This window comes from Acinonyx jubatus, chromosome X, assembly GCF_027475565.1.
Source record: "Acinonyx jubatus isolate Ajub_Pintada_27869175 chromosome X, VMU_Ajub_asm_v1.0, whole genome shotgun sequence".
Taxonomy (NCBI): domain Eukaryota; kingdom Metazoa; phylum Chordata; class Mammalia; order Carnivora; family Felidae; genus Acinonyx; species Acinonyx jubatus.
The window spans coordinates 49497237-49746692 of record NC_069389.1 but is presented as its reverse complement, the minus strand read 5'-3'; the positions used below and the strand labels follow the sequence as shown (position 1 = coordinate 49746692).

Sequence of the window (249456 nt, the reverse complement as noted above, 5' to 3'; positions counted from 1 at the left end):
ACAGACACCTTGCCAATTTTCTTTGCATTGCTTTTACTGGTGAAGAACTCCTCTGGCTGCAGGAATCTCTTTTTCTCTTTGTACCACTTCCCTGGAGAATTGCTAATTAGGCCTGTTGAACAGAGGTTTAGCAGTTTCCCCAATGCAGTGAAGGTCAGTGAGAGCTGGGGCTGGAGGCCACAGCTCTTACTTCTCTACTTCTTGCTCTTTCTACTGTCTTATCACTTCTGTAATTTAGATCCATGGGCAAGCAGCATGTCACCTAGGAATTTGTTAGAAATGCAGAACTTCAGGACCCAGCCTAGACCTACTGAATCAGAATCTTCATTTTAACAAGAACATCTGTGAACACTGCAGTTTGAAAAGCACTGTTCTGCATAGACTATATCCCTTTACAGACACAGTGATTCCTAGAGCAACCCATTCTGGATTTGCCTGGAACTGTGGAGGGGTAAAGAAGCTCAAGGTAATAGAGCCCTGGAGGGCAGAGATCACCACTTAGACATCTGCAGAGGCTATGCAGAAGCCAGTAAGCAGGGACTCTGGCTCTAAAGGAGGCAGCTGCCATTCAGCTCCAGCTGATTGTTACAAGGTAGGAATACTAGTCCAGGGCTACTGGATCCTCTGATGTTTTAAAAGAAGTTGGAATTCTAAATTATTATATAAAATATCCTGATTTTAAAATTATATGTAATTATATAAATTATATAATTATATTTTGTATATTATATATTATATATTATATCATATTGTATTGTATATTTTATATTATATTATAGTTTAACATCCAACAAACTTAAAACACTGTGGCAGGCTATTGGCCAGACTTTTCATTTACAGCCTCCAATGTAGTCTAGGCTACAGGATGTCTTTGTTTAATCACAATCTTACCTGGAAGCTTAATGTATGAAGCAGATGAAAGGAGAACATCTCTGGTTGATGTGGGGCCCAGAGATCCTCCCTCTCAGCCTCCCGCATGTCCCACAGGGTAAGAAATAGCCTCTAAAGGATCCTCCGTGCATTCTATAAAAGCACAGGTCAAAAAGCATTGAGAGACTCTAAAGATACCATTTGACAGATGGAGAGACTGAATATCTTGTCCAAGGTCACATAGCAACTTAGCAGTCACCAGACTTCTAGTCCAGTGCTCTTCTCATCTTGGCTTACTAACTTCTTTGCATGGGTCTCTAGCGTGGCCTTCCATTGATGGAGGATTCATTCTATAGCATCTCTAGCAGGTATTCTTCTGGACTTTGCTTGGATGTCATCAGTTACAGGAAGATCATCACTTCCTGGAAAGTGATTGGACATTCACAAGATTGAACACACACGCACAATATGCGAGTTTGGCTTGCCAGAGAATCTTTAAGCAGATAACATATTTTTTGTGAGCTCTGAAGGTCCTGAATCTACCCAAGTGGTTTAAATAACACCTTCACCCAGATGGGGGTTAAGTCTGCTCATCTAATTGCAATTCCTTATGAAGTTATTTCAGCTCTTGCCTTTGTACTGAAAATGAATAGTGGACCGGATAGCAAATTCCTTAGACAGGAAGTTGTTTGAAGCTGAAGGTATGGCATGGGAAAGAAAAGAGGGAGCTAAAGAGGAAAGGGGTGAGTGCTAGAAAAAAGAGTGGGTAAGAGTAAAGAACCCATGGAGAGTTTAGAGGAGGAGAATAACTAATGGGTCCCTAACCACAGTGAAAGGAATGTGATTTTCATCTGGCTGGTCCCTGTGGTCAAGCTGAAGTGGCCCTGGGGGGAGGCTGTTGGACCAAGTCCCCTTACATTCCAAGGTAGTACTTTCTGTAGCAGCCCATTAAATAGCATCTCACTCTGATTCCAGGCTCTGCCTGTTGAGGCCTGAAGAAAGACAAATAAGGCTACTTCCTCCCTGCACTTCCCTGAGCTGCTTGGAGCTTGCTTCACATGACTCCTGGGTCTACTGAGTCTTTTCACATGCCTTTTGGGTCTACAAGGTCAGGTAGCTGGGAAACCTAGAGATGAGGAATTGCATTCCCAAGTGGATGACTGTTTTAGCTGATGCTCCCACTGAAAAATGGGATCCCACATGCCCATCAAACCTTCTTCCCTGACTGCCCTCAACATCTCTGACTATTAAGCTTCTAAACACAGATGAAGATGTTTCCTATTCTTTTTGGGGCAAAGAAACTAATCTCAGTGACTCCAACATAGTGACAGGAGTTTGGTCTAGAGCTGGGCTTCTCACACTTTAATGTGCATGTGAATCACTGGGAATTTCTTTCTTTCTTTTTTATTTCTTTCTCTTTTCTTTCTTTCTTTTTCTTCTTTCCTTCTGAGAGAGAGGTGGAGGGGTGAGAGAGAGAGAGAGAGAGAGAGAGAGAGAGAGAGAATCTTAACCCAGCATGGAGCCCAATGCAGGGCTCCATCTCATGACAGTGAAATCATGACATGAACCAAAATCTAGAGTCAGGTGCTTAACTGAATGAGCCACCCAGGCACCCCTGGATTCGGCATTTCTATTAAGCTCCCAGGAGATGCTGATGCTGCTGGTTATGAGCCCCAGACTTTGCGTAGTAGCCAGGGGCTAGATGACCTTGAGAATTCGTCCAGCTAGATTTTACTTTTCAAAGTCTAAACTAGATTGTATTTAATCTATACACACTTTACTATTGCACTAACATCTTGCTTTGAATTCTTTCTTGTGTTAGCTTATTTGGGATGACATCTATCATGTTTCCCATTTCTTCATCTCCTACCTTCACAACTTCCAGCTTCTTGGAAGCACATGCCATCTGCTTCTGCCACCCACTATCCCTTCTTTTTGCTTCCATCTCTTGACATTGTGGCCTTGCCTGCTTCTCTGACATCATCTCCTACCACTGTCTTATACTCCACTACATTCTGCTATGCTGACCTTCTTCTGATCCTTGCATAAATCAGTCTCATTTTCATCTCTGAACCTTTCCTTTTGCCATTCCTTCATGTTTGGAATGCTCTTACCCCCAGATCTTTGCATGGCTGGTTGCTTCTCATCATTCTTGTGTCAACTCAGATATCATCTCAGAGAGGACTTCCTTGGCCATCTAGGTAAGACAATGTCCTCCTTCCTTAGTTACCATCTATTATAACACCTTATTTATTATTTTGTAGCTATCCAGTACCTAAGATTTTTTTTTTGGTTTTTGGGTTCAGTGTCTAAATCCCTTCATTAGAATATAAGTTCCTTGAGGACAGAGACCTAGTCTGTCTTGCTCACTTCCATGCCCCAGTATCTATAACCAATCTAGGAAAATAGTAGGTATTTTACACATAATTCTTGCCTGACAGATTGTCTTTCTGGACATTCTTCCTCATTTATTGAAGACTTTAGCTCCTGGATCATCACTGTCTTCATCTTTTTCTTGTCTTTCTAAACCTCAACATTCTGTTAAATGGGCTATTCAACCATGGCCTCACTTTCAACAACCCATTTCTTCACTTCACCACAGCCAGAAAACTCCTGTGGTAACACTTGGATCTTGTCATAGTAAGTAACTAACTGAATTGTCTCCAGAATCTAGATTTCAGGAATTTCTTCTCTGATCACTGTCCTGCTCTTCCATCTCACTTACTCTGGTACCTTTCCTCCAACAATTCTTCCACATCATCAAGATCACCAATCATTGATCCTACCATTCCATTAGCCCTACCCTGTTACTTATCACACCTCCTCATATTCTCTTTTCCTTTCTGTCCAGCTTAGAACCCCTGGTCCATTATTATGATCACTCCTTTAAAAATGTTTGTAACTCTATTGTCCATTTATGTTCCATTGTACTTTTCTGGAAAATCTCCCCTAGATTTCACCCAACCACCTATCTTCTCTATACCTATGCTTGAGCAGCAGAATGAATAAAAGTCCCACAGCTGAGCTGATTGATTATGCTTTACCACAAGCCTCAGATGGGCTCTCAACACTTCTTGCAAACCCTACTACATGTCACTAATATGTTTGCTTTTCTAAGACAGTGGCTCTCAACCCCAGTTGCACATTTAGGATCATCTAAGGATCTTATAAAAATCCTGATGCCCAGGCCATACCTCATTATGATTAAATTATAATTACTGAAGGTGGAATTTAGAGAGCAATGTTTTTTTAAAGCTCTCCTGGTGATTCCAGTGTACAGCCAAGGTTGAGAACCACTGCTCTGAAAGGAGTATTTCATACCTACTCCTCCCTCCTGTAACTTCCAATGACCTCTCCTTCCATACTCCTCTCTCAGCTTTGTCTCTTTATTGAGGAAATAGATGCCGTTTTAAGGGCATTTCATCCTGTTTCATTTACCAAGTCTATAAATAAGCCCACTGGCACTTGCACCCTCACTCACTTTCTCTGTCCTCCTACCTGCTAGAGTGTAGGAGGTGGCCCTATTTCTTTCTGTCAACGAAAATATTTTCTCCTATGCTCTGGACCTTATGGTTCCCACCTTCTAGAGACCTTGCTTCTGCAAGTATCCCCTCTGTAATGCCAGTGCTTCTCAGACTTTGCTGTACATTCACATCACCTGGGGAACTAATTAAAATGCAGATGCAGTAGGTCTGAGATGGGGCCTGAGATTCTGCATTTTATAACAAGTACCCGGGTGATGATGATACAGTTGATCTGTAGACCATGCTTCAAGTAGACAGGTTTTGTATTGTCAGCTTCTCCTAATTCTCATCATCATATAGACATGCTATTAACCTCATGTTAAAAGAAAAAAAATAGCTTCCTTGACCTCATATATCCATTCAAATATTACCCTATTTCTCTTATTCCCTTCAGAGCAAAACTTATCAAAGTTTTCTCTATACTTGTCTTCACTTTACGTTCATTCACTTTCCCCCCTCTCATTCACTCTTCAGGTACTCCAGAATGACTTCTGTTACCCTTGTGCCAATGAAACTACTCTTGTTAAAGCCATTGATGGTAACCATGTTGCCAATACAATGGACATATCTGTCATCATCCATTCAACTTCTCAATATCATTCCTTATTTTTTTTCACCTGAATATGATTTCTCCTGGTTTTCTACCTGACTGACCACTGCTTCTCAATCTCAATTTTTACCCCTCTTTTTCTACTCAACTTTAGTTTAATTGTTGGAGAGTGTCAAGACTTGGTTCAGGGCCCTTTTCTCTTCTTCTTCTTCTTCTTCTTCTTCTTCTTCATCTTCTTCTTTTTGTAAAAGGTCTATCACAAAGATGTATTTGCTTTATTTTATTTTTTAAATAGTTTATTTATTTAAATTCAAGTTAGTTAATATACAGTGTAGTACTGGTTTCAGGAGTAGAACCCAGTAATTCATCACTTACATATAATACCCAGTGCTCATCCTAACAAGTGCCCTCCTTAATGCCCATCCCCCATTTAACATATCCCTCCACCCATCTCCCCTCCAGCAACCCTCAGTTTGTTCTCTGTATATAAGAGTCTCTTATGGTTTGCCTCACTGTCTGTTTTTCTTCTTTTTCTTTCCCTTCCCCTATGTTCATCTGTTTTGTTTCTTAAATTCCACATATGGGTGAAATAATATGATATTTGTCTTTTTCTAAATGACTTAGTTCACTTAGCATAATATACTCTAGTTCCATCCATATTGCTGCAAATGGCAAAATTTCATTATTTTTGATCACTGAGTAACATTCCCTAGATGATCACATTGTGTAATGTGACTTTAAATACCATCTATATGAGGATGACTCCAAAATGTATATCTCCTGGCAAATCTCTCCTGAGATCCAGACTTATGTATCCAATTGTCTTTCTTATATCTCCTCTAATATGACTAATGGACAGCTCACACTTTTTAATACATCCAAAATATAAGTTTTGATTTCTTCACCTCCTCAGACCTGCACTTATTCCACTCTTCCCACATTAGCAAATGGTGCCACCATCTACCCAGTTGTTTAATTCAAAAACCTAGAGTTATCTATAATTCCTGTTTCCTTTCCCTCGCACTCCACATCCAACCCATCACCAAGTTCTGATGTTTCTACAACTAAAATATATACTAAGAATTTTTTTCTCATCTGTCATCTTCATTGACCTTTCATTCCAAGTTACATTATCTCTCTCCTGGATGACTGCAACAATTTCAACCTCTTGGCTCTCCTTTAATCTGTTTATTATGTAAAATATATGTTTATTATGTAACATAAAATTGCATAAAATTTATGTAAACATAAAATATATGTTTATTATGTAAAAGAGCAACCTCTTTTACAAATGTAAATCAAATCAACTTATTCTCTTGCTTAAAACCACTCAGTTCCCTCCCCTCTCTTTCTGTTGTCCTCAGAATAAAATACAAATTTTCTACTGTGACTTTCAAGGCTTTATGTGACCTGGTTTCTGCCAAATTTGTCTCCTATAACTCTTCCCTTCTCTCTAGGTTTCAGTTTCATTGTGCTTCTAAGTCCCAGGATACTAAGCCCTTTCAATTCTTTGGACTTACTGTTTTGTGTGCCTGGAATAGTTTCTCCCACCTCTTTATTTGGCTGGCTTACTTTAAGCCTGTGGGCCTCAACTAAATGTCATTTCCTTGGAGAATCCTTCTTTATCTAAATTCTCTCTCCCTTCCACCACAGGTACTCTTTATCTTTTCACTTTCTTTGATAGCACTTATCACCATCTATATTAGCACATTTATTTACCTTATTTACTTGTTTATTATATAGAAATGAGGACATAAATGGTGTTTGCCTTGTTCATTACCATGTAATCAGTGTTTAGCATGCTGCGATTGGCACACAGTAGGGACATATATTTATTGAATTTATAAATGAATGGATAAGAATAGGTAGTGATCTACATGCTAAATAATATCATTTTGTCAAGACAACATTGTTATAATATAGATGTTAGCCTTAGGCTCTCAATACTCTCATTATAGTAAGTGTGTACTTCTAATTTTTATCCTTTTTTTACTATTGTAAAAGCTTACCACTCACTCTCAACTCACTGTTGAGAATCAAGAGTCTGAGTTTTCATTCCAGCTCAGCCACTAACTTACTTTGTGACTTTGGAAGTCCCTTTCATTCCTAGGAGTTATATTTTCTCATTTATAAAATAACAGTGTTGGACATAATCTTTAAGATCTTTGCCAACTCTGATCTTTGGATAAGCGTTTGCTTAACACTATTAAGTAAATAATAATTAGTGTGTTCATTGTATGGTTGGGGAAGCTAAAACACAGAGAAACTGGGTACTTGTCTCAGGTTATCCATCAGTAGTGAATTCAGCTCTTCACTTAGCTCTGCACACAGGACCAGCTTGGGCTGGTGCATCTGGCATCCAGAAGCCTGCCTCTGGGCTCCTTGAATTACTATGGACTCACATAAAGAGAATGTGGGAGACTGGGAACTTACCTAAGACTGTGTTGCTCCTTAAGCTGCTCATGGCTGACAAGAGGACAGAATTTGGCACTTGTTTATTGGAGAGCTGGTGCAAGGCTAAGTACCAAATAGGCTTCCAGGAGATCACAGAGCTTCAAGGGAGAGGTCTGGGGCAAGGAGATTGTGGAAACTCCTTTTCCAGATTTCTATTATTCTGTCCTGAATATTTACTGTTTTCCAGTCCCTGTGGTAAGTGCTTTTTTTCCATGGATGAATTGATAAAATCTTATAAAGTAGACACTATTATTATCCCTATTTTACAGATAAGGAAACTATCATGATACAGGATATTAAATGACCTTCCCAAGTAAGTAACAAATCCAATAATTGAATCCAAGCAGTTCTGTCCCCAGAGCTCATACTCTTACCAACTACACTATTTTATCACTTCTAACTGCTCATACGTACACAAGACATACTGAATTCAATAGCCTCTATGCCTCTGGGATCAACAGTTTTTTCTTTTGAAATAGTCTCTAGGCACATACATTAACACAGGGCTGTCTGTTCTCAGATCCATCCTCCACTCTTCTGCACACTAAATTCCTTAGGCTCCCTTGTTGTCTCATTTTGTTCAGTGGGAGACACCTGAGGGAGATTGGTGAGAGGGTAGAAAGAAGAAACCAGGTATTTCCTTTACCTGCCCCCTTCAACCCACCACTGCTTCAGAGAGGTGTTTTCTGGAAATGGCTGTATGTCCTATAGGATTCCAGTATCTGTTTAACTACTCCTTCATTCATGGCTCCTGAACCATCAGGCTACCCACACCATGCTTTTAGCTTCAGTTTAGCACCAGTTTCTGGGTTCTGGTAACATTACCTTTTCCCCATTATTCATTTAGTCCTAGGAGTGGTAGCAGTTTTCTGTGGTTGCTGGATGCTGGCTTTTCTCACCATCCCGTTTGACTTTTTAGCTCTGCAAGTAAGATGTATTTCTTGTATTAAATGCTCTCTTTTTAAAAGACCAAGGGTATTTTCTATTTTCTTGACTGGACTACGATTGATATAGACAACTTCTATAATTCCAGGACTACTCATTATCACATAAATTAGTTTATAATCATTAAAAGCATATATCACAACCTTTAATTATCTTGTTTGTTACTTATTTGTTGTCTATCTTCCTTCTACTCCAAGTAGATTATAATGTCCATGAGGAACTTTGTCTTGCATTCTGATCATCTATCACAATGCTTGGTACATAGAGGTTCAATAATATTTTTAATGAATACATCCATGAAAAATACAATTTTTATTGGATATCTCCTATGTGATAGTCACCATTGTAGGAGATACCAAGGTGAGTGATTCATTGTTCCCATTAAAAAAAAACCTTATAATTCCACTTAAATGGCAAGACATAGAAAAACATATACATGACCAGTGTAATAGTTTCCTAGGGCTGTCATAACAAAGTACCAAAGACTGGGTGCCTTAAACAACAGAAATTAATTTTCTCAAAATTCTGAAAGCTAGAGGTCCAGGATCAAGGTGGTTTCTTCTAAGCCCTCTCCCATTAGCTTGTAGATGGCTTCCTTCTCCCTTTCTTTTCACATGGTCTTTCCTCTGTATCCATCTGTGTCCAAATTTCCCTTATTATAAGTACATTAGACATATTGGATTGGGGCCTACCTTAATGATCTTATTTTAACTTAATTATCTCTTTAAAGATACTATCTCCAAATAAAGTCACATTATGAAGCATTGGGGGTTCAGACTTCAACATACAAATATTTGGGGGACACAATTCAGCCAGTAACGACCAGTAAGTAAAAGATCATTTTCAACTGAGAAGGATAAATGGTAGTGCTATGGGAGTTACATAAAAGATGATAAAACCAGAGCCTGGAGTATTCCAGGGAAGCTTCCTAGAGGCAGTGTGTCTAGTACTGGATCTTGAAGAAATCTTAAAGAGTCATGACAGTCTGACTGGGCTGTTGGCAGGGGACGGGTATCCAAGAAGCTCAGTGTGAGTGAAGGCTAAGAGGTGAGAAAGTGAGGAGACCATTGTAGAATTATTAGACTATCAGCCTTGGGAGGAAGTTGAAAGGCTAACCTGGCTAAGCTCTCATTTGATTCAAGGATCCCTTGTCAAAGGACCTTCTGCTCATATCCCTCCCAGGACTGGGTGCTCATCAAAGCAGCTGCTTAGATCTTTGGCCAGCTCTGTCTGGCCAAAACAATGGTTTGGATGAAATGGGGAGAATCTGCTAGGGCATAGAGGACAATAAGGTTGTATGCGTAGCATGCCAGTGATGTCTTTGTACAAATCACCTTCAGGAAATTCTTTATGATGTCATATTTTAATTCATTTTTGCTGAAGCTGCAACCTCTGTTTTTGTAACCCCATTCTTCCCTGACTTGCCCTATGGGTCAGGAACCTTGGATTGTTCTCTTGTTTAGCTGTGCTACCTTGGACAATGTCTTTCAATCTTTGGGTTTCAGTATTTATGTATGTAATAGGGGCTAATTAACACTCCCTATCATGTTCTTCTCACGGGTAATTGTAAGGACTACATAGAATAATCATGGGTATGATGTGACCAACAATGTCAACACTCAGCAGATGTAAAGGTGCCAGCCTGGGTTGCATTGCTCAGAGTTAGGGACATCATGAAGAGGTGGGTGGCTTATCCGTTTGCCTGTTTTGCTGACGTTCTTTTGACTCATTCTCAGCAAAACAGGCAAATGGAAAATTCATCCAACAAGATACCTTTCATATACCTCAGGATGTGAAGGAGAATCCTGGAATGGTGTGTTTATATATGTGTGTGCACCTGGGTTTCCGAGCTCTTGCCTGTGCGCATGCACTTGTGCTAGCAAAAAAGAAGCTTGGAAAACTGCAGAGGGTAAAGTTGAGGCTTTGTCTTTTTTATGTGACCTTAGATATGTCCCTTCCATTTTCTAAACCTCCATTTATCTGTGAAATGAAGATACTAATGCTTGTGTTCACAGGGTTGTTCTGAGAAAACGAAAGTAATGAGGATGAAAGCCCCCAAGGAGTACACAATAGGAGAGAAGATCCGAGGGGAGTAGGCAGAGGGCGGGCTGGGGGAAGGGAGGCAAGAGAGTATTGGCACGGCTCCACCAGGGCAGGATCTTATTATTCAGGAAGATGGCTCAACACCTCTGGCAACTTTGGAGAGGACTTTTCGCTGACTCGACACAATTGGCACAACTGGGGAACCCCGCAATAAGCAGCATCTAACTACAGCACGGGGTCGGGGGCAAGAAGAGGTGGCAGCTGCCTTCTCTGGGTGGAGGTCATTTACCCCCATCCTCTCCCTGCACCCCGCCTCCCAGTTCTGAAGCCTTGGCAGGGGACAAAGGCAGTCGGTTGGGACCCTCCTCCTACGCTTTTCCCAGCAAAGCACCCCTGGAGCTGCAGGGCGGAGAGGCAGAGCTTGCCAGCTGGGATGGAACAACCTGACTAAAGGGGAGGTCCGGGGCGGAGGGGATTGGGCTGTAAGACTGTGGAGGAGGGGAGGCGGAGGGGGCGCTTGGGCTTTCACTGGATCCAGCCCTGCCAGCCCAGCCAGCCAGCCTGAGACAACCCGCGCCAGCCACCCAGGCCTCAGCGAAGCCGGACTAAGCAGGCACCATGCAGTGGATTAGGGGCGGATCAGGAATGGTGAGTGCATATAACCCTGGCTAACCCTGTCTGAACCTCAGTTCCCTAGCCCCACCCCCAGCTCTTTCACCAGCCGCCCTGCCGGGAGCCCCCTGGCTTCTGCCCACCACCCTCTCCGCCGTCCTTGAGACACTAGCTAGCTTGCTGTGGCCATTTTAGGAGCCCTTGCTCACTCGCCTGCTGAAGAAAGACCCCTCCCATCCGCTCCGTATTTTTATCCATTCCTTCCTGCCCCCGCATTGGAGTGGGATAAGATTGGGGGTCACCTGGAAGACCAATGAGGCAAGGGGGGCTGGCAGAGGGTCTCTCTGAGAACAGTGGGACTCGAGGGAGGCCGGTGATCTGGTATGGGTTTGAGAGGGAGAAGGTAGTCAAAAAGCCTGGGATTGCAAGAAGGCAGTATGGGAGAGCTTCATGGTCCTCCAAACAGGCTGCATGTACCCCTCACCCTGGCCAGTCTCAGAGCTTGAGGTCCAGGGAGTGACTTTCAGGGAAACTGCATAGGGGAGCCCTGGAGTCCTTGCTTGCATGGGCTGGGGTCATCCTATACACACCTGGGGTTTTGTACAGGACAGAAAACTGCAGAAACCTCCATCCTGGAGGATGGGAATGGGTCTGAGCCTCATTCAGTTAGGAGAGCTCTTCCTTACCCCCACCCTCATCCAAGGAGTATGTGCTTGTGTGTGTGTGTGTGTGTGTGTGTGTGTGTTGTGTGTGTGTGTGTGTGTGTGTGTGTGTATGTGTTTAGTATTATCTTCCCATAGTTCATTGTATGTTACGGTGTTCGCTTCTTCATCTGGAGACCTTGGAATGACTTCCCTTGCAGAGGGGAAGTGGTGGTTGCATTTTGATGCCTCTCTGACTCAGCCAAGGGTAGCTCAAGTCTGGTCAGGGACTCCGGGGAATAAGAGCCATGGGCAAGAGGGTCTTGGAGGGCATGTGGGTTGGTTTAGCAGGTGCTGATGGCAATCCTAGCCCACACTTCTGCACTACCAGCCACAACCCGAAGCTGAAGCAAAGTAGCCTGAAGCAGCTGGGGAAAAACTGATATTTAACAATTTTTTTGCTCCTGCTCTGGAAGGGAAGAGGCAATTTGATAGTTCTGTATTCAGAGAAGCTGTCCTCCTTTCTTCACGGTTTCCTTAGAATTTTGTTTCAGTGGTTTTTAAAGGCTTCCAGTGTATAATCCTATATATCAGGGCTTAAGAGATTCTTCTCAGACACCCCTCCTTCCCTAGAGTCCCATCAAAGCTGTTTCAAGTGTTTGTAGAATCAGAAAAGGTTAGAGCAGGAAAAGACCTTCAAGTTCTTGTCATCCATCCAGGAAAGCTGAAACCCAGAGAATGGTAGAGACTTGCCCAGGGCCACACAGCTCCATGAAGGAAAAGCTGAGTCTAGCACAGGAGTCTTCTATCTCTTTGTCATTGTCCCTCCCCACTGCTCCACAGAATCCTCTGTTCAAATGGTGCTGAAAGAGACAGAAAGGAATAAACAGTTATGATATTGAGAAAGAACTTTCTTCAGGATGAACTAATGCCATGAAATTTGCCTGAAAAAAACAAACATGCCAGCCCTGGATTTTTGGTAGCTCAGTCTGGGTGAGACCTCCCTCCTCTTCTAAATATATTTTAGTATAGGGGTGAAGATTGACAACAGATTAAATTAATTGAGAGATCTGAAGTTTTTCCAGTTGTGAAAGAAAAGAGGAAGTAACAGATACCTTGTGGAGACTATGGAATTAAAGATTGATTGATGGGGAAGTATTATAATATTTTTAGGGGACTGAAGTGGTGAATATTATATGATGAAATCATTTTTTAATCATTTGCCAGAGTTCAAGAAACTGTATTCTAGCCTAGAATCAGGAAGCCTCTAGTTTTGGCCCTGCTACTGTTTTGGTATGAATGTTTGGGGCCTCAGTTTTCTTACCTGTTAAATGGGGCTATTAATGATTCACCAAAATTCCTTCCAGGTCTGAGATTCTCAGATTCCTAGAAGTAAATGTTAGATAAAATGTGACTAATGACTTATGAAAAAAAAAATAGGGAGTATTTGTTTAACCACCATTTTATAATGTGGCCAGTCAAAAGGTCTTTATTCCATGTTCTTTCATTTGCAAAGTGTTCGGAATTTATATTAAGCCTTTTATAACAGCGAGATTTATTTTTAGAACATTTGACTATTGTTACTGTACTTCATGTAAATGAAGATTCTTGAACATAAAACATCAGTAGGGATTTTACAGAATAAAATCTGTCTCAGTAGAAAGTTAAAAAACTGTGAGTTCACTTCTGATGGTAAATTCTTTAGTATATTTATTCATAACTTCTGTTTGTAACGCAGTTTCCCAGAGTGGAGAGAACACTGGTCTCAGAGTCAAAAGTTTGAGGTTGAAGTCCTGGATTTTACAATTCTCAGCTCTGAAATACTTGCCAATTGCCAAACTTCTTTCATCCTCAGTATTCTCATCCATAAAATGGGTGTAAAATACCTTATATTGCAGGTACTATTGAGGGTGTTAATTCATTCAAAAAATATAGAGTATCTACTATGAGTTGGCATTGATCTAGGTTCTGGGGAGACAGCACTGAACAAAAACAAATTCCCAATTCTCATAAATCTTACATTCTGGGGGCTGGGTGTTCACTAAACAACTACACAAATTAATATACAGTATGCCAGGAGGTGCTAAGTGCTAAGAAGTAAAAGAAAACCTGGTAAGAGGATAAAAAGAAGTAGGGGGCATAATGATATATTAGACAGATGACTCACAGCCTCTCTGATTAAGAGACATTTGAGCAGAGATGTGAAGGAAATGGAGGAACAAGCTCTGTGCAGATATTTAAGAGAAGCGGTTTCTAAGCATAAGAAACACAGAGAGAGAGAGAGAGCTCACAGCTGGTTTGTTTAAGGAACAGTAAGGAAACCAATGTCCCAGGGACATTTAATCTGAGTGAAATTGGTAGCTCCTGGAAGGTAAGGAATATAATCTGACTTAAAATTTAACAGAATAAATTGTAGTGGGGCAAAGGAAAAAGGTGTAAGGAGGCTCTTACAATAGTCCAGGTTAGAGGTAATGGTGGCTTAGATGAGGGTGAAAGTGCTATAGTCAGCTTCATTTGTAAATAATTTGTGTCTCTCCTTCCTGAGCACCCACTTGATTCTCAGATGGCTGAGTGTGGGGCTATAATGAACGAAGAATGGGTGTATGCATGCAGGGACATTTTACATCTAAGTCAATGATCAAATGATATTCTTTGGGCTCTTGGCCTCTGATGGGGCTGATAGAGGGTTGGTTCTATGTGGATTTACCAGTGAGCCAGTTCCTTGCTTTTTTGGATTCTGGACAAGATTAATTGCATTATTACTACTTTAGAGATGTGGTATACTTAACATATGTGATATCCGGAATAAATCATTTTTAATACTCCCTAATCTATATGACAAAATTATTTTCAGTAATAATCATGTAGTAATTAGACTAATAATTGTTTTGTTGTTTTATTTTTAATTTTTAATTAGCAATGAAAAAGAGGAATAAACTTCAATTTGAAAGATATTTAGATTCAGTAACATCTCACATATAACCTAAAATGTACACTTACTGAACAAAAATAGTACACATTGCAGTTGTATTGTTTTTGCTATTTTACATTTTAAGCACAAATAAAAACTCCAATTGGTCAAGTAAAATGGCAGAATTGAAGTGACTTACATTCTTTTTCTTTGACTTTACAATCCCTGTGCCATCATTGTTTACTTTGAACCTACTATTTAAATGATGGAACATATAGTACCAGAGGGATTACAGACATGAAATGCACCCAAAGCTACTTTGAGTGATTCTAAAGCTTTGCAAATGGAATGAACTGAAGGAACACATGTAAAGTCTGTGTATGGGGGCAGGCAACTGAATCAACTTCCATGTAGAATACAGTTTTATTAAAGGATGAGTAATAAAAGGTGCCGATTTAAAACTCAGTAGTAACAACAATTTTTTAGAACTTTGACCAAAAAAGGTTTTTTTCAGGAGAAGTATTTTATTACTGACATTGCTTAAAATCGCTGGTTCATGGTGATAACAACAAAAACAGTTTGACATTTTAGTCTTTAAAAAAATCTTTATAGATATTGCACTCCTTCATTGCCTGAACTAAGGGTTGTCAACTTCTATTGCCCCACTCTTGGTTTGCCTCTACTTTGGAGAAGCATATGAAATTATGAATTAAATTCTACGCCAAATTTCATGTGACCTTTGTAAAAGTCACAACATTGGAGTTGGTGGAAATCTCTGCATATGTAGGATGGAATGGCTAATTGGTAAGTCTAATAGTTGATTTGCTTCTGCTATGAATAACAGAAATTTATTTATATTGGCTTAAAACACACAGGTTTTATTTCACATGAAAGAGGTCAGGGGAGGAGCACCTGGCTGGCTCACTGGTAGAGCATGTGACTCTTGATCTCTGGGTCATGAGTTCAAGCCCCACATTGGCCATGGAGCCTACTTAGAAAAAAAAAAAAATGAAGTCAGGAGATAAGCATACCAGGGCCAATAACGGAAGCTTCAGGAAACTTTTAGGAACTTCTCTGCTCCACCATCCCAACATTTGGCTTTCATTGTTGAGGTTACTTACTGGTCCGAGATGGGTGTGGAATTTTCAGGACATCTATTAACATCCACTTTCTACGCAACTGGAAGGTTCAAAACAAGAGGAAACAAATTTGGCTATGCTTTTTAAAGAAATATTTCTAGAAGTCCTATTTAATGTTTCTCCTCATATCTCATTGGTCAGAACTGAGTCACATGGATGCTTCCAGTTGCAATGGAAACTTGGAAAGTAGTCACGTAAACTGGGAGGCAATGTGCACAGCCAATGATCAGGGGCAAGGTTTCTGATACAAAGGGAGAAGAGGAGAATGGACTGTGAGGAGATGACCTGCAGTCATTGTCACAGTTAATTCACATGTATGTTTGCCAATGTAAAAATGCAGAATCTCAGGATTTGAATTTGGCTTTGGATAATGAGCCATAGCCTGATGGATATGGCCAATAGTAAAAATACTGCCATCAATCGGGTGAAGGATCAATCAAGACTTGACATACTCTAGTCTTTCTTGCTTCCTCCCAGTGACAGAGTCTTCTTGTGAGACCAAATGAACAGTTATATCCATCACAGAAATGGGGAATGCAAATTAAGAACCAGTGTTTAGGGAGGGATTGGAGAGGGGAGATGACAAGCACAGTCTGAGCTATGTTGAGTCTGAGATGCTTGGACAGACTCATATGGACATATCCAATAGGCAGTTGATGATCTACCTATTGAGCTCAGAGGATTGGGAGGTATTAGTGACAGTTAAGTTCTGACAGTAGATGAACTACCAAGTATTTCAAAATGCAGTTCAGCCTGATAAAATGAAGGATGAGAACAAAATTTGAGCCTTTTCTTTCTTTCTTTCTTTCTTTCTTTCTTTCTTTCTTTCTTTCTTTCTTCTTTCTTTCTTTCTTTCTTTCTTTCTTTCTTTCTTTCTTCTTTCTTTCTCTTTCTTTTTGAAGTATTCTCCCAAGCTAGAGCAGGCCCAGTCCACTCTAGGATGTGGGCAGGAGTAACCAGGAATGTGGGTCTCTCACCTTTGATCTGTCAAGAGCACTTGGGTTTTTCTTTATATGTTGTATTGTTGCCTAAGATTTTGGAAAAAGGTTTTGTTTGCCCTGTATTCCCCCCTATCTCCTACACAAAATGTTGAATACCACTCATTTTATAGATTGGGAAATTTGAGTGTCAGAGAGGGAGGGTGCTTGACTCAAGACCATACAGCTGCTCAGTAACTGGGAAAATAATCCACATATCTCAGTTCCCAGTTAAGTGTGCTTTCTGCAACCCTCATTAGCAGAGGGGCAAGGGAAGGGAAGCTCACCTATTATATGCCAGGTATACTAAATGTTATCTCAGTTAGTCCTCATATTAGCCCCTACAAAATTTAATATCCACATTTGTTAGTTAATAAGTTCATCTAAAAAATATTTGCTGAAAACCTACTATGTTACAGGCACTCTTCTAGTCATTGGGGGTACAGTGGTATGGTATAGCAGGGGAAAAACAAACAAACAAAAAAACCAGAAAAATGTCCCTGCCTCTCAGAGTTCATAGCCTGGTCCAGCTTAGAAACAGGGATAGAGAATTTAAGTATCTTGCTCAAGGTTAAATAAAGGGAAGCATCAGATTTCAAATCAAGATCTGATTAAAAAAGCCTTACTCTTTCCACAACCCACCCACCTAGCTACAACCCATTCACACACCCCCATCCCTCTATACATCCCTCATCCCCTCATTGATTTACTCACCCATGCACACATCCAATTATTGGTCCATCCATCTATTCACACATTTATCCAATGTATTTATTGATTGTTTATAAACTGCTAAGTGCTGGTGATACAGCAGAGTTCTCTAGCTTTCATCACTCTGTGTTGGTGTTAGCAACATAGTGGAATGTTTAGGAGTACAGACCCTGGAACCTGATTCCCTGCATTCAAATACTTGCTCTGGCTGCTTATTGTTTGTGTGGTCTTAGACAGCTTACTTAACTCCTCAGTCCCCTTATTTTTAAAGTTGGAAAGATGGTAGTAACTACCCATTTGATAGTGTTGTGAAGGTTAAATGAGTGAATGCATGTAAGGTACTGTGAACAATGCCTGGAGCAGAGTAAAAGTATAAAAAGGTTTATTTTTTTTATTTTTATATTCCCTTCAGAGCCAGAGCCCATCCCAGTTGGCTCAGAACCACAACTTCATTTGATTACAATCGTCAACTAATTATATTACATTCCTCAGGGTCCTTTCTAGCTAATCTGAAAAAGAAATTTATGTCAATACTTAATAACATCTCAATATGTTCCCTCCCCCATGTAATAGGGGCATGACAAAATTTATTTATCCTGAATAGGTAATATATGCACTTGGTGCAAAATTTAAAGAGCAGAGAAGGGATTGAGGTAAAAATTAAGTCTTCATAAGTCTTTCTCCTTCCCCTGGTTCTTAGTCACGTCGTCTAGAGATAACCACTGTTATAAGTTTCTTAAGTGTTTGTATATCTATATTCCATGCCTTTACAAGATTTTACTTATGTACACACACACACACACACACACACACACACACAGACACTTTCTTGTCTTCATACAGTTAGTAGCATATTCAACAGTCTGTGCTTGACTCTTTTTTTCAATTAACAATATTCTTGAAGATTATCTCATATCAGTACATGCAGATATGCCTCCTTTTTTATGGCTACACAGGATTCTATTGGGTCCTTTACTGATGGCCAATTAGTTTGTCTCCAGTCATTTGCCTGATAAACAATGCTGCAATGGATTTTAACAGGTCATTTAAGAAAATGGATGTTTATCAAGCAGCTACTCTTTCCAGGGCACTATATCAGGCTGAGGTATGGGATAGTCAAGACAAGATGTGGTTTATGCCTTCAGGAGCTTATAATTCAGTAGGGGAGCCATAAGTCAGCCTGGGTGAAATGCTATAAGAAGTACAAAGATGGTGATGTGGGAGTAGAGGGGAGTAGGAACATGGTTGAGGGGATTCAAAGGATTAGGCAGGGATTTCTAGAATAGAAAGTATTTAAGGTGTACTGTCAAGCCTTTCAAATGACAGAGTTGGCTTGATGTGAAGAATAGGCATAGTTAGTGAGGCAAGAAATGTTCCCAGCACAGGGAACAACATTAGGCAAAGAACGGAGGCATGAAAGGAATCATATATTCTGGAAATAAACTATGAGTGCTGTGGTGTGGTTGGATCCAGTAATTATTGCCAGATGAACTGGGACCACATCAAGAAAGACCTTGAATGCCAGGCTTAGAAGATTTGCCTTGTTAGGTAGGGCAATGACATGATAAGACTGAGTGGTGGAGGGTCCCTTTTGTGGCACAGATGGAGAGGGTAAGAGCATGGGAAAGGTTGCATTTGATACCTGGAGGCAACACACACACACACACACACACACACACACACACACACACACGATGTGCCAGCTTAAGCCATCAGGCAGGAGGAGTTCCCTCTTACTCAGCCTTTTTGTTTTATTTAGGTCTTCAATTGATTCAAAGGAACCCACCCACATTGGAGAAGACACTCTGCTTTACTTAATCTATGGATTCAAATGTTAATTTCATCCAGAAACACCCTCACAGAAACACCCAGAATAATGTTTGACCAAATGTTTGGGCACCCTGTGGCCCAGTCAAGTTGACACATAAAATTAACCATTACATAGCCTCATTTATCTTCTGAGTCTGCTGTGAGAATCACATGAGTTAGTAGACAGGAAAGGGCTATATTAACTCTGCTATTCTCTATCCATAAAGGGAGTAATTATTATTCTTGACAGGATATAGTGTTATACACTTGGATGGGCAGAATATGATCTCTTCTACCCTGAATTCAGACCTCAAAAGAACAGACCTAACTTTTCTCTGAGCATGAAGAGATGGAATAAGAATTTCATTCACAAGGAACAAATTCTCCCACCCAAGCCCAAGGCTTCCTGAACTCTCTGTTTGAGAAGCGACTGAGAAAGGCTCCCAAACACATTACATAATGAAAAGAGCTTCTTAGAAGCCCACCGCTTTGAAGTTTTTTCATCATGCTATTTTTGGTGTGTGTGTGTGTGTGTGTGTTAGAGCATGACTAGTTCTGCAAGTGATTAAGCTGGTCAGTAATGGAAACCAGACAGTGGTGTTGGTGGTAGGGGGAACAAATGCATTCAGCTAGGTCTGAGATGCCTTACCGTCATGAAGAAACATTATGTCAAAGGACCTTCCTGGCATACCCAGGGAAGTGACATTAAGTTGAGTCAGCTGTGTAGAAATTTGGGGAAAGATCCTAACAACTTTGGATTACAATAAAGAATAAATAAAGAAAAAAAAAGAAAAAGAAAGAGACAGTGAGGTTTTTGAGGAGTTTAGGGGAGGCAGCAGGAATAGCATGTGCATAGTTCTTGAGGTTGAAATAGTTTGTTATGTTTGAGGGATAGAAAGAAGGCCAGTGTGACTGGAGCACAGGGAGAGAAGGGCAAGTGGCATGATAGGAAGACAGAGAGTCAGGGAGGGACCAGCTCACACAAGGCCTTGAAGGCTTAGGGAGTTTGTAGGCCCAGGGAGGGTGTGCATCAACTATCCTCAAAAGCAGTATGATTCAGTGGTTAATAGCACACACTCTGGAACTAGACTGCTCAGGTTCAATTCTGACTCTGCTGCTTCCTAGTTTTGTGATCATAAGCATGTTGCCTAAACTTTCTGTGGCTCAGTTTTGCCCTTTCAAAAATGGGGATAATAATGGTACTACCCATAGTGTTATTGTGAGGATTGAGTTAATATGCTCACAGTGTACATGACAGTGCTGGACACTGGCAAGTGCTATTCATTCTAAGTACAATAGGAATCATTTGAAGCAGTGGAATGATGGGGTTGGCTTATTAATCTGAGAAGTTGACTTTAACAAGAATCTATAGAGAATGGATTGAGGAGGATGAAAGTGGAGATGGCAAGCCCAATTAAGAGGCTGCTGCAGAGATGAAGTCAGTGAGGTTGGGGAGAAGAGGGAATATTTAACATCAATTTTGGAGATGGATTCAATGCTTATTGCTGCTGGATTGATTGAAAGAGATGCAGAACAGGGCAGAAACAAGGAAGATGATCCTTATGTTTCTGGCTCTGCTACTGACTAGCTGTGTAATTGTGGGCAAGGGATTTAACCATTCTAATCTTCAGTTTCCTATGTATTAGAGTTCTCCAGAGAAACAGTAGCAACAGGGTGTGTGCGTATGTACGTCTGTAGAGAGAGATGGAGAGAGATTTTAAGGCATTTGTTTATGTGAATATAGAGGTGCAAGTCCAAAATATGCAGGGTAGGCCAGCAATCTGAGAAGAGTTGCAGTCTGAGTCCAAAGGCAGTCTGCTGGCAGAATCCCTTCTTGCTCAGGGGAGGTCAATCTTTGTTCTATTAAAACCTTCAATCTATTAGATTAGCCCCACCCACATTATGGAATATAATCTGCTTTATTCAAAATCCACTGATTTACGTGTTAATTTCATCAAAAAATACCTTCACAGAAATATTCAGATTAATGTCTGACCAAATATTTGGGCATGGTGGTCCAGTCAGTTTAACACATAAAATTAACCACCATACCTTATCTGTGAAACTTCAATAATAGTATACCTGGTTATTGGTATTATTATGAGGATGAAATTACTTAATATATGTAAAGCACTTGGTATGGTCTTTCACATAGCAAGCGTTCAATTAATGATAGCCTTTATTATTTTAATACAATAATAATTCCTCACATTTGTTTGGTGTTTTGCATTTTAAAAGCACCTTCACACACATGAATTCATGTAAATCTCACAACAGTGTTTGTACTTTAAAGTTAGGGAAACTAAATCTGGGAGAGATGAAAAATCTTCTCCACACATGTATTGCCAAATGGTGCCTGATGAGAAATAGGCCTATTCAGAATTTGGGAGGTAGCAGCAGGGAGCCTTGAATAGGTAGAATCTCCATTTAGTATGCCCCCTACCTTATTCTACTATAAACAATTCTTCACATTTTAAACAATTTTTTACTCCATAGAGCACTTTCAAATCATTTATTTCATCATTTCTTTGGTAGGTATTATTTGTTTCTCCTGTTTATAGATGTGGAAACTGAGGGTTGAAGAGTATATCATTTGCCTAAAGTTAGGGGCAGAGATAGTATTCAAACCCTAAATTATAGTATTTGTTAGTATTTATTGAGAATTATTGTGTGCCAGCATTGTTCTAATTGCTTTGCATGTATTGATTCTTTAAACCCTCATCAACAACTGTATGAATCTGTTTCACATATGAGGAAACTAGGGTAGTGGGAGTATGAGGCTTGCTCCAAGTGAAGGGCATTATACCATTCTCCTCATTTTTAAGATGAGAAAAGTGAGGCTCAGAGACATTAAATAGAGAGACAGCAGAAAGATGACAGCAGAGTAGGGTGACCCTATGCTTGCTTCATCCCACAAATATAATTAGATAACAATCAAATAATTGTAAATACCCCAGAAAATGACCAGAAGACTGGCAGAACAAACTCCACAACTAAAGGTAGAGAATAGGCCACATTGAAGAAGGCAGGAAGTGCAGAGACACAGTTTGGGAGAGAAGCAGATAATGGCTGCTGCAGTGGGAAGGGAGCTACAGTTGTAGAGAAGGGCAAGAAACAGACTAGCACACGGGGGAGGACATGGATGATGATTCCCCATAGCAATTGGCTTGGAAAGTGAGAGGGACTGAATTCATGAGTTCTTGCAACCAGCCAGGCTTAAAACCTGGAGTTCTAAAGGTTAGTGGCTCAGGGAGAGCCCAGAGGGCATTGGGGCTGTTCTAGGAGTGAAAGCAGTACAAACAGCCCTGGGACAAACAGCCTGGAAACAACAATTTGAAGAGTGCCTGGGGGCACACAGTGGGAAGGTTATTTGCTCATCTTGGAGTGTGCCCTACAGAACCAGCATTCACATACAGACCCCTCTGAGAAGAAAGGAACTGGCCTGTGCCACATCCCTCCCCTACCCCTTAGCAAGTACAAGGCCAACTGTGGAAAACAGCACAGCAGCACTGACACTGACTACCTTACTTGCTTACATCAAGCCCTGCCCCCATACACTGATGGAACTGCTCTTCCCAGTCACACTTGCAAAGGTACCCTCCCCCAGAAGACAAGCCCCAAACCCTGCTTACACTGAAACTCCTGATGTGAGAGTTTTGTGGAGCCATGGTTCTTGTAGTGTTGGCAACAGGTCTCATTTCACAAGCAGACAAGAGCACATCTAGGAAAAAAAAACTCACCACATTCAGGCCATGGGCCAAACACTGCCCATGACAGGCAAAGAGAGTTTCTTCAGACAACTGGCCTGAAGGATAAAGTGGCTAGGATACAACAGTAGAACACATGCAGCACAAATTGGAGACACTCCCCAGAGCACAAGGCCCTGGGGAACAAGGGACACTACACTTCAGGACACTATAAGACCTCTTGTTCATAAGACCATTACACTTAAGAAGGGACTTAGCTGCCTTTCCTAACAGAGAGAAATAGACAAAATGAAAAGACAGAGGCATTTGTCCCAAATGAAAGAACAGGACAAGGCCATGGCCAGAGATCTAAATGAAACAGATATAAGTTACATGCTTGATAGAAATTTAAAGTAATGATGACAAAGATATTGGACTTGAGAAAACAGTGGAAAGTATCAATGAGACACTTAACATAAGGAAAAACATAGCAGAGATAAAGGTCTAAATAAACAAAATGAGAAACACCCTTGATGGAATAAATAGCAGGATGGAAGAAGCATAGGGACAAATTAATGACCTAGAAGATAAAGTAATGGGAAGTAATCAAGCTGAAAAACAGAGAGAAAAAAGAATTATGCAAAACAAGAATAGACTTAGGGAACTTAGTGACTCCATCAAACTTAATAACATTCATTATAGGAGTCTCAGTAGAAGAAGAGAGAAAAAAAGGGAAAGAAAATTTATTTTATTAGGTATTTAATACCCAAAAACTTCCCTAATTCGGGGAAGGAAACAGATATCCAGATCCAAGAGGCACAGAGAACCTCCAAAAAAATTTTAAAAAATCCATAACAAGCCATATTATACTTAAAATGGAAAAATATAGTGATAAAGAAAAAATTAAAGCAGCAAGACAAAAGAAGACAGTTATATACAAAGGAAACACCATAAAGTTATCAAGGGATATTTCAGCAGAAACCTTCCAAGACAGAAGGTAGTGGCATGATATATTCAAAGTGCTGAAAGAGAAAAATCTACAGCCAAGAATACACTACCCAGAAAGGCTCTAATCTAGAATAGACAGAGAGATTAAGAGTTTCTCAGACAAATAAAAACTAAGGGAGTTCATGACCATTAAAGCAGCCCTGCAAGAAATATTAAAGGGGATCTTTAAGTGAAATGAAAGACCAAAAGTGAAAGTATGAAGGTAGGAGAAACACAGAGGCAGCAAAAATGAATATGTTTTGTAAAATATCACTCAAGGAACTTACAAAATAAAAAGATGTAAAATATGACATCATATACTGAAAACATGGGGAGGAGAGGAGGGAATGGGTTCAAACTTAAATGACCATCAACTTGGGGCACCTGGGTGGCTCAGTTGGTTAAGCATCCAGCTTCGGCTCAGGTCATTATCTCATGGTTTATATGTTCGAGCCCCATATCGGGCTTTGTGCTGACAGCTCAGAGCCTGGAGCCTGCTTCAAATTCTCTCTCTCTCTCTCTCTCTCTCTCTTTCTCTTGCTGCCCCTCCCCTACTTGTGCTCTGTCTCTCAAAAAAAAAAAAGAATAAACATTAAAAACATTCAAACTTAATGACCATCAACTTAATATAGAGTGTTTTATGCAGAATAGGTTCTATGCAAACCTAATGGTAACCCTATATCAAAAACCACTAATAAATATGGAAAGAAAAAAAGAGCAAGAAATCCAATATACGACTAAAGAAAACCAGCAAACCATGAAAGAAAGACAAGAAAGGATCAGAGAAAATCTTCAGAAGCAACCACAAAACAAGTACTAAAATAGCAGTGAATGCATATCTTTCAATAATTACTTTGAATGTAAATAGTAAATGCCCCAATCCAAAGACATGAGGTGTCAGAATGGATATAAAACCAAGACCCATCTACATGCTTAATACAAGAGACTCATTTTAGAACTAAAGACACCTGCAGACTGAAAGGGGATGGAGAAACATCTATCATGCAAATGGATGTCAAAACAAAGCCAGAATAGCAATTCATATATCAGAAAAAATAGACTTTAGAGCAAAGACTGTAACAAGAGACAAAGAAGGGCACTATATAATCATAAAGGGGAGAGTCCAACAAGAAGATATAATTACTATAAATATTTGTGCACTCAAAATGGGAGTACCCAAATATATAAAACATTTAATAGCAAACATAAGGGAACTAATTGATGATGATACAATGATAGTAGGGGACTTTAATACCCCACTTACATCAATGGACAGGTCGTCTAAACAGAAAATCAAAAAGTAACAATGGCTTTGAATGACACACTGGACTAGATGGATTTAACAGATATATTCAGAACAATCCATCCTAAAACAGCAGAATACACATTCTTTTCAAGTTCACATGAAACATTTTCTAAATAGATCACATATTAGCCCACAAAAGAAGCCTCAGAAAATTAAAAAAGATTGAAGTCATACCATGCATCTTTTATGACTACAATGCTATGAAACTAGAAGTCAAACACAAGTAAAAATTCTGGAAAGACCAGAAAACATGGAAGTTAAATGAAACAATGAATGGGTCAACCAGAAAATAAAAGAAAAAAAATTTAAAAAGTACATGGAAACAAATTGAAATAAAAACCAGTCTAAACCTTTTGGATGCAGCCAAAGTGGTTCTAAAATGGAATTTTATAGCAATAGGGCTACCTCAAGAAGCAAGAAAAATCTCAAATAACCTAGCCTTATGCCTAAAGGAGCTAGAAAAAGAACAACAAACAAAACCTAAAACCAGCAGAAGGAAGGGAATAATAAATATCAGAGCAGAAATAAATGATATGGAAATTAAAAAAAAATAGAAAAGATCAATGAAACCTGGAGATGGTTCCTTGAGAAAATCAATAAAATTGATAAACCTCTAACCAGATTTATCCATAAAAAAAGAGAAAGGACTCAAAGTCTCAAATGATAGAGGAGTAATAACAACCAATACCACAGAAATACAAACAATTATAAGAGAATATTATGAAAAACTATATGCCAAAAAATTGGATAACCTAGAAGAAATGGATAAAATCCTAGAAACATATAACCTACCAAAACTGAAACTGGAAGAAATAGAAAATTTGAACATACCAATTATCAGCAAAGAAATTGAATCAGTAATCAAAACACTCCCACAAAACAAAAGTCCAGGACCAGATGGCTTCACAGGCAAATTTCACCAAACATTTAAAGAAGAGTTAATACCTATTCTTCTCAAACTATTCTAAAATACAGAAAAGGAAGGAAAACTTCCAAGTGTAATTATATGAGGTCAGAATTACCCTGATACCAAAAGCAGATAAAACACCATGAAAAAAAGGAATTACAGGCCAATATCCCTGATGAACATAGATGCAGAAATCCTCACAACACCAACAATGGAATATTATTCATCCATAAACAAGGAATGAAATCTTGTCATTTGCAATGACATGGGTGGAGCTAGAGAGTGTAATGCTAAGTGCAATAAATCAGAGAAATATAAATACCATATGATTTCACTCATATGTGGAATTTATGAAACAAAAGAAATGGGAAAAGGAAAAAGAGAGAGAAGAGAGAGAGACCAAGAAACAGACTCTTAACTATAGAGAACAAACTGATGGTAACCAAATGAAAGATTGATGGGGGATGGATTAAATAGGTGATGGCGATGAAGGAATATATGTGTCATGATGAGCACTGGAGTTACTTATGGAATTGTTGAATCACTATATTGAACACCTGAAACTAATACAACACTGAATGTTAACTAACTAGCATTAAAATAAAAACTTGTTCCTGGTCACACAAACAGTAATTGGCAGAACTAAGGTTGAACCTTAGTAGGCTGGCTCTAGTGCCTGAGTTCTTAGCTACCAAGCTATATACTTCTTCTAAGTCTAGGGCTATTCCTGGCTTGCTTAATTAAAGCACAGAGTGAGGGTGGGGAGACAAAGAGAGAGAGAGAGAGAGAGAGAGAGAGAGAGAGAGAGAGAGGCAGAGAGAGAGAGAGAGAAAGAAAGAAAGAAAGGGAGACTATGAGCAAATCCTCATGCTTAATTTGAAGATGAACATTTAGTGTCCTGACTGCCCAGTAGTTTACTGTTAAATGAAACTCATAAATAAATAATCTGGACATGGGGGTCGGAGAGGGTAGCTGGTTGAATGAGTCATGAAGCCCAAAAATGGAACTATCCAGATTAGGCTCCAAAAGTAAATACTTGGCCTGATACTGAGGGAAGCATTCACTGCCCATCCCAGTCTTGAATTGATTCATGACTGGGTTTGGCTGTTCCAGAAAGATCTGAGCCTAAACCTGAAAGCACTGTACTTCCTCTGAAGGGGCTTTTAAACCCTTGCTTCTCTTTTCCAACAAGTCCTTTCTACCCTGTTTGGTCTAATGACATACTTGAAATGGAATTGGAATAAGTCCCCTTGGCCCCTCCACCCCCATAAAACAGGCCTGAAATAAATCCATGTAAGGAATAGGAGGAAACTGATGTTCTTGGGTATATATTCAAATATGTATATAGTCTTTGGCCACATGAGATCAGTATGGGCAGTGATTCTTGAGGGAAGGGCTTTCAGCTGGTGGTTTAGAGTGGAGTCTGTGCCAACTGGGAACAGAAAACCAAAGAGGTCCTGAAATTCTCAGCCTGTAATCTGGAACTTTTAGTCCTCTTTTTGAGGAATTCTAACTAACGAAGGCCCTTGGTGGGGGAGAGGCAGAAGTTGTTGTTCACAGGCTGCAGTAGAAAATGTTTTCCATGACACATTTCGTCTGCATCCTATATTGTGAGTCAGCAGAGCTATGCTTTTATTCACTTATTCACTCATTCATTCATTCATTAGTTATTCAGTCATTTAAGAAATATTTGTTGAATGTCAAGTACTGCTCTATGTGCTGGAGATACAACAATGAACAAAACATTCTCCGCCTTCGTGGAGCTTAGAGTTTATACAGGGAGACAATAAATCAATAAAAAACTAATTATATAACTTTTCATATAGTGATAGGACTAGAATGAAAATTAAGATAATAGGATAACAATGAGGTGGCACAGTTTTAAAGAGGGTAGTCAGGGAAGGATTCCTTTTGAAAAGATGAAATAGCTAAACTTATAGAGAGCTAGGAGAAAAGTCTTCAGGCAGAGTCTAATTCTTAACCCTATGGTCTAGTTTCCTCCCTTAAAACACCACCCCTCACAACCACACAATTATATGCATCCTTATTCTTTAACCTCAGCAAATCACTCATCACCCTTTCCTCAGGTTATCCTACTTGGGACCAGCTTCTTGACATCCACACCTTTGGTAAGGTAGTTGAAAATTTATTTATTTATTTATTTGGTAGTTGAAAATTTAAAACAATACTTTATGTTAAGTTACAATTGAAAACCAGTCATAGCTTTTTGAGCTTTAAGGAATTTAAGAGACTTGTTTGAAGTCACACAGCTAACAAGAAGCAGAGGTTGGACTTACTTCTGAAAGTTTTAACTTCTTATCCACTGCTTTTTTTTCACTTTGCCATGAAATTCTCAAGGCATGGTGAGGGCACAGCAGCACACATGAACATCAGACATTTTAGGTGAATGTGAGCTCACAGGAATCTCTTCCTAAGAACTAGTGTTCAGAATAAGGCAGATGATATTCCCACTCCCCATTGTCACTTTCACCTGGGAATGTGTTCTGAGGGATGTTGGACAAACTGATGAGCAACCAGCCTGTGGAGGATTGCACACCATGCCACATGGAAGAGCTTAAAGAAATGGTCATATTTATCTTGGAGAATGAGTGCTGTGTGTGTGTGTGTGTGTGTGTGTGTGTGTGCTCGCGCGCGCACGCTTATGTATACAGAGAGAAATGTGGTTGTCCAGGAAGGATCAGAGTTTGAACCGTACATGTGTGCTGTGTATACAGAGAGAGGGGGTTGTTCAGGAAGAATAAGAGTTTGAACACTTTAAGAGGACTATTGTTTAGGACTTAGCTTTTTTTGTATGGCCCAGGAGATAGTGTTCTAACAAATGGAACCACAGAATAATGAATTTCAGCTTAAAATGAATAATGACTATGAATGCTTCAGAGTGAGTTTCCTGTTACTGAAAATATTCAAACTGCTGCTGGACAAAACTCATCAGAAATAGTGGGCTTTGGAAATATATCTTTATTTAAATCATGTTACTGCTACATCCTACCTGTATGGCTATGGGAAAATGATGTAAACATTCTGAACCTTACTCTTTAAAATAGTGATAACAATTCTTTCTTTTCAGGCTTCTTTGGAGGATTAAATAGAATGGTATGTTGAAAAGCCTAGCACCATGCATGCCCAAAGTAGGTGTTTCCTCTTCTTCCTCTTCCATTCCCTTTACCTCATCACATATACTGTAGAAAGTATTACTATATAGGGAGGTTGGGAGGAAGTGAACTTGTATTCCCATTTTAAGTATAAAATTTTATGATTCATTCTATAATCACCAACAACTTTATTCATTATCTGATTATTCTTAGGACACTTTACTGTATGACATGGAAATTATGTGTCATTGTGACTATGTCTCCCACTAGACTGTAAGCTTCCTGAGAGCCTCTCTGTACCCCCATCATTGTCAGAATAAGTCCTTATTGGGGCACCTGGCTGGCTGTTAGTAGAACATACAACTCTTGATCCCAGGGTTGTGAGTTTGAGGCCAGCATTGGTGATAGTGTTTACTTAATAAAAAATTAATAAAAATTAAAAAAATAAGTGCTTATTGAATTTAATTTTGGAGATGCAGTGATCTCTGTGCTGAATAATTGAACTAGCCAGGAGTCTCTGTCTTCAGGGAGCTGATTCTCTTAAATGAGTCTGACATGCACAAATGTACAAGAACATCTATTCATATCAGTAGCCAAGACAATAAACATATAGGATTCAATATCTTCAGACTGCCTGTGGCAAGCATTGGGGATTATTAGGTGGCTGGGGTGGGGGCAGAATGGCAATAAATGAGTAGCAGTGGGTGTCAGAATAAAATGTGGAACTTTCCTTGGTTGTACTTCCTGGAAGAAGTGTAACTTTGGGAGTTGTTTGAACCATAAGAGGCAAAAGACAACTAGGCATTGGCTTTTCCCTAAGAGAAAGCAAAGATTTAAGATTTAAATATCTTGCCTGGGAGGTAGGCCACTAGAACTCAGTTCAGAACATTGAAACATTTTATTCCTGTGACCCAAGAGACATCTTATCAGATGCTGTTGGGAGATGGGACATGTGTTACTTAGTAGCACTTATATAGCACAGTGTGTAAGAGGATAGGCTCTAGAGTCAAATCTGGGCTCCACTACTGACTAGCCATGTGACTTTGGGAAAGTTATTTAACCACCATGCCTCAGTTCCATCATGTGTAAAATAAGGACAGTAATAGTATCTACCTCATCAGGTGGTTGTGAGGAAGAAGAGATAATATATGTAAAGAGCTTAGAACCTTGCCTGGTGCTGAGTTAGCACTTTATAAGTGTTTATTATTATCTAATGAGTGGTCTTCAGTTCCTAAGAAATATACTGGATGCTTATAGTAATTTTAGTGTGAGCTTGGGAGTGTCTATATTCCAGGATTTGCAGAATTTTTTTTAAGTAGGCATCACACCCAATGTAGGGCTTGGACTAATGACCCTGAGATCAAGGGTCATATGCTCTACTGACTAAGCCAGCCAGGTGCCCCCCTGGAGCATTTATATTCCAAACCATCTCATGGAGTGGTTAGCTCCTCAGCACTGGCTGTGGTAGAAGTGGTGATAACATCTGGCTCAAAGAGATGGAAGAACTTTCTATCAACTGAGATTGTTCCAGAGATGATTGGGTTGTCTTAGGAGAGAAGAACCTCTCCATTATTGTGGGTGTTAGAGTTGAGACTGGATAACTATTTGGTAGGAATATTGCAGAAGGGAATGAAGGATGGAAGAGGGGTTTTGCTATACCAAAAATTCTCTGATTTCTTGATATTTGTCATCAGAAAGGTTGGCTATGGAGTGAGAGTACTACTACTTGAAATATGGGGGGACTCGATTATTTTTTGAAATTGTGAGCAGAGTCAGGCAATCACTTCACTCAGAACACTAACTGCCATGGATGGAGCTGGGATCAAATGTCATACTCCAGAGTCTGAAATCTCTCAAAAGTACGTTTGGGACTCAAGAGACAAGGGTTTTGGTTTCTGCCTTGCCAGCAATTAGCTATATAATCCTGGCCATGTTGCTTCCATTCTCTGAGCCTCAGTTTCCTAACCTAGGACATAAGTGTTTAGACTAGATTTTCTCTGAGGTATTATGAAGTATTGCCTTCTGTGGTTGGAAGATATGATTCTATGAGTGGAAAGAAGTGGATGAAGAAAACATTCATACATTCAGCAAATATTTAATAAGCACTTTCTAAGTGTTAGGCACTGTGCTGGGCATGGGAGAGAAAGCAGTGAACAAGACAGGCATGGTCTCTGCCCTCTTAGTTCCACAATCCAGTGCAGGATACAAACAAGAAAAAAAATACAATACAGTTTAATAAGTATTCCACGAGGGGAAAACACGGGGCCTTATAGGAGAAGAATATGATCCAGAATAATTTTGAGAGAGAACATAAGAGAAAGCCTTCTGGAGGAGGTGGCATGTGAACTGAGTTTTGAGGTGGGAGCTGGGGAAGGGTAGCAACATTTGCATAGTTCTTGAGGGAAGAGAACCTGATGATTATGAGAACTATAGTAGGTTCTGTTCAGCTGGAGAATGGAGAATGAGAGGGAATTGGTGAAAGTTGAGGTTAGAAAGACCAAAGGACACCAGACTGGCAAGGAACTGTATGGCATGCTACAGAATTTAACTTAAAGGCAGTACGGAGTTATGGAAAGCCTTTAAACAGAGAAGTTACATGAGTCAGGGTTCAGCTGCAGAAATTAAATCACTCTAGCTATTCTCAGTAGAAAGAGCCCTAATACAGAAAATGATGTGCTTCCAAAATTGGTGGAAAGGCTGGAGGGGCGACCTTTAGGCTGGGCTTCCAGGAATAACTCTCAGAATACAAGGGGAGCTATTTTCTGTGCTACAAGCAGGAAGGTGAGGCATCAGAGGCTTTGGAAACACTCCACCTTATCTGAAGTCTAAGAATCAAGAATCTGCCATTGCCTTAACTATTGACTAGAGTATCATTATGCTTTCCAGATCCTCAGTGGCAAAAAAAAAAAAAAAAAAAAAAAAAATCAAGTGCTCTGGCTCCCTAAATATACAAAGCTAGTAACCAAACACTGGGGTCTATTGAAAAGTAACATGGCTGCAGAAAACCCTAAAATCTCCATCACTGTGCTTGCCAATAGAAGCAGCAGAAATATGGCTTCTGCGTCATTACCTCCTTCCAAATATTGTGCATGTGCATATGATTACCAGAAATAAATCACATCCAGAACACTGGATGAAAAGGAGCCTGAGAAATGACAAGCTATGGTAGGTTTTTGGTTTTGAGCTTTTCAGCAATATAGGAAGGCAGGCTAGAAAGAGGATGACATGGATCCTGAGCACCCAATCTATAGTATCCACCATCGGATTGATAAGAGCTGTTCTGCTTTTGAGAGAGATAATTTGGACAGGAGAGTAGAGGCTGAATTGGGAAGAGAGCAGCACAAGAGACCAAGTAATGGATAGTAATAGAATCAGAGATGGTGAGGCACTGATTAAAGGTACTAGCAGCAGGGAAACAGAGGAAGGACACAAGAGATATTAAAGAGGGAAAGACTCACCAGGACTTGGAAGACTGGTTGGTTGGCTGGAAGCAAGATGAGTGAGAGGCAAGACTTATGTATATCTCACAGGTTTTTGGCAAGGAGGAATTCTTACAAGACAGGGAACTCAGGGGAAGGAGGAAGCTGGCAGGGATGGGGGAAGATGGTTTCAATTTTAGATTTATTAAGTTTGACATTCTTGTGAGATATTTGGGAGGAGATATCCAGAAGGCAGTTGGAAATTCATCTCTGGAATTCAAGAGAACTACCTGGGAGTCATCAGCAGAGAGTTGTAAGCTCCAGGCCAGCAACGGTTTTGTTCCCCCTAGTGTCTAGTAACTTTGTTTAAAAGAGGTGCATCAGTGTGTAATGTCGGTGGTAGTTCAAGCTTTGGGAGATGGGTCCACCATTCAGTGCAAGTGTGGAATGAGAAGAAAAGTGGAATGAGATTAGAAAACCCTGAGAAATCATGGCCTTAATCAACGAATGAAGAACCCAGGCATGAAGTAAAGACTGTATAACCAGACAGATCATGCGGATAGTGTCCCCAAAGCAAAGGTTGCATTTCAGGAAGGAGGAAGGCATCAATGAAATCAAGAGGGGGAGAAGCCAGGGGAAATAAAAATGGAAAATTGGCCATGCCATTTAGTAACAGGTTGGTCATTTGTTTACATTCACAAGAAGTTCTAGTTTCCTGTGAAATGATTGGAGTGAAAGCCAGGCTACAGTGGATTGAAGGGTAGTAGAAAATGAAGTGGAGGTAGAATATGATTGCACTTTCAAAGTCAAGGAGAACAAGAAAAAATAGGTCTTGGCAAGGATGTGGAGAAAGAGGAACCCTCTTGCACTGTTGGTAGGAATGCAAACTGGTGCAGCCAATATGGAAAACAGTATTGAGATTCCTTAAAAAGGTAAAAATAGAACTACCTTGTGATCCAGCACTGCATCACTAGGTATGTAACCAAAGAATACAAAAATACTACTTCAAAGGGATACATGGACCCCAATGTTTATAGCAGCATTATCTATAATAGTGAAATTATGGAAACAGTCCAAGTGTCCATCAACTGATGAGTGGATAAAGAAGAGGTGGTACACACACACACACACACACACACACACACACACACACACACACTGGAATATTACCCAGACATAAAAAAGAAGGAAATATTGCCATTTGCAATGACAGGGGTGGAGTTAGAGAGTATAATGCTAAGCAAAATAAGTCAGAGAAAGACAAATATTGTATGATTTCACTCATATGTGAAATTTAATGAAACAACTGAGCAAAGGGGAACAAAAAGAGAGGCAAACCAAGAAACAGACTCTTAACTATAGAGAATAAATTGATGGTCACCAGAAGGGAGGTGAGGGGGGACGGGTTAAATTGGTTATGGGGATTAAGGAGTGCATTTGTTGTGATGAGCACCAGGTGTTGTATAGAAGTGTTGAATCTCTATACTATACACCTGAAACTAATATTACATTGTATGTTAACTAACTAGAATTCAAATAAAAACTTAAAAAAAAAGCAAGGAGAAAGATTCTGGTTGCTTACATTATGGTACTGTTCTGATCACTAGTATCTGTCTCAACATAATATAGCAGAGTGGCTAATAGTTTAAAAACTATTTTGGCATTACCTCCTACAAGAAATAAATTTTACATCACAATCTAGCACATTTATATTTATATATAAGTGAAACAAAAGCTTCATTAAACCATAATTATATGAACATTTCATATAAGTGGAATCATACAAAAGCCTTTTGTTTCTGGCATTTTCACTTATCATAATATTTTCAAAGTTCATTTATGTTGTTACAGTAATAGTATTCCATCCCTTTTTATGGCTGAATAATATTCCATCGTATGGCTATACCACTTTTGTTTATCCATTCACCTTGACAGACATTTATTTGAGTTTTTTCCATCTTTTGGCTATTGTGAATAATGCAATTATGAACATTCATGTTCCAGATTTTGTGTGGACATTTTTTTTTCATTTCTTTTAGATATATACATAGAAGTGGAATTACTTGGTCAAATGGTAACCCTATGTTTAACTTTTTGAGGACTGACCAGTCTGCTTTCCAAAGTGGCTTCATCATTTTAAATTTTCACCAGCAGTGTTATAAAGGTTCTGATTTCTCCATATCTTCCTGAATTATGTTATTATGTAGCTTTTTTATTGTAGCCATTCTAGTGGATGTAAAGTGGTATCTTTCTACAAATAATGCTGTAGTAAATATCCTGCATTTGCACTTTCTGCATTTGACTTGAATTCTCCTGGTAGCTAATATGTTGAGCATCTTTCCATGTGCTTATTGACTATTTCTTTGGGAAAATGTTATTCAGAACCTTGGCTAGTTTTTTTTAAGTTGGTTATTCTTTTTATCATTGACTTGTAAGATCTCTTTATATATTCTAGGTAAAAGTCTCTTATCAGATATATAATTTCCAAATATTTTCTTCCATTCTGTGGGTTGTCTTTTCATACTCTTGATAGTATCCTTTGAAGCACAGAAGTTTTTAATGTTGATGAAGTCCAATGTATCTATTGTGTTGTTGCTTGTGTTTTTCATGTCATATCTAAGAAAACATTGCCAAATTCAAGGTCACAAAGATTACTCCTATTGCCTCCATTTTGTTAAACTTTGCCACATTATCATTATCACATCTAAGTAACTAATAGTGATTCCTAATATCATCAAGTATCCAGTCTGTTCAAATTTCCAATTGTGTCATAAATGTCACAAATATGTGTGTATGCACATAAATCAGAACACACGTTTCACTTGAGTCATACTTTTTTCTTCCTATTTATTTGCTAAAATTTCAGGTTGTTGGTCCTATATATTTTTTTAATGTGTACCTCCACATTATAGTTTAATATGTTTTTTCTGTCTTCTATGTGTTCTATAAATTGGTAATTGGATCTAGAAGCTTGATCTGATTCACGGTTTTGTGTTGTTTGTTTAGGCATGAATCATTCATAGGTGATATTATAAGCCAAAACCTTTGAAGTAGGGACTTCTTTTTATTCGATCTTGCAGGCTAAGGGCCATTTTGTTTATAGCCGGCATTCATTCAGAATTTCCAGTCATCTAGTTAAGATAGGTGGTTGTTCTAGCCTCAACAATTTATAAAGAATAGATAGCAATACTCATTCCTCTTAGAGTCTATAGTATTCTAGGAGTTCCAGAATTTAATTTCTATTCCTGTTTAATCTAGTTCCTGTCCCCTCCACCAATATCTATCTATTCACTTTTATAGTTTTTGAATGAAAGAGGAAGAAGGGCCTTCAGAGATCTGTATAAAGGAGTCCTGGGTTCTTGAGGGCCCAGGAGCCTGCTGAAATTGCATGTATTTTTCTGAGGTGAGGGTCCAGAGGTGTCACTGAACTTTCTGATAGGTAGGTCTAAGTCCTCATGTGACAGAAGTGAGATGGAGGCCAAGAGAGGGGAAAGAAGTGGCCCAAAAGTCATAAAGCAAGGCTGAATTTGGGCTGGGAGTAAATCTGAAACCTTTCTGTCTCTATCGAGTGCTTTTCCCCTAGTTCCAGATATAGGGTCAGGAACACAGAGCAGGAGCACAGTGATTACAAGTACATTTCAAATTTTGTAGAAGCTTTTCCACTGCAAAGTTGGCTTCCCTTCACAGTACTTAGCTACAAACAGTCATAGTCTAAAGAAACCATAAACAGGAAAGGAAATTGACCTGTAAATGGAGGGATGGCAGTGTGTATTTGTAGTGTGGCCTTGTGGTTCTATCCACAGCACTGATTTTTTTAATGTGCAGAGCTAATTAAGAGTTGTCTATAGGGGCGCCTGGGTGGCTCAGCCTGTTGAGCGTCCGACTTCGGCTCAGGTCATGAAATAATAGTTAGTTCGAGCCCTCTGTCGGGCTCTGTGCTGACAGCTCGGAGCCTGGAGCCTGCTTCGGATTCTGTGTCTCCCTCTCTCTCTGCCCCTAACCCACTCGCATTCTGTCTCTGTCTCTCTCAAAAATAAATAAACATTAAAAAAAATAATTAAAAAAAACGAGTTGTCTATAAATACTTAAACAGTGGCCAAAGACACCTTTGCTTTCTTCTTGGCCCAGAATCCAAAAAACGTGACTGCCAAGGCATGCCTCCTCCCCACCTATGCTTTTTTTTTTCATTTCTTTTTCTTCTTCAACCTTTCCTCCCTTACTTTCCATCACCTTTCTTTCTTCATCTTATCCTCTATATTTTCTCCCTCCTCTTTCCTTCTCTTTTCCCCCTGCTTCCCATAATCCTCCCCTTATTCCTCTTTCCCTTTCTCCCTTCCATGCCCTCTCCCTTCCTCCCACTTTCGTGTGCTCCCTCCATTCCCCCTCCCTACATACCCCTCAACGCACCCCCAACAAGCTCCCCACCCCCACACCAGAACCCGCGGCCTTTGGCTCTAGCTAGTCCGGGGGCTTGGGCCTGCCGATTGGCTACCGCCGCTAGCACGCCAGCTTAAGTCCCGCCCAACCCAGCGAGTAAACGCGAGGCTGTAGCACCTGCTATTGGCCCGCGGGACTGTCAGCAGCACGGGTCGTGCCTCACGCAGGCGCCCACAGTAGCTAGATGAATAAAAAGGCCGCCTACGGCCTGGGGGGGTGGGGAGAGGAGAGGGAGAGAACCAGCAAGGCAGGTTTTAAATGAGAGGCTGGCAACCGGGAACCCCACGGAGAGAGCGAGCAACCTGGCTAGAAAAGCGAGCAAGCTAGGAAAGCGAGCGTTACAGAGGGAGTAGGGGGAGACTGAGACTGACTTATAGCCGAGCAGGTGGAGACGCACGCCCGGACAGACCGATCAGGCGCCTGAGAACCTCACACTGGTTCCTCCCGCATTTCCCTTTGAAAGCCAGGATTTTGCCTCTTCCTTGGCGCCTGAGAGAGAATGCTGGACTCTGCCGACTTCAGCGTGAGCTAAGATTTCTCAGCTAGGGAGGAAAGATCAGCCCAATCCTGAGAAGGGGGAAAGCCATCTCCCCTGTCCCCATCCCCCCCCACCCCATACCAAACTCGGACGCCAGACCCAGCCCATCCCCAACCATCCGACTTCCTCCTCTCCTTTTTAGCATGGTGGCTGTATGGACAGTCTGACAGAACAGAGACTGACATCTCCCAATCTGCCGGCCCCCCACTTGGAACACTACAGTGTTCTGCATTGCACCATGACCCTGGATGTGCAAACTGTAGTTGTTTTTGCCGTGATTGTAGTCCTCCTGCTTGTCAATGTCATACTCATGTTTTTCCTGGGAACGCGCTGAATGGAGTCCAGCCTCCTGAGCTGTGGCGAACTCTCGCTTTGATTTCATCCCGAGAACCACCGAGAAAAAAAAAGAGAGAGAGAGAGACAGAGACAGAGACAGAGACAGACAGTGACAGGGAAAGGAAGGGAGAGAAAGAGCAAGCTTTCTTACTCAGGGGGGAAAACGTTTTGAGCTTCAACATGGCCTCGCTGTGATATGTATGACGTTGGTATATTATCTCTCCCTAAATCTTTTGTCATGTCTTGTCTTTTAAATATGCCTGTGAACGTAGTTGCTTATTGCTTGAGTAAAATTGTTGATAAAGAAATGCATTCTATTTGAGTGTGCATGTGTGTGTGCATTCTCCATCTATGTGACGTTCACGGAGCAAGATCTGCGTCCTTAAACAGTGGCTTTGCTGTTTGTGGTGTCTTGTCAACTCATTTTCTTGAAAACTACCTTTAAATTCCATCAGGGAATTTTAGTCAAAAATTTTCTCCTGCCATCAGGAGTGAATTTGGGTTTGTTTGTGGAGAAAGGGGGGTGTGGGAAGAGCGTGATGGATTTTTGACATCTTAAGGAAAGACAGCCCTGTGCTGGATGTTTAGAGGGAAAAAAAATCGATACAAGGAATGAATTTAAGGAAAATGATTCTTTAGTTTCTAATGAGAAGTGAGAATTTGAGAAGTGATGCGGTGGGGTGCAGTGAGCTGGCGGTTGGTGACTGTGTCATTTGACTCTCAATTTGCTGTTCAGGGATCACAGTTTACAGTCTGGAAAGAAGCCACCTTTAAAGCATTTATTAAAACATTTAATGTCAATTTCTTTGGAATCATGGACTGAGACATAAGAGCCTTCTCTGATCTTTATGAATTGGCAAAAGAAGACCTTGATAAGAGCTGTTTAGCTTCCTTTTCCCAGAGAAGATTGTACCATTGGATTTGAGTTTGTGGATTTTTTTCTGCGTGTCCTCTGAAAAACAACAAAAGCCAGCTCTTTACCCACCCTGGGAATAATGGTATTTGTATATGCCTCTTTTGGATATTCTCATTTACATGATGTTCTTGAACTACATTTTAAATAGAACTTGCTAGTGCTAATGAGAAAGTGATGGTTTTTGTTTGCTTCCTTGTTCTTTAAGATCAGAGGTCTCGCTAATGGAAAGATTTCCATAACAAAATGAAAGTATGTATCATGCTAAATTGAGAGTTTTGAGCACCCTCCTCCTCCAAAGAAGTCTGGATGGAATGGGATGAGAGCTGGGGAAGGCATGAACTACAAGTAACATTCAATTTTGACATATATTTGCATTTCTGTCAGATGGTGGTGGTTGTAGTTATTATTGCTATTGTTATTATTTTATATTTCTCTTTCCACTAAGAACACCTTTGGAAAAGCCAGGAAAAAATTGTCTGTGATGCCAATGTGCATATTTATTTTTTCTCCACTTCCACCCACTGATTGGCAGGTAGTCCTCATTCTGTGCTTACCTGACTTGAAATAGTGCCATTTCTGGCCCATGTAGCAATGAATCAGGGCACATACAGTATACATGCATGTTCCCCCTGAACCCATGTGGGCGACTACTCCTGTGTGGTGTATGGAACTGCTGCCATTGTGCTGTCAGGTTCCATATTCTGTTGTTCAATATTTTTGGAAATGACTATGAAGGGAAAGGGGCTGTGAAGGGGGCTCTCGAAATTGCCCTGATCTCAGAACCCAGAAAGTGTTATTTAATGTCATCCGAAGAGGTTTTGAGCCTCAGGGTGTGCTGTTGGCTTGATTTGGGTAAAAGGGTTTTTTGTTTGTTTTTGTTTTTGTTTGTTTTTAATTCTGTTGGTACTATAGTATAAGCATGATCTGGGAAGTTTGGTGGTATTAATTCTTATTATTTACTTTTCGGTCCCTTTTTTTGGGAGGGGGGTCTGGATTGACCTGAACTTGTTTCTTTGCAAAGAGAATCTTGTGAGCGTCACCCCCCCCCCCGCCCGCCACCACCACACACACATCCTTAGTTCTAGTGGTATTATCTAAAGTAAGCTTATATTTTGGCTGGACACTTTGTTTTGAGACACATTGGACAGGAAAATCTCCAGGCTGGGCAGCTACAGACTTGAGTTCTGTCTGTTGAGCAGTTATTTGACCTTGGGAATTTTTTTTCCTTCTCAATGTGTTTGGGGTTCCCTGTAACATTGGGTTTTGGGGATGGTTGGATTAGGTAACCTCCAAGTTATTGCGTTTTGTGATTTTGGGTGCCCATATGCACTTGAAATCAGAGGACGATCAACTGGAAAGACAAGTGAAAAGAAAAATGAAATGTTAAGCAATGGGTGATGGGGTGGAGGGAGGAAATACCTTATTGCTGGTATCTGGTGAAACTTAAGTTTTACCTAAGAGATTTTTTACCTAGCTGTGTGGGAAGAAAACTGGATTACAGCAATGGAATGCTTTTTGCTTTTTCCCCCCCTCTCTCTTTAAGGTGAGAAGAGTTCTGTAAGTCTAGTCTTTGAGCCAGGTTTGTGACAAAATAGTGTTATGAAATGCCACAACTTTCACCTCTGAGTGCCTGACAGACCCTTGGCAGAGAACCTTTGGGAATGTATGTGTGTAGGGTGTGTGACAGTATGTTTATGGTGTGTATGCACACCATTCTGTGTGTGTGTGTGTGTGTGTGTGTAGGAGAGAGGATGTACACTCTTGAATGTTGCTGGGGGTTGGTTGTTCTAGGAATGAGGAAAAACAGCAGGGCATGCATTGAGTGTTCCACAGTTCTGAATGGGCTCCTTGTGCTAGGGCCTGTAAAGATTTGACTGGTGCCAGACTGGATGGGTATTTCCCCTACCACTCCTCCTGCTACTTCACAACCCCTCAGGCTAAAGGGGTATTTCCATTAGTAATTTAGTTGACAAAATGGGTAAGCATTTTTCAAATTAACTTATCTCTAGGCAAGTAAGGGGATGTTGCTAGCCAGATGGCAGGCCACCCAAGAGCAGCTAAAAGGGAGTTTGGGAAGTAGAGAACCAAAGTTGGCAGTGTGGCTTTTTACTTGTGTGAATCCTAAAGGTTTGGCATTTCTCCTTCAGACTTGTGAGGATATGCAAAAAGAGAAGAGTGGGAGAATATGAAAAATGCAGCCCAGAAGAGCGGAACCCTCTGCATTTTTACTTTTTTTCCCCTCCCTCTTCTGTCTCTTCATCTTCTCCCTTCTCCATTTACTCTCCCCTCTGATACAGCCTCATCTACTCTGCCCCCATTCCTACTGTGGAAGGGGAGATGGAAGAGAAGAGGGCTTTTCCTCTCTGATTTATCCCATCTTTTCCCAACTAAGTTTCTAGTTCCCTTTCTTCCTCTCTGACTGCATTGGGTAGAGGATAGGATTTTGCTCTTAGGATGCACAAAATTCTAGCTCAGAAATTTTCCCCTGCAGCTCCCCACCAGGGGATTCTGGAACAGCCCTTTACCAGTATCCTAGCAACCTCCTGCATTACTCAGTTCCTGCTGAGCTCCAGAGCCCACCCTTTAAAGGTCCAGGCACAAAGGCCTCTAGAAAATGGGAGCTGGAGCCCACCAAGACTTAGAGAGATGCTTTTGGGGAAATGGACAAAAAAAGAACAAGATCCCCATGGCCTGCAAATGCCTAGAAAACATGTCCACAGAAGGCATACAGAGCCTAGCCGACTTTTGGCCATGGGGACTGTTTATTGGAAAGCTCCTGGGTTCAGATTCCTTTCTCCTTTCTTCCAAATGCCTTCTTAAGATTAACTGAGTCATTTCACAGCCCAGCTTTCAGTGCAAGGAAGTCTGTAGGCCCTGAAAAATATTTTTTTCCACTCTGACTTTTGGCTGATTCAGGGAGGAGGTGGAGGGATAGTGTGGTAGGAACAAACTGAGCAGTGCCTTTCCCCCATTGAGACAGCCCCTGCCAGAACCTGTAGCATCTATTTGTGTAGTATGCCCCAATTTTGTCTGTGGCTTAGGAAAATGCCCAACCTGGCTCTAATGTGGAGTTTGGGGAGTTTTGTTTCTAGGTTGTTGGTCTCTGAATAGTTTCTAAATGGAAGGCTGGGCAAATAGGAAGACCATTTTGATTGTGGGGCTGGTGAACAGGTCTTGGGCCTTGGCTGATTTTCTCATTCACTTGTGTGCTGATTAAGTGTTTAGGGAGCTGAGAGATTCCAGTGAACCTGTGAGTGAGGTACTCTTCTGCCCTGTGGTGAGGCCCAGATTGAGAGCACTTGGCTCTGACTAGAGGGCACAATCTCACAGTTGCAATGATGGTGCTAAAGCATGTCCTTCCAGCTTTGTCTGTTATCTTGGCCTCTGCTCCCTTTGGCCTATGGAGTGTTTTTTCTGGATGAACACATGATTGGGACTTGAACCTATTCTTCCAAAATAACCACCTTCTCAGAAGATCTCACACAAAGCATCTGGATCCAGCCCCACATTAGCTTTGCCTCAAGAAGTGGGATAGAAGTGGGGAATCTTATATTCTCTAGCTCTTATTTGTAACTCTGCAACTTCTAAGTCCAACTGAGGCTCTGATTTTCTAAGAATCCTTGATCAAAGCTTAGCTCTTCTGATATCTGCCTAGAGTGTCTCCTGTCGTTAGGTGGGTCTAATTCTCAAGAGTATTTAGTTAACTGTGATTTGCCCTGGCACCAAAGCACAAAGTAGAAAAACTATTAAGGGGTAAAGGCCTAGAAGATAGAGAAGACTTTGGATACAGTCCAGTAATGACAGTTACTAGTGACCCCTTGTCAGTTCATGGGCCTATGGAGTTTACAAAGTAATTTTACATATTTTCTAATTTTGTGCATCACATCAGCGTTATGAAGTGGGTAGAGATGATTGTTTTTCCCTGTGTTACAGATGAGGTAAGTAAAGGTCAGAGACATTGATGAGATGGACGTGGGTCTGCCTTTCAAATGGAGAGTGGGGAGAATTGGAGTTGATCATTTCCAGCTAGTGTGAAGCTGAATGAAGTCAGGCAAAGAGGGAGGTGTGTGAGTCATTCCTGAAGTCATACTAGCTTCCTCAAGTTTGCTGGCTTACATTTTTAGTACTTTTTCATGCCTTTAATTTTTACAGCAATTTTGCACAGAATTCCTTATTAAGTAAAATACTGACTTTTTATCTTGAATATACATCAAAGGGTTTCCTTTAGTCTTGTGAAAACTTAATATTTGGGATCTTTAAGGAGAAAGGCAGTGTGAATTGGTGAAGACTAAAATACAAAATGTTTTTAAGGAACTGCCGTTTTCATACAATTGTCCTTCCTTTCGAAGTACTCTTATTTTTCTATATTTCTTTTAAACTGTGCTGCTCAGAACTGATTATGCTAGTCCAGATGCCACTTGATGAGGATGAAGTACAAAGGGACTTTGATCTATCTGTGAAATATCTAATAATGTAGCATTCTACTGGTTCTCAACCCTCCCTGAACATTCAGATCAGTTGGGGAGTTCCTAAATATCCATGCCAGGTCCCCACTCTGAGAGATTCTAATTTAATTGGATAGGTCCTTGACAGCTTTTTTTTTCCCTCTAAATTTCAAATTTAAGGCTCCCTAAGGTAATTCAAATGTGTAGCCAACGTTAGGAACCATTGTACTACCTTTTGGGATTGTAAGCTCAAATGCTTTGCTGTCTAGTCCAGTCTCCTACTCTGTTGTGAAATTGGTTCTTTGAGGCTTTTTTGAACCAAATTCATTAAATTTTATTTTGTTTGGTTAGTCCATTCTAGCTTTTTATGGGTTTAAAAAATTTTTCTTTATACTGTGCAACAAATTAGCAGTCTCTTCTAACATTGCATCAGTTAAACTTTATTTCCCTTGGTTGGTCTATTCTTGCTTTTGGGGAGGGGTTTAAATTTTTTTTCTTTATGTCATGAAATAGATTAACAGTCTATTTTATCATTGCGTCATTTGGAAATTGAATAAGTATTACCCAAATTGTTGATTCAAAGAAATGTTCAATATGATGGGGGTAATCTCACCAGAGCCCCTTCTTGGAATTACAGCCCATTAACTTTTGTATATATCTGGTCAACCAGTGCAGAATCCATTGGGCTCTACCCTCATTTATCTTACCAACATGTTAATGAGGATAACGTGTCATGATAGATTTGTATGCTTTGTAGACATCAGGATTTATTCTAGGTTTCTATCAATCATCTACCAAGCCAATGACCTCATCAGAGAAAGGAGTATGAGTCACTTGGCATCTTAATCCTGGTAAATCCTATTGCAGGCTCCAGAATTCCCTATTTTCTTTCAGTACCCATAAACTATATATTTCTTAACTAGGTCCAGGATTTGCTGAGGGCCAGTGCCACAACTGTAGATTTTGTGTACCATCACTTTTCTTTTCCCCTTCTTGGAAAAACAGGGCATCATAGATGTAGCTTTAAAACAATATATTTGGTTTTGAGAAAGTTTGGGAACATCTTTGTGCATGTTTGCCTTGGTTGGCTGAATTGTTTTATTAACCAGTGGTTCTCAGCCCTAGACACACATTGGAATCACCTTGGAAGTTAACAAGACTAACAACAATTCCCAGAATCTCTGGAGATCTGGTGGCCATGGCATCAATATTTTTTTAAAAGCTCCTTGAGGTAACAGTAATGTTCAGCCAGGGATGAGAATGACTGCTATGTTAAAAGGAAATGTCAGCTCAGCCTGAATCTAGCTTATTGCACACATGAATAGGCAGGCTTCACAGATGGTGAGATTTTATTCTAGGATTGTGGGGGCCTTGATGAATTTGAGGGGCTTGTGGCCACTCTAAAAAGGACTCAACCCTAGAGAGTGAGTAGTCTGGGGACCTATTTTGATTTAAAATTATCAGCTGTGAGATGGTTTGAACCCTTCAGGAAAAAAGAGTCCTTGTGCATTTGCTGTAATAGTAGGGAAGATTCTGTTCCTTTGCTGTGTGACCTTGGGTAAATTACTTCTCCCCTCTGAAATTTGGATTCCTCATCTGCAAGATAGGATAGGAGGATTAGATAGCTTGAAAGATTTCTTCTGTCTAATGATGTGTGCTTACTTTGTGATTAATAAAAATGATCAAAATGATTAAGGATATTATTATTCAAAACCATCAGGTAATCCAAAAGATCCCTTTTAGCAGATTTGGAATACATAGGGTGATTTGGGGTGGGGGTAATAGATCTGCTTTCCTAATTATATTTGGCTTAGGTTTCTTCTAAAAGCTTGTATTCATTGAGCACACAGTGGCTGCCAGCAGGGAAGAGAGCCCAACAGTGAACTGAGTGGCAGAAAGATTCCAGTTTGAGATTTAGCAGTCTTTAAAAAGACATGTTGCATGGATAATTGAGAATTGCCTCTTATAGATAAAATATCAACCTCGTAGGTCTGTCTGGGAAAGGAGGAAAGGTCGTGGCTACTTTGACAGCCCAGAGCCCCTTCCTGTGGTATTTTAAGTAGCCATTTATTTAGTTAATACTACTACTGTTAATAAGAATTTTGAAAAAGTTCTCTAGTTATTTCATTGGCTCCTTTTATTTTTTTAATATGAAATTTATTGTCAGATTGGTTTCCATACAACACCCAGTGCTTATCCCAACAGGTGCCTTCCTCAATGCCTATCACCCACTTTACCCTCCCTCTCACCCCCTATCAACCCTCAGTTTATTCTCAGTTTTTAAGAGCCTCTTATGGTTTGGCTCCCTCCTTCTCTAACTTTTTTTTCCCTTCCCCTCCCCCATGGTTTTCTGTTAAGTTTCTCAGGATCCACATAAGAGTGAAAACATATGGTATCTGTCTTTCTCTGTATGACTTATTTCACTTAGCATAACACTCTTCAGTTCCATCCATGTTGATATAAAAGGCCATATTTCATTCTTTCTCATTGTCATTGGCTCCTTTTAAAACCTGGAAGTAGTTGAGGAAACTGAGGCATAGAGAGATTAAGTGACTCACTCAAGGACACACAGTTCAGGAAGTGGTAGTTCCTGACCTAGAAACCAGGCCTCTCGACGCTATATCCTGTAGTTCTTCCAGTGTGTCCTGCATGGTGGGCTCTGTGGTCAGAATGTGGTCATGACTCAGAACTGAAGGGGTTCCACTGACATAGAGCAAAACTCCTGAGGAAACTTAGAAGAAAGGGGTGAAGGGGCAACCTGGAGGAAAAGGAAACATTAAGGGTGTGTTTGAGGTCAGTTCTTTCTTGTCCTTATCATTCTTCTGTGCTAGTTTCCCTTGGCAAGAATTGGCCATTTGGTCTTTGAGCATCAAAGTCAAGAGTTGGTAGCAGAGAAGAAGGAAAGTTGTGCATGCATAGCAGAGACACTATATGGAAGGCATACCTTCAGTAGGAAATAAAAACACTGTAAATTGTCTTGGGACCCCTGGAAGCAAGCCATGGCTCTGTTCCTACCTTGCTGCCACTTTCCCACCAGGGGATAAAGGCCATTCCCCACTAGGTCTCAGTTCCCATGTCATTAAAATGAAGAGTGAATTCAATAGAAGAACCATATTTTCAAATGAAATCTGAGCCAGACGCTTCTATATAGAACAGGAAAAAGCAGAACTAGTTTGGTTGAAATGGGCCTAGGACAGAGGTGGAAAACAGAGTCTAGAATCTTGCCAGAGTAGACCTTACTTATTAGGGGAATTGGGATTAGGACAGTGGGAATGGCTCTGCCCAGCTCAGACAGACTGCTTAGAAGATAGGACAAACTTAGGTAGGGGAGGTAATTCTTTCACTTAAGTGGGCAGGATTCACAGAGAATCACAAAGGGACAGAGATAAGAATACCTTGGAGATCTATAGCATGAATTCCTATTTTACAAGTGAGAAAACTAAGGCACTGAAGGGAAAAGGGACTTGTCCAAGGTTTCAATGATGGGCCTGGGATCCTGAGTCCTCAAATCAGGACTTTATGTTCCGTAACCTGCTACCTCTGCTATAGGGTGCTGGCTCAGTGCTCCTTTGGCTAGATCAGAGACATGAATGCACTCTCAAGTTTGGCTGGAGAAAGCAAGTTGATAGAGAAACTGGGAGAGCAGTAGTATTATGTAACCTCCTGGAGGGGAGCAGGCCTGTCAGTAGTCCTTGGGGTGCCAGGCAGTGAGGTGAGGGACAGGGAATCATAGAATCTCCTGCAATGCAGACTACATTAGTTCTCCTGAGGGAGGGAGCCCTGGATGCAGCTCTGTGCTGTGCAAACATCCACCCTCAGGGTCCAGAAGAGGCCAGCACTGCATACCCATCACCAGCTCTGGGAATGGTTCTGGAAGCTCTGAACTCTCTGCCTGCCTGCCTTCATTAGAGAAGGGGGAGCCATGCACCTCCACGCCCAGCTGGCTGCAGGAAGAATGTGCTAAGTGCCCACCCCCACCCCCTCAGAATGTGGTGCCTAAAGACAGCAGCTACTTTTAGCTGTACCTCCCACAGCCTCTCCTCTGCCCACTCTCTTCCTTCCTCCTCCCTCTGTGAACCCTGCTGGTTGGCAGGAGGTCTGGGCAGTAGTGGCTGCTTTGACATTGGGAAAGAGGCAGGCAGTGGGGAGCCAGGTGACCCTAGGAGAGGCTGTGGTAGACCTAGTATAGTGGGCGGGGGGCTCAGAACAAAGGCAAAACTATGAGACTGTTTTGTGGTTAGGGCCCAAAGGGAGTGGAGGGATTTATTAATTTCCCTTAGACCTTGCCACCAGATGAACTGCTTGTCTTAAGAATCAAGGTTGAACTGCACAGGAGGACTCAGGAAGATTTATTGGACAAAACGCACATAGACACTTTCTGTACTTGGATTTAGAGAAAGGCAACTGGGACTAGTAATGCTTGCTTGATTCTTGATTGTCAAGAATCAACACTGTCTTACACTTTTCAGGGATTTTACAAATTATCTCACTTGACATTTTCTGTAGTCCTGTGAAGTAGTAAGGACAGGAAATATCATTTTACAGATGAGAAAAATGAGACTCAAAGAGTCATTGTCATATAACATCTGATCTGGGCTCAAGCTCTGGAAGTTATAGTGCAATTTAAAGTCATTCCAGATGGCTGTATCTTCTAGAAAAGGGGTATTACAGCTATTCTGAATCTAATTCATTGTGGAAGCTGGAAAACTAGGCTTAGAAGGCTTAGAAAGAGAAAGGACTCACTCAAGGAAGCACAGCATGTTTGTAGTAGTACTGGAACTAGAACATTGCCTAGCAAGGATGTGAGTTCCTGGACCTGTGGCTTGCAAGCTGCTTTTGATTTTCACAGATGGTGAAGGAAACCTGTGTAGTGTGATGGGAAGCAAATGGTCACTGAACTAGTAATCTGTCATTTTTTAGTTCTATGACCTTGGGCAAGGTACTTAGCCTCTCTGAATTCGTTTTCTTTTCTGTTAATTGGGGTGTAAATCCCTGAGAACTCTCTGAGGCAGAAATCTCAGTGCAACTGTTACGATGGAGGGAAGTGACACTCAGTAGGCCCTTTGTAAAGGTTTTGTTAATGAAAGACATACACATGACTTAAGAGGGGCTGCAAATATGAACTCAGTCACAGGGTGACCTTGAACAAATACCATTGTCTTTGTGCCTTATTTCTCAGTCACAGCATGAAGGACTCTTTTACTTCTCTCCATTAAAAGTATAAAAGTTCTGTGACTTGGCCCATGTCTTGGGTCCTTGGTGGAAAGCTGGATTTTTTTTCTATAGGAGGCTTTCTTTTACTTACCCTCAGTTCCATCTCCCCCACCCAGCCACATACATATTGCTATGAATAGCAGACTAGCTTTCTCCCTGTCTCCTGCAAAGCTAAAAGAGGAGCTTGGCAGAAAGCCAGAATTAATTGTGTTTTTATTTAGTGCCTTCTCAAGTCCATCAAGCCAGAACCATCGAGGCACCTGGCAATTAAAAATCAATTCTTGGCCCCCAGGTCCTTGGCTAGGATTTGTGATGAGCATTACTGGGTTTTCATGATACAATTAAGAGTTGTGTTAGAAACTGCAGGCTCCTAACAAATGACCTACTTAGAACAAATCAACACTCTTCACCTTTGTCTGTATCATTTTGTTTGGAAAATTCTCATTGCTTGGAGGGCAGAGCTAGAAGATAAGGACTATTGTATAGTTTTCTATACACACTGGCCACATTGGCCACATTGGCCTTTTCTCCACAACCCTATGAGGTGAGCAAGGCCAGGATTATTCCCCATTTTAGGGCTAAGGAAATTGACTCATAGAATTGCTCTGATTGACTCAGATCAGTGCTGCTTCTTAAAAGCAGTGGTGTGCAAGGAAGAGCTTAGAATGTAGAGTTAACTGTTATCAATTCACCAACCAACCAACCAAGTGGCCTTTGGCAATGATATTGTTCTAAAGATGCCTTCTGCACTTTGTTTCTATCTAGGTCTTGTTATAAAAGTTAGTCAATAGCAGATAAAACCAGGCAGATGCCACTAGATAATTCTGGCTAGGTTGGTATTGAACTACTGATTGACATTTCAGATACATCTATTTTGACCTATGGTATGTCCACTCAAATATTATATCATCCAGGGATGCATGAAGGGTAGTCCTAGATTCTTTCGCCTTTCATGTTCAGTTTGGAGGTTTTCTTTTTGTGAGGTATATTTGGGATACACATGGGATACAAGTGTGGAGTACACTTTCACATTGACACACTTGGAACACACACATTCAGTTTATCATGAGGTACACTCACATTTGGACTTACTCTGTACGGGCAGGGTATACACACAAAGGCACATATGATGCATGCTTATGCAAATTTGTATGTGTGGACACATGTGCATGCATATAAGGTATGACTGCACACCCAAATACACATAGGGCACACTGAAATGCATGTTCAGATATACTCCTACCCCCAGAAAATACACTCCTATCCCTAAAATACATACTTTTAAGAACTTGCCTGCATGAATCACCCTCCCCCAATGAGATACATTTTAACACACCTATGGGGCACACTCACATGCCCCATACACCCCTATGGGGCACACTCTGATCCAGAACACATGCTACCCTTAGAACCAACTAGTTGTCCCAGCTTTCCAAGTGGGCACATCCCAGTGCTGGCCCCACCTGGTGGGCCTTTATCAGTTTGCTCTGGCCCTCCCTTCCTTTATCCCTGAAATCAGACTTCAGAGGGCAGTGAGCTCAAGGATAAAATGGATACTCAAGATGGCATGTGTTATAGCAGTCTCTTCAATGCAAACAAAATTTGCAACTGAGCCCTCAGATGTTGTGTTAATAGGCAGATGGAGAAGAATGGAGAAGATAAATTGGCACTAATCAGTGCAGAAAGCTTGAACCTGCTCCTCCATCCACCGATCACTTCCAAACAATTATGGAATGATATGATTGTGAAAGAATGTCCTAGACAACCTAAAGTAACTGAATATTACAGTTCATTTTTCTTGGGAACGAAGTAACAACTTGGACCCCAACAAGTATATCTAAATTGTAGGTGGGAGGATGTGAGGAGAAGTAGCAGTATGTGTAAGACCCAGCCTCTTCTGGGTCAGTGGTGGGTAGAGAGAACAGCCATTTTCTTCTCCTTTTTAAAAAACTTTTATTTGCATTTTATTCAGAATTTACTCCTGGGCTATAACTTTTTGTTTCTTCAGTTTCTCCTGGGATATCTTTTTCTTCTGTGCAACCTCCTCTTCTGGTTTAGGAACAATCTGCTCTTTCTCAGTAAGGATAATCTCGATGTGGCAGGGAGACCTCATTTATGGGTTAGTCCAACTGTGAGCCCTGTAAGTTCTATGCTGCATCTTGGGGACTTTGTTCACCTGGGTGTGTTCAATGACCAGACAATCTGCATCTAAACCCTTAAGTTCAGCATTACTCTCTGCAGTTTTCAGCATGTGAAGTAAAGATTCAGCACTATTTTTGGGCCACTGGCCCTGTGTCCCATTGCACTATTTGGCCTGGACACACTTACCTACTTCACCATTGTAGCAATGGAATGGCACACATTGCTTCTGCAAAGTGACATCGTTCACATACTTAGTGGCATTTCACATATGCATACTCTTGATGGCCTGGGCAGTTTCATGTGTGTTCTTGAAGTAACCATGAAGATTTGAACCTCTTGCTTTGCATGATTTTGTAGGATTTTCTGGGTCAAGTGAATAGGAACCATTTTTAGAGATCACCTCAGGCCACTTCAATAGCCACATTCTTAATGACCACAACCCTGCCCCTAGGCACAACAGCTTGAGCCATCTGGCCCCACTAATGAGGACCTGCTCTTTTTAGAATTTCTCAACCTGGAAATCAGGTCGGGATGTCCTAGGGAGGCCTTTCTGGCCTTTAGTAACCAAAGGCTGGAGCTGGAAGGAGAGAACCCTAGACTCAGTGTTGATTGAAGGTATTAAGCAGAGAGACAGGTAGCTAGAGTGTGCCAGGTCTGCCCTGCAGCAGCAACCTTACCCTGAGTGGGATACTCTTGACTATGACAGGCCTATGCTTGTTTCTCAACTTTGCATTTGAGATCAAGAAACATGAATTCCAGTCACTGTTTTGAAACTTAGGGTGTACCTCAGTCGGGGTTCCCTCCTCTGTCTGGGTCTTCTTTAGTCTGTAGGCAAAATAGCCAGTATATCCCTCAGATGCTGGCAAGAACTCAGACTAAAAGTTGAGAAAATGCTTTGCAGACGTACTAATTCTTCACCCATGAATCTGTACTTCCATCCCTAAGCTACTTTCAATGCCCATCAACAACCAGGCCTGACTCCTATCACAGTAGCCATAGAAAGAAAAGGGGGTCAGGGAGAGGAAACCTCATGGTGTCAGGTTGATCAAAGTCATACTGGGGTCACCCTCAACCTTACAGATTTTTTTCAGTGCTAGGTCAATCCTTTCTCAGAAAGGTTTGCAACATTATACAGTTTTGCCTCTTCAGAACCCTAGGCAGCAAGGAAAAGTGGAGGACATCAGGAGCAAGGACTTCTTCCTAATCTAGGAAAAGCAAAGTCAGACCTATACCTGCCATCTGCCAGAGGAAGCAACCTGGAATGCTGACCCCAAGAAGAGTGCCTTATTCCATTTTGTGCTCAGGACCATTTCACCTGCTTTGTTGAAGGGGATGGGTCAGGAACTAGACTACATAGGCTCAAGTTCAGATTTCTTCTTGCCATTATACATTGTGGCCAAAGGTCTTCCAAGCCTCAGTTTTTTGATCTGTAAAGTAGGCTTAACTATAAATCTCAGGATTGTTGGGTACAAGAATTCATCATGGCAAAGGATGTGAAATGTGTCTCATAAAATGTTGAACATGTTTTGCTGCTGTTTGGATTCTTAAGAGTTCATCCAGGTCATTATTACAGGTAGTTTAGAGGTAATTCAGGAGCTAGTTTTCATTTTAGTTCTCACTCCTTTCCCCTATCCTTCCTTTAAGGCCAGTATTGTCTCCATTTTACAGATGTGGATACTGAAGCACAGTGGAGGGAGAGACCAGCCTGAGGCTATATAATTAGGCAGTGGTGGATCCATGCCTTCAGACTCTGTTTAGTGTTCTTTCTATATGTAGTTCCAAGCTACCAGCCAGAAATCCGGTGCTAAAGAAAGCTGCCCATGGCAGCTTAAGTTAACATAATTTAAAAACTTGATTTGTTTCTGACACAGAACAAGGAAGGGGGGCTATCTGGGGCCTGGCCTTCACCAGAAGTATCCTGCTTGCCCATGAGAGGCACATTCACTGATCTTTCATCCCTTCTACAGCAATTTAAGTCCTACTGCTATCCTGCATGTTGGAAGCAGTGCAGTGTTGGAGAAGATGCTAAACTGTTGTGATAGGGAATTGTGCTGCCCATTTAAGCTACTTCAGAGAAGGGTCCCTGAAGGCACTTGATCAACCCCCACCTCATCATAGCTTCCTGGGTACAGAAGCTTTGTGTGGCTGACCTGCATAAGGGTTTAGGTAGAAATGTATCTAAGAATATAATGTTTGAGGGCCTTAGTCTGTGGAGTATTTTGCCAACTCTTGAAGGATAAGATAGTGGTTATTCAAGAATCAAAGCTGGAAGAGTCCCTTGAGACCATCTTGGCTGATTCTCACCTGGCCTTGATGTGGACATTAAATTTCAGCTGGGCTGACTTTTTCTCACTTAATGTGTTCTTCCTTGTATATCATAGACTCTTAAGCTGGGCCAGATTTTCTAGGAGGCCTTCTACCTTGTATATTTTTGCCTTTCTGAACCTAAGAGAGATACATTGAAACTGAGTGGTAACAGGAAGGCAATGAGATAATCTGTGCAAGTCATGCCTTGGGTGCTAGGCATCAGGGCAGATGGCCTTTTGTGTCTTTCTTCAGCTGTCCTGCTGTGAATATGTTACTTTCTATGGCCTCTGATTGGCTGTGGGAGCCTAAATGAAAGTGTTTTTCATTTGTGCTGCTAAAATCTGTAGGATGACTATGGTACTTCCCTGTCTGGGGGATTAGACAGTTTCTGGAGTGGGGAAACTGGAGGAAAAAAGGAGAGAGACACCTTCTGTTCTTCAAGTTTGAGAGCCCAAAGAGTGTATAGGGAAGAGTTAGCTGCTGAAGCCCTGCCAAGAAGCAGCCACACAGTTTCCCCAGATCCCTTGACCCTAGACACCTTATTTTAAAATTATTTTATTTTTTAATAGGAAATACATCCACATGGTCAAAATCTGAACAATATAAGAGGATGCACAGTGAAAAATCTCCCTCCTGCTGCTCCCTTCCAGCCATGTGGCTGCCTCTGCAGAGGTCACCAGTGGGTCCTTCCAGAGAAATGTTCTATGGATATATAAATATATATGGATATATTCATTTTTTTAAGTTTATTTATTTTTGACAGAGACAGAGTGTGAGCATGAGCTGGGGAGGGGCAGAGAGAAAGAGAGAGAGACAGAATCCGAAGCAGGCTCCAGGCTACAAGCTGTCAGTACAGAACCTGATGCGGGGCTCAAACTCACGAACTGTGAGATCATGACCTGGGCTGAAGTTGGACGCTTAACCGACTGAGCCACCCAGGTGCCCCTCATTTTTCTTTTTTTAATGGTTATATACCCACTGTTCTATGCCTTGCTATACTTTGGATGTTCTTTGAACCTGTGGGGCATGAGGATGTGCTATGGAGAGCAGAGGTTAAGATCACTGGTTCTAGAATGAAACTATTTGGGTTTTGGTTCTAGCTGTGTGACCTTCAACAATCACTTCAACTATTTGAACCTTGGTTTCTTCATTTTTAAAATGGGGATCAAATAAGTATATGTAAAAACTTAGATTTGCCTTTGACATATAGTATGCACTCAGTAAATGTTAGCCATTTTTTTTATTATTAGAGGAAAAACATTGGACTGTGAGTCAGAAGATCTGAGTTCTCTTCTGGCCTCTGCTCCTGGGATAACTGAGTGACTTCCTTTGTCCAAGCCTATTTTCTCATTTTTAAAATGTAAGGTCTTATTCCTACTTGGCTTATCTTCCAGAGTTTCTGGGAGATCATGAATGTGAAAGCAACTTAGCTTCATTCAGTGAGCTCATGAATGTGAAAACAACTTAGAAACTGTGATGTGCTAAGAACATGGAAGTGGTGCTACTTACTCTTTTCGTAGAACTACCTTGAATGGCTTGAACCCAGTGGACTGAACTGGGTGGAGAAGGCAGTGCCCTTTCTTCTGGCAGTGGAACCTAAATACCATCCTTGGACTGGAGTTCTATTTTGGGTGTATGTAGACCATGGCAAAAATTCAAAATAGTCAAGTTTTGTCTTTTGACATTTTTTATCAGACTACATACCTCTTCTGACTTCCTTGTTTCCATGTTTTCTTTGCCTCCCCTCTGTCGCCTTTAACTCCCCTCTGTCTCTTGTCAAAACCTGCTTTTAGAAGCAAGGCAGCAGCATCTTTCAAAAGTGACCCCAACTTTCCATTTGAGATAACCCAGTTCAACTAGCTCAGAGAGGAGCTAGATCTGCCCAAGTTCATACCACAAATCAGTAACTAAGCCAGGCCTGGAGTCTCTTCTTCCCATCCCATTGTTGTTTTGTTTTTGTTTTTTTGTTTTTTTGTTTTTTTGCACTGTGCATTTTAGTGTGAATTCGAATTTGAGATTCTTTAGCAAAGACGTTTGGTGATGAGAGATATTCTGGTAATGTCTGCATTTAGCCTTCATAGTGAGGTGTTCTTAATTTCCAGGGTCAGACTTGTCTGGGGTCCTGAGGGATAGGAGAGGCAGTGCTGGTTGTAGTACTGAAGGGATGATATCTGTAGAGCAGAGGGAGGAAAGAGTACCAGAAAATATGTAAAACAGTGATCTCCAAAGTGAAGCTGAGGGAGAAAACACTGGAAGTTCTTTATATGTTAAATTGCTAATCTCATTATCAATTAATTTCCATTTTTGTGTAAATGTTTATAAAACACATACTGCATTAGTACTACATTAGTATTTAGATACTGGGGTAGATATTAATTTTTTAACCAATTGATGTTTTTTTAACCAAAAACAACTAACAACCATCTTTCTAAAATACTGTAGGCTTGGTTTCTAATTTTGGCTCTGCTGCTGACTAGCTTTAGATGTTAGGTAACCTCTTCACTGGAACTTCAGTTTTCTTATCTTTAAATTGTTAGGCTGAACTAGGTGTGCCGGTTCTTAAGAATCTCCAATCCAGATCTTCTCTGAGCATAAGAATCCACTGCCAGGCTCTTGAACCTGAGACAGAGTCAAGAAGATTATGTTCAAGTTCTAGCATCACACTGGATGCTTTGTCCCTCAGTCAGTTGCCCTGGGCCTTCCCTTCTCCACCCCCACCTCCTTCACCTAGCCCAGACAGGCAGAAGCTGTCTTACGTAAGCCTGGCTGACCTACTTGAAGTTCTGTTGTTACAAGCACAACCACTTTTCCATTGGGACAAAGACCCAATGCCATCCCTCCTAGGCCCTGAGGGTGGGTCTGAATGTGCTGATCTTGTGCCCTCTCAGACAGCCTAAGTTTAGATGATGCATTCTTCTGAAGGTAAGTCAACTCCATCTCAGCCAGTTTGTGTCCCCCAAGGCCTGATCCAGTGACTACTCACAGAACACCGCCACTGTCTGCTCATCCACTATTTACCATGTCTACTGAGAGCACAGGATTGTGCTAGACTTTGTTAGGAGAAACATGGCCAACCCCTCAATAGGGACTACTGCTGATAGGGACCAGAGCTACTGCTTAATGCCTTGACCAATGTCTTTTCTCTCACTGTGAGCCAACAGGAAGAGGGAAATCAATAAGCCACTAGAAACCATCTTCTACTTTCTGATGGTCTCTTTAAGCACAGATTTCCTCTTTGTGTTGTAAGGACTCCCCTACATTCTCTTTGGAAAGGCTCAAAGCATTTGCAAGGCTTTGTCCTGGGTGGGCATGCTTAGCAGACTTAAAAGTGTTTAAATTGATTGAAATATATTTATTTTTTTCTTTCTGTTCTCCAGATATAGGAGCAAGTCAAAGTGCTCCTAACTAAATGTTGTTCCTGTTCTCACCACCTTAGAGCAGATGGCCACATTTAAAGATGACATTAGAACCATTAGTTCCAACCTATCTCCTTCTCTGCTCCTCCCCCCACCTACAGCCCTCCTTCCCCTACAATATTTTAACACGACATCTGTCAAATGGATAAAAAATGACTTTCCCTTCTCTCTGCCTTGCCCACCCACCCTCTGGCTGTGGTGCTGATGAGTATAGAACTATGCATGTGGGAGGCATGGAGGACAGATTCTTCATTCTCCCCCCTCCCCTTTTGTAAACTTAGAGGAGCCCTACCTCCACTCCTTCTCAGGAAACTCCAAGACTGGCCTTTAGGTCACAATTCAGGAAAAATTAAGGATCCCAGGGCTGGTCCCAGTAGAACCACATGAAGAAATTCAAGAACCCAGGTGCAGAGCCCTAGATAGGTCTAGGTGACCTCAGGGATTGGGGGCTCTTTGAGCCCCCTGCCTCTTCCCTAGGCTTGCCTTCACCATCTCTTAAGGTTTGAAGGCAATGAAGAGACTCAAATGGGTGGCTGGAACTTAGTACCCATATAAGTCCAAGAAGATGGTCACAGTGCCCAGGGTAGGAATTTTGTAGATGGAGCTCAAGGTGACTCAAGAAACAGATAAGGGTCAGGGTAACCTCCAGTTTGGAATGGTATGCTTCTTACTCAACTCATAGCGACAGCATTTCTGAGTCATTTTTTGTTTTACTAATAATTTTTTTTTTTAGAATATTAGAGTCTAACTTGGATAGATTGAGCACAGCTCTTAGACATTGCTTCTAGACTATAGCATAGAGAGATTTTCCATTAGGGCCACTGTTGGCCCCAGGGCTGAAGGTCAGGGCATGGGTGGGAGAAGAGATGCAACGGAGCAGGTGAAAATAGCCTCTCAAGGCTGGGAAAACCATCCTGGACAAACTACTGTAATCCCTCAGCCTGCCTGGAATCTAATACAAGAAGGGGAAGTCAGGGACAAAGTTTCAGAGACTCTGGTTTCTTTCAAATGATCCAGTGCAGTAAGAGGAAATTCTTGTATTTCAAACGCTGGCTCTAGTAAGTTTAAGATACTTGGTCTCAATATGATATTCAAGTTCACTCTGGCTGTTTTTTAAAAAATTCTAGGATGAGGGGTGCCTGGGTGGCTATTATGGTTGAATGTCTGATTCTTGATTTTGGCTCAGGTCATGATCCCAAGGTCATGGGATTGAGCCCTGTGTCAGGCTCTGCACTGAGTGTGGAGCCTGCTTAAGATTCTGTCTTGCTCTGCCTCTGCCCCTCTCCCCTGCTCACATGCTCACCCTCTTTCTAAAATAAAATAAAGTAACATTAAAAAAATAAAGTAAAAAAAAAACACTCTGGGGTGATTCTGAGCAGGAGGTCTATGAGAACTGGCCTAATGGGTTGGAGGCCAAAAGATCCCAGAACAACTTGACATTAACTCCTATTTCCAATGTTTTGGACATTCAAGATGATGTTTATCAGATTGGGAGGTGCTCTGGGTGAGAGAATTCTCTAGCCAACAGGATCATGATGGGTTGGTGGTCCAGAAACATGTCTTCTCTGTGATCTGTGTAATCCTTGACCTATTTGGCTGCATTTTCTCTAAAGGACTTATTTCTTCTACAAGACCAAACTCTTAGCATCATGAACTTTCAGGCAGTATCTGGGTCTCACTTCATTTTCTCCTGGACCCATTAGGTTGAGCTAGTGGCTGAAGTTTCATATCAGAAGAGTCCATTGCTAAGGTTCAGACCAAGCAAGTAAATCCCCTTGCTTCATATATGTTTGATTGTTCACTGTTATAGCTAAGGTCACCTTGTAACTTCTTTGGAAGAAGTACAGAAAGGTGTTGTCCTTTGTTATTAGTCTATAATGAATGAAAAAAATCTCCTTCATAACTTGGGAAGCTTATCTGGGTTTTCCAAACTTTTAGGGCCTGGCAGATATGAGTTGGCTTGTGACCAAAGTACATATTGGCCTCTAGATCAGGTGATCTATCCTGCTCATGCTGAGCCTTAACCTCATATAGGCTGATCTTTCAAAAACAAGTCAGTCCAGCTGAGTTTTGTGTTTGTCAGGTGTGGCTGAAACCAACCATAGACCTTTCATTTTATTAAAGTGAAAAAAGGATGGCACAATGGGACATTGAAGGAAGCCAGTTCCCAATGACTCAGAAATTACATGAACTAACTAGGGAAAAAGTGGTCATGTCATGAAAAGATGATATTTACATACTCCCTTTCAGTACATTTAGAGCCATCATCACTTGAATTCATTAACTATTCTGCTCAGAAATGACATTATTTAGTTATGGGTGATAGCAACACCCAGATTAGAGCTGAAATAATGCAGATATGAACTATTAAGTCACAGGGGAAAGAAAAATCAATTATTGGATTTTTTAACATACTTTTTTAAAACACTTATTCATTTTGAGACAGAGAAAGAGCACGTGTGGGGGAGGGTGAGAGACAGAAGGAGACACAGAATCTAAAGCAGATTCTAGGCTCTGAGCTGTCAGCACAGAGCCTGATGTGGGGCTTGAACCCATGAACCATGAGATCATGACCTGAGCTGGATTTGGATGCTTAACCAACTGAGCCACACAAGAGCCCCCAATTCTTGGGATTTAAAAAATATTCATAATAGTGTTTTTCTTATCTGGCATATTTTCATCCCCTGATGACCATCAAGCACCTCTGTACATCTTCAGCAAAAACCTGCATCCCACCCCAGAAGCCATCCAGCCATTAATCCTATCAAAAACAGAATAGTCTATAGGCCACCTGGTACGTATTATGTAAACAGTTTGCTTAGCTATATAGTATGTTCTGCAACCTGACAGAAATGCTAAATATGTTGTTGTGGTCTTCGTCATAACTTATCTGATTTGAGGGCTCAGGTTGTAGAAGCTAAAAGCAGTATTGTTCATTATGTATTAGGCAGATTATTTATTTATTTATTTATGTACTTATTTATTTATTTTGACAACAAAACAATAATTTATAATCATGTCTCAACAGAAATAATGAACACTGTCCAAACTACAAACCTGACCAAACATCTTCCTATCTTGGCTATTCTAAGTGACCACTACTTCTTTAACAATTTTAACTTTAGGCAAAATCTGGTCTTTCCTGATTTTATTTTATATTTTATTTTATTTTATTTTATTTTATTTTACTTTATTTTATTTTATTTTATTTTATTTTATTATTTTTTTGTTTGTTTTCTAATATACGAAATTTATTGTCAAATTGGTTTCCATACAACACCCAGTGCTCATCCCAAAAGGTGCCCTCAATACCCACACCCACCCTCCCCTCCATCCCACCCCCCATCAGCCCTCAGTTTGTTCTCAGTTTTTAAGAGTCTCTTATGCTTTGGCTTTCTCCCACTCTAACCTCTTTTTTTTTCTTCCCCTGCCCCCTGGGTTCCTGTTAAGTTTCTCAGGATCCACATAAGAGTGAACACATATGTTATCTGTCTTTCTCTGTATGGCTTATTTCACTTAGCATAACACTCTCCAGTTCCATCCACGTTGCTACAAAGGGCCATATTTCATTCTTTCTTATTGCCACGTAGTACTCCATTGCTTATAAAAAACACAATTTCTTTATCCATTCATCAGGTGATGGACATTTAGGCTCTTTCCATAATTTGGCTACTGTTGAGAGTGCTGCTATAAACATTGGGGTACAAGTGCCCCTATGCATCAGCACTCCCGTATCCCTTGGGTAAATTCCTAGCAGTACTACTGCTGGGTCATAGGGTAGGTCTATTTTTAATTTTTGGAGGAACCTCCACACTGTTTTCCAGAGCAGATGCACCACTTTGCATTCCCACCAACAGTGCAAGAGGGTTCCTGTTTCTCCACATCCTCTCCAGCATCTATAGTCTCCTGATTTGTTCATTTTGGCCACTCTGACTGGCGTGAGGTGATATCTGAATGTGGTTTTGATTTGTATTTCCCTGATGAGGAGCGACGTTGAGCATCTTTTCATATGCTTGTTGGCCATCTGGATGTCTTCTTTAGAGAAGTGTCTATTCATGTTTTCTGCCCATTTCTTCACTGGATTATTTGTTTTTCGGGTGTGCAGTTTGGGGACACTAGCCCTTTGTCCAATATGTCATTTGCAAATATCTTTTCCCATTCCGTTGGTTGCCTTTTAATTTTGTTGATTGTTTCCTTTACTGTGCAGAAGCTTTTTATATTCATGAGGTCCCAATAGTTCATTTTTGCTTTTTTTTTTCAATATATGAAATTTATTGTCAAATTGGTTTCCATACAACACCCAGTGCTCATCCCAAAAGGTGCCCTCCTCAATACCCATCACCCACCCTCCCCTCCCTCCCACCCCCCATCAACCCTCAGTTTTTTCTCAGTTTTTAACAGTCTCTTATGCTTTGGCTCTCTCCCACTCTAACCTCTTTTTTTTTGTTTTTTCCTTCCCCTCCTCCATGGGTTTCTATTAAGTTTCTCAGGATCCACATAAGAGTGAAACCATATGGTATCTGTCTTTCTCTGTATGGCTTATTTCACTTAGCATCACACTCTCCAGTTCCTTCCACGTTGCTACAAAGGGCCATATTTCGTTCTTTCTCATTGCCATGTAGTACTCCATTGTGTATATAAACCACAATTTCTTTATCCATTCATCAGGTGATGGACATTTAGGCTCTTTCCATAATTTGGCTATTGTTGAGAGTGCTGCTATAAACATTGGGATACAAGTGCACCTATGCATCAGTACTCCTGTATCCCTTGGGTAAATTCCTAGCAGTGCTATTGCTGGGTCATAGGGTAGGTCTATTCTTAATTTTCTGAGGAACCTCCACACTTCTTTCCAGAGTGGCTGCACCAATTTGTATTCCCACCAACAGTGCAAGAAGGTTCCCGTTTCTCCACATCCTCTCCAGCATCTATAGTCTCCTGATTTGTTCATTTTGGCCACTCTGACTGGTGTGAGGTAATATCTGAGTATGGTTTTGATTTGTATTTCCCTGATGAGGAGTGACGTTGAGCATCTTTTCATGTGCCTGTTGGCCATCCGGATGTCCTCTTTAGAGAAGTGTCTATTAATGTTTTGTGCCCATTTCTTCACTGGGTTATTTGTTTTTTGTGCGTGGACTTTGGTGAGCTCTTTATAGATTTTGGATCCTAGCCCTTTGTCCAATATGTCATTTGCAAATATCTTTTCCCATTCCGTTGGTTCCCTTTTAGTTTTGTTGGTTGTTTCCTTTGCTGTGCAGAAGCTTTTTATCTTCATAAGGTCCCAGTAATTCATTTTTGCTTTTAATTCCCTTGCCTTTGGGGATGTGTCAAGTAAGAAATTGCTATGGCTGAGGTCAGAGAGGTCTTTTCCTGTTTTCCCCTCTAGGGTTTTGATGATTTCCTGTCTCACATTCAGGTCCTTTATCCATTTTGAGTTCATTTTTGTGAATGGTGTGAGAAAGTGGTCTAGTTTCAACCTTCTGCATGTTGCTGTCCAGTTCTCCCAGCACCATTTGTTAAAGAGACTGTCTTTTTTCCATTGGATATTCTTTCTTGGTTTGTGAAAGATTAGTTGGCCATATGTTTGTGGGTCTAGTTCTGGGGTTTATATTCTATTCCATTGGTCAATGTGTCTGTTTTTGTGCCAATACCATGCTGTCTTGATGAGTACAGCTTTGTAGTAGAGGCTAAAGTCTGGGATTGTGATGCCTCCTGCTTTGGTCTTCCTCTTCAAAATTACTTTGGCTATCTGGGGCCTTTTCTGGTTCCATATGAATTTGAGGATTGCTTGTTCTAGCTTTGAGAAGAATGCTGGTGCAATTTTGATTGGGATTGCATTGAATGTGTAGATAGCTTTGGGTAGTATTGAAATTTTGACAATATTTATTCTTCCAATCCATGAGCGTGGAATGTTTTTCCATTTCTTTATATCTTCTTCAATTTCCTTCATAAGCTTTCTATAGTTTTCAGGATACAGATCTTGTACATCTTTGGTTAGATTGATTCCTAGGTATTTTATGTTTCTTGGTGCAATTGTGAATGGGATCAGTTTCTTTATTTGTCTTTCTGTTGCTTCATTGTTAGTGTATAAGAATGCAACTGATTTCTGTACATTGATTTTGTATCCTGCAACTTTGCTAAATTCATGTATCAGTTCTAGCAGACTTCTGGTGGAGTCTATCGGATTTTCCATGTATAATATCATGTCATCTGAAAAAAGTGAAAGCTTAACTTCATCTTTGCCAATTTTGATGCCTTTGATTTCCTTTTGTTGTCTGATTGCTGATGCTAGCACTTCCAACACTATGTTAAACACCAGTGGTGAGAGTGCATATCCCTGTCGTGTTCCTGGTCTCAGGGAAAAAGCTCTCAGTTTTTCCCCATTGAGGATAATGTTAGCGGTGGGCTTTTCATAAATGGCTTTTATGATGTTTAAGTATGTTCCTTCAATCCTGACTTTCTTGAGGGTTTTTACTAAGAAAGGATGCTGAATTTTGTCAAAGGCCTTTTCTGCATCGATTGACAGGATCATATGGTTCTTATCTTTTCTTTTATTAATGTGATGTATCATATTGATTGATTTGCAAATGTTGAACCAGCCCTGCATCCCAGGAATGAATCCCACTTGATCATGGTGAATAATTCTTTTTATATTCTGTGGAATTTGATTTGCTAGTATCTTATTGAGAATTTTTGCATCCCTATTCATCAGGGATATTGGCCTGTAGTTCTCTTTTTTTTACTGGGTCTCTGTCAGGTTTGGGAATCAAAGTAATACTGGCTTCATAGAATGAGTCTGGAAGTTTTCCTTCCCTTTCTATTTCTTGGAATAGCTTGAGAAGGATAGGTATTATCTCTGCTTTAAACGTCTGGTAGAACTCCCCTGGGAAGCCATCTGGTCCTGGACTCTTATTTGTTGGGAGATTCTTGATAACTGATTCAATTTCTTCGCTGGTTATGGGTCTGTTCAAGCTTTCTATTTCCTCCTGTTTGAGTTTTGGAAGTGTGTGGGTGTTTAGGAATTTGTCCATTTCTTCCAGGTTGTCCAGTTGTTGGCATATAGTTTTTCATAGTATTCCCTGATAATTGCTTGTATTTCTGAGGGAATGGTTGTAATAATTCCATTTTCATTCATGATTTTATCTATTTGGGTCATCTCCCTTTTCTTTTTGAGAAGCCTGGTTAGAGGTGTATAAATTTTGTTTATTTTTTCAAAATCCAACTCTTGGTTTCATTGATCTGCTCTACAGTTTTTTTTTTTTTTAGATTCTATATTGTTTATTTCTGCTCTAATCCTTATTATTTCTCTTCTTCTGGTGGGTTTGGGGTGTCTTTGCTGTTCTGCTTCTATTTCCTTTAGGTGTGCTGTTAGATTTTGTATTTGGGATTTTTCTTGTTTCTTGAGATAGGCCTGGATTGCAATGTATTTTCCTCTCAGGACTGCCTTCGCTGCATCCCAAAGCGTTTGGATTGCTGTATTTTCATTTTCGTTTTTTTCCATATATTTTTTAATGTCTTCTCTAATTGCCTGGTTGACCCATTCATTCTTTAGTAGGGTGTTCTTTAACCTCCATGCTTTTGGAGGTTTTCCAGACTTTTTCCTATGGTTGATTTCAAGCTTCATAGCATTGTGGTCTGAAAGTATGCATGGTATGATCTCAATTCTTGTATACTTATGAAGAAGGGCTGTTATGTGAGCCAGTATGTGATCTATCTTGGAGAAAGTTCCATGTGCACTCGAGAAGAAAGTATATTCTATTGCTTTGGTATGGAGAGTTCTAAATGTATCTGTCAAGTCCTTCTGATCCAATGTATCATTCAGGGCCCTTGTTTCTTTATTGACTGTGTGTCTAAATGATGTATCCATTTCTTTAAGTGGGCTGTTAAAGTCTCCTGCAATTATCACATTCTCATGAATAAGGTTGCTTATGTTTGTGAGTAATTGTTGTATACATTTGTGGGCTTCTGTATTCGGTGCATAGACATTTATAATTGTTAGCTCTTCCTGATGGATAGACCCTGTAATTATTATATAATGCCCTTCTTCATCTCTTGTTACAGCCTTTAATTTAAAGTCTAGTTTGTCTGATATAAGTATGGCTACTCCAGCTTTCTTTTGACTTCCAGTAGCATGATAAATAGTTCTTCATCCCCTCACTTTCAATCTGAAGGTGTCCTCAGGTCTAAAATGAGGCTCTTGTAAACAGCAAATAGATGGGTCTTGTTTTTTTTATCCATTCTGATACCCTATGTCTTTTGGTTTGTGCATTTAGTCCATTTTCATTCAGCGTTATTATAGAAAGATATGAGTTTAGAGTCATTGTTATGTCTGTAGGTTTCATGCTTGTAGCAATGTCTCTGGTACTTTGTCTCACAGGATCCTCCTTAGGATCTCTTCTAGGACTGGTTTAGTGGTGATGAATTATTTCAGTTTTTGTTTGTTTGGGAAGACCTTTATCTCTCCTTCTATTCTAAATGACAGATTTGCTGGATAAAGGATTCTCGGCTGCATATTTTTTCTGTTCATCACATTGAAGATTTCCTGCCATTCCTTTCTGGTCTGCCAAGTTTCAGTAGATAGATATGTCAGGAGTCTTATCAGTCTCCCGGTATATGTTAGAGCACGTTTATCCCTAGCTGTTTTCAGAATTTTCTCTTTATCCTTGTATTTTGCCAGTTTCACTATGCTATGTCATGCAGAAGATCGATTCAAGTTATGTCTGAAGGGAATTCTCTGTGCCTCTTGGATTTCAATGCCTTTTTCCTTCCCCAGATCAGGGAAGGTCTCAGCTATTATTTCTTCAAGTACACCTTCAGCACCTTTCCCTCTTTCTTCCTCCTCTGGAATACCAATTATGCATAGATTATTTCTCTTTAGTGCATCACTTAGTTCTCTAATTTTCCCCTCATACTCCTGGATTTTTTTTATCTGTCTTTTTCTCAGCTTCCTCTTTTTCCATAATTTTATCTTCCGATTCACCTATTCTCTCCTCTGCCTCTTCAATCCGAGCTGTGGTTGTCTCCATATTATTTTGCAGCTCATTGATCACATTTTTTAGCTCCTCCTGGCTGTTCCTTAGTCCCTTGATCTCTGTAGCAATAGAGTCTCTGCTGCCCTGTATACTGTTTTCAAGCCCAGCGATTAATTTTATGACTATTATTCTAAATTCACTTTCTGTTATATTTTTAAATCCTTTTTGATCAATTCATTAGCTGTCGTTATTTCCTGGAGATTCTTTTGAGGGGAATTCTTCTGTTTCGTCATTTTGGATAGTCCCTGTAGTCGTGGCGAACTGCGGGGCACTTCCCCTGTGCTGTCTTGAATAACTTGCATTGGTGGGCAGGGCCACAGTCAGACCTGATGTCTGCCCCCAGCCCACCGCTGGGGCCACAGTCAGACTGGTGTGCACCTTCTCTTCCCCTCTCCTAGGGGCGGGATTCACTGTGGGGTGGCGTGGCCTGTCTGGGCTACTTGCACACAGCCAGGCTTGTGGTGCTGGGGATCTGGCATATTAGCTGGGGTGGATCGGCAAGGTGCACAGGGGCGGGAGGGGCAGGCTCAGCTTGCTTTTCCTTCGGTGATCCGCTTTGGGAGGGGCCCTGTGGCACCAGGAATGAGTCAGACCCGCTGGAGGGATGGATCCGCAGAAGCATAGCCTTGGGTGTTGGCGCGGTTCAAGCATGTTCCCTGACAGGAACTGGTTCCCTTTGGGATTTTGGCTGGGGGATGGGCGAGGAAGATGGCACTGGTGAGCGCCTTTGTTTCCCACCAAGCTGAGCTCTGTTGTCTGAGGCTCAACAACTCTCCCTCCCGTTGTCCTCCAGCCCTCCTGCTCTCTCAGCAGAGCTGTTAGCTTATATCCTTCTAGATGTTAATTCCCACTTGCTGTCAGAACACACTCCTTCTGGCCCCATCTGCTTTTGCAAGCCAGACTCAGGGGCTCTGCTTTGCTGGCCGGCTGCCCCTCCACCCTGGCTCCCTCCCGCCAGTCCGTGTAGCACGCACCGCCTCTCCGCCCTTCCTACCCTCTTCTGTGGGCCTCTCATCTACACTTGGCTCTGGAGAATCTGTTCTGCTAGTCTTCTGGTGGTTTTCTGGGTTATTTAGGCAGGTGTAGGTGGAATCTAAGTGATCAGCAGGACGCGGTGAGCCCAGCGTCTTCCCACGCTGCCATCTTCCTCCAACCTAAGCAGATTTTTTAGATCTACTGTTCACACGTGTGTACTCTGGTGGTTTGGAGACTAGCACAACTTGAATAAATCCATATTGCCTTATTTCCTTCTCATCCTACTTAGAAATTAGTGAAAGGGGCAAGAGGAGAAAGGATATAAATTGGAGTCATCGGGTGAGGAATTGAGGAACAGGCAGGCCAACATCACACAGCTAGGAAGAGGCAGCCTAGCTCCAGTGTTCCTATACTTAACCGTGGCTAAGGCTTTTGATGAATCAGAAGCATGGAGTTAGGACTGCATCTGCCTGCAAGGGGATAAATTTGGCTAGGGTGGAAGGTCCCTGCCAGGATCAAGATAAGGGTTGGATCTATAGGTGAGGGCTTGATTAAGGAGAGCTTTGAAAGATTGACTGTAGGGAGTTATTAAGTCTTTGTGAGCATGGATAGTGGCACCATCAAACAAGTTTTAAGAAATGCATTATTAATGAGTAGGTTAAGCAGAGAGAGAGACCTGTGGGCAGCAGGAAGGCCAATTGAGAGGCAACTTGAGGTGATAAGGGCCATACCTAGGATGGGCCATTGGAAATGAAGATACAGGGTCATATCTGAGAGACAGACACGTTGAAAAAAACAACAGCATGCCAAGAAGAGGAATTAGAAATGGGAAAAATTAGGAAGGGTGGGAATGGGGGCATATGATAAGTTTCACATATGTTTTATTGGCAGTGTAGCAGGCCATCCAGTGAAATCTAGAGTAGGAAGTTGGAAATATGGGACTGGAGGTGCGAGAGCTGATGTCATGAGAAAGATGATTTCTCTGACTTTTGAATGTGGTAGTCAAGGGTCCAAAGTGGAAAGCTCATTCCTCAGTTTTCCCAGCCAGTTCGACTAGCTTGGGTCAACAGCAATGCCTGAATGAGTTATATTCAGCTCCAGTTTCTCATTTTCCTGAGTAGTAAAATCATCCTATCAAACACAAAGGATAGTGAGAAAGAATACATTGTAATAATGAAATTTCTGTCCTTTGAGATGCTGAAATGTTAGCCTCAATAGAAAGCCAGAGCTGGAAGTGACTTAAGAGATTGTCTGTCTGGTTCAAGTCTGTAACTTTACTGATAAAGAGACTGAGACAGGTAAAGTAATTAGGTTCATTCAAGAAGTTACTGGCAGAGCTTCATTCAATGGCCAGTCTTTGCTTTATGCGATGATACCTCCTAGCTGCTGTTGAAACAGCCTGGGTCATGCCTTTCCAGAAGTGGGGAAGACAGGTGTCCTTAAACACTTTGGGCAAGATAGACAGAATCTGTTTACAAGGCTGTATTAAAAAAAAAGACTATTCAGGAGAGAGAATAAAATCCCAGCCTATTTTATATGTACTTAAAAGGAATGAAGGAGAGGATTTTGCTCTTGTCAATGCCTAGTTGTTGAAGGAGGGGACCTTCTGAAAGGTTGGGGGCAGGCACCAACCGAGAAAAACTTATAGAGACAAAGATGCCTCATGTCCCTTCTTATTGTCCCGTGAAGCTTCTCAGAAGGCAGGCCCGGGTCAGCTACCTTCATGGCAATTGACACATTTGCTATTCTGCACAACACATTTTTATTTTTTAACATTTCCCCCTTCTGCTTCTTGCTATTAAAACTCTAATATTTCTGACAGTCACCCTGGATAATTATATAACTATTTACAGGTGGTACTGTTCAGCTAGAGGGAAAGAGCAAGAAAATGAAGACAAGTGTTATGGCTCTGGATAACTAGGATCCCAGGGATTTTTTTACATTGGCAAGACCTGGCATTGGGAATACTCCTTACATGGCCCAAAATATCCTTTCTCAGACATACCAACCACTGAAGGAGATCTTGTGGACAGGCAGGGAGCCCAATGTACAGGATGACATGGGGATCCCTGAGGAGAATGAAACAACTGGAGAGGCAAGGGTGAAGCCTATACTATGATGGTCCTTCCGGGTGGTGGTTCACCAAGTGTGTCTGTGAACCAGCAGCATAGGCATCACGTGGGAACTTTTTTGAAATGCAAATTCTCAAGTCTTACTTAAGACCAACTGAATCAGAGAGTCAGGCTTGGGGGCCTAGTAGTCTGTGTTTTAATAAACCCTCCAGAGGGTTGAGAATTACTACTCTAGGTCATTCACAGGGTGGGCTGGTATTCCTGGAAGGAGAAACCAGCTGGGAGCCTTCTATCTGCCTTCTTGTGGGGGAATGGCAAAAGCAAAGTTGTAGAGTAAGGCCAGCTAATAATTCAAATCTGCTCTACCAATTAATAACTGGGTGACTGTGGGCTACTTGCTTAGTGTCACAGATTATCTTCAGTAAAAATGGGGATGTTAATGTTTACCTTGGTGAGTTATAAAGATTAAGATCACAAAGTCCCTTGCCCAATGCCTCACATGTGTTTTCAACAAATATAGATTTTTCTTACTCCCTATTTTTTAAATATTTTTCAATGTTTATTTATTTTTTGGACAGAGAAAAAGCATGAGCAGGGGAGGGGCAGAGAGAGAAGGAGACAGAATCTGAAACAAGCTCCAGGCTCTGAGCTGTCAGCACAGAGCCTGACGTGGGGCTCGAACTCACGAACTGTGAGATCATGACCTGAGCAGAAGTTGGACAGTTAACCAACTGAGCTACACAGGCACCCCATTCTTGCTCCCTATTTTACTTTCTTCATCACTTTTTTCCCTGCCTTATTCCCTTCCCTCTGAAAGGGCCCACTGGCCACTCCAAGTTAACTGTAGTCACATGCTTCAATTTCGACCAGAGACCAGGCTTAGAAGTCAAACTCTTAGAGGTCAATTCCTGTAGGGTGTTGTGGTCATATTTCTAGGTTAAAGGTCAGAAAAAATGGGTATGATAACAAATGTATCTACTTATAGTATCAATGGAAAAGAATATTTGATAATTAGGATTATCCTGGAAAATCTAGACAAAAATAAATAGGATCTCATTCCTTTTTTAAGAATGATATTATGACTCTTCCTCCTCCCCATCTTCTCATTCATGCCCAAAAGTGTCTTTGGTGTTGGGGTACAGAGCACTGTGTGTCCCACTCACTGGCAAGTCTGAGCAAGAGCCAACCTATATTTGTTTCTCTACCTGAAATATTCTGGGGATTAGGAATTATTTTGTTAGAAGTCACATCAGCATTGTCCTAAGGCCAAGAGCTATTTGGGTACCTTGTTGGAGTAACCCAGTAAGTACCATCTCCTGACTTTATGTTGGACTTGCAAGATAAATGGGTGGGGACAATTAGGAAATTAAGGTTTTTGGAGGGGGACGGGGTATAAACCAGTTTAAGATGTAAAAAATTCAACAGCTGATATAGCTACTCCCAAATGGCCATTTCTTGGCTTTCTTCGTTTTATAGCTCTGTACCATTTGATAATTTTATCAGCTCCTGCTACTTAAAACTCTTGGCCTTGGCTTTTGCAAGATTACACTCCTTGGTATCCTCATTAGGTACTGAAAGCTTCATTTGTTTCTCTGGCTCTTCTTCTCTTCCTCACCTCCCATTGTTGCTGTTTCCTGAGGTTTCTGATCTTCTTTCTTAGCACTTTCTTCCAGGGAAAACTTCATTGGTTTCCACAATTTCTGAGCCATTGACTCCAAAACCTATATAACTATCTCTCCTGATATCTCTTGAACTTGAAATCTACCTGCATATCTTGCTGGCCCCCCATATTCAACACATTGGAGAGAAAATTTGTCATCTCTTTTTCCCCCTCCCAAACCAGCATTTCCTCATGTAACTCTCATGACACTTGGACTTGTAACACCACCCCCACCCCCAAATCTACTTTGATTTCTTCCTTTTCCTCAAACTAGATTTAAGAGCCTTCAAACAGGACTCCATCCTACCTTTCCAGCTGTCCTTCCCCAACTCCCCCAACCCCCTCTTCCCAGCCCTCTCCAAATTCCACTAACTGTTTGCCATCAAATTCCCCATAGTTTTCACCTCTGAGACTTTATGTAGTCTCATTTCTAATTCCTCTGCCTCAAATGCCTTTCCTGATCCCTCTTCAATATGTTACAATCCTACCCATTCTTTAAGGCCTATTTTCAGTGTCCCACAAAATTACTTTAGAGCCTAACAGCCACATATGTTCCTCCCTTCTTCTGAAGTCTTGTACTAGGCCAACATGTACCAAATACTGTAGTAGGCACTGTACATACAGTACTCAGTTTGCCCTCTCTACTACCCTGCCTGTGAGGCAGATATTATTATCCCCATTTTATATATGAAGAAATTGATTACAAAAGTTGTATATCTTGAAACTGTTCTCCTTGGCTTTTGTGATATTGTGCTCCTTGGTATCCTAATTACATACTGAAAGTTCCATTTTGGTTTGTTTCTCTGACTCTTCTATTCCTCATCTCCCATAGTTAAAAACTATGGGGAATTTGATGGCAAACAGGTAGTAGAATTTGGAAAGGGTTGTTAAGAGGGGGTGGGAGAGTTGGAGAAGGACATCTAGAAAGGTAGGATGGAGTACTGTTTGAAGGATCTTAAATCTAGTTTGAAGAAAAGGAAGAAGTCAAAGTTGATTTGGGGGTGGGGGTGGGGTTTCAAGTTTAGAAAGTCACTGACACTTTCTGAAGTAGGAAAGCCCAGATTTGAAGCTAGGTTTGCTTGCCCTTAACCATTTTGCATACTGCTTGAAGGGCATTCAGTGTTGGTGCCTGAAGGGCCTTTGATCTTCATGTAAGGACTAGGCATGAATCACAATAAGAAGATAATGGTGGAGGCTCACTGAATGAGTGTTGTATGGAAAATGGGTGAGCAAAGTGCATATTTATAAAAGAAATGTAGCAATTTAAGTCAATCCTGTACACAAAAGGAGGATTTGAAACCAATTTCCAGCCCAAATTTAGTTCACTTTTAAAACAACTCAGAGGATAGGGGAGTAGCGTCCCCTTATACCTGCTTATATTTGTGACTGGAAAGCACAGGAGCCCCATACAGCTACCAACCCCTTCTGGATTAGTCTTCCTCTCATGTCTGCACACATATCCATCAACTCTTGGTTCAGTATGTTGTAATTCATGAAGCAGGTGGGATATAGAATTATACATTTTTAACAGTATAACCAACCCATCCAATAGCACGATAGCTTATAGGAGCAGACACTGGAGCCAAATTGTAGCTGCATTTGAATTATGTCTTCAATACTTATCAGCTGTATAAATTTAGGAAAGTCACTTAACCTCTCTGAACTTCAGTTTCCTCACCTGTAAGATAGGAATAATAATAGTATTTCCTCATAGGGATGCTGTGAAGCTTCAATGAATTAATGTGTGTAAAGTACTTAGAATAGTGCCTAACATATAGCAAGTACTCTATATTATCTAATATTATCATCATCATCGTCATCATCACTATCATTATCATCACACCCTTAGCAAGTAGTAGAGCAAGGTCTTAAATCCAGGTGTTCTTTTCTACCTTCTCTATGGTGTTACTTTGGGAAACAAATGGTCTAGGAGGCTGGCCATCTGCTGACTGTAGGCAAATTACTCCTGTTGTATTATACCTGATCTATAAAATGAGGGCTCAACATTGATGATCTTTGAAATGGTTTCCAGTTCTGACTGCCTTTGATTCCAAGTAGGCCCTGACAACAGACTTACAGTTTGTTTATGGACCCTGGATCCTATATTGACCTTGTCCAGAGTATAGCTGGGATCTCTGATCTGAGGGCCTAGGCAGGTCAGCTGGACTAATTGGGGACGAGAGTGAGCCAACTGCTGCTGGGAAGAGCCAAGCATAAGGTTGGAATGGTGACTGTAGAAAGAATACAGGCAGTGGAATTAGCCAGACCTGGGCCTAGGGTACCTAAGACAGCATCATAGATAGTGTCCTGAGCAAAGGATTGGTAATTGATGCCAAGATACTCTTGACCTTTGGTAAAAAGCCAAGGATATAGCCTTAAGCTACAAGTCTTCATGCTGTGATTTGGGGCTGTATGTGCTTATTGAGCCCTAGCAACACCCAGTTGGAAACCATCTTTGGCAGGAGAGGGGAAATTTCTTTATGAAGATTTATTCTATTGAGGCAAGTGACCAGCAATTCTTCTCCACTGAGGTCAGAACAAGAAGAAATTGACTTTCAGTGCAATTGGAAGAAAACAGGTTCAACATAAAAATAAATCTTCTCATAGGAAGGGGAACTAGTCACTTAAAGGTAGCTGTCCATATCTCCTTCTTTTGGATTCTTTAAGAATATGAGTTATATGGTTTGAGATATTATGGATGGAATTTTATGAGTTCAGTATAGCTAATGAGTAGACATTGGTAGTATGGTATGATGGGCATTAGAGCATATGCAGTCAGAAGGCCAGGCTCCATTATTATCAACTTGTATGATTGACCAAAGCACAGGTTACCTATCAAAGCCTCAGTTTCCTATCTTTAAAATATGGGTAATAGTGACACCTTGCTCATTCAGTGAGGATCAAGTGATACAGTAGATGTGAAAATACATTGTAAACTGTAAAGCATGAAACACTTGAAAGGTAGTGTTATAAAAAGTCCTACTGGAAATCTCTCTTGCATCCATGATCAGGAGCCCCCCATGCTGTACCTGACCAACAGAATGCCTTGCCTAAGTCAAAAGATCAGTTATTGGATATGTTTTCATGTGTATGCAATGTGTTATGTGCTAATTTCATGACCATGGGGTTATTCTCTAGTTGGCATATTGAAAGACAGACCTATGTGAGAGGATGCATATTCTATATTCTGTCTCTGTTGTTTTTGAACCGTTTTGTCTTTGGGCTTGTGGAGCCACAATTGCCTTAGAGAATCAGCCCTTCCTCAAAACAGATTGATGGAAAAGTTAACATATAGAGAACATGTTCAGAAATTTAGTGCTAGAGAGAGAATTCTTGAATCCCTTGCCTTGACCGGCCATATGTTCTCTATTCTAGAATCTGTTTCTCCAAATGCCAGGAAGATTGATGGCCCATATAGGCTGTAAACAGCTGGGTAAAAAGGATAACAAACAACATAGGGGTCTGGATGGCAGCCAGAGAGAGGCAGACTCTTCTCACCCCCATCATCATCACTGTGCTTAGATGAGTGTTGTGAATGTGTGTGTGTGGGGGGGGGATGTGGAACTGGGATAGATGTCTTCCTGTTACTGTGTGGATCACAGTCCTACTGGTCATATACTTTAATGACCAGGGTTAAGGTCTTTGCACAGCCCCTGTCTTGCTGCGTGATCCTAAGTTCACTCCTTAGCTTCCTTGTGACTCAGTTTTGCCATCTGTCAAATGCAGGATTCAACCTAGACCCCCTACGTATCTCATAGGGTGGTGGTACAAATCACTGAGTGAATTTATGCCAAGGTTGAGTTTTATGGAAGCAAGCCATCACGGAAACCCATATTCTTTCACACCCATGACCTCTCTGGATGGCATCATGTGTGGGTGAGACCAGGAGGCTGCAGGACTGGAGTCCATTGTGTGTGAGGAATGCCATGATTTGTAACCCCTTGGGAGTGGGTTATAGTGGTGTTAAATAATGTACCACCAACTCTCAATTGGTCAGTTCCAAGAAGGAGGAGGAAACAGGGAGGAACACAGAGAATCTAGAACAAATATGTTTGAGCTTCATTTTAGCCTTTGATTTTAACCTCTTCACCCATTCCAGACCCAGGGCTGCCTTTAAGCACTAAGAGAAGATGCACTGGAACTTTCTTTCTTTTCTGGGGAAGGATCTAATGAGTAGGGATAAAAGCATAAGGCTTATGTAGTTCATATTCACATTCTAGGTCATTCCATCCACTGGCTAATGGAAAGTTGACAAGTATTGTTTGTCTTGTGGTCCAGTGGAGCTTGTGCTTCCCAGTGCCATCTCCCTCTCCCCAACCCTTCACCACTAGTGTGTCAGTTTTTCCATAACTAGTAGAGTTCTGTGGGTGGGGTAAAGGGCAAGTAAAGTAGCCAGCTGTGTGGACTGAACACATTCTCATTTTGTCTCCTAAGCTGATCACTGGAGATTCCATCGTTAGTGCTGAGGCAGTATGGGATCACGTCACCATGGCCAACCGGGAGTTGGCATTTAAAGCTGGCGACGTCATCAAAGTCTTGGATGCTTCCAACAAGGATTGGTGGTGGGGCCAGATCGACGATGAGGAGGGATGGTTTCCTGCCAGCTTTGTGAGGGTGAGTGTCAGTCAGCCTTCACTCCCCTCTCCTGTCTCCTTGGCTACCTGCCCCTGGCTCCCCCTTCACCAGCCTCTTTTCTCCTGTTCATTTCTCTCCTGGTGGCTCCTCTCACAATTTTTCCTTTTTTTTTTTTTTTTTTTTTTTTACTGAGGACTTGAGCCTCCTTTAATCTTTTCCCTTCTAATTTTAAGTCTTTTCTTTTTATCCCTTATTTATTTTAACAATTCCCATATTCTGCCTCCTGCCTCCTGTCTCCTAAGTATGGTGGCTTTGTACAAATCACTTCCCTTTTGGCCTTGATGGTTTTTGAAGACTCTTAACTTTATATTGTTGTGAACTTTTGCCTTTCTTATATCTCTTCTTTTCTGATTTCATTATTTTCCTTGTCTCCCCTTTTCTTTCATTTTATAGATCTCTCCCTTCCTTCCTCCTCCCCTTCTCACTCCTCTCTGCCTTCTTTATCTTCTTTCTCTTATTTAGGAAAGCGTGAACATACCTGTGTGTTGTCTTCAGCTATTAATATAAGAGTGTGGGCTCTCTACCCTCTCAGGGGCTAGAGTTTACTGATTGCATATCTTACTTTGAGTGAGGTGACTGGGATTTAAGATGTGTTCAGGGTGGGAAGCAGTCACCTTGACGGGGCTTTTAAGGTCTTGGCCCTTTTGACATTGTGCCATGAAGAACCTGGCCCTTAATAGAAGGGGCTCTTGAGAAAGGTTTCCTTAGCAGTTTCTGCTTCCTCTGGGTTATCAATTAGCAGAATGCTATGGGGAAGAGCACTGGCCTGATGTCTCAGCTTTTGGCCTTCCTTAGAGTTATGAGCTAGAATATGTTTTTGGTTTTTTGTTGGTAATTGTGGGCTCTGATTCCCCCAACCCCCATCCACAAAATGGTGTTGACAGTTCTTTCATGCCAGTAGAGATCACAGTGAAATGACTTTGTGGCAGTACAAATACAAAAGCTACATTAGGATGTCTTATGATCATCCCTACCACAGCCTATCACATTTTGTTAGTTTCTTCTGTGAGATACCTGATGCCAAACAAAATATCAGAGTGGCTTGGGCTCCTGGAAGACGAAGGGCATCAGGATTATCATGACATTGTGACATGAGGGAAGGAGCAGGGCATTTGGAGTCAGATAACCCACAATGCAATTTCAGCTTTACTACCTCCCAACTCCATGGCTTTTGGAAAGACTTCAGTTCCCTGAACCTTGATTTCCTCATCTGAAAAATAAGGATAACAGAATTTTATGAGGATTAAATGAGATCACATAAAGGTCTAAAGTGTTTAGCACAGTGCTTGGCACATGGTGGGTAACTGGCAAATGGTAACTTGATTTATCACCAGTATTATCCTCCTCATTATCACCCCACCACGTTATTAGCTCCAAAAGGTCTATGTATCAAGGCTGGCCTTAGTGGTTAAAAAAGGCCTCCTTTCTTGGAGGACTTTAAACCTAGGAAACACTGTTATCTGGTTGGAATTATTTAGGTGAGGTCAGTACTCAGAAGCAGAGAGGTAGACAAAATGATCTTTCATCCTCTTCTGTCCTGAAAATCTCCTAATGAAATATCCAATCCTTTTTCCTCTATGTATGTGGCATCTTCCGTCAGTCTTCAAGTGTCATCTCTGTTCCAGCTTAGCCTTGCTGCTTGATGAATTGGTCCCAGGGGTAATCAGAAAGAAAACATCAGTAACCATGGGTCTTTAGGATTAGTGTGTGGTCCTGTAAAGAAACAGCTTGTGTGTCTTGTGCTGACAGACCCTTCTTTAAAGGAAGGATTAAACTGTACCCCAGTGTTACCCCAATTCAAATGTATTTGACTTTCTGTGAAATGTCATTTTTATAATAAACAGTAAATAAAGGGATGGGGCAGAGTGATTCAGGGAGGCAAATGGCAGAGCCAAGCTTTAGCATATCAGTGAACTGGCATTTATGCTTCTGCTTCCAAGACCAGGAGAAGCACACATTCCTAGCAGCTGAAGCTTACCTTTGAGAAGACCACTGACTGGCTCAGGCATGCATGACAGAGTCTAGCCTAGGGTTTTCTGCCCTGGCTTCATGATGAAATAAATCACATGGGTGAAAAAAAAACCATCAAAATGTTTTTTTTTTTAAACATCAAAACTCAGGCTCTAGGCTAGTTAAATCAGAATCTTTGATGTTGAGAACCACTGCTCTATACCAGAATAGTGTTGTATGTAACTGATGAATCACTAAATTCTACTTTTGAAACTAATATTATATTGTATGTTAACTAAAATTTAATAAATAAAAAAAGAAATATAATGTTAGCCACAAATGTGAGCCACATGAATCACAAATTCAAGCCACAAATATAATTAAATTTTTCTAGTAGCCACAGTAAAAAAAAGTAAAAAAAAAATACAAAAATACAGGTGAAATTAATTTTAATATATTTTCTTAACCCAATGTATCCAAAATATTATCATATAATATATATTATCACTATGAAAATTGTTAATAATATATTTTTCTACTGAAATTTGGTGTGTATTCTATGATGGCAGTATATCTTCATTTACATTAGTCACATTTCAGGTGTTCATTAGCCACATGTGGCTAGTTGCTACTGTATTAGCACAAGTCTAGACTGAGGACTGTGATAACAGACTAGGGCCGTTAATGACAGGGTACAAGTCATAATTTAGAGGTCCAGTGTTCTATCTACTATACTAATATTTATTCTTTGAGAAATTAAGATCGCATTACATGTTGCCTCAGATTGTATCCAGAATGAGCATTTGATCATTGTGAACCTTTTTGTTTTAATAATAGTTGAATTTTTCACACCTCTACATGGGAGTACATGGAACCCTAGGGGCCAGCTGTTGTGGTGTTATAAGTAAAAAGAAAGGGGGTCAGGCTGTTTCATGAATGATATGAATGATATGAATATTTTTGTGGTGTTACCAGTAAAAGGAAAGGGGGTCAGGCTGTTGCATGAATGTTATGAATATTATCTCTTTCAATTCTCCTTTATGACAATTTATGTTTAGGTTTACATTTCTGGTGGGATTTTGTGATATTCAAGGGATTGAATGATGGAGGTTGTATAGACTCTTATCTAGTAGATATTTTCTAGTAGTAGATATTTTAAAATAAAATTGCTGTCTCCATTATTCTACATTGATTTTGGTTGAGGTTAGAATGGTATTATGGAAATGGTACTAGCTATATTAAGAAATGATAGACCTGAGTCCTAGTCATGGATCTCTCAACCATTTGGTATATGATCATGGGCTTTTATTTTCTCCTTTATTTCTGAAGCACCTTCTAGAATTTATTCAAGCTCTGACATGTATAGGTAGGACATAGAAGGAAATCACATTGAACTATTCAATCTTTATTAGTGCTGATGTAGTTGGTATGTACATGGGTAACTTTCTGGGATACTTCACCTTCATGTTATAGGACAGTGACCTGCTTTATCCAGACTCACCTTGACCTGAGATTCAGTAACTCCTTGAAAACATCATCCCTAGGTTGCTTGGCACATAACATGAAAGTATATTAGGAGGGAAAAAACTTTCCACTGAACTCCATACCAACTGGACACCTTTGTGGATCACTGAACCAACTTGGTCACTGATGTAGTGGGGCATCCCCATTCCCTACCTGGAAGTCCCATTGTTGTATGAGCACCCCAGTACTAGGATAGATAATCAAGGGTTCTTAGGGTAGTTATGTCCAAGCTAGTCTTACTTTTTATTAAGTTAAAATCCAGTGTGGAGTCTAAGGAATGCAAATTCTTTTAGTTTCCAAGTTTTTAGTTAAATTCCAGCTAATTAACATACAATGCAGTATTAGCTTCAGGTGTAGAATTTAGTGATTAATCACTTCTGGTGCTCATCACAAGTGCCTTCCTTAATACCATCACCTATTTAACTCATCCCCCCAACCTGCCACGCCTCCTGCCACCACCTCCCCTCCAGTAACCACCAATTTGTTCTCAATAGTTTAGAGTCTATTTCTTGGTTTGTCTCTCTCTCCCCCCGACCCATGTTCATTTGTTTTATTTCTTAAATTCCACATATGAGTGAAATCATATGGTATTTGTCTTTCTTTGATTTATTTCACATAGCATTATTTCTCTAGCTCCATCCACATCATTGTAAATGGCAGGATTTCATTCCTTTTTCTGGCTGAATAGTATTCCAGTGTGTGTGTGTGTGTGTGTGTGTGTACCACATCTTCTTTATCCACTCATCAGTCGATGGGCATTTGAGCTGTTTCCATAGTTTGGCTATTGTTGATAATGCTGTTGTAAACATCAGGGTGCATGTATCCCTTCAAATCAATATTTTGATATCCTTTGGGTAAATTCCTAGGAGTGCAATTGCTGGATCCTGGGGTAGTTCTATGTTTAACTTTTTGAGAAACCTACATACTGTTTTCCAGAGTGGCTGTACCAGTTTGCATTCCCATCAACAGTGTAACAGGGTTCCCCTTTCTCCAGATTCTCACCAACACCCATGGTTTCCTGTGTTGTTAATTTTAGCCATTCTGACAGGTGTGAGATGATATTCACTGTAGTTTTGATTTCCATTTCCCTGATAATGAGTGATGTTGAGCATCTTTTCTTGTGTCTGTAGGCCATCTATTTGTCTTCTTTGGAAAATGTCTATTCATGTCTTCTGCTCATTTTTAACTGAATTATTTGTGTTTTTTTGGTTGTTGAGTTTTATAAGTTCTTTATATATTTTGGATACTAATGCTTTATCAGATACGTCATTTGTAAGTATCTTCAACCATTCTGTAGACTACCCTTTAGTTTTGTTGATTGTTTCCTTCGCTGTGCAGAAATTTTCTATTGTGAGGAAGTTTATTTTTGCTTTTGTAAGCAACCCAGATTCTTGCATCATTTGTGCTGTTAGATGTGCAGCTTGAGCAGCTTTCTGTACATCTTTGAAACTCAGTTTTCCTCCTTGTAAAATGGGGATAATTGAGTATTATGAAAATATTCTGTAACCTGTGGTATCTTGGTTACCTGTAATTAGGAAGTTTGATACCATTTTGGCTGCTTTATAAATTGCTAGGTATATGTGTCTCCTACCCAGTCAAATATTTGAATTTCCTGTTTTTCAGAATTTTATTCTGTATGTGTGTTTGTGTGTGTGTGTCTGTGTGTGTTATCAGATTTTCTCCCTTCTGAACTTGGGATATGGCTTTACAAAAACAATGCAGGAGTTGATGTACTTTGCCAGCAATTAGATTAAGTAAATTACAGCTTTCTGAACATCAGTCCCCATATGTACCTATTGACATCTTCAGCTGCTTTCCTGGGCTGATTTCCCCCCAGGAGCTGACAGCAGACTGCTGAGATATGATTGTACCTAGAAGTAGCAAATCCCACCCCTCTAGTGGGCCTCCTTTTACATGCTGAGCCCTAACTCCAAATCATTCTGGCTCTCATTTTGTTTGTCTCCATGTAAAAAGGGGCTTTGTTTCTGACTCTGGGTCATGGCCTGGGGAGGACCTACTGCCCACTTGAGGGCAAGATGTGTACAGGACACATCTTATTTGTGGTAGTAGGTGAAGCCTGTGTGACAAAGCATAGGTTTGGTCAGAAAGTAAAGAGCCTGTTCAGATATCATCAGCATGTATTTTCCTTGTTTCTTCAAATTCTAGATTTCTCTGGTTTCTGGCCTAGCTTGAGGCAAGGGATTGAAAGGATGAGCTAATCAGGTCATTACTCTTATTCCTTGCAATTGTACAGATTAGATGTCACAGTAACTGTCTCCTGTTTATAGGGAAGCTCACTGTTTCAGAGTGTTTCTTGGCTTTTAATTACATAGAATCTCTTTTTGGCTGCATTTTGGGAAAGATTTTCACATGTATGAAACCCTAGACTCATAGTAGATTTAGAATTGGAAACACTCATCTTTGTCAGCAGCAGCCAACTTAGATTTTTATGGGGTCCATATCAGTAACTTACATAAGTAAAGCAATCTGAGACTAGGGTAAGTGGTGGTATGTGTCCAGTTGAAAATCTATATGAAATTTAAAGTGAAAAAAAGTGAAAAAAAGTGATTTCGATGGTTCTTATTGGTGGGGTAGGGTGTAGGAAGGAGGAAAATCCAGTGGGGTGAGATTTTCTGTTTTTTTTTTTCAAGAAAAGCCAGAAATTGGATTTTATGTAAAAACCTCCATACTTTAAGTGTTGATCAGTAATTCACTTTTTTTAAAAAAGAAATACTGTGAGGGACAAACAGAACACATCTCTGGGCTAAATTGGTTCTCCAAGTCTCAGCTTGTGACCACTGATCAGCCCGACCTCCTAATTGTATAAATTCTGAGGAGACATAAATCCAGAAAATGCAAGTGACTTGCTCAACTTATGTAGTGAATTAGTGACAAAACCAGCACTTGAATGTAGACCTCCTGAATCTTAAGACAGTTAAAGTCTTTGTCTAGTAAGTATAATGTCTGGGCTTCTTCAGGTATGATTTCTGTTCATTTCTTTCCCTGTGAATGGGCCATAATTTCCTGTTTCTTTGTATGCCTTGTAATTTTTTCATTGAAACTGGAAATTTTGAACATTTTAGTGTCATAACTCTAGAAATAAGATTCTTCACCTTCCTCAGGATTTGCTGTACTTGATTGTTGAGGGCTGTGGTCTGTTTGTTTTGCGACTTTTCCAAAGTTTGTGTGTGTGTGTGTGTGTGTGTGTGCGTGCAAGCAAAGACTGTATTCCTTGTCGTGTGGTGACTAAAATCTCTGTTATGTTATCTTATTGGTCTGCCAGTCACCTGACAGAGAACTATTTAAGTACTGAAGTCAAGAAAAACAAACAAACGAACAAACAAAAAACGTTGTTCTCCTGCTCTTTGCAGCTTGGCTCTGAGCTGGGGCACTTCTTCAACACTACTCCATGCTGCTCACAGTTTTGCCTTAGTTTTCTTTTACTACTCTCCTATTCTCATGTAGCCCACTCCTCCAAAAGTGTAAGCCTATAATTATTTCAGGCTTTTTATGAGCATGAATCTATTCCAAGTCATGTATGTTGTACCCTTACTTCCTCAGTGTGTACAGTGGCCTTCTGAGTCCTTATTCTCCCAAGGAATTTCTTTCTCAGTCTCTTCCTTCCTGTGCTGTTGGGTCTGTTTTCTACTTTCCCCTTCTTCCATGCCTTACTCTAAGTGATCATAGGCAATGTATATCTTTAAATCTTTTAACAGAAGCAGTCACTGCCTGGGAAGCCACTTTAGCTCAAGGGAGTAGGGGTACAAAACAAAGTTGTTTTTTTGTTTTGTTTTTTGACTGTTCTCTGTGCCTGTCCCTAAGTGCCAAACAGGTCAAAATACACAGCCACAGTATTTTATGAACAATATCATTAGCCTGGCACCAGCAAGTTGCATGAGGAAAAGGGAGCCCTCTTGCATTGTTTGTGGGAATGCAAACTTGGGAATGCAAACTTGTGGGAATGCCTCTCAGCTGCTGGGGAAAAGGGGATAGTAGACAAATGAACAAAAATGCCTCAACATTCTCTAACACATTTTAGCTTCCTCTTTTTGCATTAAGAAATCCCTGATTGCAGTAAGCTTTGGATCAGATTCTAGAATTTTGAAAAAGTTGGTTCTATCAGTATTTGCAAGCTAATGATTGTTTCAGTGGAGGGATTGAGTTTTGTACATCCTAATCTATAATTTTTAGCGATGTTTTTCCCCGCTTGAATCTTAATCCTGTGCTTGCTGGGCTGTAGAATATCAGGAAAGGATATGCTTGGGCTGCTAACAAGACTTTTAACACTTGAGGACCTACCTCCATTCAGTGGCAACACTGTTTTGCTTTCTTGTGATGACTTAATATATGCCAGCCATTGTTTATCCACTCAAGCTTCAAATGGATATAGGCCTTTAGCCTTAACCATCTACATAGAAGTTTCTTGTTTGTGGACCTAGAGGTGACTCATTACAGAATATGTGAGTTGAGGCTGACATTAGTAGGAAGGGCCTTTCTCTCTAGTTTACAGAGATTTATCTCCTCCATAGTAGAATTTAAAATGGCATTATTAGCACTTACATGATCTATCTTAATGGGTTCTCACTGTGTACATGCTTTGGATGAGATCATTTACTACATCCTTTGGCTAATTGGAAGGGGATTTTTTAAAATATGGAGCCATCTTCAGCTCAGAGAAAACCCTAAATCTGACTGTTGCCTGACCCATGTGATTTCCTCCAAATTCAAGTAGGTCACAATGTAGGTCTCTCTTAGAATCTCCCAAATTTAAAGCAACATTGAATGTCATATAGTGTATCCCATAGTCTCTAGGCAGGAGTTACAGCCAAATAGCCCTGAACTTCTGAGAACCTGGCCAGAGTTCTTTGCTAAAAAGTAGTTGAAGATAACATTTAGCAGATCAAACTCTCCTGCCTCTCCTTCCCTTCCACCACATGATCAGAGAAACACACGATCAGGGGAGGGGCAGAGAGAGAGGGAGAAAGAGTCTCAAGCAGGCTCCGTGCTCAGCATGGAGCCCAACATGGGGCTTGATCTCATGACTGTGAGATCCTGATATAAGCCAAAATCAAGAGTTGGGCACTTAACTGATTGAGCCATCCAGGCACCCTCCAAAAACAAATAACCTAATTAAAAAATGAGAAGACATGATTAGACATTTTTCCAAGGAAGACATCCAGATGGTCAACAAACATATGAACATTTTCACAGCATCACTGATCATCAGATAAATGGAAATCAAAATTACAATGAGATATCACTACACACCTCTCAGAGTGGGTAAAATCAACAACACAAGAAACAACAGGTATTGGTGAGGATGTGGAGAAAAGGGAACCCTCTTGCGTTGTTTGTGGGCATGCAAACTCAGGTGCAGCCACTCTGGAAAGCAGTGTAGAGGTTCCTCTACAAGTTAAAAATATAACTACCCTATATTACAGCAATTGTACTACTAGGCATTTACCCAAAGAATAAAAAAAATACTAATTCAAAGGGATACATGCTCCCCAATGTTTATAGCAGCATTATCTACAGTAGCCAAACTATGGAAATAGCCAAAGTGTCCATTGACTGATGAATGGGTAAAGAACACACACACACACACACACAATAGAATATTACTCAGCCATAGAAAAGAATGAGATCTTGCCATTTGCAAGGACATGGATAGAACTAGTGAATATTATGCTAAGTGAAATAAATCAGAGAAAGACAAATACAATAAGATTTCACTCATATGTGGAATTTAAGAAACAAAACAAATGAGCAAGGGGAGGGAAAAAGAGACAAACCAAGAATCAGATTCTTAGCCATAGAAAACAACTTCATGGTTACCTGAGGGGAGGTGGGTGGGGGGATGGGTTAAATAGGTGATGGGCATTAAGGAGAGCACTTGTGATGAGCACAGAGTGTTGTATGTAAGTATGGAATCACTGTATTGTGCACTTGAAACTAATATTACACTGTTTGTTAGCTAACTAGAATTTAAGTAAGAAGTTAATGAAAAGTCATCTAATTCAGCTTCGTTGTTGCTGTTTGAACGCCTCCAAAATGTTCCTACCTCCTAAGTGTTCATCTAGTCACTGCTTTTATGCCTCCATTAACAAGTGGCTCCCTATCTTTTCAGACCACTGATTGTAGGTGAAGACAACTCTGAGAGAGTTTGTCCTTATGTTGAACTGAAATCTGTCTTTCTGGAACTTCTACTCATGGAAATGGTGTAAGTGGCTAAGAGCACTATCTCTGTAGATAAAATCTGGATTAGAATAGTAGCCTTCCTATTTATTAGCAGTATAACGATGGGCAGATCACTTGTATTTTCTTTGCTTCAGTGATCTCGTCTTTAATTTGATGAGATAATAGTACCTACCTCATTAATTTGTTGTGAGGACTAAACAGAACTATGCCTTTTGCATATTTCTTTTAAATTACTGATAGTAGGTTCTGGCATATAGAAAGCAATAATAATGATACTACTAGTAGCAAATTTTCAATGTTAATAGTGGAAGTAATGTCCTTATTTTACCCCACCCCCACACCCTCCTCAGAAGGCACTGACCCTCTACTCTGTAGTTCTTCAGACATCTGAAGTCTGAGATGAAGTCTACTAAGCCTCACCTGTTCTCCAGGCCTTTGTATGTGGCTAGATGGAGGCCATTTGACCAGTAAAAGCTTCTGTTCCTCCACTTACCCACTTGTATGAAGACATGGGCTGCAGGGAAGCTCAGAGATGTTGATACTGCCAGCCTCACAAAACTAATAGAAATGGCGTTATAAGTAATGAGTCTGCTGAATATGTAATTGAATGGTGTAGTTTCTTGGCTGATCTGGCTTCTACCAACAGGCATAATTTTACTGGGGCTATACATAAGCAGTTAGCCCTCATTTATGACTGCATAAATTTTAGAACACTGTTATACATTGCAGTCAGAAATGAATTGGAAAAATATCTTTTGTAAGATGTATTGGGGGAACAGAGCCGTTGTAATAGGCCTGTAAATTCTGCCAATTTGTCCAGCTCTTTAGCTGTTTGATAAGCTTATTAAGGTAGTGAGGTTATTGACTCAGTGGGGCTTGAGACTGAGGGTCATATGTGGGGTGGACTCATGCCCTCATTCAGTTATATATTAGGCAAGTATAAGTTACTGTTAAGTAACACATTTAATAATGGTGTGACAAATCAGACAAGGCCAGCAGTAGCCCTGAAGCTGCAATACAGTCAGATAAACTTGAACTGAGGCCAGATCTTAGAAGTTTACCTTTCCATATGGATTAGAGTGGGCTGAGGGCATGGGATGAGTGAGGACCCTTCCAACTGCACATGTTTGGGGAAAGTCCAACCCAGTAGGTAGAGTGCAGTGTCAGTAGAAAGCAGATAAGGTAGCTTCGCTGCCATGGCAAATGGTTGCTATTAGTGGGTCTAACATTTAATTGCTGGCTGTGTTTCAATTAAGCAGGTGACCAGGAATCTAGAAACAGGCAGTGTGCAGTGAATCAGTAATGGTTTCCTCATCTGTAGAATAAATCTGTTCATCCAATAGATGATCCTCAAGTTGTTACTGAAGAGGTACAAATGTACTTTATTTAAATTTTTTAAAAAAAATGTTTATTTTTGAGAGAGACTGAACAAATGGGATGGGGCAAAGAGAGAGGGAGAAACAGAATCTGAAGCAGGCTGCAGGCTCCGAGCTGTCAGCACAGAGCCCAATGTGGGGCTCAAACCCACAAACCATGAGATCATGACCTGAGCTGAAGTCAGACGCTTAACCGACTGAGCCAGCCAGGTGCCCCTGTACGGACATAATTTAGACCTGGAGCCCATCCTACAGAAGTCTGATAGATATGAGAACTTACGCAGAAGGGAAATGTCTTACCTAAGCTCTGTGACCTTGGCCAAATCATTTCTCTTGGAAGGCCTCAGTTTTCTCCAGCTCATAATCTATATATTATTTTTCATTAAGGTAAAATACACATAACATAAAATTTACCATTTTGGGTCTTTTAAAGTATGGAACTCAGTGCATTTATGATGTTTTACAACTATCACCACCATCTAGTTCCAGAACTTTTTAATCACTCCTAAAAGAAACCCATACCCATTAGCAGTCATTCCTCATTCCTCCCTCATCACAGTCCCTGGGCTCCATAATATTTTGTACACAGGTCTGCAGTTGGAAGGTAGACGATAGTTAGGGAAGGAATATTGTTTAGTAGCAGCTGAGGTCAGGGAGAAGCATATGACTGGAGTAGCCACAGGAGAATACCTTAGCCTGGATAGGGACTACAAGGAGTTAGAAATACAAGGCAGAACCCTAAACAAGGAGCAGGCCAGATTTGGAACAGTGGTAGAGTTCTGCAGGATGAGATAGTGAGACCCTGCCAGTATAGTAATAAATGGCATGGCCTAGACAAGATAACAGTTCTGATTTCAAAGCCAGTGTTTTTCCAGGTCACTATGCCAAAATAGGTTTTCTGAATGTCTGTCAAATATTGTGAACTTTCTGGAAGATGAATAACTCAGGTCAGCTTGATTTCAGCATCCTCCCTTAGTGTGGCTTTCATCCTGAAATCAGAGAGGGCAGGGTTTTGTACTTCCATATCTGGATAGTTTAACTAGAACCCTTATCTTTCTTTTATCCCAAACAGACTGCAAATCAAAGGAAATACAGATAAAATGAACATTTAAAGGTCCTGGCAGTCAATTAATATGTATATGTCTACACATGTTATTTGTTTGCTGCTACTCCCCCAAGGCACAAGACCATGCACATAATGTTTGTGAAATAAATCCTGGGTGATTTAATTTGGCACAAGTATTATTTTAGTGGCTATTTAACTAATAAAACCTAAATTCTATCAAGACCTAACCAGGCAATAGGCCAATGAAAACCAGTTAAAAGGAAAAGACTTAGGTGTAATATGGGGCATAGTCTGTTTCAGAGACATCTAATGGGGTTTTTTTGGGGGTCACAATTATACTATTAAATATAGATTTGAATAGATATTTGAATGCCTACATATTGAACATATATACTATGGAAAGTATTTGAAATATTTGAGGGTATTTACTTGATTTGAAATATTTTTTCAATGTTTAAAAACTTATTTATTTTTGACAGAAAGTTTGTATATATTTAAGGTATACAATTTAATATTTTGGTATATGTATACATTGTGAAATTATTATCACAAACTTCTTAACATATCCATCACTTCTTGTAGTTAACTAATACTATTACTTTTTATGTAAGAACACCTGAGTTTAATTCTCAGAACATTTCAAGTGTATAATATATTATTATTACCTATAGTCAACATGCTATACGTTAGATATCCAGAATTTATTCATCTTATAACTAAAAGTTAGTATCCTTTGATGAATATCTTCCCTTTTCCCTGATAGCCATCATTGTACTTTCTGTTACTATGAATTTGACTTTTTTTTAGATTCTATATATAAGTAAGATGAAGTGATCTTTCTGTATCTGGCTTATTTCACTTAGTTTAATATCCTCCAGTTGCAACCATGTTGTTGCAAATACCTGTATATACTTTTTTTATATATTGGGGTGCCTCAGTGGCTCAGTTGGTTATCTGACTCTTGGTTTTCGCTTCAAAAGTCATGGGATTGAGCCCCATGTTGAGCTCCACACTGAGCACAGAACCTGCTTGGGATTCTCTCTCTCTCCCTCTGCTCCTCTCTCCCACTCACTCACTCTCTCCCTCTCAAATAAAAAAAAAATAATTAAAAATTTTTTTAAAGTTAATTTAAAATAAAAAATAAACAGTACTATTCCCTTGTGTATATATTCCATTTTGTGGAGTTTTCTTTTCCATTTATCAATTGACTGACATTTATGTTGTTTCCCTATGTTGGCTACTGTGAATAAAGCTGTAATGAACATGGGAGTGCAGATTTCTCTTTGAACCAGTGATTTTATATCCTTTGGATATATGCCCAGAAGTGGAGTTGCTGGATCATATAATAGTTCTACTTTTAATTTTTTTGAGGTACCTCAAAACTGTTTTCCATGATGGCTGTACCAATTTACATTCCTACCTATAGTGCACAAGGGCTCACTTTTCTCCACATCCTCACAAACATTTGTTATCTTTTGACTTTTTGACTAGCTATGCTAACATGTATGAGGTGATATCTCATTAATGTTTTAATTTTCATGATCTCAGGTCATGATCTTGTTCAAGCCCTGCATCGGGCTCTGGGCTGACAGCTCAGTCTGGAGCCTGCTTCGGATTCTGTGTGTGTCTCTCTCTCTGCCACTGCCATGCTCACACTCTGTCTCTGTCTCTCAAAAAGTGAATAAACATTAAAAAATATTTTAAAAATGTAGTTTAGGTCCAATATTTCCTTATTGATTTTCTCCTGTATGATCTATAAATTGTTGAAAGTGGGATACTGAAGTCCCCTACTATTATTGTGTTGTTATTTCTCCCTTCAGATCTGTTAATATTTGCTTTCTATATTTCGGTGCTCCAATTTTGGGTGCACATGTATTTACTATTGTTATTCCTCTTGATGTATTGATCCCTTTATGATTATATAATTACCTTCCTTGTCTCTTATTACAGTTTTGACTTCTAATCAACCTTTTTTTTCTGATATAGGTATAACTACCCCTACTCTGTTTTGGTTTATATATTCATGGAATATCTTTTTCCATTACTTTCAGCCTAGGTGTATCCTTTTTTCTTTTATTTTTTTTTTAACTGAAGTATCATTAACATACAGTATTTTATTAGTTTCGGGTGTACAATTTAATGATTCAAAAATTCTATGTATTTTTAGTGCTCATCAAGATAAGTGTATTCTTAATCCCTGTTATGTATTTTACCTATTCTCACACCCACTTCCCCTTTGGCAATCACCAGTTCATTCTCTGTATTCAACAGTCTATTTTTGTTTGTCTCTTTTTTTGTTCATTTGTTTTGTTTCTTAAATTCCTGAATAGACATTTTTCCAAAGAAGACATACCAATGGCCAACAAACACATGAAAAGATGCTCAACATCTCTATTCATCATGGAAATGCAAATTAAAACCACAATGAGATATTACATTACACTTGTCAGAATGCATAAAATCAAAAATACAAGAAATAACAAGTGTTGGCAAGGATGTAGAGAAAAAGGAATCTTGTACACTGTTGGTGGGAATGCAAATTGGTGCAGCCATTGTGGAAAACAGTATTCAGGTTCCTCAAGTGGTTAAAAATAGAATTACCATATGATCCAGTAATTACACTTTCACATATTTACCCAAAGAAAATGAAGACACTAATTCACAAAGATATATGAACTCCTATGTTTATTGCAGCATTATTTATAATAGCCAAGATATGAAAGCAACCCAAGTGTTCATTGATAGCTGAATGGATAAAGTAGATGTGGTACACACACACACACACACACACACACACACACACACACACACTGGATTATTACTCAGCCATTAAAAATTCATGAAATTTATGGGCTACTGGGTGGCTCAGTCAATTGAGCGCCCAGTTTCAGCTCAAGTCATGATGTTGCAGTTTGTGAGTTCAAGCCCCGCTTTGGGCTTTGTGCTGACAGCTCAGAGCCTGGAGCCTGCTTTGGATTCTGTGTCTTTCTGTTCCTCCTCTACCTGTGCTCTCTCTCTCTCTCTCTCAGAATAAAAAAACATTTTTAAAAATCATGAAATCTTGCCGTTTGTACCAACATGAATGGACTTAGAGGATATAATGCTAAGTGAAATAAGTCAATCAAAGTAAGACAAAAAACATATGATTTCACTCATATGTAGAATTTAAGAATCCTTAAATATCCCTAAAGCTTAAGTCAACCCCATAGCCAGCATATAGTTGGGTCTTGTATTATATCCATTTAGTGACTCTGTGTCTTTTGATTAGAGATTTTAATCAATTTCCTTAAAGTAATTATTGGTAAGTAAGTACTTATTATTGCCATTTTGTTCATTGTTTTCTGGGTGTTTTATAGATTCTTTGTTTCTTCCTCTCTTGTTCTCTTCCTTTATGATTTGATTATTTTCTATACTGGTATACTTTGATTCCTCTTTATCTTTTATGTATCTACTATAGATTTTTGTTTTATGGTTGTCATAAGGCTAACACAAAACATCTTAAGAGTTTTAATAGTCTACTTTAAGCTAATAACAAGTTTGTCCTAATACAAAAGCTCAACACTTTTACCCTCCACACACATTTTATGTTTTTGATATCATTGCTTATATCTTTTCTGGTTTTATTTAAATTCCACTTAATTAACATACAGTGTAATATTAGTTTCAGGTGTACAATATAGTGATTCAACACTTTCTTACATATTTTTATATTGTGTATACATTAACAAAATATTGTAGCTATAGTTATTTATAATGTTTTTGTCATTTATTCTTTATACTAGAGTTAACTGATTTACATACAATTCTATTAGAGTATTCTAGTTTGACTATATATTTACATTTACCAGTGAACTTTATGCTTTCATACAATTTTGTGTTACTAGTCAGCATCCTTTCTTTTCAGCTTGAAGAACTCCATTCCTTGTAATACAGTTCTAGTGGTGGTGAACTTCAGCTTTTTTTATCTTAAGAATGTCTTTATCTCTCTTTCAGTTGATTTTGATGGCTTTGCTGGGTGAAGTATTCTTGGTTGGCAGTACTTTTCCCTTTTTAAAAAAATAAATTTGTGATTTTTAAAATTTATTTTGAGAGAGAGAGAGGGAGGAAGGGAGAGGGAGAGAGAGGAGGGGAATAGAGAGAATCCCAAGCAGGCTCCACTCTGTCAATGCAGAGCCCAATGTGGGGCTCAAACCCATGAACCAAAGTCAAGTGTCAGATGCTTGACCGACTGAGCCACTCAGATGCCCAGGCTAGCAGTCTTTTTCTTTCAGTAATTTGAATAAACATCCCACCTTCCTGGCCTGCAAGGTTTTTGCTGAGAAATGCATTGATAGCTTTGTGGGAGTTCTTTTGTATATGAGAAGCTCCTTTTCTCTTCTGCTTTCAAGATTTTCTCTTTGTCATTAATTTTTGACATTTTCATTATAATGTTTCTGAGTAAAGTCTTCTTTGGATTGAACCTGATTAGGGACCTTTGAGCTTCAAGTACCTGGATGTCCATATCGTTCCCCAGATTTGGGAAGTTTTCCTCTATTGTTTCTTTAAATAAGCTTTCTGCCAGAGGCATCTAGTTCCTACCCCCTATACATTTTGAACACTTTTGTTGTCAAATTTTTTTAATTTTTAATATTTCATTAATTTTTTTAATGTTTATTTTTGAGAGAAAAAGAGAGTGAGACAGAGCGTGAGTGGAGGAGGGCCAGAGAGAGGGAGACACAGAATCCGAATCAGGCTCCAGGTTCTGAGCTGTCAGTACAGAGCCTGACATGGGGCTTGAACCACGAACCGTGAGAACATGACCTGAGCCGAAGTCAGACGCCTAACCTACCGAGCCACCCAGGCGCCCCTGTTGTCAAATTTTTAATGCATGCCAATCTGGTGGCTGTAAAATATCATCTCATTGTGGTATTACATTACACTTTTAATATTTCTGAACGAAATGAGCATATTTTCATAGGTTTATTATTCATTCATAATTCCTTATCTGTGAAATGTATCTAAAGTTTTTTCCCATTTTTTCCTAATGTGTTGTTGGTGTTTCTTTAATTTTTAAGACCTTCTTTATACATTTTGGAGACTAATAATTTATGCAAACATTTCTTCCCAGCTTATGGCTTGTCTTTTACTTTATTTATGCTACCTTTTTAGAGAGAAGTTCTTAAAGTGATGAAACTTATTGATTTCCTTCTTGTTTTTACTTTTTTTTTGGTTTCTTAAATTTTCAGAGGCCATAAAGTCATTCTTCTAAGTTGTTTTTTGAAAGTTTTTATAGATCTGTTTTTTTTTAATTTTTAAAATATTTATTTTTGAGAGAGAGAGAGAGAGAGAGAGAGAGAGCATGCGAGGAGCAGAGAGAGGATCCAGGCTCTGAGCTGTCAGCATAGAGCCTGCCATGGGGCTCAAACTCACAAATCATGAGATCATGACCTGAGCCGAAGTCAGAGACTTAACTGACTGAGCCACCCAGGTGCCCCTTTATAGCTCTGTTTTTAATTTTAAGTATTTAATCCCTTGGTAATTTGTTATATATGGTGTGATAAAAGGACCTGGTTTTATTTTCTTCCATTTATTAAACAAACTCTTATTTTCTCAGTAATTTGCAATGCTAGATCCTACTGTATCCTGTTCTCATATACATTTGAATTTCTGATACTTTACAGTTGGTTCCATTGGCTTATCTTCATTATTATAGTTTTACTATAACTATAATATAGTCTTGGCTATAACTATAATAATGTCTTGGCTATTCTTTTTTTAAATTTTATTTGTATACCTTTTATAATGAGCTTATTATGTGTTCCAAAATCCCCATTGAGATTTTGGTTTGAATAAATTTAGTCACTAAATCAAACTAACGAGAATTGATATTTTTATAATATTGAGGCTATCTAAAAGCATGTTTTCACTCTCCATTTATTTCAATTTTAATGCCTCTCAAAAAACTTATTTATTTTCTTCAAAGTGCCTATGAATATTTCCTTTGATTTACTTTTAGCAGTTACATATTGTTTTATAATTATAAGTAATATCTTTGTAAAATCATATTTTTCCCTAGATGATATTTAGTAACAAAAATTCTGTTTACTTTTGTATGTTGATTTGACATCTGCCAACTTTGGCAAAGGCATCTAGTTTTGCTGATTAGGCATATTTATGTCTATGAAGTGTTTCCCTGTACCCCACACCAATTCTGGCTTGAGCTCTCACCTTAGGATGGTTTGTCACAAGCAAAAGATATCAATATCTCCAATTCAAACTGTCTGCCTTAATAGGGGCTGTTTAGAGTCTTCCTGTCAATGAAATGGCATTTAGAATGTGAGAGATTTGTGAAAATTATGAAGGCAGTTACAAAAGTACCACCAAAATCCATTTCCTGGCTAGAGACAACAATTTTTTCCCAGATAGCATGTTGCCTTGTGGTTCTAGGGCAGATGGTGTCAAATTGGAGGATAATAATAACGGCTAATACTTGACTTTGTGCCAGGGACTGTTCTAAGGGTTTCATATGTACTACCTTATTTAATCTTCATAATGGCCCCATAAAGTAGATTGATATTATTCTCTATATTTTATAGATGAGGAAACAGTATCAGAGATATTAAGTAACTTATTCTACATTACTCAGCAAGGCAGTTGTAGAGCCAGGATTTGAACCCATGTTCCCAAGTCTATACCTTTCAACACTGTCATAGATTGTCTCTCTTGATATTGTCCAGAGTCTTCAGACTTTGCTTCAATCCTGACTGCTTCCTGTTCACTGTGAACCGTCCATTGCCCTCTCTGGCCTTGAATGTCTCATCTAGGATATAGGACTAATAAAGGTATATGTGTCTGCCATACAGGGCAGTTTTGAAATGAGAAAATCCTGTTCTTGAACTAAGCTTTCAGAGAAGCCAGGAACAATAGAAGAATGATAGAAAATGATAGGGAAGGACTTCTTGTGCAGAGGGTGAAGGGCAGCCATTAGAATGATATGTTTTGTCTTTTATCTTTTCCTTTCCTTTCTTTTTTTTGTCTGTTGTATAAACAAAATTTTCATTGCTCAGGTTGAAGTTTATTGCTCATTGTGTGTATGCTTGAAAAGGAGAACAATTTGTTAGCAGCCTTATTATAATGATCTTTCATGTGACAGTTATTAAATCTCTTCCCCTTGAGGGACAAAGAATGGTTTCTGTGCTTGATTATACCTGCCATGCTGTTTGGCTTTGTGACAGATAGAAACATAAAATGCTTCCTGGAATGCATGCTCAGGGATCTCTAAGCATACCTGATTCTCCTGGAAGCTGGGATTGAGACTCCAGAACAGAGGCAGGATATGTGTGCAAGAAGTGGGAGCTGTGCCTACAACACACTAGGTTTATTTCAGTTTCCCACATCCACCTTTGCAGCCACTGTCATTGTTTAACTGTTGTGGCAGAGAAGGGTGTTTCAGTTACCTTTGTTATAGGAGAGTTCATTTCCTACAATCCCACTCTTTTGTCTGTGTTTTGCCCTTTTGCTGAGTTTTTTGGCTGGGGCTTTCATAAAACAGAAGTACATTAGAGGGCCCTGCTCATGTTTAGAGTTATCTGAAAAAGGAAAAGCCTGCCTTCGGAGATAGTGATCTCATCATTAGTTGTGTTCAAGCAGGAGGGCTGGGCAATTGTTGGCAATGGACATTGTCACTGGAGTTAATGTGTTGATAAAGGGACTGAGGGTAGTATGGACTGGATGACCTACCATTTCCTTTATTACTCTTATTCCACAACTCTGAGATTCTATTATTTAATGTGACTGGTAGTAACACTTCACTTTCTTGGAGGATGGCTCATGTTTTATTCCTCTCTGGCTGGCTAGATTTGATCTTTGAAAATATTGAGCTGACATTTAGACAATATTGCTTACCCATTATCTTCTCAGAAACATCACACTGCTAGAGCTGGGGAGAGGCTGGCTTTCTGTGACACTGCTTAAGCCCCTGTTGAACTCTTCACAGGTACTAAGGCATAATGCCAGGACCTGAGAGAGCTGGATATTATGGCACCTCTCCTTTAAGAACTACCAAACCATTTGCAGGGAGAGGCTACTAAAGAGGTTGAAAAGTATGTACCAAAGGATGAGTTAGCATGAGTTTAACATGTGGAACAATGAATTCACTGGAGTATGTGCATAGGCACATAAATGCATGGGGAAAGGTCAGAAAGGATTATACAAAATAATTTATAACCATGGTTTCCTTAAGAAAGGTGGAAATAACTGGGATGATGAGTGGTCAAAGGGGAACTTTCACCTTATCTAGATTATTTTGACTTTTTCTTTTTTAAATTTAAATCCAAGTTAGTTAACATATAGTGTAATAATGATTTCAGGAATAGAAATTTGTGATTCATCATTTGCATATAACACCCAGTGCTCATCCCAACAAGTGTCCTTCTTAATGCGCCTTGCCCATTTATCCCAACCCCTCACCCAACACCCCTTCAGCAACCCTTTGTTCTCTGTATTTAGTGTCTCTTACAGCTTGTCTCCCTCTCTGTTTTTAATCTATTTTTGCTTCCCTTCCCTTATGTTCATCTGTTTTGTATCTTAAATTCCACATATGAGTAAAGTCATCTATTTGTCTTTCTCTGATTGACTTACTTCGCTTGGCATAGTACAATCTAGTTCCATCCATGTGGTTTCAAATGGCAACATTTCATTCCGTTTGATCACTGAGTAATATACCATTGTGTGTATGTGTGTGTGTGTGTATCTGTCACACATATTCTTTATTCATTCATCAATTGATGGATATTTGGTCTCTTTCCAATAATTTGGCTGTTGGTGATAGTGCTGTTATAAACTTTGGAGTGAATGTGCCCCTTCAAAACAGCACTACTGTATCCTTTGGATAAATACCTAGTAGTGCAATTGTTGGGTCATAGGGTAGTCCTACTTTTAATTTTTTAAGGAACCTACATACTGTTTTCCAGAGTGGCTATACCAGTTTGCATTCCCACTAATAGTGAAAATGTGTTCCCCTTTCTCTGCATCCTTGCCAACACCTGTTGTCTCCTGAGATGTTAATTTTAGCCATTCTGACTGGTATCTCACGGTGGTTTTGATTTGTATTTCCCTGATGGTGAGGGATGTTGAGCATTTTTTCATGCGTCAGTTGGCCATATGGGTGTCTTCTTTGGAGAAGTGCCTATTCATGTCTTTTGCCCATGTCTTCACAGGAGTGTTTGTTTTTTGTATGTTTACTTTGATAAATTCTTTATAGATTTTGGATACTAACCCTTTATCTGATATGTCATTTGCAAATATCTTATTCTTACATTCCATTGGTTGCCTTTTAGTTTTGTTGATTGTTTCCTTCACTGTGCAGAAGCTTTTTATCTTCATGAGTTCCCAATGAGTTCATTTTTGCTTTTGCTTCCCTTGACTCCAGAGACATGCCACGTAAAAATTTGCTGCGACCAAAATCAAAGAGGTTGTTGCCTGTTTTCTCCTCTAGGATTTTGATATCTTCCTGTCTTACATTTATGTCTTTCATCCATTTTGAGTTTATTTTTCTGTATGGTGTAAGCAAGTGGCCCAGGTTCATTCTTCTGCATGTTACTGTTCAGTTTTCCCAACACCATTTGCTGAAGAGACTTTCATTTTTATATTGGATATTCCTTCCTGCTTTGTCAAAGATTAGCTGGACATATGTTTGTGGGTCCATTTCTGGGTTCTCTATTCTGTTCCATTGACCTATGTGTCTGTTTTTGTGCCAGTACCATACTGTCTTGATGATTACAGCTTTGTAATACATTTTGAAGTCCAGGATTGTGATGCCTCCTGCTTTGGTTTTCTTTTTCAAGATTGCTTGAATTGCCCTATTCAGGGTATTTTCTGGTTCCATACAAATTTTAGGATTGTTTGTTCTAGCTCTGTGAAGAATGCTGGTGTTTTTTGATGGGGATTGCATTGAATATGTAGATTGCTTTGGGTAGTATTGACATTTTAACAATATTTTTTCTTCCAATCCATGAGCATGGACCATTTTCCCATTTTTTGTGTGTCTTCTTTAATTTCTTTCATAAGATTTCTATAGTTTTCAGTGTATAAATTTTTTACCTCTTTGGTTTGGTTTATTCCTACATATTTTATGGTTTTGGGTGCAAGTGTAAACAGGATCAATTCCTTGATTTCTCTTTCTGCCACTTCATTATTGGTGTATAGAAATGCAACCGATTTCTGTTCATTGATTTTATATGCTGCAACCTGGCTGAATCCATGTATCAGTTCTAGCAGTTTTTTGGTGGAGTCTTTTGTATTTTCCACATAGAGTATCATGTTGTCTGTGAAGAGTGAATGTTTGACTTCTCCCTTGCTGATTTGGATACCTTTAATTTCTTTGTGTTGTCTGATTGCTGAGGCTATGATTTCCAACATTATTTTGAATAACAGTAGTAGAGAGTGGACATCCTTGTTGTGTTCCTGATTTTAGGGAGAAAGCTCTCAGTTTTTCCCCATTGAGAATGATATTACCAGCACTCTTTCATATATGGCCTTTATGCTCTTGAGGTATGATCCTTCTATCCCTACTTTCTTGAGTGTTTTTGTCAAGAAAGGATGCTGTATTTCATCAAATACTTTCTCTGCATCTATTGAGAGGATTATATGGTTCTTATCCTCTCTTTTATTGTGATGTATCTCATTGATTAATTTGAGGATATGGAACCAGTCCTGCATCCCAGGCATAAATCCCACTTGATCGTGGTGAATAATTCTTTTAATGTATTTTTGGATCGGGTTGGCTAGTATCTTGTTGAGATTTTTTGCATCCATGTTCATCAGGAAAATTTGTCTGTAGTTCTCTTTTTCAGTGGGGTCTTTGCATTTCTATTTATTGGAACAGCCTCAAAAGAATAGGTGTTAACTCTTTTTTAAATGTTTGGTAGAATTCCCTTGGAAATCCATCTGGCCCTGGAACCTTGTTTGCCTGGAGATTTTTTATTATTGATTCAACTTCCTTACTGGTTATAGGTCTGTTCAAATTTTCCATTTTTTCCTGTTTCCATTTTGGTAGTTTATATGTTTCTAGGCATTTGTCCATTTCTTCCATATTGTCCAATATGTTGGCATATAATTGCTCATAATACTCTCTTACTATTGCTTGTATTTCTGTGGTATTGGTTGTGATCTCTTCTCTTTCATTTGTGATTTTATTGATTTGTTGTCCTTTTTTCTTTTTGATAAATGTGGCTAGGGGTTTATAAATTTTGTTAATTCTTTCAAAGATCCTTTCATTGATCTGTTTTACTGTCTTTTTTTTCCTTTTGATATCATTGATTTCTGCCTAATCTTTATTATTTACCTTCTTCTGCTGGTTTTGAATGTTATTTACTGTTCTTTTTTGAGCTCTTTTACATGTAAGGTTAGGTTGTGTATTTGAGACCTTTCTTCCTTCTTTAGGAAGGCTTGCATTGCTATATACTTCCCTCTTATGACGGCTTTTGCTGAATCCGAGAAGTTTTTGGCTGTCAGGTTTTCATTTTCATTGGCTTCCATGTTCTTTTTAATTTCCTCTTTAATATATTGGTTAATCATTTATTCTTTAGTAGGATCTTCTTTACTCTTTAAGTGTTTATGGTTTTGCCAATTTTTTCTTATTGTTGATTTCGAGTTTCATAACATTGTGTTCTGAAAATATGCAAGGTATGATCTCGATTTTTTTGTACTTAGGGCTGATTTGTGACCCAGTATGTGATATGTTCTGGAGAATGTTTCATGTGTACTTGAGAAGAATGTGTATTCTGCTTTTTTAGGATGAAACATTCTGAATATATCTGTTAAGTCCATCCGGTCCAGTGTGTCATTCAAAGCCATTGTTTCCTTGTTAGTTCCTGCTTCGGAGATCTGTCCATTGCTGTAAGTGGGGTGTTAAAGTCCCCTACTATTATGTATTATTATCAATGAGTTTGTTTATGTTTCTGATTAATAAATTTATATATTTGGGTACTTCTTGTTTGGGGCATAAATATTTACAATTGTTAGATCTTCTTGCTGGATAGACTCCTTAATTATGATACAATGCCCTTCTTCATCTCTTGTTACAGTCTTTATTTTAAAATGTGGTTTGCCTGATATAAGTATGGCTACTACAGCTTTTTTTTTATTACCATAAGCTTGATAGATGGTTCTCTATCCCCTTACTTTCAATCTGCAGGTATCTTTAGGTCTAAAATGAGTCACTTATAAGAAGCGTATAGATGAGTATTGCTTTCTTATCCATTCTGATACCCAATGTATTTTGATTGGAGCATTTAGTCCATTGACATTTAGAGTTAGTACTGAAAACTGTGAATTTTATGCCATTGTGTTGCCTGTAGACTTTTATTTTCAGGTGATGTTCCCTAGTCCTTTCTAGTCTTTGTTGCCTTTGGTCTTTGTTTTGTCTTTCCTCCACTCAAAGATTCCCCCTTAAAGTTTCTTGCAAGGCTGGTTTAGTGGTCATGAACTCCTTTAGTTTCTGTTTGTATGGGAAACTCTTAACTCTCCTTCTATTTTGAATGATAGCCTTACTGGACAAAGAAGGCTATCTTGACTGCATATTTTTCTGATTCAGCATATTGAATGTATCCTGCCACTCCTTTCTGGCCTGCCAAGTCTCTGTGGATAGGTCTGCTACAAACCTGATCTGTCTTCCATTATAGGTTAAGGACTTTTTTTCCTTTGCCACTTTCATAATTCTTTCCTTGTCTGTGTGTTTTGTGAATTTGACTATGATATGCCTTGATGATTGTCGATTTTTGTTTACTCTAATGGGAGTTTTGTGTGCTTCTTGGATTTTGATGGCTCTGTCCTTCCCCAGATTAGGAAAATTTTCAGCTATAATTTGCTCTCATTAACCTTCTTCCCCCTTTTCTCTCTCTTCATCTTCTGGGACTCTTATTATTCAGATGTTATTCCTTGTTAATAAGTCACTGAGTTCTCTGAGTCTTGTATTGTGATCTTTGCCTTTGTTTCCCTCCTTTTTTTCTGCTTCATTTTTCTCCATTATTTTTTCTTGTATATCACTGATTCACTGTTGTGCTTTGTACATCCTTGCTGCTGTGGCATCCAATTGAGATTGTATCTCGGTTATAGCATTTTTAATTTCATCCTGACAAGATTTTTCTTCTCTTATCTCCACAGAAAGGGATTCTATGCTTTTTCAACCCCAGCTAGTATTCTTATTCATGTAGTTCTAAATTGTATTTCAGATATCTTTCTTATATCTGTTTTAAGCCCCTGGCTGTCATTTCTTCCTGTTCTTTCTTTTGAGGTAAATTCCTTTGTTTTCTCATTTGGGCAAAAGAAAAATTTAATAAATAAAAAATAAAAATTAAAAAAATTAAAAACAAAACAATCAAATAAAGGAAGCTAGATCCTGGGTGTGTTTTGGTCTGCTTGTTGAAAGACACTTGATAGAATAGAGGAAAAAGGGAAAGAAAAGTAGGAAAATAAAAATAAAGTTAAGAAAAAATTTAAAAATTAAAATTTTATATAATAGAATAACATGAAATAAAGAAAGTGAAATAGAATAAAAAATAAAAATAATATAGAATTTATTTTTTTAATTAAAAAAAGAAAATAAAATTTTCTCTTCTCTTTCTGTATCCAAGAAAAAGAAAGAAAAAAAATTAAACAAGGACAGAAGAGAAGCAAAAGAAAAAAAGTGAACTAATTAATAAACCAGCAAACAGAATGAAACCCAAATAAGGTTACATCCCATTTCCCCTAGAACTCAAATCTTGAAGCTCTTTATAGACTAAACAGGATGAGGGACTTGTCCTGGTATTCTAGGGGATGTGCTTGGAGGCACAGTTGGGTGGGGATTGGAGTAAGGTCTCCGTTCTCCACTAGCTGGTGCCGCTTAGCCTTACTGGGGTGGATCAGTGTGGCACATGTGTGTGTGCTGGGAGAGGTGGAAATGTCTTCACCCAGCTCTCTAGTCTCAGGAACAGGAACTTCGAGCTCTCACCGTCCTGTGATCAAGCGCTCTTCCTTTGTCTCAAGCCTCTGTCAACTCCCTGCCTCTATCCTGTCCATGTCCAAACTGTCTGCCTGCCAGGTGGCACCTCCTTCTAGAGTTTTATCTCGGATGAATTGTGTTTCAAAACCCCACACTTCAGAAGCCCCTGTGTCTTGGACCCATGCTCTGGGGGAAGGTCTTGCTGAGCAATGGCTGGGTGCTGGCTTGCCCCGGAAAATGTTAGTGTGATTGCACAGTGATAGACGTTCAGAGATCATGGAAAATCACAACAGACAGCTGGCACCAGGTTTTGCCACACTCTGGTGTCTTTGTCCCAATACCAGCAAACATGGTGTCTTTGTCCCAATACCAGCAAACATGGCTGCTCTCTGGAGTTCCCTGGAACCTTGGCCTGTTCAGAGGCATATGGCTTCTACCAAATGCACTCCAAGCAGGGGAACCACTTCTCCCTCTCTGGCACATGGACCCCTCAGACCCCACTGCCTGCTCCTGGGGATTCACCCTACTTACTCACCAGAGCACTGAGTTCCAGAACTTCAGACTCTGTGCTCCACTGTTTATAGAATCCTAATGGTATTGAAACCCTCTCCTTTCTTCCCATCAGTGATTTTGGGGAACAGATTTCTTGTTCAATCCCCTGTGTTTTCACCTTTTTCTTTCTCTCCAGCTACTTTCGAGGAGTGTTTTTCCTGCACTCTCCCAATGCACTGCACTCTCCCCCTTTCTCTGTCCTCTCCCCACAAAAACAGCTCCCTACCCTCCATGGCTTTTCTCTCCCCCAGTTCACCTCTCTGCACCATGTACCTGTCAAGTTCTGTGGCTCAAGTTATGCAGATTGTTGTGTTAATCCTCAGATCAACTCCCTAGGCATGTAAAATCTTTTGGTGCTAATCTAGCTGCATTTCAGGGATGAGACAGGCTGAGGGGCTCCATGCTGCTCCGCCATCTTCCCCAAACCCGCCTAACTTTTTATTTTTTATAGTTGCCATGTGACAAAAATTTACCATTTTAAAGGATACAATTTAGTGGATTTTACTACAGTTGACTTAACACAGATTTAAACAGTGTGGGTCCACTTATACATGGATTTTTTGATAAATATAATATAGTACTATAAATGTATTTTCTTTATGATTTTCTTAACATTTTTTCTCTCGCTCACTTAATTACAGGAGTGCAGTATATAATACATATACAATATATATATTAATCTACTGTTATTGGTAAGGATTCTGGTCAATAGTAGGCTCTTAATAGTTAAGTTTTGGAGTCAAAAGTTATACACAGATTTTTGACTGTGTGGGAAGTTGGTGCCCCTAACATCTGCATTGTTCAAGGGTCACCTGGGCATTAATTGTGCAACAATCACTACTATCTATTCTAGAACATTTTCATCACTCCTCAAAGGTAACCCTGCAACCATTAGCAGTCATTCTCCATTATCCCACTTCCCCTAGTCCTGGAAACCACTAATCTGTTTTGTGTCTTTTGGGAATTTCATATAAATGGTGTATAATATGTGGTTATTTGTGTGTCTGGCTTCCTTTACTTAGCATGGTGTCCTTGAGGTTCATTCATATTGTATTTTATTCCTTTGTATTGCTAAATAGTATTCTATTTTGTGTTTGTGTATGTGTGTGTTCACATACATACCACATTTATCTATTTATCAGTTGAACTTCTGCATTGTTTTCACATTTTGGCTATTATGAGTAATGCTGCTATGAATATATGTATACCAGTTTTTGTGTGAACTTATATTTTCAGTATTATTGAGTATATACATAGGAGAGGAACTACTATGTTAAATTATGTGGAAACTATAATTTAACTTTTGGAGAAATTGCCAAATTGTTTTCCACAGTAGTTTTACCAATTTACACTCCTATCAACAGTGTATGAAGGTTCTAATTTCTCCATATCCTCATCACACATGTTATTATCCATTTTTTTTATTATAGCCATTCTATTGGGTGTGAAGTGATATCTCATTGTGATTTTGATTTGTATTTCCCTGACAGCTAATGGTGTTGAGTGTCTTTACATGTATTTATTGGCCATTTATATATATCTTCTTTGGAAAAATGTTCAGATGCATTGCCCATTTTGAAGCGGTATTTGCCATTTTATTCTTCAGTTCTATATATTCTGGATACTAGGTCCTTATCAGATATAGTATAGTCAAATATTTTCTTCCATTCTACGCATTGTTTCACTTTCTTGATGCTATCATTTGCAAAGCAAAAGTTTTTAATTTGGATGAAGTCTATTTTTTTAATTTATGTAAAAAACTACTGCATAATCCACAGTCACAAATATTTGCTTCTGTGTTGTTTGACATGTTTTATAATTTTAGCTTTTACATTTAGGCCTTTAATCCATTTTGAGTTAGTTTTCACATATTGTGTGAGGTATGGGTCCAGGCTTATTCTTTTGCATGTGGATATCCAGTTGCCCAGCACCATTTGTTGAAAGGACTATACCCTCCCCTTTTGAATTGTCTTGATACCTTTGAAAAAATCTCAGTTTAGCATAAATGTTGGGTATAGTTCTTTTTTAAGTTTATTTATTTGAGAGAGAGTGTGTGCACAAGTTTGGGAGGGGAAGAGAGAGAGAGTGAAGGCGAGAGAGAAGCCCAAGCAGGCTTTGTGTTTTCAGTGCAGAGCCTAACGTGGGGTCCAATCTCATGAGCCGTGAGATCATGACCTGAGCTGAAACCAAGAATCAGATGCTTAGCCAACTGAGCCACCCAAGCGCCCCTAGGTATATTTCTGTACTTTCACCTATTTCATTGATCTTTATATCTATTCTTGTGACAGTACCACTCTCTCTTGGTTACTAGAGGCTTATAGTAAGTTTTGGAATCAGGAAGTGTGAGTCTTTCAACATTGTTCTTCTTTTTCAAAATTGTTCTGGTTATTCTGTGTTTTTAAATTTCCATATGAAATTTAGAATAAGCTTGTCAATTTCTGCCAAGAAGCAAGCTGAGAGTTATGATAGGGATTGTGTTGAATCTGAATCAACTTGCAGAATATTACCATCTTAACAATATTAAATCTTCCAATCCATGAACACGAGATAGCTTTTTATTTAGTTAGGTCTTCTTGACTTACTTTCAACAATGTTTTGCAGTGTTCAGTGCACAAATCTTGCACTTCTTTTGTGAAATGTATTCCTGAGGATTTTGTTCTTTCTGATGCCTCTTAAATTGGATTGTTTTCTTAATTTCATTTTCAAAAATACATTTGGCCTTTGCGTATTGATCTTGTATCATGCAAAATTGCTTAATTAATTTATTAGTGTATATGTGTATATATATAAAATCATGTCATATATGAATAGTTTTGATTTTTCTTTCTAATCTGAATGCTTTTTGTCTCCAGTTGTTCAAGCCTTCAGTACAAATGTTGCATAGAGGTGATGTTTGTTCGTGACTGTAGGATGAAAATGTTCAGTCTTTCACCATTAAGTATATTAACTATGGGTGGTCCATAAATTTCTATCAGCTGATTGAGAAAGTTTCTTCTCTGAAAGGGTGTTGGACTTTCCCAAATGTTTTTTCTCTGTCTGTTGACATGATTGTGTATTTTTCAAACTTTTATTCCATTAATATGGTGTATTACATTGACTGAGTTTCATATGTTGAACGAACCTTGCATTCCTGGGATTAATCCCATCTGATAAAGTGGATTAAATACACACACACACACACACACACACACACACACACACACACACATTACTGGATTTGGTCTGCAAGTATTTTGTTGAGAGTTTCTGCATTTCTATTTTTGAAAGTTAATGAAACATTAGTGTTAATTATTTTTAAATGTTTTGTAGACTTCACCAGTGATGCCATCTCATACTGATTTTTTCCCGTGTAAGAAGTTTTTAATTAGTAAACCAATCTCTTTGCTTCTCATTGGCCTATTCAGATTTTCTATTTTTTATCATTCTAGGAATTTATTTCGTCAGGCTATCTAATTTGTTGGCGTACAGTTGCTCATAGTGTTCCCTTTAATCATTTTTTTTTTAAATTCTGTTTATTGGCAGTGATATTTCATCTTTTATTCCTGATTTTAATAATTTGAGTCTTCTCTTTTTTCTCTATTTTAACTTTTTACAAAGCTAGTGTATTCCTGTATCAATTATGTAATTAAAAAATAAAACAATGGAAGATACATATAAAATAGAAAGGCATATCAAAATGGGGATCTGGGTAAGTTGGTAACTCCCTGGCAGTCATTTCTCCTCTATGGACCTAGGTTTCTTCATCAGAAAGTTATTATATTGGTTCATTGTTGCTGAAGTGGTTGAAAGTCTCTGTACTTTCAGATTATTTACATGATCAAATGTGGGATTAAAGAACATAGTTGGGAGTATTTGTGGGTAGAAAGTAGACCAGTTTTGGAGAATCCCGGTATTCCTGAAGGACATAGTAGAGAAGCTAAGTATTGAAATGCACATTGAAGCTGAGTTATGGTAATATTTGAATTCCAGGGTGAGAGATTTGAACTTGGTAACAGGGAACTACTGAAGATTTTGGAGTGTGAGAGTAGATAATCAAAGTGATATTCAAAGAAATTGGTCTGGTAATGGTATATGGGAGGGATTAGAGCTGGAAGATAACCCAGAGAAGTCATCTAGGGAATGGGGGTCATGACAGTGGGAATGGAAAAAAAAAGAGATGAGAACCAGAGATATTCTCTGATTTGGAAAGCACTCCCTGGAATGGCTAAGGGGGCAGGGGAGGGAGGAGTTAGCTGTCTTGTTCACTCTGTGTCTCTCATAATTAGTGGTGAGGCACAGAATAGGTCCAAAATATATTTATTTGTTAAATTGAATTGCATTAACCCAGCTTTGCTTAGAGTTCAATGAAGGCTGAAGAAAATAGTCTTCAAGTACTCTGAGAGGACTTCCAGGAAAGCCTTCCAAGTTGCTAGCCTCTAGACACTCTTTATTCACACCCCACTCCTGCAAATATAATGTACTCCTTCCCTCTGGAACTGTTCCAGAGAGTCATCTAATTCCAGCCATCCAAAATCCAATATTTTGAATGGGCTTGTCTTAAACTCCTGAAAAGAAAAGAAATGTTTTTCTTTTTAATCTCTTAAAGGCCTGCCTATGGTAACCTTTTTGTTTTGCTGTATTTTAATTTAAATTTTACTTAGTTAACATACAGTGCAATATTGGTTTCAGAGTAGAATTCAGTTATTCATCACTTACATACAACATCCAGTGCTCATCACACATGCCCTCCTTAATACCCATCACACATCTAGCCCATCTCCCACCCACCTCCCTCCATCAATCCTCAGTTTGTTCTCTATCATGAACAGTTTCTTGTGGTTTGTTTCCTTCTCTCCTCTTTCCCCCAGGCCCCTTCCCATATGTACATCTGTTTTGTTTCTTAAATTCCACATATGAGTGAAATCATATGGTGTTTATCTTTCCCTGACTGACTTATTTCACTTGGCATAATACATTCTAGCTCCATCCATGTCGTTGCAAATGGCAAGATTTCATTTTTTTGATGGCTAATTAATATTCTAATATATATATATATATATATATATATATATATATATATGTATTTATATATACCATGCCTTCTTTATCCATTCATCAGTTGATGGATATTTGGACTCTCTCCATAGTTTGGCTATTGTTGATAATGCTGCTACAAACATTGTGGTGCATGTACCCCTTCAAATCTGTATTTTTGCATCCTTTAGGTAAATATCTAATAGTGCAATTGCTGGGTCTTAAGGTAGTTCTATTTTTAGCTTTTTGAGGAACCTCCATACTGTTCTCCAGAGTGGTTACACCAGTTTGCTTTTCCACCAACAATGTGAGAGAGTTCCCCTTTCTATGCATCCTCACCAACACCTGTTGTTTCTTTTGTTGTTAATTTTAGCCATTCTGACAGGTGTGAGGTTGTATCTCATTCTGGGAAAAGGAAAACAAAACTGAAGGTATAATATTTCTAGATTTCAAGCTATATTACAAAGCTGTAGTCATCAAGACAATGTGGTACTGGCACAAAAACAGACATAGACCAATGGAACAGAATAGAAAACCCAGAAATGGACCCACAATTACATCGTCAACTAATCTTTGACAAAGCAGGAAAGAATATCCTATGGTACCATTTTTTATAGCAAAACTTAGCTTGCTTTGTGGGAAGCTGGGAAAAGCTAGTGAATTATTATAGGATGAAGCTTTTATTGTTTCAAAGAGATGACATCATGTATATGATGTCCTTACTTCAATGCCTTAGAATCACCTTTTTGAACAGATCTGTTCCTTGACCAATCATCCCTCATCATTTCCTATTGATTGTATGAAAGGGAAGCTATCAGCATATTGAGGACACAAAGTTGACCTTTGGAAGCTGGAAAGATATTTCCAATAGAACATTTGTAGAGGGTGATAAGTTCTGAATAGAGATACATTTTTGCACATGTGGCTGTGTATGCAAAGTGCATTAAAAGAAGTCAGCCCTATTTTGGCCTGTGGAAAATAGGTAGATTATATGCTTGTGACATCTCTAGGCTTTCTGGGTGGTAACCATGCTCCTCATCCTCTGTGAGGCAATAAGAGAGGGGAGAATACACAGAGTTGAAAAGTAACTACTGTTCCTGTAGCTCCATCCCAAAGCCTCTGTCCTCCTACGGCCACTCACTAATAGGGACTTTCTGGTGGCAAAAATAATAATGCATCTAAATTTCTTGATCTCAGCTTCTTGAGGCAGGAAAGTGGAAAAAGCTGGGGGGTTATGGAGGGCAAAGATAGATTGTTGATTAAAGCTGTTGAGACAACTGACAAGCTCTTTGGTTAATTCCCCTGGCAGATTTTACCACCATTCCTAGGGTCCCACCCTTCCTTTTTTCCTTGATACCATGACTTTCCTCCTTCCTAGGAATGGGGTAAAATGAGTCATCTTCCTGATTTAAGTTGTCATCTCAGATCCAGAAATATCTCACTCAGCCTCCCGAAAGGAGGTTTTTCTGCATCCCTTTGCCTTCATGTGTTGGAATGGGTAATTTCAATGTCTACCAACTGTACCTATTTATGATAATTCTGATAATTCTCATCTCACCTTGGCCCAATACCTTCCTTACTCTTTTCCTGTTTTCCTTAGAGTCAGAGGTGTAAAGATGCTAGCACAGTGGTTAAGAGCACAGGCTCTGAAAGTCAGATCACCTGGTTCCTGTCCCAGCTCTTCTGCTTTCCTAACTGTGACTTGGGACAAATTACTTAACTTTTTTGAGCCTCTGTCTCCTCTTCTGTGAAATAGAGGTAATAATGGTACATGCCTAGCAGGACTGAGTAATACAATTCATTGAAAACTGTTAGTATAGTAGTTGCTGTATAGTTAGTGCTCAATCAATAGCTATTGCTATTATGTGTGTGGGGACATTCAGTCATTTCCACTCTAAGAACTTTATATACTCAAGGCATGTCAGGTTTTAATTATTATTTGTGCATCTTTTGATGTAAATCAACTCTGAAGGTCCTGTTTTCAAAATGCCCACTCCAATATCCAAATTTGGTCTCCATGATCATAGGTGTTGTGTTTGATCCAGATGTGGCACAGGCCCAACCATGTCTGGCTTAGTCTTTTTATCCAGCTGTGCTGCCTAGATATGCTCAAGCATGAATTAGTTATATTTTCCACAACTCCTTTCTCCTCTGAAACCTTAGATAAGAAGCCTCTCAGAGATGACTTTTCCTTCTTCAAAGTTCTATCCTTCTGCATCCTCCATTTTACAGATAGGTCATCAGGGGCCTAGAGAGGATTAAACTTATGGATAGGGCCTGGAAGTCACCCTAAAGCCAAGCTTGACATTCAGTTTACAGGGGCCTCTTGTCAAATGGTCTCTGAATACTTGAAGAATTTAGTTTATCATTTTTCTACTTGATTGGAAACTTTTCAAAGAAGGAAACTATTATTCTTCTTCTGCCTGCTTCCACAGCTCTGGGTGAACCAGGAGGATGGGGTAGAGGAAGGGCCCAGTGATGTGCAGAATGGGCACCTGGACCCCAACTCAGACTGCCTTTGTCTGGGCCGGCCACTACAGAACCGGGACCAGATGCGAGCCAATGTCATCAATGAGATCATGAGCACCGAACGTCATTACATCAAGCACCTCAAGGACATTTGTGAGGTAGGCCCAGCTATGATAGTTTATGTGGGGGCACCCAGGGTGTAATAGAGGGCATTTTCATGAAGAACCAACAACTCTGCTGAGCTTTACCTGTGACAGTCCCAAGATGTTGGAAAGAGCAGCTGGACTGGCCTCTTCTATTCTGTTCAATGGGTAAAACAGGTCCCTTGGAGTTTCTCAGTCCCTATCTCAGTTTCTCTCTTTCTCTGTCTACCTAACATTCATCTTTTATCTTCATATTCCTTATTTCTCTATCTCTCCCTGCCTCCCTCACTTGGTCTTCCCTTCCCTGAATCTCTAGCCCTATCCTGTTGGCTTCTAATTTGGTTGTTGCCACCCCATGGAAAGGCCTGACTGCATTAATTAAAGCAAAACATGTCTCCCTCCAACTCAGTGGTTTACAAACTTGAATGTGCACTAGAGTCCCTGGAGAAACCTGTTAGACATGCAGATTCCAGTCCCCTCCATCTCTTCAAAGTTGTGAATTCTCACTCTGGATAAACCAAAGCATCTCTATATTTAACAAGCATCCCTGGTGAAACTGGTGCTATTGGTCCTCCTCCTTCACTTGAAGAACACTGGTTTTGAGTTATGTCAGAAGAGTTTATGGGGAGGAATCTACAGGAGATAAAGGCTGAGTGGACAATTCTAAGCTCTTTCAATATGCCCCTTTTCCCCCAGGAGCTATGGCTCCACATTCCTTAACTCTATCCCTCCATCTTTGTGATCTGAGTAAGGATTAGAGCCCTTTTCCTAACACTCCCTTGATGTCATGAGACAAGATGGAATTTTGAAAGGGCATTTTACTAAACACTTTGGGAATACCAATGGGAAATGGAGGAAAGAATGTTTTAAAAAAAGGTTTCTCTCTCTCTCTCTCTCTCTCTCTCTCTCACACACACACACACACACACACACACACACACACAAGCATTCTGCTTGACCTAGGGAAAACTCTATTTTGAATATGTTTATCCCCTTCCTTCTAGGTAGAGTCAGGTCCTACTTTCTGTCCCCAAAGCCCTGTTGAGTGAGCCCAGGGCCCACTTGGAATCAATAGTACAGCTTTTTTTTTTTTTAAAAAATTAAGTTTATTTAATTTTGAGAGAGAGAGAGAGAGAGAGAGAGAGAGAGAGAGAGAGAGAGAGAGAGAAGGAGTGGGGGAGGGGCAGAGAGATAGGAGATACAGAATCCAAAGCAGACTTCAGGTTCTGAGCTGTCAGCACAAAGCCTGATGCAGGGTTCGAACACATAAACGGTGAGATCATGACCTGAGCCAAAGTTGGCTGCTTAACCAACTGAGCCACCCAGGTACCCCTCAATAGTACAGCTTTAACATTTTTTAATGTTCTTATTTCTTTAGAATACTGTTGCCCAGTAGAACTTCCTATAGCGATGAAATATATCTGCATTCTCCAATGCAGTAGCCACTATCCAACCATCTGTGGCTATTGAGTAGTTGAGATGTGGCTAGTATGATTGAGAAATGGGATTTTAAATTTTATTAAATTTTAATTTAAATAGACACATGTGACTAAATGACACCTACATTGGACAGTGCAGATCTAGAAAGATCAAGGCCAAGGAATATGGGCCTTAATTTCCTTTACCTCAACTCATTTTTTTATCCCTTCTAGGAATGTTAAAGTTTATCCCCACTCTCCCACTCCATGAGTCAGTATAGTGGAACAAACAAGGGCTCTGGGGACATGGAATGCTGGCTTTCACATCCTGATTTAACTACTTAGACACCCTATAACCATGAAGTTGCCCCTTAACTTCTCTGACTTTTGATTTTACTGATTTGTCCAGTGGGCTTCATTATGCCAACCTCTTAAGTTTATTGATAAAACTAAGTAAACATAATGTAATTATTTGTAAAAAGGTAGTTTTACTTTCTTTTCCTTCCCTTTTCATCTATTCTCCCATCCATCCGTGTCTCTGTTTTGTAGTTTTCTCTCCCCCTACCTCCATAAAAATAGCTGAAAAAATACCCTCTGAAATGTGCTCTGTGTCGTTGGTCATGAAACCACTGTCATTCATTCAGCAAACGCATTGTAGAGTTCTGCTCCATGCCAGCCTTAGACATGGCTCCTACTTTCAAAGTTTTCTTCCCTAGACTAGTATCTGTATTACCTGGGAGCTTGTTAGAAATGCGGTATTTTTAGCTCCACTCGAGGCCTACCAAGTATGATTCTGCACTTTAACAAGACTCCCATTTGACTTACATTATATATTAAAGTTTGAGGAGCACTGCTATAAAATGATAGCTGTCTTATACTGTCAAAGAGTCTATAATATAAGTACAATGTGTTCTTTACCTGGTAGCTGAGTGATGCTATCAAGATCTAAGTTGGGTCATATCTCTCTTCCTCTCAAAACCATCTGATGGCTGACCACTTCTCCCTGAGTAAAAGCCAATTTCTTATTATTATTTACAAAGTCCTATGTGATAAACCTACTGTTACCTCTGTGACTTGATCTCCTTTATCTTTCCCACCTTCTGTCACTGCTCCAGGCACACTGGCCTCTTGCTGTTCCTAAAAAACTATCTTGCATGCCCCCCTTGCCAGATTTTGCACTGGCTTTTCCCTCTGCCTGGAGCACTCCTTCCCCAGATATCTTCATAGCTTCCTTCCTCACCTCCTTCAAGTCTTTACTCAAATATCACCTTCTCCTTGAGATCATCCCTGACCTTTCTATTTAAAATTATAACCTTGCACTATCTCTCCCTCTTTCCTGCTTTATTTTCCTCTAGTGTACTTATTGCTATCTGATATATTATATATTTGCTTATATGATTTCTTTATTGTTCTTCTCCCCTGCTAGAATGTAGATTCCATGAGGGGCAAGTGTTTTTACCTGTTGATTTACTATATATTGCCAATACCCAGCACGGTGTCTGGCACATGGTACATGCTCAATAAATATTGTTGAAAGTAGGAATTAAATACAAATGCTCACGTGCATGTATTACTTTGGCAAAATACATTCACATCTTATGCCACTTGATTTTCAGACAGGGCAGAGGTTGTTACTGTTATTCCTATTTTCTAGATCAAAAGACTTGAGTCTCTAAGAGACAAAATTACTTTCTCTGAGTTCTCAGGTGCTGGCTCATTGAGAGTCATTTAGTTTTAGAAGGATCTTCTGTTCTCAACTCCAAAACATCTTGGCCTCTTCTTACAGGGCACAAGCTCAGGACAGCAATAGAAGTATTCATCTATCTAGAGGAGGGAGTGCTATGTTCCTGCTTTGAGGACTTGCCCAATCCAGCCAAACCAATTAAAGCTTTATCATTGATAAATATGGAACCAGCATATTACCAACAAAAGCTTTACTTGGTTTGGCTGGATTGGGCCTCTAACTTTGGCTCAGGTCATGATCTCATAATTTGTGGGTTCAAGCCCCACATTGGACTCTGTGCTGACAGCTCAGAGTCTGGAGCCTGCTTCGGATTCTGTATCTCCCTCTCTCTGCCCCTCCCCCACTCCTGTTCTGTGATCTGCTGGTTCCATATTTATCGATTATTCTTGGTGCTGAAGTTAAGGGTTTAAGTGTGAAGTATTTCTTTGTCCCACACTGCAACCACAGTGTTAGAAGGTTTAGCTAGAGCAAAAGAGGGATGGAGAAATCTGTGTCTAGGTGAACCCGAAGACAGTATTTTAGCCCAGGATTGTGTCACCACTAAACCAAAAACTGTAAGTAACAATATGGTTTATCATAGAGAATACCAGACTCAGAATCAGGATACCCAGGTTCAGGACCCACCTTGGTCTCTGACTGGCTGGGGAATCTCAGGTGAATGTTTTCCATCATGGGCCTTGTTCCTCAACTCTAAAATGAGAAGATTGGAAGAGTTGTTCTTTAAGTGCTTAATTTCTGGGTTTCTGTACAATCTTATTTAAGAAAGCTAAAGAAAGCTGTTGTAGTGATCCAGGTTACTTTTATATTGTCTGCTGCTTTCTCCTTGGTACCTGTGAAAACATGTCTTACTCAGGCATTACTGTGTTATCATAATGACTGTGTTCACATGGCGTAATCTACTCTTTCTGTAAATTAAGGGAAATCTCTAAATAATTCCCACTCTTGAGCTTTTGAAGAGGAAATGGGAGACACTACATTCAGTATAAAAAAGGCCACTATCTATTAGAAAATACACACATATATTTGTATATAATTTACTGTATATAATGTATAGTAATGTATGTGGCACAGATGATTAAACATATATCATATATTATAATCTTATATAAAATATATATAATACATATAATAATATGTATATTATGTATATTATTATGTATATTTGCTCCTGGGAACAGAAGATGCTTTACAAACATTTAAGTTACAATACCCTTATTTTACAAATAAGAAGGTAGGAAATAAAGTATTTTTTAAAATCCAAGTCATTCAGTGAGGCCAGTGAGATAAAAGATCTTTTTTAATGAGTTCTTTGTAGAAGATGACATTTTTCTTTCTAAATCCAGAAAGTGGGATAAAATAGCTTGGTTCAGTTCTAGGTCACTTTGAACAATGATTGATGGTATTGCCTCCCGTAACCTTAGAATTCACAGTATAATAAGGGAAACTGAGACAACAGGGTAAAGAAAGCTAAAGATGCCTTATAAAGTTGCCTTGTGTGCCTCTTTAAAGGAAGATAATCTCAGTTAACTCATATTTGTGAAATAAATTCTGCTCTCAAATGCTTCCAGAGAAACTGGACTAGCTTTCCTCAGTCATTTGCATTAGTGTCTCATATCCTTCACCATTAAGAAATTCTTCCTTAGGTCTAGTTGCGTTTATCATGTTATTTCCATTTGATATGCTTAAGCCTGGGATTTCCAAACTTTTTGCCCATTTCACTTTTCCTTTCTGTGAATTGCCTATCCTCATGCTTTCCAGTTGTCTTTACATTTCCATGTACACATAGCAAATGATAACACATTGTAAAATGGTAATATTTGTATAGCATACTAAGGTATAAGGATGAGGCAGCTCAGCAGCTTGAAGTGACCATCTCAGGGCTTTCTAGCTCCCCTACACCTTACCTGTTCACCTTGAATCACCTGGATACTCTAGGCCCTGTTCCTATCCTTATCCATTCTCCTACAGTTTCTTATGTATTAATTAATTCATTTATTTTTGCTGATTTAGAGTAGTTCCTTGTATATTCCAGATATTAATCCCTTGCCAATTTTCCATGTTGCAATACCTTCTTCCTGTGATCCTCTTCTTTTTTAATTGTTTTCTTTAATTTGAAAAAAGGATACCTTGGACAAAAAAGGGGAAAAAACAAACACTAATATAAACATTCTGCTTCTAGTTTAGGTTTATCATCACTAGCATGAAAAGAGCTAGTCATTTTGTAGTTATTCAACATATATTTATTGAGGAGCAACTATATTCCAGGTACTGTTAAACTCTGGGATACTGCTATGGACAGGAAGACAACCATGATCATAATCCCCTAATTTTCTTAAAATTATTTTTAAAGGGTGCCTGGGTGGCTCAGTCGGTTAAGCAGCCGACTTCAGCTCAGGTCATGATCTCGTGGTCCCTGAGTTTGAGCCCTGCGTCGGGCTCTGTGCTGACAGCTCAGAGCCTGGAGCCTGTTTTGGATTCTGTGTCTCCCTCTCTCTGACCCTCCCCTATTCATGCTCTGTCTCTCTCTGTCTCAAAAATAAATAAACGTTAAAAAAATTAAAAAAAATATTTTTAAGATGTTTATCAACTCCCCTGTCAGGCCTAAGGTTTCCACACAAAACAATATATGAAATCTATATTAAGTCAGAGCTGAAAGGGGCCCTGGAAATTTTTCTGATATATGTATTTTAGAGATGGAGACACTGAGGGCCAGACTTATGCAAGTCTTTCCTAGGGAGTTTCCCAAAACGTAGGTGATTCATAGGCTCTTCAGTCTATTTTATTTCCCTGCAGTCTTTGGGATCTTCCCTGGAGATAATGGCTATGATTTGTATCCCATATCAAGCTAATTTTAGCTCAATGCGCTAGATCTAGACTTCTAGATCAACCCTGTGGGCTTAAGAACAGAGTGAAATAGGTAGACAACTTCTCTTTGACTGTTACCATGGCAATGCCGGGACTAATTTATGCCAATAGTGATTGATTTAAAAATCTCCCATAGTATTCTTAACTACTGTGTGGTCTGCCTTCTCAGAGGCTCTCACATATGGCTTCTGTTGAATCAGTTCACACTACTGCCATATCACTCTTTTCTCTCCTACCATTCAATGGGGAAGCATCTGTCAGCATGTTGAAGCATGCTTGACAGTAAGAGCCACAGACCTCTTTGCTTCTTCGGCCTTGTGTTGTTTTTCAGGCTCCTGTATACCCTGCCTACTCCCCTTTGACTCTGTATTATTTTCTCCATTTTCTTCTGAAAACAGAACTCACAACTGAACTCTGCTCTCCTGCCATGGTGTAACACCTTCCTGTTACTTCTCTCATTCTATCCTCTCAATTTGTTTATTTTTTTCCTCCAACATAAACTGACATTAGGTTTTTTACAGTCACATTCCACTGCCAACTCACCTTAATCTATGTGCCCTCAAAAAATGAGTGAATGAGAAGAAATAAGTATTGATTGACCCCTAAGCCAAGCATTTTTTTCACCATTTCTGTGGAAAACTAATATAGTCACCAGGTCAGCCAAAGGAAGAGGATGAAAAATAAAAGCAAGACTCCAGGGACTAGTGATCTCTCCTGGTGTTTCTCCCCTCAGAAGCCTAGGTAGTTGTGTTGGGTAGTGGCTAAATGTGACATTTTGGGGTTCTCTTACTACCCCCATATTCTTATGTCCTATTTCTTATTTCCTTGATAAGGGCAGTTTCTATTTGGAATCCCATCGGAAAGCCATGTGTCTTAAATAGGACTGATGATTTTTAGAAAACATTGGTTTCTCCCCCTTTCCTTGATAATACTGTTCTCAAGGTAGGCTTCTTGAGATTGTATTCTTTACATTTTCTCACAAAGACTTTTTTCTCCAGTTTTATGCAAAAGACAAGACCATTAGAGGAAGATTGAAAATAGGAAAAATAAAATCAGAATTCACCAAATAGAACTGTTTGAACTTTTGTATAATTGCTTGAAAAATCTGTATGTATATATATATATATATATATATATATATATATATATAAAATATGTGTAATATATATATACACAAATATATATATGTATGTATACATATGTATATACTTATACATATATGTCTAAATACATGTATGTATTTACAGACCTATAATTATGGTGACATATCATTTGTTTCTACTTTTTAATGTTATTTCATAAACACTACTTCATGTTTCTAGACAGGTTTTTTTTTTGTTTTTATTTAAATTATGGTTAGTTAACATACAGTGTAATATGAGTTTCAGGTACATAATATATTGATTCAACACTTCCATACACCACCTGGTGTCATCACAACGAGTGCATTCCTTAATCTGCGTCACCCATTTAGCCCATCCCCCCACCCACCACCCTTCTAGTAATCATCAGTTTGTTCTCTATAATTAAAAGTCTGTTTCTTGGTTTGCCTTTCTTTTTTCCCCTTGGCTCATGTTTTGTTTCTTAGATTCCACATATGAGTGAAATCATATCTTTAACTGTCTTTCTCTGACTTATTTCACATAACATAATACTCTCTAGCTCCATCCACATCATTACAAATGGCAAGATTTCATTCCTTTTTTTTAAGCTTATGTATTATTTTTGAGAAATAGAGCAAGTGGGAGAGAGGCAGAGAGAGAGGGAGAGTGCAGACCCCAATGCAGGGCTCGAGCCCACAAACCATGAGATCATGACCTGAGCAGAAGTTGGACGCTTAACTGTCTGAGCCACCCAGATGTCGCAAGATTTCATTCTTTTTGGTGGCTGAGTAATATTCTAGTGTGTGTATGTGTGTGTGTGTGTGTGTGTGTGTGCGCGCGCACACAGTGTATCTGTATGTATTCATCAGTCAATGGACACTTGGGCTGCTTACATAGTTTGGCTATTCTAGATAATGCTGCAATAAACATTGGGGTGCATATATGAGTTCAAATTAGTATCTTTGTATTTTTTGGGTAAATACCTATTAGTTCATTTGCTGAATTGTAGGGTAGCTCTATTTTTAACTTTTTTGAGGAAGCTCCATACTATTCTCTAGAGTGGCATGCTCCAGTTTGCATTCCCACCAAAGTGCAATATGGTTCCTCTTTCTCTACATTCTTGCCAACACCTGCTGTTTCTTGTGTTGTTGATTTTACCCATTCTTTAAGGTATGCGGTGATATCTCGTTATAATTTTTTTTAATTTTTTAATGTTTATTTTTTGAGAGAGAGAGAGAGACAGAGACAGAGTGTGAGCAGGGGAGGGACAGAGAGAGAGGGAGACCCAGAATCCGAAGCAGGCTCCAGGCTCTGTGCTGTCAGCACAGAGCCCAATGCAGGGCTCAAACCCATAATTGCAAGATCATGACCTAAGCTGAATTTGAATGCCTAAGTGACTGAGCCACCCAGGTGCCCCTCATTGTAGTTTTGATTTGTATTTCCTGATACTAATGTTGAGCATCTTTTCATGTCTGTTGTCCATCTGTATTTCTTCTTGGAAAAATGTCTATTCATGTCGTCTGCCCATTTCTTTTCTTTTTTTTTTTAAGAGAGAGAAAAAAGTGCATATGCAAGGTATGGGGGAGAGTGGGAGAGAGGCAGAGGAAGAGAGTGAGAGAGAATCTTAAGAAGGCCCCACGCTGAGCATGGAGCCCAACGCAGGTTTTGATCCCACTACCCTGGGATCATGACTTGAGCCAAAATTGGCAGTCAGATGCTCAACTGAGCGAGCCACCCAGGCACCCCATCTTCTGCCCATTTCTTAACTGGATTATTTGGTTTTGGGGGTGTTGATTACTATAAGTTCTTTATATATTTTGGATACTAATCCTTTATCAGATATGTCATTTGCAATTATCTTCTCCCATTCTGTAGGTTTCCTTTTAGTTTTGTTGATTGTTTGCTATGCAGAAGATTTTTATTTTGAGGAAGTCCCAATAGCTGAAATTTGCTTTTCTTTTCCTTGTCTCAGGAGACATATCTGAGAGAAGTTGCTACTGCTGATGTCAAAGACGTTACTGCCTGTATTCTCTTCTAGGATTTTGATGGTTTCAATTCCCACATTTATATCTTTAGTCCATTTTTTATTTATTTTTGTGTGTGGTGTATGTAAGGGTCTAGTTTCATTCTTTTGCATAATACTGTCCAGTTTTCCCAACATCACTTGTTGAAGAGACTATCTTTCCCATTGGATATTCCTTCTCGGTTTGTTGAAGATTAATTGACCATATAGATGTGGGTTCATATCTGGGTTTTCTATTCTGTTCCATTTGTCCATGTGTGTTTTCTTTTACCATACTGTCTTGATGACTACAGGTTTTTAATACAGCTTGAAGTCCAGAATTATGATGACTACAGCTTTTTTTTTTTCAAAATTGCTTTGGCTATTTGTGGTCTTTTGTAGTTCCATACAAATTTTAGGATTGTTTGTTCTAGCTCTGTGAAAAATGCTTTTGGTATATTGATAGGGATTGCATTAAATGTGTAAATTGCTTTGGGTAGTAGAGACATTTTAACAGTATTTGTTCTTCCAATCTGTGAGCATGGAATGTCTTTCCATATCTTTGTGTCATCTTCAGTTTCTTTCACTGGTGTTTTATAGTTTTCAGAGGACAGGTCTTTCACCTCTTTGGTTAGGTTTAATCCTAGGTATGTTATTGTTTTTAGTGCAATTGTAATTGGCATTGATTCCTTCATTTCTCTTTCTGCTGTTTCACTATTGGTATGTAGAAATGGAACAGATTTCTCTATGTTCATTTTGTATCTTGCAACTTTACTGAATTTGTTTATCAGTTCTAACAATTTTTTGGTCGAATTTTAGGGTTTTCTATATAGAGTATGATGTCTTCTGCAAATAGTGAAAGTTTGATTTCTTCCTTGTCAATTTGGATGCATTTAATTTCCTTTTGTTGTCTGATTGGTGTGGCTAGGGCTTCTAGTACTGTGTTAAATAGCAGTGGTGAGAGTGGACGTCAATGTCTTACACCTGACCATGGAGGAAAAGCTCTTAGCTTTTCCGCATGTAGGATGATATTAGCTGTGGGTTTTTCATATATGGCCTCTATTATGTTGTGGTATGTTCCCTCTACTCCTACTTTGTTGAGGGATTTTAAGCATGAATTGATGTTATACTTTGTTAAATGCTTTTTCTGAATCTATTGAATGATCATATGTTTCTTATCCTTAATTTTATTAATTAATATGTTTCTTATCCTTAATTTTATTAATTAATAATTAATTTATTTATTAATTATCATGTTGATTGATTTGTGAATATTGAACCACGCTTGCAACCCAGAAATAAATCCCAATTGAATGTGGTGAATGAATTTTGTAAAGTTTTGTTGGATTTAGTTTGTTATTATTTTGTTGAGAAATTTTGCATCCAGGTTCATCAGGGATATTGGCCTGTGTTCTCTTTTTACTGGAGTCTTTATCTGGCTTTGTAATCGGAGTGATGTTGACCTCATAGAATGAATTTGGAATTTTCTTTCCTTTTCTATTTATTGGAATAGTTGAGAAGAATAGATATTAACTCTTCTTTAAATGTGTGGTAGAATTCCACTGGGAAGTCATCTGGTCCTCAGCTTTTGTTTCTTGGGATTTTTTTTTATTACTGATTCAAATTATTTCCTGGTTATTAGTCTGTTCAAGTTTTTGTTTCTTCCTGTTTAAGTTTTGGTAGTCTATATGTTTCTGAACATCAATTTCTCAAATTCAAATTCAAATTCAAATTCAAATCAAATTCATCAATTTCTCCCAGGTTGTCCAATTTGTTGGCATATGGTTTTACATACTATTCTCTTATAATTGTTTATATTTCTGTGGTTTTTGTTGTTATTTCTACTCTCTCATTTGTGATTTCATTTATTTGGGTTTTTCCTCTTTTGTTTCCAGTAAGTCTGACTAGAGGTTTATCAATTTTATTAATTTCTTCAAAGAGCCACCTCCTGGTTTCATTGATCTGTTTTTTTTTTTTTTGATGCTATATCGTTATTTTCTGATATAAATTTTATTATTTCCTTAACTCTGCTGAGTTTAGGCTTTGTTTACTGTCCTTTTTCTAGATCCTTTAGGTGTAAGGTTAGGTTGTTTATTTCAGATTTTTATTTCTTCTTAAGGTAGATATGTATTGCTATAGACTTCCCTCTTAAGATCACTTTTGCTGCATCCCAAAGATTTTGAACCATTGTGTTTTCATTTTCATTTGTTTCCATGCATTTTTAAAATTTCTTTTTTGATTTCCTAGTTGACCCATTCATTATTTATTAACATGTTGTTTAACCTCTATGTATTTGTGGTCTTTCAAAATGTTCTCTTGTGTTTGACTTCTAGTTTCATTGCATTGTGGTCAGAAAGATGACTTAGATCTTCTACGATTTGTTGAGGTTTGTTTTGTTGGTTAATATGCGATCTATTCCAGAGAATGTTCCGTGTGCACCTGAAAAGAATGTGTAGTCTGCTCTTTGAGGATGCAAAGTTCTGATTATATTTGTTAAGTCCATCTGTTTCACTGTGTCATTCATCCATTGTTTCCGTGTTCATTGCTGTTTAGATAATCTGTCCAGTGATGTAAGTAGGGTGTTAAAGTCCCCTACTATTATTGTGTTATTATCAATTAGTTTCTGTATGTTTGTTATTAATTGTTTTATATATTTGGATTCTTCCATATTGAGTGTATAAATATTTACAATTATTATATCTTCTCATTGGATTATCCTACTTATTATTATATGGTGCCCTTCTTCATCTCTTGTTACGGTGTCTGTTTTAATTCTAGTTTGTACAATATAATGATTGCTACTGTGACTTTCTTTTTATATCCATTTGTGTGATAAATGTTTCTCCATCCCCTCACTTTCAATCTACAGGTGTCTTTAGGTCTAAAACAAGCCTCTTGTAGGCAGCATATAGATGGGTCTTATGTTTTTTTTTCCATCCTGGCACCCTATGTCTTTTTTTAATTCAAATTTTCATTAACACACAGTACAATATTGGTTTCATAACTATAATTTAGTGATACTTTACTTACATACAATATCCAGTGCTCATCACAACAAGTACAACCTTAATACCCATCACCTATCTAGCCCATCTCCTGCCCACCTCCTTCCATCAACATTCAGTTTGTTCTCTATCACTAAGAGTCTCTTGTGGTTTGTTTTCCTTTCTTCTCTTTTTCCTCTCCCTTCCCATATGTTCATGTGTTTAGTTTCTTAAATTCCACATAGAGTGAAATCCTATGGTGTTTTTTGGACTGACTTACTTCACTTAGTAGCATAATACATTCCAGCACCATCCACATTGTTGCCAATGGCAAGATTTTATTATTTTTGATGGCTGAAATATATATATATATATATACACATGTAAAGTCAGCCATGGTGTGTGTGTGTGTGTATGTGTGTATATATATATATATATATATATATATATATATATATATAGTATATATACCATATACCACATATATATATATATACACACACATATATGTATATATATACACATATTATATGTATATATTATATATATATATTAGTCATCCATGGTATATGTGTATATATATATATATATATAGTATATATACCATATACTACCATTTATATATACTATATATATATATATACACACACACATATATATACATATATATATACATACACACACACACACACACACACACATATATATATATATATATATATATATAATCATACATCTTCTCTATGCATTCATTGGTCAATAGGTATTTGGGCTCTCTCAATTGTTTGGCTATTGTACTGTTGATAGTTCTATGTCTTTTTTGTTTGTTTATTTATTTATTTTAGACAGAAAACAAGCAGGGGTGGGCCAGAGAGGGGGAGAAAGAGATTCCCAAGCAGGCAGCATGCTGTCAATGCAGAGCCCAATGTGGAGCTTGGTCTCACGGACCGTGAGATCATGACCTGAGCCAAAATCTACAGTTGATGCTTGACTGACTGAGCCAACCAGGCACCTCAGAAAATGCTATGTGTTTTGATTGGAGTATTTATTCCACTTACAAAATAATTTTGGTATATATGTATTAATTACCATTTTATTACTTGTTTTGTCATTGTTTCTGGATATTCTTTCTCATCCTTTCTTGTCTTTGTCACTTTTCATCTGTCCTTTGCACTCAAAGAGTCCCCTTAATATTTCTTGCAGGGATGGTTTACTGGTCAGGAACTCCTTTAGTTTTCGTTTGTTCGGGAAGGTCTTTATCTCTCCTTCTATTCTGAATGCTAGCCTTGCTGGAAAGAGTATTCTTGGGTGCAGAATTCCTCATTCAGCATGTACTGTATCATGCCACCCCCATCTGGCTTGCCAAAGTTCTTTTGACAGATATCCACCTAGCTTTATTGGTCTTCCCTTGTAAGTTCTTTTGTCTTGCTGCTTTTAAGAATTTTTCCTTATCAGTATATTTTGCAAATTTAATTACAATATGTCATGGTATTGACCTGCTTTTGTTGATTTTGATGGGAGTTCTCAGTACTCCTCTATCTGAATGTCTGTTTCCTTCCCTAGGTTAGGTACATTTTTAGCTATTATTTGCTCAAATAAATTTTCTTCCCCCATTTCTCTGTCTTCTGGAACTCCTATAATACAGATGTTATACTGTTTGATGGTGTCACTGAGTTCCCTGTGTATTCTCCTGTAGCATAATTCTTTCTTTCTTTTGTTCAGCTTCATTATTTTCCATTATTTTGTCTTCTGTATCACTAATTAATTCCTCTGCATTTCCAGCCTGCTGTTCATCACATCAAATCTGTGTCTAATCTCAGTTATTGGATTTTTCATTTCTGACAGATTGCTTTTTAAATCTTTTATCTCTGCAGTAAGTGTCTCCCTAAATTCTTCCATTCTTTTCTTAAGCCCAGTGAGTATCCTTATGATAGTTGCTTTAAATTCTCCATCAGTCATGTTACTTGTATCTGTTTCACTTAGATCTCTGTCCGTGGACTTCTCCTACTCTCTCATTTGGGATAAATTTCACTGTCATGGTATTTTATCTAAGTCTCTGTCTGATTCTCTGGGTTAGAGGAGCTAGATATGTTTACTGCTCCTGAAAATAATGATTTCAAGACATGTAGGGGCTTGGTGCTTCAGTGAATGTCTCTGGTGTGTGCTTCATGCCCTCTGCTGTTGTCTTCTTTAAATATTTTTATTTATTTTTGAGAGAGAAACAGAGCACAAGGGGGGAGGGGCAGAGAGAGACAGGGAGACACAGAATCAGAAGCAGGCTCCAGGCTCTGAGCTGTCAGCACAAAGCCCGACGTGATGCTTGATCTCATGAACTGCGAGATCATGACCTGGGCTGAAGTCGGGTGTGTAACTGACTGAGCCACCTAGGTGCCCCTGTTGTCTTTTGACTATTCTATCTCTCAGGCCAGTCATCTGCAGAGGCTCTCCTTGCCTGCTTTCGACAGTGTTTAGTCCTTGGCTTCAATGTGGCTAGTTTTAACTAGGTGTTCTCTGGTCTGCTTGTGAAACGATACCTGATACTACTTGCATGAGTACTGAGGCACTACAGAACTTTCTGGTTGGGAGACATGGTGTGATCAGGGATTTGTTCTGGTCTTCTGGGGGAGGGGCCTGCTGCACTGGGACTGAGGCAAGTTTGACTGAAAAAGAACATCCCTCCAGAGCACGGGAGTATGGAACTTAGTGTAAGCAACTTAGGCAGCCAGTATCTGCACTGGGCTGCTTCTGGAAAGTAGCTGTTTGTTTATGCTGAGGGTCAGAGGAGGGAAATGTGTCCTTTGTTCCCAGAAAGGCAACTCCATGGAAGCTGCCTCTCAGAGAGGAACACAGAGAAGAGCCAATAATCTTCCTGTGTGCCCCAGGTATTTTCCAGATAGTTTCCATGCTGTCTGCCTCTGGGTTTTTGCCTGCTTTCTCTCCAGGAGTAGGACAGTGCCCTCCTGGCTCTATCCCAGCCATGTTTGCTGGCCTTTAAAACTCCAGAGTTTAAATGTCTTATGCCCATTTCTTAACTGGATTATTTGTTTTTTAAGTGTTGAGCTTGATAATTTTTTATAGATTGTGGATAGTAACTCTTTATCAGATATTTCATTTGCAAATATCTTCTCCCATTCCAAAGAATGCCTTATAGTTTTGTTGATTATTTCCTTTGCTGTGCACAAGCTTTTTATATTGAATAGACATTTTTTTTTCAAAGAAGACATCCAGATGACACATGAAAAGATGCTCAACATCAGTCTTCATCAGGGAAATACAAATCAAAACCACTATGAGATACCACCTCACAAATGTCAGAATGGCTAAAATTAACAACACAGAAAACAACAGATAGTGGCAAGGATGTGGAGAAAGGGGAACCCTCTTCTACTGTTATTGAGAATCCAAACTAGTGCAGCCACTCTGGAAAATAGTATGTAGGTTGCTCAAGAAGTTAAAAATAGCACTACGCTATGACCTAGCAATTGCACTGCTAGGTATTTACCTAACGGATACAAAAATACTTATTTGAAGGGGCACATGCACCCTGATGTTTATAGCAGCATTAACAACAATAGTCAAAGTATGAAAAGAGCCCAAGTATCCATCGACTGACAAATGGATAAAGATTAAGTGGTATGTATATGCAATCGAATATTACTCAGCCATCAAATAGAATGAGATCTTGCCTTTTGCAACAATGTGAATGGAGTGTATTATGATAAGCAAAATAAGTCAGTCAGAGAAAGACAAATGCCATATGATTATACTCATATGTGGAATTAAAGAAACAAAATAGATTAATGCAGGGGAAGGGAAAGTGAGAGAGAGAGGGAAACAAACCATAAGAGACACATAAGAATGGAGAACAAACTCAGGGTTGTTGGTGGGATATGTGTGGGTGGATGGCTAAATGGGTGATGGGCATTAAGGAGGGCATTAGTTATGATGAGAACTGGGTGTTACATGTAAGTGATAAATCACTAAATTCTACTCCTGTAACTAATATTACACTGTATGTTAATTAACTAGAATGTAAATAAAAATTTGAAAAAGAAACAAACAGACCCAAAAACTACAACACAAAATAAAACTCCAGGATTTGGTCTGGGCAGGGTTTTGTGCTCGTCTTCTGCAAGAGGGGCCTGCTTCACTGAGACTGAGGCAAGTTTGACCAAGAAGGGTGGTCCCACCGGAGCACAGGGGTGTGAGACTCGGTGTAATCAAGTTAGGCAGCCAGTGTCAGTTCCTTGTTGCCTCTGGCAGGTGGCACTGCATTTATGCTGAGTTGCAGAGGAGTGAAATGGTGCCAGCCAGCTCCTTTCTTCCTGGAAAAGGTGTCTCAGTGAATTCTGCCTCTCAGAGAAGCTCCAAGAAGAGGGGATAATCTCCCCACTGTGTGCCCCAGGTGCTCTTCAAATCACTGTTTCCATGCCTTCTGCCCTGAGTTGTTTGTTTGCCTCCCTTCTCTCCAGGAGCAGGGCAGTGCTCTCCAGGTTCTATCCTAGCCAAGCCTGCTGACCTTTAAAACTCCAAGCCTTTAATCCCAGTGGTTGCAAGAACTCACAAAACTCAGCCCCTCTCATTCTACAAGCCAATGTCTTTGAGGAAACATTCTCCTTGTGCATTCTCCTGTGTGCTCTACTCTCTCTCACCTTTCTCTGCAACCATGGCTCCCTCCCCTCCACAGCACCTGCAGTCTGGTTTTCCCCTAAACCATGTCTCCATACTTTCTACTTTCTTTGATGTGGCCTCTTCTTTACCTTTAGTTGTGGAGTTTGTTTTGTCAGTCTTCAGATTGATTTCTGGGCGTATTTAGGATGATTTGATAAATATCTAGTTGTGTTCATGGGATGAGAGGAGCCTATGGTCCTCCTACTCTGCCACCATCTTCCCTCTCCTTTTTATCCATGCTTCTAATCATATTTAATAGCTATATGATATTCCATCAAGCTAAATGCATCAAAATATGTTTATATCTAACATTCACTTTTTAAAAATTTATTTAAATTCAAGTTAGTTAACATACAGTGTAATAGTGGTTTCAGGAGTAGAACCCAGTGATTCAGCACTTACATATAACATCCAGTCTCATCCCAACAAGTGCCCTACTTAATGCCCATAATCCATTTAGTCCATCCCCCCACCTTCCTCCCCTCCAGCAACCCTCAGTTTGTTCTCTTATTGACTCTTTGTAAGAGTCTCTTATGGTTTGCCTCCTTCTCTGTTTTTTATCTTTTTTCCCTTCCCTTTCCTTATGTTCATCTGTTGTTTCTTAAATTCCACATATATGTGAAATAATATGATATTTGTCTTTCTCTGACTTATTTCACTTAACATAATACACTCTAGTTCCATCCATGTCATTGAAAATGGAAAAAAAATCATTCCTTTTGATTGCCAATATGCAATCAATTGCATTACTAGGTATTTATCCAAAGGATACAAAAATGCTGATTCGAAGGGGCACATACACCCCAATGTTTATAGCAGTGCTATTGACAATATCCAAATTATGGAAAGAACCCAAATGTCCATCAACTGATAAATAGATAAAGAAGATGTGGTATATATACACTTTTAAGAAAAACAAGTTGACAAAACACTCTAGGGTTTCACCATCCTATGGGCAGTTACATTTCTCTTCCTATATAACTAATAGTCCCTTGCTACAACATATATGATAGAAAATTATGTCCTTGATAATGGCAATAAATTGCATATTTAGGGAATTAGGAAGCTGTACTGATGTATCTATCAGTTCTTTCTTTCCCAGAACCCACTTTTTTCCCTTTTCATTTCTGTTATATTCCATACTGACGCTGAGATCTAGCATCCCTGATGCACTTTGGGGATGTGATAGTTATTTGTTATCTTCCTGAGACCTTTCAAACAGGATCAATGAACAAAACTATTAAGTATTTTCTGAACTTTCTTCTCGGGGGTTGAATGAGCTGTCCAGCATGGCTTCTTATGTCTCCCAATGTGGTTACTCACCAATACCTACTACTTATCCAGAAATGACATGCTGAAGTGACATTGTTACCATTTTTTTTCCAGCTGTGCTCAGAAGCCTACCTTAGGGAGAAAACTGGGAGGAAATCACTGCCCCTTTGCCTAATGTTGGAATGGAACTGCTTTCCCTTCTCCACTATAGCTAAGACACTTCCAGAGGTGATAGGGTGAGAGAGAGGAGGTGAGATGGGGGAGAGAAAGGAGGGAGACAAAAACAAGCAAATGCTGGGAGTTACATATTAGGCAGGGAGTTTATTTCTCTATCTCTTAGTCAAGGAATGATTTCTAGAGAGGCAGAATTTTGGGAGCTATTTCAATAAAGGGATTAGCACTAAAAGGGTATTCTGGAAATAGAAGGCATCTTCTTCCTGGCCAGGAATTGGATATGAATGAATGCAGGACAACTTGAGCATGTCAATCAAAGAGAGCAACAGCCATTAGTTAAATAAATGTCAACACAGGCACAGACTATTAACCTACAAATTGTTGAATGACAGTATTTAATGGCTAAATTGGAAGGTGAGAAGTGATCACAGAAGTGAGATTTTGTTAGAGGTTGTAAAAGACATTGAAGCCAGGGATGAGGATCTTCATGGAATATGCCTAGATGAATGGTTTTATTGGAAGCTGTGTTAAGGGGAGACAAAGTGGAGCTGTAGACAGTTGTTAGTGACTACAACATTCCTCATTAGGAGCTCAACACTTAAGATGTTACAAAAATCACATCTAGCATTTAGATGAAAGCAAATCACCATAATTTAGTCTCACCAAGAACATTTAATGCTCATGATTTCTGATGAGGGTAGTGGCCATAAAAATTTTACATCAGTTGGTTCAGAATGGAAGATGGTGGCTGCTTGTTTTTCCTTTTTCTTCCTTTCATTTTACCCTGACTTACAATGTGCCCTGAGGCTGGTTGTGTTACATTAGTGCTCTCTTATCAGAATCTTTTTCATTGATTCTACCCTATCATCAATGACTAGCTATATTAATTCATCTATTTATTCATGAATGTGTGTTGAATGCTAATTCTGTTAAAAACACCATGCCTGGGCATTTGTGGACTTGTTGGCCAAGTTCATCCCGATGATCTTTCCTGGTCAGCAATCTTAGATGGCTAAGAAATTCTCTTCAAGGAATGGTTTGGTTTTGTTAATTCTTATTCCCTGTTGGGAAGTTTCCTGACTTGGCCTCTGTTTCCAAAGTGTCAATGTTATTAATGCATTTTGGATTGGTCCTATAAAAATAAGACTTTTGAGATGTGAATGGATCTAGCTAAATCTATAACTACTAAAATAGTAAAAAATGTTTGTGATTAATCAGGTTCTGAGAAAAGGCCTTATGACTTTTGGGGTTAGAATGGTGGGAAAAGCTCTATACTCTGGATTCTGCACTCTGAAGAACTTTCCTTGTGATCCAACTTCCCTAATTACTCACTGGTACAGTAGCTTCATTCTCTCAACCTCCATTTATTTCCTCATATGAAAAATGTAAATGATTATTCCTTTTCTATTTCATAGAACAGTAATGAATCTTCTCAGTGCATAATAAATGGTAAAGCCCTCGAGGAGTCAGGAACATCCTCATACTGGGCTTTTCCTTTGTGTGCAGGGCTACCTGAAGCAATGCCGGAAGAGAAGAGACATGTTCAGCGATGAGCAACTGAAGGTGATCTTTGGGAATATTGAAGATATCTACAGGTTTCAGATGGGCTTCGTGAGAGACCTGGAGAAACAGTACAACAATGATGACCCCCACCTGAGTGAGATAGGACCCTGCTTCCTGGAGCACGTAAGCATCTTCCCCCATGGGGATGGTTTTGAGAGAGGTTAGGAAGAAATGGAAGGAGTGTCTGAATTTTCTGGTCCTGCTCAGCTTCTTTGTCCTATGGCAAGGGATAGATACTTTTAACCCTGATGTAACCCCATTGCCAGGGTATGAGGACTTAGGAAGGGCACTGTGATTTGGCCTAGGACTCTTTCTTTACCATGCATTTCTCTCCTTCAAGACAGCTACAAGTAGGATTTTCTTCATCTTATTTTTTATGTACCTGTTGGGTTCAGTTTCTGTGGGACCCACTATTTTGAAAGAAACTCTGAATATATTCACTGCATGGAAAATCCAGGAATCTGAGAAATATAGTCAGCATGAAAGTAAACCCCTTCAAGGCATTTAGAGAGGTAAGGTACTCTAAAGTAGAGGAAGTGAGAAGTGTAGGAAAAGGGGCCATGTGACTTAGAGGAAGGAGAACTAGGAAATAGGAAAGCAAGGATTTGATTCCTGTGTCTGTAATGACAGTCTATGTAACTTTGGATAAGGCCCTTAACTTCTTTGGGCTTCTTCATCTGGAATATAAGAAGACTTCGTTGTATACTTCTATGGTTTTGTAACATCTTTTGGGTCTCATTTACAGGTGACTTAGTTGTTTTGACAATTCTTCTCTTTTTTTTATAAAGTATTGGTTTCTAAAGAGGTAATAACATGATTAAAAATTCAAATGACACGTAAAAGTGTGCAGTTAGAAGTAAATCATTTTGTAAATGCTCCTGCTTTGCTTATGGCAATGTTCATTGGGGGATTATCCTTGAGACCACTCTTATGGTCAGTGATTTTCTTTTTTTTTTTTTAATTTTTTTTCAACGTTTATTTATTTTTGGGACAGAGAGAGACAGAGCATGAACGGGGGAGGGGCAGAGAGAGAGGGAGACACAGAATCGGACACAAGCTCCAGGCTCTGAGCCATCAGCCCAGAGCCTGATGCGGGGCTCGAACTCACGGACCGCGAGATCGTGACCTGGCTGAAGTCGGACGCTTAACTGACTGCGCAACCCAGGCGCCCTTGGTCAGTGATTTTCTAGAAGGAATCACCATATACTCATACTCATGATTGTGATTTATATAGATAAAAGATCCAAAGAAAAATACTCATATACTCATACTCATACTCATGATTGTGATTTATATGGATAAAAGATCCAAAGAAAAATCAACAAAAGGAAAAAGCACATGGGGCAAAGTCTGGAGGGATCTAGGTACAAGCTTCCAAGAGACCTCTCCCAGTGGAATCACAGAGGATACACTCAATTCCCCTTGCAATGAGTTGTCACAATACATATGAATGTTTTCTACCAGAGAAACTCATTAGGGACTCAGTACCCAAGATTTTTATAGGGGACTGGTCATGTAGGCATGTTCTGTCTAGAATGTACCAAAGTTCCAGACTCCCAAAAGAGAAGCAGGTGTTCAGTATAAACCACATTGTTTACACAAACAGTTTAGGCACAGTGAGCTACTCTTGCCAGGGAATGGTGAGAACCCTCTTGAGATCCAAGTTCCAAGATACCAGTCAAGAGCCAAGCATCCAAGCAGGCCTTTCTAAGAATAGTAATCTCAGGTCTGATAAATTAACTTTTTCTGCACAGTATTTTAAATGGCCTAGCCATTTCAGGAAATACCTGGGCAGTATATATCAAAGTTAAACATGTGTATGACGTAGTGTTTCCATTCCTGAATATATATCCCAGGGAAATTCTTATAGAGGTTGGAGCATTTGCAAGGCTGTGGATTGAATGGCAGTATTGTACGTGGTGGAGTGCAAATGGAAGAAAATGAAATATTTACTATCAGGGGATTAATAAGAAATATATAGAGGATGCTTACTGTGGGGTATTGTGTTGCAAGAAGCAACAGACTAGATGTATTTACATTATAGCAACAAACAACAGACTTGATGTATGTATCTTATAGCAATGTGTATAGACATCATAAGCATAGTGTTGCTTGTGAAAGTAGAATATAGAATAGTGGTTCTCATTTGGAGCCTTCTCTGTGCATTATAGTGTGTTTAACAGGATTCCTGTTCTTTACCCACTGAATGCCAGTAGCACCCTACCACCACCGAGTTGTGACAACAAAAAATGTCTCCAGACGTTGTCAAATGTCCCGTGGGGAACAAAAAGTACCACTGATCTGTGGAAGTGATTACATGCTTTTACCCTTAAATCTATTAAAGTGGTTAATTTGGATTGACTAATTTTTGTATGTTAAATGAACATTGTATTGCTGGGATAAACTCTACCTACACATGGTATATTATCATTCTTTTACATGTTAGTTTGCCTTTTTTTAAAAAAAATTGGATTTACCTTTTTATTATTCAGTTCTGCAGTGTCATTTTAAAAAAGTTTATTAATTTTGAGAGAGACAGAGACAGTGCAAGTGAGGGAAGGGCAGAGAGAGAGGGAGACCTAGAATCCTAAGCAGACTCTGCACAGTTAGTGCAGAGCCCAACACAGGGCTCGAACTCATGAAATCATGAGATTGTGACCTGAGTCAAAACCAAGAGTCAGATGCTTAACCGACTGAGCCACCTAGGCACCCCTACAAGATCTTTTTTTTTTATCAGCTTTGTTTAGGTGTAATTTATATACACGAAGATTCACCCATTTTTAGCATATAATTTGGTGAATTTTAATAAATGTATATGGCTGTGTGATTACCATCATAATCAAGATATAAAACATTTCTGTAACTTCATCAAGTTCTCTTATTCTCCCTTTGTAGCCAATCTCTGCTCCCATACCTGGCCCTTGGTAAACACTGATCTGCTTTCTGTTACAATAATTTTACTATTTCTACAGTGTCATGTAAATGGAATAATACAGTAATAATATTTGTGCTTAACTTCTTTTACTTAACAAAATGACTTTGATATCATCCATGTTGTTGCATGTATCAGTAGTTGGTTCTTTTTTATTATTTAGTAATATTCCATTGTATGAATACACCACCCATTCACCAGTGCATTCCAGGATATCTGGGTTGTTTAGTAGATTGTTTCCATCTGTGGGATCACTCTTTTTCATGATAGGTGTGTTTTTCTTTTTCTTTTCTTTTCATTCTTTTTTAAAAAGCCATTCTAATAGGTGTGTAGTGGTATTTCATTGTGATTTTAATTTGTACTTTCCTAATGACTAATGATGTTAAACATTTTCGCATGTGATTATTTGCCATGTGTATATAATCTTTGGTGAAATATCTGTCCATGTCTTTTGCCCACTTCTAAATAGGTTGTTTGTTTTCTTATTGTTCAGTTTTGAGAGATTTTTAATTTATTATTTATAAGTTGTTAGATATGTGATTTGCAAAGATTGTCGCCCATTTTGTGGTGTATCCTTTCATTTTTTTGAGTGTCTTTGAAAAGCATAAACTTCTAATTTTGCTGAAATTCAGTTTATCACTTTTTTCTTTAATGGTTCATGTGGTTTGGATCTTATTTTAGAACACATTGCTTAACCCAGGGTCACAAAGATTTTCTCCTGTTTTCTTAAAGAAGTTGTGTAGTTTTGTTTATTATATCTAGGTATATGATCTTTTTTGAGGTAATTTTTATATATGGTGCAAAATAATGGTTGAGGTTAATTTGTTTCCATATAGATATCTAGTTGTTTCAGCACCACTTGAAACAACTTAATTTCTCTATTGAATTACTTGGACACATTGGTCAAAAGTCAATCACATACATGTGGGTCTACTTTTAGGTACATTATTGTGTTCCAGTAATCTATGCGAGTATTCATATACAAATACCATGCTATTATTTATTGTTGTTGCTGTTTTTAATTAAGATATAATTAACATATAACATACTAGTTTCCTATGTACAGCATAATTATTTGCTATTTGTATGTATTGCAAAATGATCACCAAAAAATGATCACAATAAATTTAGCTAATGTCTATCACCATACATAGGTTAAAAAAAAATTCTCACACTGTCTTGATTAAGGTAGCTTCATAGCAAGTCTTAAAAGCAGGTAGTGTTAGTACTCCATATTCATTCTTCTTCAAAACAACTTTGGCTATTTTAGGTGATTTGTATTTCTATATAAATGTATATCATCACAAGGAATAATTTTTTCTCTTCTCTTTATTATAAGTATATGAGATGATGGATATTAACCTATTTGTAATTATTTCACAACATATATAAATCAAAACATCATGCTATTCCCCTTAAACTTATTCAAGTACATATTTAAATAAACTTATGAACTTAAAGTTATAAAATACATACATCCATATTTTCTCCGTAAAACAGGGGGAAAATCAGCTTGCTAAGTTCTACCAACCAACAAAAACCTTGTCAGCATTTTCATTAGGATTAAATTAAATCTGTAGATCAGTTTTGGGAAAATTTGTAGGCTTTCACTCCATGAACAAATATCAATCTAAGTCTTCTATAATTTCTTCTAGCATTGTTTCTGTTTTTTATTGTCTAAATCTTTACCTTATTTTTAGAAATCAATTTCTAGGTGGTTTTTTTTTTGCTGCTACTGTAAAGAGTATTTTTATTTCAATGTCCTGTAGTTTGTTGCTATGAGATATAAATACAATTGATTTTTGTATAGTGACATTGAATCCTGACACATTAGTGAATTTAATAATTGGTTATAGTATTTTTTGTAGATTTCTTAGGATTTATAAACATACAGTCGCATCCTGTCATTTCCTTTTTTTCTTCCAAGATTTTATTTAAATTCAAGTTAGTTAACATATAGTATAGTATTGGTTTCAGGAGTAGAATTTAGTGATCATCATTTATATATAACACACACTGCTCATCACGAGTGCCCTCCTTAATGCCTATCACCATTTATCCAGTCTCCCCACCCACCTCCACTCCAGCAACCCTCAATTTGTACTTTATAGTTAAGGATCTCTTATGGTTTGCCTCCTTCTCTGCTTTTATCTTTTTTAAAATGTTTGCTTATTTATTTTGAGAGAGAGAGCAAGTGAGAAGGGGAGGAACAGAGAGGGAAAGAGAATACCAAGCAGGCCCTGTACTTCTAGCACAGAGCCCCATGCGGGGCTCAATCTCAAAAACCATGAGATCATGACCTGAGCCAAAATCAAGAGTCATATTCTTAACTGACTGAGCTGCCCAGGTGCCCCTCTCTGCTTTTATCTTATTTTATTTTCCTTCCCCTCACTTACATGCATCTGTTTGCTTTCTTAAATTTCACATATAAGTGAAATCATATGATAGTTGTCTTTCACTGACTTATTTTGCTTAGCATAATATACTCTAGTGCACCTAGCATAATACACCTCATTGCAAATGACAAGATTTCATTATTTTTAAAAAAAATTCTTTAATGTTTATTTATTTTTGAGAGAGAGAGAGAGAGAGAGAGAGAGAGAGAGAGAGAGAGAGAGAGAGATACAGAGTGCAAGCAGAGGAGGGGCAGAAAGAGAGGGAGATACAGAATCTGAAGCAGGCTCCAGTCTCTGAGCTGTCAGCACAGAGCCCAACATGGGGCTTGAACTCACAGCCATGAGTTCATGATCTGAGCCAAAGTTGGACACTTAACTGAGCCACCCAGGCTCAAGATTTTCTTTCTGATAGCTGAATAATATCCCATTGTGTGTGTGTGTGTGTGTGTGTGTATGCACACACATGTATACACACCATGTCTTCTTTATCCATTCATCATGTCCTTTCTGAACAAAGGTAGTTTATTTCTTCATTTTATTTTTTTGTTTTTTTTTTTGAGTATAGTTGACACACAATGCTATTTTAGTTTTATTTCCTCATTTTCTTTTTTCTTTAATTTTTTTATCATTTATTTATTATTGAGAGACAGAGCATGAGTATGGGAGGGGCAGAGTGAGGGGGAGACACAGAATCCGAAGCAGGCTCCAAACTCTGAGCTGTCAGCAGAGACCAACGCAGGGCTCAAACTCACAAACCATGAGATCATGACCTAAGCCGAAGTCGGGCGCTTAACCAACTGAGCCACCTATGCACCCCATATTTCCTCATTTTCAATCTACTTGCCTTCTCTTTTCTTTTATTATTGCACAGGTGAAATGGTAAAACAAGACATCTTTTGTTCTGTACTTTATCTTAGGCACAAGTATTCAGTAATTCAACATTGAGAATGATATTAGCTTTAGGTTTTCATGGTTGACCTTATGATATTGGGGATATTTCTTTCTATTCCTAATTTTCTGGTAGCTTTTATCATATATGTGTTTTTCTAAATGATTATTATATATCTACCTAAGTGAACATATGATTTTTCATTTATTCCTTTAATGTAGTGTAGTGTATTGGGTTGGGATCAACCACTCTTAATCATGGTATATCATACTTTCAATATACTGATTTGCTTGTTTTTGTTTTTTTTTTTAAACTACATTGCTTGCCCTGAACAGGTGAGAGACAAACAAATATTGGATAATGAAAACAGAGAACTCAGTGACTCCATGAAATGAACTGATATTTGTATTATAGAGCTCTCAGAAGAAGAGAGTGAAAGGGGGAAGAAAATATATTTGAAGAAATAATAGCTGAAAAATTCCTGAATCTAGGGAAGGAAAGAGAGATCCAGATTCAGGAGGCACTGAGATTCTTTCAACAAATTTAACCTAAGGAGATCCACACCAAGACACACAGTAATTAAAACGGTAAAAAGTAGTTATAAAGAAAGGATTTTAAATGCTGCAAGAGAAAAGAAGACAGCTACATGCAAAGGAAAACTCATAAGGCTGTCAGAAGAGTTTTTCAGAAATCCTCCAGACCAGATGGACATGGTCAAAATATTGAAAATGCTGAAAGAAAACAATTATCAGTCAAGAATATTTTATCCAGCAAGGCTATCATTCATAACTGAAGGAGGGATAAAGTTTCTCAAACAAAAGTTAAAAGAATTCATGTTCATTAAACCAGCCCTACAAGAAATATTAAGGAGGATTTTGTGAGTGGAAACCACAAACCAAAACTAAGAGTATAAAAAACAGGAAGCACAAAAGAAAAAAAAAGTATATATATCTGTAGAAATCAACTAAGAGAAGCACATAATAAAAGGTAATAAAATATAATACAAAATATCTGAAATGGTAAGGGGAGAGTAGGAAATAATGAGTCCAAAATTAAGCAACCCTCTGCTTAATATAGATTTCTATATGCAGATGTTATATATAAGCTAAATGGCAACTACAAATCAAAAATTGGTAATAGATATGCAAATAATAGAGTAAGGAATCCAAGTATATCACTAAAGAAAACTAGAAAATTGTGAAAGAGAGAAAGAGAAGAAAGGATGAGAGAGAAGCTACAAAAACAACCATAAAACAAGTAGCAAAATGGCAATAAATGCATATCTATGAATAATTACTTTGAATGTAAAAGGACTAAATGCTCCAATCTAAAGATGGGGTCACAGAAGTGATAAAAGAAAAAAGATGCATCTATATGCTGCCTACAAGAGACTCATTTCAGACCTGAAGATCTGCAGATTGAAAGTGAGGGTATGAAGAAACATTTATCAGGCAAATGGATTTAAAAAAAAAAACCCAGAGTAGCAATACCTATATTGGACAAAATAGATTTCAAAAAAATCTATAAATGAGACAAAGAAAGATAATATATAATCCTAATGGGGACAACCTACCAAGAAGATATAAGAATTGCAAATACATATGCACCCAACATGGAGCACTCAAATACATAATGAACTTAATAATGAACATAAAGGAACTAATTGATACTAATGCAATAATAGTAGGGTACTTTAATATCCCATTTAAATATTCTGGAACTCTTCATTCAACCAGAAAATCAATAAGAAAAGAGTGGCTTTGAATGACACGCAGGACCAGATTAATTTAACAGATATATTTAGAAAATTCCATCCTAAAAGCAGCAGAATACACATATTTATCAAGTACACAGAGGACATTGTCCAAATAGATTACATACTAGGTTACAAATCAGGCCTTAAGAAATACAAAAAGATTGAGATTATATCATACATGTTTTCTGACCAAAAAGATATGAAACTTGAACTCAACCAAAAGAAAAAAATTGGAGAGACCACAAATACATGAAGGTTAAAGAACACCATACTAAAGAATGAATGGGTCAGTCAGGAAATTTAAGAAGAAATACAAAAATACATGGAAACAAATGAAAGCACTATGGCCCAAAACCTTGGGATGCAGGAAAAGTGGTCATCAGAGGGGAGTGTATAGCAATGCAGGCCTACTTCAAGAAGCAAGAATAATTTCAAATACACAACCTAGCCTTATACCTAAAGCATCTAGAAAAATAACAAAGCCTAAAGCAAGCAGAAAGGAAATAATACAGATTAAGGCATAAAAAATGACAAACAAACAAACAAAAAACCAGAACAGATCAATGAAACCAGGTGCTGGTTCTTTGAAAAAAATAATAAAAGTTATAAACCCATCACCAGACTTATCAAAAAGAAAAGAGAAAGGAGCCAAATAGATAAAATTACAAATAAGAGAAGAGATCACAACCAACACCACAGAAATATAGACAATTATAATTTTATGAAAAATTATATACTAACAAATGGGCAACCTGTAAGAAATAGATAAATTCCTAGAAATGTAAACTGCCAAAACTGAAACAAGAAGAAATAGAAAACTTGACCAGATAACCAGCAAAGAAAAGGAATCAGTAATAAAAATTTTTCCAAAAAGCAAAAGTACAGGGCCAGATGGCTTCACAGGAGAATTCTACCCTACCATGTTGGATCCCCCTACACTACCAAAGTTGTAAAGAAGAGTTAGTACCTATTCTGAAACTGTTCAAAAGAGTAGAAATGGAAGGAAAACTTAAAAACTCATTCTGCAAGGCCAGCATTACCTTGATTCCCAAAGCAAAACCCCACTAATAGAACTACAGGCCAATATCCCTGATGAACATGGATGCAAAAATTTTCAACGAGATACTAACAAATTGAATCCAACAGTACATTTAAAGAATCATTTACCATAATCAACTGGGATTTATTCCTGGCTTGCAAGTGTGGTTCAATATTTGAAAACCAATCAATATGAATGAAAGATGAGATAAGAACCACATGACCCTCTCAATAGATGCAGATAAAACATTTGGCAAAGTACAGCATCCATCCTTGATAAAAACCCTCAACTAAGTAGGGATAGAGGGAAGATACCTCAACATCATAAAGGCCATATGCAAAAGACCCACAGCTAATATGATCCTCATTGTGGAAAAACTGAGAACTTTTCCTCTACAATTGGGAACAAGACTGCAATGTCCACTTTGACCACTGTTATTTATAGTACTGGACATTCTAGCCTCAGTAATCAGATAACAAAAGCAAATGAAAGGCATCCAAATGGCAAGACAGAAACCAAATTTTCACTGTTTTCAGACAACATGATACTCTATGTAGAAAATCCAAAGGACTCCACAAAAATTTTGTGAGAACTGATATATGAATTTAGCAAAGTCACAGGATACAAAATCAATGTACATAAATCTGTTGCATTTATATACACAAATAACAAAGCAGCAGAAAGAGAAATCAAGGAATCAACCCCATTTACAATTTCACCAAAACCTTAAGATACCTAGGAATAAACCTAACCAAAGAGGTCAGAGATATTTACTCCAAAAACTGTGAAACACTGATGGAAAAAAGTGGTGGTGAGACAAAGAAATGGAAAACCATCCCATGCTCATGAATGAACAAATATTGTAAAAATGTCTATAGTACACAAAGCAATCTACAATTTTTATGGAATCCCTACCAAAGTGCCAACAGCATTCTTCACGGAGCTAGAACAAACGATCCAAAATTTTGCATGGAACCACAAGAGACCCCGAACAGCAATGCAATTCTGAAAAAACAAAAGCAAAGCCATAGGCATCACAATTTTGAACTTCAAGGTACGTTACAAAGCTGTAGTCATCAAAACAGTATTGTACTGGCAAAAAAAAAAAAAAAAAAAAAAAAAAAAAAAAAAAAAACAGACACATAGATCAATGGAGAATAGAAAAGCCAGAAGTGGACCCACAGCTGTATGGTCAATTAATCCTCAACAAAGGGAAAAATATCCAATGGAGAAAAGTTTCTTCAGCAAATGGTGTTTGGACAACTGGACAGCAGTTTGAAAAAGAATGAAACTGGGCCACCTTCTTACACCATACACAAATATAAATTCAAAATGGATGAAAGACCTAAATGTGAGACAGGAAAACATCAAAATCCTAGAGGACAACACAAGCAGCAACCTCTTTCACTGTGGCTGCAGCAACTTCTTACTAGATATGTCTCTGGAGGAAAGACAAACAAAAGCAAAAAGAAAGTATTGAGAACTCATCAATATAAAAATCTTCTGCACAGCAAAGGAAACAGTCAACAAAACTAAAAGGCAACTGAAAGAATAGGAGAAGATACTTGCAAATGACATATCAGATGACATTTTGATACTAATATATATTTTAGTATCCAAAATCTATAAAGAACTTATCAAATTCAACACCCCAAAAACAAATAATCTAGTGACGAAATGGGCAAAATGTATGAGCACTTTTTCCAAAGAAGACATCCAGATGGCTAACAGACACATGATAAGATGCTCAGCATCACTCATCATCAGGGAAATACAAATCAAAACCACAGTGAGATACCACCTCACACCTGTCAGAATGGCTAAAATTAACAACTCAGGAAACAACTGATGTTGGAGAGGATGCAAAAAAACTGGAAACATTTTGCACTGTTTGTGGGAATGCAAACTGGTGCGGCCACTTCTGGGAAACAGTGTGGGGGTTAAAAAAAATTAAAAATAGAGCTACCCTATAATTCAGCAATTGCCTTACTAGGTATTTATCCAAAGGAAACAAAAATGATGATTCAAAGGGGTACATGCACCCCAATGTTTATAGCAAAACTACCAACAATAACCAAATTATGTAAAGAGTCCAAGTGTCCATCAACTGGTGAATGGGAAAGATGTGGTATACACACAGAGAGAGAGAGAGAGAGAGAGAGAGAGAGAGAGAGGAATATTACTCAGCAATCAAAAATAATGAAATCTTTCCATTTGCAATGACATGGATGGAACTAGAATGTATTATGCTAAGCAAAATAAGTCAGTTAGATAAAGACAAATATCGTATGATTTCACTCATATGAGGAATTTAAGAAACACAACAGGTGAGCATAGGGAAAGGAAAGGACAAATAAGATAAATACAGAGAGGGAGGCAAACAATGCATTAAGAGACTCCTAAATACAGAGAAAAACCTAAGGGTTCCTGGAGGGGTGTTGCATGGGGGGTAGAGTTGGGCTAAATTGGTGATGGGCATTAAAGAGGGCACTCATTGGGATGAGCACTGGGTGTTATATACAAGTGATGAATCACTAAATTTCACCCCTGAAATATAAATATATAAATATATATATATACACACACACACAAATATATAAATAAATATAAATATATATACATATATACATATTTATACATATATATTTATATACATAACAAACCATGCATAAAAGCACAGGAGGAGTATAACAAATATTATTGGTTGCTTGCTTAAACAAAAGCTTCATAAAAGCTAAAGTGAGTAGACAGAGGTACTTAGATATTGGCAATCAAATGTTGGGGGCTAATAAATTGAGACTGTTAGAAATGTCAAAGAAAAAATCCTAGAGGAGAACATAGGCAATAAGTAACCTCTTTGACATGAGCCATAACTTCATACTAGATATGTCTCCTGAGGCAAGGGAAACAATAGCAAGGGAAACTGTTGTTACATAATTAAGATTAACATCTTCTGCACAGGAAAGGAAATAATCAACAAAACTAAAAGACAAGCTAAACACAACTAAAAGGAATGGGAGAAGATATTTGCATATGACATATCTGATAAAGGGTTAGTATCCAAAATATAAAAGATTTATTAAACTCAACACCTGAAAAACAAATTATCCGTTAAAAAATGAGCAAAAGACATGAATAGACATTTTTCCAAAGAAGTCATACATATGGTGAATAGACACATGAAAAAATGTTCAACATCACTTATTATCAGGGAAATCCAAATCAAAGGTACAATGAGATATCACCTCACACATATCAGAATGACTATAATAATCACAGGAAATAACACATGTTGGCAAGGATGCAGAGAAAGAACCCTCTTACACTGTTGGTAAGAATGCAGATGGTGCAGTTTTCCAGGGAAACAGTATGGAGATTCCTCAAAATGTTAAGAATAAATTACCTCATCCAGAAATTGTACTACAAGGTATTTATGCAAAGGATAAAATATTACTAATTCAAAGGGATACATGCAACCCAAAGTTTATAGCTGCATTAGCAACAATAGCCAAATAATAGAAACAGTTCAAATGCCCATCAACTGATGAATGGATAAATAAAAATGATACACACACATGCACACACACACACACACACACACACATGCACACACAATGGAGTATTACACAGCCGTATAGAAGAATAAAACCGACTAGACTGAAGGAAGATGGCAGTGTAGGAGGACGCTGGGCTCACCATATCCTGCTGACCACTTAGATTCCACCCACATCTGCCTAAATAACCCAGAAAACCGCCAGAAGACTAGCAGAATGGACTCTCTGGAGCCAATCGTAAACGCAAGGCCCACAGACTAGGGTAAGAAGGGCGGAGAGGCGGTGCACGCTACACGGACTGGCGGAGGGAGCCAGGGTGGTGGAGGGGCAGCCAGCCCACCCCGCAAGGCAGAGCTCCCTAGTCTGGCTTGCAAAAGCTGAGGGGCCCGACTTCGTGAGTTCTGACACCCAGCAGGACTTAACATCTGGAATAAGTCAACAGCTCTGCTCTGAGAACAGGAGGGTTAGAGGACAACAGAAGGGAGAGTTGTTGACCCCTGGAGGACAGAGCTCAGCTTGGCGGGGAACAAAGGCACTCACCAGCGCCATCTCCCTCACCCATTTCACAGCCAAATTCCCAAAGGGAACTAGATCCTGTCATGGAACTTTCTTGCACCACACAAACACCCAACACTGTGCTTCTGTGGATCCATGCCTCACAGGTTTGCCTCACTCCCAGTGCCATAGGGCCCCTCCAGAAGCAGACTACTGAAGGCAAAGCAAGCTGAGTCTGCCCCTCCCGCCCCTGTGCACCTTGTGGATCCACCCCAGCTAGTATGCCAGATCCCATTGAAGCAGCACCACAAGCCTGGCAGTGTGCAGGTAGCCCAGACAGGGGCCACACCACTCCACAGTGAGTCCTGCCCCTGGGAGAGGAGGAGATAAGGTACACACCAGTCTGACTGTGGCCCCAGCAGTAGGCTGGTGGTAGACATCAGGTCTGACTGCGGCCCCACCCACCAACGCAAGATACTCCAGACAGCACAAGGGAGGAGCCCTACAGTTCCACGCCACTCCAGGGACTATCCAAAATGACGAAATGGAAAAATTCTCCTCAAAAGAAACTCCAGGAAGTAGCGACAGCTAACGAAGTGATCAAAAACGATTTAAGCAATGTAACAGAAAAGGAACTTAAAATAATAGTCATAAAATTAATCGCTGGGCTTGAAAAAAGTATAGCGAACACCAGAGAATCTATTACTACAGAGATCAAGGAACTCAGAAACAGTCAGGAGGACCTAAAAAATGCTATAAATGAGCTGCAAAATAAAATGGAGGCGACCACAGCTCAGATTGAAGAGGCAGAGGAGAGAATAGGTGAATTACAAGATAAAATTATGGAAAAAGAGGAAGCTGAGAAAAAGAGAGAGAAAAAAATCCAGGAGTATGACGGAAGAATTAGAGAACTAAGTGATATAAGGAAACGCAATAATGTACGCATAATTGGGATTCCAGAGGAGGAAGAGAGAGGGAAAGGTGCTAAAGGTATATTGAAGAAATCATAGCTGAGAACTTCCCTGATCTGGGGAAGGAAAAAGGCATTGAAATCCAAAAGACACAGAGAACTCCCTTCAGACGTAAGGTGAGTTGATCTTCTGCACAACGTACCATAGTGAAACTGGCAAAGGACAAGGATAAAGAGAAAATTTGAAAGCAGCTAGGGATAAACATTCTCTATATATAAAGGGAGACCGATAAGGCTCATGACGGATCTATCTACTGAAACTTGGCAGGCCAGAAAATCCGGCAGGAAATCTTCAATGTGATGAACAGAAAAACATATGCAGCCAAGAATCCTTTATCCAGCAAGTCTGTCATTTAGAATAGAAGGGGAGATAAAGGTCTTCCCAAACAAACAAAAACTGAAGGAATTCATCACCACTAAATTAGCCCTACAAGAGATCCTAAGGGGAATCCTGTGAGACAAAGTAAAAACATATGCAGCCAAGAATCCTTTATCCAGCAAGTCTGTCATTTAGAATAGAAGGGGAGATAAAGGTCTTCCCAAACAAACAAAAACTGAAGGAATTCATCACCACTAAATTAGCCCTACAAGAGATCCTAAGGGGAATCCTGTGAGACAAAGTAACAGAGACATCACTACAAACGTGAAACCTACAGACATCACAATGACTCTAAACCCGTATCTTTCTACAATAACACTGAATGTAAATGGACTAAATGCTCCAATCAAAACACATGGGGTATCAGAATGGATTAAAAAAAACACAAGACCCATCTATTTGCTGTCTACAAGAGACTCATTTTAGACCTGAGGACACCTTCAAATTGAAAGTGAGGGGATGGAGAACTATCATGCTACTGGAAGTCAAAAGAAAGCTGGAGTAGCCATACTTGTATCAGACAAACTAGACTTTCAATTAAAGGCTGTAACAAGAGATGAAGAAGGGCATTATATCACAATTACAGGGTCTATCCATCAAGAAGAGCTAACAATTATAAATGTCTATGTGCCAAATATGGGAGCCCCCAAATATATAAAACAATTAATCACAAACATAAGCAACGTTATTAATAAGAATGTGGTAATTGCAGGGGACTTTAACACCCCACTTAAAGAAATGGATAGATCATCTAGACACATGGTCAATAAAGAAACAAGGGCCCTGAATGATACATTGGATCAGAAGGACTTGACAGATATATTTAGAACTCTGCATCCCAAAGCAACAGAATATACTTTCTGCTCGAGTGCACATGGAACATTCTCCAAGATAGATCACATACTGGGTCACAAAACAGCCCTTCATAAGTATACAAGAATTGAGATTATACCATGCATACTTTCAGACCACAATGCTATGAAGCTTGAAATCAACCATAGGAAAAAGTGTGGAAAATCTCCAAAAGCCTGGAGATTAAAGAAATCTCTACTAAAGAATGAATGGGTCAACCAAGCAATTAGAGAAGAAATTAAGAAATATATGGAAACAAACAAAAATGAAAATACAAAAATCCAAACGCTTTGGGATGCAGCGAAGGCAGTCCTGAGAGGAAAATATATTGCAATCCAGGCCTATCTCAAGAAACAAGAAAAATCCCAAATACAAAATCTAACAGCACACCTAATGGAAATAGAAGCAGAAGAGCAAAGACATGCCAAACCCAGTAGAAGAAGAGAAATAATAAAGATCAGAGCAGAAATAAACAATATAGAATCTAAAAAACTGTAGAGCAGATCAATGAAACCAAGAGTTGGTTTTTTGAAAAAATAAAATTGATAAACCTCTACCCAGGCTTCTCAAAAAGAAAAGGGAGATGACCCAAATAGATAAAATCATGAATGAAAATGGAATTATTACAACCATTCCCTCAGAAATACAAGCAATTATCAGGGAATACTATGAAAAACTATATGCCAACAAACTGGACAACCTGGAAGAAATGGACAAATTCCTAAACACCCACACACTTCCAAAACTCAAACAGGAGGAAATAGAAAGCTTGAACAGACCCATAACCAGCAAAGAAATTGAACCAGTTATCAAAAATCTCCAAACAAATAAGAGTCCAGGACCAGATGGCTTCCCAAGGGAGTTCTACCAGACATGTAAAGCAGAGATAATACCAATCATTCTCAAGCTATTCCAAAAAATAGAAAGGGAAGGAAAACTTCCAGACTCATTCTATGAAGCCAGTATTATTTTGATTCCTAAACCAGACAGAGACCCAGTAAAAAAAGAGAACTACAGGCCAATATCCCTAATGAATAAGGATGCAAAAATTCTCAATAAGATATCTTCTCAATAAGAAATCGAATTCAACAGCATATAAAAAGAATTATTCACCATTATCAAGCGGGATTCATTCCTGGGCTGCAGGGCTGGATCAACATTTGCAAATCAATCAATGTGATACATCACATTAATAAAAGAAAAGATAAGAACCATATGATCCTGTCAATCAATGCAGAAAAAGCATTTGACAAAATTCAGCATCCTTTCTTAATAAAAACCCTCAAGAAAGTCAGGATTGAAGGAACACACTTAAACATCATAAAAGCTACTTATGAAAAGCCCACAGCTAACATCATCCTCAATGGGGAAAAACTGAGAGCTTTCCCCTGACATCAGGAACACGACAGGGATGCCCACTCTCACCGCTGTTGTTTAACATAGTGCTGGAAGTTCTAGCATCAGCAGTCAGACAACAAAAGGAAATCAAAGGCATCAAAATTGGCAAAGATGAAGTCAAACTTTCGCTTATTCCAGATGACATGACATTATACATGGAAAATCCGATAGACTCCACCAAAAGTCTTCTAGAACTGATACATGAATTCACCAAAGTTGCAGGATACAAAATCAATGTACAGAAATCAGTTGCATTCTTGTACACTAATAATGAAGCAACAGAAAGACAAATAAAGAAACTGATCCCATTCACAATTGCACCAAGAAGCATAAAATACCTAGGAATCAATCTAACCAAAGATGTACAAGATCTGTATCCTGAAAGCTATAGAAAGCTTATGAAGGAAATTGAAGAAGATATAAAGAAATGGAAAAAAATTCCATGCTCATGGGTTTGAAGAATAAATATTGTCAAAATGTCAATACTACCCACAGCTATCTACACATTCAATGCAATCCCAATCAAAATTGCACCAGCATTCTTTTCGAAGCTAGAACAAGCAATCCTAAAATTTGTGTGGATCCGCAAAAGGCCCCACATGCCAAAGTAATTTTGAAGAAGACCAAAGCAGGAGGCATCACAATCCCAGACTTTAGCCTCTACTACAAAGCTGTAGTCATCAAGACAGGATGGTATTGGCACAAAAACAGACACATAGACCAATGGAATAGAATAGAAACCCCAGAACTAGACACACAAAAGTATGGCCAACTAATCGTTGACAAAGCAGGAAAGAATATCCAGTGGAAAAAAGACAGTCTCTTTCACAAATGGTGCTGGGACAACTGGACAGCAATATGCAGAAGGATGAAACTCGACCACTTTCTGACACCATTCACAAAATGAAACTCAAAATGGATAAAGAACCTGAATGTGAGACAGGAAACCATCAAAACCCTGGAGGAGAAAACAGGAAAAAAACCTCTCTGACCTCAGCCACAGCAATTTCTTAGTTGACACATCCCAAAAGGCAAGGGAATTAAAAGCAAAAATGAACTATCGGGACCTCATGAAGATAAAAAGCTTCTGCACAGCAAAGGAAACAATCAACAAAACTAAAAGGCAACCAACGGAATGGGAAAAGATATTTGCAAATGATATATTGGACAAAGGACTAGTATCCAAAATCTATAAAGAGCTCATCAAACTTCACACCCGAAAAGCAAATAATCCAGAGAAGAATTGGGCAGAAAACATGAATAGACACTTCTCTAAAGAAGACATCCGGATGGCCAACAGGCACATGAAAAGATGCTCAATGTCGCTCCTCATCAGGGAAATACAAATCAAAACCACACTCTGATATCTCCTCACGCCAGTCAGAGTGGCTAAAATGAACAAATCAGGAGAGTATAGATGCTGGAGAAGATGTGGAGAAACAGGAACCCTCTTGCACTGTTGGTGGGAATGCAAAGTGGTGCATCCACTCTGGAAAACAGTGTGGAGGTTCCTCAAAAAATTAAAAATAGACCTACCCTATGACCCAGCAATAGCACTGCTAGGAATTTACCCAAGGGATACAGGAGTACTGATGCATAGGTGCACTTGTACCCCAATGTTTATAGCAGCACTCTCAACAATAGCCAAATTATGGATAAAGCCTAATTGTCCATCAACTGACAAATGGATAAAGAAATTGTGGTTTATATACATAATTGAATACTACATGGTAATGAGAAAGAATTAAATATGGCCCTTTGTAGCAACGTGGATGGAACTGGAGAGTGTTCTGCTAAGTGAAATAAGTCATACAGAGAAAGACAGGTATCATATATTTTCACTCTTATGTGGATCCTGAGAAACTTAACAGAAGTCCATGGGGGAAGGGAAGAAATAAAAAGAGGTTATAGGGGGAGAGAGCCAAAATATAAGAGACTCTCAAAAACTGAGGACAAACTGAGGGTAGATGGGGGGTGGAAAGAGGGGAGGGTGGGTGATGGGTATTTAGGAGGGCACCTTTTGGGATGAGCACTGGGGGTTGCATGGAAACCAATTTGACAATTAATTTCACTTAAAAAAAGAATGAAACCATGAGAGAAGTAAAGGTGATGGAGACATAGGGGGACCCTAAGCTTTTCTGGTTCCTCAAAGACAGCGGTTATTGAGGTCAGATCACTTGGAACACCCAGCAAATCGATTTATGGACTGGTAGAAGAAAACCCATTGATAACAATACCACAGTAGTGGGGAACTTTCATACCCCACTTACAGCAATGGAAAATCAACAGAAACGATTTTCTTTTTTTTTAATTTGTTTTAATGTTTATTTTTGACAGAGAGAGAGACAGAGCATGAGCAGGGGAGGGGCAGAGAGAGAGGGAGACCCAGACTCCAAATGAAGCTCCAGGCTCTGAGCTGTCAACACAGAGCCCGACGTGGGGTTCGAACTCACCGACCACGAGATCATGACCTGAGGCGAAGTCGGACGCTCAACCGACTGAGCCACCCAGGCGCCCCAACAGAAACGATTTTCTAAGCAGAATATCAACAAGAAACAATGGCTTTCTTACACCGTAAACAAAAATAAATTCAAAATGCATGAAGGACCTAAACGTGAGACAGGAACTCATCAAAATCCTAGAGGAGAGCATAGGCGCCAAACTCTTTGACCTCAGCTATAGCAACTTATTACTAGACAGGTCGCTGAAGGTAAGCAAAATGAAAGCAAACATGAATTAGTGGAACTTCATCAAGATAATAAGCTTCTGCAAAGTGTAGGAAGCAATCAACAAAACTAAAGGGCAGCCTATGGAATGGGAAAATATATTTGCAAACGACATATATGTTAAAAGGTTAGTATCCAAAACCTATAAAGAACTTATCAAACTCCACACCCAAAAACCAAGCAACCTAGTTAAGAAGTAGGCAGAAGACATGAATAAAAACTTTTCCAAAGAAGACATCCAGATGTCTAACAAACACATGAAAAGATGCTCAACATCACTCATCATCAGAGAAATACAAATCAAAACCACAATGAGATACCATCTTGCACCTTTCTGAATAGCTAAAATTAAGAACAGAAGAAACAAGGAGTGTTGAGAAGGATTCAGAGAAAAGGGAACTCTCTTTCACTGCTTGTGGGAATGCAAACTGTGCAGCCACTCTGGAGAACACTATGGAGGTTGCTCAAAAAACTAAAAATACAAATACCCTATCATCTAGGAATTTCACTATTAGGTATTTACTCAAATGATACAAAAATACTGATTCAAAGGGGTACATGCACCCCAATGTTTATAGCAGCATTATCTATAGTAACCTAAGTCTGGAGAGAGCCCAAATGTCTATTGACTGATGAATGGATAAAGAAGGTGCAGTATATGTACACAATGGAATATTACTCAGCCATCAAAAATAATGAAATCTTGCCATTTGTAATAATGTGGATGAAGGTAGAATGTATTATGCTAAGCACAGTAAGTCAATCAGAGAAAGACAACTATATGTTTTCACCCATATGTGCAATTTAAGAAACAAAACAGATGGACATATGGGAAGGGGGGGAAGAGAAGAAAGTGAAAGAAACCATAAGAGACTCAACAATAGAGAACAAACTGAGGGTTGATGGAGGGAGGTGAGTGGGAGATGGGCTAGATGGGTGATGGATATTAAGAAGGACACTTGCTGTGATGAGCACTTGGTGTTCTATATAAGTGATGAATCACTGAATTCTACTTCTGAAACTAATATTGCACTATATATTAACTAAAATATAAATTAAAAGAAGAATAAAATCTTACTATTTGCAATAAGGTGGATGGAGTTAGAAAGTGTTATGCTATATGACAAGGTCTGTCAGAGAAAGACAAACACTAAATGATTTCAGTCATATGTGGAAGTTAAGAAACAAGTCAGATGAACATGAGAAAAGAGAGAGAGGCAGACCATACAATGGACTCTTAGCTATAGAGAAAAAATGAGAGTGCTGGAGGGGATGGGGGCAGGGTGGGGGGAAGGGAGGGCTAAACAGGTGATGGGTATTTAAGGAGGGTAATTGTGATGAGAACTAGGTGTTGTATGTAAATGATGAATTACTAAATCCTATATGTGAAACTAATATTACACTGTATGTTAACTAACTGGAATTTATACAAAAACTTGGAAGAAAAAAATCCTTTGGAATTTCTAAAAAAAAGAGGGAGAAAAAAAGGAAGAGAGTTTTATCCAAGACCAAGTGAGTACAGCTGCACTGGATACACAATCTTCACAAGGAAGAGAGTGTTCCAGAGAAAAGTAATGTTTTATACAGGGTTATATATGTTTTTGTTACATCAAGAGTTACATATCATCATGATGGAGGATATTTCAGAAAATTATAAACTTTATCTTATGGTTTTAGTATGTGCAAGGTTGCAGGCTTTAGAACTATGGGAATGGAATTTAGGGAGATTTTGCTCTTATATTTAGTTTTAAATGTTTCCTTTTGGTTACTTACTACAAAGCAGATGTATAAGGTGTGCTCTGGGCAGAAACAGAACCTATGCTTTAAAGTTTTGTGAAGTTCTTCTTACCTTGATACAAGTAGAGCTTCCATGGGAACCCAGGAGCAGGGCTCACAAGCATTAAAAGTTGAAAATTTCCTTTATCGTTAGACAAGGAACAATAAACAAACCCCCAAAACAGCGTTAGTAAGGAAATAATAAAGATGGGAGCAGAAATAAATGATATAGAAACTAAAAAATTAACTAAATAAGTAAGTGAAACCAGAAACTGGTTCTGAAAATATCAACAAAATTGATAAACCTTTAGCTAGACTCATCGAGAGAGAGAGAGAGAGAGAGAGAGAGAGAGAGAGAGAGAGTAATCAAACATAATCATAAATAAAAAAGGAAAAATAACAAAAAAAAACCACAGAAATACAAATGATTGTAAGAAAATGTTATGAAAAATGGCATGCCAGCAGATTAGACAATGTAGAAGAAATGGATAAGTTCCTAGGAACATCTATCATACCAAATCTGAAACAGGAAAAAATAGAACATTTGAACATACTAATTACTGGGAAGGAGATTGCATCAAGAAACTCCCAAACAAAAAGTTCAGGCTTCACAGGAGAATTCTACCAAATATTTAAAGAAGAGTTAATACATATTCTTCTTAAAGCATTCCAAGAAATAGAAGAATAAGGAAAACTTCTAAATTCATTCTATGAGGCCGGTATCACCCTTACACCAAAGCAAGATAAAGATGACAAAAGGGAGGGGGAGAGAGAGAGAGAGAGAGAGAGAGAGAGAGAGAGAGAAAGAGAGAACACAAACTACAGGCCAATATCCCTGATGAACATACATGCAAAAATACTCAACAAAATATTACCAAACCAAATCCAGAAAAATATTAAAAAATCATTTACCACAATCAAGTGGAATTTATTCCTAGGATGCAAGGATGGTTCTATATCCACCAATCAATCAGGGTGATGCATCACGTCAATAAGACAAAGGACAAAAACTATATGATCGTTTCAGTAGATGCAGAGAAAACATCTGACAAAGCACAACATCCATTTATGATAAAATCCTTCAGAAAAGTACGTTTAGAGGGAACATACTTCAACATAATAAAAGCCATATTTGAAAACCCACAGCTTACCACATAGTCACTGAAGAAAAACAAGGATGTCCATGCTCACCTTTTTAATTTAACATGTACTAGAAGTACTAGCCACAGCAGTTAGACAACACAAAGAAAGAAAATGCATCTGAATAGGTAAAGAAATAAAACGTTCACTATTTGCATAAGACACTATATATAAAAAAAAACTTGAAAGGCTCCACCAAAAACCTTGTAGAACTTATAAATAAATTCATTGAAGTTGCACTATGCAAAATCAATGTGCAGAAATCTGTTGCATTTCTGTACACTAATAATGAAGAGGCAGCGAAATTAAGAAAGCAATCCCATTTATAATTGCACCAAAAATAAAATACCGAGGAATAAACCTAATCAAAGAGGTGAAAGACTTATACTCTGAAAACTATAAACATTGATGATAGAAGTTGAAGATGACACAAAGAAATGGAAAGACATTCTGTGCTCATGGATTGGAAGAATGAATATTATTAAAATGTCTGTACTACCCAAAGCAATATACACATTTAATGCAATCCCTATCAAAATACCAAGAGCATTTTTCACACACTAGTACAAAAAAATCCTGAAATTTATATGGAACCACAAAAAAACCCTCAAATAGCCAGAGCAATTTTGAAAAAGAAAAGTGAAGCTGGAGTTTTTACAATTTCAGACTTCAAGTTATATTACAAAGCTACAATAATAAAAACAGTATGGTACTAGAACAAAACTAGAAAAATAGATCAATGGAACAGAATAGAAAACCCAGAAGTAAACCCATAAGTATACGGCCAATTAACCTTGGACAAAATAGGAAAGAATATCCAATGGGAAAAACACAGTCTCTTCAACAAATGGTGTTGGGAAAATTGGTCAACTACATTCAAAAGAATAAGACCGGGGCACCTGGTTGGCTCAGTTGGTTAAGTGTCCAACTCTTGATTTGGTTTCAGGTAATCTCACAGTTGGGAGATCAAGCCCTGTGTCAGGCTCCATGCTGAGGGTGGAGCCTGCTTAAGGTTCTCTGTCTCACGCATGCTCTCTCTCTCTCTCCTTTTCTCCCTCTTCCCCTTCCCCACTTTCACTCTCTCTCTCTCTCAATTAAAAATAAATAATATTAAAAAGTGGATTAAAGACCTAAATGTGAGACATGAAACCATAAAAAAATCCTAGAAGAGAGCACAGGCAGTAATGTCTCTGACATCAGTCAGAGCAACATTTTTCTAGATATATATCTCCTGAGGCAAGGGAATCAAAAGCAAAAATAAACTATTGGGACTACATCAAAATAAAACTTTTGCACAGCAAAGGAAACATTCAACAAAATTAAAAGCCCATCTCCTAAAAGGGAGAAGATACTTGCAAATGACATATCTGATAGAGGGTTAGTATCCAAAATATATAAAGAACTGATACAACTCAACATCCAAACAAACAATCCAATTAAAAACTCTGCAGAATACATGAACAGATATTTCTTCAAAGAAGACATCCAGATGGCCAACAGACACATGAGAAGATGCTCAACATCACTTATCAGGGAAATTCAAATCAAAACTACAATGAGTTACCACCTCACCCCTATCAGAATGACTAAAATAAAAAAAAAAAAAACAGGTGTTGGTGAGAATGTAGAGAAAAAGAAACCCTCTTGCACTGTTGGTGGGAATGCAGACTGGTGCAGCCACTGTGGAAAAGTATGGAGGGTCTTGAAAAAGTTAAAATTAACTACCCTATGATCCAGTATCACAGTACTGGATATTTACCCCAAAATTCCAAAAACACTAATTCAAAGGGATATATGCACCCCTACATTTACAACAGCATTATTTACAATAGCCAATATATGGAAGCAGCTCAAGTGTCCATCAACAGATGAATGGATAAGGAATATATGGGGTGTATATATATACCATAGGCACACACACACACACACACACACACACACACACACACACTAGAATATTATTCACCCATGAAAAATGAAAGCTTGCCATTTGCAGAGACATGGATCAAGCTAAAGGATATAAAATCTAGGAGAAAGAAAAATACAATATGATTTCACTCATATGTGAAATTTAAGAAAAAAAACAAACAAATGAGCAACAGGAAAAAAAGAGAAACAAACCAAGAATCAGACTCTTACCTGCAGAGAACAAATTGATGGTTACTAGAGGGGAGGTGGGGAGGTGGATAGGTTAAATAGACGATGGGGGTTAAGAAGTGTACTTGTTGTGATGAACACTGGGTGATGTATGGAATTGTTGAATCACTATACTGTACACCTGAAACTAATATAACACTCTATGAGAACTATCTGGAATTAAAATAGAAACTTGAAAAAATAAACAATCCAGTGCCATAATTTTATTGCCATAGTATTTTCACTTTTGTCATGGCCAGTGCCCCATCAATACCCTTCTTTTATAGAATTTCATACTATTCCTACTTATTTTCTCTATACAAATGTTTACAGTTTGTCTACTTCCCAAATAATTCCTTTATTTCTATTATTAAATTTTGAATCAATTTAGGAAAGATTGATATTGTTATTTTAATATTCTACATAAGGATAGGATCTGTTTTTTTTTTTTCATTTCTCCAAAACTTCTTTGTAATTCTCAGTACCCTTTTCTTCCTCTCCATTTTTCCTGTGCTCATAGCAAGATGGATTCTGGATATACTCTGAGTACTGTAACAACCACCTGGACGCCTGCATGGAACTCTCCAAACTGATGAAGGACAGCCGCTACCAGCACTTCTTTGAGGCTTGTCGCCTCTTGCAGCAGATGATCGACATTGCTATTGATGGATTCCTTTTGACTCCAGTGCAGAAGATCTGCAAGTATCCCTTACAACTGGCTGAGCTCCTCAAGTATACTGCCCAGGACCATAGGTAAAGGATAGAGGGAAGCAGGAGTTAGGGAGATCCTTGTCTACATGTTGGTCTTTATTAAGAATATATGTCTTTTAGCCATTTCTGAGTTTCTGTTAGCTTATCTGCACAATGGAATGATGATTTTTTTTTTTGCTTACCTCAAAGGGTTATTGTGTGTGTAAAGCAAGGGAACACTTATGAGAGTTTCTTATAAAGCTGTAAAACAGTATACACACACACACACACACACACACACACACACACACAAAACAGTATGCATCATCATTACTACACAACTTAGACCCTGCCTTCAGGGAGCTCAACTGGATCCTTAGTCCTGAGTTTAGCCAAGTGAATCAATCCAGATGGAATGATTGCTCAACTATTTATTCCACTTTGTTTGATAGATTCAATATCCTAATAACAGCCTACATAACTTGTTCTCACCTTAGATTTCTTCTGCGTGGCTATATCCCTGGTAATCTTTAGTCCTTTCCACCCTCCTCTGCATCATCCAAACTGTACCTTCCCCTTAGACCCAGAGCATGACTGGGGGAAAATAAACTTGAGTCTTCTCCTGAAGTTTTTGTTTTTGTTTTGTTTTTTGTTTACAATTTTTCAGTATTTGCAAGAAAACCAACCCCAAAATGACCAAAAAGCTTATCTCTCTCTCTCTGACTGGAAATGACCCACCAGCAAATGAACCTACCAGTAAGGTATATGCTGAGAGTCATCTCCAACAATGAATGAACCAACCCCCACCCTCACATGCTTTACTTTATGAGCTAAAGCCCTCAGCCTTGTTATAACCTGCCTTTAATTAGTATTAAATCCCTGACCTTAGACTAATTAATTCAGCTCTCTTCCTGACTGAACCCTCCAAGAAGAAAAATGACCTTTGTCCAATTTCCCTTAGCTTTCTAATTCTCAATAGACCCACTTTCTACTTTTCTACTTCCTACTTTCATTTGGCTCCATTGCCTGGTTTCCTTGGAGCTGAATCCAGACGTAGTTGCCTAAAGCCACGGATATTGGCTAGTTGGTTTTGTTTATGTTAATCTCAAAGCCAATCCCTTGGTTCATTCTTAAGCTGATGTTGTTTGTTTAGCAAATCATGGGTCATGTGCATCAATAGCTCTGGAGGCTTGGACAAATTTCAAACTCGAATCTAAATGTGGTAGCACTAGACTCTCCCTTTGTGTGTAAATACCACCAGTGTAGCTCTGCCTGCCATGCTGTGTTGGCTATAAGGGAGGCAGGTTGTGAAGGACCTCACAAAAGAGGACTCTGTTTCCTCCTCCCTAAGTCTGTTTATTACCTGGGGATTGGTGGGCATCATCATTAGACATGAAATTTGGAAGGGCTAAATGTTATTTTAAAATGCTTACTACAGACCATTGCCAGAATGGAGTCCCACGTTTTCTAAGGATACAGTTTCTTGTGAGAGCTAATAGGACACTGAAGAACTCCCACTAAAATTAGTACATTTAAAAAATAAAAATGGAAAATATGTATGGCACCTGAAATGTAAAGGCCCTTAAAGGAATGTCTTCTAGTCAGATTTTCTCATTTAATGGCTGGAAGGACTGAGGCCCAGAGAACAAATATGTGTGGCAAGGCAGGGACACAAAGTGTGGACAGTGGTCTCAGAACTTAGCTTTGTAAAGAGCCCTCCAGATAATTTTCATGCCCAAGAAGGTTTATAAACCATTGAACTAGCCAGTCTGGAAGGTCTCTTGCAGTTGTACCAGCCCATGATGTCATGAGCCTAAATGACCTCCACAGTTAAACTTCATGGTGCTAAGTGACCAGAAGCAATCACTATTGTACTTAAATCTCAGAGGAGCAACCAGGATATTCAAAGAGTGTTTCTCAAATGTTTTTATATTACAGCTCATCTCTCACCTACTCCTGAGTATCTATTTCATGGAATATAGCAGGAGGTTCTAAAAATCATACTTGTGGACTGATGATATTAATAGATAAATTATATGTTGCATAATTGTTTTTAAGAGCCCCAGAAAGACATTTTCAAAGCATAGCCAAAAGCTATGTAAGTTTATTAAGCCAAAGCAACCACAGGCCCTTATTTGGTTTAGTGGGGTCTAGTAAGATAGGATATCTGCAAGGGACTTGCTATCCCTGTGCTCCTTCACCTTGTGACAAGAACTCCTGTCTCGAGGCCATCTTTCCCTCTGGGTCCCTGGCCCCCTCTTTTTCTATGTACTGGGTTCCAGAGTGCTGATAGAGTGGCTCAGGCATTGGCAGGGCACATGAATCAATGTCCTCCTTCAGAGTGATCTGTTGGGCCCAGCATTACTCCCCAGGCCAGGGGCCACCTCTTTTGGCAGATATCAGGAAGCTGTATTGAGATGACAGCTCCTGCAATGCATGTCAGAATAGCTTGGATTTGAAATGAATTAGAGGCTGCTTCCAGCTTGAAGGCTTAGTCAGATAAGTATTCAGATAAGGAGGTCTGAAATTCAGGCAGTCAGAGTGGCCTCTAAGGGATAAGATTCGATGGATGGATAGTAATAAGTAGATAATAATACTGCTTTTGCTTTCAGAAGGGTGATATGTCCCCACTCAGCCATCCAACCTTCCTTAAGCTGACAGGAAGAAAGACTGTATATAACAGGGAGGTTAGCTGACATATCTGGAACAAAACAATCTTGGTTCAGTAGATCTTATCAAGGAGCTGGGCTCAGACCTTTTCTGAAGGCCTGGGGGCTCTGAGAAGGGTTCAGGCAAGACCACAACTATTCACTTCTTTTCTCACCCACTCCTAAAGATAGTGGAGCAGGTTAAAAATGGGGACATATCCCCCTCTAACCATTGTAAGAAAGACAGCCACCTAAATATGGCAAAGGTTGACTGACAGTAGCAGAGTGACAGTAATGAATCCATGGCTAGGTAGTACATGGAGTCAGAGGTAATAGGCATTCTCATACCACTGCTGTCCAATGGAACTTTCTACAATAATGTAAATGTTTTATACCTGTTCTGTCCAATGTAGTAGCCACTGGCCATGCATGGCTATTGAGTACTGAGAAAGGTAGGTGGTTCAACTGAAGTACTAATATTTGATTATATTTAATTTTAAATAAATGTGGCTATAGGATACCATATTGGACATAAAGCTTTATGTTTTACCTCCCCAAAAGTGGCTTAAGTCATTTTCCTGATGCCTCAAACCAGAAGGAGGATTAGCATGGGAGACATTAAATGGGCCCAAAGTACAAGGGTACTTATTTATGTCAGCATCTTCTACACTGCAGCTGCCCTTTCTGTTATCACCCTATTCTGTTTCCAAATGGCAAGCTCAGGTAATCTTTCCAGGGAGAAATTTTAATAGTCATACAGAGTCCAATAGATTGCCCATAGGCTGGCGCAAGTAACTGTAAAAGGATGAAATATAACAGGAACAAATGTAAGGTTTTATAATTGGGTCTAAGAAAGTAAGAGGGAGATGTAGAGTTCAAGGACAGACCTAGAGAGATTCAGCTTATAGATAGCATATTAAATTTTTTTTAATGTTTATTTATTCTTGAGAGAGAGGGGGACGTGGAGGGGCAGAGAGAGAGGGAGACACAGAATCTGAAGCAGGCTCCAGGCTCTGAGCTGTCAGTACAGAGCCAGACATGGGGCTTGAACTCATGAATTGCAAGATCATGACTTTGGTTGGTCAGTAAGATTGGGTGCTTAACCAACTAATCCACCCAGGTGCCCCAAGACAGCATATTTTAATAGACTTAGGAAGCATTAGTCAACCATGAGTTCAATATAAGTCAGCAATAGGACCCAGAAGAAAAACTGATAATAGCTAACATTTATTAAGGCTCAGAATAAGGGTTTGTTGTTGTTGTTGTTATTGTTGTTTTAACAAAGTTGTCTTGAGGCAGAATAAACTGATTAGGAGGTGTAGTGACTATCTGGTCACTGGAGGTAATAAAATGAAGTAGCATTTGAAGACTATGGTCTGGTAGGTGTTCAGAGGACACATGGAGGCCAGCTAAGAGGAGGTGCTGCATAATGTCTGCCTTAGCAGTTAGAATTACCTTCCCTGTGCCTATGATTGGTCAACCATCTTGCACTTCAATGATTTAGGAAAGAAAAAGTTACTGGGTATCTTTTTTTCCCCTCCTTTCTTCTTTCAAATTGGTGCTGGGACAGTGAGCAGATTAATGACCACAAAATATGTTCAGCTTTTTTTTTAAGTAAAGGTTAGTTAAGACTGATTCATAACTCATCCTCTTGCCCTCTCAGTCTATTAAAGCTCCACAAAATGACTGGGATATCATTTTCAATCTGCCTTTCACAGGAGCCATTTGATTGGAAATCAGATCAGACAAGCAAAGAAAACTGGGCAGGGTGGTATAACTTTCAACAAGTAGGCCATCCACAGTCCCAGGAAACTGGGCCTAAAGGTTGCACTTTGATTTGTATTAATAATACTGCAACTTTTACTATAAACTAAGAGTAAAACAATTTATATAGATGACTAAACCTTCAACAAACACTACTATAATTATCCCCATTTCACATATGAGGAAACTGAGTCATTGAGAGAGTTGTGAGAATTGACAAAGGCCATACAAGTAGTCAGTGACAAAACTAGCATTTGAGCCCAAAGAGTCTGGGTCTGGAGTCTATTCTTAACCACTATGCTACATCCTATCATTATATCATACTAGAAGAAAAGAGTGGATATTATTTCACAGTGACTTTTGGCAGAATTCCCTAGAAATAAGTGATAGAAAGTATGGTAAAGTTCTGGACCATGCCATGAATAAGGCTGCTTTCTTGATTCTTGGCTGGTTATATCAGACTGGACACAAAAATAATGCTCTAAAAAAGATAGGGGTCTATTTCACTTTCATATAAAAAAAGTCTACAGGTAGGCAGTCCATGACTGCTATGGTGCTCTATGGTCATCAGAAACTTGGGTTCCTCCCAACTTTCTGTTATCATATCCCTAGGAGAAGGAACCTTGTCCCTATGGTCCAAGATGGCTGCTATAACATCAACCATCACATCTGCATTCCAAGCATCAGGATTGAGAAAGGGCCAAAGAAGGGTATGCTATCTTCCTTAAAGGAGGTTTCTGAAAATTTCTGCCCAAAATTTCTATTTACATATCACTGGACTAGTTACATAATCACCCCTTACTATAAGAAATATAGGAAATATAATCTTTTACTCCATGTGGCATGGGTTCCATCTGAAAATCAGGGCTCTGTTACTAAGAAGAGAGGAATGGACTTTAGGGTTGGTACCCAACAGTTGGTTCTCTAGCACATTGATTTACCGAACTTGTACTTTTGTGTCTTCACAGTGACTACAGGTATGTGGCAGCTGCTCTGGCTGTCATGAGAAACGTGACTCAGCAGATCAATGAGCGCAAGAGGCGTTTGGAGAATATCGACAAGATTGCCCAGTGGCAGGCATCTGTCCTAGACTGGGAGGTAGGATCCTTATCAACAGGGGCATTGTAGAGTCTGAATAGCTCATCTAGAACATCACATCGTAGCCACAGATGGATGAAAAGAAATTAAATATGAAGAGCAGCAGAAAGGATTTAGATTAGAGCCAAGGAAAAACTTTCTACTACTGAGAAGTGTTGTGTACTTCAATGGCTTTATAAGAAGGTTGGAGAAATCTTTGAGACAACACTTCATTAATAAATGAAAGGTTCATCTCTTTGGATGTTGCCAGGAAATAATTGGATTGACTCAATAGACTTTCAAGCCTCTTTCCAGCCCTGGAGTTTTATCACCACCAGATAAAAACTTGGATAAGTAGTATGTTCTAATTCACTCCCAGACACAGACTATAAGGTTGGTTCTCTGGTGCAGGTCAATCAACATACTTCTTTTTCTATTGGTGAGATTACCTCATCCTGACACATTTTACAAGGTCTACCCAAGCTTGCACACTTGAAGTCAAGGTTCTCACTCCTGCACTATTGACAGACCAAATTATCTTTTTTATTATCTGCTTATAAAAATAATTCCTGAAAGCCTTCCATTTCATTAGAAACAGCCACTTCTCTGAACTCAGAAAGTATTCAGTGGCTGAAGTCACTAAAGCCTTCATTTCTAGATATTCACTTGCAGAGGATATATACAACCTAACAAATAAATGGAGATTTTTTCTTCTGTAATGTCACTGCTCTGTTGAGGTTCTTGGGTTTCTGTTCAATAGAAACAGAGCTGTGAATTATAAGGACTCACAGGTATGTGTCTTGAGTATACCATTTAGTGTTTGTCTCTTTTGCCCACCAAGGGAACTGGGGTAATGACATTTTACATTTATCTCTCAGACCCAAGTTGTGAAATCTGACAGTCCACAGGCTAACATAACCAAGATGGGAGAGGCTGGAAATGCTACCAAGGAGGGGTCAGCAATATTAAGGTTCATAGTCACAGTGTACAAGTTGAGCCAGTTCCCTGTTCCACTTGCCTCAACTGAGGTATAATTTCCTGTGATTGAGAGGTAGTAGCTCCCTAAAATTTCAAGCAGTTTAGCATATTCTAAAGAGATTAAGTAAGCATCAGCCCTGCAAACAGCTATTTTACCACAGTCTAGAAAAAAAATCTTTCCTTTATTCTTCTACCTCTAATCCTTTTTTCAAAAGTGTATTTATTTATTTTGAGAGAGACAAAGACAGTGTGAGTGGGGAAGGGTCAGAGAGAGAGGGAGACAGAAAATCCCAAGCAGGATTCCCACTGCCCATGCAGAGCCCGATGTGGGGCTTGAACCCATGAAACTGTGAGATCATGACCTGAGCTGAAACCAAATCGAATCTTTAACTGACTGAGCCACTCAGGTGCCCCACCTCTGATCCTTCTTAATGTAGATGGCTGGAAAACACCACAATTCTGAGCATTCGGCATATTTTTTTAGTCTTATTTGAAAGATAAATCTATTTGAAGAATCTTTATGTCCCCATAAAGAGTAGAAAATAGTAGTGATTGTTTGAGATGAAGATAAAGAAATGAACCTATATAAAGAAACAATTGCTCCTAAGAGGAAACCAGCACTGGCCCAAACTTACTAGGGAATCATGGATCCTCCTTCCCTTGTATCTGGCTTACTTTCGCTAGTTGCCTGATCAGAGGCAGAGGGCTAGACCAAATGACCTCTAGCAAACACATCAACTCTAAGGCACACTGAAATTGTGGCTGGTTAGCAGCCCTCTTTCCCTCTACCCCTGCGGTGCTCTCTATGAGAGGAGGTTCTCAGCAGCAGTTGTCTCCATACTCACTGAAATATTTTCCTCTTCCCAATGTCTGGAATATATAATTCCTCCATATGCTCTTGGGCTCCAGTCTTGAAGTTGGAGCCATGGGGGACCAATAATAGGTTGAAATTCCTCCACCTATCTAGGAAGCTTCATTAATATCAAACTTGAAAGCACGGAGTATGATTTATTTTTTTTAAGATTTTTAAAAATCTACCTATTTATTTTAGAGAGAGACAGAGTAGGGGAGGGGCAAAGAGGGAGGCAGAGAGAGAATTTTAAGCAGGTTCCACACTCAGCGAGGAGCCTAACACAAGGCTCAATCTCACAACCCTGACATCACGATCTGAGCCAAAATCAAGAGTCAGTCGTTAAACTGACTGAGCCAACCAGGCATCCCTGAACTATGATTTAAAGACTCCACATCTAGGAAGGAATTTCATGTGTTTTTCTCTAGAAGTGGGGAGTGGGAAACAAAAAGGCAATTTTGAATAGGATTGATGGGATAATATTTACTCTCTGCCTCCTTTGTTAGCATGATTGATTGGTCCTATAAATCTCAACCAAGCCCATATGTACAACACTGACACCCTGTTGCTTGGTGAATCCCTTCTTCACCTAATTTGGTAAGAAGAAAAATTCCTCATCGTTCCCTTTTCAGATTCTTGGGTCACTGTGGAACTCACTAGCTCCAGAGGAGTTGTCTTATAGGAAGCTTTTTCTGTAGTGAATCCTGATGGGTACATTTCAGAGGGCAAGCCTAAGGTTTCTGTCATGTTCATCATATTTAGTCTTCAAGACTTCTAGAATGTCTGTCATCAGGGCTTTTAGAGGACTCCCCTCCCCATCAACAATTCTGGCTATGGCCATGCATATATGTGCATGCATACACATGTACATACATACACACATGCCTTATAATGATGGTGAAAGTCTGAGACACCTATTCCTGACCAAGACCACACAGCAAGTCAGTGGCAAAGCTAAAATTTGATTCTGGTCTCCAGATTCACTCTCTAGTATTCTTTTCACTGTTGCACTATATACTCTTTCAACCTTCTGCTTCCCACAGCCCAGTTGCTTTCTCTTGTGACACTGAAAGGACTTATTTTTGTGGTAAAGTGTCCATATCTAAGCAAGGCAGTAAGACTGCCTCATGGGGAAAATACAAAATCTTAGTATGACTAAAAGTGGATGAGTTCTGGAGGACCACCCTGAAAAGGCAATAGGACATGTCCACTCCATGGCTTGCTAGCTATTGACATAAGTGACCCAACCTCACTGGTTCCCTGATATAGGTTCTTTGTATGTGCTATCTGTCCAAACAGTTACACAAGCAAAGAGAGGTCCTGCCAAATTGCTGAGGGCTGCTGTGGATAAGCCTTGCAAATCAAGAAAATTAAGCAGTATTTTGCTATCTCCACCATTCCCTTGCCTCCCCCAGATGTTTGAACAAACAGGGTGGCTGCCAAAACCATCCATATAATAATAACAGCTTAATTGGTCAAATTAAAAAGAAGAGTCATAAGGGAAATCTTCAAAGCTTAATGTCCTTTGAAGAGGAATTGGGAGATAGAGTGGAGGGCTGGCAGCAAACAGGCAATTGGTACCTACTCACTAAATCAGAATATCTGGCTAGACAATAGGAGGCTTTTTATTATATACAGACCTGAACGTGACTCAGCATATTCCATAAATATTCTGGGTCTTTTTGATCAACTCTAGTTATCATCCTTGCTCCCTGCCAGCCTATGAGGACTAGAGTTCATGAAGTACCCCCTGATTTTCCCTACCTCCCAGGGCTCCTAAAAAATAAATGGATGAGTGAAAGGATTACCCATATTCAATATCACTCATCATAAGGGAAATTCAAATCAAAATAATGAGATACCACCTTGCACCTGTCAGAATGGCTAAAATTAACAACTCAGGAAACCACAGATGTTGGCAAGGATGAAGAGAAAAGAGAACACTTTTGTACTGTTGGTGGGAATGCAAACTGGTACAGCCACTCTGGAGAACAGTATGAAGAAGGCTCCTCAAAAATAAATAAATAAATAAATAAATAAACAAACAAACAAACAAACAAACATAGGTCTTCCTTACAACCTAGCAATTGCACTAGTAGGTATTTATCCAAAAGATATAAAAATGCTGATTTGAATGGGCACATGCACCCCAATGTTTATAGTAGCACTCTCAACAATAGCCAAATTATGGAAAGAACCCAAATGACCATTGACTGATGAATGGATAAAGGAGATGTAGTATATATGTATGTATGTCTATGTCCATACACACACGCATGCGCACACACACACACACACACAATGAAATATTACTTGGCGATCAAAAAAGAATTAAATATTGTCATTTGCAACAATGTGGATGGAGCTAGAATGTATTATTCTGAGTGAAATAAGTCAGTCAGAGAAAGACAATGTGAAATCATATGATTTCACTCATATGTGGAATTTAAGAAACAAAAGAGATAAATATAAGGGAAGGGAAGGAAAAATAAGATAAAAAGAGAGAGGGATGCAAACCATTAGAGACTCTTATATACAGAGAACAAACTGAGGGTTGCTGGAGGGGTGTTGGGTAGGGGTATGGGGTAAATGGGTGATGGACATTAAAGGGGACACTTGTGTTGAGCACTGAGTGTTATATGTAAGAGATGAATCACTAAATTGTACTCCTGAAACCATTATTACACTATATGTTAACTAACTTGAATTTAAATAAAAATTAAAAGAAATTTTTTAAAAACCTACATAAACAAGTAAGTATCACCCATACCTCTAAGTAATAATCAATGCCTTAGAGCAGCTTAGGGGAGAAGCAGGGAGAAGAACCTGTTTCCAAGGACTACAGTTTCAGGGAAATTTACATTTCTAATTTCTCTGATACTGATGTTTGTTGAACTGTCACATTGCTGCCCTTCCCACTCATTAGATCTACTTGAAGGGAGAAGAAACATATCCCTGACAGCTTCCTTTTAATCTTTTTTCCCCCTGGAGATTTTTACCAAAAGCCCAAATTTGCAGCTTATGTTTGGGAACTTAATTGTATATAATTGTTATGACACCCCTACCCTCACAGACTGCTTGTGTAATACACAAAGGCCTGTTCCAGTTTACCATTAGACGATTGAATCCAAAAAGTCAGAGGAAACAGAAAAACCCAATGTGATGGAAGTAGCAAAAACATCTATTTAAAAGCAAAGGTGGCTTGATGAGACACACTTCTAGGACCAGGAGATTAAGTGTGGAGCTGGCTGGATTTGTTTTTTCTCTGCCCTCCTGTCAATAGGCAGCATTGAAGATAAACTGTATGAAAAGTATGGAACTTCCCCTGTCCTTTTTCCCCTGGATCTGCTCATGCCACAACCTCCCATCAGAACAATCAGCCTGTAACTATATGGGGTCTTGGCCATTGGGCTATTGAGATGAATGAGATGTGGCCTTGGTTTTCCAGTGGAGAAAATATGTTCCAGACAGAAGGAATAGTATGTGCAAAATCCTAGTAGAATGGAATAAAACAGAATTTCCATGGTGGAGATGGGAGTGGGAGGGGATTGTATTTTGGGGGACAAGGCAAAGTAATTTATAGTGCAAGTGCGGTAGAGGAAGCAAAGGGTGAGATTTGAACTCTGAAAGGGCCATTTTCCTCATGTGATCTGATTTGTGCTTTCAAGCAGCCATGTGAAGTGAACCAAGTGGGAACTGTTGTATTATCCATTGTTCATTTCTGTATGAGAAAACATACAGAGTGTTTAAGTTACTTCTCAAGGGCACAGAATGAGTTGATGGCAATACTGGGCTCAGAACCCAAGTTTTTTGAGAGTCTCACTTCAGAAATCGTCCAACATAGCTGGTTCTTCCACTAAGGATTACCATTCTACTGTGGTTTGGTGGATTAGAACATGGACTTTGGAGGGATTCTGGTCTGGATTCTGCAACTTTGGGGAAATTACTCCCAATTTTTCTGACTTTTTTTGGGGGGGGATATAACAGTGCATTCCTTATTGGGTTGCTGTATTAATAAGAATATGTGTGACACAGGATATAAAGCACACAATAATGGTCAAGATAATAGCTAGCATTTCTGTAGAACTTACAGAGTGAAGTGTACTTTCCTAAGCACTAATATATTAATTTACATAATCCTCACAACAGGCAAATGAGATTGATACTGTTATTACCCTAATTTTAATTTTTTAATATGAAATTTATAGTCAACTTGGTTTCCATACATCACCCAGTGCTCATCCCAATGGGTGCCCAACACTCAATACTCATCACACAACCTACCCTCCATCCTAGCCTCCATCAACCCTCAGTTGGTTCTCAGTTTTTAAGAATCTCTTGTTGGGGCGCCTGGGTGGCGCAGTCGGTTAAGCGTCCGACTTCAGCCAGGTCACGATCTCGCGGTCCGTGAGTTCGAGCCCCGCGTCAGGCTCTGGGCTGATGGCTCGGAGCCTGGAGCCTGTTTCCGATTCTGTGTCTCCCTCTCTCTCTCTCTGCCCCTCCCCCGTTCATGCTCTGTCTCTCTCTGTCCCAAAAATAAATAAAAACGTTGAAAAAAAAATTAAAAAAAAAAGAATCTCTTGTTTTGACTCCCTCCCTCTCTAATGTCTTTTTTCTTTCCCTTCCCCTCCCCCATGGTCTTCTGTTAAGTTTCTCAGGATCCACATAAGAGTGAAACCATATGGTATCTGTCTTTCTATGTATGACATATTTCACTTAGCAGAACACTCGCCAGTTCCATCCACATTGCTACAAAAGGCCATATTACATTCTTTCTCATCACCACGTAGTATTCCATTGTGTATATAAACCACAACTTATTTATCCATTCATCAGTTGATGGACATTTAGGCTCTTTCCATAATTTGGCTATTGTTGAAAGTGCTGCTATAAACATTGGGGTACAAGTACCCCTATGCATCAGCACTCCTATATCCCTTGGGTAAATTCCTAGCAGTGCTATTGCTGGGTCATAGGGTAGTTCTATTTTTAATTTTTTGAGGAACCTCCACACTGTCTTCCAGAGCGGCTGCACCAGTTTGCATTCCCACCAACAGTGCAAGAGGGTTCCCGTTTCTCCACATCCTCGCCAGCATCTATACGCCCCTGAATTGTTCATTGTAGCCACTCTGACTGGTGTGAGGTGGTATCTGAATGTGGTTTTGATTTGTAATTCCCTGATGAGGAACGACGTTGAGCATCTTTTCATGTGCCTGTTGGCCATCTGGATGTCTTCTTTTTTTAAATTTTTTTATGTTTATTTCTGAGACAGAGAGAGACAAAGCATGAGTGGTGGAGGGGCAGAGAGAGAGGGAGACACAGAATCAGAAGCAGGCTCCAGGCTCTGAGCTATCAGCACAGAGCCCGACGCGGGGCTCAAATTCACAAACCGTGAGATCATGACCTGAGCCGAAGACAGTCGCTCAACCGACTGAGTTACCCAGGCGCCCCTCTAGATGTCTTCTCTAGAGAAGTGTCTATTCATGTTTTCTGCCCATTTCTTCTCTCAATTATTTGCTTTTCAGGTGTGGAGTTTGGTGATATCTTTATAGATTTTGGATAATAGCCCTTTCTGCAATATGTCATTTGCAAATATCTTTTCCCATTCCGTTGGTTGCCTTTTAGTTTTGTTGATTGTTTCCTTTGAAACAATGCTTTGACGTGCAGAAGCATTTTATCTTCATGAGGTCCCAATAGTTCATTTTTGCTTTTAATTCCCTTACCTTTGGGGATGTGTCAAGTAAGAAATTGCTATGGCTGAGGTCACAGAGGTGTTTTCCTACTTTCTCCTCTAGGGTTTTGATGGTTTCCTGTCTCACATTCAGGTCCTTTATCCATTTTAAGTTTGTTTTTGTGAATGGTGTCAGAAAGTGGTCGAGTTTCATCCTTCTGCATGTTGCTGTCCAGTTGTCCCAGCACCATTTGTTAAAGAGACTTTTTTCCACTGGATATTCTTTCCTGCTTTGTCAATGATTAGTTGGCTATAATTTTGTGGGTCTAGTTCTGGGGTTTCTATTCTATTCCATTGGTCTATGTGTCTGTTTTTGTGCCAATACCATGCTGTCTTGATGATTACAGCTTTGTAGTGGAGGCTAAAGTCTGGGATTGTGTTGCCTCCCGCTTTGGTCTTCTTCTTCAAAAGTACTTTGGCTATTCGTGGTCTTTTGTGGTTCCATACAAATTTTAGGATTGCTTGTTCTAGTTTTGAGAAGAATGCTGGTGCAATTTTGATTGGGATTGCATTGAATGTGTAGATAACTTTGGGTAGTATTGACATTTTGACAATATTTATTCTTCCAATCCATGAGCACATAATGTTTTTCCATTTCTATATATCTTCTTCAATTTCCTTTATAAGATTTCTATAGTTTTCATCATACAGATTTTTTACATCTTTGGTTAGGTTGATTCCTAGGTGTTTTATGATTCTTGGTGCAATTGTGAATAGGATCAGTTTATTTGTGTTTCTGTTGCTTCATTATTAGTGTATAAGAATGCAACTGATTTCTGTACATTGATTTTGTATCCTGCGACTTTGCTGAATTCATGTATCAGTTCTAGCAGACTTTTGCTGGAGTCTATCGGGTTTTCCATGTATAATCTCATGTCATGTGCAAAAAGTGAAAGTTTGACTTCATCTTTGCCAATTTTGATGCATTGATTTCCTTTTTTTGTCTTATTGCTGACGCTAGAACTTCTAACACCGTGTTAAGCAACAGCGGTGAGAGTGGACATCCCTGTCATTTTCCTGATGTCAGGGGAAAGCTCTCAGTTTTTCCCCATTGAGGATGATATTTGCCTTGGGCTTTTCATAAATGGCTTTCATGATGTTGAAGTGTGTTCCTTCAATCCCGACTTTCTTGAGGGTTTTTATTAAGGTAGGATGATGGATTTTGTCAAATGCTTTTCCTTCATTGATTGACAGGATCATATGGTTCCTTTCTTTTCTTTTATTAATGTGATGTATCACATTGATTGATTGGAGAATGTTGAACCAGCCCTGCAGCCCAGGACTAATTCCCCCTTGATCATGGTGAATAATACTTTTTATATGCTGTTGAATTCGAATTGCTCTTCTCTTGTTGAGAATTTTTGCATCCATATTCATCAGAGATACTGGCCTGTAGTTCTCTTTTACTGGGTCTCTGGTTTAGGATTTAAAGTAATGCTGGCTTAATAGAATAAGTCTGGAAGTTTTCCTTCCCTTTCTATTTTTTGTAACAGCTTGAGAATGATAGGTATTATCTCTGCTTTAAATGTCTGGTAGAATTCCCCAGGGAAGCCATCTGGTCCTGGACTCTTATTTGTTGGGAGATTTTTGATAACTGATTTAATTTCTTTGCTGGTTATGGGTCTGTTCAAGTGTTCTATTTCTTCCTGTTTGAGTTTTGGAAGAGTGTGGGTGCTTAGGAATTCGTCCATTTCTTCCAGGTTGTCCAGTTTGCTGGCATATAATCTTTCATAGTATTCCCTGATAATAAGGGAATAATTGGTAATAAGTAATAATTGGAAATAAGTCCTTTTTCATTCATGATTTTATCTATTTGGGTCCTCTCCCTTTTCTTTTTGAGAAACCTGGCTAGAGGTTTATCAACTTTGTTTATTTTTTCAAAAAACCATCTCTTAGTTTCATTGATCTGCTCTACAGTTTTTTTTTTTTTTTAGATTCTATATTTTTTATTTCTGCTCTGATCTTTATTATCTCTCTTCTTCTGCTCGGTTTGGGGTGGCTTTGTTCTTCTGCTACTATTTCCTTTAGGTGTGCTATTATATTTTGTATTTGGGATTTTTCTTGTTTCTTGAGATAGGCCTGGATTGCAATGTATTTTCCTCTCAGGACTGCCATCGCAGCATCCCACAGCGTTTGGATTGTTGTCTTTTCATTTTCATTTGTTTCCATATATTTTTAATTTCTTACCTAATTGACTGTTTGACCCATTCATTCTTTAGTAGGGTGTTCTTTAACCTCCATGCTTTTGGAGGTTTTTCATACTTTTTCCTGTGGTTTATTTCAAATTTCATAGCATTGTTGTCTGAAAGTGTGCACGGTATGATCTCAATTCTTGTATACTTATGAAGGGCTGTTTTGTGACCCAGTATGTGATCTATCTTGGAGAATGTTCCATGTGCACTCTAGAAGAAAGTATATTCTGTTGCTTTGGGATGCAGGGTTCTGAATATATCTGTCAAGTACATCTGATGCAATGTATCATTCAGGGCCCTTGTTTCTTTATTGATCCTGTGTCTAGATGATCTATCCATTGTTGTAAGTGGAGTATTAAAGTTCCCTGCAATTACCACATTCTTATCAATAAGGTTGCTTATGTTTGTGATTAATTGTTTTATATATTTGGGCGCTCCCATATTTGGCACATAGATATGTATAATTGTTAGCTCTTCCTGATGGATAGACCCTGTAATTATTATATAATGCCCTTCTTCATCTCTTGTTACAACCTTTAAATTAAAATCTAGTTTTTCTGATATAAGTATGGCTACTCCAGCTTTCTTTTGACTTCCAGTAGCATGATAGATAGTTCTCCATCCCTCACTTTCAATCTGAAGGTGTCCTCAGCTCTAAAAAGAGTCTCTTGTGGAGAGAAAATAGATGGTTCTTTTTTTTTATCCATTATGATACCCTATCTGTTTTGGTTGGAGCATTTAGTCCATTTACATTCAGTGTTATTATATAAAGATATGGGTTTGGAGTCATTGTGATGTCTGTAGGTTTCATGCTTGTAGTGATGTCCCTGGTACTTTGCAGTCCTTGAAACATTTCACTCACAGAATCTCCCTTAGGATCTCTTGTAGGGCTGGTTTAATGATGATGAATTCCTTCAGTTTTTGTTTGTTGGGAAGACTTTTATCTCTCATTCTATTCTGAATGACAGACTTGCTGGATAAAGGATTCTCGGCTGCATATTTTTTTTTCTTTTCATCACATTGAAGATTTCCTGCCATTCCTTTCTGGCCTGCCAGGTTTCAGTAGATAGGTCTGACACTAGTCTTATGGGTCTCCCTTTGTAGGTTAGAGTGTGTTTATCCCTAGTTGCTTTCAGAATTTTCTCTTTATCCTTGTATTTTGCCAGTTTCACTATGATATATCATGCAGAAGATCAATTCAAGTTACGTCTGAAGGGAGTTCTCTGTGTCTCTTGGATTTCAATGCCTTTTTCCTTCTCCAGATCAGGGAAGTTCACAGCTATGATTTGTTCAAATACTCCTTCAGCCCCTTTCTCTCTCGCTTCTTCTTCTGGAATTCCTATTATTTGGATATTGTTGCGTTTGATTGCATCACTTATTTCTGTAATTCTCCCCTCAGACTCCTGGATTTTTTTATCTCTCTTTTTCTCAGCTTCTTCTTTTTCCATAATTTTATCTTCTACTTCACCTATTCTCTCCTCTGCCTCTTCAATCTCTGCTATGGCCACCTATGAATTATTTTGCACTTCATTTATAGCATTTTTTAGCTACTCATGACTATTTCTTAGTCCCTTGATCTCTGTAGCAATAGATTCTCTGCTGTTCTCTATGCTTTTTGCAAGCCCAGTGATTAATTTTATGACTATTACTATAAATTCTTGTTCTGTTATATTGCTTAAATCATTTTTGATCAATTTGTTTGCTGTCCATACTTCCTGGAGTTTCTTTTGAGGAGAATTCTTCCATTTTGTCATTTTGGGTAGTCCCTGGGGTGTCTCCAAAATGCAGGGCACTTCCCCTCTACTGTCCGGAGTAACTTGTGTAGGTGGGTGGGGCCACAGTCAGACTGGATGTCTTTCCCCAGCCCACTGCTGAGGCCACAGTCAGAATGGTGTGTACCTTATCTTGCCTTCTCCCAGGGGCAGGACTCACTGTGGAGTGGTGTGGCCTCTCTCTGGGCTACTTGCACACTGCCAGGCTTGTGGTGATGCTTTGATGGGATCTGGGGTATTAGCCGGGGTTGATCTGCAAGGTGCACAGTGGTGGGAAGGGCAGGCTTAGCTGGCTTTGCCTTAGATGGTCCCCTTTCGGAGGGGCCCTGCAGCACTGGGAGGGAGGCAGATCCGTTGTAGGAATGGGTCGACAGAAGCACAGCTTTGAGTGTTTGCGCAGTGGGAGCAAGTTCCATGACAGGGATTGGGGTTTCAGCTGGGGGATGGGAGAGGGAGATGGCACTTGCCAGTGCCTTTGTTCCCCACCGAGGTGAGTTCTGTCTTCTGGGGCTCAACAACTCTCCCTCCCAGTGCACTCTCACCCTCCCCGCTCTCCAAGAGAAGAGCCATTGACTTTTAACATTCCAGAGGTTAAGTCCTGCTGGCTGTCAGAACTCAAGGAGTCCAGCCCCTCTGCTTTTGCAAGCCAGACTCTGTGGCTCTGCCTTGCCGGGCAGGCTACCCCTCCACCGCCCCAGCTCCCTCCTGCCAGTCCGTGTAGCATGCACTGCCTCTCCACCCTTCCTACCCTCTTCTGTGGGCCTCTTGTCTATGCTTGGCTCTGGAGAGTCCTTTCTGCTAGTCTTCTGGTGGTTTTCTGGGTTATTTAGACAGATGTGGGTAGAATCTAAGTGATCAGCAGGATAAGGTGAGCCCAGCGTCTTCCTATGCCGCCATCTTCTGTGTTCTTTCATTTTAATTTTATTAATGTTTATTCATTTTTGAGAGCTTGAGAGAGAGCATGAGTGGGGAAGGGCAGAGGGAGAGGGAGACACGGAATCTGAAGCAGGCTCCAGGCTCTGAGCTGTCAGCACAGAGTGTGACACAGGGCTTGAACCCACAGACCATGAGATCATGACCTGAGCTGAAGTCAGATGTTTAACAGACTTGAGCCACCCAGGTGCCCCTGTTATTACCCTCATTTTAAGGATTAGGAAACTCAGTGTAGCACAGCCACATTGCGACCCTACCTTGGCACAATTTGACCCTTTATAGCATTGGAATTGGCTGGAATTGGCAGGACTTGGCTTCAGCCAGCACCAGTCTGGAGTTTCTGGTGCTCTTCTTTCCTCTTTCTTTGGAGATTGACCAAACCAGGAACAAGATGGACTTCTCTCTCCCTCTGGACTTACAGCCTTAGCAGAGTCAAGCTCCACTTGAAGCTCAATTAGTAATATTCTTTACATGTGTTTTATATCATTTTGATTGCATTTTTTGTAGAAATAAGGAAACCAACACACAGAGAGGATATGTGAGTTGCCTGGTATCAATCAGCTTGGTGAGCACAGGAGTATATTTACCTTTCTCTCTCTCTCACTGTCTCTCTCTCTCCTGCCCTCGCTCCCTCCCTCTCTTCTTCTCTCCTTCCTTCCTCCCTTCCTTCCTTCCTTGTCTTTCTTTTCTTGTCTTTTCTTTCTTTCTTTCTTTCTTTCTTTCTTTCTTTCTTTCTTTCCTTCCTTCCTTCCTTCTTGTTTTTTTTTCTTGGTGGCATTATGTGTGGCAAGTTTATTCTTTCTTTTCTTTCTTTCTTTCTTTCTTTCTTTCTTTCTTTCTTTCTCTTTCTTATTTTTTTTTCTTAGTGGAATTATGTGTGGCAAGTACTTAAAAAAAGAACTAGAATGCTCCTGTCTGTTATGATAGGTGGACAAGATGATATTGAGTGGTATCCTGGTCCGATCATCCTCAGTTTAGCAAGTGTAATTTTAAAATTCATCCTTCCATTTGCAATGATGTGGATGAAGCTATAATGTATTATGCTAAGTGAAATAAGTAAGTCAGAGAAGACAAATAACATATGGTTTCTCTCCTATGTGGAATTTAAGAAACAAAACAGATGAAAACATGGTGGTGTGGTGGGGGGGGGGAACAAACCATGAGAGACTTTTAAAGACAGAAAACAAACTGAGGATTGTTGGAAGGATGTGGGTGAGAGATGGGCTATATGGGTGATGGGTATCAACAAGGGCACTTATGATAAGCACTGGGTGTTGTATGTGATGAATCACTGAATTCTACCCCTGAAGCCAATATTGCACTATATGTTAACTAACTAGAATTTAAATAAAATTTTGAAAAAGTAAAAAGAAGTCATCCTGAAAAAAATGTTATCTTGGCCAACTTTGTTTGGCACTGACCCATTTTTATAGCTTTTTCACTTTATATGTACTCAAAGTGGACTGTGGCACATCTTCTGGCCTGCCTCAGGGTGGGACCTGGCAGACTGGTACCACTCTCAGCTCCTTATCCACCCAACAGGAAATTCCTGCACAAATCCCTCACCCTATGGGCTTCCTGTCCCAGAAGTTCTGTTAGTATGTGGGCCTCTCAAGGGTGAATGTTTACTTAAGTTCCAAGATACCCATGAAATAGAGCTTGGAATCACAGTACTATCTCTTAACTTTCTTTTTGAGGTTATATTACTAGAAAACATTTCCACTGAGCTCCCCTTTTCCTTCTCATCCCTTAGACTGGAAAAGTGGTATGCTCAAGAACACCATTTCCAGCTACCCCTCTCTTTGGCCTACTGCCATGCCTAGCCTATTTGTTCTGACTGTTTATGGGGGGATGCATGGGGTCTACTGTAACCTTGACTTGAAACTTTTGGGTGCAAAGCTGACATCTTAGAATTAGAGTATCAGGGCTAGGGCCTTGGATATCATCCTCATGTGGCTCATTTAATATCTGGAAAAACTGAAACCCAGAGAAAAGAAGGGACTGACTGGCTTAGATACATCATAATGTAGTGGAAAGAGTGAGCATACTTTCTGTAGCCACAGAATTGGGGTTGAGTTATGTGTCTCTAGCTAACAAGCTGGGTGACCTTAGCTGATCACCTGACATCTCTACCTTGGACTATAAAACGAGAGAACGAGAAATTCTCTCCCTCCCAGGGTTCTCTTGTGGCTTAGAAGGTTTAGAGTGAAGGTATGTAGCCCAATTTCTGATGCATATAGATGCTAATATTAATTCTCCTGAGTACTGGACCACTGGTCTTTGTCCTTATCTTCATATAAGTCCTAGAACACTCACCCCTATGCCCAGGGCTTTGCTGTGGTTTGCCTTGTATTCCATGAGTTCTGTGCACACCTGCATTAGTTTCCTCCACTGACTGTAAGCACCTTGAGAATAGGGGACAAATCTGGCTTGGCATCTGACATATATCTCCACATACCTCTGAGCTAGCAGAGGTGCTGTAAAAAAGGGGCCCTGGAAACTCTGTAGAATTGAATTAGCTAGGAGTTAAGTGTCTTGGTACTTTTTTGTCTTACTATGTAGCAAGGAGGAAAAGTCATTTCAGGCTGTGAATAACAGACCAAAGAATCATGTGGTTGTAAAGTTTCCTATTTAATCGATATATTTTAGTGAACTGAGGGGAGAAGGAAAAAAAAACAATTTTAAGACAGTGACTGTATTCTCTTTTTCTCCATCTATCACTGTTTCCTTCTTGGCCTCCCCTATCCCCTTTTACTCATTGGGGAAGCAGAGAAACTTCTGTTATGTGCTTAGGCTTATTCTTCAAGTACAAGAAAGAGACTAAGAGACTAGATATGGCATGAAGGACTGGTATAGAAAGATAAATTCATAGAGAAAAGGGAGGAGATGGAAAAGAGAGAGAGAGAGAGAGAGAGAGAGAGAGAGAGAGAGAGAGAGAGAATATGAACCTCATGGAACCATAATGAACCTTGGTGCCTGTAGTGCTAGAAAGCAGCTGCCATAGAGGGACTATATAGCAGTCCTGGGTGGTAGGGCTCATTTGGCCTCAGGATAAACAAAAGTATGGGTCGTTCCAACTCCAGGACTTCCCAGGGGACCTTCTCTCTATCCCTCTCTCCCATCAGGCCTTTTCTCTACTCCTACTGCCCTAGTCTATGCCCAGCCTTAGGTGCTTCCAGGCAGGTGACAGGGCCATCCCTCCTTCCTGGCTGCCTCTCACTATCACATGTTCTTCCCAGGGTGAGGACATCCTAGACAGGAGCTCGGAGCTGATCTACACTGGGGAGATGGCCTGGATCTACCAGCCCTATGGCCGCAACCAGCAGCGGGTCTTCTTTCTGTTTGACCACCAGATGGTCCTCTGCAAGAAGGTAACCCCAACCCCTTCTTTCCTGAAGGAGATGGCCACCTCAGGAGCATAAGCCCCTCCCTCTCCATTATCCCAAGCTCCCAATGAAGTGGCCATTATAGTAGGTGGGGAAAGACATCAGTGGTTTCTAATTTTGTGACCGCTTCTTTAACTTTTGCTGTTTTCCCTCTTTGTCAATTTCCTTTTTAAAAATCTAGAATAAGACTTTGTTTTCTATCTTCTTGTCTTCCATGATGGCTGTCTCTGCTCCTCTGCATCTCATTGTCCTGTTAGTTTAGTTATGCATATGTTTTGTTATTTTCTTCCTTAGATGATTATACTGGAAGTTAATTTGGTGCTTTGGGGATTTTTGTTTCCTTTTTTTTCCCTTTCAATTTACTTTTTTTCTGAGGAGGGGAGGAGATCTCCTTTCCTCTCTCCTCAGGCATTCTCTAATGTTCCTACAGCCTGAAGTTGGCCTGAACAGCTTTTCCCCCTGTATTCTTTGTTTTTAATTATACCATCCTGGACATACTCTGTTGTCCTCTGTGTCATAATTACAGTTATTTATGTTGGTTTAATTGTATTCTGGAAGGATCAGGAATTACATAGAGTATGATAATGCTGGAGAAAGTTCAAGGAACTTCTGCAGTTGGGCCATTTCTTCTTTCACTGAAGGGCCGGACTTGGAGGATGAGCCATTTGTAACTCAGAAATGCAACAATAGCAAAAGAGACTGGGGATAGAGCACAAAGGAGATGGGGATTTGAAACAAGAACACATGGGTCCTAGACTCTACTGTCTCTAAACTTGGGCCAGTTTTTTAACTTTATCCCCTTATTTTCCTCAGTGCCAAATCAGGCTGATGATAGAATTCATCTCAGGAGGCTTTGAGGAGGATCACCTGAGGTAATGGGAAGTAATGAAGTATAGTGTTAAGAGCATGGGTTCTAGGGCCAGACAAAAGGGCACCAATTACCTTTTGTCCATGAGCCGTATGACCTTGGACAAATTCTCTGTGCCTAGTATTATCCCCTCATCTGCAAAATGGAAATAATAATGGTATCTATATAGAAGAGAGGCTGTGAGGTTAAATTAAACACTACATTTGCAGTGCCTGGCACATAGTAAGTACTTAGTAAATGCTAGCTATTGATGATACTATTACTGTTTATTTGGTGTTAGTACGCATTCATTCAGCAAATCTTTGTTGGGAGGCAGTATATACAGTGATTAAACAGACACATATTACATTTTTTATTAAAAATTTTTAATGTTTATTTATTTTTGAGAGAGAGAGACAGAATGAGAGTGGGGGAGGTGTAGAGAGAGAGGGAAACTGAATGAGCCACCTAGGCTCCCCAAACAAGCACAGAGTTTAGATCCAGGTAGTATGGACTCAAAGCCCAAGTCTACCATTTAGTAGCTTTTGTTTCTGGGTAAGTTAATGGTTCTATGTCTGCATATCCTCATAAAATGGGGCTACAACAGTATGTGCCTTGTAGGATTTTTGTGAAGATTATTTAAGTTAATAAATGCAAAGCATTTAGCTGCCAAGGGATGAATGCATAAAGAAAATGTGATACACACACACACACACACACACACACACATACACACAATATTAGCTTAAAAAAGGAGATTTTGTCATTTGTGACAACATGGATCAACCTAGAGGATATTATACTAAAACAATAAGACGAAGAAAGGTAAATACTATATGCTCTTACTTACATGTGTAATCTAAAGCAGTCGAAGTCATAAAGGCAGAGAGTAGAATAGTGGTTGCTAGGGGCTGGTGGGGGTGGGGGAAATGGAGAGATATTGGTCAAAGAGTAAAATACTTTTTGGTATGCAAGATGAATAAGTTTTGGAGAGTTAGTACAACATGGTATCCATAGCTAACAATACTGTATTGTATACTTGAAATTTGCTGAGAAAGCAGATCTTGTGTTCTCATCACACACACAGAAATAACCATATGAGATGATAGATAAGCTAATTAGCTTGATAATCGTGATCATTTCACAACATATACCTATATCAAAATATCACATTGTATACCTTAAGTATATATAATCTTTATTTGTCAAATATGCCTCAATAAAGCTGGGGAAAAATGCAAAGCATTTGAAATAGTGTCTGGCACATGATATATGCTAAGTGTTGACTGCTGCCGTTGTTGTTGCTGTTATTTTGTTATTAAGAATGTACTCTAGATATTGGAATATAATAATGAGAAATATAAGTCCTGTCCATGCCTTCCTCAAGATCTGGAGAGAAATCCCAGGGTGGTCCAGGCTAGTGGTGGGGAGTAAATAGGGTCCCTCTCTAAAAAGGGAAGACTTTACTGACAAGCAAGTGAGAGAGGCAGCAATCCTTAAGAGTTACAGGCCCCAGATTGCAGCATCTGTCACTTATACAAAATGTTTTACAGTGTCTTACTAAACCCCATGAATACCCAGTGAGACCAAATTCAAACTTCTCCCAGCTATTTGAATTATGTAATATCAGAGACTTGGATAGGCTCCTTGCTGGATCCATGGCTAGGCTTGGTGCTTGTCTGCAGACTGCCAGGGTCCTTCTGGAGAAGCACTGGCTTCCTTAATATCTTCCAACTTGGATGAGTGTAAGGGAAAAGGAGGAAGACTGGCATCCTATTAGCAACTATCCCATTTAGGCAGGGAACTTGTGATGACCAAATAACATCTGTACCAAGCACTTATTCACTGTGACCCTATGAAAGCACTCAATCATTAACAAGTGACTTTTGGGCAGCCTGGTCCCAATAGGACCTCAGGCAACCAGGGCTCAGGAGGGCTTTGTCCTCTTGCCATGTGCAGAAGCTGAGCAGAGACATTTCTGAGGCTTTGTCATCTGTCTTCCCCTGGACAACCCCTCAGTAAGGCAAAAGCAAGGAAGAACTATTGGGCACAGCTTAAATGGACAGACTAAAAGCTGTGAAACAGAACTAATGCAACTCAGCAGTGTGGTGGCTGAATGTAAGTTGTGTAAGGGTCTTCATAATCACTGCTAGCATTCAGAGAAGGGAAACCACAGTGACGAGCTAGAGAAGGCAGTCAGGGAAGCCTTCTTTGAGGAGGAAGAATGTGTAAATTTGACCATGAAGGCTAGAACGATTGGAATAGGAGGCACTGTTGGGGGCAGGGAGGACACATTAGTATGAGCCTACGTATAGATCTGTGACAACCCCCACCCTGAAAGGATATATGGAATTTCCAAGGACAATGGTGTAGCTATATAAGTTTTAAAATATTCAGTTGCCTTTGCTTTATTTCTTTGTCACAATATTTAACTTATTTTGAAAATTTAAATGAACTAAAAGAGGCATTGAGATTTTTAGGTTTATCAAAAAGGAATTTTAAAGGCCTACAAAATATCAGTTGGGGAGCAAGAAAGCTCAGCACCATAATTATCAGACAAGGCTGGCCTCATGACCTGGAAGCTGCATGTTGAGATTTGAGATTTACAACAATTTTACAAGGTAAGGATGACTTGTCTAGTTTCATAGTTGAGAAAATTGGAAGTTCAAAGAGATAAAATGGCTTGCCCAAAACCACAGCTAGCAGGTTAAGCAGATAAAACTCAAACCCAGGGCTTTACACTCTAACTCACACTCTTTTTGTGCATGTTACATGCTGCTTTTTGGCCTTAGCTACCATTTCTGATGGGAATTTTTGAACAGTGGGTCATTCTTAATGAATCCTATAACATTCCTACACCTGAGTTTATGACTAAGCTGATGCCTGAAAACTCATGTTCAACCCTCTAGGGAGCTAGAAAGAGCAGGCAAAGGGAGAACCTTAACCACACACATCTCTAGTCTTGCTTCCCTACCACAGAAACAGAATTCTCTCAAGTTTCTTGTTATCCTTAAATACCTAAAGAAACAATAGGAGTTTCAGTTGATGCTTTTAATTTAGCTCCAAGATCACATAAATTCTTTCCATTTTTTTTGGAAACCAGTAAAGGTTTTTAAAGCTGACAATGATTATGACACACCAACTGAGAGACAAAGAAAGCTGCAGGTGATGCTGGCAGGGTGAGTCCAGAGACCTGAAGGGTTACTGCAGGATCAGCCAAGAGGGTTCTTGGCTTCGCAACTGATGGAAATCAAATGTCATCTTTGTTCAGGGTCTGGGGGCAGTTATTGAGGTTTATGTGTCCTCTAAGGCATTCAGGTACCAGTTAGAACAAAGATGAGGGCCCAGGTATTATTCCTTGGAGACAGGGGGCCTTGGCATTGAGATGTCTAGCTACAGTTGTCTGGAATACGCATATAATAGCTGTCCAGTCATTCTGTCCTTGTCATTTCTTAGATGTTACTTATTCTAGAGAAATCATTAACTCCTTGTCCCTTACAAGGAGGGCATATGCTGTTTGCATTATAAGGCATGTGTAAAGTGAGGTGGGGATACAGGTCCTAGTGAAAATAGAAGCAGGAAAGGGAGCTAAAAGCAGATTTTATTGAGTTCTTCAGTTCCCTTGTCTCACAGGTGAAATTGGGAATAGAAGGGAGGTTAAAGCTTCCTATATTCTAGTCAGGTAAGCACCCACCTATTAGCTGTGTGGTCCAGACCTGGCTTCTCAGGTCTATGTGTATCTGTATTAAGTATTGTAAGCATGTTTCAGGCCTTTATGAGATCAAACTAAGTCACATCAAGCCATTCTCCTTAGCTTGTCCTGCTTTTATAGTTAGATTAGACTGACAGGGCCCACTGTTTATCCATCAGTATCACAAAGTGTTCTTGAGGATTGTGAAAGTCTGCACGTGGCAACCACCCCATCCTTTTGTTCAGGACTGAACTTGTCCACTTTGAGCATGGTAAAAGAAACCCAGACTCTGAAGCAAGCTTGGAGCAAAACTGGCCCACTCTGTATAGCTGACCTTTTTCTCTCTTGTGAACTTGATGCCAGTGGAACCCAACAGATCAGAACCCATCTATACTCACAGCTTATTTATATGCACAATCATTATGGGAGGAAAAAGAACAATGTGGAGGTTGTTTTTTGCAAAGCAATTCAACAACACCTATATTTCGCAGCCTGGGTCTTCGAAGATTGACAGAGCTATGTTGGGAATTCTTAAAGACAGCCTTCCCCAGACATACCAAAAAGCCCAGTTTACCCTACATTGTGAAGAGTTAGGATTGCAAAAGCAAATTCTTTGCAGGTAGGCTGCAGCTGAGAAGTGAGGCATGCAAGGCAATTCAGCAGAATGGGAGCAGTTTAACCAAACTGTATAATGTTAATAAAAGTTAATGAGCATTTCTGATTCTGTCAAATTGTCTAAAGGCCAAATATAGGCAGACAGGAGGGATAGTTTGTGAGAACAAGTTGGCCAGTGAAGACATCCATCAGGACAGGGCTCATGAGACCTCCTTGGCCAGACTCAGCCACACCACACATCCCAGCAGTAGATGTGTTCTCAGGGGAAGCTGAGGGAAGTGCTAAGAGGGTGAGGGCAGAAAGACACTTATACTTTACATGCCACAGGTCCACAAGTGATATCATCCATCTCTCTGGTTTTCTTTTTTTTTAATTTATGAAATATCACATTCAAAAAGATACAAAATAATATAATGGGCACCTATGTACTTACTATACAACTTAAGAAATAATTCATTACAAATACATTCTTTCCCCTCTCCCTCTCTGCTCCCTCCCTTTTCCTTCCTTCCATTTTCCCATTCTCCTCTCTGTACTCTTTTGAATTTGGCCTGTGTCATTGTCATATTTTTTATATAATTTCTGTATCTCTAAACATTATGTGGCATTTCTTTGTAGCTGTTTAAACCTTATATAAGTGTAATATATGTAGATGAGATAAAACTGTATACAAAAGTAACCAGGGGAATGATTGAGCGCGGGATTTAAGGTTGCTGTGGCATCATAGCTTTTGGTGGCAGTTTCACCAAAACTTAATATATTATTAAAAGTAAATACTTAGAGAAATAAGAGTACCTTGTATGTACTAATGATGACTGTCTCCTGGACTGAGAGTATTAATCCAATTCTGTATACCAGAGAGTAAAACAACAATAATAAAAGATAATATACTGTTTGTATCCATTTATAACTTTTATTTTTCTCACGCAATAAGATTTGTGAAATTTATTTGTCAATATATGAAGCTTTTTATTCAATCTTACCCCCATTTCTCCTGCCAGACTAGGACTTCTCCAAAATTCCCTGGAGTACAAAGTGTTCAACCCTCTCCATGTAATCTTTCCTGGCCAGCACAGGCTGTGGCCACCTTGCTATTCTTAACCACTCATACCCACTCTGATATGCAGGTCTCACTTGCTGGCTTGAATTCCTAAGTATACCTCAGGCAACCATCCAGCTTATTTCATACTTCTAGAAGGCTTGCAAATATTTTGGAAAAGAAAAGGCCTATGCTAGCAATGCTTGTGTGGCTTACTGCTTCCTACTTCCCATCAGAGTCTTACAAACACATATAAGGATTGATACTGGAGTCTGAGAGTTTTTGGATGTAGGACAAAGGCTTTCTGTAAGAGCATCTTCTAACCAACCTGTCAATGTCATAATGCTAAGATAACTTGCCTAAATTTGACCAAAATAACCCCTATTAGTACTTCAAATCAGTGGAAGTCTTAGCGTCCTACTGTGCCCATGTGCCATCTCTCCTAGTACCTACTGTCCACATACCTCCAGTATAAAGCCTTTTCTTCCTTCCCACCTAGGACCTTATCCGAAGAGACATCCTGTACTACAAAGGCCGCATTGACATGGATAAATATGAGGTAGTTGACATTGAAGATGGCAGAGATGATGACTTTAATGTCAGCATGAAAAATGCCTTCAAGCTTCACAACAAGGAGACTGAGGAGATACATCTATTCTTTGCCAAGAAGCTGGAGGAGAAGATACGCTGGCTTAGGGCTTTCAGAGAAGAGAGAAAAATGGTACAGGAAGATGAAAAAATTGGTAAGTGACCTGAGAGGAGAAAGAAGAATATGGCTATGAAGAACATAGAGGAATTGAATTAGTTTTCATTTTTCTAGAAACAGATGGAAGACTTCTGTTGCAAACTGACCTAATCCACTTTGGTGGTTTCCTATTATCAGGTCCTTTTTGGCAGATACCAGTAGTTTCTACTAGTCAGGGTTAAATGAGAGTTATAATTTGGCCTGCCTTACAGTCTCTTGACTAGATAAAGCTATTACACTGAAAGCAAACCTCAACCTCAATTCTCCCAAACATACAAACATTTATTAGCAAACACAAAAACAGTCATACAACCTGTCCTATCATCTCAGTGAAGTCCCAGTTCTGTTCTTAGATACATGGCAGCATCTTTTGTGTAAAGGTTAGTCAAGGAAGAGTTGGTGATATAACAACAGCATTCAACTAAATTTCTAGTAAGAATCTGGTGACAAAGTCCTCTGATGGGGGACAAAGCATAGCACCTGTTTTCAATCTTGACCTGAGGCTTCCTTCTGCAGGGTACAGGATATGGGGCTCACTGGATTTTTATGCCCAGTTCTTATGAAGGCTAAAGAGCCTGTAAGACATTTGTGGCTAGTACACATCTTGAATAACATTAATTTTACCACTAAAAATTCATTTTTAGCATGTATTAGGCTAACTAGGCCTCCTGCATTAAGGTGACTGAACTGCTGGTAATAATGGCCTCTGGAGCAAATAATTCTGAGTGTTTAATATGTTAACAAATCACCTCTTCAGTGTGTATACCAGATTAGGGCACGTCAGATGTTAAGTAAATGTCCTGAGAGCATAGATTAAAATTAATGTGCATGTATATATCACACTGTCTGTATGAAAGTGTTTTAAGTAAATGGTAGTAAGTTTAGACCCATTTAAGTAAATGGGTCTAAAACCATGATCACTTGCATGATTTAGAGTCCCACTAAACCATACATTTTTGGCTTTAAACAGATTGTTCCCCTTTTTGAAAGAGTATATAATTAGTAGAGAGAGTTTTAATGGTGTTTTCCAAATGTGGGATTTAGGTCCCCTTGACTATAGCTTTGTGGTTTACAAAGTACTATCTGGTCTCTTGCTCATGGTCCTGCCATTTTGGCATAAAAATACCAAACAGCCAGACTTTGTAATTCCCTGAGAAGACACAATTTATGTTTTTGCCCATCCTTAATGAGAGTGGAATTTTATATTAAAACACTTGTATGTTCAAGCTGGTATAAAATGCCTCTAGAAAAATGGGCCTACCCATTGAATCCTGATGCAAATGGATTCTTCTGTCCTTCAGTGTCGGTGATTTAAATGGTTGAAAGATAAGGAAGGATGATCAGAAAGACACTGCTTAGTCTAATCCTAGTCTTTTCCTTAGGTTTGGGGTAGAGTGCATATTAATAATTCACTTTGAATCCCACTGAAGTCAAATTGCTTTTAACATAAAAGCACTGCAATGGGACATGATGTGGAGTTGTACAGGAGTGCTACTTGACTGCTTCTCTCAATGGTAGGCAGCAGCAGCCTCTGATACCACTTAGGTTGTTAGAACTATTAAAGGAATTGTCTTAGTATGCTTTATGTAGACCCTAGATGAACTGGAAGATCCCCACCATTCCCTCTGATTCCACCATGATATCTCCCACACAATGCCCTAATAACCTGTAACTTTAAGAATCTGCTTCTAATAGGAAAGCTTCCAGAAGTTAGTTTATTTTTTAATTTTTTTAGGTTCTTCTTTAAATTCCAGTTAGTTAACATACAGCATAATATTAATTTCAGGTGTAAAATTTAGTGATTCAGCACTTTCATACCATACCTCATACTCATCATAAGTGCACCCCTTAATCCACATCACCTATTTAACCCATCTGCCCGATGACCTCCCCTCTGGTGACAATTGGTTTATTCTCTATAAAGAGTTTGTTTTTTGGTTTGCCACTCTCTTATTTTCCCCTATGATCATTTATTTTGTTTATTAAATTCCACATGAGTGAAATCACATGGTATTTGTCTTTCTCTGACTTATTTTGCTTAGCATCAGACTCTATAGCTACACCCACCAGTGGAATATTACTCAGCCATAAAAAAGAATGAAATAAAAGAATGAAATCTTGCCATTTGCAGCAAAGTGGATGGAGCTACAGAAATTACTTTCTGACAGACCTATGGTTATCTTTTTGAAAACATTACTTTTTTTCTAATTATAATAACACTTTTATTTAGGCAATTTTGGAGAAAAACAGAAAAATACAAGAAAAAATAAAAATAACACAAGAGCATTCTACCCAGAGAGAGATAACTTTTATAAAAATTTTCATATATTTCCTTCCTATGTGTTTTAAATATGTCTAAATAAAAAAAAATAGGACTAGGATTGCTGATTCTTTCTTTCTGTCTCCCCCAAACTACCTCTCCATGATGAATAGTTCTAATTTTATATCTTTATTTTGCACTTAAAATCATATCATTAGCATTTCCCTATGTCAGTTAATATTTTTAATCATTATTTTTATGGCTGCCACATAAATTTATCATAATTTTATTTTTACTTTCTAATTATAAAACAAATACATGGCCGTAATAACCATTTAACACATACTAAAATGTAATAAATTTTAGCATTATTTTCCCTTCTCTGTCACTCCTATGCTGTGTGAGATAATCAGTATAAATTTGGTATGCCTAGTTCCATGCTTATGTTCATATAAACATATATACACATAAGACTTTTCAAAAAATTTACTTACAAAAGTTATACCAAACATATTATTCTGTAACTTGTTTTTTAAAGCCTAATTTATCATAAGGAACTCTTCAGGTGAAGAATATAGACTATAACTATAACTTCTTCTATCAGTGTTCAAACAGAGAAACACAACACATAGGAGAAGCATTATTATTTAAGAAATTTATTATAAAGAACTGACTGATATGATTGCAAAACTTGGCTAAGCAACTCCAAAATATATGGAGCAGGAAGTCAGAATGCAAGATCATGGGCAGGCTCAAACTCAAAGGCATAGTTCAAAGCTGTCATCTGTAGGCAGGAAGATCATGACAAGGATGGGACTCTGCATACATAGACTGAAGCTGAGACAGAATTTCTCCCTTCTGGAGATACCTCAACCCTGTTTTTTTTTAAGCAGTAAAAACACCATGAGTTCTCTGCTCTTAACAAAATTTTAAGTGCATAATATAGTAATGTTAACCATAGGCTCAACGTTGTACAGCAGATTTCTAGAACTTATTCATATCTTATATAAATGAATCTGTAGTTTTGATAGGATTCCTTTGAATTTGTAGATGGCCTTTGGCAGAATGGATATTTTAACAATATTAAGTCTTCCAGTTCAAAATGAAAGGCCAATGTCCCTGATGAACGTACATGAAAAAAATTCTTAATAAAACAGGAAAAAACAGAATTCAGCAGCACAATAAAAGGATCATAAATCATGAACAAGTAGGATTTATCCCTGGGATGCAGTGATAGTTTAACATATGCAAATCAATGTGATACATCACTCTAATGAAAGATAGAAATCACATGATCACAACTATAGATGCAGAAAAATGATTTGATGTAACTTATCATTATTTCATGATAAAAAACTCACAGCAAACTATGTATAGAATGAATTTACCTGAACATAATAAAGGCTATATATGAAAGGCCCCACAGCTAGCATCATACTCAAGGGGGAAAAACTGAAAGCTTTTTTTCTTAGATCAGTTCTAAGACAAAGATGCCCATTTTCACCATTTCTATTCAACATAGTAGTGGAAGTCATAGCCAGAGAAAATTAGGCTAGAAGAAAATAAAAGGCATTCAAATGGGAAAGGAAAAAGTAAAATTATTACTGTTTGTAGATGACATTATCTTGTAAGTAGAAAACCTTAAAAACACCACAGAAATACTTTTATGTCTAATAAATGAATTCAGTACAATTGCAGGATACAAAATCAACATACAAAAATCAGTTGTGTTTCTAAATACTAACAATGAACTATCTGAAAAAAAAATTAAGCAAATACAGTAGTCCCAATTATAATCACATCAAAATGGATATAATAGGAATAAACTTAACCAAGAAGGTGAAAGATTTCTACACCAAAAATTATAAACCCTTGCTGAAAGAAATTAAAGAACACATAATAGACTTAATATTGTTAAAATATCTATTTTACCCAATGCCATCTACAGATTCAATGTGATCTTAACCAAACTCCAATGTTATTTTTTTACAGAAATAGAAAACACAATCCTAAAATTCATGTGGAACCACAAAAGAACGATAATAGCTAAAAATATTTGAGAGAAAGAACAAAGATGGAGGCATAATACTTCCTGATTCAAAATATATTAAAAGCTACATTATTTAAAACAGTATGGTACTGGTATAAAGACAGACATATAGACCAGTGGAATAGGATAGAAAGACTAGAAAAAAACCCATACATATACAGTCAACATATCTTTGACAAGGGTACCAAGAATATGCAATTGGGAAAAGATGGTTTCTTCAATAAATGGTGCTGGGAAAACTGGATATCCACATGCACACCGAAGAAATTGAACTCCTACCTTACACCATACATGAAAACTAACTCAAAATGTATAAAAGACTTAATTGTATGACCCCAAACCTTAAAACTTCTAGAAGAAAACATAGGGAAAAAGCTTCTTGGCATTGATCTTAGCAATGATTGTTTGGATATGAAGCACAGGCAACAAAGCAAAATTGTGTCATAATAAAGTGCTTTTACACTGCAAAGGAAACAATGAAAAGGCAACCTAAAGCATCAAAAATATTTGCATATTATAAATATATATATATATATATATATATATATATATATATATATATAAATTATATATAAGAGGTTAATTTCCAAAACATATAGGGATATCCTACAACTCAATAGGAAAATATCAAATAACTTAATTTTAAAAATAGGCAAAGAAGGAGTGCCTGGGTGGCTCAGTCGGTTAAGCATATAACTTCTGCTTAGATCATAATGTCACAGTTTGTGAATTCGAGCCCTGCGTCAGGCTCTGTGCTGACAGTTCAGAGCCTGGAGCCTGCTTTGGATTCTGTGTCTCCCTCTCTCTCTGCCCCTCCCCTCTTTGCACTCTGTCTCTCTGTCTCCCAAAAATAAATAAACATTAAAAAATTTTTAAATGGATAAAATGTTTTGAATAGACATTTCTATTATTTCATTACTTTTTTGCCATTTGATTTTTTTCTTCCATTTGAAACTTTACACAAATTTTCGGTTTTAATATTTTATATTTTGACTCATTATTTCCTTGTCTTTGTTTTTGCTTTTGGTTGTGAAATATTTTTCTACTTTATGCCATAGTTTATTCACCCCTTCTTCATTTACCATCATCTTAACTCATATTCTCACATTTCTTTTGCCTCTCTATACTGTGAAAAACATTTTTGTAGCTGAATATTTGTTCAAGCTTCTCACCATTTATTTATCAAGACTTTTGATATATCTTGCCAAAATTACTATTTCAGAAAAGTTGTACTATTTTATACATTTGAGAAAGGTCTGTGTTTCTTGTAACAAAGTCATGTATTTTTATATTATAGGCTTTGAAATTTCTGAAAACCAGAAGAGGCAAGCTGCAATGACTGTGAGAAAAGTCCCTAAACAAAAAGGTAAAGCTGCTTTTACCCCACCAGCTCTACTTTCTTTGTGAGAGTGTGAAGCCATAAACTATGTGATTGCAAATCCCCAGGCTTGTTTCCATGTGAAAGCTAATTTGGGATGGTGGGGGAGTGTCTGGGTTTCCAGGTGTTCCTGATAATGTAGCAAATGGTCTTAAAGGCATAAGGCTTAGGAATAAATAGTGTAAGGTAGTTATGTCCAAAGATAGTTCATTGGGTACAGGAAAAAATAAAATTTGTTTCCTTTTATTTTTATGTAAGTAAAAGAAAGAAACTAAACTTCACTCACAAATTAGAGACTGATGAACAATAGTAACTGTGTAAATTTTATTAATAAGTACAAATATATTTGGAATATATACACAATTTTCCTTAATTTGTTTGGGGGCATTTGCTAAATCAGGAGTCTTAAATCAGAATGGAGAACTTCAAACTGGACCAAGACAGAAGATTCAGATACTAGTTTTCTTTCTCTGAACCATAAAGTACTTAAAAAAGGAAAATACCTTGAGAATCAATTTGAATATGGAATAAAGCTTTCTCCTTTTCATGAACTAGACAAAATTAAAATGCTTAGTTGAACAAAAGGAAGTAACTATCCTTTATTTTATTCATGACCCTATTCATTACCAGTTATTTTATACAAGTTCTTTAATTTCATCTTTATGGTACTTCTGAAAAGGTAGGCATTATTAGCCTCATTTTCCAGATTAGGAAACAAGATCTTTGGGATAAAGGGATTGTGAACTTAACTCATCTTGATTCCAAGTCCACTGTTCTTCCCTCTCCATCTCAGGGGTCTGCTGATTCTCTATGCTGGGAAAGAACAGCTCACATTTTGTCTCAGCTCAATTACTGACAGCTGCTTCTATTACTGACAGCCACTGTCATTTTCCCCAGGGGTAGGTGATCTTAATGAGACCTCACTTTCCCCAGGTCCTTCTGCTTTCTCAGTAGACTCTTTGGTTTAGAATGAATCACCCTACAAAATTACTAGATTCAAGTTGCCTGAAATTCCAGCAACCAAGTAGAGCTTCCTTAATTATTCCCAAATGAAGCTCCTTTTCACTGAGGAGGTTGAGTGCCTATGAATATCTGATTTCCAATTAAACAGTGCACCTAGTTGGGCCCCCTGTGACTAGACATGACTTCCTTCTAACTGCTTATTGTTTCTTGCCCTTGGGAGGCACTCACTGGCTTCTTCCCTCATCATGGAAATATGATTATCTTTAGGTAGGAAATTAAAGGCAATCACTCTTAACCACTTGGGAGTAAAAACATGAAAGTGTTAGAAAGCTATCTGAAGTTAGGTCAGTATAGATATGATCTGTATGAGTAGGGAAACATTGTGAGAGAATGTGCCCCTTCCTTAGAGATATAAGCAGAAAAGAACCCCAGCCAGTTGGGGAGTCCTCAGGCTACAAAGAAGCTATTTTGTGTCCTGCCTGTTTCCTGGAGGCTCTTAACCCCTGAGATTTTCTCACTATGATTCCCTCCACTGTTCTCCACACTGACCTTCATGATGGGATAATACCCCTTTACCTCAGGGCAGGTTCCCTCAAGTCTATCGAATACTGGCTGCTCTTTTCACTACGAACTCTTAAAGTAAAGGAGCTCCCATAAAGAAACAAGCCAGAAAACAGTCCTGCTCACTCATACCAAGTCTTGGTGTCAGGTTCCTTTTCCACCCTATCTAGTCACAAGGCTATTCCTTTCAGGTTCTCTCTTATTCCCCAATATCTAAACACTGATTCAGCAATTCTAGTTTTCAAAGAAACTCATTTAGTTTCAAACTTTCCAGAATTCCTACGAATCTCCATTATTTCTATTTCTAGTTTTCAAGACTCTCCTAGTCCAGGACTGTGATGATCGATATATTTTGAGACTCGAGGGAACTGCATATGTGGAAGCAATTGTCAAACTTAGGAATTTAATATTTATATTATGTACATGATAAGAGTAAGAAGGGAATTCTTTAAGATACCCATAAAAGCCAGTTTCTTTAACCCTTCCAATGACACTTTCCTGGAAGTGATGGGAACACTGTTATTAATAATTCTCTAATGCAGATATATTGAATAAGGTAATTATTCTAGTGTCCCTTTCCACCCCCACCTATAATTCCATGGGACCTTATCAACTCAGTCTACTGCTCTGTAGTGGGGGAAGCCTGGCTGTAAGATAAGCAAAGAGGACAGAGCCTAGCTCCAAGGAAAGCCCTTTTTACTTTTATATATCGTCTTGGTTTTAAGAATTGATACATAACTTCTTGGAATTTGAATACTAATTCTTAGTCTATCAACCTATTTCAGTCTGTCATCATAGAACTCCCTAGGGCCATTAGCATAGCTCCCATCTCTGAGGCTGTAGGACCAGCTCAAAATCAAATGAATATCCTAAAATAACTAAAATAATCTTGAAAAAGAAGAGTAAATTTAATCAGTCTATCCTGATTTTAACACTAATTATATAGCTACGATAACCAAGACAGTGTGGTATTGGCAGAAGAAAAGGCATATTATATCAATGGAACAGAATAGAGAAACCAGAAATAGACCTACATAAATATGCCCAAGTAATTTTTGAAAAAGATTCAAAAGAAGTTTAGTGGAGGAAGGACAATGTTTTCAACAAATGCTACTTTACTCATAGACCAAAAATTAAAAAAAAAAAAAACTCAACCTAAACTTACACACTATAAAAATGAACTCAAAATGGATAATGAACTTATATTTAAAGCTACAAAACTTTTTAAAAAGGAGAAATTCTTCAGTATATAGGGCTAGGCAAAGAAGTTCTTAGACTTGACACCAAAAGCTGGAACCACAAAATGAAAAATTGATATAATGTGCCTCATCAAAATAGAAATTTTTGCTCTCTAAAAGATCACATGAAGAGGATAAAAAGACAAGCTACAGAGTAGGAAAAAATACAAGCCATGTATCTGAAAAAAACACTAATAACTAGAATATACAAAGAACTCTCAAAACTCAACAGTATAAAACCACACACTTCAATTAGAAAATAGGCAAAAGACAGATATTTTACTGAAGAGAATATATGGATGGCAGTTAAACACATGAAAAGATGTTCAACATTATTGATCATTGGAGAAATGCAAATGAAAACCACAATGAGATATCACTACATACCTATTGAAAAGGCTAAAATAAAAATAGTGACAACACCAAATGCTGGGAAGGGTGTAGAGGAACTGAATCATTTATATCTTGCTGTAGAGATTGCTAAATGGCATAGCCACTCTGGAAAATAGTATGGTGGTTTCTTAAAACACAAAATGTACAATTACCATATAACCTAGCAGTTACATTCCTGGACAATTTTCCCAGAGAAATGAAAATTTACTTTCACATAAAAACCTCTAAACAAATGTTTATAGCAACTTTGTTCATAATAGCCCAAAATGGAAACAACCCAGATATCTTGCAGTAGGTGAGTAAGCAAACTATGGTATATCCATACCATGGAATATTACTTCTTAGTAAAAAGGAGCCAACTATTGGTACATGCAACAACTTGGGTGAATCTCCAAGGAATTATGCTAAGTGAGAAAAGCCAATCCTCAAACGTTATATATGGTATGACTCCATTTATATGACATTCTTGAAATGATATCATTTAGTAATGGGAAGCAGATTAGTGGTTGACAAAGATTAAGGAGGGGGTGAGTACAGGAGAGAAGAGTGGTTATGGAAGAGTAATGATGGTGTTCTTGTGATGACAGAAATGTTCTATCTCTTGGCTTTGTCCCATAACAATGTTAAAATCCTGGTTGTAATATTGTACTAGAGTTTTATAAAATGTTATCATTGGAGAAACTGAGTAAAGGGTACAAAGTGTATCTCTGTATTGTTTCTTACAGCTGCATGTAAATATGCAGTACTCTCAAAATAAAAAAAAAGTTTAATTGAGAAATTAAAATGAACACTTCCCAAACTTTCCCCCTAATATTTTCATATCATTTGTTGGCACTCAGTACCTTCATATTTCTGACACTTACCACCTTTGAAAATTGCCTCTTAGAGGACATCACCAAAATAGCAGAATAGCTTTCAATTGTCTTCCCCCTGAAGAATATTGATTTTGACAGTCACCCACAGATGAGTGCTTTTGTGAAAGTTCAAAATCCAGCAGAAAAGTTCCAGATCACCCATAGAGAAAAATATCCATGATTAGATGCATAGAAAAATAGGGCCAGTCAATAAAGACTAGAGGAAGTGAATGCCTTTTCAAATGCCACACAGCAACTCAATACTACAAGGGACATGAAAAATCAGGGAAACATGACATAACCAAAGGAATACAGTTTTATAGAAACGGACCCCCAAAGACATGGAGATATACAATTTTTCCAATAAACATTTCCAAATAGTTGTTTCAAGGAAATTTAGTGAGCCACAAGAAAGCACAGAAAGTTCAAAAAAATCAGGAAAACAATACACAAGACAAGAAACTTAACAAAGAGTAGAAATCATAAAAAAATAACCAAACAAAAATTATAGAGCTGAAGAATACAATTAATGAAATTAAACAAATGCAATAGAGAGCATCAAAAACAGATTTGATCAAGCAGAAGAAAGTATTTGTGAAGTCAAAAACAGGTCATTTGAAATTATCGAAGAAAGCCTATGTGAATTATGGGATAAAATTAAGATAAGCAATCTATACAATATTGTAGAACCAGAAGAAGAAAAGAGAAAGAAAGGGGAAGAAAACTTATTTAAAGAAATAATGGCTGAGAAACTTTCAATTCTGGATAAGTATTTAAATATTCAGCTTCATGAGACTCATTGTTTGCTAAACAATGTCAACCCAAATTATATTCTTCAAGATACATTATAATAAAACTGTCTAAAGTCAAAAACAAAGAGAAAAGATTAAAAGCAGCAAGATAAAATCTTCATATACAAGGGAACACACATAAGGCTATTAGAAGATTTCTCAGCAGGAACCTAGCAGACCAGGAGAGAGTGGGATGCTATATTCAGAGTTCTGAAAGAAGAAAACTGTTAACCAAGAATACTATACCCAGGAAAGTTGTCCTTTAGAAATGTAGGATAAAGAAAGACTTTCCCAGAGAGAGAGAGAGAGAGAGAGAGAGAGAGAGAGAGATTGAGAGAAAGAGAGTCCATCATCTCTAGATTTGTCTTACAAGAAATGCTGAAATGAGTTTTTCAAACTGAAGGTAAAAGATGATAATCAGTAACATGAAAACATATGAAAATATAAACACACAGGTAAAGCAAGTGTATATCTAATTCAGAATACTCTAATATGGTGGTGTATTAATTATATCTATAAAGGATAAAGTATAAAAGGGTTAAAATAACTAAGGTACAATAATTTATTAATGGATAACAATAAAAAATGTAAATTGTGACATCAAAAACATAATATGTGGAGTTGGAGAGTAAAAAGGTAGAGTTTGTTTTTTATGTGTCCAAAGTTAATTTGTTACCAGTATAAAATAGATTATTGCAACTATAAGATATCTATGTCAGCTTCATTGTAACCACAAAGAACATACCTACAGTAGATACACACACAAAAAGAGGAGAATCAAAGCATACAAGTTTGGAAAACCATCAATTCATAAAGGAAAATAGCAAGAGAAGAAGAAAAGAACAAAATAACTATAAAACAGAAATAATAAGATGACAATAGTAAATGTCTACCATCTCAATAATTACTTTCAATGTGAATGGATTAGATTCCCTTATCAACATTCATAGAGTGGCCGAATGGATAAAAATATAAGACACAATTATGCACTGCCTACAGAAGACTAAGTTCATCTTTAAGGATACATATAGCCTCAAAGTTAAGGGATGGTAAACAGGTATTTTATGAATGTGGAAGCCAAATTAAAGCAAGGATAGCTATACTTATATAAATCAAAACTGTCACAAGAGACAAAGAAGGTCGCTATATAGTCATAAGGGGTAATTCATCAAGATATATATGCACCCAAAACATAAATATGTAAATTGTAAATACATATGTGCTCATTATGAAACAAATACTTACAGATCTGAAGGAAGAAACAGACAATATAATAATAGTAACAATTAATAGATCACCTAGACAAAAATTGATTAAGAGAACATTGGACTGGAAATATATTTAGACTAAGTTGACCTAAAAGACATATAAAGAACATGCCATCCAATAGCAGCGGAATTCACATTTTTCTCAAGCATAAATGGAACATGCTCTAGAGTGGTATGTGTTAGGTTACAAAACGAGTCTTAGAAAATTTAAGAAGACTGAAATCATATCAAGTGTCTTTTCCAACCACAGTGGTATGAATCTAAAAATCCGTAACAGGAGGAAAACTGGAAAGTTCACAAATATGTGGAATTTACACAACACACTTCTGAATAACCAATGAGTCAAAGAAGAAATCAAAAGGGAAATAAAAAAAAATATCCTGAGTAAATGAAAATGAAAATCTAACATACCAAAAGTTACGGGATGTAGCAAAATCTGTTTTAGGAGGGAGGTTTATAGCCATAATGCTTACACAAAGAAAAAAAATTCAAATAAACAACCTAACTTTACACTTCAAGAACAAGCAAAAGAAGAAAAATAAGCCCAACGTTAACAGAAAAAAAGGAAATACCAAAGATCAGAGGAGAAATAGCAGAAAAACAATAGAAAGGTTCAATGAAATTAAGAGCTGTTTTTTGAAAAGATAAACAAAATTGACAAACCTTTGGCTAGACTAAAGGAGGGAGAAAACTCAAATAAATAGAATCAGAAATTAAACAGATTACAAATAATACCACAGAAATAGAATCATAAGAGAATAATGTGAACAATATACACCAAAAACTTGGACGACCTAGAAGAAATGAATAATTTCTAAGGAGGGTGGGTGATGGGTATTGAGGAGGGCACCTTTTGGGATGAGCACTGGGTGTTGTATGGAAACCAATTTGACAATAAATTTCATATATTGAAAAAAAACATACAATGTACTAAGATTGAATCATGAAGAAATAGAAATATGAATGTACCAAAAATGAATAAGAAGATTGAATTAGTAATAATAAAAAAAAAAACCTCCCAACGAAGAAAAGCCCAAGAATAGATGGTTTTACTGGTGAATTGTACCAAGTATTTAAAGAATCAATGCCAATCCTTCTCAAACTCTTCCAAAAAGTTGAAGAGACGAGAATACTTGCAAACTCATTTTATGAGACCAGCAGTAACACCAATACTAAATCCAGATAAGAACACTTCATGAAAAGAAAACCACAGGACAATATTCCTGATGCAAAATTTCTTAACAAAATACTAGCTAACAAAATTCAACAGCACATTAAAAGGATCATATCATACAGCATCATCAAGTGAGATTCATTACTGAGATGCAAGGATGGTTTAACATATGCAAATAAAAAATGTAATATACCACATTAATAGAAAGATAAAAAATCATACAATCATCTCAATAGATTCTAAAAAAGCATTTGACAAAATTCAACATCCTTTCATGACAAAAACTCTCAACAAATTATGTATAGAAGAAATGTACCTAAATATAATAAAGGCAATACATGGCAGATCCACAGCTAACATCATACTTAATGGTGAAAATTTGAAAGCTATTCTTCTAATATAAGAAACAACATGATAGCACCCAATCTCATCACCCCTATGCAATATAGTACTAGAAGTCTTAAGCAAAGAGCATTCAGGTAAGAAAAAGAAGGAAACAGTATCTGAATCAGAGAGGAAGTAAAATTGATTATGACAAGATTTTATATATTTAAGAGCATCTATAAAACATCCACAACTAACACCATGCTTACTGATGAGAGACTGATGTCTTCCCCCAAAATCAGGAACAAGGCAAGGATGTCCAGTCTCATTACCTCTATTCAATATTGTTCTGGAGTTTCTGGCCAAGGCAATTAGGCAAGAGACAGAGACAAAAGGCATTCAGTTTGGAAATAGCAAAATCCCACAGATAATCCAATTTAAAAAGGGGCAAAATACCTGAATAGATATTTTTACCAAAGAAAATATTCAAATGGCCAACAAGTACATGAAAAAGTGCTCAACATCACTTATCATCAGGAAATGCAAATAAGTACAATGAGATATCACTTCACACCTGTTAGAATAGCTAAAAAAGATAAGCAATAACTGGTATTGACAAGGCTATGGAGAGAAGGGAACCCTTGTATACTGTAGGAACTTAAGTTGGTACAGCCAGTATGGAAAACAGTATGGAGGTTCTTCACAAAGTTAAAAATAGAACTACTATATAATCTAGTAATTCCAGTTTGGAGTACATATCTAAAGGAAATGAAATCACTATCTCAAAGAAATACCTGCTCCCTATGTTTTTTGCAGCATTATTCAACAATAGCCAAGACATGGGAACAACTTAAATGTCCTTTGGCAGACAAATCAGTAAAATAAATGTGGATAAAGCACACACACACACACAGAGTAAATCCTGCCTTTTGCCACATCATGGGTGAACCTGGAAGGTATTATGATAAGTGAAATAATTCATAGGCAAATACTGTATTAGCTTACTTATATGTGGAATGCAATAAAATAAACCATAGAAACAGAGAACAGATTGGTCGTTGCCAGATGCAGGAGATGTGGGATGGGGGAAATGGGTAAATGTAGTTAAAGGGTACAAGCTTATAAAATAAGTTCTGTATAGCATGGTCACTAAGTTAATAATGCTGTATTGTAAATTTGAAAGTTTAAGAGAATAGATCTTAAAACTTCTCATCAAAAGAAATAAAATATGTAACTAGGCAAGGTGACAGATGTTAAGTAATCTTAATGTGGTTATCATTTTGCAGTATATACATACATCAAATCATTATATTGTACACCTTAATCTTATACAACGTAGTATGTCTATTATATCTCAATAATACTGATGGAAAAAAAGAAATACAAAATATGAGCAGACCAATAATGACTAAGTATATTGAATTAGTAATCAAAAACCTCCCAAAAAGAAAAGCCTAGAACCAGATGGTTTCACTGGGGAATTCTGTGGAACATGCACCAGTCCTTCTTAAACTTTTCCAAAATTTTGAAAGGAGTAATTCCAGACTCATTTTATGAGTCCAGGATTACACTAACACTAATGCCAGATAAAGACAATAGAAGACAATACAGGCCAATATTTCTGATAAACATATATGTAAAAATTATCAACAAAATGCTAGCAAACCAAGTTCAACAGCACATTAAAGGATTGTACACCTCTTCTAGTGGGATTTATCTCTAGGAAGCAGGGATCATTCAACATATGCAAATCAATAAATGTGATTCACCACACTAACAGAGAGTAAGGTAAAATCAAATATCATCTGTAAGATGCAGTAACAGCATCTGACAAAATTCAAAATACTTTCATGATAAAGATTCTGAATAAATTTGGTATATAAGGAACATACTTCAACATAATCAATGCCTTATATGACAAGCTTACCACAATTAATAAGCATGCTCAATGGTGAATGGTTGAAAGCTTGTCCTCTAATATCAGGAACAAGACAAGGATACCAACTCTCACCACTTCTATTCAACATACTGCTGGAAGTCCTATACAGAGCAATCAGGCAAGAAAAAGAAATAAACGAAAGGAAGAAGTAAATTTTTCTCTGTTTGCAGATGACATGATTTTATATATAGAAATATCTAAAGTCTCCTAAGAAATTTAGAATACTAGAATAATAATGGAATTCAGTAATGTTTCAGGATAAAAAATACATGTATAAAAATCATTTTTGTTTCTGTTAAAATGAATATTCAAAAGAGAAATTAATGAAACAATCCCATTTTCAACACACAAAATGGGATAAAGTACTTAGGAATATATTTAACTTAAGAGGTTAAAAATCTGTACATTTATAAAATTGGACATATATAAAAGAAATTTGGAAATTTATAAAAGAAACTGAAGAAGACATAAATAAATGGAATGATATTCTGTGTTCATGGATTGTAATACTTAATATTTTGAAATTGCCCCTACTACCCAAGGCCATCTATAGATTTATTGTAATCCCTATCTCAAATTTCATGGCATTTTTTAACAGAAGTAAATGGAGCAATTCTAAAATTCATATGGAATCACAGAAGATCCTGAATAACCAAAGCAATCCTGAGAAAGAAGAACAAAGCTGCTGGCATCATGCTTTCTGACTTTAAACTTTATCCCAAAGCTATAGTAATCAAAACAATCTGGTACTGGCATAAAATCTGACATATAGTCTAATGGAAAAGAAACAAGAGCCCAATTATAAACCCATAGTCAACTAATATTTATCAGGAGGCCAGGAATACTCAATGGAAAAAGGATAGCCTCTTCTATAAAAAGTATTGTGGAAATTGGATATTTACATGCAAGACAATGTATTAGACCCCTATCTTAAACTATTCACAAAAATTAACTCAAAATGGATTAAGGACTTAAGTATAAGACTCAACACCATAAAAAAGTCCTAGAAGAAAATGTAGAGAAAATACTCTTTGACATGGTTTTGGCAACAAGGTTTTGAACATGACACCAAAAGCACAAACAACAGAATAAAAAATAGTGAGGCTACATCAAACAAAAACCTTCTGCACAACAGAAGAAACAATCAACAAAATGAAAGGGCAACCTACAGAATAAGAGAAAATATTTGCAAAGTACATATTTGATAAGGGATTACTATGCAAGATATATGAGCAACACATACAACTCAACTAAAAAAAAATAGTTCAATTAAAAATGGGCAAAGGATGTAAATAGACATATTCCCAAAGAAGATATTTAAATGCCCATGTAAATGTTCCACAGGTATAAGAAAGGATGTTCAACATAATTAGTTATCAGAAGAATGTGAATCAAAACCATGAGTTTTTGTATTTCTTAGAGTGGCTGTTATAAAAAAGAAAAAAAAAACAAGATATAGCAAGTGCTGGTGAGGATGTGGAGAAAAAGGGAATGGGCACTGACGGTAGGAATGCAAATTGGTAAGCTACTGTAAAAACAGTATGGAGGGTCCTTAAAAATCGCAAATAGAGCTGTGTGTATGGGAAGAAAATGAAATCAGGATCTCAAAGAGATGTCTACACCCCCATGTTCATTGCAGCATTATTCACAATAGCCAAGACAGCAAGTAACCTGCATGTCCTTCAGCAGATGAATAGATAAAATAAATGTGGTATATACAATGGAATATTATTCAGCCATAGAAATAAGGAAATCCTGTCATTTATGGAAACATGGATGGACTTTGAGGGCATTATACTATGTGAAATAAGCAAAACAAAAATACAAATACTATATGATCTCACTTATATTAGAATCTAAAAAAGGGAATTTATAGAAACAGAACGTAGATTGGTGGTTGCCAGGGCTGGGATTGTAGGGCATATCAACATGTTGGTCAAAGGGCACAAACTTTAGTTATAAGATGAAGAGGTTCTGGGGGTATAATGTACAGGATGGTGACTGCAGTTAACAATATCTTATTGTGTACTTGGGAGTTGCTGAGAGTTCTTAAATGCTCACACCACACAAAAAAGGTAACTTTGTTAGGTGATGGATATACTAACTTTATTGTGGTAATAATTTTGCACTATATATGTATATCAAATTATCATATTGCACAACTTAAACTTACAGAATGTTATATTTCAATTATATATCAATAAATCTGGAAAACAAAAGTAAGAACCAAAACAAAGCTTTTAGAAAGAACTGATTCCTTCCCACTTAAGTGCCAAAGGCTGGTGATGGCTCAATATGACACTACTTCTAGTGTAATGGGATCAAGTCATCAAACAAAGGCAAACAAATAAGCTGTAATGTTGAAATTACAGACATTGGCCAGCAGATGAGGAACTTTTTTCGGAGCAGCAGAAAGGTCTTCATTGAATTCTGAAATCATATGCTGTATGCCTCGGCCTATTATGTTCTGAATATAGGTTAGGATTAAACTTTCAGTTTAGCCTCCCACTCCCACCTGTATCGTCTATTCATGTGGATTTTGTTTTGATGGTTGCAAACACTTCTATGAAAGTTGCAATCGCTGAAGTGTTCCCTTTGAAAGGTTACAAATATATTCCAATCTTCCTTGTATTCCATGAATCATGTCTTCTTTGCTTTCTCCCATCTACCAATGTCACTTCCATATTAAATATGGTTTCAGCATTCTCAACCTGGTGTAGAATACTGGATCACTTGTACCTTGACTTTTAGAAAACCATTTATCCACCAAAAACCTGCTTTGAAGTCAATAGTTCTTAACAGGTTCTTTTGACACTTTGGGAGGGTTGAGGAGGGAGGAAACGAAAGACCTTTGAAGTTAAATGGAAATTGTTGGGTGACTTCCAAGGACAGTCCTGTGTAACAGTCTCTTAAAAAGAGGTTGAATGGGAAAGAGCCAAACCATAAGAGACCCTTAAAAACTGAGAATAAACTGAGGGTTGATGGGGGGGGGAGGGAGGGAAGGGTGGGTGATGTGCATTGAGGAAGGCACCTGTTGGAATGAGCACTGGGTGTTGTATGGAAACCAACCTGACAATAAATTTCATATTAAAAAAATAATAAATAAATAAATAAATAAATAAATAGAGCTTGAACTGAGAAATCAAAGAATGTGAACTCTGTCCCTCACTTTATGACCTTGAGTGTGACATTTCACCCCAGGTCTCAGTGTTGTCATCTGTAAAATGGATAGTGGCAAAACCACAAACTTCTCAGTGATACCTCAGTAGATGGGAAAGCATGTGTTGTTGCAGTAGTCACACCATTCCAAAATCTGTTAAGGAATGTAATTCTTGCCTTGGAGATTTTCTTTTTAATTTTTTTAACATTTTATTTGCTTTTGAGAGACAGAGAGACAGAGCATGAGTGGAAGTGCAAAGAGTGATGGAGACTGAATCTGAAGTAGGCTCCAGGCTCTGAGATGTCAGCACAGAGCCCAACATGGGGCTCAAACCCACAAACTGTGAGATCATGACCTGAGCCGATGTCGGATGCTCAACCGACTGAGCCACCCAGGCGCCCCGTATTCTTGCCTTGGAGATTTTCAATTCTAATTCATGCTCTCTAAAATTGACTACCTTGAATTTTCCTTCCAAAGTGGCCACTGGGTCATTTGAGAAACCCCTTGCTACTTAACTTATACCATTTCCCTTTGATCTCCCCTCTACTCTAGGTGTCAACTCTGCCCGCTCAGTTCCTCCTTCCTACCCACCACCGCAGGACCCGTTAAACCAGGGCCAGTACCTGGTCCCCGACGGCATCGCTCAGTCGCAGGTCTTTGAGTTCACCGAACCCAAGCGCAGCCAGTCACCATTCTGGCAAAACTTCAGCAGGTTAACCCCCTTCAAAAAATAATACTTACAGGGAGGCAGATAATTTTAAAATAAAGTAAATAAAATTATATTTATAGATGGACATTTTTTTGGAGAAGCACTGTTGAAATTTATATATATATATAAATATATATATGCTTATATATATTTATATATATAGAGACATATATATACACATAGACCCTTGAGTATACACATAAACACACACACACACACACACACACACACACACACACACACAGAAGGACCAAAAAACATTTTCTGTTGTTTTGGGGAAGTGAAATCTGTAGTTGGTAGGAAGAGGTACCAATGACTTCCAAATATGTGATCCCTTGTTAAAAGCTTTCTGTTCTTACCTTGTCCCCCTCCCCTTTATTTTCAGAAAATAGTATTTCTATGTGTTCCTTTTCTTGTTGAGATAATCTCTTTGCTCCCCTGTGAGTGATTCATTGACTTGTCATTATTACCATAGATGTGTTTGTATTGCCTTTTTTCTTTCCTGATGATACTGATACTGATGACTTTTGAATTTAATTTGATGTGATAGAGTTTGGGAGTTTAAATTTCTTTTTTTTTTCCTTTTACTATTCAATGGGTAAAGGGAAGATACACCTTTCTCTTCTCCCTCAGCTGATCATCTGTGAATGTTTTTGCAGCCTGGCAGTTGCCCCAGACAGCCTTTTCCCTGCATCATCTGTCCTCAGTCGTGCCAGTCTAGACATGCTCTGTTGTGCTCTGTGACATAACTGCCTGATATTTCTCTTGCTTTCACTGTGTTTTAGGTGTCGTAGAGGGATCAAAACCAAACAGAATCAAGGGAGAGTCAGAGAATAATAATGCTGGAGAGGACTTCTGTTCAGGGAACATTCTGCATTTGGGCTCTTCTCTAGCACTGGGATTTCCATGTTGTAGCACTGCTGGGTCATGACAGTTTTGTATCTGGGGTTTAGTTTGAGCCAGTTATTCTCTTTTTCAAGCTGCTTTGGTTATGCTGTTCCTTGTAGGCCTCTCCCTCCCCTAAGCTAAAAGATTTGAATTTGAAGCAAAGAGGATGAGACTCTGCTTCCTGGGGAGAAGGATTCAATTGCCTCCAGCACCAAATGGGCTTAAAGTTGGGGTTCCCCACTGCAATCATTTCAGGGGACTGGTCATCCCTACTTACATTTTCAGATAGTTTAGGCAGCATTTATAGGAGTCTATGAAGGGGTCAAGACAGAGCCCATCTGACCAAGATCATCAGCTGCCTTCAAATTATTGACCTGGACAGGATACAAAACTGACCTTGAACTCTTGAAGGAAAGAACGGGGATGGGCATGGAAAGAGACAGCCTCAGCCCCAGATATGTACCTGCAGTTCCTACCACTCAGGTTTTGTGAGACTTCCCCTATTGTTAACAGAATGCATGGACAATCTTCCATGATTCCTTCCTTCCCCTCTCACTATAGTCCTTGTTTCTCCTGTTCTGGCACAGGAGAATTGCTGCTATTAGCATAAAGAACTCCTGTGACTCTAAGTAGGCCCTGTTTCCAATATTCTCTCATCCCAGGACATTGGAAGCAAGTAAGTGAAGAGCCCAGGGGACTCTTCCCTGTGGAGAAAAGATCTGAGGTAGAGACAGTACCCTCAGGCTTATTTTAGGCAGGCTTTATACTTGGGCAAATCTAACTTCTCCCACTAAGGGGCAGGCTCCCTATGGGTGCAGGAGTGCCTGTTCCTCCTCCCCACATAGCCCTTCAGGTGAACAGACCTTGAACAGCAAGGGAATGAAGTACAAAGAAGTGAGAATGGGCCCTGCTATGGAGAACCACTTAAGGGAGGAATCTGGAAATTGTGAGTCTGTTCTGAAGTCTATGGGTGAAAACTTCATCATGAAAGGACCTCAGCTTACTAAGCAGCAGCTATGGCTGCATGAAGTCCTCAGCATAGCTGACTTGATTGCCGCTCTATGCCTCCTGACCCAGACCAGGCCCTGCCCAGCCTGGGAGTTTTTCCTCTGTGGGAATCAAATTACAAGCTGTTTATGCTTCCATTCCACCACATTCAAATCAGACTTGTGGGGTAAGCCAAGGGTAAACCTGAGCTGGGCAGAGGGCTGGGGCTCGGGACTGGCCATGACTGCTCAGCAAATGACTCAGCTACTTAAGCCCCCTTGGCAAGGAAACTGGTATCCAGCACCTAAGCTAAAACGACTTCCCTGGAAAACAGCATGTATTTCAATGGCTGTGTAGGCCTCCCTTGAGTATACATCCTTTTCCTACTTTCCATTTTTCTCCACTAGGCTTAACTGTGACATTTCTCCAGGGGCTAGGAGCAAACCAAGAGGAGATGCTTGGCCAAGTCCCTGGGACTACAACATCTCTTAGCCAAGCTCCCTTACCCTCCCTCGATGCCCTTCTCCCCTGAGCCTGTCTCAGAGCTCCAGGATCAGGGGTATTACCCCTTGCCACCCACCTTTCATCTACCCAAACCACTGGCCTCACCAAATGCCAATAACTAGTGAAAACAATGAAACATCAGTTTACCATTGGTTGAAGTGTTCCCCCAGCCTATGGTAGCAAAGCAGACCAGTGATCAACAACCCCAAGTAGAGCCCTATTACCTGATATCAGGGTCCAGGTCTATTCTGTGTCCCCACAGCAGTGCTATCCCCAAGAACTCTGTAAATCTCCTCTATGTGTGCATGGCCCCCGAGCTCCCCTTTCCTCAATTCAATGAGGCCTGGATTTGCTCTTCAAAAGGCTTTGCTAGTGTGTTTTATGGGCCCTGCTGTGGGATGGTCCTAACACAGAAATCCAACTCCTCTTTCTCTCTCCCTCTCTCCTCTTCTCTCTATGTGTATAACTCTAATGGATAACTCAAGGACAGCAACAAGAGAGTTCTAACAATTCTAGTGTGAAGCCAAATAGTGATCTTTTAGTGCTTTGGGGCTGGGGTGGGCTGGGGTGGATAGATGGGTAACAGTGATTTTGATTACCCCTGCTGCTCTGCATTTGCCAGTTTATTATTTTGTTTATTCTGACTGTTTGACCCTGTCAAACAAGTGTCAAAGTTGTGTGTTTAAAAAAATGTTTAACAACAAAAATATGATGTTGTAATGACACAAAGCCTTATGAAAATATTTATGGAGTTCAATAAAAGAAGTAAAAAGACACTTCCAGGCACAGCTTTCTTGCCATTGTGTGTGTGTGTGTGTGTGTGTGTGTGTGTGACTAATTGCAAAATAAATGGAGTTTCCTGATTGGGGGCAGTTTATTCCAACCTAGTCTTGGCCTGCCAACAATGCTATTCCATTGTCAGGCATCTCATGGGCTGTTTATGAACTTCCATGTCCTTTCTAGAAGAGTGGACCATAAGAACCAAGTTTGATCCTGTAACCAGGGACACTTCAAGTATCTTTATAGCTGGGACTGTCCTTCATGTCATCTGTCCCTTTAATAAGACTTGAGGACCCATTCCTGACCCCATTCTTTTTTCTTGCAGCTAAAGTCCAGTACCTGCCCTGGGCACTCACATGAGCTTAAAAGCTGCTTTTTGGACCCACTCAGAGGCCATATCATATTCTGGTTCTTTCTCCTCAGAAGTGGACACATTCCTTAACCATTACCCAAAGTGGGTGGAGTGACCTTACAGATATTTCATCATAGTGTTGCCTGCAAGTAGATGCTCCTTGCTGCCTACAAAGCCTCAATGTGGTGTCTTAACCTGCCCATCAGAGATGCAATAGTGGGTTTGTTCTGGCAGTGCCTCACCTGCCTGCTTCCAGAGTGACTAAACACCCTAATAAAGTGCTTATTTACTAAAAGGGACCAGGTAATTTTTCCAAGCTACAGAGTTAGGAGGAGGAGCAGGTGTGGTACCTCTAGGTCAGGGTGTGAGTCCTGTGTATCTAGGTCTAAGGGATGCCCTTAATCCCAGATTTGGAGAAAGTAATTATTAAAATATATCCTTGAGTAAACTACTCTTTCTCCATTTCTTGGCTTTCTCTTAATTTAACCTCTTTCCCTTTCCCATGGGTTCTGACATCTGTTTTATCACACTCAGAAACCTCAGTTCTCAGCAGTCCCTTCTCTGTCTTGCTAATTCTCAGCTTCATCAGCTTCCAAAGGTGAATCTCAATTACCCCCTGCAGAGCAAGAGGACTGTCTCTAGTCTCAGTACTCCCTACCTTCTGGGGGCTCTATAATGGAGAGTTTGGAGACAAATTCTTGAGGTCTTACACTCTGAGGTGCAGCTGATTCGCTCCTAAGGTACCTAAAATCAAACACGTCTCATCACCAAAAGAATAGCTCTACTAATTACAAGTTTATTTGCTAATAGCATTTATCCACTTGCTGCTCTGTTTTGTTACAAAACACCCTATATCCATTGATTAAAGTGCAACTTGACTAATTAACTTTCCAATTTGCCTTTTTTAATGTTTATTTTGAGAGGGAGAGAGAGCATGAGCATGTACATGTGAGTTGAGGAGGGACAGAGAGGGAGGGAGAGAATCCCAAGAAGGCTCCACACTATCAGTGCAGAACCTGATGCAGGGATTGATGTCACAAACCATGAAATCATGACCTGAGCCAAAATCAAGAGTCATACACTTTACTGACTGAGGCACCCAGGCGCCCAAAATTTGTCTTTCTATTTCTAAGTTTCTCCCCTTGACTAGGTATAGAAGGGACAGTAGATTTAAAGTATCATTTTTAGGAGGCTTTCAAAAGAGGAAGGCCTTAGCTCATCCCAAGATCATTGTATCAAGGATGATGGCTGCTTATTCTTTCCTCAGGATCTTCTGGGAGGCTCAGAGGTAGAAAGAGAGATCTGTGGTGTGCCCAGATAGGCAGAACTAGAATGGAGAGGGGAAATTCTTCCCAGCGTCCAGGAAAGTCCTCTTCCTAGAACAAGTCATCCCTGACCTATGTGTATATAGGGTCTGATGTAGGAGGCCAATTACTTCTTTAAATATGACAATTTATCCATTTTCAATGACCTTACCATATCTAGGGTCTCATGTAATCCTCCTGGCACCCATTTAGCAATGGGGTTATTAGCCACATTTCACACAGAAGCCAGAGGCTCATTTGAAGTGACCTTCAACCTTGACAGGTTACCAAACTTGTGAGTATTCATCACTTAAACCCCACCCCCATTCAAACTGATCTAAGTTCAGAGATGCTTGCTCTCACGGGGCTGCATGGGTTGGGGAATGGCTGGAAGCAAAAATATGAAATGAGCTGATATTAACATGTGAATGAGTATAATTCCTTGTACTCTCCCTGAGAGCCCTCTTAAGTTTTCTAATATAGGCCTCCAACATGTGATTGCAGTCGTAGGTCCTTTTGTCCCTTAGTACTGATAGCAAGTGAGTGAAGGACTGAGGCCTCTGATTACTTCAGTGTTTCAGCCACTGAGGCCACCACTGTGCTGCTTGGCCCACTTAGTTTTGGCCCCTTTGGGATTTCCTTAGTCATGCTGACCTGCTTACTACTGGCTTCCAGAAGCTTCTAAGATATGGGGCTGATGAAGTAGATCTTGTTTGCCCAGGTCTTTCCCTTCCAGGCCCAAGATAGCAAAGTGAGACTTCTTGGCATAAGTCTTAAGTCCACTACATGCAGGACAACAGTTCAGCCTGGCCATAGGTAGATTAAATCAGCTGGGTTTGCAACACAGTTGAAGAAAGACATTTGGCAGTAAGATTCATGTCCCCTGGAAGCATACTATTCTTGTTTAATCTCCTCAATTTCTGTCTTGGGCTGTGTCCTCCTTCTCCAGGAGTGTCACAAGGACACTTTTCTCATATAGTTGAGAAAGGGGTAGGGGGAAGATGGTACGTGGGCATACAGTAGACCTGTGTTTTTCAGAAACCTCTATTATTTCTAGTTAGCTCACCAATAGGTTAAGCCAGATTCCTAGATGATGCTATATCCATCTCCACAACAGCCATGCTTCTTCACAGATCTGTCAACCAGAAGAATGAGATTCAACCCACATATCCTGAGTATGTACTCTGGGCCAGACGTTGTAAGGATACCAAGATGACTAAAATAAAGTTTCTATCTATGGTCACTCAGAACATATAAGAATGGATCATAACAGGGATGGATGGGGGCCTGGAGATACTCAGAGAATAGAGAGGTTAATTCTGATTGAGGAAATCTTTGTAAACAGTAAGGATAAGTTTGTGCTGAAGGAACAGATATTCCCCAAATCTCAATGGCTTAATATACAAGAGTTTATTTCTTCCCATGCGAATCTTTCTGTAGGTCCCAATAGCTCTCCAAATCAGCTATATTCCATGTGATAGTACATGGTCTGGGGTGCTTCTGCCTTGCTATACCTCCATCTTTTTTTTTTTTTTTGATGGAAATGTTCTTTTTTTATTATGAAATTTATTGTCAAATTGGTTTCCATACAACACCCAGTGATCATCCCAACAGGTGCCCTCCTCAATACCCATCACCCACCCATCCCTCCCTCCCACCCCCCATAAACCCTCAGTTTGTTCTCAAAAGACTGCTATACCTCCATCTTAACACATACTTCCATAATCATCACTGCTGGAGAAAGAGCCTTAGAGTGTTTCCCACTTACACTTTAAATTCTCTATCCCTGCTTTCAATCACAGTCCAAAGGGCCAGAATTGATCACATGGTCTCATCCCACTTCAAGGGAACAGGAAACTGTAAATGTCCTACTGGTTCAGAAGGGAAGGAGAACTAGATATGGATGAACATTAGAAACCTCTACCAAAGAAAGAAGGGTTTGAACGGCCTCAGAAGACAGGGAAAATTCTACCATGTTGCGAAGGTTAGAGCAACTGAGAAGTTAGGGGGAACAGTACACATAAGATCATCCTTCCTTCTGACACCAATTACAAGTCCAGGGATTCCCAAGACCACTCTTAGGTTAGATAATTCACTAGAAAGACTCACAGAGCTGTTATAGCTATGGTTTATGAAACCTATATAGTGCAGATTTAAATCAGTTAATCAAAGAAACCAGAGAAGAGTCCAAGAAAGAACCAAATGGAGAGCTTCAGTTGTCCTTTCCCTGTGGACTTGGAACAGTGTTACTTATTTAGCATCAAGATATGACAATTTGCATTGAGTATTGCTGGGAAGAGAAATTCACTCAAGCTTCTAGAGATTTTATTGGGGCTCCATCACTGTCCCTGTAGCTGATCCCAGTCTCCAGTCTCCTCAGAAAGTGGGCTGATGTCAGGTAAACCAGAGAACCACCCTAAATCACATCTTGGGTGTGGCCAAAAATGCCACCCTAAATCACATTGTTAGACTGTCAGGTGACCAGAGGCTCCCAGGCAAACAAAAACATTCTTATCAGAGACAACATTCCAAGTGCTTAAAGATTACCTCCCAGAAGCTGAAAGTAAAGGCAGGATCTCTCTTTGGGCAAGATTAAAGTCTTTACACACATGTGGAAAATTCATGGAGCAGAGTTTGGAAAAAAGAATAGATACAGAGTATTCCGAGTGAAGAGAATGACATGACTAAAATCCTGGAAGGTCAGATCATATTGAGTAAAAGCCTCTGTATTCATTTATTTATTAAGCCACAAAATATTTACCTACATGCCAGGTAAACACTTCCAGTTTGTAGAATATAGAAATAAACAAATTAGATATTGCTCCTACTTGCATTGTGTTTATGAATGGTAAACTGCTTTCAGGTACAAATTTCTGTGTGTGAATTTTGGGGATGAGAGATGGGAGATTCAAAGCTCTCATAGCAAACCAACCACAAGTTGAGCTTCAGCTAGAACCCTCATAAATGTCCAGCCTCCTGGTCACCAGATTCCATACCCTCTGTCTCCTGTTCAGCCTTAGCTAAGGCAACCCGCACTCATTTTCAGTCCTAAATATGTATGTCTAGAATATAGCAGACCAGAATTACTGCAGGCATGGGGATTACTGTTTTCCTTGTCCTGGGAGTAGCCCTTAACGAATGACTGATGAAGGAAGGTATAATTGTCCCAATTCCTTTGCTTCTCAGGTGTGACAATTCAAAAGTGTATTTGACACTTTTCCCTGGAGCTTCTCTAGGGATCCAGCTTCAACTGCCTACTGGTTTAATAACACACCCCTTATTGGCTGCCTTCACTTACCCGTATAACTTACTCCCCTCATATTAGAAGATGTGCTTCTTGGGCAGATTCAGCTAAGACACATGAATTAGTACTCACTATGTACTGTATGAAGTATTATACATTCTCACTGAATCATTGGTACTTTTGTAAGTTTGGAATTGTATCTAGCTGTATAAAACAAGAACCTTCAAATAAACCATCTACCTTCCTGGATGAGACTCAATAAGAAACAACTATTTAGACAAAAGGGAAGAAAGAAATAGTGACATTTCAGGCAGCAGTGGAGAGTGACATAGCACGAGGACATCTTTCTTAGCACCCCCAGAAATCCCATTAAGAAAGTGTGGTATTGAAGCAAGGCAATGCACTAAAATTGTTTTCAAATTGCAAGGTCATGATATCAGTTGAGTATGACTAGCATTAAAAAATAAAATAATAGAATGGTATGGAATAGAATAGAAAATAATAGAGTATTGCAGGTAAAAAAAATATGTGGTGTTTTGAATTTGGAAGTTATGTATACTGGGTGCAGTATTAAAGGTGTTTTTTTTTTTTTAAGTAGATTGTCACAAATAATGTTCCAGGAACACTGGTGTAGAGCCAGATAGCCTCAGTTTAAATCCTAGCCTTACTGTTTGTTGTCTATGTGACTTTGGGTAAGTTACTTAACTATTTCATGCCTCACTTTCCCTATTTGCAAAATAGGGATTATAATAGTATTTCTCTGTGGCTGAAAAATTGTTGATTGCCTTCTAATGTACATTTATCCTTTCTTATTTGCAACTTGAATCCCAATTTTGTTTGAAGTAACAACATGCTCAATTAAGTACCATTTTTCCAGCTTCTCCTGTAGCAAGAGGCAGCCATATAAGCAACATTTGATAAGGAAATGTAAGAGAAAATCTGTTGGTAGGGGGCTGGTTTCTGATTATTTTTTTGCTTTCCTGATAAAGGGGAGAAATATGGCTGGCACCAACACCTCTTTTCTTCTCCCTACTTTGAATGTGGATATGATGCCTGAAGCTAGGACAGCTACCTGTGAACACAAAATAAAAGGAAGTAGCTAAAGGCCTGTATCCTAAAGCTGGTAGCAGGGAAAGATGGGAAGAGACTAGGTCCCTGATGACATCAGTAAACTACAGAACTAAGCAGCAACCACCTATCTCTGGATTGTTACTGTGTGAAGGAAACTCCAATTTAATTAAGTCACAGATGATTTTTATGTTACTTGAGGTCAAAATAATTTCTGAGCCTCATAAGTATTTGTTATTATGATAAAATAAGTTAATACATGTCAAGCATCTACTACAGTGGTAGTTCAAAAAATAAAGGCTGTTATTACACTAATGAACTGTGACATTCAAGGAAAGGAAGAAGCGAAGTAGGTTTTCCAGGGTCATAGTTCCCTCTTCTGTAAATTGAAGGTGGTGACTCAAAGGCTGTTAGAGCCCTGTCCAGCTCCCTGTGCCCTGGAAAGAGAGCACAGTGATCCAGAGGAATCTTAGAGTTTTCCTTTATCATTTTTGGGCTCAGCATTTACTCCGTGCTCATTGTGGTTGGAAACCCAACATGGCTGAGACAGGGAAATTTTCTGGCCTCTTCTGCTGTTCTCCGTTTTGAGAAATAAAAAGAGCTCTTTACATCTGGTACTTACCTGTACTTTATATCCACCCAGAGAACGATTGAGGCCATTCCCTTTACTTGGTAAGGTGTAGATGTCTGTAAAATGGAAACCACCTTTATTATTTTACAGGTAACAGATGCTTCTCTTCCTTCTGAGGAAACCTCTAAAAGAAAGACCTTATGTTTATAACCCCTAGAAGTCCCTTTGTTCACCTTGCCTGCACCTATCCCTTTTCCTACCCACATAGGAGACATAGGCCTAACCTCCCCGTATCATACCAGTAGTAGAGAATCTGGGGTAAGTCACTTCTGCTCCCACTCTAGGCTTGGGTGCCCCATGTAGGACTAGGCCAGGGTGAAGCACACAAGATTATTCATGGGAAATACAGAAGAAAATATTAAAACTTCTCTATTATCTGATAAATAAGAAGAAACTTATGCTGTCCCAGTATGGATTGTCAGTAGTACGTGATTATAATAAGTACACATATTGGGAAGATGTGCTCAGAAATGTTTTACTAATGGGGTGCATGATCCAAAAGTTGAGAGGGCCCTGGACCATATTTCTTTAAGATTTATTGAGCACTTACCATATATGCCAACCTTATTCTAAGCACATTACGTATATTAAATCAATTTAACCCTTACAACAGACCTATGAGAAAAATGCCATTTAATAATTTTGCGTATGAGGTAACTGAGGCACATGTTGGTGAAGCAAATTGTTCAAGGTCCTATAAGTACTGAGTAACATAGATTGGACACAAGCCCAAGACATTTAGCTATAGGGTTTGCACTTTTAACCACTTTTAGTCAATGAAAACCAGAATCCAAACTTCCAATATAAAATGGATATGCTAATCTGAAGTCATCATTTTTTGGAGTAATAATTGTTTTACTTCTGGCCATATCCTCCTCCACAAACTCTGGAGCCAGACTGTCTGGGTTCAAATCCTTGCTGCATCATTCACTTCCTAGCTGTGGGACAATAGGCAGATGATATCATTTCTAGAAGCCTCAGTTTCCCCATCTGTTAAATAGGAATAAGAATACTTCGTAATTACTCTACATAATTTTTGTAAGGAGAAAATCATAACATGGAAAACAGCACAATGTCTAAGGCATAGTAAAAACTCAAATTGTTAAAAGTTGGGCCTGAGTTCCTCAAAAAGCTTGATGTAGAGTTACATATAACTCAGCAGCAATTCCATTCTTAAGTATATACCCTAAAGAAATGAAAACATTTCTATACAAAAATTTGTACACATGTGTTCAAAGCAGATTTATTTATAATTGACAAAGGTGGAAACAATCCAAACATCCATCAACTGATGAATGGATAAGCAAAACGGTATATCCCTGTAATGGAATATTATTCAACCATAAAAAGAAATGAAATACTGGTACCTGCTACAATGTGAATGAAACTTGAAAACACTGTACTATATGAGAGAAGCCAAATTCAAAAAATTGTGTATGATTTCACTTTTGTGAAATGTCCAGAAAAGGCAAATCCATAGAGACATAAAATATATTATCAATTGCCAGGGGCTAGGAAGTGGACAGAAAGTGACTGTTAATGGGTAAAGTATTTCTTCTTGGGGTGGGTGATGAAAATGATTTAGATTAAATGTGTTTATGGCTGCACAATTATGTGAATATACTAAAAAGCACTGACATATATACTTTTTAAGGGATGAATTTTGTTATGTAAAGTATGTCAATAAAATTGTTACAAACAAAAGGAAGGGGACCTTAACACTTCCTTGCTTTATGCTATTGGAGAATTCCCCAACCTATCTCTGCAAATTTGCCTCAAGGAGAAATCCCTGTGCCAGTGCCCTCACCCCCATGCCTATATGAAAAACTTATCTCAAATAAATGACTGATCCCTTTCACTTTGCCTTGCTCCCAGCCTTTTCCTTATCAACCCTCTCTTGTCTCTCCTGCCAGCAGGGGTCCATAGCCCCACCCCACAAAATTTGTCCCCTGGAGAGATGTGAAGGTGGAAGAGGGACTGACCATCAATAACACCCCCCCACCCCGTAATAAGCCTACCAACCACAGACCCAACTGTGGAGCCAGCAGCATACACAGGATGTGGCTACAGCCCCATATGATCATGGAACTGGAAGCAAACCATTAACTAGGAGGTTTTTACCTGTCCAAACCAGGTGGAAAGGATGCCTTCTCCTTCCAGTGAAGAGACACCAAATACAAAGCTACATGGAATGTGAAGAGACACCAAATACAAAGCTACATGGAATAAGGCAAATATGACACCACTAACGGACATGAATAAAGCTCCAATAACCAACCATAAATAAATCAGAAAAAAAGAGAGATATATAAATAAATTGCTTGAGGGCAAATGGTTGGCTCAGTTGTGTAAGCATTCCACTGTTCATGATTTCCAGCCCTGCATTGGGATCTCTGCTGTCAGTTTAGAAACCCCTTTGGATTCTCTTTCTCCCTCTCTCTCTTCCCCTACCCTGCTTGCACTGTCTCTCTCTCTCTCTCAAAAGTAAATAAGCATTAAATAATAAAAATAAATAAACTGCTTGACAATTAATTCAAAATAATTGTCTTAAAGTAGCTCACCGAGCTATAAGAGAACATGGACAGACAACTAAATGAAATCAAGGAAACAATGTATAAAGAAAATGAGAAGATTAATAAAGAAAGTAAAACCATAAAAAAGAACCAAACAGAAATCCTGGAGCTGAAGAACACAATGACCGAACCGAAAAATACAATAGAGAGTTTCAATAGTGGACACAATCATGCAAAAAAAAATTATTTGGAGTCACTCTAAGATAAGTAATTTGAAATACAAATTTGAATACAAATTTGACTTATGGGACACTAACAGCTAATTTATGTATGCATTATGAGGATCCCCGAAGGAACAGAGAAATAGAGTTCAAAAGTGGGGTGCTTGGGTGGCTCAGTTGGTTGGCATCTGACTTCAGCTCAGGTCGGTCTCGCAGTTCATGGATCCAAGCCCTGCATCAGGCTCTGTGCTGACAGCTCAGAGCCTGGAGCCTGCTTTGGATTCTGTGTCTCCCTCTCTCTCTGCCCTTCCCTCTGCTGCTCTGTCTCCCTGTCTCTCTCTCAATAATAAGTAAACATTAAAAAAATTAAAAAAAGAAAGAGCTCAAAAGTGTATTTAAACAAATAATCATAGAAATAGATCCATTATTTCCAAAGAACCCCAGACAGACCAAATATTGAGGTATAATATTAAGAAGCACTGATTAACATTATAATAAAATTGTTAAAAATCAAAACTGAGGAAAAAAAAACCCCTGTAAAACAGCAAGAGATAAGTGACCTGTCACATAATAAAACTAATCAAGCTATAGGGGGAATTCTCAGCAAGAAACCTTGCAGGCTGGGGAGAGTGGAAGACATATTAAAAATGTTGAAAGAAAAAGATTTCTGACCAAAAATACTATTTTTGTCAAGGCTGCATTTCAGAAATGAAGAAGAAATACTTTTGTAGACAAATAAAAGCTAAGGGAGTTCATGACCACTAGTCATGGCTTGCAAGAAATGGTAAAAGCAGTTCTCTAGGTTGAAATGAAATAGCAACATGAAACATACAAAAGGAGAAAGCTCACTAGCAAAGGTAAGCATTATCTAATACTGCTAAATAAATCGTTTTCAACTCAAGTATAAAAGTTAAAATTATTAAAAATAACTATAGCTACAGTAACTTGTTAATGAGTACATAGTATAAAAAAAGCTGTATATTGTGACATCAATAACATAAAATGTGGAGATTTAAAGTGTAGAGTTTTTGTATGTTATTAAAGTTACATTGTTTTTAACTTAAATATACTCTTATATCGACAGTGCATTTCAGGTAAGCCTCATAGTAACCAAAAAACATAAACCTATAGTCGTAACACAAATAAAAAGAAAGGAATCATACCACTACCAAAAAAAAAAAAGAATTAAAGAATTATAAAATAGAAAAAATTAAGATGACGGTAGTAAGTACTTCCTGTCAGTAACTATTTTTTTGAGTTTATTTATATATTTTGAGAGGGAGAGAGAGAAAGAGTGTGTGTGTGTGTGTGTGTGTGTGTGTGCAAGCAGGGGAGAGCCAGAGAGAGAGGGAGAGAGAATCCATAGCAAGCTCCATGCCACCAGTAAAGAGCCCAGTGCAGGGCTTGATCCCAAAAGCCATGAGATCATGAGGGGAAAAGCCAAGATGGCGGAACAGCAAGGAAGTTTTTGTGTGTCTTGCGTCCATGAAACACAGCCAGACCAACACTAAACCATCCTGCACACCTAGAAAACTGATTAGAGGATTAACACAACAATCTGCACAACCTGAACCACAGAATTCAGCAGGTACACAGCACAGAGAGGTGAACTTGGGGACAGAGAAGCCTCGGTGGGCAGGGAGGTGCTATTGCAGGCAGAGAGAGGATGGAGATGGGGGAAGGGGGAGAATATGGGAAAAGCACCCCTTCCCAAAAGCAGCTAGAGAGAAAGTGGAAAATTGGAAACAGCTGCAGGGACTAAACTAAAAAGGGAGAAAGGATAAAGGAGAGGGTTTAAATTCCATTAAGACTGTAAACAAGGGGAGTACAGAGTCTGCAACTCCACAGCTCGATACCTGGTGGTGCCCTGGTGGGAAGCCGAATCCCCAGGAGCAGAGTGGGGTCTGGGAGGTTCTTAGGCCACATGGGGAAAAGTGGTTCCACTGCTGGAAAGACCTTTGGTAGAGACTGTTGAAGCCACCTGGTCCCAGCAGACCCCAGAAAACAGCCACATTCACTGGTGCTGGAATAAGGTCATTAAGGGTGAAGCCTGGTGCCAGATGTGTGTTGTAATTTTCCATAATCCCCGAAAAGCTGCTGCTACACTATCTCGCAAACTTCTTCTGGGGTGGGCTGGCACCTGGATGCAGTCTCGGGGCACTGGCAGCAGGAGGGTAAAGCAAGTGTCCCTGGGTACAGCCAACATTCAGCCATTGCTCAGTGAGAGCCTCCCGCAGAGGAGTGGAACTGGTCAAAGTTGCAGTCTTTCAAAGTAAGGGGCCAGGGAAAACAGCCACATCTGAGACAAAACTCAGGAGAGAGGTATTGCCTGGGGCTTGGTCACGGACAGTGAAAAAGTGGGGAGTGAACGAAAACTGACGACAGAGGACTGGTGCACAATTGCTGATTGGTGAGAACAGAGTTGCGATACTAAAGACTGGGTACCTGGGTGACGCCATTTTCACCACTCCCACGCATGCACAGATGCACCTACAAGCACCACAACACTCCACCCTAGTAGGCAAGCAGTGCCATCTAGTGGAGAATGGAGCCTTTACACTGAGCCTTGCCCACCTGGGCCAACCTTACTCTTCAACACAAGTCTCACCACCTGCTTAGTTTATGGACTATAAAGCACTTCATACTCTGACTTCTAGGGGAAAATGAACTAATTTCAGTACAATTTCAGTCAGTTAGCAGGTCGATCTATTCAATTTTCTTTCCTTTTTTTTCTTTTTCACTTCTTTTCTTTTTCTTGAAAAAAGAAAGAAAAAAATCATTTTTATTTTCAATCTTTATTAAAAATATTTTTAAAATTTTACTATACTTTTATTTTTGTGTAATTTTTTTCAAATTCTATTTTACTTTTATTATTTTATTTTAGTCTACTTCAATGCATTCACTTTTTCATATTTTCAAACTATTTCATTTTTTCCTTTTTCTTTTTCTCTTAGTTTCTTTCCTTTTTCTTGAATGCAGAAAGAGAAAAACTTCATTTTAACTTTCAATTTCTATTAAAATATTTTTCTTTAATTTTTTACTATATTTTTTTGCTTTTATGTGATTTTTTTTCAAATTCTATTTTACCTCCATCATTTTATTTTAGTCTACTTCAGTGTATTCACTTTTTCAAATTTTCAATTTCCTTTTTTTCACTTTTTTCTTTTTCATTTCTTTTCTTTTTCTTGAATACAGAAAGAGAAAAAATTCATTTTTATTTTTAATTTTTATTGAAAATATTTTTCTTTAATTTTTTTTACTATATTCTTTACTTTTGTTTAAATTTTTTCAAATTCAATTTTATGCCTATCATCTCATTTTAGTATACTTCAGTGTATTCATTTTTTCAAATTCTCAAACAATTTCCTTCTTCCTCCCCCCTTTTTTTCTCTAATCTGTCACACCATTTTCAACACCTAGACCAAAACACACCTAGGATCTAGCATCATTTACTCAATTTTTGTTTGTGTGTATTTTTACTTTTTAATTTTAATATTTTTTTAATTTTAATTTTTTAATTTCAATTTTTCTACCTCATTAATTCCTTATCTCCCTTCAAAATGACAAAATGAAGGAATTCATCCCAAAAGAAAGAGCATGAAGAAACAACAGCCAGGGATTAACCAACACAGATACAAGCAAGATGTGTGAATAAAAATTTAGAATCACAATAATAAGAATACTAGCTGGAGTCGAAAATAGATTAGAATCCTTTCTGCAGAGATAAAAGAAGTAAAAAATAGTCAGAATGAAATAAAAAATACTATAACTGAGCTGTAATCACAGATGGATGCCACGGTGGCAAGGATGGATGAGGCAGAACAGAGAATCAGCGATATAGAGGACAGACTTAGAGAAAAATGAAGCAGAAAAAAAGAGAGGAAGATTAAGGCAAAAGAGCACCATTTAAGAATTAGAGAAATCAGTGACTCATTAAAAAGGGACAACATCAGAATCATAAGGGATGAAGATGAAGAGAGAGAAGTAAGGATAGAAGATGAAGAGAGAGAAGAAGGGGTAGAAGGGTTATGTGAGCAAATCATAGCAGAAAACTTTCCCAACCTGGGGGAAGACACAGACATCAAAATCCAGGAAGCATAGAGGACCCCCAATAGATTAAAAAAAACCTGACCATCAACAAGGCATATCATAGTCAAATTCACAAAATACTCAGGCAAGGAGAGAATCATGAAAGCAGCAAGGGAAAAAAGTCCTTAACCTATAAGGGAAGACATATCAGGTTTGCAGCAGACCTATCCACAGACACTTGGCAGGCCAGAAAAGAGTGGCAGGATATATTCAATGTGCTGAATCAGAAAAACATGCAGCCAAGAATTCTTTATCCAGCAAGGCTGTCATTCAAAATAGAAGGAGAGATAAAAAGTTTCCCAGACACACAAAAATTAAAGGAGTTTGTGACCACTAAACCAGCCCTGCAAGAAATTTTAAGGGGGACTATCTGAGGGGAGAACAGAAAAAAAAAAAGACAAAAGGCAACAAAGACTAGAAAGGAACAGAAAACACCACCAGAAACTCCAACTCTAGAAGCATCATAAAGGCAATAAATTCATATCTTTCAGTACTCACCCTAAACGTCAATGGACTCAATGCTCCAATCAAAACACATAGGGTAACAGAATGGATAAGAAAACAAGATCCATCTATATGCTATTTACAAGAGACCCACTTTAGACCTAAAGATACCCTCATATTGAAAATAAGGGGATGGAGAACCATCTATCATGCAAATGATTAACAAAAGAAAGCTGGAGTACCCATACTTATATCAGACAATCTAGACTTTAAAATAAAGACTGTATCAAGAGATGCAGAAGGGCATTATATCATAATCAAGGGTCCAGAGATCAAGAAGACCTAACAATTGTAAACATTTATGCGCCAAATGTGAGAGCACCCAAATGCATAAATCAATTAATCACAAACATAAAGAAATTCATGAATAGTAATACCATAATAGGAGGAGATTTCAACACCCAACTCAAAGCAATGGAGACATCATCTAATCAAAACATCAACAAGGAAACAATGGCTTTGAATGACACACTGGACCAGATAGACTTAACAGATATATTCAGAACATTTCATCCTAAAGCAGCAGAATATACATTCTTCTCCAGTGCACATGGAACGTTCTACAGAATAGACCATATACTAGGACAGAAATCAGCCCTAAGTACAAAAAGATTAAGATCATACCATGCATATTTTCAGAGCACAATGATATGAAACTCAAAACCAACCACAAGAAAAAAATTTGGAAAGGTAACAAATACTTGGAGACTGAAGAACATCCTACCAAAGAATGAATGGGCTAACCAGCAGTTAAAGAGGAATTTAAAAAGTATATGGAAGTCAAGTAAAATGATAACACCACAAGGCAAAACCTATGGGATGCAGCAAAGGCGGTCATAAGAGGAAAGTATATAGCAATCCAGGCCTTCCTAAAGAAGTAAGAAAGATCTCAGATACACAACGTAACCTTATGCCTTAAGGAGCTGGAAAAGGAAAAGCAAATAAAACCCAAAAGCAACAGAATACAGGAAATAATAAAGATTAGAGCAGAAATTAATGCTATCAAAACAAACAAACAAAACCCAGTAGAATAGATCAATGAAACCAGCATGCTTTCTTGATAAAAACCCTCAAGAACGTAGGGATAGAAGGAGCATACCTTTCACTCTTCACAGGTGACATGACCCATTTACAGTTGCACCAAAAACCATAAAATAGGCAGGAATAAATCTAACCAAAGAGGTAAAAAATCTATACACTGAAAACTATAGAAAGCTGATGAAAGAAATTGAAGAAGACACAAAGAAATGGAAAAAGATTCCATTTGGTTTGAAAACTGGAAAACTGGACAGCGACATGCAGAAAAATGAATGTGGACTACTTTCTTACACCATACACAAAAATAAACTCAAGATGGATGAAAGACGTCAATGTAAGACAGGAAGGCATCAAAATCCTCGAGGGGAAAGAAGGCAAAAACCTCTTTGACCTTGGCCGCACAATTTCTTAATGCGTCTCTGGAGGCAAGGGATAAAAAGCAAAAATGAACTACTAAGACCTCCTCAAAATAAAAATCTTCTGCACAGTGAAGGAAACAATCAGGAAAACTAAAAGGCAACCGAAGAATGGGAGAAGATATTTGCAAATGACACACCAGATAAAGGGTTATTATCCAAAATCAATAAAGAACTCATCACACTCAACATCCAAAAAACAAACAATCCAGTGAAGAAATGGGCAAAAGATATGAATAGACACTTCTCCAAAGAAGACAACCAGATGGCCAACCGACATGTGAAAAAAATGCTCAACATCATTCATCATCAAGGAAATACAAAACAAAACCACGATGAGATACCACCTTAAACTTGTCAGAATGGCTAACATTAACAACTCAGGCAACAATGGATGTTGGCAAGGATGCGGAGAAAGAGGATCTCTTGCATTGCTGGTGGGAATGCAAGCTGGTGCAGACACTGTGGAAAACAGTATTGAGGTTCCTCAAAAAACTAAAGCTTTGTAGTAGAGGCTAAAGTCTGGGATTGTGATGCCTCCTGCTTTGGTCTTCTTCTTCAAAATCACTTTAGCAATTCAGGGTCTTTTGTGGTTCCATACAAATTTGAAGATTGCTTGTTTTATTTTTTATTTTTTTTTGACAGCTTCTATAAGAAACTTTTTTTTTCAATATATGAAATTTATTGTTAAATTGGTTTCCATACAACACCCAGTGCTCATCCCAAAAGGTGCCCTCCTCAATACCCATCACCCACCCTCCCCTCCCTCCCACCCCCCATCAACCCTCAGTTTGTTCTCAGTTTTTAAGAGTCTCTTAGGCTTTGGCTCTCTCCCACTCTAACCTCTTTTTTTTTTCCTTCCCCTCCCCCATGGGTTTCTGTTAAGTTTCTCAGGATCCACATAAGAGTGAAAATATATGGTATCTGTCTTTCTCTCTATGGCTTATTTCACTTAGCATCACACTCTCCAGTTCCAGCCACGTTGCTACAAAGGGCCATATTTCATTCTTTCTCATTGCCATGTAGTACTCCATTGTGTATATAAACCACAATTTCTTTACCCATTCATCAGTTGATGGACATTTAGGCTCTTTCCACGATTTGGCTATTGTTGAGAGTGCTGCTATAAACATAGGGGTACAAGTGCCCCTATGCATCAGTACTCCTGTATCCCTTGGGTAAATTCCTAGCAGTGCTATTGCTGGGTCATAGGGTAGGTCTATTTTTAATTTTCTGAGGAAACTCCACACTGCATTCCAGAGTGGTTGCACCAGTTTGCATTCGCACCAACAGTGCAAGAAGGTTCCCGTTTCTCCACATCCTCTCCAGCATCAATAGTCTCCTGATTTGTTCATTTTGGCCACTCTGACTGGCGTGAGGTGATACCTGAGTGTGGTTTTGATTTGTATTTCCCTGATGAGGAGCGACTTTGAGCATCTTTTCATTTGCCTGTTGGCCATCAGGATGTCTTCTTTAGAGAAGTGTCTATTCATGTTTTCTGCCCATTTCTTCACTGGGTTGTTTTTCGGGTGTGGAGTTTGGTGAGCTCTTTATAGATTTTGGATACTAGCCCTTTGTCCGGTATGTCATTTGCAAATATCTTTTCCCATTCCGTTGGTTGCCTTTTAGTTTTGTTGGTTGTTTCCTTTGCTGTGCAGAAGCTTTTTATCTTCATAAGGTCCCAGTAATTCATTTTTGCTTTTAATTCCCTTGCCTTTGGGGATGTGTCGAGTAAGAGATGGCTACGGCTGAGGTCAGAGAGGTCTTTTCCTGCTTTTTCCTCTAAGGTTTGGATGGTTTCCTGTCTCACATTCAGGTCCTTTATCCATTTTGAGTTTATTTTTGTTAATGGTGTCAGAAAGTGTTCTAGTTACAACCTTCTGCATGTTGCTGTCCAGTGCTCCCAGCACCATTTGTTAAAGAGACTGTCTTTTTTCCATTGGATGTTCTTTCCTGCTTTGTCAAAGATTAATTGGCCATACTTTTGTGGGTCTAGTTCTGGGGTTTCTATTCTATTCCATTGGTCTATGTGTCTGTTTTTGTGCCAATACCATGCTGTCTTGATGATGACAGCTTTGTAGTAGAGGCTAAAGTCTGGGATTGTGATGCCTCCTGCTTTGGTCTTCCTCTTCAAAATTACTTTGGCTATCTGGGGCCTTTTCTGGTTCCATATGAATTTGAGGATTGCTTGTTCTAGCTTTGAGAAGAATGCTGGTGCAATTTTGATTGGGATTGCATTGAATGTGTAGATAGCTTTGGGTAGTATTGACATTTTGACAATATTTATTCTTCCAATCCATGAGCAGGGAATGTTTTTCCATTTCTTTATATCTTCTTCAATTACCTTCATAAGCTTTCTATAGTTTTTAGTATACAGATCTTTTAAATCTTTGGTTAGATTTATTCTTATGTATTTTATGCTTCTTGGTGCAATTGTGAATGGGATCAATTTCTTTATTTGTCTTTCTGTTGCTTCATTGTTAGTGTATAAGAATGCAACTGATTTCTGTACATTGATTTTGTATCTTGCAACTTTGCTGAATTCATGTATCAGTTCTAGCAGACTTTTGGTGGAGTCTATCGGATTTTCCATGTATGTAATCATGTCATCTGCAAAAAGTGAAAGTTGACTTCATCTTTGCCAATTTTGATGCCTTTGATTTCTTTTTGTTGTCTGATTGCTGATGCTAGAACTTCCAACACTATGTTAAACAACAGTGGTGAGAGTGGGCATCCCTGTCGTGTTCCTGATATCAGGGAAAAATCTCTCTGTTTTTCCCCATTGAGGATGATGTTAGCTGTGGGCTTTTCATAAATGGCTTTAATGATGTTTAAGTATGTTCCTTCTATCCCAACTTTCTCGAGGGTTTTTATATAGAAAGGGTGCTGTATTTTGTCAAAGGCCTTTTCTGCATCGATTGACAGGTTCTTATCTTTTCTTTTATTAATGTGATGTATCACGTTGATTGATTTGCGAATGTTGAACCAGCCCTGCATCCCAGGAATGAATCCCACTTGATCATGGTGAATAATTCTTTTTATATGCTGTTGAATTCGATTTGCGAGTACCTTACTGAGAATTTTTGCATCCATATTCATCAGGGATATTGGCCTGTAGTTCTCTTTTTTTACTGGGTCTCTGTCTGGTTTGGGAATGAAAGTAATACTGGCTTCATAGAATGAGTCTGGAAGTTTTCCTTCCCTTTCTAGTCCTTGGAATATCTTGAGAAGGATAGGTATTATCTCTGCTTGAAATGTCTGGTAGAACTCCCCTGGGAAGCCATCTGGTCCTGGACTCATTTGTTGGGAGATTTTTGATAACCAGTTCAATTTCTTCGCTGGTTATGGGTCTGTTCAAGCTTTCTGTTTCCTCCTGATTGAGTTTTGGAAGAGTGTTGGTGTTTAGGAATGTCTCCATTTCTTCTAGGTTGTCCAATTTGTTTGCATATAATTTTTCATAGTATTCCCTGATAATTGTTTGTATCTCTGAGGGATTGGTTGTAATAATTCCATTTTCATTCATGATTTTATCTATTTGGGTCATCTCCCTTTTCTTTTTGAGAAGCATGGCTAGAGGTTTGTCAATTTTGTTTATTTTTTCAAAAGACCAACTCTTGGTTTCGTTGATCTGCTCTACAGTTTTTTAGATTCTATATTGTTTATTTCTGCTCTGATTTTATTATTTCTCTTCTTCTGCTGGGTTTAGGCTGCCTTTGCTGTTCTGCTTCTATTTCCTTTAGGAGTGCTGTTCGATTTTGTATTTGAGATTTTTCTTGTTTCTTGAGATAGGCCTGGATTGCAATGTATTTTCCTCTCAGGACTGCCTTCGCTGCATCCCAAAGCGTTTGGATTGTTGTATTTTCATTTTCCTTTGTTTCCATATATTTTTAAATTTATTCTCTAATTGCCTCGTTGACCCACTCATTCTTTAGTAGGGTGTTCTTTAACCTCCATGCTTTTGGAGGTTTTCCAGACTTTTTCCTGTGGTTGATTTCAAGTCATGGCATTGTGGTCTGAAAGTATGCATGGTATGATTTCAATTCTTGTATATTTATGAAGGGCTGTTTTGTGACCCAGTACATGATCTATCTTGGAGAATGTTCCATATGCACTCGAGAAGAAAGTATATTCTGTTGCTTTGGGATGCAGAGTTCTAAATAGATCTGTCAAGTCCATCTGATCCAATGTGTCATACAGGGCCCTTGTTTCTTTATTGACCGTGTGTCTAGATGATCTATCCATTTCTGTAAGTGGAGTGTTAAAGTCCCCTGCAATTACCACATTCTTATCCATAAGGTTGCTTTTGTTTGTGAGTAATTGTTTTATATAGTTAGGGGCTCCAGTATTCGGCGCATAGACATTTATAATTGTTAGCTCTTCCTGATGGACAGACCCTGTAATTATTATATAATGCCCTTCTTTATCTCTTGTTACAGCCTTTAATTTAAAGTCTAGTTTGTCTGATATAAGTATGGCTACTCCAGCTTTCTTTTGGCTTCCAGTAGCATGATAAATAGTTCTCCATCCCCTCACTCTCAATCTAAAGGTGTCCTCAGGTCTAAAATGAGTCTCTTGTAGACAGCAAATAGATGGGTCTTGTTTTTTTATCCATTCTGATACCCTAAGTCTTTTGGTTGGTGCATTTAGTCCATTTGCATTCAGTGTTATTATAGAAAGATACGGGTTTAGAGTTATTGTGATGTCTGTATGTTTTATGCTTATAGCGATGTCTCCATTACTTTGTCTCACAGGATCCCCCTTAGGATCTCTTGTAGGGCTGGTTTAGTGGTGACGAATTCCTTCAGTTTTTGTTTGTTTGGGAAGACCTTTATCTCTCCTTCTATTCTAAATGACAGACTTGCTGGATAAAGGATTCTCAGCTGCATATTTTTTTCTGTTCAATACATTGAAGATCTCGTGCCAATCCTTTCTGGCCTGCCAAGTTTCAAAAGAGAGATCAGTCAGGAGTCTTATAGGTCTGCTTTTATAAGATAGGGCACGTTTGTCCATTGCTGCTTTCAGAATTTTCTCTTTAACCTTGTATTTTGCCTGTTTCACTATGATATGTCGTGCAGAAGATCGATTCAAGTTACGTCTGAAGGGAGTTCTCTGTGCCTCTTGGATTTCAATGCCTTTTTCCTTCCCCAGTTCAGGGAAGTTCTCAGCTATTATTTCTTCAAGTACACCTTCAGCACCTTTCCCTCTCTCTTTTTCCTCTGGGATACCAATTATGCGTATATTATTTCTTTTTAGTGTATCACTTAGTTCTCTAATTTTCCCCTCATACTCCTGGATTTTTTTATCTCTCTTTTTCTCAGCTTCCTCTTTTTCCATAACTTTATCTTCTAGTTCACCTATTCTCTCCTCTGCCTCTTCAATCCTAGCCATGGACGTTTCCATTTTAGTTTGCATCTCATTTAAAGCTGTTTTCAGCTCCTTCTGACTGTTCCTTAGTCCCTTGATCTCTGTAGCAAGAGATTCTCTGCTGTCCTCTATACTGTTTTCAAGCCCAGCAATTAAGTTTATGACTATTATTCTAAATTCACTTTCTGTTATATCATTTAAATCCTTTTTGGTCAGTTCATTAGCTGTTGTTATTTCCTGGAGATTCTTTTGAGGGGAATTCTTCCGTTTGGTCATTTTGGATAGTCCCTGGAGTGGTGCGGACCTGCCGGGCACTTCCCCTGTGCTGTGGTGTATAACTGGATCTGGTGGACGGAGTCGCAGTCAGACCTGATGTCTGCCCCGGCTCACCGCTGTGGCCACAGTCAGACTGGTGTGTGCCTTCTCTTCCCCTCTCCTAGGGGTGGGATTCACTGTGGGGTGGAGTGGCCCATCTGGGCTACTTGCACACAGCCAGGCTTGTGGAGCTGGGGATCTGGTGTATTAGCTGGGGTGGGTAGGCAAGTTTCACAGGGACAGGAGAGGCTGGCTTAGCTCACTTCTCCTTAGGTGATCCACTTCAGGAGGGGCCCTATGGCAGCGGGAGGGAGTCAGACCCGCCGCCCGAGGGGTGGCTCTGCAGAAGCACAGCGTTGGGTGTTTGCGGGGAGCAAGCAAGTTCCCTGGCAGGAACTGGTTCCCCTTAGGATTTTGACTGTGGGATGGGCGAGGGAGATGGCGCTGGCGAGCACCTTTGTTCCCCACCAAACTGAGCTCTGTCTGCTGGGGGCTCAGCAACTCTCCCTTCCTTTGTCCTCTAGGCTTTCTGCTTTCCGAGCAGAGCTGTTAACTTATGACTTCCCAGATGCTAAGCAAGTCCCGCTTGCTGTTGGAACACACTTTGGCCCCTCTGCTTTTGCGAGCCAGACTCAGGGTCTCTGCTTGCCCGGCGGGCCTCCCCTCCACCCCAGCTCCCTCCTGCCAGTCCGTGGAGCGCACACCACCTCTCCACCCTTCCTACCCTCTTCCGTGGGCCTCTCATCTGTGCTTGGCTCCGGAGACTCCGTTCTGCTAGTTTCTGGTGGTTTTTTGGGTTAGTTAGGCAGGTGTAGGTGGAATCTAAGTGATCAGCAGGATGCGCGGTGAGCCCAGCTTCCTTCTAAGCCGCCATCTTCCGGTTCTCCCTTTCTATATCAAGATTGCTTGTGTTAGACTCAAGAAGAATGCTGGTGCAATTTTGATTGGGATTGCATTGAATGTGTAGATAGCTTTGGGTAGTATTGACATTTTAACAATATTTATTCTTCCAATGTATGAGTACGGGATGTTTTTCCATTTCTTTATATCTTTTTCAATTTCCTTCATAAGATTTCTATAGTTTTCAGCATACAGATCTTTTACATGTTTGGTTAGGTTGATTCCTAGGTATTTTATGTTTCTTGGTCCAATTGTGAATGGGATCAGTTTTTTTATTTGTCTTTCTGTTGCTTTATTATTAGTGTATAAGAATGCAACTGATTTCTGTACATTGATTTTGTATCCTGTCACTTTGCTGAATTCATGTATCAGTTATAGCAGACTTTTGGTGGAGTCTATCTGGTTTTCCATGTATAAAATCATGTCATCTGCAAAAAATGAAAGCTTGACTTCATCTTTGCCAATTTTGATGCCTTTGATTTCCTTTTGTTGTCTGATTGCTGACGTTAGAACTTCCAACAGTATGTGAAACAACAACAGTGAGAGTGGACATCTTTGTCATGTTCCTAATGTCAGGGGGAAAGCTGTCAGTTTTTCCCCATTGAGGATGATATTAACTGTGGGCTTTTCATAAGTGGCTTTTATGATGTTTAAGTATGTTCCTTCAATCCCGACTTTCTTGAGTGTTTCTGTTAAGAAAGGATACTGAATTTTGTCAAATGCTTTCTCTGCATCAATTGACAGGATCATATGGTTCTCTTCTTTTCTTTTCTTTTCTTTTCTTTTCTTTCTTTTCTTTTCTTTTCTTTCTTTTCTTTTATTAATGTGGTCACCAAGACAGCATGGTATTGGCACAAAAAACAGACACATAGACCAATGGAATAGAATAGAGACACACAAAAGTATGGCTAACTAATCTTTGGCAAAGCAGGAATGAATATCCAATGGAAAAAAGACAGTCTCTTTCACAAATGGTACTGGGAGAACTGGACAGCAACATGCAAAAGAATGAAACTAGGCCACTTTCTGACACCATTCACAAAAATAAACTCAAAATGGATAAAGGACCTGAATGTGAGACAAGAAACCATCAAAACGCGAGAGGAGAAACCAGGAAAAACCTTTCTGACCTCAGCCGCAGCTATTTCTTACTTGACACATCCCCAAAGGCAAGGGAATTAAAAGCAAAAATGAACTATTGGGACCTCATGAAGACAATAAGTTTCTGCACTGCAAAGGAAACAATCAACAAAGCTAAAAGTCAACCAACAGAATGGGAAAAGATATTTGCAAATGACATATCAGACAAAGGGCTAGTATCCAAAATTTATAAAGAGCTTACCAAACTCCACACCCAAAAAACAATAATCCAGTGAAGAAATGGGTAGAAAACATGAATAGACACTTCTCTAAAGAAGACATCCAGATGGCCAACAGGCACATGAAAAGATTCTCAACGTCGCTCCTCGTCAGGGAAATACAAATCAAAACCACACTCAGATACCACCTCACGCCAGTCAGAGTGGCTGAAATGAATAAATCAGGAGACTATAGATGCTGGAGAGGATGTGGAGAAACGGGAACCTTCTTGCACTGTTGGTGGGAATGCAAACTGGTGCACCACTCTGGAAAACAGGGTGGAGTTTCCTCAAATAATTAAAAATAGATCTACCCTATGACCCAGCAATAGCACTGCTAGAAATTTACCCAAGGGATACAGGAGGGCTGATGCATAGGGACACTTATACCCCAACGTTTATAGCAGCACTCTCAACAATAGCCAAATTATGGAAAGAGCCTAAATGTTCATCAACTGATGAGTGGGTAAAGAAGTTGTGGTTTATATACAGAATGGAATACTACGTGGTAATGAGAAAGAATGAAATATGGCCCTTTGTAGCAACGTGGATGGAACTGGAGAGTGTTCTGCTAAGTGAAATAAGTCATATAGAGAAAAAACAGATACCATGTGTTTTCACTCTTATGTGGATCCTGAGAAACTTAACAGAAGACCATGGGGAGGGGAAGGACAAAAAAAGGTTAGAGAGGGAGAGAGATAAAGCATAAGAGACTCTTAAAAACTGAGAACAAGCTGAGGGTTGATGAGGGGTGGGAGGGAGAGGAGGGTGGGTGATGGGTATTGAGGAGGGCACCTTTTGGGATGAGCACTGGGTGTTGCATGGAAACTAATTTGACAATAAATTTGATATTAAAAAATAAAATTAAGTTTAAAAAATAAAAATAATAAAAAATAAATAATAATAGAACTACCTTACAACCCAGCAATTGCAGTACTAGCCATTTATACAAGGTATAAAGGTGTGCTGCTTTGAAGGGACACATGCACCCCAATGTTTATAGCAGTACTATCCACAATAGCCAACGTATGGAAAGAGCCCAACTGTCCATCAATGATGAGTGGATAAAGGGCGTGGTATACACACACACACACACACACACACACACACACAAAAGAGTATTACTCGGCAATCAAAAAGAATGAAATCTTGCCATTTGCAACTGTGTGGATGGAGCTGGAGGGTATTATGCTAAGTGAAATTAGTTAGAGAAAGACAAGAATTATATGAGTTCACTCATGTGAGGACTTTAATGGACAAAACAGATGAACATACGAGAAGGGAAACAAAAATAATATAAAAACAGGGAGCGGGACAAAACAGAAGAGACTCATAAACATGGAGAACAAACTGAGGGTTACTGAAGTGGTTGTGGGAGGGGGGATGGGCTAAATATATAAGGAGCACTAAGGAATCTACTCCTGAAATCATTGTTTCACTATATGCTAACCAATTTAGATGTAAATTTAAAAAATAAATAATAAAATAAAATAAACAAACGAACAAACACCAAAAAAAAAAAAATAGTATCATCACCTGAGCTGATGTCAAGAGTCTGATGTTTAACTGAGCCACCCAGGAGCCCTATCAATAACTAAAAATAGCTACTTTAAGTGTAAATGGATTATTATCTCATTAAAAAATATAGAGTAGATAAATGGATAAAATAAAAGTTACCTGTGTGCTGTCTATAATAGACTCATTTTAGCTATAAGGAAACACATAGGCTGAGTCAAGGGATAGCAAAGGTCATTAATTCAACAATAACAACAACAAAACAAAACAAAGCAGCGGTGAGCTATACTTAATACAAAATAAGCTTTAAATTTTTAATGTTTATTTATTTTTGAGACAAAGAGAGACAGAGCATGAGCATGGGAGAGGCAGAGAGTGGGGGAAACACGGAATCCAAAGTAGGCTTCAGGCTCTGAGCCATCAGCACAGAGCCCGATGCGGGGCTTGAACTTATGAACCATGAGATCATGACCTGAGCCAAAGTCGGATGCTCAACATACTGAGCCACCCAGGCGCCCCTGTTTTAATTTTTTTTAACAAAAATCTTTCACAAGAGACAAAGAAGGTAATTATATAATGATAAGCAAGTCATTTCGTCAAGAAGATAGTACAATTTTTAACATATATGCACTCACTAAAATTCAATATACCAGAAATACAAAGAATAACGAGAGAACCCTATGAAAAATTATAAACCAAAAAATGGACAACCTAGAAGAAATTAATACATTCCTAGTGATATACACCCTAAGAATACAGAATCATGAAGAAACAGAATAGTATAAACAGGCCAATAACTAGTAAAAGATTAAATCAGTAATCAAAATCCTCCAGAGAAAAATCCCACCAACATATGGTTTCAATGGTTAATTTTATGAAACATTTAAAGTATAATCAATGCTGTAGTTTCTCAACCTATTTATTTATTTATTTATTTCGACAGAGACAGTGCAAGTGCATGTTAATAAGTGGGGAGGGGCAGAGGTAGAGGGAGAGAACCTTAAATAGGCTTTGTACCCAGAGAGGACCCCAACACAGGGCTTGATCTCACCACTGTAAGATGATAACCTGAGCTGAAATCCAGAGTTGGACGCTTAACAGACTGAGCCACCCAGAATGCCCCATCAAACTCTTCAAAAAAATTGAAGAAGTGAGATTTAACTCAATTTATGAAGCTAACATTACCCTGATAGCAAAGCCAGAAATGAAAACTAAACTAAAATAAAATTATAGTTCAACACCCATGATGAATTTAGATGGAGATATTCTCAATACTAGCAAAGTGAATTTCAAAAGCATATTTAAAATATTTACATCATGATCATATGAAATTCATCTATGAGATGCAAGATCATTTCAAGATAAAGAGATCAATAACGGACTCGTGTCTTGAAGATGGTGGTGTAATAGGAGGACCCTAGTCTTGTCCCTGAAACACAATTAGGTATCTATCAAATCATTCTGCACACCCAAGAAATTGACCTGAGGATTGATAGAACAAACTTCACAACTAGAGGGAGAGAAGCCACACTGAGGAAGGTAGGAAGTGTGGAGACTTGGCTTGAGAGAGAAACAGAATTCAGGTGCTGCAAAGGAGATGAATCCCTGGTCTCTAAGAGAGGGGTGTGTGTGTGTATGTGTGTGAGAGAGAGAGAAATAGAGAGAGAGAGACAGAGAGACAGAGACAGAGAGAGAGAGAGAGAGAGAGAGAGAGAGAGGAGTATGCAGGAACCCCACAAGGAGAACACTTCCCCAAAGCAATTGGCTGGAAAACGAGAGGGGCTGAATTTCATGAGTTTTTGCAGCCATTGGGGCTCAAAGACAGGAGTTTTAAAGGTCAGAGGGCTTGGTTGGGATAGAGATTTAAGGTTGCTGCCCTATTCCTGGAGAGAAGGTTGGCAAAAAACCCCGGGGCAAATGGTGTGATCTGAGGATTACCTAACGTACATGGGGGGAAAGACTGTTCACTGTTCTTGGATTCCAACTGTGAGAGGTGGTGTTCACAGAAATGTCTCTCCAGAGACAATCCAGCCAGTAGGTGCAATTTCCTTCCCCCACTGCCCACATAGGCACAGAGACACCTGCTGAGGATGGCTAACTCGGATACTGCCAGTTTAGTTTCCTTGCTCCAAATACAACACCTCTGCAGTCTGGTGTGACTGCCATTCTTAGTCAAATCTGCATCAGTCCCAGCATGGTGAGACCTTCCCCTAGAAGACCAGTTCAGGTCCCTGGCACAGCACTTTCCTAAATTCGGGAGTTTTTAAAGTCAGCAGTCTTAGCTGGGATACTGCACAAAGAGCACTGTGCTGTTCCAGGCAGGCAAGTAACTAGGAGACAGACAACATGAAAAACAGTTATCTGAAAAACACCTGGGACATGCATAGGGAAATTATTCACTTTGCTTGGGGTGCTTCTCTGAGAGCAGCTAGCATGGAGACTCCTCTCCAAGGACAAAGGAGCTAGCTGATGCCATTTCCCTCCCTTGCCCCTCAGTATAATTACAGAATCACCTGCAGTAAATGGCACAGTGCTGATGCTGGCTTCCTAACCTGCTTACACCAAGTCCTGCTCCCTCAGTGCCCTGTTGGTACTACATTTCTTGAGAAAGTGTGCATAAGGACCAACAAGCCCCTTACCCCAAAAGAACAGCAAAAACACCCAGACACAAAAAGTCTCCCAACCAGACCATTCCAAAAGGTTTCAGTTCTAGTGGATGTAGCATCACGTCTCATTTAACAAGCAGAATAGAGCACACCTGGTTAAAACTGGCCACACTATGGCCAAGGGTCAAACACTGCCCACTGAAGGCTAGGAGAGCCACTGCAGAAAATGGGCTTGAAGGATAGAATAGCCAAAACACAGCAAGAGAATGCATGCAGCACACACCAGAGACACTACCTGAAGCACCAGTCCCTGGACACTATATGACCTCTTCTTCATAAAGCCATTATTCTCAAGAACAGGAAACATTAACAGGGTTTTCTAACACAAAGAATAAGACTGAAACTTAGACAAATGCCAAGACAGAAGAAGAAAAGAAAGAAGAAAAGATCACGACCAGATATTTAATTGAAACACATAAAAGTAATATGCCTGATGGAGAATTTAAAGCAACTATCTTAAAGATATTTGCTGGCTTGTGTAAAGCACTTAGAAATGAAAAATGCAATAATTGAGATTCGAAATTGACTGTATATAATGACCACAATAATGGAAGAAGTAGGAGGAGGAATAACTGATATAGAAGATAGGATAATGGAAAATAATAAAGCTGAACAAAAAGAGAAAAAAGAATTATGAGTCACAATAGGCTTGGAGAACACAGTGCCTCCATCAAATGTAATAACATTCCTATAATAGGAGTTACAGAAGAATAGAGAGAAAAGGGGGTTTATTCAAGTAAATAATAGCTGAAAACTTCCCTAATCTGGGGAAGGAAACAGATATCCAAATCCAGGAGGCACAGAGAGCTCCCATAAAAATCAACAAAGCAGGCCAATACCAAGACATATTTTAATTAAAATTTTAATATATAGTGATTACAAAAAAAGTCCTAAAAGCAGGAAGACAAAAAAAAAAGCCCTTAACTTACAAGTTAAGACCCATAAACCTAGCTGGAGATATCTCAACAGAAACTTGGCAAGCCAAAGTTAGTGGCATGATATATTCATTTTGCTGAATGGGAAAAATTTGCATTGAATAGAGTAGAAGAAAAGATAAAGAGTTTTCCTATATATAAACAAAAACTAGAGGAGTTCATGACCACTAAACCAGCACTGCAAAACAAAAATGAAAGGGGACTTTTTAAGTGGGGGGGAATGACCAAAAGAGACAAAGACTACAAAGGGACAGAGAAAAATCTCCAGAAACCACAACAAAATAAGTAATAAAATTGCAATAAATACATATCTACCAATAACTATTTTGAATGTAAGTGGAATGTAAATTGGAGCATTTTGTTCCAACCAAAAGATAGTATGACAGAGTTGATAAAGAAAATAATAAGAATCCTCTACAAGCTGCCTACAAGGGACTCATTTTAAATGTATTTAATGTTTATTTATTTTTGAGACAGAGAGAAAAACAGAGCAGCAGCAGGGGAGGGGCAGAGAGAGAGGGAGACACAGAATCTGACGCAGGCTCTAGGCTCTGAGCTGTCAGCAAAGAGCCTGACACAGGGCTCAAACCCACAAACCGTGAGATCATGACCTGAGCTGAAGTCAGCTGCTTAACCCACTGAGGCACCCAGGTGCCCCAAGAGACTCACTTCAGACCTAAAGACACCTGCAGGTTGAAGGTGAAGAGATGGAGAAACATTTATAATGCAAATTCAAGTCAAAAGAAAGCCAGAGTAGCAAAACTTGTATCAGACAAACAGGATTGTAAATCAAAGACTGTAACAAGAGATGAAGAAAGGCACTATATCATAATAAAAGGGTCTATCCAACAAGAAGATCTAACAATTGTAAATATTTATGCCCCCAAAATAGATGCATGGAAATATATAAAATAATTAATAACAAAAAAAGGAACTAATTGATAATAATACAATAATAGTAGGGAATTTTACCACCTCAATTACATCAATGCATCGTTGATCTAAGCAGAAAATCAACTAGGAAACAATGGCTTTGAATGACACACACACTGAACCATATGGACTTCACAGATATATTTAGAACATTCCTAAAGCAGCAGAATACACATTTTTTTCAGGTGTACATGGGACATTCTCTAGAATAGATTACATACTAGGTCACAAAACAGATTTCAACAAGTACAAAGAGATTGAGATCATAACATGAATATTGTCTGAACACACTATGAAACTAGAAGTCAACCACAAGAAAAAATTTGGAAAGGCCACAAATACATGGAGGTTAAACAATATGCTACTAAAGAATGAATGGGTCAACCAGGAAAGGAAGGATGAAATTTTGAAAAATACACGGAAACAGGGGAGCCTGCATGGCTCAGTTGGTTGAGTGTCTGAATTCAGCTCATGTCATGATCCCACAGTTCGTGGGTTTGAGCCCCACATCAGGCTCTGCACTGTCAGCATGGGTGCTTGGAACCTGCTTCAGATTCTGTGTCTCCCTCTCTCCCTGCCCCTCCCCTGCTCATGCTCTCTCTCTCTCTCTCAAAAATAAATCAGCATTAAAAAATACATGGAAAGAAATAAAAATGAAATTTGATGCTTCAAAACCTTTGGGATGCAGCAAAAGCAGTCCTAACAGGGAAGGAGTAACAAAACTGGCCTACCAGAAATATCTCAAATAAACAACATAACCTTACACCTAAAGGAACTAGAAAAAGAACAACAAACAAAGCCTAAAGCCAACAGAAGGGAAATAAGAAAAATTAGGGCAGAAATAAGTGATATAGAAACAAACAAACAAACAAAAACATGCCAGGGAAATGAGGAATAGGTGTGTAAAAGAAAAATAATAATAAAATTGATAAACCCCTAACCAGACTTGACAAAAATAAAAGACCCAGGTAAATAAAATCACAAATTAGAAAAGACAAGTAAAAACTAACACCACGGAAATAAAACAGTTATAAAAGACCATTATGAAGAATTATATTCCAACAAACTGGGCAACATGGAAGACATGGATAAATTCTTAGACACATAAACTACCAAAACTGAAACAGGAAGGAATTGAAAACTTGAACAGACCAGCAAAGAAATTGAATCATTACTCAAAAATCTCCCAACCAAAGATGTTACTTGAGAAGGATGAGTTAAGATGGCAAAGTAATAGGGGGACCCTGGGCTTATCTTGCCCTTCAAACACAACTAGATCAACATCAAATCATTTTAAACACCCGGGAAAACAATTTGAGGATTAAGAGAACAATCTGCATAGTTTGATGGAGAGAACATGGCAGGTTTAGGGTGGGGAGAGGGAAATGGGGGAAGAGAAAAGTATCAGTGCTGCAAGAGGCGGGAGCCTTTTTCACAGAGAGGAGAAAGAGAAAGGAGGAGAGAGAGCAGCATGTTGGTTTTGTGCAAGAAAAGCACTCCAGCAAAACTATCGACTGCGGAATTGTTGGTGAGGAACTGACAATTGCAAATTTTTGCAAACACTTGAGCTGAAATTCTAAGTTTTTGGAACTCTGTGCCATTTACTGAAGTAGATCCAGGTGGGCAACAGTGGACAGCATGGTGTGAAGGTGAAAAGGAAGGGAGGCCCAGGAGTGGACAGTGGACAGAATGGTGTGGGGATCCCCTAAGTCACATTGGAAGAGAATGTTCCCCTTCCTGGAGTTCATTTTGAAGAGGATATATTGCACCTCCAAAGACAAAAGACCCTGATGGTATGTTTGAATGGCATTCAATAGCAGGGGGACAGAGACATGCACAGAGGGCAATAAAGTGGTTACAGCTTTTCACTGTGCTCCACCATAAGCTCCAGGCCCCTTCTCAGCCATGCGACTGCTTTTCTGGGAAAGAACAGCACCAGGTGCAGCATGAAAAGGCTCTCCTCTGGAGGAGGGGATAAGTCCATGCCTCTGAAGAAAGGGAGTGGGTCGATGCCTTTGAGTTTTGAACCCAGTTGCTTGCCAGAAATAGAACACAGGAGAGCTGTGGCACCAGGCAGGTCAACAGCCCAGGCACAGAAGGTTTGAAGGCCTTCTGTGGGATCTGAGGGAATCCTGGAACCTAGGAGGGGAGATTATTCACTTGTCTGTGAGGGCTACTTGAACAGTGCTACCTGGGTTGAGAGAGCAGAGTGACTCCATCTTCCTCCATGCACCAGCAGTGTCCAACTTCAGCAAGCAATGAGGTGCCCCCAGTCAGGGCTCAGGACTTCAGCCACATACAACATACCCTACCCTCCTGTGCCCTACAGGGACATCTTTACAAGGGCTGATTGTGAGCCAGTGCAGCAGGCCTCTCCCCCAGAGGACCAACACAAGCCCCCCCACCCCACCATGTGCACCAAGTCTACTGATCATAAAGTGCCCTAAAACATCAGATTTGGTTCTGCTAGAAAGAGTACAAGGTTTTTTTTTAAATTAAGGCTTATAGTTTATTCATTTAGTTATGTTTTTGTTTCCTTTTCCATGTTTTGGATTAGGCTTCTTTTTCTTTGTTTTTTGTTCTTCTTTCTTGCTTTCTTTTTCTTTGGATTTAGGCTACAGTTTTTGTTTGGTTGGTTTTTTATTGTCTTTTCTCTTATTTTGGATCAGGGCTTTTTTTTTCTTTTTTGAAATCAGGCTTATTTTAACAAACAAATCAGCAAACCTAATTAAAGATCCAAACACTCCCCTCTGCAAGCAAGGAGGAACTCCACAGAGGACTGACCTGGAGGAAAGATCAGGGAAATTACAACAACAGAGTGCACACAGTACACAGGAGAAACACTTCCTGAAGTACCAGGCCCTGGACAGTGTATAACAAATTGTTAGCATAACATTACTCTCAGAAGCAGGAAACACAACAAGCTTTCATAACACACCAAAGACAGAATCCTAGACAAAACGACAAGACACAGGAATTCTGCCACAAAGAAAGATCAAGAAACCAGAGCCAGGGGTTTCATAAAAAAAATACAATTAATATATCTGAACAAGAATTTGGAACAACAGTGATAAAAAAATCATTTTTTTATCCAGATAAACCATTTCTACAGAGATTAAATACCTGAAAATTAATCAAGCCGATATAAACAAATGTTGTAGCTGAGATGCAAAACCAGGTGATTATAATCACAACAAGGATGGAAGAAGCAGAGAATGGAATGGGTGATACAGAAAATGAAATTATGGAAAATAATGAAGTTTAAAAGGAGACAGAAGGAAAACTACCAGATCATAAACATAGACTTAGGGAACTCAGTGACTGCATAAAGTGCAATAATATCCTTTTCATAGGAGTCCCAGAAGATGAACATCTGGAAAAAGGGACAGATTTATTTGAACAAAAGTTCCATAATCTGGGAAAGGAAACAGTCATTCAAATCCAAAAGGCACAGAGAACTCAAAATCAACCAAACAGGTTCAAAACTAAGACATATAGGGAAACTTGCAAAATACAAAGATAAAGATAGAATTTTGAAAGCATCTAAGGACTAAAGGTCCTAAACCTACAAGTGTAGACAGATAGTGTTAGCAGCAGACCTGTCAACAGATTTTGGTAGGCCAGAAGGGAGTGGCATGATACATTGCATGTGCTAAATCAGAAATATGTGCAGCCTAGAATACTTTGCCCAGCAATGCTGTCATTCAGAATAGGAGAGGTAAAGAGTTTCCAAGATACCAAAAAACTAAAGGAGTTTGTGAACACTAAACCATGTCTACAAGAATTATTAAAGGGGATCAGGCTTATTTGAGTGGGAAAGAGACACCAAAAGTAACAAAGACTAGAAAGCAACAGAGAAAACTTATAGGAACAGAGACTTTACAGGTAATACAATGCACTAAATTCATATCTATCAATACTTACTCTTAATGTAAATGGACTAAATGCTCCAATAAAAAATAGGGTACAGGAATGCATGAATAACAAGGCCCATCAATATGCTACTTTAAAAAGGCACATTTTAGACAAAAAAGACACCTCCAGATTTAAAGTGAGTTGTTGAAGAACAGTTTATCATGCTAATGGACGTCAAAAGAGAGCTGGAGTAGACATACTAAGACAAACAAGATTTTTAACAAAAGACTATAATGAGTGATGGAGGAAACTATATCATAATAAAATGATCTAATAAAAAAGAAGATCTAATAATAGATCTCTATCTTGGGAGTACCCAAATACATAAATCAATTAATAACAAACTTCAAGAAACACACTGATAACAATACAATAATAGTTGGAGACTTTAACACTCCATTTCCAGCAATGCACAGATAATCTAAGCAGAAGATAAATGAGGAAACAATGGCTTTAAATGACACACTGGATCAGATGGATTTAACAGATATATTCACAGCATTTCACCTTAAAGCAACAAGATACCCATTGTTTTTGATTGCACATAGAACATTCTCCACAATAGAGTACATGCTGGGTCACAAATCAGGCCTCAACCAATACAAAATTATTGAAATAATGTTATGCATATTTTCTGACCACAACACTATGAAACTTGAAGTCAACCATAAGAAACATTTGGAAAGACATTAACTACATGGAAATTAAAGAATGTCCTACTAAAGAATGAATGGCTTAACTAAGAAATTAAAGAATAAAAAAATACATGGATGCCAATGAAAATTAAAACATGACATTCTGAATTCTTGGCGGATGTAGCAAAGGTGGTCATAAGAGAGAAGAATATAGCAATACAGGGTTAACTCAAGAAGGAAGAAAAGTCTCAAATATAAAGCCTGACCTCACACCTAAAGGAGCTGAGAAAAGAACACCAAATGAAACCCAAAACCAGCAGAAGAAGGGGAAAAAAAAAGATTAGAGCAGAAAAAAGATATAGAAATAAAAAAAACCAGTAGAATACATCAACAAAACTAGGAGGTGGTTCTTTGAAAGAATTAACAAAATTGATAAAACCCTATCCAGACTTCTTAAAAAGAAAAGATAAAGGAAGCAAATAAATAAAATCACAAATGAGGGAGGAGAGATCACAAACAACACTGCAGAAATATGAACAATTATAAGAGAATATTATGAAAAATTATATGCAGATAAACTGAGCAATCTGGAACAAATAGATAAATTCTGAGAAACACATAAACTGCCAAAACTGAAACAGAGATAAATAGAAAATTTGTCCAGACCCATAATCAGTAGATAAATTGAATCAGTCATCAAAAATCTCCCAACAAATAACATTCTAGGAACGGATGGCTTGCTAGGGGATTTCTACCAAATATTTGAAGAAGAATTAAAACCTATTCTTCTGAAAATCTTCCAAAAAGTGGAAATGGAAGGGAAACATCCAAACTCCTTAGATGAGGCCAGAATTACATTGATTCCAAAACCAGGAAAAGGCTGAATTAAAAAGGAGAATTTACAGACCAATATCCTTGATGAACATCAGTGCAAAAATTCTCAACAAGATACTAGCAAATTGAATGCAACAGTACATTAAAGAATTATTCATCATCATTATTTATAAATCAAGTTGATTTATTCTTGGGCTGAAGGGGTTGTTCAATATCAATAAACCAATCAATGTTATATACCACATTAATAAAAGAAAGGATAAGAACCATATCATTCTATCAATGGATGTAGAAAAAGCATTTGACAAAATATAGCATTCTTTCTTGATAAAAGGACTGAAGAAAGTAGGGATAGAATAACATAAGCTCAAATCTTAAAAGCAATATAAAAAAGACTCCACCAGAAAAGGGCTAGAGGTGATACATGAATTCAACAAAGTCACAGGATATAAAATCAGTGTACAGAAATTGGTTGCATTTCTATACATTAATAATGAAGCAGCAGAAAGACAAATAAAGGAATCATTCCCATTTACAATTGCACCAAAACCATTAGATACTTGGGAGTAAACCTAACCGTAGAGATCAAATATCCGTACTCTGAAAACTATCAAACACTGATGGTAGAGAAATAGAAAAACATTCCATGTTCATAGATTGGATAACAAATATTGTAACAATGTCTATATTACCCAAAGCAATCTACACATTTTATGCATTTATCCCTATCAAAATATGAACAGCATTTTTCATGGATCTAGAACAAGCAATCCTAAAATTTGTATGAAACTACAAAAAAAAATCCCAAATATTCAAAGCAATCTTTAAAATGGAAAGCAAAGCTGGAGACATCACAATTCCAGACTTCAAGTTATATTACAAAACTCTAGTGATCAATACAGTATAGTAGTGGCACAAAAACAAACAGATCAATGGAACAGAATAGAAAACCCAGAAATGATTGACTAATATGACTTCATTCACATGAGGAGTTTAAGAGACAAAATAGATGAACATAAGGGAAGGGAAACAAAAATAATATAAAAACAAGGAGGGGGAAAAACAGAAGAGACTCATAAATATGGAGAACGAACAGAGGGTTGCTGGAGGGGGTATGGGATGGGGGATGGGCTAAATGGGTAAGGGACAATAAGGAATCTACTCCTGAAATCATCGTTGCACTATATGCTAACAAATTTGGATGTAAATTTAAAAAAATAAAAAGAAAAGAAAACCCAGAAATGAACCCACAACTATATGGTCAATAAACCTTTGAGAAAGCAGGAAAGAATATTCAATTGAAAAAGACAGCCTCTTCAAGAAATGGTGTTGGGAAAACTGTACAGCAAACTGCAAAAGAAGGAAACTGGGTGACTTTCTTACACCACACACAAAAATAAATTCAAAATGGATGAAAGACCTAAATTTAAGTCAAGAAATCATTAAAATCCTACAGGTGAACAGGAGTAATAACCTCTTTGACATTGGTCATAGCAACTTATTACTAGACACAGCTCCAGAGGCAAGTGAAACAGAAGCAAAAATGAACTATAGCAACTTCATCAAAATGCAAACTTCTGCACAGGGAAGGAATCATTCAACAAAACTGAAAGTCAACATATGGAATGGGAGAAGATATTTTTAAATGGTATAACTGATAAAAGACTAGTATCCAAAATATACAGAAAACTTATAAAACTCAACACTCAACGAACAAATAATACATTTAAAAAATGGGCAGAAGATATGAATAAACATTTTTCCAAAGAAGACATCCAGATGGTCAAGAGACACATGAACAGATGCTCATCACTCATCATCAGGGAAATACTAATCAAAAGTGCAATGAGATATCACCTCACAACAGTCAGAATGGCTAAAATTAACAACACAGGAAACAACAGGTTTTGGCAAGATGAAGGGAAAGGAAAACACTCTTGCACCTTTGGTGGGAATGCAAGCTGTTGTGGCAACTCTGGAAAACAATATGGAGGATTCTCAAAATGTTAAAAATAACAATTACAGTCCTAAGTATTTACCCAGAAGATACAAAAATATTGATTTGTGCCTTTTATCAACACATCACGCCAGACGGACTTAACAGATATATACAACATATTCCATGCAAAAAAAAGTGGAATACACATTCTTTTCAAGTGTATATGAAACATTCTCAAGGATAGATCTCATGTTAGGCCACAAAACAACTCTTAACAAATTTTAAGAAGTTTGGAATCACATCAAGCATCTTTTTGAAACAAAGAGTATGAAAGTAAAAATTAATTACAAGAAAAATATGTGAAGAACACAAACACATGGAGGCTAAACAACATGCTGCTAAAATGTGTCAAAGAAGAAATCAAAGAAGAAATAAAAAATAAACGTAGAAAAATGATCAAAAATATTTGTAACACAGAAAAAGCACTTCTAAATGGGAAGTTTATAGCAATACAAGCTTACTTCAAGATACAAGAAAAATACCAAATAAATAACCTAATGTTACACCTACACAGCCAGAAAACAAGAACAAACAAACCTAAGACTAGCAGAAGAAAGAATATAATATATAATAGTGTAAAAATAAAGAGACTAAAAGCACAATGAAAAATATCAAAAGAACAAGAGTTGGTCATTCAAGAACATTTAAAAAATTGAAAACCTATCCCAGACACATAAAAAAATATAAATCAAATAACACGAGAAATGAAGGAAAAGAAATCCAAACTGACACTGCAGAAAATAAATGTATGGCAAAAGAATATTATGAAAAATTATATACCAAACAAATTGGACAAATGAAGAGTGAATGTAAAACTTCCCAATAAACATATAATCTCCCAAAATAGAATCAGGAGGAAATAAACAATTTGAGCATACCAGTTAGTAGTAAGGACACTGAATCAATAATGAAAAATATTCCAACAAACAAAAGTCCAGGACGAGATGGCTTTACAGGTGAGTTATATAAGACATGTAAAGAAGAGTAAATACTTATTCTTCTCAACTATTTCAAAAACTAGAAAAGGAAGGAAAACGTCCAAATTCATTCTATAGGCAAGCATCGCCCTGATGTCAAAATCAGATAAAGACACCATTAAAACAGAGAACTACTGGTAAATATCCCTGATGAACATACATGCAAAAATACTCAACAAAACACTAGCAAAGCAAATTCAACAATATATTAATAATACCATACACCACGTTCAGGTGGAATTTATACATGGGTGGAAAGAGGGGCTCAATATTCACAAAACAATCAATGTGACACATCACATAAGAGAAAGGATAAGAACCATATGCTTATTCCAATAAATGCAGAAAAAATTTTTTGACAAAATACAGCATCCATTCATATGAAAAAACCTTCAACAGAAGAGGTTAAGAGGAAACACACAACAGCATGATAAAGTCCACACATGTAAAGCCTACCATTTACAACATTCATGGTGAAAAGCTTAGAACTTTTCCCTTAAGGTCAGGAAGAAGACAAAGATGTCTGCTGCCACCATATTTGTTCAAAATAATATGGAAGGTCCTAGCTATAGCAATCAGACAACAAAAAAAGCAAAAGCCTTCCAAATCGGCAAGTAAAAAGGCAAACTTTCACTATTTAAAGATGACCTGATACTCTATGTAGAAAACCTGAAAGACTGCACCAAAAAGACTGCACTAGAATTGATAAATGAATTCAGTAAAGTCTCATAATACAAAATCAACATACAAAAATCTGTTGTGTTTCTCTACACCAATAATGAAGCAGCAGAAAGAGAAATTAAACAAAAGTTTTCAAATAAAATTACAACCAAAATAAGATAACTAAGAGTAAACCTAACCAAAGAGGTGAAAGACCTGTAATCTGTAAAGTATAAAACACTGAATAAAGAAATTGAATATGACACAAAGAAATGGAAACGCATTCCATGCTCATGGATCGGAAGAAAGATTATGCTTAAAATGCCAATTATTATCCAAGGATATCTACACATTTAATACAATCACTATCAAAATACCAACAGCATTTTTTCACAGAATTAGAACAAACAATACTAAAATTTCTATGGAACCACAAAATGACATAAATAGCTAAAAGTAAAGTTGAAAAAAAAAGCAATGCTAGAAACATCACAATTCTGGACTCCAAGTTATATTAAAAAGCTGTACTAACTAAGAAAGTATGTTGCTGGCACGCACACACACAAACATACACACACACACACACATCAATGAAACAGACTAGAAAACCTAGAAATGAAAACACAATCATATGTTCAATTAATCATCAACAGACCAGGAAAGAATATCAAATGGGAAAAAAAAGAATAGTCTCTTCAAAAAATGGTGCTGGGAAAACTGGACAGCAGCATTCAAAACACTGAAACTTGGCCACGTTCTTACACCATACACACAAATGAACTCAAAATGGATGAAATACCTGAATGTAAAACCTGAAAATATCGACTTTCTAGGAGAACACAGGCTAATATCTTTGACATTGGCCATAACAACTTCCTCTAGATATGTCTCCTGAAGCAAGGGAAACAAAAGTAAATTTCACCTATTGGGACAACCCCAAGATTAAAAGCTTCTATACAGTGAAAGAGTCAACAAAACTAAAAGGCAACCTACTAAATGGGAGAAAGTATTTTCATTTTTTTAAATGAAATTTATTGTCAAATTGGTTTCCATACAACACCCAGTGCTCACCCCAACAGGTGTCCTCCTCAATGCCCATCACCCACTTTCCCCTCCATCCCACACCACATGAACCCTCAGTTAATTCTCAGTTTTTAAGAGTCTCTTATGATTTGGCTCCCCCCCTCTCTTTTTTTTTTTCTTCCATTCCTCAATGGTCTTCTGTTAAGTTTCTCAGGATCCTCATAAAAGTGAAACATATGTTATCTGTCTTTCTCTGTATGACTTATTTCACTTAGCAGAACACTCTCCAGTTCCATCCACATTGCTACAAAATGCCAGATTTCATTCTTTCTCATTGCCACGTAGTATTCCATTGTGTATATAAACCACAATTTCTTTATCCATTCACCAGTTGGTGGACATTTAGGCTCTTTCCATAATTTGACTATTGTTGCAAGTGCTGCTATAAATATTGGGGTACAAGTGCCCCTATGGATCGGGTCTACTGTATCCCTTGGGTAAGTTCCTAGCAGTGCTATTTCTGCGTCATAGGGTAGATCTATTTTTAATTTTTTGAGGAACCTCCACACTATTTGCCAGAGCGGCTGCACCAGTGTGCATTCCCACCAACAGGGAAAGAGGGTTCCCATTTCTCCACATCCTCTCCAGCATCTATAGTCTCCTGATTTGTTCATTTTAGCCACTCTAACTGGTGTGAGGTGATATTTGAGTGTGGTTTTGATTTGTAATTCCCTGATGAGGAGCGATGTTGAGCATCTTTTCATGTGCCTGTTGGCCATCTGGATGTCTTCTTTAGAGAAGTGTCTATTCATGTTTTCTGCCCATTTCTTCACTGGATTATTTCTTTTTTGGGTGTGGAGTTTGGTGAGCTCTTTATAGATTTTGAATACTAACCCTTTGTCCGATATGTCATTTGCAAATATCTTTTCCCATTCCGTCGTTTGGCTTTTAGTTGTGTTGATTGTTTCATTTGCAGAGCAGAAGCTTTTTATCTTCATGAGGCCCCAATAGTTCATTTTTGCTTTTAATTCCCTTGCCTTTGGGGATGTGTCAAGTAAGAAACTGCTGCAGCTGAGGGCAGAGAGGTTTTTTCCTACTTTCTCCTCTAGGGTTTTGATGGTTTCCTGTCTCACATTCAGGTCCTTTATCCATTTTGAGTTTGTTTTTGTGAATGGTGTCAGAAAGTGGTCTAGTTCCATTCTTCTGCATGTTGCTGTCCAGCTCTCCCAGCAACATTTGTTAAAGAGACTGTCTTTTTTCCATTGGATATTCTTTCCTGCTTTGTTGGCCATACATTTGTGGGTCTAATTCTGGGGTTTCTATTCTATTCCATTGGTCTATGTGTCTGTTTTTGTGCCAATACCATGCTGTCTTGATGACTACAGCTTTGTAGTAGAGGCTAAAGTCTGGGATTGTGATGCCTCTTGCTTTGGTCTTCTTCAAAATTACTTTGGCTATTCAGGGTCTTTTGTCGTTCCATACAAATTTTAGGAATGTTTGTTCTAGCTTCGAGAAGAATGCTGGTGCAAATTTGATTGGGGTTGCATTGAATGTGTAGATTCCTTTGGGTAGTATTGACATTTTAACGATATTTATTCTTCCAATCCATGGGCATGGAATATGCTTCCATTTCTATATATCTTCTTGAATTTCCTTCATAAGCTTTGTATAGTTTTCAACATACAGATCTTTTACATCTTTGGTTAGGTTTATTCCTTGGTATTTTATGATTCTTGGTGCAATTGTGAATGGAATCAGTTTCTTCATTTGTCTTTCTGTTGCCTCATTATCAGTATATAAGAATGCAACTGATTTCTGTACATTAATTTGTATCCTGCGACTTTGCTGAATTCATGTGTCAGTTCTAGCAGACTTTTGGTGGAGTCTATCAGGTTTTCCATGTATAATATCATGTCATCTGCAAAAAGTGAAAGCTTGATTTCATCTTTGCCAATTTTGATGCCTTTGATTTCTTTCTGTTGTCTGATTGCTGATGCTAGAACTTCCAACATTGTGTTACACAAGAGCGGTGAGAAAGGACTTCCCTGTCGTGTTCCTGATGTCAGGGGGAGACTTCTCTGTTTTTCCCCATTGAGGATGGTATTAGCTGTGTGCTTTTCATAAATGGCTTTTATGATGTTTAAGTATGTTCCTTCGGTCCCGACTTTCTTGAGGGTTTTTATTAAGAAAGGATCATAAATTTTGTCAAATGCCTTTTCTGCATCGATTGACAGGATTATATGGTTCTCATTTTTCTTTTATTAATGTGATGTATCACATAGATTGATTTGTGAATGTTGAGCCAGCCCTGCAGCCCGGGAATGAATCCCACTTGATCAAGGTGAATAATTCTTTTCATATGCTGTTGAATTGGATTTACTTGTATCCTATTGAGAATTTTTGAATCCATATTCATTAGGGGTAATGGCCTGTAGTTCTCTTTTTTCCTGGGTCTCTGTCTGGTTTAGGAATCAAAGTAATGCTGGCTTCATAGAATGAGTCTGGAAGTTTTCTTTCCCTGTCTATTTTTTGGAACAGCTTGAGAAGGATAGGTATTATCTCTGCTTTAAATGTCTGATAGAATTCCCCAGGTAGCCATCTGGTCCTGGACTCTTATTTATTGGGAGATTTTTGATAACTGATTCAATTTCTTCACTGGTTTTGGGTCTGTTCAACTTTTTATTTTTTCCTGTTTGAGTTTTGGAAGTATGTGGGTGTTTAGGAATTTGTCCACTTCTTCCAGGTTTTCCAGTTTATTGGCATATAATTTTTCATAGTATTCCTTGATAATTGCTTGTATTTCTGAGGTATTGGTTGTAGTAACTCCAATTTCATTCATGATTTTATCTATTTTGTCCTCTCCTTTTTCTTTTTGAGAAGCCTGGTTAGAGATGTATCAATTTTGTTTACTTTTTTCAAAAAACCAACTCTTGGTTTCACTGATCTGCTCTATAGATTTTTTAGATTCTACATTGTCTATTTCTGCTCTGATTTTTGTTATTTATCTTCTTTTGGGTTTGGAGTGTCTTTGCTGTTCTGCTTATATTTCCTTTAGGTGTGCTGTTAGATTTTGTAGTTGGGATTTTTCTGGTTTCTTGAGATAGGTCTGGATTGAAATGTATTTTCCTCTCAGGCATACCTTTGCTGCATCCCAAAGTGTTTGGATTGTTGTATTTTCATCTTCATTTGTTTCCATATATTTGTTAATTTCTTCTCTAATTGCCTGGTTGACCCATTCATTCTTTAGTATGGTGTTCTTTAACCTCCATGCTTTTGGAGGTTTTCCAGACTTTTTCCTGTGGTTGATTTCAAGTTTCATAGCAGTGTGGTCTGAAAGTGTGCATGGTATGATCTCCATTCTTTTATACTTATGAAGGGCTGTTTTGTGACCCAGTATGTGATCTATCTTGGAGAATGTTCCATTTGCACTCGAGAAGAAAGTATATTCTTTTGCTTAGGGATGCAGAGTTCTAAATATATCTGTCAAGTCCATATCATCCAATGTATCATTCAAGCCCCTTGTTTCTTTATTCATCCTGTGTCAGTTTGTTGTAAGTGGGGTATTAAAGTCCCCTGCAATTACCGCATTCTTATCAATAAGGTTGCTTATGTTTGTGAGTAATTGTTTCATATATTTGGAGGCTTCTGTATTCGGCACATAGACATTTATAATTGTTAGCTCTTCCTGATGGATAGTCCTTGTAATTATTATATAATGTCCTTCTTCATCTCTTGTTACAGCCTTTAATTTAAGTCTAGTTTGTCTGATATAAGTATGGGTACTCCAGCTTTCTTTTGACTTCCAGTAACATGATAGATAGTTCTCCATCACCTCACTTTCATTGTGAAGGTGTCCTCAGGTCTAAAATGAGTCTCTTGTAGACAGCAAATAGATGACTCTTGGTTTGTTTGTTTTTTTTATCTGTTCTGATACCCTATGTCTTTTGGTTGGCACATTTAGTCCATTTACATCCAGTGTTATTATTGAAAGATATGGGTTTAGAGTCATTGTGATGTCTGTAGTTTTCATGCTTGTAGTGATGCCTCTGGTACTTTGTGGCCCTTGCAACATTTCACTCACAGAATCCCCCTTAGGATCTCTTGTAGGGCTAGTTTAGTGGTGATGAATTCCTTCAGTTTTTGTTTGTATGAGAAGACCTTTATCTTTCCTTCTATTCTGAATGGCAGATTGCTGGATAAAGGATTCTCGGCTGCATATTTTTCCTGTTCAACCACATTGAAGATTTCCTGCCATTCCTTTGTGGCCTGCCAAGTTTCAGTAGATAGGTCTGCCAGTAGTTTTATGGGTCTCGCTTTGTATGTTAGAGCATGTTTATCTTTAGCTGCTTTCAGAATTTTCTCTTCATCCTTGTATTTTGCCAGTTTCACTATGATATGTCATGCAGAAGATCAATTCAAGTTATGTCTGAAGGGAGTTCTCTGTACCTCTTGGATTTCAATGCCTTTTTCCTTCCCCAGATCAGGGAAGTTCTCACGTATGATTTGTTCAAGTACACCTTCAGCCCCTTTCTCTCTCACTTCTTCTGGAATTCCTATGATATGGATACTGTTCCATTGGATTGAATGACTTAGTTCTGTAATTACCCTGTCACACTCCTGGATTTTTTTATTTCTCTTTCTCAGCTTCTACTTTTTCCATAATTTTATCTTCTAATTCACCTATTCTCTCCTCTGTCTCTTCAATTGGTGCTGTGGCCGCCTCCATTTTATTTTGCACCTCATTTATAAAACTTGTTTTATATTTATTTATTTTTCAGAGATGGAGAGACAGAGTACAAGTGGGGGAAAGGCAGAGAGAGGTGACACAGAATCCGAAGCAGGCTCCAGGCTCTGAGCTGACAGCACAGAGCCAGACGTGGGGCTCAGACTCACAAACCATGAGATGAAGACCTGAGCCGAAGTTGGGAGCTCAACTGACTGAGCCACCCACCTGCCCCTGCACCTAATTTATAGCATTTTTTTAGCTCCTCATGACTACTTCTTAGTCCCTTCATCCAATAAGTTAGTCCCTTAGTCCCAATAGATTGTCTTCTGTCCTCTATGTTTTTTGCAAGCCCAGGAATTAATTTTATGACTATTATTCTAAATTCTTGTTCTATTATATTGCTTAAATTGTTTTGGATCAATTCGTTAGCTGTCGCTACTTCCTGGAGTGTCTTTTGAGGAGAATTCTTCCATGTTGTCATCTTGCGTAGTCCCTGGGCTGGCGCCAACCTGCAGGGCACTTCCCCTGTGGTGTCCGGAGTAACTTGTGTTGGTGGGTGGGGCTGTAGTCAGACCTGAGGTCTGCCCCCAGCCCACTCCTGGGGCCACAGTCAGACTGGTGTGTATCTAATTTTCCCCTCTCCCAGGGACAAGACTCACTATGGAGTGGTGTGGCCCTTGTCTGGGCTACTTGCTCACTGCCAGGCTTGTGTTGCTGCTTTGATGGGATCTGCAAGGTGCACGGGGGCTGGATTGGCAGGGTTAGTTTGCACTGCCCTAGGTGGCTCCCTGCGGAATGGACCCTGCAGTACCAGGAGGAAGGCAGGCCTGACAGAAGAAGGATGGATCCACATAAGCACAGCATTGGACATTTGCACAGTGTAAGGAAGTTCTGTGAAAGGAAATGGTTCCCTTTGGAATTTTGG

At 38.8% G+C, this 249456-nt stretch overlaps 1 protein-coding gene and 1 pseudogene across 11 annotated transcripts; one reads left to right on the top strand and one right to left on the bottom strand.

The window, feature by feature from the left end:
• Nucleotides 1–10509: 10509 nt before the first annotated feature.
• Nucleotides 10510–204392, top strand: ARHGEF9 (Cdc42 guanine nucleotide exchange factor 9). Of its 11 annotated transcripts, none has more exons than XM_027053213.2 (10): nt 10521–11034; nt 74529–74708; nt 108807–108998; nt 128723–128902; nt 153738–153970; nt 159288–159417; nt 175092–175223; nt 181930–182173; nt 187783–187851; nt 201081–204392. In XM_027053213.2, the coding sequence occupies exons 1-10, from the start codon at nt 11005–11007 to the stop codon at nt 201260–201262; spliced, it is 1572 nt and encodes a 523-aa protein (XP_026909014.1). In that variant the 5' UTR covers nt 10521–11004; the 3' UTR covers nt 201263–204392. The 11 variants fall into 11 exon arrangements, with proteins under 11 accessions (XP_026909019.1, XP_026909014.1, XP_026909018.1 ...); XM_027053215.2 differs by lacking the exon at nt 10521–11034 and adding an exon at nt 37971–38113; XM_027053214.2 differs by lacking the exon at nt 10521–11034 and adding an exon at nt 37975–38124.
• On the bottom strand, nt 50197–50921 carry LOC106983168 (60S ribosomal protein L17-like; annotated as a pseudogene).
• Nucleotides 204393–249456: the final 45064 nt, after the last annotated feature.

Excerpts from the sequence above, each read along its gene's own strand:
- ARHGEF9 (XM_027053213.2), top strand. The coding sequence starts at position 11,005 with ATGCAGTGGATTAGGGGCGGATCAGGAATG. Across the intron at positions 11,035-74,528 it reads TTAGGGGCGGATCAGGAATG|CTGATCACTGGAGATTCCAT; the intron begins GTGAGTGCATAT and ends TTGTCTCCTAAG. Across the intron at positions 128,903-153,737 it reads GACCCTGCTTCCTGGAGCAC|CAAGATGGATTCTGGATATA; the intron begins GTAAGCATCTTC and ends CTGTGCTCATAG.